The 268,072-nt window shown below is 38.4% G+C and overlaps 1 protein-coding gene across 1 annotated transcript; it reads right to left on the bottom strand.

The window, feature by feature from the left end:
- Window positions 1–72,533: 72,533 nt before the first annotated feature.
- SHISA9 (shisa family member 9) lies at window positions 72,534–267,693 on the bottom strand. Its single transcript, XM_064461876.1, has 5 exons — window positions 267,222–267,693; window positions 265,409–266,014; window positions 258,071–258,198; window positions 94,584–94,739; window positions 72,534–75,094 (listed from the first exon to the last, which is right to left on the bottom strand). The coding sequence occupies exons 1-5, from the start codon at window positions 267,389–267,391 to the stop codon at window positions 74,724–74,726; spliced, it is 1,431 nt and encodes a 476-aa protein (XP_064317946.1). The 5' UTR covers window positions 267,392–267,693; the 3' UTR covers window positions 72,534–74,723.
- Between the last annotated feature and the right edge of the window lie 379 nt (window positions 267,694–268,072).

Genomic DNA, 268,072 nt, shown 5'->3' with positions numbered 1-268,072 from the left:
AAACTGTAAGGTTTCAGAGCTTCATATGATAAATGCCATTTAAATACAACACGGAAAACATTATGTTGATTACTTTTTTTTTATATCTGGTGAATATACATTCTAAACATAGATTTGGAAAGGAGGGCTTCCAGATAGACTTGTGTCAAAGGTAATAAATAAAAAAGCCAGCCAGGTGAATGGAATGATTTAGTAATTCTGAGTTGGAAAATCAAATAGCATGTAGTAATGACTTCTGCTGGAAATTGGGATGAAATATTGCAGTTTAGTTTTTTCATACTGAGTAGTAAAAACAAAGTTATAATAGGTGATCTCCCAGATTTGTTGGTTTTGTTCCTGAGTGCACAGAAGGAAGGTGAAATAGATTTTTCTTATAGTGCAAACGCACCATAAGAAGAAGAAAATCAGATTAAAAAATATATCAAATTTTCTTCTCTAGGGTTAAACTCTTTGAAGTGTCCTTCAAATACTTGTCCAACTTGTCCAATTTCATTGCTTCCCTGGTTGCTGCCTACGGCTTTTTCAATATATTCCTACTTATATGCAGGTCGTGTTTCACTCCTAATCTATGAGAGCTGGGGGACAGAGGTGATAGGAATAATGGTGTAAGTTGCACATCACATACTGTAGCTCTTTCATCTTGCATCTTCTTTCATCCTTCTTCAGTTTCAAGCCTCGTCACATAGGTTACAACATCCTGCAATAATAGGCTACACTTACCCAAGCTATAGAAATGTGTAAATTATGTCAACTTATACCTACCTGTCAAACTACTTTCCTAGGTGAAGGTTCCTTAAAAAGAGAATATACTGTGCCCCTCTTTTCTCTCCATCTGCTAGAAAAGCTCATTTCTTATATTCTGTGAGAAAAGGCTACTGACAGAATATATAGAACAATCTTATTACCTGCTTCTTGTTTCCCTGATCATTTTCTGAGGTGTCAAGATTTTTTTATACATTATTTAGATCTGAGGAGTTTACCTACTTTTGAACTCAAATCCACTTTTTAAGTCACACGTATGTACTGACTCAAGGTGTCCCATTTGCTGTGCTTCTGATCTTGGTCTCTGGTGTAACAACTGTAGTAGCAAGACATAAAAGAAAGTTTAAACTACAGCTTTCTTGAATGACTTGATGTTTTGAAGTATATGTTTATCTTTGTTTTGTCCTCAGCCTGTAGGGACTAGCAGACATTCTTGGGGAATTTTTTTCTTCTCTCTGTTATGTTCTCCAGAGGGTGGAAACAGAAAAAGAAATGACGTCACACACTTAAATATGTGTGAGTAATGGCACAAGGACTTGTTAAGTCAGATGTTTCTTCAAAACATAAAAAATTATAAAATTCTCAAAGGAAGCTTGAAACACTGTATTAAAGCACAGTCTCAGTGCTTCACATTTTTAATAGCAGCCCTTGACTTCCCTTTCTGAGACCATCATGGCAACATCACATAACAATGAAGAATAAAGCTTTGTTAAATTGATTATACAAAAATTGAATCGTCGTTTATTCCACCGATATTAAACATAGCATGGATGTCAAAACAGTGGACAATTTTATATGGACTGTTCTACAAGGCATAACTATTTGAATGGCAGCCTTAACTTTCACTACCCTTGATGAAACTAAGGGTTTGGAAGTGCATTTTGAATGAATGGTCAAAACAGTGTGCCTTCTGAACTATGGCTTTGGCTCCAGTAATCAGCAAAACTATGCTGAACTTTCTCTGAGCTTCTTGTAGAAATCCACACTTGGGCTGTGTTTGTAAACAAAGTGTTGAGGCCAGCAGCTCTTAGTGGCATAATCCATACACGTCTGTGACATGAGCACCAGGTCAAACATCACTTTTTTTCTAGGTCAGACTGTGCTAATGTGTAGTAACATGTTGCAGCATAATAGTGCCAACCCAGGCTAAAACTCACTCCACAGTCTGGAGCTGCTGCTGCACAAGATTATGCATTATGATAACTTTCTGTTACATGAGCATACACCAGTTCCAAGAATTAGCCGGAAAACAGCAGCAATCCAATGTTCTAATCTTCCTAGAAGCAAATGTGTGGCACCTCATAGCATTATGTTCAAAGTGTGTATGCTGGGCAGTATAGCAGATCAAACAGTAGAACTTTTTTTGATTATCTTGGTTATACTTCATACCACCATAGTTAGATTTTTGTAGGCATTTTGAAAATATAGTCTTGAAAGTCTTAATTATTTAAATTTAAAATATTAAATATCTAAGTATCGTTATTTCTAAAGATTTCATAATATTGATTTGCTGATGCTGCAGTTGCATTTCCATTTATGTAAAATAGTAGCAATGACAGGAAACAACAACAAAGAAAACTGAAGGGGTCAACTTCTGGCACCCTTAGGGACAATATATCTTTGTTTCCTGGTACAATATTAGGCAGCACAAGTAGGTCTTTCAAAATCTGTCCTATTGTAATGTCATTGTTACTGCAGCCACCTGTTATGAGTAATGTACACAGTGTCATGAGGGTCAGGTGAAAGCAAAAATCATAAAGTAATTCCACTGAGAAGAGAGAGAGCACATCTCCAGTGGCAGCTTCTCTGATTTCAGTGCAGGTTCTCATACTCTGGATAATAAACATAAGACAAGTTGGCTCCTTAAACACCAGTACGAAATGGTAGCAAAGGCATTATTCATCTGTAAGAGATTAATGAGAGGCCTTCATTTGCCAGCCCTCCTACAAGCACCTTATGCTTGCTGACATCTGATATTTCCCATGGTGGCTGGAGTTAACACATTTCCAAGGTAGTGCCACATTGGAACCTTTATCACCTCATCAGCAGCTCTGCTTGTGTTGGCTCTACACAAGGGATAGGTCTGAGGCCACCCCTTCTTGATCAGTGCCAGCCCAGGCCCACAGAGTGCAAATGAGGCTGCTAAGCTGCCAACTTGGTCTGATTTTTAATTTTTTCTCTGCTGTGCAATAATCAGAATGCCCGAAGGCAATTCCTGTTGTTGAGCCAGTCTGTTAGACAGGTGCATTACTTTCACTTTTGTGACTTTACAGGTCTGGAAAGCACATTGGACATATATGATGTCACATAAGAATTCTTTTATTTTGTATAAACATAAAACTTGAGAATATTGTCTAGAGAAGAAATGCCCTACTAAGGAGAAGAGAAAACCTTTCCGTTTGTAAAACTTACTGAATCTTATTTACAGTGAGTAGAGAAACAAATACTTCTTCCATGCAGGCAAGGTTCTTCCCTTTTCTTTATATTATTTCATACTGAAGTTAAAAGAAAAAGTAATCGGAATAACCTATTAGCAAAATAATTGTTGTAAGGCAGATTAGAGGTGATGCTTAGTAACAGATGATATATGGCACAACACATGGTGTAAGAAATAAGTCCCTTTTAAGATATCCACGGTAATTTGAGTGATAGGTTGAATGTAGAGCGCCCATACCAATTAAAGTTTTATGAAAGAAAATTTATTTGTTTTTCAAGTTACATATTCTAACTACTTTGATATTTGTTAGTCTGTGCTGAGGCAAAGAAACATGCCATGAATTAATGAGTGGTTTTATTAAAGTCATTTCAGATAAAGTATATTGATTTTCATCTGGGCTGATATTCTAACATTCTGTTCAGGATTTTATGATTTTGTTTTGTAGCTGCTTGCAAATATTTTTTGCCTTAGATGTAGATATATATAATAGCATTATCTGTAGTATAATAACATGTTCAATAGGGTATATACCTGTTAATTGCTTTAATTTGGGTCAGTGCATCAGAATGCACGATTTGTGTGTGATTAAAATTTTGTAACTTACAACACACACAAACGACCCCTCACCATGCACACCATGCCATTTGTTCTGAAGTACCTTTTTGCTAAACCATCTTGATGGATGGACAGATCATTACTTTACATCCTGTTCTCCTAAATATATCTGCATATATTTAGAAAGTTAGCATTGTATTGAAAGGACCTACATTCGCATTACTTATTCCCTACAAAGGGAAGACCTATATTTAAAACACCAAACTTTCTGGTTAGTGTAGTTAAGTGGCTGTGTTGCTAGCAGTTCTGGTAGAAGACAATCGCAGATGTGTTTTTGCCCGAGCAGTGCTCATTGCGTACCCATGTACTTTTGGATTCACTCCTATAGGGAGTTTACAATATAGAAACTTTCTTCTATTATTTCATGCTTGCTATTATCATGGGATACAAACAAGTGGCCTGAAGCTAATTTTAAGGAAGCATAAGCATATGCTGTTGTTCATTTTCATGAACAACATGAAAATTCCAAATTCCAATTTCTTTGGAATTGTAATGATTCACATTGCTTCATATTTTCAGCAGATAAACAACTTGATTGTGCCAATCCCTTAACTCCATCAATACCAATGCTTTTATCAGCAGACAGGCTAAATTATGGGTTTTTTTTAGTCTTCTGAGGGATTTCCTCATTTCTTCTCCTGAGTTTCATGTTAAGACAGAGGACAGCATCACGGAATTAGGAGACATATTCTCCTTAGTTGAAACTCCCCATGAAATTTCTTCATTAGTCCTAATGGTCCTCCATCTGAATGCGAAAAAAGCCATCCTAAGAAAACTAAGCCTGGTAAAAGCAGCAAAGAACTAACCTGATTTCTTTTGTAACAGATTGACATGTCTGGGAAACATATAAGTGGGATGTTAGCATTCGACAAGTTAGTTCGCAACACATATCAGTTGGCAAAAAAGATTAGATATTTTACTAAAATGCTTGTATGTTCTGGAGGTAATTGCTTTAAAGCGTGATCCACCGTATGATAATCTGGTTTAAAAATCTAACCTAGTAGAATAAAAAAACCAAAACGGGGGATACAGAATTTTATGCTGTGTCTGAAGCAGTTTCTGCCTACCCATCCCCTCACCTCACAGCATGCTCTGCATCATTAGGGCAGAATTCTGCACCCTTTCTCTGGCCCTATAAATCTGCTGTTACTTTCTGTAGAGCGGTACAGCTTTGGTGGAAGGGGTAAAGAAAGGCCTAGATGAGTCATGAAAATAGTTTACCCTCCAGAAAGGTGAGAAAAGTGAGTTTTTACTGTTACTTCTTCAGATAAGCAAAAGACTGGACTTTGACTCCCTTATTCCAGATTAGTGCTCTCCTGAACATAACAGGGCAGAAACAGCAACCACAGATCTTTTACAGCAAAACCAAACTTTTAAATTCTTTAAAGTTCAGCCTTGCAAACTTCAGGCAGAAGAAGATGCTGCCTTTCAGTAGCTTGTAAACTATTGACTGTCATGAAAGGTAAGTTTTTCCAGGAGCTTATTCGAATATTTCTGTTCATGCTGCCTTTAGGCAGTTCTTTGATCATCGTACTAATGGTTAAGGATCTTGTTGTAAGGCCTGTGACTCCCCATGCCTTTCTGTGCCTCTCACTAAGGTTTTCAGACCCAATTCAGAGCTATGGATTTAAAAGCTCAGTACTACAACTACTAAACCCACACTTCACTTACTTCCACTTCACCTCTTTTTTTCTTTTCTTTTCCCCTCAAGTTGATCTTTTTATACAAATAAGGACGCCTCAATTCAATTTGTCTTCAGATGAAAATTCTAGAAGCTGCAGCTGAACAGGTGCTGTAGGTGGGGAAGGTAGGAGCTGGTTCCTGTCAGGGGGCTCTGGGGATGGCAGTGGTGCCTGTGGGCAGTTGAGGTGAAGTGGATGGGCAGGAGGCTGTGTCTATGGGCATGGAAGTGGTCAGCCCAGAGAAGTTGGAACATGTCTCAGATGCACAGAAAAGTTCTAAAAGAAGGTCTCTGTAGCCTTTTGCCTAATTCACTGTGGACTTTATAGGGGTTCATCTGTTGCTGGGCTGCAGTGGCTGTACCATGTGCAGCACCGAGTGGGAGTGCAACTGCTTTATCTGAGTGATTTTTGAAGCATCTAAAAAGGCTGGGGTGTGTTATTAGAGAGTTACAGCTGAGACTAGGATAAATAGAGAGCTGTAACAGAAGAACTGCTTGATATTTTTTTAATTTAGGGCATGAGAGGAGGAAAAAGTCCTTCCTTGGGATATCAGCTGGACTGTGAATACTGTAGGGGCTTGCTGATGAGCAGATGCAGATTAGTTTTGTGTTTAAAAGTGAATAGATCAGAATGTAGGCCTAGAATATTAGTGCCTTGTCTTACCTTTGTTTTGCTGAGGCAAACTACTGCTCTTGTCCATGGGATGGATGTTAGAGTGAGTTTAAAGCTGAATTTTAGATGATCATTTGGAAGGCTGACTAACTTCCTGCATTTTCTCTAGGAAAGTATAGGCTCTTTGGTTTAGCTGAAGGACTAAATCATTTGCACGCTCTAATTTTAATTATTGAAAGCAATGGTGGAAAACTCCATGATAAGATGAAGAAAACTTGAAGCTAGCTAATAGGGTCTGAGGTGGCTTAAGATGGTTTTGCAGGTTGTGGTTTGCATGGGGATGGACATGCTTCTTTTGGGAGTGTGACTGTAACAGTCTTTATGTGTGGTTAAAATTCCAGATTTCATGGCATGGATAAATTATCAGCTACTAAGTTGTTCATAACAGCATAATTGGAAATAAGGCTCTAGTGATGAGGACAGAGCTAACTCGTGTAGTTACATGGTGTAGTAGTATAGTTGGAGGAAAAAATGCTATGTTAAGCTAATTCCTTCATGGGGTAAGGATCATATCCAGATAAAAAGGATTACTTACCTAATGCTGAAAATTACAATTATGTTACTCAATAGACAGTCCTTGTGCTGTATCATTTCCACCTGTATTAAAAGTCATGTAAGTAAGGGAATTGATTTCTGGCCGTTATCATCTCTTTACATTGGTTTTCCCCCTTGGGCTGTGAGGGAAGGCAATGGGAGAAGCTGAAATATAGGCCCTTGCTCACCAGCTGCTGAAAGCAGCTTCCCTGATCCTCCAGGCAGCCTGCTGCCCTGGAAGCACTAGCTCCTGAGCCAAATGGGGACTCTGCAAGTTGAAATTGCTGTCTTTTAAGTAGTAAACTACATGGACCAGGTGCAATTATCATTTTCATCTGCCTTTTCATCCTCAGTCTCACTGGTGTATAGGTGTCAAAGATGACGGTGATCTCAGGAAGTAGATACTCAGGTGCATCTAGGGCAGGTAGAGGGACTATTTCTGTGCATAACAGTCATAGGTACTTGGTTTAATGACAGACAGAATGTGAGATTCTACCAAGGCAGGAGGAGAGAGGCATGAAAAAAATGTCTCTGGTATGTTGACTTGTATGAGACCAGAACTCATACTGAGTTTATACGGGTAAAGTACAGCTGAAGGTGCTATGATTTGTCTTAAACTTCTCTGAAGAGGAGTGAAGAGCACAGCTGTTGGTCAGAACTCAACTTAATTGTGTTTTTTTAACTCTCCTGACACCTCTCCCCACCCCTAGCACATTTGGGAGAGAGGGGTGACATCCAATGTACTTGCCCTGCCTAACCTTTAATGTACTCAACAGAGGGGAGGAAAAGAGGCTTTATCAGAGGTCATGAGCATAGTATGAATACTCTCAGTGGTCTTCTGGAAAAGCCTGTTTCTCCTCATTGATTAGGGATGCGGTTTTCACATCGGCTACCTTTATCTGCTGAAGTTAATTTCTACTGTAGTGACAAAAAGGCTAATGCAATCCATGTATAAATGCTATAAAACACTAAGCAGGCATGAAAAGACTGTGCAGCCTCTGCATTTGGCACTGATATAATTGCTATTGGAGTATCATCTAGTGTTTGCAGTTCTAGAAGGAGGCCAAAAGCTGCAGGGTTTAGAGGAGCTCTTTTTTTTTTTTTTTTGACTTAAAATATAGAAGACATGTCCCAAGGTCAAGAAGCCCACTCTATTAGTGTATCAAAGCAAAGGCTGAAGAAAAATGTGATTAGTCTATAATTACATGCAACCAGTTCAGTAATCTGTTAGAGTATTAATCAGTCAATTCAGCGGACAAAAATACAACAAAAAAATTAATCTTATAGTGGAAGAGGAACCAACTTGCACTACGTTAGGAACATATACTTAATCATTTATGTAAATTAATTGCTCTTGGAAGAATTTACCTTGGGTGATAATTACGCTATTGAAACATCTTTTAATCCACTTGGGATGCTTTTCAGGAGTATATGTTGTAGTTCAAGTAGAGTATCGTATGTAAAACAGCAGCAAAAGGCAGTCTCATGGCCTCTGATATGTGGGCCATTGAGCTAAAAAATTATGGAGGTTCCTCTGATCTGGGGAAAAAAAAAGGAATCATTGTAACAAATTTCCTTTAACTGAGCTGCAAACGTGACTGCATATTACATGAAGTAGGACAAAACTGCCTTCTTAAAGGTGAGGCAAATCTATGTGATCTAACGTTCTGTTTAATTCATTAGCCAGCACCAAAGCACTGCCTGAATGAGGGAGTAGAGGAAGTATATTTTTGAACTGACACATGCCTACTTTTAAATCTCTTAGTTCAAAAATTTATCTATAATTAGCCAAAAGACATCCATATGGTGACTTTTCTAGTCCCAGATGGGTAGCTGTCATTTTGCACATGATCTTTGCTTCTCTTTTGAAGCAGAAATGAGTAATCTTGGAAATATTAATCTGACTTCAACTATATTTATCCTTCTATCAACAGTGATGACACATTTTGATTTCTTTCTTGGTGTACATATTTATGTGCTGCGGTGCAGAGGATTCCAGTTGCCATAAGTTTGAGTGGAAAGAGTAATTATCACAGGGAACCATAAGTAAGTTTTATGGAATATTTCTATATTTAATTAGCAAAGCCAAAATTTTCAAGAGCAGTGACACAAAGATATGCCAAACTTGAAACTCTATTAAGAGGGTGATAGAAGGTGTTCTGCAAGTGCTTAAAATTGACCCCCCTTTTCAGTGATATATTACCTGGCACAGTAGCAGCTGGATACCTGGTGCTGCCTGGCAGGCTACTTCTGGGAATAGTAACACCAGAGCAAACGAAAAAGTAAAAATAATTTATCATGCCAGAAAAGATGCTTAGGTATCTGACTTCTCTTTTTCCTCTTAACTACTGGAGTACTAATCCTTAGCATGGATCTTTCTGCCCTTGTCAATATAGTTTATGTGATGACATAACTATAAGGATCTTGTGTGCTTAGACTTTGATTTTCTTTTTTGGACTGCAGGGAGGGGAAACTAATCATGTCTGTAAGGGGAAGGAATTTTGTAGCAAGTGCTATGTCTGTGCATGACTTTTCCCCCTCATTTTACAAAAATTAGTTTTGGTCTCTTGTGCTTAAATATCCATATAGAAAGGCTAGCTAGTAAGTGGTGCAAAAATGTGACATTCCTCTTAGTAAGCATTCCCCTTAAAATGCAGTCTTATTTTGGAGAGAAAAAGATGTTACAGTACAGTTTCAGGGTTTTTGAGTTTTTGTTTGGTTGTTTTTTTCATTTTGGGTTTGGTTTTTTTTTTTCTTTCTCACCACAGGCAGTGTCAGAGGCAGGAGGCCAGATCCAATCAAATGAAGTAAATGGAATTACCCTGAATTTACTCCTGTATAAGTGAGAGCTTGTTTCAAGCCCCAAGCTACATGAAAATGATTGCTGTTCTCTTTGCTAGCATTGCCCATATGAAAGCTGACATATATATGACCTAGAGTGAACTTATTTAGCAAGTGATAGGGTACATTTTTTTGCCATGATTGAAAGGCCTGAGGAATGCAAGTCTTGGATGCATGAAGGAACACAGGTGCCCGAGTTCCATTAAGATCCAGAGGAACTAAATGCTTAAGTGACTCAGGCCTATGCCTCTGAAAATATTCAAGCATTTTTAGCACCTCAGTGATCATAGTTTGTTCTTTTCAGCACTAGCCTTATGATAAAATGTGATGAATGTGATTTTTTTTTTTTTCTGACAAACACCTATGAAGTACAGGTGATGAAAATGAATGTCAGAAGTTTATTTTTTAGGTTAATCTCATTTATAAGCAATTAACATTTTAGTGTTGCTGGCCTAATACTAGGGGAAATTTTAGTATAGTTGCAAACTTTGCAAGTAACTGAAGGAGTAAAAGATCTGTCATTATAAGGGTGGAAGAGACCTTGAGGAGTGAGGAGGAACCCCATACAGACACTCATTTGAAATCAAAGAAGAATATAGTCTTGTATGCGGCTGTGTTATGACTTCAAAAGAACTTTAATACTTCATCTCTTGTTTTTGGATTTTCCCCCCAGCTATAGCAGATGGCAGAAGAAAAAGAGATTCTGTCTCTCTATTAACCTTATTCCTAAAATTTTCTCTGGGATTTCAACCCACTACTTCAAGTCCCTTTACTGTTTTGCTTTAGATACTCTCTTAACACTGCTGTACAAAAAGATGCGAACTCAGTTAAGAGACTGTCTTTAGAAATAAACCCATGTGGATTAGATCAGTAAGAAAACAGTAGGAAACAACATTGCTATGGTCTACCTGCATGTTCTAAAACAGGATGAAAAGATGTATGCATCCAATGATGAAGTAGCTTGCTAATCAAACAAATGATATGTGGCTTATTTTGCTGCATGTCTCCTTAAAGCCATAAAGATTAGATTTCAAAAAGAAACTGTATGTTTTACAGATGGGAGGTTAAATAACAATTAGCACTTATTATTTAGTAATTTTAAGCTTGAGTTGTGCCTCTGAGTGCTTGACTAAGTTCATAAGTTTAATAAAACATGTATATATGCTTGAAATATATGCCTAAAGATTTAAATGTTGTGGCAGAACCCAGCTCCAATGGGTATAGGAATATTTGTTGGGTACCTCTCATCCTAATAAATCCTTCACAAATAAAGCAAGCCACAACTAAACTGTAACTAAGGCCAACTGATTTGTGGCAACAGCAATATTCAAGCCTTCACTTCTCATGAGCCTGTGGAAAATGTAAATTCAACTGAACCAGTAAATGGTGTTAATTAGAGGGAGGGAAATATTTTTACTCAGATTGAACGGTGGGTACCCAATGAAAATACTTGAATTGGACAGTTTCTGAAAAGATGTGAAGTGGGGCAGGTTTCTGCCCCTGCTCAGGCAAGCGCTTGTACCTTAAATCTTGTAGAATGAAGGTCAGCAGGTTAATACTCAATACCTTCCAGATTTTCTGTTTGGCTTTGGAATTAGAGAGGAGTTGTGGGTTCTCTCAATTGACTTCTTCAGTCAGAGCCTAACAAGTACCAGTGGTGAAAAGCTTCCTATGTTACAGCTCTTTTTCCATTTGCAGTTTCTCTAGGAGACTTGCTACCACACTAAATTGGCAGAAATCTTGCAGAAAAATACACAAGGTAACAAAGAACGCTTACTAACAGACAACACACTATAAAACAATATTTTCTTCCTTGTAGAACAACAATAGACACCATGTCCAAATCTTTCTATCAGCCAAAATGATTCCAGTTGAGGAAATTCTGCTGCAATGTTGCAGGACTTCTAATAAGTGATTGATGCTTAATAAGGCTTAAAATTTGCATATACACCCAGTTTCACTAGGTACAGTCAGGAACCAAAACTCATATAGAATAACAGGTTAATGAGTCCCTAAAATTTGCTTAGTGTTGCCTAATTGTTTTTTCCTTGACTTCGCTTTGAATTAATTACAGCTAAGGAAGCAAAAGGCTTTAATTCATCAGGGTGGGAAGGGTTGTCAACTTATAAAGAGTTTTGGGATGACCCAAAGCATAGCTCTAGTGGGTAAAACTTAATCTTCTACCATCTTTAATGCTTGATGCACTTTTGCTAGATGTACACCAGAAAATACTGGCAAAACAACCTCCCAAAAAACCCCAAACAGGTCAGTGGAAACAGTTAGGAATCTCTTTTATGAAGGGAAACTTCGTGTATAAAGAATCTGTAGGTTCTCAGTGGGTGAAGCTCTATTCAGGTACATTTTTTTATTAGCCTAGGGAAGAGTTATAAACAGTTTGCAGCATAATTACGAAGGTAAAGGGAATAGTCCTATCAACATGTGTGCAGATATGGCACCCTCCAGTGAGGTTTAGAAGTCTGATTCCTGTTCTATTCTCATTCTGATCTTGTTCATTTAATTGCATGCTGTTTGTCAAGATCTGGGACAATTTTAGAGCTGAATGCTCGGAGAGGAGACTCATATTTTTTGTTGTCGTTAGTGGGATATTTTTATGTATAGCAGAACCTAGAATGCCCTCTCAAAGCTATGAATTCTGATTATTTTCTGACGTTAGCTTTAATATGTTGTATATAGTATGTAGATGACAAAAGCCTTTAGCAAGCGTAAAGGATCTACTTCTAATACAGATGTATAGAAGAAAGGAATGAGTCTGTGCAAAGAGGAGCCATTTAGAATGTAACAGCAGGGAGCTATGGGAAGCATCACCCTGTGTTATTGCACATTCTGCTTCCTCATAAGGCTTCAGGCAAATTAGAAACTATGTGATTGAGAATAGCTTCACAGAAATCCAAGAGGAAAGGTACAATTAATGTCAGTTAGTAGCAAATTAATTATACAAAGACTAATGTTCAATTATTTTTTGTCTAATTTGTTTCCAACACATTTATGTCATCCATCTGCATTCTGAGGCTCCATTGTTGAATTTATTATTGGCCCAAGGTCCATCTGCATATTTCTCAACACTTCAGTATCACTTAAACACAATGAAGACAAATGCTTAGAGACAGTTTTTAATAGTATTGAAGTGACATTTCATTCTGGGCTTTGGCCATAATCTTATCAGGTAGATCTATGTGCCCTTTTGGTGGGTTCTGAGGGGCTTATTTGGCAAAGTGTGTGGGTGGGAGCCCCATTATATGCAAAACCTGTTTGAGATGTGCCTGCTTATTAGGGAGGAAGCAAGTTAGGATGCTCAAATACCTTTTGGCAATCCTATGCCAAATTTTATTTGCACCCATAGATGGCTGTGGGAGACTTCTACTAAGCCCGTACATCCTTTCCTGCAGTCTGTACGTGATCGTTCTTTTGTATGTTACATCCCCTCTTCCCATATAGATGAGGTGGAATGATCAGAAATTACCAGTGTAGTGAAACAGTAAAAGTGATGCTGCTTCTGGGCAGCAAGAGGAGTCTAAGAATAAGGACATCCCGTTCTGCAGGAATCTCTCCATATGGGAAATGTTCTATCCAAACTGTATTGTAATTTCATTTCCAATGTCTATTTCTCAATTACTTGGAAACTGTGTGCTTTCCTAAAGGATGCATCATATTTTGGTACTTCAAATTTATGCATGAAATTTACTGCTCTATCAAAACAATGACTTATTTGCTCCTCACAAAAAAAGGAGTCCTGAGACTGTAGGTGATTAGAATGTTGCAAGGCTGCTTTATCAGACATGTTATAGCCTGAGTTATTGCGTTCAGCTGTTCTTTATCTGGCGTTTACAAATAGTTGTTTGCATCAGTGTTTTCTGCTGCTTTTTTATCTCCTTTTTATCACTATGTCACTAAAAGCTGGCTCTGTCACTCTCCTCTAGTTACCCATTTTCTGCCTCTGTTGACTGGGTAGTTGTAACATTATTTTTTCTGTGTTATTGGAAAGGAACTTTTTATTCTTTTTCAGCTTTCTGCTTCTGAAAGCTGTGATTGCAAAATCACACCAAACAACTCTATTGGGTTTTTATTTATATCCCTCTTCTACTATTTGCATTTTACTAAAAGTAATTTCTGAATTTTTCTTTTTTTTTTTTTTGTAAACATAATTAGCTCCTGTGAATAGGAAACTGTTTTTCTTTATTTGTTTTCATTGAAGTACATTTTTTCTCCTTCTCCCTTGAGACAAAATTATAAACAGGACTGTTTTGGAAGGTATTCTTCCTTGCCTTTGGATTTAGAAACAAAGGAGACTATCATCTGTTATTAAATAATGTTTTATTGAAGATTTGAAATGGTTGTTAAACTGTTAAACTCTTAGAAAGCCTTTGAATTCTGTAAATCTCTACTTAATCTACACTAATTGAAAATCTTACCTAATTATTTTTCAAAAACGTTAAAAGCCATGTGCCAGATTTAATCATTGACTTATACTGACAGGAGTTTCTGAATGTCTTTCTGCTCAGTTAATTAGTTCATTCTCTAATAGGAATTATTTAGAAGGTACCTCTTGGGCATAGTGTGATGAAACAGTATTGAAAGGTGCAGGAGTATTCAGTGATCCGATCATATCTAGATGTTAATCTGACACTGATTGTCCATATGTTCCTTTTCATGAAAACCCCAAAGATACTCTATCATCCAAATTACATTTCCCAATCTTGATTAATCCGTAAATCTTTAATTCACTGTTACCTCTATCCGTTGGTAACTCATATCTCTTTTGTCAGCTTTTTTCCTTTGAAGGAATATACACTTTTAGCATGGAATCATTCTGCATTTGGAAAGAATAAGGGTAGTTTTTGCATTTAGTTTTAATTTGACGTGACATATTTCCAGTGTCCTCCAGGATACTTTTTTTTTTAATTACATTATCAGAATATAACATAAATTCATTACCTTAAATAATAAAATGTTCAATTTACTTGCTTTTGGTATCACTAGGATATCGTATTTACTTTGACTGGAAGGCATTTGCAAAAATTAATCCCAGAGGAGACAGTGGCTCTGGAGCAAGGCAGAACAATGCAAAATAAATTCCCAGGTAAAAGAATTTTAATTTTTCTTGAACTCAGATGAGAATCAGGGGTTGAAATTTTTTTAAAGCATGTAACTAGAAGAATCTGCTTGTTTAACTCGTTATTTTGCAAGGATATTTATTGTTCCTTAATTTGAAAACAGCTTGTGAATTTTTATGTAGTGTGGTTTTATAAACCTGTCCATAGATACCTTGTGATGGTTCAGCTGTTAACAATACCTGTAAGTTGGAGACAGCATTGACTATCTCGCTGCAGAAAAAGGCCAAAGCTCATATTAAAAGAGCAGTCATGTTTCAATTAGCTGGTTGATATTCTTGCTTGGAGTCGGTGTCCACTGAAACCTAAATCAAGATCTGTCCTCACATGTAAATTTGTTGCCTCAGGCTTGACCCTTCTTAAATCATTCTATGTTTACAAACCTGACATGCTTATATGACAAAGGTGTGACAATGTAAGCTATCCCTAACTGAGTGCAGGTAAGGTATGTGGTGTTCTATGTGTTTAACATGTTAAACTTAACCACTCATACTGTGAAAACTTCAGTGGTTACAAAATGTCTATCAAGAAGTGCTGAAGTATGATGCTGTAAAATCCATGGCTCATACGCTGGTAGTATTGAACAACATTTTAATGAAGCTATATATATTGGAGACCTCTTTCTGAAAGGTACTGGTCCCAAATTACCTTTACCCATAACTGTTGCCACCCACTGATAAGTGCTTACTTGCCTTTTACTCCAGAAGTTAAGAATCTGTTGAAGTGCAGTCCTTCACATAGTTTGCAAAGTGCTTGAGCTCCTTTGGGAATTGAATTTGCAATAAAAATGCAAAATAAGTCTAGAAATGACATTGAAAAATATATTGGAAAAAATTAATCTGTAGTTAAAGCTTGGCACTGTTATAGCCTGGCTTAAGCTCTGCAACAGGAATAGCTAGATACCAACGGGAGGGAGGGGGAAATCAGACCCTTGCATATGTTTTGGCTGTCATGCTGCTTCTCTAATGCATACCAGTTCACAGATGCCATCAGAAAGGCTTTTTCCCTTTCACTAAATACCTTTGGGGGCAAAGCAGGTAACTGGTGACTGGAAAATTTTAGCATAAAGTAAAATAAATTTGAGGCTACAAATTCTGCATACCTTTCTTGACAGCACTACATCAGAAATATGGCAACATTCCCACTTTGATTAAATATTGGAGAGAAAAAAAGTGGGATAGGAAGCAATCTGAAATAAAATGGACCCTATTTTAATATGAGATTGTCCCTAGAAGAAATGGTGGTTTAAGAGTTAACTTGAAAATATAGGCTGACAGATAGTTCTAGGGGAACCTTTGGAAACAAGACACCTATTTCCAACACATTTTAAGTGAGAATTTGATACTTTGCTGTCCTATTGTGTCTCTGGACACTTTCATTTTGTATTCTATATTGTATCAGTCACCAAATTTATTATAGAGGGTGGTATTTTCAGATTTTCTTCATAGCTTTTGGCATCCAGCATTGATGGTCAACCCCAGAGCTGGTATTCTGCTGATACCCTTAGTAACTCTGTCTATCTGCTTTTCTCAGTAGCCCCCCTGGTCTTTGAATGAACTGCAGGCTCCCAGACCTTGCTCAGCTCTTCTCACTCTCTACATCTTTTTCTGCTTGCCCTTACGCTAGTCTCAGACTTCCCTCCCTGAAAATGAGGTAGCTTGAAGAGGAAGAACAATTGTCCTCTTTTCACCAGAGGGTTCCACCTGATCCAGTCAGTATTAAAGAACATGATATTGTAACATAGAACAACTGTTCTCTCTTGGACTTCTTCAGGTACTGCATCACTTACTGGTGTTAGGATCTGCATGGTCTGCGTATTCCAAAGTGTCTGTAGTATTTCACAGATGTAATCTGGTGTGTGTGCCAAGACTTCCCATATTTTTGTGCATTTGATATGTCTACTTTTAAACCCATAATTTTGAAGTTTTCCTGGTTTTGCTTTGAAGTCCGGTCATGTCATTGGTTTTTGTTTGTTTGTTGTTTTTTTTAACATCATGAACAGAAAATATACAACAGGAATCCTCTGTGAGGTACTACCTTGCATATGCCCTCCATGCAGATGTAAATCCCAAGCATTATGGACCACTTTATGAAAAAATGCAGCTTTTAGAAGTGTTCCCTGGTTTAGCACAGGAAAAGTTAAAATCTAGTCAAATAAGAAAGAAATGGTTTGATTCAGTTGGCACATTTAAAATTTTTTTAAAGATTTAGTTGTGATAATTTGGTATATCTATCTAGCCACACTTTCAGAAACGTTGACTTCTGTTTCTTAAACAAAAAAACACTGAGGAGCATAGCTGTTCAGTTAAAAGGGTGTGTCTTTGTCACCTTCAATCCCTGTTGTCAAAGACAGACATCCAACATATTTCCTGAGCAAAGCATTTGGTTTCAATAATTTGGTGTCTTAAATGAAGCTAGAAATATTTCAGCCAGGTTTTTTTAAGATATTCTAAGCAACTGTAATTACTTTATAGTTTCTAGCATATATTAGAGGCCAATGTGCTTAAAATGCAGCGGGTCTTTTATTATTTTTCTTTTCTATATAGGAATTAGTGGAGATTAATTATTCTGAATATGTTTATCTCCCTTAATCATAGTGACTAGGCATAGCTGCAATGTTAAATAAATGGTTAAGAATATTGCAAAAGCCTCTTTCAGGAAATACATGAAAACCAAGAAACTATATTGGGATCATATGTGAGTTTGTTCTTTAAAGCTTCACCTAAGTTCTACTGCTTGTCGTTTCAAATCTAAATAATGGTAGTAGCAGTACAGGTCTTGATTGTAAACGTATATGTAGGATTTTCCTTTGTCACATTATCTGAAGTATTTGTTCTGAAATTCTTTGAAGTGGCTTAGAAAACACGACTGAACATATCTACATAAATGTCCATAGTGTGCTATTTTATAATAGCTGAGGTGACTACATGGAACCAAGAATACTACAGTATTCAAGTTTCCTTATTGTTTACAGGCAGCAGTGCTTCATAGCCATTCTTCCTAAGAAGTTTAATGTTTGTCACTAAAGAAATCTATATGAACTGTAAAAAAATAATAAATTGTGAATTACTGTATTTACTAAATTTGGATATCTGGAGATACAGTTCAGTGCTGTCTAGAGCGCATCCCTCTGACTCCGTGTTCTACCTCCTGTGAGTGGGGCAGAACAAATACCTGCGGAGGTGGGCTTAATTTAGCAGATGCTGGTGCATCAATATTTTTGCAGCAAAGCAAGAGATTTTCCAGTCTGTCAGTCTTGATTGTTTTTGTCCTGGAGCACATGGAAAGGATACAGTTCTCCAATAAACAGATTTCAAAACTATTTTGATTCTGTCCCTTCAGAGTGTCTGCAAACTCTTTTAGATTAGTGACATCTGCAGCTTTATAAATGCATCAAGACTTGAAATATCCAAAGTGTTAAGATTAGATTAGCTATTTCTTAAGGACAGACTCGTGCAAAAGCTTCTTTAATATGACCTCATAGTCTTACAGCAAAATATTGATAATGGTTCTGAATGCTTCATACCCTTGGCACCTTAGCTAAAGTATGGTAGCTCTGCAGGTCTCTGATCTTAAACACTTGGAAGTGAACCAAAATGCCGGTGTCTCATAGATGAGTACGTGGCACTCGCCTTTCATGTCTTACTAGTGTAAAAAATTTGTACCTGAAGAGCTGCTCTTTGGATTTCTGTCTTTGACAGTCACTTTGGTGCAATATTCACCACTATAGTTAGAAAGTACACGTGCAGTCTTGTTTGTACTTCTTCTCTTCAGCATGATTGTCAGATGGTGCATGACAACTGACAAACCAGTTAAAGGTAACATCTGTGAGTCAGTGAGTCTAAATAATTATGCCCAGCCTCTAGCACGTGTCTGCATGCTTCAAGATAAACCCTTTTGAAATGGCATCTCAGAATTTCAGCAGGAAAAAAAAGACAAGCTATGCCTTTTGTTCTTTCTGTTACCTTCATCTTCCACTTACCTTCAGCAGTTTTTGATATTTACTAGCGGTGTCTAAGAAGACTCTCACAAAGCTTTACTTTTGTAACATTTTCCTGCACCTCTTCCAAAATGAACTGTTGGGAAATAACCATGGTGATGCAGCTAAGGTAAGTCTGCTGCACAATTAGGCCATATGATTAGTATGGAGTCTGAACAGATTCCCTCCTGTTTTGGTGTGCTGTCACTTGGTCTATTCTCACCTGTGTCTCTGTGGATAAATTGCGATGTTCTCGGTGCCAAATGTCCAAGGATTATTTTTCCCCTCAGGAAGCCATGGGAGAATGTTCCTTCTAAATGCAGAAGGACATTTAACAACTGCACTCAAATGACAGCAAGCACTAGAAGAACAAATTCATGGGTTGTGTGTCATCTGGGCAAAAACACATGTAGGACCACAGGTGAAACCTACAGTGTAGACATAGCCATAGCGTAACAGTTCTTTATAGAATAGTCTGCAATAATTTGGATTTAAAGAAGGTGTAAGAGGAGTCTGTAAACTAGTTTTTTGCTTCTAGCTCGATTTCTTTATTGTCTCTCATATATATATATTTCTCACACTGTTTTTTTTCTATGCCTTTCGTACTGCATCTTTCCCTTGAACCTTCTCTTCCTGTATGTTATATTCAAGCTGAGAGATGCTCCAGATGCTTCAGATAACTGCTTCATTACTCTTTTTCCACGCTAACCCCACCCTTGCAGAAGATTTGCCTGTTCATCCCACACAGGGGGAACTTGGCATACTGATACCTTATGAAAACAATGTCAATATGTCCAAGGTGCCCCTTGAGCCACAGCTATTTATGTTGCTTTCTTCACTTGGGGCAGCCCTGCTTCTCACAGTCAGTAAATCCTCAGCTGTCTGAGTGGTGGAATCTAATTAACCTGCTTTATTCAACCAGCTGCTACGAAGAGCTGAAAAGTAGAAGTCCCTTTGGTACCCATTATGAGCAGGTTTTGCTGCGTTTGTTTTGCAGAAGCATTTGTGTTGCACATAAATAATAAAGAAGCTCAAACACACTAACTTGCTGTTACACACTGAAAGATAACATGAAGATTCATATAAACTGTGACACAGAAATATGAATAAGCCAACTCTTCCCTTACTCATACTGAAAGGATCACTGCTGATGGCCGTTGGCCTGAAACCCTCCAAATACTGCCCTGAATAGTCAAGAACTACCCTCTTAGTCCTGGTGTAAGTTCTTTGGTCAGAGGAAAGTTATGGGTGCCTCACCCTCTCCTCCTCACTTTAACTCCATGTTGACATGTGAATCACTAATATCTCTATTACTATGGTTGTGTGAATTTGTTGACACTATGATTAATTTATTGGGAGGCTATAAGCTGGTCACATATGACACTGTTATAAGTTTGGGTTAGGGAAGAAAATAAATTTATAGCATGGTTGAAATCAGTGGGCTTTCCCAGGTTTTTACACTGATGCTTAAAGCAGTTTGGTCCAACGGTTTCAGTACCGTGCTGTAGGGAAATACAAAGATTTCTGGAGGAAAAAAAATCCTAAGTCTGTCTGATCAGTGCTTTGTGATGGTCTTACATAGCTGTATAAGGAAATCTGTTCACTGTGCATCAACAGTCCTCCTTAGATAGAACTGCCAGGTATAAAAGTAACTTTGAAAATCAGGAATGTGTATATATTCTGTTAGTATTCTTATCTAATCCTTTTTTATTTTTACAAAAATAAAACAAAAAAAGCAACTGCTGGTCGCTGGTATAGCTCTGTCCGCTGAATGGTGAAATCATTAGTTTTCTTCTAGCTACCAGAAGGACTGCTTTAAAAGTGCTTTGCACAGTCCCAGATGGGAAACCAGGAATCAGAAAGTGGATGGAAATAAGTTCTTCTATTCGGCTGTACTTACTCAGAGTTTTAGATATACAGGGCTTGTTGCATTTCATTTATATCTATTTGCTCTATGTAAAGTGATATGAAATTGTAAAGCACTGTAGTTGGAAACCTACCTTTGTGGACTGTGAATCAGAATTCCTGGCATCAGCTTTTTCCCCAAAATTAAATAGGTCTATAATAAATCAATTTTCTTGGTAATAAAAATGTCAAATGTTGGCATTTCTAATTAACAAGGCGTGTCAGTTTCTTAAAATTTAATGTGCCCTATGTTTCTACCAAATAGTCTCTTACAGCCATAATACTATTCACTTGACACCTCATAAATAATAGTTTTTACATGAAGACTTCTGTATGGAAGACACTTTAGATTATGTAAAAGAATTAATACATAAGAATTTTATGTGTTGCAGAGAAATGGGTGAAAGTAATACTGAGTACTGAAAGTCATCAACAGGAACTCTATAACTTTGGACATAATGTTGTTGATGATGTTATGCAATAACCTCCCTTCTGCTAATAGTTTATGCAATTGGGTCAGTAAAGAAAAACTACCCTGCATTACAGGAAATCCCTGCCTGAAAATAATTTGCTATTTTCTTTTAGGGTAGAGAGAAGAAATTAATCCTCAGTAGCAATAGGGTGACTTTCCTGGGAGTTTGCATGTTCATGTAAGTTTAAAAAATAAACAAAAACAGCCCCAAAAACCCCTGCAACAGGTGAATTCAAAGGGCCTGTTCCCAAGAGGAGATAATGTGTGTTATTTTGCCAGAAGTTGTATGCTACAAAGTTTTAGTGCATTTCTGAAGTTGATAAGTTCATACAGGTCCAACTAGACAAAACCACCAAAACCTCGTCTTTTGTTTTAAAAATATTTTACTGAAGTTCTGTAAATAGGGGTCTATTATAAGGAGGGCTTCTCACTTATCAATGTTGTTATTGGCCCTTGAGGAAGACAAGAGTTTTGGAGTCCAGACAAAAATCAGACCTGTTCAAATGATCTGAGTTTACTCACTGGTCAGAGTGGGGGAAAATATTCTGCTTCTAGGGGAGGGAGAGGCTGGTTAAGAGTGTGTTCTGACAGACCAAAGTCTGCACCATTTTAGTAAGGGAAACATTCTCTTGGAGGTAAACAGGGTGTGAAGGGTCTAGTCTTGATTGAGACTTACATGCTTGGGGTGAAAAACGAGATTCCCAGAGGCCTTTTAATCTCCTGTTGCATTTTCATCTTTATCTTTCCTCCCCCCCATCTTCAGTTTACAAAGAAAGAAGCAAAAATGCTGAAAACCTTTGTTCCTTTATTTCTAAGAGCTATTGGAAAGCAGTGAACTAACCTGGCAACAAAAACTGATAACAATCTGTCATCAGGGAAGGAATTATTCTAAATTTTTATTAGTTATTTGTAGTGCAGGTAGCACCTGGAGGCCTTGATCAGACACAGCAGTGGTGTTTGTCAGCATAACAAATGGGCAGTCCCCACTTCAGACATACTTACTACCTCAGAGGCAACAAAAGTAAACTCTTCCTTGAGATGGGAAGTGTTGCAAATGAAGGAAACTGATTGTGTAGCATGCAGCCTTGTGGAGAACTATGAGGAAAGGGAGCTTGCACCTGCTGTCCTTCAGTGTCTGGGCATGTGACTATTTAAATACAGCTTCTCCAAATCCATCTCCACAAACTTTTGTATGTGCTTTCTGCTAGTCCCCACACAGAGTATGAGGACAATCTGAGCTGGGATTTGCCAGCTGTTATTAAGGCATGCTACGTTCCCCAAAGCAGTGATACAACTGCACCTTCCTCTGATTTTTTGCTTGATAGAGGACTGACCTAATGCACTACTCTCTTGATGTGGCTTTTGCGGGGGCGGGAGGGTGGGAAAGTGGGGCAGTGGTGCCTGGTGTAGTTGTGGGTAGGTTTGGTTTTTTACCCACATGTCTTGCTACTACTTTTTCTCCCTTTTGAGGTAATTGAGCTTAACCGATCTCTAATTCCTGAGTCAGGGATGCTCCAAGCTTCCTTAGGGATGCTTCACTTGTTGTGACCAGGGTACTGATCAGAAGTAAGAAGACATAGAATAGTCTCAAGTATATTGCACTTTTTCTTCTGTAACTACCTCCCCCATGCACACACTTACCTATTTCTGTTCCAGACAGGTTTTGTTCTGTTTTAAATTAGGTTCAGCAGTCAGTAACCTTTATCCCAGGAAATTGGCTGCTAGTTTAAGGCTGTCTATTGCAGTGCACACATCAGCTAGTTTTGTGCATATTTTTGTTATTATCAGGACTCAAGCTTGAGGTACCAAACATTCTTCTGTTTACTTGGCATATGTGATGTGGGTACATTTTTATTGCCCACATTCCACCTCTTCATTAGTCTCATTCTCTGCTTTCAGCTCATTTAAAATGTCAGGATCTGCCACTTCTCTGCCAATTTCATGATGGCCTACACTGGCAAACACCCTGAATTGTGCTATAGTCATTTCTGCAGGTGGAGAGGGCAATGTCTCTTGATATTTCCTTTGGATGATGTCAGTTTTGGTGTTTGGACACTGTAATGAAGCTGCATTTTCTAACTCTCTTAATGTCCAAATCTGAATATTTGGCATGGAAGCAGAAATGAGTGACAGAAAGGAACCTGTTTTTATAGTTAAGTTGATTCAGTAACATGCTCTTTTATGTTTATCTTTTATATAATATGCAATTGTTTTTTCTGTTCTTATTTCCTGCTCAGGTAAAAAGTAAGGAGGTTTGGTTTGAGGTGTAGCCTTGAGTGACAAAAGAAATTATCATTTGCATGGATCTATAAACTTCCCCAAAACTTCTAGTGACTTGCCATGTGCAGGAAAGAGAAGGCAGCATATCTAAATGAGAAACTTCCCAGCATGGTGTGTGATATTTACCATTTATGCTTTCCAACAAGTAGGCTTTGTTTTTTATGTATCATTATTGGAAAGTATTTTTATTTAATTGAATATAGATATTGTAACCTTAAGATTGAACAGTGGGAGACAAACTCTCCGACCTTTCTTTTTACTGCCTTTCATGTAGCCATGCACAACAGTACATAGGATTGTGCCTTCCTAGTATTTGGTACTCCCTTTATAGTGCAGTGAAATTATTCCCGATGTGCAGTTGTGGTAATTGAAGCATATTGCAGCCACACAAGAAATCTCACATGTGTGGAACGCAGCATTTTTCCTGATGAAAACCTGTTCCCCTTGAGGGTTTACAGTACAAGAAGGGCAGCAAAATCTCCTGTTATTTGCTCAACCTTGATGTTAATGAATTGTGTGCTCTTATAAAATAAGAGGATGTTCAGGTCTGCAGTTAGCCAGATCTCAGTGAAAATAAAATTTTATCCTGGCCTCCTGTGGCAGGCTTTGCAGCAGACATCAGCTGTGGAACCTTGCTATCAACACTGCATGCTGAGATCCTTCTTTCATGCAAATTGTGACTTTTTCTGTGAGCAAGTGATAAGCTTTTTCAAACGGCATGCTAACCTAACAAATAAAAAGCTTCCGTATTCGCATGAAGGAGCGGCTTTTTCTGTATGCCTATTAGTAACCTTAATTTCTATGTGATTAAATTTTGATCTTTTAATGATTTCACTGTGATGGGTGACAGAGAAATGAGGGACAAGCAGGAGAAACTGGCACGTCATTGCTTGCAAATAAGCTCATTTGAAAAGTACATCAAATAGATTTCAAAATTCGGCTGAACTGACTTTCTCTTTAAATTAAATTATGTTGTATTTTCTTTGTTATTATTTTGTCATAAAAGTGGCTGGATTTCTGATTAGGAAACAGATCATCAAATACAACCTGACTGAAATAGATAGCAAAAATAACTGGAGAAACCCTAGAAATCTTGAGCCACCTAATGTTTCCTATGCTGCTTATTTCACATTGAGTATTTAAAGAGCACTATTAATGAATTTAGTTGGATAATAATTACATGTTCAATGAGTAAGGTGATGTTTATTGTAAAATATTTTTGATGCTTCCACTGTTGGAATGCAAAAATCTCAAAAATTATCTCAGGAGGAACAATAGGGAAAGTAAACCACTAACTCAACCTAGTGGTCCAGACTCTAAATGCCTGTGCTTGAGTAGACATAGAATTATTTCAACAGCTTCAAGTATTATTCATTTTAACTAAGTTATTTCTCTGTAAATGATATTAGGATCTGGTCCATATATGACAAAAAGCGTGTATGGGGAGGCTTGTTGTAGAAGGGCAGTTAATAACACAAGAAGGACATTATCCAGGATATAGATCCTTGTAAAAATGTCACAACTATGATCTATTAAGTGCATAGAATTTTTATTATGGCACCCTATCTTGAACAGTGCAAATTGTTTGAATCTGACCTTAGCTGTTTGCAATGGTATTAAAGTCATTGACTTATTTTGCTGTAAAACAAATGAGAGTCAAAATTAGGCCCATGTCTTCCAACTGAAGAAAAGTCCATTAATGCCATGTGGGATTATAGTTCCCCGCTAGTTTAAGACCTGATTTCACTAAGAGATTCCTTTGAGCAAAACCACTGTAAGTCTTATAGCTGTTTTCACAAGAAAAAGCAAGTTCCACGCAGTATGCTTGAAATCATGTCCTCAGATTCTCCAGCAGCAAGGCAATCCTCTACTTGAAATTGCTCTCTACTAAGACAATAAAACAGACTTCTACTACCAAAAAAAGCTCTGCTGGCATAACGTGGTGATTTTCCTGTGTTAGATGTTACTGTTTTACAGCAAATCTCTTTTGTACACTCTTCATCTTAATCAGGAGAAAGTTAGGCAAAGGTAGAGAATAAAAGATAGTAAAAGCGTCTGGAGAACCTTGCTTAGTTAAAAGCAGTGGTACCCAGACGTCTTCTGGGAACATCGCTGAACACAATACTTTGTAAAGAAACAGTATTGACAGAGGTGTAAAAACCTCAAACTTTTAATTGTCCATTTTTCCTCAGGTATATTTTCCCATAAGATAAAAGTTCTAATGAAACAGGAAACACTTATCTAAAAGTGTGAGCTTTGGACAGATATGTGACAATGCCTGCAAAAGCAAAAAAGAAAACACACCCAGCCCACCCCACCCAAAAAAACCCACCACCAAACAAACCAAAAAACCAAAAGAAAGATGCAGTGAACCTCTTTCAAGAAATGTGTCTGTATCTAAACTCAGACCAGACAAGCTAATTAGTTTTTGCATTACACACTGAGTGCAGCTCTGGTATATATGTATCTATATATATCTCTTCACGTTATTTGCTGAGGACTAAATCCCCTTGCTTAAGGGGCTTGATTAAAAATTCCTTCTCAGTGAGCAGCAAGTAGGGTGGCAAATTTAATAACCACTTTATTGTAAAAGATATAAGTAAAGGAATATAGATGCAGCACCATGGTGACTTTGATACAAAAAATACTACGGATTTTTTGTTGTGGTGGTGTTCTGTGCATACTGTTTCACCCTTTGATGTTAAGCATGGAGAAACCTAACATAATAACATTGGATGTTTTTTCTTTACATTTGTAAATATTTGTATTTATGGACTCTATATCTGACAGTTTTAACTCTGACAAGTCACAAAGCTTCCTTTGCATAGCCAAACAAACAGGCCTCCTGGATCACTAGACCATCCCTTATGTCACAGTTGGATGTGGCAGAATCAATCAGGGGAAAAAAGGCACATACAATTACAGGTAGACATTCACCAGTGCTATTTTACCTGAAGTTTTGAACTAGCATTAATAGAATAACCATGATCTCAGAGCAGTTCCTCTTTGAGAGGTGTCAATTCTGATTTATAATTACATACTGCCACCAGTTATGGCTATTTGTAGAATTGCAGAGCAGTATAGGTTGCAAAGGGCCTCCGGAGGTCATTCCAACTCCCTGTTTAAAGCAGGACCGCTCAGATTCAGTCTATAAACTTATGTGCCTCTGCACAGCACAGGCAGAGCTTGAGAAACAGCCTTGGTATTTATTTAAACCTAAATAAAACACTTGGTCTTGATGGAAACTTGTAACTTCTGGTAAAGTACTTCTGTGTGTGCTCTGTTCGTCTAAAAATGTGTGGGATAAACCTCAGGCATTCATGTGTTTTATATATTGCTAGAGCTGCCTTTGCATCCAAGCTGAAAAGATGTATTTCATATGAAACTTGGAGGCAAACGCAGCTCTAGCAATATATAAAACACATGAATGCCTGAAGTTTATCCCACATGGGCTGAAAGTATCAGCCTGTTGAGTTACCTGCATAATCTCACTGTTGTGAATCAGATTTCAAATATGAAAACACAGTGAGGCAGACTGTAGAATCCTCCTGCATATTAGAATATATCGTGAGATGAAACTGAAGAGGTTTCTATGAATGCAGATAAGTTCCTGTACCTATTCCAACAGAAATCAAAGCTTAGCTTTTGTATTTCCCATCTGTATTTGAGCCAGCTCTTTTAGCTCTAGTCAGGAAGCCTTAATCTGGCAAGTATGATGTCTGTTATATATTTTTTTCTCTGTGAGATACTGTGAGCTAAAATCAAATACAACTTCAATGAAATTTGCATGTACTGTAGCAGGCACCACAGTTCAAAGGAAAATGGCCTCTAACAGATCTTTGGAGCATCTTTGGCAGTTGCATGTTATAATGTGGTGACTATATGTAAAATAGTCCTCAACTGTGTGGATTTGCAAGCACCAAAGAATTGTAATGCTAACAGCCACCACAGGTGATTCTGTTTGGACACCTCGATATGTTGCAAGAGTATCATAATCCGGATGTTTTTCCCAGTGCTCACATACACTAAAAATGGCTTAAATGGTTAGAACAGCATCTTGCAGTATGGTTGTGGTTAAACACAAATGAGCCCAATAGGATAGCATTTACTCTGTTCTCAAATATATCACAGAGATGTACTGTGTAAAATGAGAAAGCTGTCATCAGAAGAGATATTGTGGTCAAATCCCAAATCTGAGAAAACTCTTTAAAACTTCCCTTGTTTTTACTGTTTTGAATAATATAAATTGCAGAAGTAGTAATAAAAGTGGTTTGCAGTAATTACAGAAAATGCCAGCATGCACAAAAGTGGGGAGAGAGGAATAAAAACATAACAAAAATCAGTCAATACAGAGAAGGCAATGCAATGAATGGTCAGCCTAGCTTTTCTGGCTATGTGTTGTATAACTGCCAAATCTGAGGTGGTGTCATATGTTGCTCTTGGCAGCAACTTTGCTTTGGAAAGGTATTTTCAGTTTGGATCATTTCAAAACTCTGTGACAAACCACAGAGTGGGAGACAAGTACAGCTGGCTTGGGCAAAAGATGTCAGAGGGATGTGGCTATTTCTTACAGTGGTTTTGCCACTGAGGAGAATATAATATGTAAGCACATCCTGCAAGAATGTCTATGTGGGGACTGAATCATCTTTAGCAGCTTAAACAATGCTTAATCTCTGTATAGGCAACCTTACTCATAATTAAATTAGTCTTAATTTGGTTTGATCTAAATTACAGTGAAGGTGAATTAAGACATATGAAATAAGTTCTTTAAATTATGAGTTAAACTGTCTACATAGTTTTATGCAATATAATGAATGTCCTTCAAAGTCACACATGTAGTTAAAGTAGTTAGCTTTTCTAAGATCCTTAAGTGCTGTGATGGCAATTTGAGTCTGAAAACTCTTGTGGGGCGCAGTAGTTAGGGAGTATAAAGGCAGTATCTTTCTAAAATCCCATCAGCTATATTTACATCATTTGTATATTATCTTTGCAGACAAAGGTCAGATTGAACAAAGCATAATTGAACTTGCTCTGAGCTGGCAGAAGGCATTCTTATGCACCCAGAGAAAATGACCAATAGAAGTTTTTGTGTTCATGCCAAGTGCAAAGCTTGCTAATTAATTTTATCATAGTTTAGAGGGTGAATGGAATTCTGTTACCAAGAATTTTTTGGAACTGTTCCAGGGCAATGCTAAGAGATCAAGATAACGAAGCATAAAAAATAAAAATGTTTTGATGCCTTCATAGGAACCAAACTGAATTTACACTTCAGTTTTAGATCTAAAAGAAATATCTGTGAATTAATTATATCCTCAAGAAATGCAGAGAACTCTCTGTTTTCAGAGGTATGAGGGTTAATATCATAAAACATTTCTTTTTTTTTAGTTTATACTACAATATAGATTTCTCTTTGATACAGGACTTTGTTTTAATCAGACAGGTTTTCTGATTTTATATATGTAGTAAATTTTAAATTACTTCCAATAATGTCTGCCTGACCCTTGCCTCCTTCCCTTACCTATTTTATATGGTAGTCAGAGACTAATTGCCTCTACATTATCATCTCAGTGGTCTGTCTTTCTTTCTCTCTTTCTCTCTTTGTCTCTCTCCTTCCTTCCTCCCTTCCTTCCTTCCTCCCTTCCTTCCTCCCTTCCTCCCTCCCTCTGAATGTATTCTAGCATTTGTAGGACGTTTATTTAACAAGTTGAAGGGAAAAAAGTGGAATTAGGTCTATGATGCAAGCTTCCACAGGGACTCTTCAGGAATTTGTCCATGTGCTAAACTGGTTTCTCTGCTCAGGTTTCTCTTGCTTGAGGGAACTTTACTAAGGTCTAGCCAATGTCACTACAATGTCTGTCTTTATTATGAAACACCAAGAGAGGATGATTTAAGTGAGAAACATGGTAAATTATTGTAAAAATAAAACCTGAGCACTTAGACAAGTGTTATTTTAAGGGACCCCAAACCAAGTTATTACTTAATTCTTCAACTATGGTATCTTGTTCTATGCTGGAGCATTAATGCTAGGGCACTTGTGGGTATTAACAGTTCCTACTGAAATAATTTGCAGTGTACTGAATTCTCATTCAGAATGACTATAACTTGAAAATACACTCCAGCAAATATCCTGACTTTTACTGAAGTGGAATTAAACCAAGCCCTTTTTTTTGTAAGTCTGTGTGGATATAACTGTAAAGATTTAGGAAACATTTTGTAATTAGGCTTTTTGATTGGTCACTTTGCTGATAGAGATCCCTGTGGCTCACGTGCAGATGCTGTTCGCTGCACCTTCCATGCAAATACCATGGGTCATTTTACAGATCCACAGAGTCCTCACAGTGTTTCTGTGAGTAATGAAATGTACATGGACATTGGTTCTGGTCAAGGATTTGCTCAAGCCAGTGATTAATAAGTGAGTTTTTGAGGACTCTCTATCCATTATCTCACAATGATCCTACCTAGTTTTATTTTGCAAAAATGTTTGTCCTTTTCCCAAGAAAGAAAGTCCTTTTGAGAACATATTTTCCAAAACCCTTCATTTAAATTGTTTGTTTTGAGAGGTTATCTAAACTGTAAACATCACATGGAAATCTTTAACAGGCTTTTACACCTGCAGAAATGTTACATTTTTATTTTACAGGTGTATATACTAGAGTTCATTAGATATGGTCATTATAAGACTAAGAACAGAACAGAAAATTCTTCAGCAGTGACAAGTTTTTTCTTAGAAGGAATTACTTCATGAATTAAACAGCAAAACCACTATGTTCTATGTAACCTCTTCCTCTTGTTGGCTTGTTCACCCTTCTCATATTGGAAATAAATTCAAAACTGTCTTGAGAGGTTCATACTGTAGGTCATCTAAACGTAATCATACAGTCTTAATGGGGCCCACACTGTGCAGGTGCATGCCTGTTTTATAAAAAACACTAGATCTCTTGTAAGGATGTCTCTTATCATAAGATGTTACCTGCTAACTGTTCCGACAGATATTTTGCTTATGGGTTCCTTCCTTAGCAAGCCCTTTACAGTGGAGATGCTAAGCCATTTTTTTATGTAGCTTTTCCAGCTGCATCAGTAAGTGGAAGCAAACAAAAGAGATCTTACACTAGGAAGAAGGAAGATACGAGGGTTTTTTTCTAGACAATAGAAATCAAGGAAAGAATGATTCATTTCTTACTTTTTTACACAGTTCTCATTTGCACTAGTTCAGTTAAGATTTCCCACTGTGGATGTTACCTCAAAGCAATGACATTCATATGCTGGCTATGCATTCCTACTAGTGATATTTTATTTTGACATATGCAGTGTTCACAAATACACCATGACTAAGATGTCCCAAGCACATGACAGTTGTATTTTAGGGAAATAAACACCATACTCAAATAAGGAGGTTGTAATTATGGTTCTTATACACCAGACAAATCTCCCTCAAACCTGGCACTGGGTGATTTTGAGGTAGGAGTTAAATTTCATTCCTTCCTTGGCACTTCCAGTAAATACTCTCCTTCCCTAATACTGAGTGTTTTCTGTCCATATCAGCAAGTTTGGTTTCTAATGCATCAAATATGAATATAGTTGGATTGAACAATCTGAAATAATTTTAACATTTTTGTGACTCTTTGATCATTGTATCATATCTTCTTCCCACAGTAATGAAGCCCAGGACTTGTCTCACTCCTTTCTCTTTATATCATCCTAACAACTGAGAGAAAAGGAAGCTGTCACTAGGTGATAGACTTCTGCCAGACTTGACTGCTGGTTGAGTCTGCAGTATGCTTCTATGCATGCTTTTACCCTGTGTTTTTACCTAACATTTCATAAGCATCGTGTTGATGAAGTAAACTTTAGTGTCTGTGTTGCATCTGTAATTTTAATGCCAGATTACGTCTGTGATCTTTGAGGCATGACCTCTTAAACAAATGCATTCCTCACTACGGTCCAATCTGCATTGGATTATTTGCAAGTACCGTGAGAGCTGTTCTTCACGGATCATTCATCCTGGTATCAACTTGACTGACCTTCACCCTTCTATTCCCTCCAGATTTTATTAAATAAATCACTAGAGAGGAACTTGGGCACTCACCACAGAGATTTGGTATATTTCATCCTTTCAAATGATCAGTGAAGGAAGTCGAAAAGTTATTTTAACACAGCAGCCCTGACACAGGACAGCAAATTTCTGTTTCTGCCATACAGCAATCAAAATGTATGTTTGGCTAAACAGCTGCGCATCACCCAAGTCTACTGGATATTGATGAAGACATTCACCTAAAACATGGGTTAGTCTTATTATTCTGGTTAGTCATCTTATTCTGAGATCTTGAAGTGAAGAAGCAACAGAGTACTGAGGAAGGCATCCTCATCAAGTATTCAGTACCTGTGAAATCATATCCTGAATATCAGAGAATTTTCCTGAATCAGAGCTTAGACTGCCTTTTTGAATGGTTTTAAAGGAAACATGAGAATCTGCTGACATCTATAATTAGATAATTGTTCTGAAACCATGGTCTAGTCCTCCTACAATTTTCCCATTGATATATGCTTCTTTTCAGGTTTGGGGGCAGAATTATTGGATAATTTCTAAATGTATAACATACAACTATAAAAATGCTGTTTCTTGTCTCATTTTTATTGTATGCAAATATCTGTTAATTCATTCTTATCTAGTACTTTCAAAATACATTTGTAGTTGATCCACAGCAACACAGTTTCATTTTAACTTTTAAGTGTCTTGTTTTAAACAATTTCATTTAAACTTTTCAGTAATTAGCTGATAGCTTTCCTCAGTGTTAAGGCAGTGTTTGTGTGTAAGATGCATGAGGCACATTTTGTGTTTATAATTTCAAATGAGAGTTTGTGAACCAAGTTCTGTATGTACGTGACCTGTAGTGCTGCAAAAGATTTTAGAAATTAATTTCATTCTGTTATGCAGAAGTAGAGGAAAAGTGACAAATGGACAGCCATTCCACATGCATCTCAGAAAACTCCTCAAATTACTCTAATACTTGGGAAATTTAGCATCATGCCCTTAACTCCTGTACACTGATCTTAGAAGGTAGTGATCATAGTGCCAAGCAGTTCTGATCTACTTCAGCAACAAAGACATGAGCGTTTCGGAGTCTCTCTGCCTGTGGCAGCACAGAAAGGAAAGGGTTGACTATAGTTGTCGTTACGTTGCTTTTTCCTTCCCCTTAGGTTGGATTATTTTAATATGAAAAGTACAAATCCAGTGCTATTTGTATTTAGATTTGTTTCTCATCCAAGGAAAGTACTGCCTGCAACTCCTTATGTTGTAACAAGCTTCCTGGAGTAGTTTATTTGGGTACAATTTGATGTTAAATTACTATGGGCAGCAGCATAAATAATAAGATTCCTGGAGATATATGATAAATTATTACTATCACAGCTTTTCTCTTATAGTCAGCATACTCTTTGTTTGTTTGTTTTTTGATTGTTTTTCGTTTTAAATTCATGCTGTTTACATTTTCATTAGATGTTAGATGGAGATTAGATGGAGATTAGAAGAGTGGTGGTATTTGCAGAACTGGTTGGACTGTTAAAAAGATTTGGCTATTAATAACCAAGACTAGGAGAATTATGTATAGTTATAGAAGCCTATACAAAATAAATCAGTGGGAGCTTTCCTGTCTGTATCAGTGGGGCCAGGACTTCATATGTGACAGATAAGAGATGAACATTTTAACTAGAAAAATGTATCTTGTTTCTTATCCATAAATTAAGTTATCGTGAAGGGGAGGGCGGATTAGCTAGGTTCAAAGAATGTGTGAAAACATTCATAAATCATACTCTGATTGTCTAATGAAAACATATTTAAATTCAAACAATTTAAAGTCAGTGATGGTTCCTGAGGATTCTATGGGAAGTTTCAGTGAGCACAAACAAAAACCAGCAGAAATGACCAGACCCACCAAGTCCAGATATTTAAAATGAAGGATTTGTTCATATCTCAAAGTATTCAGAAATGGCAAATGTTGAAAAGCTCTTAAAATAGGAATGCACTTGTACATAAGGGTATAAACTCATAGGACACTTCATGTCAGATTAGCAGGACAGGCGGGGGGAACGTACTGTTATGTACTATTGGGCTGTCAGACAGCTTGAAGTAAAAAGGAAGAAAAGTTGGTGGGCTTAATTACTAAAAGCAAGATGCAGGGAAAGTATGAGGAAAAAAGTCTAATGCAATTTTAACCACTAGTAAATAATAGTAATCAAGAACACAAAATAATGTACACAGTATGTAAAATGAAAATAATTTATTCTCTGAATTATTATTCATACTTTCTGGTGTCACAACAGAGCTTGAAAAATTACGAATGTTTAGTCAATGTTAATCAAGAAAACATATTTTCAGATTAAAGTAGTTACCATATCTGAAGGTATATGTGCAAGTTAGATGTAGAGGAAAGAATGTATTTTAGTAATGTCTACATATTTGAAATAACTTGGGTAATCTTTTCATAGGTATGTTTTGTCAAAAAAAAAATCTATTCTGTGTTATGAAAATGCCCTTGTTTACAAAATTCCCTGAAGAAAGTGAGCTGAAGTATAGCATAACAGTGACTGGGAGCTTGTAAGCATTTTTTAATAGTAATTTGAAGACTGTCAATGAAGCAGTGGAGCGTCAGGTTCCCAGGAAGTGAGAATAAGGTTGATGAGTGCCAATCACCTATTCCAGATAATATTCAGAGCTGGTGTGAGAAACTTTTTAAACAGTAATTTTTAAAGCCTGTGACCTCCTCATCCTCCTGCCACCAAACAGCTATCCATTACTCATATAGTGGTCTTGACAGTGATGGTTCAGTCCTCTGCTTTCTTCTCCCTACTGGTGCAAGCAAAAACTATTTTACATTGATGCTAAGAAATCTCTATGTGAAAGTGGAATTCTGCCCATGGGCTGTTCAGGGCAGAGTTGAGAGTTTGGATCCTTTCTCAATTCACATTGCATTCAGCACTCCAGTCAGGCAAAAAGCACAATGTACTATTGCACTACAGAAGGACCATCAGGATGACTTTTTAAAATCATGAATGTCAGTGTCCCTGAGCTAGGAAATATTAGGAGCAACCTTTCCTTTCTCTGGAAATTGACAGAGCTATTCAGTACCCCTGGAATCAAAAAATGTTCCTTTTGTACTACAAAATGGATGTGCAACAGATCATTGCATATTGTCAAGATCTTCCCACACCAATAGTGTTCAGCAGGTTAGCCTGAAGTTTCTGTTCTCACCCAATTTGCACTCCCTGTGTACAACTGCAGAAAGAGCTTCGAAAGAACTAGGGGTTGCCTATGAGCTACTATAAATAAAGTTTATGTTTTTCACAACCCCATTTTTCACACCCATCCGTCTTTATTAAGCTCAGCACTTTAGTGCCCAAATAACTTTGACAGTTCTGCTATTCCAATTCTCAAGCAAAATTCTGTTATAAAGTTCCCTGTTTTCCTGCACAAAAGAGTTGCTTATTTAAATGTAATTTTCACTGGGTTTTTTGTTTACCGAAGTTATTTATCATGGGTTAATTACCATATGTTATTACCACAGACTGATCGTGGATATTCTTTTAGAGTCAGTAACAGGCATAGCATTTTTAATCCTCATAGAAAAGTGCTTTAGTAATAAGTAAATGTAATATTAAGATAAATTATTCCAGTGAGTTATGTTTTCTTGTCCATCCAAAGTGAGACAAAAATGTTAAAAAAAAAAAAAAGAACATTTTAACAGGGTAAAACAGCTGAAATATTTACTATGAAGAAAGCTTAAACAAATAACAAAAAAATTACTCCATATTAGCAGTCTTGTGAGACATGATTTATCTTAAAAGAATCCAAACCAGTGGGATGGAAGTCTTGGGTTTTTATTGGGTCTTAGGGCTTTGTGTTTCTATTATTTAGCAGCTTTCTTGTTTGTGGACTGAAGGTGAATTAAAAGTATGTTTTGGTTAATATGAACTGTTGAACTTTACAAACAAAATGGAAGAATCGGTCTTGTTTCTTGTTAAATATTTAATCTAGATGTAATAAGATCTCAAGATTTGTTATCCATTACAGCAAATAAATGTCTGTGAACAGTTGACGTAGTTACAGAAGAAACTAGGCATTAGATCAGTTTGCAACCCCTTTCAAGGGCACCTTTCTGGTTATAGGCTTTACATTCTCTACCACAGGCTTTTGCATAGAATCTTCTTGCTTACCTTGTAAGGTGGGCACTAAGAAATTCACTGAAATGCATTGCTCCCAGGACTTTTTATAATGGAATAGGCGATGCTTATGAAGAAGTAGGGGGCATCGCCCATGTTTTCTGTGAGGGCAGATTTGGGCTGGCTAGGGAAATGCTGGGATCTTCCTGTTAGGATTATCTGGCAAGGGAAGAGAAACACAAAGGAAACAGCAGAGCCCCATTATCTCCAAGGGTTAATCCTGACCTAGTGCGGTTTATTAATCACTCCTTACTTAAAATTTTGTTTAGAGATAGAAAGTAGGTCAGAACTTCTTAAAAAATGTTTCCTTGTTTCCAAATCAGTTAAGACTCCATTTCTGTAGTAACCAACTAGCAACAGTTATCAGAAGGGCTGTCTCTGTGTGTAAGAAGAAAGTTCTACCTTTCTCTCCTAGTACTCTCAGGTCTGATATTACTCTGCCATGACATAAAATCTTCCATTTTCTGCTGAGCAAATAAAGCAAATTCTCCAACTTCCATCTGAACGTGTGCACGAATGCTGGCATATCTAATGTTTGACACATTTCTTATAAACAGAGTAGCAGATGTTACCTTACCCACGTATATTAGTTCATTAGAAAGCATATTTATTTAATTTCAGTTTTTAATGTTAACTATTTTATGCGCTTTTGCTGCTAACAGAAAAGGTAATATGGCCTTAAAGATAATAACTTGCGCTCTGTATTATTTTCATGTTGTATTAGATGTTGGTGTTTGGGTTTTTTTTTTCATAAGGCAAAAGGGCTGCTTTTTCCTTAACTCAGAGCAAAATAGTGTCCTTGAATGTAATCTCCTCCTTAAACTGGATTTGATTACAACATAGAGTAATGATATGTGTTTGTATATTTGTTTTTTATATCTATCTATCTATCTATCTATCTATCTATCTATCTATCTATCTATCTATCTATCTATCTATAAAAGGTTCAGAAAGAGGAGCAGAAGGAAGTTTTGATTAGGAAGCTGAATGAAATAACCTCTTGAGGTCCCTTCCAGCCTGAATAATCCTATGGGCTATCTGGGGTGCCTTACAAATACTAGTGCCACAGGGAGACAATGAGTTAATGATTCACTACTTCATCAAAGTTTGGTTCAAGTCATCCATGAAAGGGGTTCATTGGTCTTAGCCTGAGGACACAGCTTTGATCCTGCAAGCTTCTCTGCTGAGGTAGTCATCTGTAGAGCTTTGCCAAATGCAACTAGTCACCCCTCTGCACGTACAGCAATCTAGAGGTTAAACTGTGCGAGTTGTTGCACTCATTTCACTTAGACCTTCTATCTGACCTTAAGCCAGTTCTTCAGGATTTAACTGTTAGTGTGTTGTTAGGACACCTGACCCAAAACTGTCTTATGCCTAAGAACAATTACTTGGTTTCTGGGCTTGGAAACCCAGTGGTGTCCACAATCTGTTGTACCTATGAAATTTCTGTTTAAATAAGCTCTCTTTGGAGGGCGGTGCACATACAGTAGTAGAAACAGTGATTTGTGCTGATGAGGAGTAATTATAACCTCTAAGTTATGAGGTCTAGAACTCAACGACGGTAATGATAAAGTTGAGTGCTTATGGGTAAGGATCAGGGGGAAGGCCAATAAGGCAGACATCTTGGTGTGAGTCTATTATAGACCACCCAACCAGGATGAGGAGACAGATGAAGTACTCTACAAGCGGTTGGCTGAAGTCTCACAATCTCTAGCCCTTGTTCTCGTGGGAGACTTCAACTTACCAGGTATCTGCTGGAAATACAACACAGCGGAGAGAAAGCAGTCTCAGAGGTTCCTGGAGTCTGTGGGAAATAACTTCCTGATGCAGCTGGTAAGCGAGCCAACCAGGGCAGATGCCCCACTGGACCTGCTGTTTGCGAACAGAGAAGGCCTGGTGGGTGATGTGGTGGTCGGAGGCTGTCTTGGGGTCAGCGAACATGACATGATAGAGTTCTCAATTCCTGGAGATGTAAGGAAGAGAGTCAGCAAAACCGCTACCCTGAACTTCAGAAGGGCAGACTTTGGATTGTTAAGGAGTCTGGTTAACAGAGTCCCTTGGGAGGCAGTCCTGAAGGTCAAAGGAGTCCAGGAAGGCTGGACGTTATTAAAGAAGGAAGACTCAAAGGCGCAGGAGCAGGCCGTCCCCTTGTGCCGTAAGTCCATCAGGCAGGGGAGAAGACCAGCTTGGCTGAATAGGGAGCTTTGGCTGGAACTCAAGAAAAAAAAGTGAGCTTACCGCCTTTGGAAGAAGGGGCAAGTGACTCAGGAGGACTACAAGGATGTTGTGAGGTTATGCAGGGAAAAAATTAGGAAGGCGAAGGCCCAGCTGGAACTTAAACTGGCTGCCGCCATTAAGGATTACAAAAAATGTTTTTATAAATACATCAGTGACAAAAGGAGGGCCAGGGCGAATCTCCCTCCTTTGTTGGATGTGGAAGGTAACCTTGCCAGGAAAGATGAGAAGGCTGAGGTACTTAATGCTTTCTTTGCCTCAGTCTTTAATAGTCAGACTGGTCATCCTCGGGGTTGTCAGGCCCCTGTGCTGGGAGATGGAGCTAGGTTGCAGAATGAAGTCCCAGTTGTTGAAGAGGTGGCAGTCACTGACCTGCTCCTTCACCTGGATGTTCACAAGTCCATGGGGCCAGATGGGATCCACCCAAGTATACTGAGGGAGCTGGCTGAGGAGCTGGCCAAGCCACTCTCCATCATTTATCAGCAGTCCTGGTCAACCAGGGAGCTCCCAGATGACTGGAAACTAGCGAATGTGACACCCCTCTACAAGAAGGGTCAGAAGGAGGATCTGGGGAATTACAGGCCTGTCAGCCTGACCTCGGTGCAGGAAAGGTCATGGAGCAGATCATCTTGAATGCCCTTATGCAGCACATGTGGGACACCCAGGGGATCAGGCTCAGCCAGCATGGGTTTATGAAAGGGAGGTCCTGCCTCACTAACCTGGTCTCCTTCTATGATAAGGTGACCCGCTTAGTGGATATGGGGAAGGATGTGGACATTGTCTACTTGGACTTTAGTAAGGCCTTTGACACTGTCCCCCACAACATTCTCCTGGAGAAGGTGGCTGCTCACAGCTTAGACAAGTGCACTCTGCGCTGGGTTAAAAACTGGCTGGATGGCCGAGTCCAGAGAGCGGTGGAGAATGGAGTCAAATCCGGTTGGCGGCCAGTCACGAGCGATGTTCCCTAGGGCTCAGTGTTGGGGCCAGTCCTGTTCAATGTCTTCACTGATGATCTGGATGAGGGGATTGAGTGCACCATCAGTAAGTTTGCAGATGACACCAAGCTGGGTGGAAGTGTTGATTTGCTGGAGGGCAGGAAGGCCCTACAGAGGGACCTGGACAGGCTGGATCATTGGGCCAGAGCCAACGGTATGAGATTCAACAAAGCCAAGTGCTGGGTCCTGCACTTCGGTCACAACAACCCCAGGTGACACTACAGGCTGGGGGAAGAGTGGCTGGAGAGCTGCCTGGACAAAAAGGACCTGGGGGCATTGGTTGACAGCTGGCTGAACATGAGCCAGCAGTGTGCTCAGGCAGCCAAGAAGGCCAATGGCATCCTGGCTTGTATCAGCAATAGTGTGGCCAGCAGGAGCAGGGAGGTGATCGTGCCCCTGTACTCGGCACTGGTGAGGCCGCACCTCGAATACTGTATTCAGTTTTGGGCCCCTCACTACAAGAAGGACAGTGACGTGCTGGAGCGTGTCCAGAGAAGGGCAACGAAGCTGGTGAAGGGTCTAGAGAACAAGTCTTATGAGGAGCGGCTGAGGGAGCTGGGCTTGTTTAGTCTGGAGAAGAGGAGGCTGAGGGAAGACCCTATCACTCTCTACAACTACCTGAAAGGAGGCGGTAGCAAGGCGGGGGTCAGTCTCTTCTCCCTAGTAACAAGCGATAGGATGAGAGGAAATGGCCTCAAGCTGCGCCGGGGGAAGTTTAGGTTGGACATTAGGAAAAACTTCTTCACCGAAAGGGTTGTCAAATACTGGAACAGGCTGCCCAGGGAGGTGGTGGAGTCTCCGTCCCTGGAGGTATTTAAAAGAAGGGTAGACGTGGTGCTGGAGGATATGGTTTAGTGGTGGACTTGGCAGTGATAGGTTAGCGGTTGGACTCAATGATTTTAAGGGTCTTTTCCAACCTTAATGATTCTGTGATTCTATGATTCTATGATGCTTTTCTATGTATCTTTAAAATATCTTTGCAAGTTGTCCACGTACACTTTTATTGCTAGAAAAATCTATTAGGAACAAATCAGTAAGTCATCAAAATCAGCTGCAGCAGAAGTTACTCCTTCAGTAAGTTAAAAAGAAACCAAACACTGTGTTTATACTTTGTACAGTAAAGCAGTAATTTTTCTCTGTAAAGTAAAGAGTTTTCAAAACATAAAATGGCTGCTGCTTTCTGACCATAGCAAGTGAATAATGGTTTGGCTCGGGTGGTTAAAATCATAGCTTGCTTCCCACCGTCGCTTCTGTCTGTTTGCAGATCTTGTGTGCATGCATGCACTTTTGATGTTTTTATATTTTCAGTCATTCTCAAAAGAGATTTTGAAACTAAGATCCTAGACATAGGTGTGACTAAACCTTTCAATATGCTCTTTTAGCTGGAGTTAAATGGAGTTAACAGGATAATGGTCAGAATCTGTTTCATCTGCTCACCAGCCAGAAAACTAACATGATACAAAGAATGAATTTCGTTTTACTGCAGAGAGGTCAATTACTGTGGGAATCACTTCACTATACCTAAAAATGAACTCTTGATTAAAAGCAATCAGCAGAGAAAGAAAACTGAAGTAAGCAGAGGATTGCTAAGTGAGGAAAGGCTATAAATGTTGTGAAATCTCTTGCATCTGTAAATACACAAAATACAACTGATACTTTTGCAACTCATTGTGTAGACAATGACTTCAGAGGCAAAGTAGCATAGTATATTGGGTGTAACAGAGAAATTCTGGGGTTAGAACTTTGTGAAATGCAAAACAAAGTTACTGTGGAAATGAGTTTATGCATCATTCTCAAAATAAAAAGATTTAATTATTTCAGGACTGCAACTGATGATTCTTCTCCAGGAGGTAATTCTCCTACATCAGCATCAGGGACAAAAAAACCCTTATCATTGGTGTTTTCTATTTCACCTTTGATTGATTTAGCTCTTGACCAAACTGTTCTATAACAGGAGAATATTTTAACAACCTGTAAACTGAAATTGAAATTCAGCCAGAAAATACCGTATGAATAAAGAGGGAAATGTCTGTACTTCTAACTTGAAACTGAAAACATTTTTCTTTGATACTTTGAAACAGGAATTCTCTGAGATGCTTTGACTAAAATGGGAAAAATGGGTAATATTAAGCTGCAGTTTTAATCTGTAGCCGGAGAACTACGAAAAATGTAATTGTCAATCTATTCAGCAGTATTTGTAACAAAAACTTCTACTTACTTCTGTTCTTTTTGTAAAGCATGGAAGGGAAAACCTTTTTCTATGTACCTGCAAATGATAAAAGATATCTAACAAGTTTTAGAAACAGTCAACAGGTTTTGTATGATAACTATAACTGCTTATTACCAATCTTTTCCCAGGAACAGACTATATTTTTTCCTCATTTAGTAATTTTGAAAACAGGCCTACAGTTTTGCATACAGTTTTGCATTAGCGTGTACGGTTCATCCTATTAATGTCGTCTCTTCATTCTTTTAATTACAGTTCTGCATTTTTATCTATATTCTAATTTCCATGGAATTAGACATGCTAATCCATCCTATAATAATATGTTTACATATTGCTTCTTTAAGGATGGGAGTAAATTTAGGTGCATTTTAATTTATCTTTTCGTTCTGCAGTTTCTGAAATTTGCATTGCAGATTGATATATTTTTGAATATATGCATATATCTGTACCTATATAGATGTGTATCATAACATGCATACTGAGGATCAATGAAATCTTGGTGTAGTTTTACACATCCTCAGGCACTATTTCTTTCAGAATTAATTATTGCTGCTGTGACTCCAGGGTAATAAAATATATTAAATGGATGTCTTAGGAACTATTAGTAGTGTAGCCACTCCTGGAACTACTGGAATGTGTTCCCTTGCAGAAGGGAATTGAGTATGGGATAGCTCCCTGTGCCAGTGCCACAGTCAGCTGCTCATTTTTTGCCAATGTTGCATGAATATCTTTATCCAGCTCCTTAGCCCCGTTTTTGTATACATTTCTCTCCCAGGGAGAAATGTACTAAGTTAACAAAGGGTTATGTTAATAGTTGCATTTAGACAAACCTTCTGTCTTCCAGTCATCTGACACCTCTCCCCCACCCCAGCATTAATCGCATTAATAGGAGTTACAAAGCCAAAAGGGAAGACATATGGACATGTATTAAATGTGTCCCTCAAAGAAACAGAATGCAGTAGCTTCCATAGTATGTCAGACCTGTTGTCTGTGTGTCTGCTGTGGCCATAGTTCCCACAAAGTACAAGAAACCTATTGTAAGCCATTGGGCAGTCAGCTCTCAGGATGATAGTGCTTTCTGTTCTGAGACTAATTATTTTATACCTGGAAGTATCAGGGCTCCTATCCCTTTATTTTCTGTTTAGTTGATGTGCCTCATTAGAAACAGAAACCATGTGTCAACTGCATGATTGTTTCAGTTAATGCGATCTCCCATGGGTTTTGTGCTGGTATGTTCTAAATTCTTTTTCATTACTTGCTTTAGAAATACCAATATGTAAGGTATTAAAACCTAATTCAACAAGGTACTTAAGCAAGTACCATCTTACATATATATATATAGTCACGCTAATTTTGGCCAGAGTGCTCACAAGTTTAATAACTTGCTGTACTGAAGCTAAAATGCTTTAAAACCCCTTTTGTGATAAGGCTCATGTTTAGGATGCAGACATCTGATGAATGTTGCTGCGGCAGTTCCTGACATTATGTCACCGTATTTTGTGCCATAGGTTAACATGCTCATATGAGAGTTGAAAGAGCAGGATGTGTGTGCATATCTCACCTTTCTCAGCTGACAGGTTGGCATCTCTTGTTAAGCTACTGTTGTGAGTGACCTCTATGGAAAGGCTGAGGTTGACAGGTTGGGGCAGTAATGTCTTAAGCTACACAATTCCTCTCAGGATATGTCAGTACTTAGAGAACTACCAGGAATAAGTATGAGTCAAGAGCTGCAGTTAGAGGACTGCTGTGCAAGGAACAGCTTTTCATATATTTTGGACCCTCCTTTTAGACACCCAGCACAGCAACAGGCATTTGTGATTTGAATGTGCCTTGTACCCATTGCATAGGCTCACAGAAGTGTGTTGTGCTAAATCTGGTCCCCAGGATCTAGCCTAAGAAAGTTTGCCAGGACATTAGGTTGCTAGCTAATATGATGAAAGTGTGAGACTCTATTACTCCCTAAGTACTGGATGTTTTATTCCCCTTTTTAAGTTGCACTAGCGATCTACAGACCCACTTTTAATTTGAAGCTTTGCCTTCTCATATTTATTTTCTGCATTTTGCATGCTTGTGCAGTGAGGGCCTTTTGCATGTTTATTTTATTTTTAAAGAAAAAAATATGACAAGAATGGATGGAGGCCACCATTATCTTCCACAAAGGAGTAGACAGCAAGATAGTTCCTGGTGATTAAAACTTAAGATGTAGTAATACAGACTATAAAAGATAATGACCCATTATAAAATGCTTCAGGATTTGAAGACTCCACCTTTTCCTTATGCCTCACTAACTGTACTGGATCAGACCCATGAGGCTGAAGCAGACAGATCATCTTTATGATGGACAAACTCCCCATTGGGCACTGAGATCTGCTGAGCAAGGTTCATTAGTGGTGAGGTGAAATCTGAAGCACCTTTGAGAAAATGAGTGGAAAATTAAATGGGAACTAACTTGTGTGAGATGACTGGATTGCATTTTGTTCATTATCGTATAATTCAGTTTTCTGTTGGTGTTAACTTGGGCAAAGGCCCTTCCTGGTGAAATGATAGTTTTGGATGAACATCAGATTTGCTAAAAATGGTCAATGAAGTATTTGTCATGGATACTTTCTGCTCAGAAGGGACAGTAGCTGGAGAAGGAAACTAGAGATTTCAAAGCAATGTTGAAACTGTCCCTACAGGCAAGAATCTCTGAAACAGGATGTTGAGGACAAGAGTGATTACTTTGTTTTTTATATGAAAACTGGCACAACCACATGGTGATCCATAGTAGGGTGTTACGATTACTCGTTATCCCTCAGTCTTGTCAGTCTCCTTCATAACCTTTCTTTGAGTCTGTCTTTTTTCTATGGCATTTCCCTATAGTAACATACACACATTCTTATGGTCTTGCTATTATAGCAACTTGTAACTAAAAGAGGTTAGGAGGCAGTTTGTCATCAGAAACCATACAGAAGAATTACTGTTACACTGAGGAAGTAAAAGAAAATCCTCAAGCTATTTATTGCACTTACTGGAGTTTTAGTTAAACATTCTGGAAATGAAGAGCACTGTTGCTGGTGTGGTATAAATCTTTTTTTGGGGTACTGTCTGAGTTCTTTCCAACAGCAATGTTCCGTATGAGGGTATTTCAGATAGCAGAAGGATAACATGCAGAAACATTTTACAGTGGTATTTGACTTTTCACTGTGTTGCATTTCTAAAACTAGTACGTTTAACCCATCACTGCATGTAAAGGCAAAACACCCATGTCTGAGGGCCAGTCACTACTGAAGTTGCTGGAATAGTATCAATATTCCCATTCTCGTTTTGTGTCAGAGCTTTTATTTCAAACATATTCTAGTGTTTGGCCCCCATGTGCACATAGCTCTGTACTCCTTGTGTAAGAAAAGAAAGTCTGGAGAGTCTTGCAGTGACACAAGGTTTTCAGGACACCTGAGGAGTGAATTGTGTCCAGCAATAACTGGCATCTGAGCTGGCCTTTGGCAGGGGGAGTGTATGCGACAGTATCCACAAGCCACTTCAGAAAAGCAATTTGTTGCACTTAGAAAATGGAATTGACCTTATTTAGGTGGATCACTTCAGCTGAAACTTTTTCCTGTCTGTTGTATTATGCAGTCCGTAGTTTAAGAGCCACAAAGATACAGTAATGTCAATTTCTACATGTTCTATTTTAATTTGGTTTTTCCTTTTAAAATTTGTGTTTATCATTGGAAATGCATGGCGGTGGGTAGGAGAGGGTTTGAGCACTGGAATGCAGATTCTAGTATGCACACATAAGGCTGGACCTTGGTTTTGGATAAGTAATGTTGTGCGTATGATTTGTTTTTCAAGAGTGCTTGTCTTTTCTGAGAAAAAGTGACAACTGCTGTGAGTATTTGAAACAGAACCAATTAATCCATATTTTGAAAAAGGCTGTACTGTAACTTGTAATAACCTGTAGATAATACATTACTGATAAACATACCATCCATAAACTATTCCCATTTTTATGTGTGCTATGCATTTTTCTAGCTATTTTATGAGTTACAAAAAACATGAAGTTTTGATTACAGCATTGTGGTCATACATACATCACCTCACAAACTGTTGCACCTCTCTTTCTGGCAGAAGCATGCTTTGTTTTCCAAGGAATTGGATTAATATCTCAGGCTATCTCACTTTACTTTTGGAATTATTACCTAAATCTAATTTCTTCTTCCTTCTTTATATTGTTCTGTCTTTGATTGCATCTATATGTGGAGAAAAAAATGGAATAGGAAAGATAGCGATTTAATTAGTGGTGATGGCCAGAAGCTATAACTGTCATCACCAGAATGAATGGCTGCTTTCCAGTTGTAGCAGCAGAACTAGCAAAATTGTATCACCCAATTTATCTACCTGTTACTACACTCTGGGAGTCCCCATGTGTGTTGATCACATACTTACCAGGTGATTGACTAGTCTTGCAGCAGTTTTTCCATTTGTAGCTCTTCCATTTTGTCACATCTTGTTTCCCCAACTTGGACTCTAGAGAGATCTGTACAACATGCCTATGCAGATTAGTTTTGTTATTAATGCCCGAGTCCCCTTGTAACTGGTGTGCCCTTTCATTCTGACTAAACTGCTGAATAGTTTTCAGTGAATTAAAAATGAGCTTTGCTGTTATTTTCTCTTCAATTGGGATGTGCACTTCTAATTTCCTCATAGGTAAGTTGTTTATTAGAGGTATCCGTCTGTTCATTATTTGTGCTTATGAAGGTGGAGCAAATTCATATGCAGAACATAATTAGCACTTTGAATTGTTTTGATCTACTTTTCTCTAGGTAAACTCTTCGCTAATAGAAGATTTCCACTGGTGAGAAAACTTCTCTTTTAGACTTTTGGCATCAAAGCCTAACTAAGTGAATTTCATGATTCAGCTAGGTTTTCAGTGCACTGCAAATAATTTGAAATACCTTTCTCAAACACCACTTTTTATGCTAATTTTGCTTGGGGCTATTCAGGGGGGAGGTAGTATGAAATGCAAAATATTTAACGAATAATTTAAATAACTGAAGCATAGAACTTCTCCCTCAGTTTGAGGGCTTTATAGAAAAGTAACACACTGAAAAAAATCCTCTTCTGACTGCACATTAAGCTATGGAGAAGAGAATGGAAAATGTCTGTCATTTGAACTGCTGCAAGCATCTAAGAAAAGGTTTCTTGTGGAAATCTGTCATCTGTCTCATGTATTTTGAGGTGGTTGCACTAGTCACTCTGAGGTAGCTGTTTCCATTGGTGGTCTGCCCATGACACCATATTCCACCTCTTCAGAACCCTAGGAAACAGGACTCCTATCCAGATTAGTGTTCTAGATTAGCTTTAGTTTCACTAAGAATGCAGACTGGGATGCGGTCCACATACTAGTAATGACAGTCCCATTCTTTTGAAAACTGGATACATATTTTATCTATTACTTGTAGTAAAACAAATCTGAAGTAAAAATGCTTTGAAAACTCAATTTCATTTTCAGCTGCTGTTATAATGCTCTATTTACTTTTTCTCTACTACATTTCTGTCTTGTTTCTACATATGTGTAAATTAAGAACAGAAAAGCTAACGAGTACAGTGCAAGGATTTTCAAGACATTGTAATGATCAGTCAGGTTCTGAACAGGTGAAATCTCAAAAGCCTTCACTTTTTATACGACAAATATTTCTCTGACTACTAGAATACTCCATTCCCTATTCCCTTTGTTCGACCTCATTTCTAAAGAGCGGAACAATCTTCTTTGTGTTGCTTTTGCTCTGCTGAAAGTTGATATGAAGGCAGATCCTTTCAAAAGTGTTACATTCATATAATAAAAATATGTAGAGATAGAAACACAAACTCCCGCTCCAGGCTAGTATTTTTGGCTCTGTAGAGTACGTTTGAACATGAACAACCATGTATCTTCCATTTAACCATCATTTAATATAATTTCACTTGACCTAAGGAGCTGACAGCATTAATCTTCCATATTGATTAATCAGATGGAAAACACTTTTTCACATGATAGTAAGGTGACAGATTTATATCCAGAGAACAAGTACTGATGTGTTTAATTTGCTTGCAAATTGAACTGATAAGGTACAGATTATTTAGATCAAAGTCAGAAGTTAATTCTCATTTACTAGTCATTCTTGCTCAGACCATTAACAAAGACTCTAGACAGTTGACAGTTTGGTGGATTTTTGATTGTATTTCCATAGGTAAAACAAGTAGTTTCCACACAAAGTGCATGCATACTTTTTATATATATCTTTATAAAATATATACACAAAATATATACACACACTTTGTGTACTCTTAAGACTTTCCTCAGATTTGGTTTTACTGAAAATTTAGTGAATGAGGCAACTGTCAGATTTCTTTTGAATCTAGGTTATTCTTCTCTCATTCTGTATCACCTCTTCCTCAAAGAGGAACAGGCTTCTCCATTAATAAATGTGTATGTCTGTCTACCTATGTAACTTTCCAAACCCTTGCTGTGGAATTAAAAAGAGCACCACCTGATCTAGCTTTAATTAACAATTTGCAGAGTGGTCTTTCTTCACCCTGTAATACAGAAAGTCTCCTGTAACATGGAAATTAGCAAACACTATTGAAACAAAAGAAGTCTTTGAAATGAAAAGAGAGTAAGAATTATAATCCTTAATTTATCCATTATCACTCTCCCCCTTCTGTTTAAGCCTCTTTGCTGCAATAATCAAAACTGCAGTTGCTCAGTCACTGATAAACCTGAATCATATATTCATTCCATTATTCTCCTGCAGGCCCTAGAAGTATCTTTTGACCATGATACAGCTTGTCCAGTGATTGACAAGTGTTCTGATAGCTCATTTCACAGCTTTCTTGCATCTTAGGGGCTGAATTGCTGGAGGCACAAGTTGTGCAGAGAGAAAATCAAGCCTTATCAGTGCTTCCCAAATTCTTGTTCAGGTTTTTCCTCTTGAGCTTTTGCCTGGCTTTACTGATTTAATTAATGCTTCTATGTCCCTAGGTTACATACCTGCTGACTTTAAATCTGTTGCCATTTATCCATTATTAAGGTAACATTCTATGCCTGATGACTTGGCTGACAGCTATAGAACTACTGCCAAACTCCCATTCCCATCAGACATCATTGGAAACAAGGACATTAAAGATTTTTTTAAATGAAAAGGGATAAAATGTATCTTAAAAGTCTGACATCTTGAAGCTTTTTAGAAGCTAATTAACTTACATTGCATTGACTTGGATATTGTTGTTTCTTCTTTCATTCATGTCAGTGTTGCATTTGAAAAGAAACTCTTCTAAGAGCCACTTGACTCTGCTTTTAATGGTGAAGTTAAGGAAGGTAACCAATGCAACTGGTAATATCTTTAGCTTTAAACTTGTTTCTCTTGCTCTAGCCATCTTGCTTTGAAGTTTAAACTCTCATCTGTTCTCCTACAACCTGTCCAGGGGATGACCAGTTGTCACAGTGGAAGGGGACTTGCAGCAAAATCAAGAGGAAAGCATTACCACCTCTATGAGCTTCCTGACACTGGGGAAGATCCATTATATGGTCTGATCTGTGAAAGGGAAGATCATGTCCCCTTCTGAATAAAAAATCCTTCAGCTATTATGTATTATATTAAAAAAAATATGTACAGTAGTTCTCATTAGCCTCCCTGTAACTCAACAAGCTTAACGACTATTTCCTCCGTGCGGTTGTCCATTGTGCTTTGACTAGAATGGGTTTTTCAGTCTTTTTCAAATCACAGGTTTGATTTTCTAAGAGAAGTGGACCTCCGCATAATAGGTTTAAAACTATTGATTAGACACTTGTTTCTTTTAATTAACTCTTCATGAGTTTGTAGAAGCAGCTGATAGCCTCTTAGATATCTGTGGATCATGAGGGGAAAAGCTAGACTAGGATCCTACGGGATCCTAGTAGGATTGGTTTAGAAGACAGTATATCACTGTCTGTTTCCACTTTATAGCTTTCTTCAGTATTTCTGTACTAGCATTTCTGCACTCCTCTGTTTTTTGTCTTTTTGTAACCTTAAGCATCAAATAAATTACCTTTTAAAATGCACAAATTTTCATTAACTGCAAATATGAGGATAGCACATGAAATAAATGGATGTGAAGTTCCATAAAGAATAGATAATCTCATGTTCACAACTTCATCTTGGCCTAAATCCAGCTGATCTTTCAAAATGCTTGAAGTGCATCAAATGGAATTAGCAGCAGGTAGTTGCAAAAGAAGCAAAAAGGGCTTATTCTTCATACAAAATGTTCCAGAATGCCTTTCTGCAGGTTGTTGAGGGTCCTAAAAATTTACATGTGTAAAAAGTGACTGGAAAACTTAATGAATGAAAAAGAATCCACTGAGAATTATTAAATAGAAAGATGTGATACTTGGCTCAGGAGATCCTGAACTACAAACTGCTGGAAGCCAGTGGTGTACAAGGTAAGTATGTTTCACCTGTTCTTATACTATTCTCAAAACTACTCCTACTTCTGAGTTTCTTTGCCCATTGTGAGAGATAAGGTCCAGGGTTATCCTGTACTATTCTTGTTTTACTATTTAAGTGTTTTTTTCCCTTGACCCTGTCTTTCTTTTGGACTGCTTCAGGGTTATCTCCTTGGTTAAACATTTGCTGTAATGCTTTAATAACAGATATTAATGTAGATGTATCCATTCAAATGTTACTGCTCTGTAGATGGCACAGGTGTTTCTGTTGAAATTTTTATGCCTGATTTGATTTAATTTTTTTAACAATGTTTATCCAAGATTTAACATTTCAGTGAATAAAATTAAAATAAACCTCAGCATTTGAAAACTAAGTTTGGGAATCCCACCTGTCATAAAAATTCTTGTTTTAAACACAGAAAGTTTTGAAAGCATTGAAATCCTGAAATTATTACTTTGCTCAGTAAGATTGGCATAAATTCCTTTTTTTCTTTTCTTCTTTCTTAGGCATTTTTAAGCTCTAATTGTAGTTGTATTTATAAGGAGCTTTTATATTTTTGGAAGATAACACTATGCAAATAATCTGCTGTGATTAAAATTGTAACATGTAGAGTCTGAAGTACACAGAATAATTCCTGCAAGTATTGATATAAAAGTATCTTTGGCTTCCTATATCCCTCCACTATATTTTAACAAATTCTGAATACTTCTGTCATTACAGAAGGAGGCCATGTCTAGCTTTGAATAATAAAAAAATGTCATTGCAGTTGACAGCTGACAGTGCATTGTAAATGAATCCACAGTTTGCCATACAAATAAACAAGGAAATAAGTACAACTGGAGTTTAAAAAGTAGAAAAATAAAATGTTAAGTTGAACCTAATGTATATTCTGCTGTAAATGAAAGCTTTTAGAATCCTTTGATTCTTTTCAAAGGTTGCTTCTGTTGGAAGAAGGCTAGAAGTATGTGAGCTGCTTTAGTCTTTTATGAAATCAGTACCCTGTTTAGGTACTAAGGATGTACATGGACATGGTTTCAGATATTAGTACTGCTACGTCAGGAGCTGGAGTCAATTGTACATTTATCAAAAAAAAAATCTGTAGCCAAATGTTGTCTAAATGTCGAAACAGAACATTTATGGGGAAATGCCATTTAAGAATAATATTTTCACAGAATGACAGAATCCCAGGTTGGAAGGGACCTCAGAGATCATCTAGTCCAACCTTTCTGGGAAGAGCACAGTCTAGACAAGATGGCCCAGCACCCTGTCCAGATGGCTCTTGAAGGTGTCCAACATGGCCGAGTCAACCACTTCCCTGGGGAGATTATTCCAATGGTGACTGTCCTCACTGTGAAAAATTTTCCTCTTGTGTCCAATCAGAATCTCCCCAAGAGCAACTTGTGTCCATCCCCCCTTGTCCTCTCCATGTGACTCCTTGTAGAAAGGGAGTCTCCATCTTCTTTGTAGCTACCCCTTAAGTACTGGTACATGGTGACGAGACCCCTCTAAGCCTCCTTTTCTCAAAGCTGAACAAACCCAGTTCTCCCAGCCTATCCTCATATGGCAGCTTCCCAGTCCTTTGATCATCTTGGTGGCCCTTCTCTGGACCCCTTCCAGCCTGTCCACATCCTTTTTGTATAGCAGGGACCAGAACTGTACCCAGTACTCCAGGTGTGGCCTGACAAGCGCTTAGTAGAGAGGGATAATGGCTTCTTTATGTCTGCTGGTGATGCCCTTTTTGATGCAACCCAGCATCCTGTTGGCCTTCTTGGCCACAGCAGCACACTGTTCACTCATGTTGAGCTTCCTGTCCACCAGGACCCCCAGATCCCTTTCCACAGAGCTGCTCTCCAGCCAAGTGGATCCCAGTCTGTGCTGCACTGCTGGATTACGTTTTCCCAGGTGCATTACCTTACACTTGTCCTTGTTGAACTTCATAAGGTTCTTGCTGGCCCACTCTTCCAGCCTATCGAGATCTTCCTGCAGAGCAGCTCTCCCTTCTGGAGTGTCTACTTCCCCACTCAACTTGGTGTCATCTGTAAACTTCATCAGGCTACACTTGATGCCATTATCCAGATCACTTATAAAGGTCTTGAATAACATTGGGCCCAATATCGATCCCTGGGGGACCCCACTAGTGACAGGTTGCCACTTGGAAAAGGAGCTATTTACCACCACCCTTTGGGTGCGGCCTGTCAGCCAGTTCCCCGCCCACTGCACAGACCACTTGTCTAGGGCATAACACATCAATCTCTCCAGGAGGAGGCTGTGGGGGACTGTATCAAAGGCCTTGGAGAAGTCCAGGTAGACAATGTCCACCGCCTGCCCCATTTCAACCAGGCAAGTCACTTCGTCATAGAAGGCCACCGGGTTTGTAAAGCACGATCTGCCTTTAGTGAAGCCATGTTGGCTTTTCCCAGTAACGTGCTTCATTTGACTTGTGATGGCCCCCAGGAGGATTCATTCCATAACTTTCCCAGGGATTGAAGTAAGGCTGATGGGCCTATAGTTACTCAGATCCTCCCTCGAGCCTTTCTTGTAGATAGGGGTAACATTTGCCTTTCTCCAGTCCTCTGGGCCATCCCCCGTTCTCCGTGACTTCTCAAAGATTATGGAGAGTGGCCTTGCGATGACATCAGCCATCTCTCTCAACACCCTTGGGTGGATGGTGTCAGGTCCCATTGATTTGTAGGGGTCAAGCTCCTGTAGTAATTCATATACTAACTCTTCCTTCACTGATGGTGGGTTGGTGTTTGGATCAACCGGCAATTTTGTTCCCAAAGCCTGGGACCCAACAGTGTTGGTAAAGACAGCGGTGAAGGAGGTGTTGAGGACCTCTGCCTTTTCAGCATCATTGGTGATTGACTCTCCTTTTCCATTTAACAGTGGGCCTATGTTTTCCTTCTTTTTCTGCTTATGGTTGACATGTCTGAAGAAACCTTTCTTGTTATTTTTGACATCTACAGCCAGTTTCAATTTGAGTTGGGCTTTTGCTTTTCTAACTGCATCTCTGCACACTCTGGCAATGCCCTTGTAGCTCTCGACAGATAATCCTCCACTTCTCCATCTCTGGTATGCTTCCCTTTTGGATTTGAGTAGACCCAGGAGGTCATGGTTGAGCCATGGGGGCCTCTTGCTCCACTTACTTCCCCTTCCTTTGTAGGGAATAAATTGGCTTTGTGCTTCCAATAGAGAGTTCTTGAACTCCCAGCACTCACTAGCTGCTTTGTCTTCCATGGAAGCCTCCCATTGAATCCCTCCCAACTGAGCCCTGAGTGAACTTACGTTTGCTCTTCTGAAATCCAGGATCCTTGTCTTAGAGCTGAGCTTCAGCACACTCAGCAGGATCCCAAACTTCACAATATTGTGGTCACTGCAGCCAAAGCTATCACTAACCGAGATATTACAAAGCAGGCTTTCTCGGTTTGTGAATAGCAAGTCCAGCAGTGCCTCATTCCTGGCTGGCACATCTAACATTTGTATCAGGAAACAGTCCTCAATACATTCCAGGAACTTGGTGGATGACATGCCAGCTGCCATATTGTTCTTCCAGCAGATGTCTGGGTAGTTGAAGTCCCCCATCAGGACCAGGTTCTGTTGGCCAGAAGTTTGCTTCAGTGCCCCCAAATATAGCTTTGTCAGCTGCATCATCATGGTTAGGAGGTCGACAGCAGATGCCCACTGTGAGGTCCTGCTTGGAGATGACCCCTTTGACTTTAACCCAGAGGCTTTCGATAGAGCAGTCGCAATCACCATAGTTGGCTTCGATACATTCAAGGTGTTCCTTGATGTAGAGTGCAACTCCTCCACCTCTTCTACCTTGCCTGTCCTTACAAAACAACCTGTAACCGTCCATTGCGATCACCCAGTCATTTGAGTTGTCCCACCATGTTTCAGTTACTCCTATGGTGTCATTCCCTTCTGAGTGGGCACAGAGCTCTAGTTCCTCCTGTTTGTTACCTAGACTGCGTCATTCGTATACATACACTTGAGGTGATTACTCTTCTGTTTTACCTCTTGGGAGACAGCTAAGGAACCTTTATCACCACACTGCTTGGCCTGACTTACTCCCCTGTTGGACGTGCTGGTGTGAGCGTTTTTGCAACGGCTCCAACCCCACAAGTCCTTCAGTTTAAAGCCCACCTCACCAGATTAGCCAGCCTAGTGCTGAAGATTCCCTTACCCCTTTTAGACAGCTGGATTCCACCCCTCCTTAGTATGTCGGTGTCATTGAAGAACACCCCATTGTCATAAAAGCCAAACCCCTCACGGTGGCACCAGCCATGTAGCCAGGAGTTGATATACATTATGCGCCTGTTTCTGGCTGCTCCCTTCCCTCGAACTGGCAAAATGGAAGAGAAGATCACCTGAGCACCAATGTTTTTCACTTGCTCCCCCAGGGCTCAAAAGTCTTCCTTGATTTTACCCAGGTTATGGCTCTCAGTGTCGTTCATGCCTACAAGAAACAGTAATAGCGGATAGTAGTCTGTTTTCCTGCTGAGTTGTGGCACCCTCTCGGCAACATCTCAGACCTTGGATCCTGGAAGGTAGCATACCTCTCGTGACTCCCTGTCAGGTCAGCAGATGGGTGCCTCAGTACCCTTAAACTGAGAGTCACCCACCACAAGCACTCATCCTTTCTTTTTATGATGTCCACTGTATGTTACTGGTACAGTTTCCCCTTGCAGGGGACTTTGCAGACCTTGCTCATGGGTGTCCTCAGTCGTTAAGGCTTCATATCTGTTTCTGATTGTGATGGTGAAGAGTGCAGGCTGATGTGGAATCCTGCTTCTGTGAGTCACCAGTGTCCACGGTGCTTCATCCTCGGCAGTGTCTGCCACAGGAATATGATTCTGGAGCCACCTGTCTATCTCTGCCTCAGCTCCTATAATACTGCGCAGCCTCTTCACCATTTCCTGCAGTTCAGCCCCCGACATAAGAGGTCATCAACCTGTGCACACCTCATGCAGGTACTTACCTTTTTGTCAGGAGAGAGATTTAGGCAATTGCCACAACCCACTGCCTGTACTGATGCGTCCTTTCTTACCAGACCTGTCTGGGTGGATGCGTCTGACATCTCAGGGGCTTTCGCTGAACGAACAGTGGTTTTAGCTCTGAGGCGAGTGCCCACCATTTTGCCCAAGGCCAAGGCACTTGCCTGAGCTGTAGACCTACAAGCGGGCTGCGGCGTCCCTCCTGCTTGCCCTGCCTGTGCGAACTGCCGCGCCGCGCCACGCCCTCCTGCCGCGCCACGCCCTCCTGCCGCGCCACGCCCTCCTGCCGCGCCACGCCCTGTTTGCCCGTCCCGTTCGCCGCGCTCCTTAGGGGCTTTTTAAATCTCCCGCCGTTGCTTCTGGCCACGCCCCAGGCCCCGTCAGCTGCACGTCAGCCTCGCTCACGAGAGCTGCCAGCTCCTGGCGGGTCCCTCTGCTCACCCCCGGGCTTCTCGGGTGCGAGGAACTGCCTCGCCTGCCCTGATCTAGCGCTGCGCCGCGGGACTTGCCCCTGCCACCGCCGTGCTCCTCGCTGACTCGGGTTTTTAGAAAATTACAGATTCATCAGTCTTGATTAAACAAAGAAGCGAATGTCCAAATTTTCCATATAATAGCTTTTCAATTTTAAATTTAGAAAATTAAAATTAAAATACTTTAAAAAGTTGAAATGCCTGCAGCAGAAATATTTAAAAATTCGTAAGTATATTTTCTAACATACTGAATCAAAAGTAATCAAGTTTCACAAAGCTAATGTCTGAGTCTGCCTTTTTAAAAATCTGAATTCAGCTCTTTCTCTGCTGGACGAGGTGGGAGAGTAGTGGGAAAACTGTATCCAGCTCAGCTAGTCTCTGTAGAAATGTAGCTGTGCTGTGGACTGACAAGATAGCCAATATATCCACTGTTCTATGTCTGCCACTGCAATCTCCAATATGCCTTTCTTTGGGTCGAGTAAAATTTTTCTTGTTCCTTCAGCTTGTTCTTTACTGCTGTCTTTTGTCATTAACTTTGTCCTAATGTCCATACTGGAGGAAGACAGCAGTGAGTTGTCTAGAGGAATCCAGGCTCCAACTGTCTGCTCCATACAGAGATGCTCATTTTGGAAGAAGACAAACAGTTTTTTCCTGCTTGTTTTCGTTGATAGCAGTTTGCTACATCTATTCTGAACTGCTCCTTAGTGTTTGCCATGTTGAGTCTCCCATTATTTCTGTACTGGCTTCCAGAGAGGAGATTGCCTTCTCAGTTCAAGCTGCCTCAGGCCAGATTTTCTATTGTCAGGGTTTCATGACAGTTTCTGTGCAAGTTTCTGTCTGTCTTGAGAGTGTACTGGATCGGGTCCCAGTATGATATGGGAATGCAGTTCAGGTGGATTACCTCATTATTTGTCTTTTTGCATTTTTGGCAGCTAATTTTTGAAAAGGTTTAGGCATAATCCTATTGCTCTTGTTTCAGAACCAGGGAATTACATGTTGAACATTGCTACTCACTTGGGTTTGCTCCAAATCACAGCAACACACTGACAATGGCAGATTAAATTCCCTTCTCTTCCTTGTTACAATTTTCAGTTAATAATCCACACACTGAAGATGTGGCAGGCCTGGTTGATGCCTTTTAGCACAAGTGACCTAAGTATTAGATGTCCCTCAAAATCTAAGGGATACAGATTTGTGAGGGTTCTGCAGTCATCTGTCTTCCTAAAAATCACTAGTTCTTCTGATACAGTTTGAAGCAATTTTAAGACTGTACTTAAAAAAGCCTTAGGGTTCCACTGGCACTGATGCTGGGTGTTAAGGCTGAGGCACATTGGCAGAAAGTAATTGGGAAACAGTTTTCTTTCTGCATTGTACATCAGTCTGACTAGTGTTATAAATCTATTGGTTTAATAATCATTCCTATTCACACACACAATAAAAGGAGGTGTAGCTGACTTGATCATTTGTGTTTTAAGTTTTCTGGTTTCTAGCTTCACCTGCTTCTTTTATCTTTACTTTGTCTCTTCATCCATATTCAGGGGAACCTCATTCAAATCCAGCAAGCAATTACACTGTGGTGTAACCATGAATAATATTGCTGCTTATGCACACTTAAGATAGCCCATTTCTTGACAGGGATTATATTATATAGATTGATACTGTCTATTTCTTTTTAATTCTGTCAGACTTGCTATCCATCTTTGTAGACGTTTATGAAATATCTGTCTTCATTGCAACCTTCCATTAAAACTGGAGATGATGTTTTATCCAATGATGTATATTCTGCCTGTGCTTACAAAGCTGGAGAGTGCATGCAGGCTGCATAAAGTCACTTACAGAAAGATAAAGTATGGTGAGAGAAAATCACGAAGAGCTTATCTATGGATAATGTGTGGAAGTGAAAACATTTTATTAAAGGCAATATTTCATCTTTTAAAACCACAGAACTAATACTGAAATCAAGAGGAATCTCATGTATGAAAGCTCTCAGGCTAGTTAGATGGCTGTAAATCGTTCTTAGGGGACTGTTACAACAGGCTGCTTACCTTTATTATTAGTTACAGGGGACAAACAAAAAGAAAAAAAATTCTATCTTTTAAGTCATGAATTTCAGTTCAGGAAGCTCCCTCCAGGATCAGAATGCAGCTTTTTTTCCAGTTCAGTAGCCATTAAAAAGTTTAAGAAATATCTCATGATAAAATGGAAGTCTCTTCCTTATACTTTTTTTTTTAGCAATATACCCTTACCATGCATCAGTTTTACAGAGAATGAAAAGACTGATCATTTTGAATGTATTTATGTGTGGTGCAGTTCCTTGTTCTGATTAATGCTATAGCAATAATTTTCCCCAGTAAAGAAGTAAATATGTGTACTTCCAATCTGAAAATAGTTTGTTTAGATTAAAAAGCTACCACTGAAAAGAAAAATTCATACAGTTGGAAAATTATACAGAATAGGAACAATAAGTCAACAAATTATGAAAATTTGTGAAGATCTACTAAGTGATCCAGATTCCCTTAGGTTGCTCAGGCCTTTCAGAACCCACTACTTGTTACCAGTGACCACTTTTGTTCAGAAAACTAGGATTAGCTATTGATATAGCTTGATAAAAGGCTCTTCACTATACTCTCCCTTCTTGCAGTCAGACATTTGCTCTCCCTTTTCCTTACTTTTTTCCTTTTCGGAATGTTTATTGAATGGAATTTTATTTAAAAAGGAAAAAAGAGAAAAAGAATATTTAGTAATATTGATAAGTCTGCAATTGTCTTACAACTTTGTAGTTTCATTTGCTTAGAAGATAGTGACTATTGGAAAAGTGAAATGATACATGTAGAAATGGAAATAATATGCAAGCTAGGATTTCCTACTATATATTACTTTGATACTTTATGTAAATAATTAATGCAATATCAGATAGTATGGGAGACCACAGAATAAGAGATTTTAGGTAATTCTTCCTTTTGTTGAGGTTAGAACAGTTATTGCAACACAAGCAACTTGTTACAGATGTCAATACTGGGCAAAACAACTCTACCAGAAACTAGAGCCCAGTGCCATAAAATGCTTAAGAACATGTTTAGCCTTAAGTCCAGAGCCTCTGCCATTAACTATCAGATAACTGTCAGATATATATGGCATGTGCTTAAATACCTTGCTGAGTAAGAGTCATCAGGTATGAGCTAATCCTTATAGAGGTCAGTAGGAAAGTATCTATAAGTATTACATTTGGGCATGATGCTGCCTCTTCTTTAAGTAAATACCTCTGAAGTGATCCTGCTGGTATCAGCAGTGAAGCATTTTACTAGTTTTGTCTAGAATTTACAATTATTTTTAAAATATTAAATACTATACTTCATTTAGCAATCTCTGTTTCTCTTCAAGAGTCAAATTCATGCATATAAACTCTTTAAATTATGATTGCCAGAATTATTTAGCAAATACCACTTTCCCTGTAATATAGCTGAATAACTGTTTTATATTTACGTTTATAAATATTAAGTGACCAATTCTGTAGCGTAATAAGGTCAACAAGCTACCTCTAAGTTGCAGGGTAACTTGTATGGGTGCTTTTTATATTTTATATATAATTGTATTCGACCAGGTCTAGAGTGTTTATAGACTATGGTTGTCTATATATGGTAATAATTGCAAAATAAAAAGAAATACGGTATTTCTTTGGCATATATAGGAGTTTCTCCCACAGTCCATCAAGGGAGATGGATTCTCACCAGTACAAATGAGAACAAAAGTCCCATTTAATGAACCTCTTCCAACACACCTCACGACACTCTACAAGTAAAGACCATGACATTGGTTTACAAAACTGAAAACAATGATTCTCATACAAACAGCAGGAGCAAGGCAAAACAACACCTTAGAAAGCATTGACAGCACATAGAAAATTAGTGGCCAAAACTTAGGTAAATTTCTAGACTAGGTAATAATTACTTTTTTTCAGATCCATGTTTGCAGTCACATCTGTAGTTTGTATTATGTAAGCCAAAGTATTTCACATTTAAAACATAAAATACCTGGGAGGAAACAGTTCACCCTAGAAACAGTATTTTTTGTTTTAATTTTTTAGAGAAAGCTTTAAGGGATAAAATTAAAGTAATCACAGCTACTACTAATATGAATTTCCTAATATGGCCCTCATTTTCTAATGGTCAACTCACTGTGAAAAGAATTAACATGCCTGGGTTTTTTCTGTGAGGTGCTTGCAATTAGATTTTTAAATCATCAATAAAAATGTTTACAGGAATGCTCTGTAAGTACGACTTTTGGGCTATGCTTTTTACATGCACATCTGTACTGTTGATATAAATTCAGCTGATATTTATTTTATAGTGCTTTTCTCTGTAGTGGGTTAATAGCAATAGCCTGGATCACTGCAGTTTTCTGAAAGAGGAAAGAAGTCTCTTCTGTCAGTCTCACTAGTTTTACCAAATGTCTCTGCTGCAGCCAAGGGTCTGATGTGGGCAGCAGCCCAGAACTCAAAACTCTCAGAGGGTTACCTGCAGGGCACATGTGAACAACTAACAAACCCCAAACTAGGAGTTTTAAACATGTTACTGACATGTGCTGTTATAACAGTGGTCACAGTGGTAATTATTACGAATTTTCACATGTGTATTATGATCTTGTCTTAGTGTCCTGGTTTCAGCTGGGATAGAGTTAAGCTTCTTCATAGAAGCTAGTATGGGGCTATGTTTTGGATTTTTGCTGGAAACAATGGTGATAATGCGGAGGTGTTTTAGTTGTGGCTAAGTAGCACTTACACTGGTCAAGGACTTTTTCAGCTCCCCGTGCTCTGCCGGGTGCACAAGAAGCTGGGAGGGGGCACAGCTGGGACAGCTGACCCCAACTGACCAACGGGATATTCCATACCATATGGCGTCATGCTCAGTATATAAAGCTGGGGGAAGAAGAAGGAAGGGGGGGGGGAATATTTGAAGTAATGGCGTTTGTCTTCCCAAGTAACTGTTACATGTGATGGAGCCCTGCTTTCCTGGAGGTGGCTGAACACCTGCCTGCCGATGGGAAGTGGTGAATGAATTCCTTGTTTTGCTTTGCTTCCGCACGCAGCTTTTGCTTTACCTATTAAATTGTCTTTATCTCAAACCATGAGTTGCCTCACTTTGACTCTTCCGATTCTCTCCCCCATCCCACCAGGGGGGAGTGAGCGAGCGGCTGCGTGGTCCTTGGCTGCTGACTGGGACTAAACCATGACACTTAGGAAAATAGGATGAGAAAGACTTTAAGCCACCTTTTTTCATCCTGTCCTTTGTGGGTGATGGCAACATTTCCTCAAATATAATGTAGAGCTGTTTTTAAATTACAGACATAGCAGTACCTAAGGTTTTCTTATTTTTGTCTGTTGCATCCCTGTCTCTGCTTAAGTAGACGAGTCCATCCTCTGTGCTGTCAAAAGAATAGGAGGTTACACTTTAAGATATTCAGTTATGCTTGGAATGTATCTTTTGTTTGTGGGATTTGTTTTTGTGTAATTTCTACATGCCAGAGCTGTAGGGTTTCGTGTTTGTGACATTGTCACAGTCTGGCTAATTTATTCTCAAATGCTCCTCTTTCCATAATTTTCTTTTTGTCTGGGAAAGCCCACTGATTTAACTAATGAATCTAGTACTGATTTCTGAACAGCTGCTAATAATAAGAAAATTGTCTTGATGGTTATTCTCGAGTCTGAAGAATGAGCATGCAAGCAAGTTATTGGGTCTTTTTTTTACTTTCCAGGATGTTTGGCTTGTTTGGAGAGCTCTCATGTCAAATCCCTTTTATCTGTAATTACAAAGCATTATGATTTCATCTTGGTGCCAAGGGACAGCAAATGACTGCAGGGAATACTGAAAGCCATTTATTTATCTTAAGGCCAACTTTTGGTCACAGTGACATCATTGCCTAAATTCTCAGTGAATTTATCTGTTTGGAGCTTTAACCCTATGCATGCTTCCCACGACTGACTAAAGTTTATATACGAACTCTACTGGGAGCACTTGGGAATACATTACTTTCCTTTCTCTCTTAAATATTATGGGCTAGACTATTTGTCCCAGGGATCTGACAGCCAAATTAAAGAGAGATTATTTTTATTCCCACTTTTTAAATTAACTAATATCACAAAAATTGAACTGATTCATCCTCAATGACAGAAGAAGTCCATTTCACACTGGGAAATGAAACCTATGTCTTTCAGAAGCCCAGTCTTACTTCTTGGTCAAAACCTTTCTACCTCCCTTCTGTACTCTTCTACCCTTTCATACGCTCGCTTGGAATTCAGAGGCATGATTTATCCAGATTGTAGCTATAAGCTGACTTGTAGAGGCAGGTTCTTTCCTTACCTCTGAGATCACATCATCTGTGTGGGATGTTATATTGGAGATCAGGATTTCAGCCTTTTAAAGACTGTGGCTGACTGCCAGGTAAGGACATCAAATGAAAGAGCTACTGTCAAATATATGAATGAAGTTGTGCCTCAGGATTGTTTGTGCCTCAGGATTCTTTGTTTCCAGACAGTCTGTAGTGTGTCCAGATATATGTGCTTTTAGCTACTATATACGTCTGTCTAGGGAACATGCACTGATTTGCAATTGCAGTGTAAAATCACTGAATTTTTGCGAAACCTCAGATACCTTTATGCCACTAATTACAGCTTTCATCTGCTGCTAACTGATAAAAGAAATATGAGAAAAAACTCAGTCCTAGGAGAATAGACTTTCTGTCCCATCTTTGCTGTGGACCTTGAAGAAAAAATAATAGAAGAGTTGTAATGGACTTCCAAAGATCATCTAGTCCATCTTTCTCCTTCAAGAAGGTTCAACAATATCTAAATCATTCTTGACAGAATCAGTTCAAGGTTTCTTTAAAATAATTTAGCAATGGAAACTCCACAGCCTCTGTATAAAATCCATTTCATTGCTTGTCATTCCACACTGTTCAAAAGGTTTTTCTTCTAATACTTGACTAAATTGTCCTTACACCAACCTTTTTTTTTTTCCTGTCTCCAGTAGGGTAATTATTTTCTTCTTTCCAGCGACTCTTTACACAGATATAATCATGTCTCTCCATAGCTGTCTTTTCTCTAGAATAAAAGGAAGAAATACTCTCTAAAATAACAAAGTTTTATTTTTTCTTGGCTTATGCTACCTTCTTTATCTTTGTAATTTCTAATCATCTGACCATTGCTGTTTCTCCTTTCTGGAGTTCATTTATAAATTTCTGATGCTATTTCAGTTAAGGCCTTACTCATATGAATAGAAGGATTATATTACATTAGAACTCAAAAATACTTTTTGCAGAAAAGTTTCCTAGTCTATCATTTCCTACCTTGTCTGTTTTTCATGTCCTCATGTTAGTAGCACTTTGCATATGCCATTGCTGATCTGCAGTGCTCTGAAATAGCTGGGATCATCAAGATCATTTGAATTCCAGTCACATCTTATGTTCCTTTCTGCAGGTCTGCTCTGTAGTCTGTCCTCTAAGTCATGACTGAAAATATTCCTCGGTACTGAACCCCTGGAAAATCTTACTAAATGCTATTATTTGAATAATGGAGTTGGCACCCATTTTCCAGTAGTTCCATCTAGACAAGTTGTGAGAGAAAAAGTAGCTGGGGGGGGCTACAGAGATGCTCAAGTGATACATGCAGAATCTGCAGAATCTTCCCCTGTAATGCGATGAGTCTCCTGTTCCCACTCAGTCTTTTTTTCTCTTTTCCCCTCATACTTCTGAAGTGAGTTTGTGGGTATTTTTCTTTCCTGGCATCACTTATTTAGCCTGTGAACAAGCTAAAGACAGTGTGAAAATTAGATCCCTCTCTTTACATCTGAGACCCCTTTCCTCACTAATGCTTTGACTCCACTTGGCTTCACATTTACATTATTCTCACAAATGCTCTGATCCAAATAGCAGAACTCTAAAATTGCTGTTGGAGTCTCTGCCTTCTTCTATTAGGATAATGCTAAAGTCCATTGAGATAAATGATCAAAATGAGATTCTCTAAGTGGTGGCAGAAGGACACCAGCCTTTTACAGCACACTGATGTCCTGGGGAGGAGAGGCCTGGCTGATTATAATTAGAATCCTGGGTGCAATTACTGACTTTGCTGCACTGTAAATCGAGCAAATCCTTGAAACTCATTCAGTGTTAGTTTCTGTCTGCTAGGTAATGCTACTTCAAATACAAGATCTTTGGAGAAGGGACTGTATTTCTAAAGTATACATAGTGCAAGCAGCTTCATATTGCCATCTAAAACATGGTATATTGTCAGTTACTGACTATATTGTGTCTTCTTAAAAAAAAAATCCTCTGTGTTTTTGTTAAATATCAGCAGACCAGTGTCAACACCAATGTTTATGTGTGTCACTCCTTACCTGTGTTGCCAGTGGTATATGCCGAGAAACTGAAGATTTGGAGAATAGCCCAGGTTGGAAGGGACCTTGAAAGGCCATCTGGTCCAAATTTCATGGGAAAGGGGGTCTAGATGAGATTATCTAGTACCCTGTCCATTTGTGTCTTAAAAACATCCAGTGATGGGGATTCTACCGCATTCCTTGGGAGGTTGTTCCAGGAATTGATTGTTCTCACCGTAAAAACATTTTTTCTTATATCAAAATGAAACATCTCCCAGTGCAACTTGTAGCCCATTGCCCCTTTGTCTTCTGCATGTGGCTCCTTGTGGAGAGAGCCTCCATCTTCTTTGTAGCCACCCTTTAAGTATTAGAATACTATGATCAGGTCCCCCATGAGCCTTCCCTTCTCCAGGGAGAAGAGACCTAATATTTCACTATTCTGTGTCCACTAGATATGAACCGTTTTATCTTCTTTTCAGTGACATTTTGTTACAAATTATATAATCTGTACATAACATCTCTTCAGTTGTCTGTTTTGTAGCATAAACAACTGTAGTTTTTTCATTGTTTTCCTCACAGTTTGTTTTCTCTACACCTCTGCTTATTCATACGTATTGTTTAAGCAATAACTGATTACAATAACTGTACTGATTTTTCTCTTCCCTGGTACTCTCCAGCTGACCCTTATATATCTGGAAGCATGATGGCCAAGGCTTGGTACAGTATTTTTAAAGATGTCACTGGCTGAATTCAGGACAGAAATTTGTACCTCCAATCAGGATGTTCCAGGAGATACTTTCTGTGCTCACCAATGGAGTGCCAAAAGTGCCTTTCCTGCTAGCACCTCAGCCAGTCTGAAGTTTTGGATGAGAAACCTATAAAACAGCTTTCTGGCAATTCTTCCTCCTGTTGCTGACAGAATGAGATGAAAACAGATGAGAGCATAGGGCTCCTTCCTCTACCACAGCTTCAAGCCTTACATGCAGGAATATGGACAAGGGGTATTAGGATTCTGTGTGTATGTGAAACAGTCTCCCAAGGGAAACAGGCATGTCATACAGCTTGAGAGACTGTACAGCTGGAAAATAGTGGAAAACATGATATGGAATAGTATGCTAGGAGATAAGATGCTTTTTATTCCCATCTGTGCTTCAGGGGTTGAATTGGCAGCAAATTAAAAAACCTTTACTAGGCAACAGAAAAGATCAAGAAATATAGTATATGCAGAGCCGGGCTTTGGCAGGAGGTAGTGTATGCCCTAACTGGATAATAGAAGCAGGTCTGGGGTTTAATGTAGAGCATGTGCTTTCCAAATGTTTTTTTTGTAAGATCTCGTGCTCTGTCAGTTTTTGCAGAGTCTTTATGGACAGTGGTTTTTGACCTCTAGTTAAAATGTCTTTGAATAGAATTCTCCAAGAGAAACCTCAACACTGTATTATTTTTCTGGCATCCATTATTGTGTAACATATGGCTATGTCCCTCTGCGGAGGTTGTGTTGTCTGTCTCAGCTGCTATTCCACATTGATAAAAATACTGGTTCTCTTCTCACTTGTATATATTAACAGCTTGAGTGTAAGTGAACATATATGCCACAGGTTCTGGAGACTTATGATCACCAAGAGGGAAAAAATACCTCTGTTTATTATGGTGTCTCTCATGTGGTTCCCTTGTGCAGCTGACAAAGGGGAAATTAACAGATGGTGTAAAACTTCTGTAGTTATTAACAGACACCACTATATCGCTTCTATATATTTTTTCTTACTGCGGCCTTAGTCACCTCTTAAGTTTTGTAACTTTTCTCTTGATCTAGTGGACATTATTGATAATCTGTCTTTTCCTCAGTTTCCTGTTTGTTGATGGGAATATGGCCATTCTGATATTAACAAACCCAAAATCTACCAACCAAACCCCAAAGCCAATGCAAGCTTGCTTCTGTTAATGTTGGTAATATGCTCTTTGGCTGGCGTTCTGTAATGCTGCAGCATCAACAGGAGGTGTTGCACACCGTGCTGTCTTGCTTGTGTTTGTCTCTTTTTTTTTTTTCCCCTCCTCCTTTCCTCATATACATATATATGTGTATATGAGGTACAATACATGTTCCTCCATTTTCAGATAAGACAATAGAGAACAGTTTTCAAGGCTACTGATTACTGTAATATTTTACAAAGAATCGCTTTGCAGTTTTGTATCTCATCTCTTTCTGAAACTGTGACCCATCCTAAAAGGTCACTGTTGAAAAGTGAACAAATGTAATAGAACATACTGGAAAGTCATTATTGGAAAGTCAACTTCATCTTTCCCTGGATTTGATTAAATGCATTGACTACACTTCAACCTCTGTCATACTTTTGTATGAGAAAGTATTATTATACAGTGGTTGTGGCTGTAATATTATAGATATGGGGATTGATATTTGAGCTGGTAAAATACTTGATATTATATCTTTACTTAAGTGTAGTGTCCCCTCTCTTCTGCCTGTTCACTCACACTCCACACAGACACAGTCTTCTTGCACATATATTTGTATTCTCTTCCTATTATGAAAAAAAAACCCAACCACATTTCAAATGGGAGAATGGCTTTTGTAATGTATACAGTAAGTTTTTCTATCACTAACCTGTCAAGGAAGTACAACCCCAGAGATAACTGGACTGTGATTATCAGTAGATTTGGGGGTGATAAAAGACGCCTTTCCTGCTGAATGCTTATCTAATACTGCTGTCTTTGGAGAATGATATCTCACCTAACAAAACCATCAATTAATAATAAAATAAATTGTACGTGGTGAAGTGACAGTATAAGGAATACCAGTATTAAGCGTGGCACTCACTTTATGTAGAAAGATGAAAACATCTTAATAGGTAAGCAGCCAAATATTAACTAAAAGTCAAAGAAGCTAGGGTGTCTAAGACGGAGTTTTCTAAGAAGCTAGGCAGCAAATCACAAGGGAATTGGAACTGGGCCTCAAAATTCAATATATTTTTGTGCTGTTTGTAGAAAGTGATACCCACACTTTGACTTTATGCAGACCTCAATGTCCTAATGGCTGTAGTACCTGTCTTTCACAAGGACTTTGAATGTGCACATTGAAGCCAAGCAAAAGCCTGATAGTGGACTCTTCCCTACTCATTATGAGCTGTGTCAAAGTTACAAGACAACCAGGTAAATGAGATCCCAGCAGGATAATTACATTTTGCTACAAGGCAATGTTGCAACCATTATTTTGTTGAACTGCAGTCTCAGCAGTGACGGAGTCCAGGAGATCTGTGCAATCCTGTCATGTATCTGCTGCATTTCCTTTCCCATACCATTTAGTCTGTGTCAGATTGAAAAAAAAATCACTTGTAGTGGAGCCCAAAAACTTTTGCATATTGAACAGTGAATGTGTGTTGTCTGTGGGTTTTGGTCTTCTGCATGCTGACAAGCCTGCCACTAAATCAGCAGTACAGGATCAGGGCCTTTGCTATTAGAGTCATGCTGTACAATGTTGTGTCTCTTGCTGTGTTCAACAGGGCACCTTTGTTATGAGCACTCTTAGCCTTGTGCTTTTTAGATCCATCTCTTAGAACAGAAAAAACCCCAAACTCATAAATCACTGTTAGTAAAAACCAGGACAGTTTGCTCTGCATAGGCAGACTTGTGCAGAGTCTTGTGCATAATAGCATACACAAGCTGTCTCTGCCTTAATGGATCCTGTCAAGTTGCTCTCTATCATTCTTAGTATTATCATTCCCCAAGCAGTAATGGTAAAATACATTACAGTCTTAAAGGACACTTTTAATCCCTAAACTTTAGACTGTCTGTTCTTTAGACCGTCATATTCTTTAGTATTTAATTTTCAAAAGCACTAAACTAAATTAGGGATATAGATCCTATCTTCAGAAGTGATATAAGGCCCCTAAAATTTGAGGTAGTTAGGTGGGTTTTCCAAATCAGTGTTACCTTTGATGGTGTTGCAAACACAAATGTTTTAGGGAAAAGGGCTCCAAAGGTCAAGCTACCGATGTGGGAAATCTTGTAAAATGTGTGTGTGCATACACACATGTACACAGAGAGAGGGTTTTTTCTGAGACTACTACATCAGTATGGAAGCTGAGAGCCCAAGTGAGGTGCTGGGTATGAGTCGATGCTCAGGAAGACTGCAGGCGTTCACTGGAGAACATAAGTTCTGAAAATACCATGCTATTCTCCTGACCTCTTCACACAGGTGGTGGAAAGTAGCCACCAAACCATGGCGTATGGCAAAGCCAGCACTGATGACACAGTAGTCCAGTCTATCTTTATGTTGTTTAATTGCACAATTTTTTTCATGCCTAGTACATGAGGGACTCAACAGGATGGCTCTGTGCCCAGTAGTCAGTGCTGTCTCCTGCAGAATGTGTATGAAAAATCCCTACTGACGTATAACACTGCCTGGAAAAGAGACAGAAAAGTAGGCATCCTTGAGCTCCCTTCTTACCCCTGTAAGGACAAAGCAAAACCTACTTCCTCTTCACCTGTAGCAGGAAAAAAAAGAGCACAATTATGATATTTTTGCAATGTTTCTGTTGCTTAAAGAAATAGTAAGTAGCAGGTAAAGTGCTCTTTCCCTTGGGGACCAATTACTTTGGGGAATTATATATACTAACATTGGCAAAAGTCTCTCAAATAATAACTACTGTGATCAAAATGTTAGTGTAAGCCCAAATACCAGAGAGTGAAAACGAGGCCAACAGCTGCATGCAGTAAAAAGAAGAATGTGCTTCTGCTCAGGGAGTATTAGTGGCTCCACTGACACACCTGCTGCTTGGTAGGACTTGTTCCCTGTCAATGACCACTGAGAAGGCTTGTGATTATTTGCATTTTTCAGTTCTAGTTTGTAGCTGAACCTCTGAGCAGCAGTACTGCCTGCCACTCTCTCTGGGTTTGAAATCATCACCTTTGATAGCCTATTGTACTCCCAGCCTTATTTATTGTGAGGGATGCACACAACCCTTGGTGTGCAGGTTCAGAAGATGAACTCTGCCAGTGCAACATCAATCCCTATTAACAAGAAACAATGCCTGTTAAACGCAGGCAAAGTTGCTAAGCAAAGGAAGCTAGTATTGACTTAAACAGACAAGGTGCGACTGTGTGTGTAACAGTGTGAGTGTATTGTTAAAGCCCTGGATAGGCTAAAAATTGAATTCTAACTTTACTAAAAAAAAAAAAAAAAAAAAAAAAAAAAAGCATTTTGCAAAATGATTTTGTTTTGGGATGCAAAATTTCCCTCAACTTACCTGCAGAGAAAGATGGGTACAAAGAGCATCCGTGGAGGACCAGACTTACTCTAACATTGCTTCATGCACTTAGGTACAAGTAGCATCTCATTCTTTTCTCTTATGTGAAACCTGAGCTGTGGTGATAGATTGGGGTTCTAGACCTACCTCACCCCTGGGTAAACTTGAATCCATAGCTTCTTCTTCCCAGAAGGGAAGCTCTGAAGTTGAAAAATTAAATGAAAGTGAAGAGAACACCTGGCTTTTGAAGCAACACCATTATCTTGCCAGAAGAGCAGTCCTATGATGAGGAGGGCCTATCCAGGAAGCCCTGGCCTGTTCAGGCATTGTTTATTTGGCAGTTTCTGATGTAGGAAGAATCCCGGAGCTAGGGTCAGTATCTATTTTCTTCCAGTGTCAAAAAGTGTAATGTGTTCTCACTGGTGACAAATATGTCTGTCTCATGTTTTGCTAACCTGCCAGGGCCAGCACAGCTGAATGAGGTATGTCAAATTCTTCGTGGTGCATCGTTTGCAGAAGTGTTTACTAGGCCAGATCAGCTGTGTTTGTCTGACAGCAGCTTTTGTGCAGATACAGGATATAACCAGTACCCTAATTTGGTTCTGACTTTCATTAATGCAGCTGGATGGGGAGGAAAGGTCTGGTTTAACTCTCATGTCCCAGATTCAGTTGGCAGGTATGAGGACACATCTTATTTGCAGGCTGAGCAATTTGAGTCTGGAAATCTCTAACGCACGAAGCATAAATTCCAAGAATTGTTTTTTACAGCCACTTTTCAAATTAGAGCTGTATGTTGGTGTTTACATTGAAAGTTTCCCCCTGGGGTTTTAGCTGTAATAGCATTTGCTGGCTGATTTTTCCCCCATCTGTAGGCTGAGATTAATGTGCTATTATGTCACATTTTTCAAATGAATTGATTTAGCAGTTTAGCATAAAACACTGAAGTTTATCTTCCCTCATTAATCACACTCATCTGCCATTGCCCTCCTAAACATGGTCCTACACAATGTATACGAGGAGAGCCAGCTGGGCTGATTGTGCAGTTTGCTAGAGCAGAGCACAAGTGCTACAAGAGGTGCATTCTGTGAGTAATATCCCAAGCTGACAAATTCACATTGCACAGTCTCTTTCTTCATCTCTTCTAACATCACCCCTTGACACTAAGCCTGTTGTTGAGAAAACACAGCTCATGTCTTGGGCAAAAGCTAGAGATAAACTTGAGTTTGAATCCTAAGGTATCAGGTTAGACTTCTGTGCTATTCTATGGGCAACCTAGTAGGAACTGCAGAATATGGCATGAAGGATCATCTTGTATGTCTCTCCTCTTCTGGTGGGCAGCAGCTGGGCAGAGTGGTCAGAACCGGATAGGAATGTAAGGTAAATGTAATACACATCTTGTAAACTGGGATGGTGTCATGACTCCAAGTGACTTTTGGAATAGTGCCATTATATGCTACATCTTCTGCCAAACTGCTGTTAAATTGATAATTTTATCTACAATTAGAAAACCTCTGATTTTGTTCTTCCAAACCAGTATCATTTCTAGAGGATTAATTACCAGGAATTTTCTGAGTAATTCCTGATATTTAATACAAACAACAGCGTTAATAATAGTTTTACCCCTTCAGGATTTTGTTATTGAACTGATATAGGGGGGTTTTAAAGTTGTTTGTTTTTTTTTTTTTTAATTGGGATTTTAATGTATCCTGGAAGCTATTTGTAACTGACCATGTAATGCTGTTTTAAAAACAATACATAGAGTAAGTTGCTGTATAACTTGAAATGAACAGGACTTTCATTCAGTCCTTTTTGGGTAAAACCAGCTTTTATACCCTAGCTAGCATGGCATCTGTACTACTACATATATATTATATTACTGCTGAAATAAATTACAGAAGTTATCTGGAGTCATATATAATCAATAGATACAATAATTTGACTTTCCCGTTCATGAAAATAACAATGCTCACTTTTTAGAAGTGTGGTACTCATCCTATTTCACACTGGCTGGGTGATAGATGAGATGATATAATCTAATACAGTAATGCTTCCTGTCATAACTGGTTTTAGCAAAATAAAATTATCCATTCCAAATAGAAAGATTATATAATTACAGTAAAGACTGTAATCACTGGAAGTCCTTCATGTATTCAAGTATAGAGACCAGGATTAAATGAAGTGAGCAGGATTTTGTCCAAAAGGGATTTGTGGACTAGGGTTATTTATTTAGTACCCAAAATTCAATAACCATTCTATAAGAATAGAGCAAAGTGTGCATCTTTTCCCAGATCCATTAAAATCTGAAGTCTGAGTCCTGGAGACACTTTGTAGGTAGCGTGGAATGTCATGAGACCTGATCCTCTATTTATAAAGTCATCATGTCTTCAGTTTGTGTAAGCTGAGGATCATGCTCAAAAGATTTAGTCATGAGAACAGATGTTTCCAGGGTAAAGGTGTCTAAACAAGATAAACTTTAGACTTTTAGACTCCGTAGCTCTGTATATGGAACATCTTCATATCTTGGCAATACACTTTTTTGTTTGTAGTGCGGTGCACCTGTGTTAATATCAAAGAGCCTTATGGAGGAATTATGGGAACCCAGTGCAGCTCTTGCTCATGGTGACAAAAGGTTCAGGCTAACATTAGAGAAAAAAAATCAAGACACACAAAATCAGGTGCAGGACGGGGTTTGGAGGGTTTAGTTTTTTTCATGTACCTGGAAGAACAAAAGGCTATGCAGAGGCATGTCTATTAGCCAAGCAGTTTTCCTTTTTGCCATCCATGATTCCAGTCAGGAATTTGCTGATAGAAACAACATGCAATTTAGATGGGTGGTTGTTGGAGCTGTAACAGTAAGTTGTGTCTACCATAGGTTAGGCTTGTATTCCACTGGGCTCTCCAGGCTCCCCTATGGGTCGCAGGGCTGCCCAGATTTTTTCTGATGGTGTGGCCACATTCTGTGTCTCTCCTGAGCCCTGCGGCAGAATGAGGTTGCTTCTGTAGTTGTGTCTGAGGCAGGGAAATTCTCCTGTAACCAGAAGTGGGGCTTTTACAGACTATTTTATGGCACCCATAAAAGCATATAATGAAAATGAGGCTTTAGTACTCTTTAAAATGGCTGACTCCAGCCGCTTCTGAATTGATGTTTTCTCTCTGATAATGTGTCATGGCTTCCTAGGAATCCTAAACTGCACCTAAATTTGCACCAAGTCATGCACTAAGTTGATTCTGAAGCTAGGTATCCTGATTCTTCGCTTCTTCTGAAATTCAACCGATACCATTGCAGCAAAGCAAAGAAGCTACCCAAACACTCTCCTTTTCTGAGGTTCTGTTCATTGTCAGGTTTACGAGCCATTAGCAGTACTAAAAGCCTGTAAAGGGCTTTCTGTTCCAGTAGACTTGGTACACAGTTGTTATGTTCAGGTTCTTCTGTAATGAACATATACAAATTTTGAATCGATATACCCCACTGTTTCATCTGTTCTTACTGGGTAGGCAAATCCTGGGATGTGGCTGAAGCTTATTGCAAAACTCTCATGAATTCATGAGGAGCAGGATCTGTCCCTGTGCATGCTTACCTTTTTTCCTTTCCTCAAAACTGTAATTAACTGATAAGTGACACAAGCTCTGTGTGATGCTTGGAGGCTTACAGGGCACCTGGAGCTTTGCAAGGCTTGCATGCCTTGTGTGTATTATGTTATACTACATGTAACAGGCATTGCACATATGTAACACATACAACATTCAGCTGCTTTCCAAAGAACCTCTTGTTCACAAGACTACCAGTGGAAGAGTCAAATCATCATTTGTGCTGAGATGAACCCCACTGGCTGAAGTGAGAGGTTCCAGAAGCTCAGTTAATACTCAAAAATTGGCCCAATGATACAAGTTTAGGAATGAGCCAGCAAGTTGGATTCACATAGAATCAGTTTTATTGCCAGGTAAGAAATTCATATTAATATAGTGAATACATATGTTTACAAATAAACATTCTTAAAAAACAAACAAACATTTTATTGTAGGAAGTATTATTGGTATCATAAACTCTGTAGTTAACAAGTATTAACACGGGTTTACTTACAGAACATACAGTTACTAAAATATTTCCACATAAAATATGCTCAAGTTACACGAAACCTGTGTGAATTAGAGTGCAGCTGCAATGTGTATCTAAAGCGTATGGATTAACAGCAACATTCCATAAAGGGTCAAATTAAGTCAGCCAGTTGTGAAGGCAATAAAGATTAAAGGAATAAAAGATAGTGGAGAATCTGGGTTGTGTGCAAAATGTTTGTCCCGTGGGCTTTGTCCACTTCTGATAGTCATAGAACATGTGATCATATAATTTAGCAGCACACTTATGGAGAGATGCCAGTGCTCTCAGAATGCAAATCAACCTCAATATAGCTAAAAAAATGGTCTCTCCATTTTACCAGATTTCAAATTCTTAGCCCTTGCATCCTTGATTAAGAAGCAGCACTGCCAGTCAGTTGAGTACAGTAAGAAATGCCACTTCCAATTCTTCTTACAACATAGCAGTTCTCACTCCTCCCTGCATACTCTTCCAAAACTAATCTCCAGAAGAACTGACAGCTGGTGAGAACGCAACTGTAGTAAGATAGCTAGTTAGGATTTAGCTGAACGACTTGTTTTGGGGGAAGGGCAGGAATTTAAGTGAAAGACTGAGTGTGTTGCCTGCCATCAGGCTCTTGCAGCACCACCATCCCATCCCAACTCTGTTTATATCTTTGTGGATGTGCTGAAGCCTTTACAGGCCCAGGACTGTGAGTCTACTACCAGTGCCCGTTTCAAGAGTGTTTTTACTCATATGAACAAGGCATCCTGCTCATCAGAACCACAGTCAAGACCACGAGCCCAATTGTTTGTTTAGTTTAAACCCAGATCTCTGACGTTTGAGGCTAGTCTATTAGCCTCTTCCACCAAATAGTCCACCAAGAGGGAATGCCACTATAGAAAGCCAAACGATAGAGACAGTATACCATATAACATTTAGTTGAGCTACGAAGAGCTACCATGGCTAAAGCAAGTACAAAATGAGAGACTAGAGGGAAAAGTTAAATTGGGAAAATGGAGGGGCTAACTAAATAGTCTTGACTGTGCAACCACTGCATGGAGATGTCGTCCAGTATCCCTTTGGGACAAACAGAGGAGGCTGAGCAGGGCAGAACCCTTGTCATCCTTAGCAAACATGAGGAAATAGCTTGAAGGAACAGAGGGGTCACTTTGAGAAACAAGACTGTCATTGAACAATAGTAATACAGTAAAGGCACCACCCACGCTTAATTTCAGTCTGAAGCAGTTGAAGATAGGCAAAACATTTAGGTAAAGAAAAAGTCCTGACAGTCTGCAAAGTAAGAATTGTTACCATCTGCCCGAAAACAGGAGGACTGAGAGGGAATATTCTGATGCCCTTATTCCCTCAGCAGCTTTCTGTGTCATGATATGTCTCTTCTTGTTTTGGAGGTTCCCAAAAATTTCAAATCAAACGAAGTAAACTGAAATAAAATCTTCTGCTGTTTGTTATCATCCTGCAGGATTCTCTACCAGCCAGAAAGGTCCCATAAGCTTAATTGTAACAGTCTTCATAAATTCCTTGTGAAAGAGTCTTTGTCCCTTATTGTATATATATTTTTTGCGCTTTCTATAGGATGGTGTGAAAGTACAATAATAGATGTTAGGGGTTGTACCAAGATGCTGGCTCTTGGCTTTTCACAGGTCTAGTGATTATTAATAGGTTTTATACAAAATTCCTCTCTGAAATATTATATTACAGTATATTGTTCTCTCTTCCTCTGTCTCAAGGCAGGAACATAGTGTAAATGTTTAAGCAGACATAAAGTTTCTCTAGATTGTGCTACTTCTCATCATGGATTTTAGTTTCAAGTAAAAAAATTTAGTCACAAGGGTTTGTGTTCCATTGTGAAATACAAATGGAGTTTATAATTCAACCTTCAGTGTGTATTGCTGAATGGTATTAACCCACTCTTCGGCCTACAGTTGGCTGGATACCAAGAGTGTCGAGGTGGAAGTTCCTTCCTTCCTTCTGTTTCCTTTTTTTTTATTATTATTTTATATTTTTATATTTATTTTTTGCCTTTCAGTTGAGTGTTTGTGTTGTGTGTGTATTTGTGTATTTGTGTATGGTTTTTAAAGGATTTCATTAAAAAAAAAAAAAAGAAAAGGAAAACAAACTCAAACAGTTACTTCTGTCTTGCTGTTAGTTATGAAGTATGGCTGTGGGCCCAAATAGTGCTGGCTCCGGGTTGTCAGTGGGTCGCTTAACGTTGGGTCTGCCATACCATGCTTCCCCTTGTTTGTGTATGCTTGCCGTCTAAGAGACTGGTCATTGGGATCCCAGGTCTTGTAGTGGGAATTATAACCTAATGGGTGTGTGTGGATCTTTGCGATTTTGGATTTCTGCCCGTTCTGTTTGGTTAGGCCACTGTCAATCGTGTAAGCTCTGTCTTCATCTAGGCGCACTGGATGGAGTGGCAGGCTCCCCTTGGCAGCCAGTTCTGCAAGGTGTCGGCGTTTGGTGTAGAAGTCATCGTTGACTTTGTCAGCTATTTGGATTTTAAAGGGGGAGGGGACAAAAAAATCAGTTGGACACAAGAAAAATGTTACACAGTTTATAGTATGTCATGCACAGTTACATCTGTCGTCCAGATACTGTTACAGGTACATCAGTAGGAGAAATCCATGCCACCTCGCACTCCTTATTTTCTCTCTGTAGAATATTTTTGGATGCCATTATGCTAGGCTTTTCATATATGCAGACAAAAACCTGTTGCTCTTTAACAAAAGACTGTTCCTGCCCCAAATGACTCAGGTTATGCTGATATTTACATTATGGGGATAGGTCCTATGAATCTTATCGCTGCTCATCTGATGTAGCATGGGAAGTTTAGGAAGTGTTCAGAAGCATACAGACATTACTGAAAATACAGAGACATCTTGGGATGCCTGGCTGCACATCCCTTTAAATGAAAAGTGTCATGTGGGTGTTAAACCAAGGCAGTTGTGAGGTCCAATGATGGACCTGTTTCAGTTGAATAGTGCCTTACAGAAAAATGAAGAATGGCATCTGCTCTTCTAAATGGTTGGAAGTTCACTAATGCTTTATGGGGCTGAAAATACTTTGGGTTGTTGAAGGTTAGATATTTACCCTATTTAACCCTATTTTCCAGACAATGAAAATCCTAAATTCCAGGTTCTGACATCATTTTCTGGGGCCAGTGCCAGTAAGAAATACAGCAATAGTCCTGCCAAAAAATACTGCATTGCAGTTCTCAGATTAGGGTTTTGCCCTCTGTGATTTCCTGGACAAGTGTCTTCCAGTGCATGCTTTTGCTCAAGTTTGATTGTTGCTATTGCTGCCATTTATTTGGCCTTGCTTAAACGTATGAACCGTGCTCAGGAAGCTAAAGGCATTCTGCAGCACTTCAGCAATTCATTTAAATTTTGAGACTGAGTATCAGGGATTTAAGGGGAGCTTAAATGAATTTCATTTTTTATGATCTTGAATTTTACGTAAAGAGGTTTTATTTACCCCCTTCAAAAATCTAGATTTTGATTTAAGATAGTGCCAAATATGTAGATCAACTAACACAGTGGTGTGTTAATCAGCAGTGCTGTGCTTTGAATATATGATTGTGTCGGCCTGTATTTGACTTTTGCTGTGCCCTGGCTAGTTCCATCCATTTTCCTTGAAGATATGTCATGTAAGACTTCTCTGCAAAAGTCTTGTACATGTACATGTCAGCTCCTCTTGCCTTCATGATGAGTAGGTTTTTAATTCCCTACACTGTTTTTGTTTATTTCCCCTCTTTTTCTCTCTCCCCAGTACTGCTAGGAGGCTTTTGTTGCACTCTGAATTTTCTCCTTCTCTCTAGTTCTGAACTGGATCTTTATTCAAGGCAGTGAAATTCCCATAAGCACCACATTAATCTTCAAGATCAGGGTTCAGTTCTGCATCCCCTTTGTCCTGGCCCCTCAGGAACATTACCAAAAGCAGTTACTGTTTATCATCTCATAACATTTTTTGTATAATAATAGTGTGACTGGACTTTGCTCTTAAATCCTTAATTTTGACATTAAAGGGGTGTTTTTCCTCAATGAACTGAAATTGCTTGTCTGTGCTGTAAAAGTAGGCTTTGTATGTTTTACCCATCTCCATCTGCCTCATTTTTTAATCGATAAGTTAATGCTTTTCTATAGCATACAGATGTCTTCTGTTTTAAACAAATCACAGAATGTAGATAATGGCCTATTCTAATTTCAGTCTAGGATGTGGACTTGCAATTGATGATAGACCTGTAATCTGTTACAAAGAGAACCTACTAAATTCTGCTTTGATTTTGGGGTGAGTTGTTTCATTTAGAGATCTGTAATCTGAATAATCAAGTTCTACCTGTTTCTCCTTGGAAGAGCTTTCTCCAGTTCTAAATGTGGCTTGTCCTTTTAATTTGTTAATATTTGCTAAATGCCACAAAACAGTATTATATACAAGTTGAATAAAAACAGGAGGGAAATGCAGTCTGTATTGCTAATTTCTCATTAATCTGTTATCAATAATTGAGAAAAACAGTTGCAGAAAAGACATTGTGAATATCCACACAAGTATTTATTTGTATAAATTTTTACATCAAAGGAACTGCACGTCAACTGGTTAGGGGAGCGAGCTTCTATACATTATGACTTAGGCCTTGTCTATATACAAAAAGTCACACTAGCTTATGTAATTTAAATTTAGCGTAGTTAATTATGTCCAGCTCCTAATATAGATATATTTGTCTGCCTATTTCACATTTAAATGGGTTTAATTTGCATAGAAAAATTAAAAACTAAGCTAAACTCATGTAAGAATAGAGGAAAATTCTACGTTTGTACTTTTAATCTCATCTTAGTTAAGCTGCAGCAATTTGCCTTACATAACCAAGATATTTGATGATCAATTGCAATGTAAATGATGACTTCGGTTTAGATAAGTAACACTGGTGATGCAGTTATGTAAACAATGACTAAAGATTGTAGATATTTGCATTGCTTGATTTTTCATGCCATTTTTCTTGTTTGTATGGCTAACTGAAAAGGCCACAATAAGCTGAAGCTACTTCCTTAGTTTCTTTTTATTTTTTCTTGCTTGCACCTTTTCCCACTGCCAGCAATGGTCCTGGATCTCTGAATTTTGTCAGACATTAGATATGTTACTCAGATCTCCAAACACATCAAGATTAATATCCTCACAGAAGAGCAAATTGCATTACTGTTGCATATAAACAACAACCTGACTGTAAAAACTAAGCAAGGAAGAAATCAGCCTCACAAGGACTGTGCCTATGACACATCTGTGAGATTGATTTTGCTCTTGTATATGCCACACTGTACGTAAAATTTTCAACTCTTTTTGTTTTTTATGGAAGATCATACAGTAAGTGAAATTATTATTTCTGTAAATATAGTTACATTAAAGTTGCTTTAACTAATTTAGTCCATAGTCCCTTTCTAGGGACTTCTCAACTGTTGTCTGGAAACTGGGCTTGAAGACAACAAACCAGGCTTTGATCCATAAATCCTCTTCAGCAAAGTCAAGCAGAAAGCTGGCAAATGTGTGATTGCATGTGTTTTGTGTGGCAGAGACAGTGTTGGAGAGCTGCTGTTTGTATTTGTCCTGTTCAAATAACGATTTGCAAGGTTTTGCATGAGAATTTCTTACGTATGCCGAGGAGTTAAATGCTAACAGTGAAAGCCAGCCTATTTATCTAATGTTTTACTGTCTTTAAAATGGTCTTCTTTCGGCATGCACGTGCAGGCTTACACATAGGCACGTGACCCAGAACTGGGTGGAAGAAAACACTGTTGTAGCAAATACATAGCAAAAAAGCATTGATAAAACCAAATTGTTCTAGTGTTCAAATGGGCTTTTGGCAAGTTTTGAAGCAGTGCTCATTCTTGCATACTGACTAGATTATAGGTTTTATAATACCAGTGTGCTTGCCCCAGTGTGAGTTACCTGATGCTTGTGTAGTGCAGAAACAAGTTTTTTTACTTCTGGTTTTCAAAGCAGAAAGACTCAGACGACTAATATTGAGCATGGTTTTGTAACAAATGTTTTATCAAGAAAAGCATATTTATAGTATCCTGATGCCAACTACTTTAAAAATCAACTGTGAATCTCAGGAAGTTCATTTCTCTTCTTAACCAGCCCCTATAAATATTTTGTGGACTTTAAACATGCAAAGAGACGTTTTGGAGTCACAGAATGGATTTATTGTGTGACCTTGGGCACATGACTCAACTTTCTTCTGCCTTGGTTTCACACTGTTAACACATTGGAGGAGGTAGTTAAGTGTTATGAAGATTAATTGCTGTTTGTAGAGTATACTGAGTTTTCAGACAAACGGTGCTATAGAAGTGCCTTTTGCATTGGCCTCTGTATATAGATCAGTAAATAGGATTTAAAGATATTACTGTCATGTTTGCAGAAGGAGTAAAGAATTAGAATTACAAAATTGCCAAATTAACAATAGTAGAAGAAGGGCTTTAATTTTGCATGCTATTCTTTGTGTTCCCTCCCTCCAGTCTTGGCAACTAATTATACAAATGTTCTCAGTTTCAATATTTTTGTAAAGTTTTTACTCCTTTAAGGTAATGCACCCACAAATTTAGTTACTGTTGTAGCTGTTCATCTGGAAAAAGTGTTGAAATATGAATTTTTTCCAACCTAGAGCGTGTGCCTGGGAGGGGGGACAGCTTGGGCTTTTGTTCCTGCTGTGCATGAAATGAGTAACTGAAAAAAAAATAGAAGCAGTATAAGGATCAAAAGCAAAACTCTCCCTCCCAGCTGAGTGCCTTAAATATTAAGCTGAAGACATGCTTTCTCTTCTTTTGTCTTTCTAGACTAATAAATCTTGAAATTTCTTCTTCTCCACAGCTCAAGTCCATCAGGATGTGAATCTGGGAGGGGACCATCCTAGCAGAAGGTGGGATGCACCTTGCTGGGTAGGGAATGTAGATTTAAATCATGCTCGGAGCAGTTATACAACCATGAGCCTATCATCTAGACAGTGGGTCACTCCACTTCTCACTCTTATCTGAATCCAACAATGCCTTAAAGTCACCGTAACTGTTATTTCGTTTTGATCTTGACTTTGCTAGTATTGATGTCAAACATCTCAGATTGGGACCCTTGCCTTAATCCTTGAATTTTGATTTTGAAAGGAGTTGGCTACCAAGCTGCTTGGGATAGCAAGGTCATGGGAATGCGTAGGAAAATGCGAGGTGGCCAGAAAGGGAGGGGCTTTTGATGGTATGTTTTGATTCAAGTTTCTCCATTCTGCCTAAATTTGTCACTAACAAAAATAAGCTTTGTTCTTTTGCTGATTGTTGATTGGCCGTGACCAAACTTGGAAGTTTCACATATTTCTTCATAATCCACAGTTATATAACAGAAGTATGTAAACCAGTGAGTCACTTATAGACTAAATACCATGGATGAAAACATGTTTTCTTGAAAATCAGTGGCAAAAATCCTGTGGTTGTAATAGGGCCAGGATTTCTCAGTGCGCTATTAGTGTATGTTTTCTGTGCTGAGAGGTGGCCCTAAAGCTATGTAATAGTGTTCTGCTCCTTAAGTAGTCTTCAAGGTGGCTGTGTAACCACTTTTGGCACAAAGAGTTGTGTGAACATGCATTAACATTGTGTAATGTTTTGGGGTTTTTTTGTAAAATATTGCAGTTGCAAGCACTTCTGTGTAGAAAGTACAGCTAAATAAGGAGGTATTGGGTAATTCTGAAGCAGTGATTTTTTGCTCTTTTCCTCAGTGACAATCCACTTATCTTTGTGGGTCCATAAAATAGCTCTGAGTTTTTGCACCACTTCTTACAGCTATGGGAGAAGTGTAGAATCCTGAAAGGCAATTATGTCCTACAGCTTTTGTGAAAGTAGGCACCTAGGAGTGGGAAGGAACCTCTGAAGTGAGAGAGGAGAATCCACAAAGGAGTGAGCCCTTATAAAAGCTCTAAAGATATTAAAAAAAACCCAAACCCTTCAGTGGGCGCTTGCAGTCACAGTGTCAGAAGATACAAAAATATATAGGGAACCCTGTTTCTCAGTAGATGTTTCACAGAATTGTTTGTTATCTGAACATATTTTAAGAACTACTTTGTGAAATGCAGAGCTTTATTCTAGCCACAAAGAAACTGCATTTCAAATTTAGGGCTAGAGATACAGAAAGCAAGCCAATGGAAAGTGCTTGGGGACAGGATAGCAATGAAATTACTACAATGACACACCAGATAACAGCTAAGCTACACTAACTGCTTATTTGTAGATGTTTTCTGTGTAACAGTAAAGCTATCCCTATGTAATATTTAACAGTTTATAACAGGGCTTTGCTTCTACAGCCATGACTTTGCTGAGACATTAGTGTAGTTACCTGAAGCTATGGGAACATTACATTTCTCTAAGTAATGAAAGTGAAAACTCAAGGAAAGACAAAGGGGTAATGAATCCTGGCTCAATGACAGCACAAGAATTTTACCCAGGGGAATACTAGGATGCTGCCTTTGGTGGTGCTGTTGTTGATCCTGTCTGAATGTGTGATTGCTTATTCATTTGCTTTTCTAAGCTGTCATCTAAGACAATATGTTCAAAGGCTTCCAAGATATAAGCCAACTTTAAGTGAGAGTTTTTGTGGGAGTTCATCTGAAAATCAAAGGATTATCATTTCTACTCTAGCACAAGTTTTTTCATGGTGGGGAAAAAACTAACATCGACTGAGTTGAGATTTCCTGTAACATATGAATTTGATCCAAGAAATTCACTGAAAAGTGTGTTCCATCCAGTAAAACAAACAACTACTGATGTGTCTTTTGAAGGAAGGGGTTCACCAGGCATCATGGAGCAAAGAATTTCCTTTGCATAACATGGAGTCTACCTGAATGCAGAATACAGCTAGATGTTCAGGTAGACACAATTCTGTTCATAAAATGCCAGCAGTGGGTAGAATGATATGATAGATCTGTATATGGCCAAGAGGAAGGAATGCAGCTACTTCATGGTTGGTCACGAGCTATTCTGATCTCATGGGCACTGGAGTGGCTGTGTATAAGGTGGGGCAATTTTAAACCATACTAAATTCTAAGAAAGGATGAGAGCCATTTAAAATCTTTTTTCCATCCTTCCTTCTCCATTCTTGTATTGAGTTTTGAGTATGCAGAATTCAGCCTGTGGACTGCAATGTATTGTTTTCTGTCCTAAATATTTGCCTTTCTTCCCAAAAAGTTCTAACACCAGTTTGCCTTTAAGATAGTCTGAAAAGGAAGATAATATTTTACATCTGTGGATTCTTTCCATTTTTTGTATTCCCTATTACTGATAGAGGTAAAGGAAAATACATAATGGATAGAAACATCCATAAATGACTTTCATAATTTTGGTAGAACCTACTTTTTGTGGCTCTGTGTTATTCTTCTTCTGGTCCCCTTTACCACTTTATCTATTTACTCATTTCTTATAGTGATCTGGAGAGAGATCAGGCATGAAAAGACCTATCATATCAACTTTTTATTCTGCAGACATTGTCTGAAAGGAGCTTGTCCACCTCCAGACACAAGACTGCATTTTTTCCCCCAGTGAAATAAAATTCGACTTTCATGATATGAGACATGATGAAACATAAACATGTAGGCCCAAACATTTATCTTCTGTCGATTACTTTCATGACAGTTTCTGAAAGGCTGAAGAGGCCAGAATATTTCTGGGTTTTGAAACACATTAGGAATGGTTTAGAATAGGAATGTAATTAGACTTGGTAAGTACAGCCTCCAGTCTCAGCAATGTTCTCTTTATCCAATACAGGCAGCGAAGGCTGCTTCTTGGCTGGGAATGCTGAGACAGAATTTGAATAACTCCTCAGGCACCAGACATCATGTGTGGTAACTCATGTACAGGGTTGCAGTTCCCTGGAACATAAGAGTAACTACATGTCTGTGAGCAGAAGCACCCCTCTTGTGACATTGTGCCAAAAAACCCACAGCACTGCAAAGTCTGTTTTTTCTTTTTGTTCTTACAAACATTTATTTTCTGTGTAAGTTTAGGAAGGTTTCTCTTTGGACATGTAAACCAGCTTTTCCAGTTGGGCTTTGTATACTTGACTGCATTGATTTACATAGTATTAAATTACAATATTTATGATTCAATTCTGCAAAGTGCTGCAGTGGTATCATTGCAAATTGGTTTTAGTCAAAATAATCCAGACATACACACCTTGTACCTCATGTAGAGACAAATGATGTGCAGAATACTTGTATCTAACCAGTGTAAGAAAAACCAAGCTTTTCTGATTTACCAGAATCAATAGGTTCTGTCAACGTGGATACAAATGGTGGCTACATCATGTTATTGTAAATGTTTTCAGGAGACCTGAAATCTGTTGCATGCTGACAGACAAAGATCACACTACTTTGTTATGTCCTCAAGTGATTTAACATTTTCAATTCCAAGCATCAAGATGTTAAAATGCTGGTTCAGTATCATGCAATGAATTATAAACTTGAGAAGGAAATAAGATTGCCAGTTCTATTCTTAAACCAATAGATGAAATTATAACAGAAGTATAAGAGAATTATGTATTCAAAACTCTGACTTTTATTTGAAAATGCAGCCAGTGGCTGTCCTGTAACTGTAAATCTGTTTTTTCATTATTTTTTTCCTAAAGGCCCCTAAGCTCATGTCCTTTCATGGCATCCACAATGGCAAATAAATATGAAAAATTCTACTGTGAAATATTTATTTAATTTTATCTCATTTAGGCATATTTATCAGTTTGAGTTTTACTGGAAACCTTATATATGGTAAGAAAACTTGCCTTTTGAAGGAGTCATGCTGTCATGCTTGACTTCTGAATAAAGCACAACTGCAGCATAAACTGATTATAAGAAATGAGGGTTTGGTTTCCTTTCTAAAAATGTTGTCCAAAGCCAAAGAGGTTAACACTTAGGAGATTTGCTTAAAAGTATTCTTCCATTTCTTCCTTCAGTAATCTTGCTTACTTTTTCACTGGGTAGTTTTTAATGCTTCTCAAGCAAATCAGTTAGGACAAATCTGATTGTGTCAAGAGTGTGCAGCAATGCTTTCATACATCAACAATAATGTGAAATTGTTTGTAGCCTTTCTGGTCAGTGAGGACCTTCAGCCTGTTTAAGGGCAGGGCTTCCTAACTATGCCAGGAGCACTACTTCATTGTACTTTTCCAGAAGAATTGTGCAGTCATGCAATAACAGGCCCCACTACTGTAGTCCGAGTAATTCAGGCAGTCCGCACACAGCAATGTGCCTTGCTCCTGGGAGTGGACCGCAAACCAGGTGGACTGTCCTGGCAGGCTGCACACTGAGTAGTATGTGGGTCACATTGGAAAAAAATTCACAGTGTTCTGCAATATGATTCAGCGTCTAAAAATGTGTGTTTGTTTTAACTTAAGGTGTCAGTTTATCTTATTTAACATTGACTGAAAAAGCCGTTATATTCCTGACCAAATTTATTTGTAATAACTGTTCTTAGCATGAACCTAATTTCATTTTTCTCACACATCGCTGTTGGCATTCTTCTGTGTGCTGAATTTTATTTTCAGTTTTAATACTTTTTATTAGATGTTTTGGTTTCTTTTAGCGTACTGCTGGTTGTAACTCTTGAACTTATGTCTGAATCAGGTACAAATCAGCTACAAAAGCTCCTAGCTGTGATGATGTAGGAAACTGCATGAGGACACAGAAGACCCAGTTCAGGTATCTGAATACATAATTGAGACATGGTTTTAGTGCTGACACAAATCTGCATTTTTCTGTCTTTCAGCTGGCATCACACTAGATTTTACACCATTATTTCTGAATATGGGGTGAGGCCTGAAGGCTTTTTGAATTGTACTGGTTAAATGAAAAAAAGTGCCAGTGGTGTAATAACTGTTTTTTGCAGGAGTTCTTTTTATTTGATCTCTTTCTTCAATGTTATAATCTTAAAAAAAATTTAGCAATCATTCCGGATTCAAGCATTTTTTTTTTTCCAAAATTAGCTGTGGCATAAGTTGTTTCTATTAGAAAGTTATCTTTTTCTATTGTTTTTGCCAGAAGGAGTCTTTTCAAGACAGAGTTATTAAGCAAGAGAAAAAAAAAATTGGAAGTAATTCCATAGCCGTACTTGCACGCATTCAGTTCTGGGTTTTTTTTTCTCCTTTCCTTCTCTTCCTGTTTCCCTCCTATCAGACTGTGTGGCATTTGTATTATTAAAGCCTTGTGCATAATTGTCAGAGGTTTCCAAACCAGAGATGTGTGTCAAACTGAAAAGAAATAGTGTTCCCTAGCAATTGCATACTTGCACTGTCAGAAGAAAATCAGTTTCATAAGGTGTTTGTACAGATTGGGCAAACCCAAAGGCAAAGCAGAGCTAATGCCTACTCTGAACAGAACCCTCTGAGTAGCCTTCACATAAAGCAAAAGCATTTGTGACTGACAGACAGTCAAGGAAGAATCAGTAATGAAGCCCTCTTCAGTGAATATTTAATAGTGCGTACGCACACGACTTCTGCCATATCGGAGCGTTCAGCTCCCACATCTACCTTTTTTCCCAGGAACTGCAATCATAACCATCACTTGTGAAAATGAGAACCAACAGCGCTGAGCCGCAGATCTTCCTTCCCTGCTGTGGCAGGTCCCTTGCAAGGGAGGGTGAACTTTTCGCAATAGCACCTTCTATAGACTAGAAAGCTTTGCAAACTTTCCCACTATAAAAATTAACTCTTGTACTTAATATTATCATTAGGATGGGACAGACTGATATTTTTGTGGTGATTTTTTGATGCTACTATGTATCATACTTTTGTTTTTAGCTTCTCTTTTCCTCTTATCCTTCTTCAAATAAACTGTCAGGGGAAGGACTTTTGGAAAATTAGCTGTGCGCATTACAAATCATGTTATTATTCTTCCTCCCTCCATGCCTCAAGCCCTTTGTTATTATAATATGAATGTGTAGGAGTAAAGCAATGATCTCTGTGGCTTTTATCTATGTAATTTCTCTCTTAAACACACTTACTGTCTTTAGAACGTCCTTTGCAGAACCAAAATAGCAGACAGATAACTGCTGCTATTTATGTTATATTGCTAATAAAGGATTCACTCCTATCAGTTGTCTTACTACTCTTCATCGGTATTCATGGGTAATTCTGAAGAACATCATACTACTGGAGATATATCCATGTACAAAGCTGGCGAGTATTAAAGCCTTTCTGGTTTGAATTTTTGAATTTGGTTAGAACCAGAAAAAGTATTATTTGTTTACTTTAGTAAACTTGACTTGCAACAAAGTAATCCTCATAACTGTTTAAAATTACCAAGTCAAACCTGAACGCATGTTCACATCACAAACTTTGTAAATGCAACAGGCTTGAAATAAATAGTTTAAAACTCTATTATCTGCATGGAGGCAGATTCTGATGTACTTGAAGAAATAATACTTTCATACAAAAATAACCCCAATGTGAATCAGTAGAACTATAGGAAATAAAATATGAGTATAGGAATTGAAGTCTGTTTCTCACTGAGTTTGCTTCCCAAACCCAAAATTCCTAAATTTATTCCTGAATTAATCATATTGATTGTAGAGGGATTTCAGAATTGTATTCTCCGGCTTCATTCTATTATTCTTGTTCTCTTTGATCAGTTATTGGGAAAATTTAAATCAAAGCCCTCCCTTAAAAAGCTACTTTTCATTTTCACCTTTTGAGTTTTAAAAGAAAAAATCCTGGATCAATCATTATAACCTGATTTATATTTTAATATTGTCAGCATGAAAGACTACTCAATAAATAAAAGTGGTCCCTGAAAGCCTCTAGTTAGAGGAACTTATAATTAAATTCAAGAAAATTATCTTCAAGACTTTTTTCCCAGAAGTCATCCAAAGTTCACACTTTGCAATCATTTAGAACTTCACTTTCAGGTGCTGAGTTTAGAACACTTTCTAAGCATGGCAGGTATTTAAAAATGGTTATGAACTGAGAGTCTCAAAATCTCTGTTAATTTTTTGAAAAATGTCTTTGGGGGTGGGATTTGGGTCACCAGTAAAGTTATAAATTTTGATAACCTGGCACCTCTGAGAACCACTTTGCAGGGTATCACACGTTGAGCACCTGTATGAAACTCTTATTGTAAAAATATTGCCATAATTGACCTGCACAGCTAATAGTCCAGGAGGTTAAAATGAGTGGAGTATGGTCAGAACAACCAGTGCCGTTGATGTGTAGGCGCTATGGTTGGAACTGTAAAAGTCACTTGTCAGATTAAATCTAGACTTTAGCTGGGATCCCACAGTGTTGCTATTTATCTGCAAGTATTCACAATTGTTTTCATATCTTGAAGATCAACCTCTATTCTTAAATAATCAATTAAAAAGTTTGCATTGCAGAATGAGAAGTATGTTTATATGTAGGTATACGTTTATAGTGCAAAATAAAACAGTTCCACAGAAGGATGTATAAGAAGGGTTGCAAGTGAAATTGTTTAACAGTTTTAGACTTTATCTTCCTGTGAGCTGATCTTTGGTTTTTATTGGTTCACTTTATTAGTGGTATAGCCTAAGTGTAAAGTTTCACTCACTCATGTCTTCACATCACTTAATGTGTAAAAAATCTTGTGCATAATTCATTAACATTTCATAGAAATAGCTTTCAATAACAAATGCTTGGTTTAGATTTGCTAGTTTCCTTCCTGTGGCCATTACTCATCTCAATACATAAAAATAAGGCTGGTTATTGTAAGCAGTCTTCAAAGACAAAAGACAAGCAAAAGACAGTAAAAAAACCTGGAAGACTAGCATTCTCTAGCAGTCAACTGGACTCATGTTACTGTTATTTTAGATCTTTTGTTGTATGTTATAAAAAGGAGAAAATTAATTTTTGTTTCATTTTGATTCATTATCACATAATAAGGATTTTAAAATCAAATAGTTTCTAGAGAACCAACTTAATTTTTAGCAGAAGGGTTGAGTTCTCTGTGATCTATAACTACAAATGGATTGTGGAGCGGCATTTGTGATCTGAACTTTATGACTTTATGGATGACGGTTTAATTTTCACTGTTTTAAAATACATGCTGGTAATAATTAAAAAATGGCAGTTTCTCCATTGTAGCAAATCCACTGTAGGGAACATGGGTGGAAAGAATATCAATTTCAAGAACAAGAATTAAGGATACACAGATTTAAATTTGCTGTTTTGGCATGAGAAATTGGTTAAGAATTTAATAGATATTTATAAACATTCTTCATCCACCATAAAATCAGATAGTGGACAAAATTCAGACAAAACAAATTCACTAGGTGTGATTGTAACCCAGAAAGCTAAAAATCCTGAGGGAAACTTCAACTAAATGGACCTGAAGGTCAGATTTCCTTTCCTTTACAAGTTCAATGTGTTGCTAAAGTCTTAAAAAATGAGTCAACATAGAGGGAAATTTTAAGAGCATCTTATTTTGTGTGAAAACTGCTTCTTGTAAAAGGACTTCTTACCATTTCCTCCCAGCAGCCTAGATGTCACTTCTGCTAAGACCATCATATCCCCAAAGAGTTACCTTTTCACATCTCTGTTTATTTGCTAAAGTATGGCCTGAGCAATGGCTGCTTGGATGTCTGATTCCCCAGCCTCAGAAAGAATATTACCCTGTAGATATTATCCTAAAATGTTGTTTCTTTAACAGGCTGTAAAAAGATGTCAGCGATGCAGTTGATCTTGCTCAAGATAGTGAGGTTTTGCACAAACAATGTATTTATAATTAAAATATGGCTACCTCATTGGAAGAAGAAATGAGTGTGCTGGATGATAAAATAGGAAAATATTTTTATCAGGTCTCCCCAAACATTTTTTATTTACCTATGACAGAGTGCCTCAGGGTATCGGAAGCCAATTTGGTAAATAACAGAGAAAACAGTTACATGAGTTAGTGGAAGCAAGAAAAGGTCTTGAAATTCTGCACACACTGGGCAGCATATGAAGTTTGGGGGGTCTTAGCAGAAGACACAGATGGAAAAAGTGACACTGGCACTTCATCTGCTTGGGAAATGGGAAGGCTGAAGGAACAATTCTAGCAAAGCTGTTGGTAAAGTGAGGCTTGCTACTGAGTGCTTCTTGGCTTTTCTCCTGTGCCTGAAGGAGAAGCAAGTACTAAAGTATGAAAGACTTCCTTAACAAATGAACACTCAAAAGTTTCAAATTCTCCAGCCACACTGGGCTAAGTAAATAACAATAATAAAAAGATACCAAGCTTTTATGTCATACTTCCTTGAGACAGATCCCTAGTTCCAGTGTTGAATCAGGCAGGTTGCTTAGTCTAGCATTTTCCATGACACTGAACATACCTCTAGAGGTATGAAATCATTAACTGAATCACCTTCTGGATATGACAAATGATGCATTAATCTGTACTTCCCTGTCTGTTTTCATGGTGCTAAATCCAGGGGGCTACTCCCATGTACCAGATTTTTTTGAATCCATTTTTGTGCTTATGGAAGTATTAACTGAAAAATTCTTTACTCTTTGAAATGAAAGCACAATTCCTTTTTAAGCCTTCCAAAGAAACATGAGTATTTACCTGTCAGTGTAACAGTGTGGTTGGTATAGGAAAGTAAAGTAACACAAATGTATTGCGTCCAATAATTCTGTAGTTCTACTTTTTCTCCAGTTTGACTGCGTGAACCCCTGTGAATGCATAGGCAGGTCTTTTTCTGTGTTGTGTGTTCCCATTTTTCCAATGACAGTATTTCTTTCCAGCCCTCCCTGTCTTTGCACAGAGGCTGCTGAGACAGAACACAATGAACTATAGGGAACAATACAAAATCTCATCTTCAGGTGAGGTAGGTGTCAGGTTCTTAGGGGGCTGTTGTGAAGTCACTTCTATTCGCACGAGACATCTTTTATCAGCATAGAGTTATAATAATTTCTATAGAAACTGAACATCTGAAGCTTAAGAGAAGGCACCACCAAATTTCACATCAGAGAGGAGGGTGGTTCAAAGATAACACCTTAGAGTTAACCTTATGGTGAACTTCCCCTTTGGATCCTTCTGTGTGTGAAGATGTAAAGGACAAACAAACCAGGCAGTTTTCTCACGTTTCACCTTTTTGAGGGAGTTGTTGCTTTGTGCATTGGCACACTTGTGGCTACAATATTTTTTACATAGTAACAGTGACCTGAACATGAGATATTTATTCGAGTGTCACAGAATCTCACTTTGGAGTTTTGCAGCTGCAGGCAGAGCTGGAGCACTGTCTACGTTTCCATTGGGATAAAAAGAACTGTAAAGCTTCAAGAAATGTTGGGAGCTGTAGACTCAGAGACATGATGGTGAGTCTGCTGCCAATTATATTCTCCTTCTAGCTTTACTATATCCAGTCAATTAGATCTGATTTTGTCCCACAGGAGACTACAGCTCCCAGCATCACTGAAGGCATTCTGGGTCTGAGTTTTGGGGGAAATTCTGTCCGTTGGTAGCTTGGGTTTTTTAAGTTTGGTTTTGTTTGGTTTTGTTTGGGTTGTTTGTTTTGGGTTGTTGGTAGTTTTTTTTTGTTTTGTTTGTTGGTTTTTTTCCCCCAAAAATTTTAACTGGCTGAGTTATCTTGCCTTAAGTTATGCCCAGTCAGTTCCTCAAAGGTTTGTGTGTGTATGTGTGTGCAAGAGAGAGGAAGAAGAATGTTTGTGAAAGAACTATAAAATCATTTTTAACTCTAGAAATAGTTGTATTCTCAGTTTTTACATACACATCTATGCATCCCTCCGGCAGCTGAGTCATCTTTCTCCCAGTCCTGCAGGGCTTTAGAAAGTTGGGCTTGGGTTATTTTTTAATTTTTGCAAGAAGTTCTAAAGAAGGTTAGTCACTTTGCACTCCCTGAAACTCAGGAAAGAAAAGTAACTGTCACTGGGCAAGACTTGCAGAACAATGTGAGTGACTGAATGAACAACTAGTATCTCAGGATAGTGAGGCCAGTTTGAGCTCTAGGAAACTTATTAAGCAACAGGATGGTCTCCAACTCTTACAGCTTAGCAGAGTGGAATTTGAAGTTGGATTATTCATGCTTTCTGAATGAGTGTCCAAATGATGTGTATAAAAATTTGTGATGAGCTACCTTTGTATGTCCTGGGACTTGAATTTCCTGAAGGTGTAGCTTTAGCCGTGTCAGGATTGCTTTAAATGAGCAATAACCATTTAAGCATGGAGTAAAAAAATGGTTGATGAACTGGAAATAAGAATAATTTATGCAGAAAAACCTCTTTCTGCACTTTTCACATAAATAATCAAATACTGCAAAAGCACCAAAGGAAACCAGGATCATGTCATCTTAGGTGACCAAAAAATTAAAATATCTAAACACTGGGTGTTTTATTGCCACACAACATTCAGTGACCACTTTTGGTGAGGCTGGTCTTGGATCTTGTTAACACTTTTCCCTCGGATACACTCTCTGACATTCCATGGTGGTACATATGTAGCACTGTTGAAAAAAGATTCTCTGGTTCAAAAATGGGCAAATAATGGATGAACAGGTGCACCTATCAGTCAGTCAGATAGGCTAGAGACACTAGGAGATTAATTGCTTTCCTATTCTTTCAGGAAGTGCGTATTGGTCTGTCTCATTTCCAAGGGGTTCTCTACCTTCTGCTGATACCTGTGTTGTACATGTTAAGGTAGAAGGAGAGTAAAATTCTGGTGCAGTGAAGAAAACAGTAAGTAAATCTCGACTCACTATTACCTTGTTGTACTCCAAGCACACATGTGAGAATATAAAATAGGCACAGAATATCCTCACGTTATTCAGAGATGTAAATGCCAGCAGACAGTAAGAGAAAAAGGTGAATTTGGTCAGTAGCCGCTGGTCAGTACTTAAGGAATTCTGGAGGCTGCAACAAATAAAGACATTCCTAACAAGAAATGAGGAAAATATCCCCTTCCATTGAGTGTGTAAGGTTTCGGCTGTGCAGTTTGAACTGGTTCTCATAAAAATATTTTACTTTTTAAATAAAATACATCCACATTGGCCTTTTCAACTCTCTTCCCCCCATTGTGCTGAATCAGACACCCTGCAATGCACACATTGCATTGCATGCATGCATGAACAGTCCAACTTCAAATTGCACTCTACTAAGCTGTATGATTTGGACTCTAAGGTGTAGCTTCAAAATAGCTTCCTAGAGATCAACTTGGCTTCACTACCAAGGTATTGGTCATTCTCATCCAGTAACACAATGCAAATTAATAGCAATGGCACTGTTGTCTCTTGTTTTCACAGTGCTTGAGTCTCAGGTACTGAATTTAATGTGGGTCCCGAACACAATCCAGAGCAGAGATTACTGTGACTCTCTACTTTTCCATGAACTGAATTTTCACAGCAGCCAGTCACTGAGGGATGAGTAGCTCACTTCTAAAATTAGACAGCCAAATTTTTAGGACATCTGTAGTTCAGAAGAAAGCAGCTGTGTGGAAATTAATTTAATACTGCCTCTGGTAAAGCATTACTTTTTCAGTTATCTAAACTTCTTACCACTTATGGCCACATTAAGATGAGTGATATTAATGTGCTATAGCTACATCTACAGTTGCTACAAAGCAATAGGAATGCTGCTTCCTCCTCCCCCACCCCCCGTTAAAGAAGATAATTAAGCACAGTGGACTACACCCAAACAATGGGATCATGCAGAGTAAGAGGCATTTAAATTAATATGGTTTGCCTCAAATGCATGGAGAAGTACAGAATACATCCCTTATTAAATTTCTGTTGTGGCAAATGTGTCAGCATATGAAGAATGCCATCACGCTGTGACATGAATACCAGGTCAGGGTGAACTCAGCCTATGTCTATTTGTACAAAATATATTATCAGGTTAAATATATATTGGTGGGCCTGATGTAGGCTGGTTGCTATTTCCTCTCAGAACTCTCATAAAGCCAGTATGAACTCTGCAATGTACAGTCTGGCTAACTTGATGTCAGCTTTGTGGCCACAAACCTAGGCCTGGCTGGCATCATGGAAAACCTGCGTTGTGATCTTGGGATGTACTCAAGAGGTGCCTCTTGGGAGGAATAGCAGCTTGAGAGTCTGAAAGGGGTTTAAAACTCAGCATATTTAACTGTTGGTCCATATGTCCAGACAGAAAGTGTGAATCTCTAACAGTTTCAAAATCTCTACTGTTTTCTGCTGAAAAGTTTGGATAACAATGCAGCGCTTTTGTACTTTTCTTGTGAAAATTCACCTGACTCTAAAACTTGGCTGGTGTGGTCTAAGGCCAGTATATCTTGAGGGAAAAAAAATGAGAGAGGGGATAGGAAGGACAGGGGAAAAGCATGGAAAGATGGTGCAATCCTCCTGGAAGAAAATGTCCCTGAAAGTTATATTTAATTTAGTTTAAGATTCCAAGAGTCATCATACAACTAAGCTGAAGTGAAATCTTTCAAGGTTGATTTAACTGTATGGTTATAATCTAGCTGCTTTAAAAACTTGTTCTCAGGCACCTAAGAAATATCTAAATTCTAATTTAATAATTCTTTTTTTAAAAGTACATTCAGTGCCTCTTGGGCGGAGAAGAGAAGTTTCTTCTGAGTGTTTCATCTCTTGTTTGTTATGCTTAAGTACCTTTTAGCTTTGATGATTGGCTTGACCTAAATTGACATATGAAAAAGAAGCCTGATATCAGTGCATAAATCTGTGGTAATCATCACATTATTACACAGTATCACCTTTTGAAGAAGGAATTGTAAAGCTACTCTGTCTGTATTCAAAATTCAGCAGAAAGCTATTAAACCTTGTCTTTTATAAACAGATTAAAAAATGCCACTTATGAGAAACAAAACCAGCATGCTAAAGCAAAGCTAAACTGTTTGAGATGGGACTTTGGTGTACATTTTGTTAGAAGTCTGCTATCCTGAAATTTGGATAAAGGAATGTCAACTTGCGATGAAAAATTTTTCTGGCATGATGAATATTAGATTCTTAGGTCAGAATGTTTTCAGCTGTTCTGCTATTTTTCTGAGCCAAATAGCTCTTTCTGGAAATAGGCAGCATGATGCTGCTCTAAATTAATGGGGAAATGATGTTAACATACGTATGTGTAAGCTGAGCAAGGGTTAGTGAGAAGCTGTTTATGAATAAACCCCTCCAGTTCTTAATTTATTATTGCCTAGAAGGGGCCTGAAATATAAGGTGATAAAGGCTTCCTGTCTTCACATGGCATGCAGCAGTATTTATAGCCCCTGAAAAGTATTATCAACTTACGCTTCCAATATGAAAATTAGGTTGAAATCTTTGCTCACTATTGGCCTTTTCCCTTCCCACAACTGTTTTTTTGAGGATGTTCCAACATTTGCTTAAAATAATAGTGTATGACATTAATCGGTCACAGAAAATACCCACCACTGGGATCTTTACTAGGAGTTTTGTGATGCACTAATTGTTTGAAACCATAAGGCCTCAGAATATTTCTCCAGTGACCTACTAACGCACATCTTGCAGAAAATGTGAAAGCTCGTACTTCAGAAGTGTCAAGCACCTTCTCTTTTAGGAATTATTTAGCTGGTGTCTAAACATGGGCTTTAAATTTGCAACATATCTGATGGTTTTTTTCGCTCATTTGTGCAGATAGGTTTGGAAAATGCATACCGAAATGCATAGGTAGACATATTCAGGGCATGAAGAGCTAGGGCTGACCAGTATGCATATAACACGGGTGAAACTCACTGAAGAATGGTGTACAGTAGGTACGGTGTGGTTTTGTATGCATATATAGACACACATGCATATGATGTCCAATCCTTACATATAAGTTTATTATCACTACTTGTAGTCCCCCTGTTAATTTTTAATGTATTTCCAACTAACATGATATTCTACATGAAGTTCTATCATGAAGTAGTCCAGATGAGCGAGACTTTGTTTTTAACTTTGAAGCAGAATGTCAGCTGACAACAGCAAACACAACATACTGATCTAAAGGAGAAGTCATGCATCGTGTTGCTTACTTACCAACTGCCTTTAGAGAGGCGTACTTGTTAAGCTCTTTGCCTGGGGGCTGTTGCTCATATGGGTTTGTGATCTGTCCCAGACTGGGATACGAATGTTGATGTGCCATCTGAGGAAGGAGGGGAGATGTTGGCATGACGTTATTCATCTGTGGTGGATCTGTGTTAAAGAAAATCGACAAGCATTAATAAAAAAAATAAATTAGTCTTAAGGTTTTAACATCCTTACCCAGTACAGATTAGACAGGATATGTAATGAGATTTAATGCAACAAAACGCTATTTACTCTGAAGTGGGAGTTTGAGTACAGCAAACCTGTACTTCAAAGAGTTAATCGCATGATTAAAGGCTGATGAATGATTGTAGCAATATATGGTAACTTGTGTATAAAACAGATCTTTGGACTAAAAAATAGGCTTTCAAAACAATTGAACACCAACACAAAGGCTGAATTTCCTGCAGCGTTAGGATACAAACCAAATTTGAAGTTTGTTCCAAGGTAGCTTGAATACAGGGCAGTAGTATCACTGTCTGTGTGGTTAAATAGCCAGGCTGATTTAAATTGGCTCAAGCAGGCTGTGGCATATATGCAGTTATGCTTCTTTTAATACCAGAACCAGCTTGGTTATTTGCACAGCATTATGTTGTGTTCTGTAGATATGCCCCACAGTGCAGAACATGCAATTTTGGCTCATGACTATCATTAGGTAATTTCTTCAAAGCTCACACTTTGTCCTTATGTTTCCTCCTTTTCCTTTCCCTGGCAGTAGGTATCATAATATCATACAATAACATTTTCTGTAGCAGACATACCTAAAAGCAGGAGCTAATTACTGAGTATGTATAGTTTTATATCAGCACTCACCCCATATCCATTCTGTAGTTGATTTGTTCCTTTTTAGGCAAGAATACAGCCTGGATACTTTTCTTTCAAAGATATACCATAATTCATTAGTTGCTTTTAATATTTGATTCCAGCCTCTAAAAAGTTTGGTCAGAATTGTATGCTGCACTCAATTTGCAAACCTAAATTTCCACAGGTTTCAACATGCTCAACATATCTGTTTTGCTGAGTCTTTCTCCAGGCTGTGTATTTTGAGGTATGTGGTGCCTATTGTCAATTCTAGAACCTTATCATGGCTTCTGAAATCACAGATGACTGCATTTTTCTCCTGCAACGAAACCATGGTGCTGAATTGGTGACAATACAGTAACTCCCACAGCATCAAGTACAGGCTTATGATCATGTAGAAAGAAAGCTGGGCAGTTAGGGGAAAGAAGGCTTATTATGATGGAGTGAGTGGACCACCCCCAAGTGCCCACAGGATCTGGCAGGAGCCAAATATCCTGCAATTTGCCAGGATTTTAAGGGAATTGAGCCACTTGGCTTTCCGCAGCTCATTAATGAAGCCTAGTACAAGAGCAGGAGCTCTGAAGCCAGTTAACAGATTTACTGCTGGGAGAGAGAAGGAAAGCTAAGGCATTTTTTAACTACCTCCTTCTTCTTCACCATTGTGGCTGCCTGGTGCAGTCTCTGCTGTTCAGACTGAGGCTGCCCCTGCCTCTGCAGAGCATTGTAATCACATCCTCCTACCACATGCACATATAAACAAGTTGTGAGGGCACCTCGAGGCAACTCAAGAAAAATGGTAGAAGTGCTATCATCTAATAACAGTATGATTCTTCTTGCTGTTACTTGTTATTAATAGGGAACAAACTGGTTGTGGATAGTAAGTAGAGCTGAATGAGAAATTATTTTCTCATAACAAAAGAGTTTTTCAGTCAGTGGGTTTTTTCTTTTACCAAACAAATGAAATCTGAAGTTGGATTTCTTTTTGCAGTTGATTGTGTCATATCAGGAGAAACATTTTGTTAGGATTTCAAAATTATATATATATATAAAATAAATTGCCTCATTTTTTAAAAGAAAAAGGTTATTTTGGATTGAAAACCAGAAACTTTTCTGTTCCAGAATTCCCAAAAAAAGTATTGGAACACATTTTGAATCTTTTTGATAGTTGTACCTTGAAAGGGTAAGATTGTTAAGTTAACCCTCTCACAGAAACATTTGTTATTTTAATGAATTGCTATTTTCTAATAAATAAAAGCTCTTAGTAAGTTTCTGTTCAGCTATAGTACTGGTATGTATGATATAACTAAGTGGCGTGACTCTTCTCTTAGAGCAAGAATTTGCAAAATCCTATTCCTTTCCCATTCTGTTTCTACAGTACAGCTGAGGAAAGCATCTTACTCTAATGGCTTGAACCATAAAATAGCTGACCACTCTTTCTAAAGCATCCATATCTTCCAAATGTCTCTCTTCTACACTTGCATCTACAAGTACACTTTTGAGGAGGATTGCTAGCACAGCTGTATTTTGGTAACAGCGCAGCTCTAAAGTTACCAGTATGGGTGGGACCTTTAATGTAAGGAAGGTACCAACGTTTTACCACTACATTCACTAATTTTCTTCTGCATAGCTCGAAATCAGCACTTTATAGATGTTACTACCGTGAAGTTCCCTTGTGGCAATTCATATTATTCAGTCTGTTAAAACATCGTGATTTCACCATGATGAGAATGTTGTGAGCACCAGCATTTCTAAGCTTACTGCCAAAGTGACTTGCAACTGTGGAGACTTGCAAAAACAATGTAAATAAGGTGTAGTTAACCAGGACTGGTTTTTTTCTACCTCTGTCTCTTACTTATACCTATCATTTTTACTCAGTCATCTCATTAAATGTAGTGAAGTAATGTACCTGGGAAAATTAATTAGGGGTCCTTATTTTTCATCAAGGTGTTCAGTAGCAGACTATGTTGTTCCTAGGTTGCTGGGTTACTAGTGTTGTTGGCATTTGGTTCTTTGAGTGTTTATGAAGATGTAAAGAAATATGTTTTCCATTTCCAGATAATCTTTGACTTCTCTTTTGTCTTGTTAAAAGCCCAGAACTCTCCTGAATTATTAATTTCAAGCCAATAAATGCCACTCATTCTTCCACTGCTGCACTGACTAGACAGTGCCCCTCACTCATACCCAGATGCTTACACAAGACTAAGTCATCACATAGAAGACACAGTTCAAATTACTCATTCAGTTGGCCATTTGCAGAAAGTAAATTAAGCAAAAGGCCAAACTCTGGCATAGTGCATTGAAGAAAATTGAAGAAAATTTCCTATTTATAAAAAGACTCTAATTGGAATGGAATCCTAGGGTCTAAAAGGAAAATCTAAGCTTGATATATACATCTGTCAAAATCTGGATTATACTAAATTTTAGTCTAACTGGCCATAACTGGTGAATGTTACATTTGTTTGCAAGCTCACTAAACTGTGTGTGATCTGATTCCTTATCTTTGGGTAGAAATAAGTAAGCAAATGGGACATTTATGTTGTTTTCTCCACATATAGTTATTGTTTTCTCCACATATAGTTAATGTAATGATGATGAGTAAATTCACCTGTATTTGGGTGCTATTTAGGAAATGTTTGTAACTGAAGTAACAATGGTGTAATGCAAATTCTGCAGCAGGCTTGATGATGGGGAGTGTAAGTCTAACCACTGGGGAAAACCCAAGCTTAGCCATCAGCAACTGGGAGGTTTTAAACAGGACTTGCCTTGCCTACTCTGGGGCAAACACATTTATAATTCAAAAAGGTATTGGGCTCGGCAGTGTTGTCTTATACTTGTAAATACTCCTTCAGTCTCAGCAATACTGAATAGAGATTCTTTCAGGAAACAAAGACATTTCTCTACAACTGCGTCTTAAGATCTCAATGTGAAATTTGAGATTTTTCAATTTGTGATTTTGACTTTTTTTCCTGAAATTGGAAAAAATAGTAAGTGTTAAATTTGGGGGAGCAAACAATGATCTATTGGATTATTCAAAGTATTCTGGGATACAAAGGATTGGTTTCAGTTGGAAGAAAGTTTAACCACAAAAATCCCTACCACCTTTATCACTGACGTCTAGCGCCATGTTAAATCCTTTATACTTATAAACCAGGTATTCTGTGGTTGGTGTTTGCAAATACCTGGCTTCACTGAATGGGACAACTTTAACCTGAAAGCTCTGGTTGTGCTGATATGTTACTTTTGGCAATCTGACAGCGGTACATTGCTCAGCATGGTATTCCATATAACCAGCTGCATGGTGCCACTGCCAATTTATGTATTTATTTTTAAAAGAGAATACAAACATCACAAAAAGTCGAAAAACTGTTTGTGTCACAGCTTCTAGCATGAATAGTCAGACCTGATCAGCAATGGTGATATTGTAAAAAAACCCTGCAATATTCACAACCTGTCTTATTTTCTGCTGAAGCAAGGAAATATGATGCCAGGGTGCTTCCTAATATCCCAAGACTTTGAGGAGTCATTCTGGATGTAGTGTTAGTGGTTTGCTCTCTGTCTTCCTAACACCAGCCCAAAGGGAAAAGTTTGAAAAACTGTGCTGGAGCTCACCACACAAAAGCTAGATGTCTGCTCAGCAGGAAATTAGACATACAAGAAAAAAAGAAAAACAAAAAAAAGTCTTCAGATGCTGAAGAGTGCTTTTGACTGTTATCCCCTTAAGAGGTCTAGGTATAGAAAAGCTTGTGGGAGGCAAATGGAGCAGAAAATAAGAACTGGAAGGAAGCTGCACCAAAACCAGTTTATAGCTAGAGAAAGTGGGTTTTACATCCTAGCCACCAACGATGAGCCTTTGGAAATGGTTAAAGCATCAGCTGCTGGTCACAGTATCTGTTTATTATCTTGAGTTATATCTCAGCCTGTGCAATTGAAAATTGTATCCAGATGTCACCGCTAACAACTTACTGCATTTTTCAAGTGAAAATGCTTTTTTTGGAGTGTTTCCACCCCTCCCTGATTGTGAATTTTGGAGTTGCTTTAGTGTGCCTCACGGTGACAACGATAATATATTTGGTTGCTGTAGTTATGCTGCAGTCTATCCAATTAAGATGGTGTCATATCTAATTTATGCACTTCATTTAGAAATCAAGGAATGGGCATCTCACCAATTATTTAATACAAATAAGAACCCAGTGTGGAAACACCTGATACACCATGGTCTCATGTATGAATGTGGCAAGACAAGGCAAAAGCCCCAAACATTTTTTTGTTTGTTTGTTTTGTTTTCTGTATTGTTTATACACAATATTGTGCTGTTCACCCAGTTTGATTATTCTTGTCAAGAAGCTACCAGGGTTATTGGAAATACTCAGGGTTAAAGGAAGGGATGCAAGTAGGCTGCTAGCAGTAATAAGCTTGTTCACTGTTTGAGAGCCAACAACCTGTCATGAACGTCCCTTAACCTCAGCCACCCTCCTCCCTTTCAGCCGTGGGAGAATGAAACCTGTTCTGTAGAGTGGCCTGGGGATTCATTCCTTTCTGTAGCAATGAAGTCAATGATTCGGTGCTTGAAGACAGGGAAAATGAAACACTCCGTAGGCACAGAATGGAATCTATTAGTAAATGAGCAGTTACAGGCATAAGGAAAAGAACAAATGAGACAGGTGATGCAGTAACAAAACAGGAGAGGATGGAGGAAGGGCAGGAAAGCAGAATGAGATTTTGCTATAAAAGCCACCTGCAGACGCACATACAAAAGAAATGAGAACAAGACAGACAAAAGAGGACTGGCAAGTCAAGGGGGAAAAAGGGAAAACTCAGAGCAAAATATAATAGCTGAGCATCTTCAGATACTCAAGAGAAAAAGATATGTCCTGAACTAACTAAAATTGAAAATAAAAGCTATGAAAACAAGATAGATCTGAGTGATTAGAGAATACCAGTAGAAAATTGCTCCTCTCCCATCCATAACTGCACTGCCACCAACATGGATATTTGCCTCTTTGTTCTTGAGTCTCTCATACTTAATTATACGACTAGCTCATACAGTGTTGCAAATCCATACTCACATTCCTACAAGCGTCACAAACGGAAACTGCATGTGCTATTTCTGAAAAATCACCGATATGATGAAAGCTGTGGGATTTTAATTACTTGACTATGTCTGTAAACTAATTCATTTCAGACCAGCTCCTTCCTGGATAAGACAACCATTCTCCATTCACGGACTGAGTCTCCTGTTGGGGTGAAACTCAAATCCTTGGCCTATATACTTGCTCTTGCCTCTCTGTAGGTTGACCCAATGCAGTTGAACTGACCCTCCCTGAGGTTTTGCATGTGTACATTTTCCTACACATATATAACTTGAGTCTTTTCTCTCTTTGTAGTATTGTATTGCCATTGTCATTGTCTTTTTATTTAGATTCTTTGCCCCTTCCTTCAGATTTGCATTAAATGTTGTGTTTTTAAAGGATATTCTTATTCACATCCAGAGCATCATTGCATGCAGAAGCATACAAGCATATGTTCTGCAACAGGTGGTACTTCAAAATCAGGCTGCACGCCCATTAGACAATGCACTGTTTGTGCACATATAGACATGTACGTAATGTGTGTGTTCCATCTGGTTTAGTAGCTGCTCTCTGTCCAGTACTAGATGTGTAACAATAGGGTGCAAGAGCCCCAATCGTATTTATATGCAAAATTGTGTCTGTAAAGTGTGTACTTATCCCTTACACTAGAGGTTATGCCCAGAAACAGCAATCTTCTTAAACTCTTTGGTTTGCATTAACTGTTATAAATCTGCATGGTCTTGTTCTCCACATAGTCATAAAATGATATGTCAGGTCTTGTTAAATTAATGGTGCTCTGCAGCAACATCTTCCACAGTCTAGTACAAGTCCTAAAATTAAAAGTATTCCTATTATCTGATCTTAATTTCTCTGCCTTGCAGTTTAACTGATTTTGTATTTTAGCAAGAACAGATACTCTCAATCCAGCTTCTCTACCATTCATTATTTCAAATGCTTTTTTTTCACTTTTCAAATATTTGTCTCTTTTCTGAAGTAAATAGTTTCACTCCTTTCAATCTTTCTTCATCTGACAGTTTTTCCAAGCTTCGATCATTACTGCTGCCATTTCTCAACACTTGTAGCCTTGCAATGCAGCTTCTGAGATGAGATTCTACCCTCAGTAACATATGGAGTTGTGTTATTCTGTACATAATGGTATTGTAAGTCATCCCTATAAGTCTCTGTCCCTTATGATATGAAGACTTTTGTTTTCTCATCAGTGATGCACAAGTCATGTAAGCAGTCATATTTTCCCTAACTGTGATAGCTTTTGAGACAATACATATTTTTCATGGCAATTTATGTTAGCCACTTATCTGTTCTGCCTCTGCGCCGTATCACAAAAACATTCTTGTAACACAGACAACCTACCCGTCTAATCACCATCACAAAAAGGATCTGAGATGAGTGGGATGGCATTTCATCCAGCAAAAAAATGTTTCTGTTTAATGGAAGTGACAGTCTACAGTGTAAATGCCTGTCATCAAACATACTGTCTTGTGCCTTCCCCTCTTCTATCAAGTGATTGTAGGAGTAAGTCCCATGCTACATGCTATACTCTTGATTCTCCATGGTGCCACTGAATGTGAGTGTCTCTCAGCATACTGACATCTAGTGCTGTATGTTTTCTATTGGCTTTACCTCTTGGTCTGTTGCTGCCTTCCATGGTAGAGGAAACATGGTCTTTCAGATACGGATATCCTCAGTGGATTTCTGAGGAGAAGCTTTTTTTCCCCAAAAATAGAAAAATGCTGGACACAGGGATATCTTCAGTTATGCTGTCAGATTCAAAAAGGTATTAACACATTATTGACTCGGTGTTGTGGGCTGTCCTGACAGCATGGAGCATAGGGAAGTGAAGTGTATCTCCTCCTGCAAGCATTTATGAATCAGCAGGATTCATGGTCCTGACTGACACCAAAATTCCTATGTGTTCAAGTTGAAAATTGGCAAGAGATAGGATGGCATAGTAACTCTTAGCACCTTGTTGATCTAATTTGAGACACTGATGAATAAGGTTATTGTGGATGCAGTCTTTATGAGAAAGCGTTACAGTAGGGATATTCATGAGCTGATGTTCAGAGACAATGTCACTCATCTGGACGTGGGAAAGAAGGTCAAGGACACAGATCACAAAATCCATGGTGCTCTGCCCTTGGTGCAAATGTTAGAAGGAACTGATTTTCCTCTGGCAGGAGACTTATCAGTGAGCTGTGTATTCAGAGTGCTGTTATTGCTTGAACAATGCCCTGTGCCTGTTTTTGAATGGTAAAATTCCCAAGTTTCCTTCCAGTGCCGTGGAATTCTGTGCTGCTGTCAGGTGAAGGCAGTGCTATCTACACATACTCGAAAACAGATGGATTCTTCATTCTCAGTCTGAAGTGCAGATGAGGACAGCACTAATTTTACAATTCACATCCTCCCCCCTCCACCTCTTTAATTCACTATCTACGTCCTTCAGGCACTTACTTATGTGAAAGTCAGAGACTATATTTCTTTGAATAATGATTTTAGGAAGGGTTGAAACATAAAAGAAGGAAAACTAGTAGTAGTGTGGGCAAAGAGTTGTAGGTTCCACTGCCACATGAGTCCAGCCTGGGAAGTGCACACAATGTTCCTGTAAAAGGGCCTTTTTCATACTGAATGTGTTGCTGCCACTTTATGTTTAAATCTATGGGAATTATTTATATATATAAGAATCTCAGGCCTGCAAGCTTGCCTGAACTCTGTGTGACGGGTTACAAATGGGGGAAAAGACAACTGCATCTTTGTGTATCAGTTACATTTAAGAGCTAGTGACCGAAGCTTCCCACTGTCTTCTAGATGAAGTCTCTGATGCTGAAAGGTGCTGAATTCTCTGTGGTTGCAGTGATTTAGGAGATGGGGCCTTCATCAGGTTTCAGGTTTGGCCTCCTTGTTTCTGGTTAGGCTCCAAGTGTGTAGGACCAGAGTTCTGCAAAATCAGTTGGCTGTTTTAGTGCCATCTGAGGAGGGTGGGAGTGGGATCTCACTGGCCTTGTGACTAAACTGGCTGGCTTCTGCTTTTCATTTCGCTCAGGCTCCATGCTGTACCATCGCACTCACATTCTTGTAATATTTTCCGGGATTTTGCTTTGCAAAAGTGCTACAGTCTGAGGCTGGTTTTCCCTGTAGACTTTTATTATGTGACACCGTATCTCCTTTTATGAAGGTTATTTTTGTGTCCTCTGATGTTTTTTTTTTCCTTCATAATTACTCACAACCTGACAGACTTATAATCCTCTGATAGGATTTGTGACGTTGTAGTCTTCTCTACAGCAACCCATTGTGGCTTCACAAACAGAGGATTATAACCTTTAAGAAGGCAATAAGCAGATGAACTCTTGAGATATCAAGACCCTGCTTTCATATAAAATTTCAGTATTTGAGTTGTGGGAGGGCAGGGAGCAGTGCTGTGTTCTCACTCCCACCCACATTTCTGGTTTTCTTCATCTTTTGCCTCAAGTAGCAGAGTTGAGAAATTAATTAAACCCACCAGTTATACACACTTTGAGCACTGCAAATATCCTTATCTATGCAAATTAAGAAAAGATAAATTCAGCAAATTTGACTTACACAACAGAGAGGTTTTTTGCCCAGAAGAATGTTATTTACACTTTCCCATAAGGTATCAGTTGTTTTACAAATCAAACACTTCTGTACCTTTTCACAGAAATAAAAAGTCTGCTAAGATGTATAAGCCAGCTCAGATTTTCTGTTTTGCCTGTTTTGTCTTTCAATTAAATTACTTTTCCTCCAACAATTAATATACTTTTATTTAGTGGAAATGTGCCTGTCATTATAATATTTATTCTAAATATTAGTATGCCTTACTTGTTTATTGTTTTCTCTTACCATAATGGTTATGGATGACCAATAAGTGTAAACCTTTATGCAGTTTGATTTTATTAAAAATTCCCTTACTTCAGGCATTCCGCTAGTTTGTTTATTAGATGTCCCAATATACCAAGTCTTTAGACAGAAAAGACTAGACAGTATAAAAATTATAAAGGCAAAGGTGCTTTTACACAAACACAACAAGCAAGACTTCATGTGTTTGTTATTTACTGTTATGTCTAAGCAGTAGCTTAGTGGTCCCCTGCCTATAGCTTGTGGGTAACAAATTGCCAGCAGGATTGTTCATGGGCAAAGGCAATTGAAGAGTTAAGATCTAAGGCAGAAATAGTGTTAAAATTGAAAGGAAGTTGCTCAGCATTGTTCCCCTTCAGTCAGCAAAGGTTGAGGACAATTTCATCCAGCTGAAGTGGGGATTGAGAAATATTTTGCTTACATATGTATCTCACCTGAGCATATGCCAGTGGCATATTCTGTCCTGATATAGCTGACCCAGCAATGGAGAACAGTGTGCTTCTTACTTTCTGGCATAATTTAGTTTATTATTCTAGAGTCTCTTCAGAGATGAAAATATATCAGTATGCTACAGTGAAGTTGTAATATCCAGTTATGGATCCCTTCTTGGCTGATCTGCACGTGCAAGTCTTATCGTCAGTGCCATTTTTGCTTTGTTAGTCTGTGTTAAGCAAACAAAGACTCAGAGAAAGAACTCAGAAGGTCAATGAAGAACTAGAATTCTGTTATCAGCGAAATAGCCATAATGTGTTATTTTTTAGAATAGTGGAGAACAAAATTTACTGATTATGGAGTAGGATGCATGTTATCCTCTTGCACAGAACCACAGAAAGTACAAATTTGAAAGACTGGCTTTTCAAAATATTACCTCATTCATCCATACTCCTCTCAGGAAGGATATACCTATACTCTTGACAGATGTTAGGCACGTTTTAAAAAAGCCTCCAGTGATGGGCTCCATAGCCTACCTGCACAATCCAGTCCAGTTCTAATGTTATTCTAGTGGTATTCTCACCATTAGAGAACTTGTCCTATTATCTGTTTTACATTTCTTTTAAGGCAGTTTTAGTCCATTAGTTCTCTTCTTCTACAAGGACATGGAGAGCAGATGATTACTGTTCCTTGTGCTGCAATGTTTTATGTATTTTGAAGTCTCTGCACTACAGAATAGGAATCCTTTCAGTCTTCTCATGGAGAGTGATTAGAGGTCTCAGAAATCCGGCCTTTCTGAACACATCTTTCTTGAGGTTTGGCATCTCATATCTTAACATATTTCTCATATCAGCATGGTGTTGTTGATCCATTTCTGCCTTCAATCCCCTAAAGCCTAGAAATCCTTTTATGTCAGACTGCTCTTTACCATCTCATTCCTATCCTGTGTTTGTTTAGATGTTTATTCTTATACATAGAACCTTGTGTCTTATTTAATAGGGATGCACCTTGTTTTTCACACCACTTTTCCAGCTTTTTTAGGATCTTTTGAATTCTAATTCTGTCCTTCAGGGCCTTTGAAAACCCCTTCCAGCTTGGTGTTGTCCACAAATGTCATAAGTGTAAGTATGCTCTGTCCCATCATCCTCCTCATTAAGGAAAATATTGCACAATATTGGAGACAGAATAAATCCCTGCAGAACTTTGTTCAGTGTATCCCTCCATTTCAAAAAATATGAATCACTGGGGACTATACACTGAATGCATTTTTTAGACCATTTTACCTTCTAGAAACAGCTTCTGAAATTTTATTTAAAAAATTAAGATTCATTGTATCTACAGCTTTCCCCCATCCAAAGGGCCTGTTACATTGTCATGGAAGGAAATTGCTTAGGTTTACCTCCATTTGTTCTTGACAAATCTTTATTAGTTGTTATTCATGCCATGTTTTGACTAGATGCTATAAGAAGTTTGGTGAGTTAACTGTTGATTTCTATTCCTACCTCCCTTCCTTTCCCCCATCTCTTAATTAATGAGTTAAATTATTTTAATTGTGTTCTTTCTCCTCTTTCAAGGCTCGACAGCACACCTTTGGTTTTGACTGTTTTACAGAAGTTCATCCATTGGGTGTGTTCTTAAAGATAATGGCACTTGAGTCCTTTCTCTAAGTGTGCAAGATGAATCCTTCTGGGGCATCAAGTAGAAACATTACAATTTTCAAGGGCTCTTGAAACCTGCCCTTCCTCTCCTCATGTGTGACCCTTCCCTTTTCTGATGCTGATTTTGGTTAGTTTCTTGAAACTGTTGCCTTTTTTAGTGAATGCAGAGGCACTGCTTTCTAAAAGGGACAATTTGATTCTTTGAATCTTTAGATGTTAGCTTTTAATAACTAAAAATTAAACAAAAATGAAGTATTTTGGAGTCCTATATATGGTTTTCTTTTAATCAACACCAAGCCTTATATTAGTGAGAATTTATATAAGCCACAGTAGCTATTATGGTACCTTGAAGAGATGGGGTCTGACTAAAAGTTATATATGCTGTCTGCAGAGCTTGACCTTCTCACCAGAAAGAAAACATACTTAAAAACCTGTATGATTTCAGAAGAGGCATGCATTGTCAGCTTACAAGGTGCACTGGTCTTTTTAGTCACAGCATTGTTACCAGCGTGTGGCAGATGTTTAGGTTATAACTCGTGCTATGTACATGACACTGGCCACAAACGAGTTAGTTGTTTGTAACTTTCTCATTACTCACAAGTGTTCCTAGTGTAGCTGCTGATGACATTTCAGCAAGAGGTAAAATAACTCTGTTTCATGCTTAGGCACAAGAGACAAGAAGAAAGAGAAAATGGAAAAATAGATTTTTAAAAAATACTTTCTTTTTTGCACTTAAAATTGTGATTTTCAGAACCTATCCTGAGAAACAGGGGAAGAGGTTCTATCCATTTTTTCCTGGAATTATCACCCAGGTACTTACTAGGAGAAGGGACTTATTCCTATTTTTAAATTTTGATTTTAAATTGCAGTTTTGTAAAAGAAATGAACATCATATTACCAGGTGCCATTTAATTTTAGTATTCTAAACAATTCTAAGGATCATTCAAAAGTATACCAAGTGACTTCAACCTCCCATTATTTGATCCTCTCTACTGATGATGTACATGCCGAACTATTGAAGGAAGTGGCAAGTAGATATGAGAGTGGAGAAAATGGAGGACAGAGAAAATCTTTCCATAATTAGGACAGAGGCAATCCTGTATCAACAGGAACATTATTTTCCCTTTGAACATTTCAGTAATGTTCCCATTTTATTTTGAACCTTTGGACTTCAAAGGCAACTGTGAGAGCTGCTGTCTCAACCTCCATGTTATTTTAAGAACCTCTTATGTGTAATTTCTGTGATCAATAACGTCCATGCACATACACTGATGTGCAGCAGAAAGATGACCTAGTTCTATTTTTGCATTTTAACAGCCTTTTGTAGAGTGGTAACTTTACTGTTAAAGCGACAATGCTGAACATATGTTTCAATAAATGAGAAAATCCTATTGCTTTGAAGAAGCAAATTTCAATGGCTTTTAAGACTTCAGCCACCTGAACGGCGGTTGAGATTACCCATCCTATTACAACCTTTTTCGCAAAATGCAAATATTTTCTTCTTAACAGTCTTTACTGAAAGCAGTTATCAAAATAACTGCAGTAGGCTAGGCTCAGGTCACTCTGCTGCTTTGAGAATAAGGCATAATGGGCTACATTATCATAAACAAGTGGCTTAGTCAAGAATACTCTTCAAGATATGTAGCTGACATGAAGGGAAAGCTGGAAACAGCCTCCACCTGTCCAGTGGTGGAAATCAAAATGGATTAGTCACGTAAGGCTGAGCACGTAAGCTTGTGTGAACTGTTGTGCTGTCAGCTGTAGCTGTACTACACTTCTCCTTTTTAGTGCATATGTACATTAACACTGTTGTTATCAGTGCTACAAGTACTACAGCTGGGACCACTTTGTTGGATCGGTGTGCTGAGGGTGTGTGCTCATGGCTTATGCACTGTCCTCTTTCATCTTGCCATGCCAGAGGTAAATCTGAGACCTGCATTTCTTCAACCAGAGAATTGTACTGTGTTGCCAGGTTTCTCTCAGAGTCCTTTCTTTTTTTATTGCTTATTTCTGTTCTACAGTATCCTAAATTAGACCTTTTTCTGTGTCTTCCTCCCCCCTAAAATCTGTTCAGGGAATGACCGCTTGGCTGTGTGGCATCTTCAGCCATGTCTTCTCTTCAAGTTTATAATTGTGCTAAATTTCCCTGAAAAACATCTGCACTGCAGGCACCTGTACTGTCTCAGAGAGCCAGGAATAGGATATGGATCCATCAAAATATCTCCAGCCTAACTCTTTGGTCTCCACCTTATGCCTGGAGATCCAAGATAACTGGCTCTGGAGCCACCCTCATCCCGTGTTTTGTCTCAGTGCCCAGACGCATCGCTAGTGCCAGGTGAGGTCCCTGCCAGGCATCACAGGTTCTCTGACCCAGGCAGAGGTACACTGACACCAGAACAGCCTCTGGCACCACCACTGGGACAGAATCCCAGGCTTGTGAGGGGCAAGCACAGCTGGAGGCAACTCTGCTGTCTCTTCAGGAATGTAGCTTTAGCCAAAAAGGCAAGACAGAGAGAGAACAGCATCAGGTCCCTGACTACTATAGGTGCTACTTATAGACTCTGAGCCGCTACTTAACAGCAACGAAAGCATCAATGTGCCATCGGCACTTTACCAGCTACAGTGAAGACAATTAACTCTATCCCAGCCAAAACCAGCACATGCTCCACCCCTTATGCCATACCATTTATGTCATGCCCAGCTCCCATACCATCCAATACAACCTCACCAACTACCCCTCCCTTCCCCTTCCCATCCTTGGACATAATACAGAGGTATCACTTGGTGGGTGATGTGGGAGGATGGAGAAGTCCAATGTGTGCCTCAAGGGGATTTGATTTTGGGTGAAAACAGCCAATGAACTGAATGGCACAATGCGAACTGCTATATAATATGTCATCTCTTCTGTGGTTGCTATATGCCATACCAATGATATCACAGTACAAATCTTCCAATTCATGGAAGAAGAACTTTGATGAAACAAAGAAAATGCAGCAGTGATAGAACGAACACTGATGTTGGTATGCAGCAATCCAACACCACACACACCATCTCTCCTGCCCCGAAAGACTGATACGACAGATGGAGTCCGGAGTCATGGACTGGGTGAACTCAATGGACATTTTTGTGGACATTTGTGGATATTTTGTGTACATTTTACAGGGAAGGTCCATAGACTAAGGGAATGATATTCATTCAAATTCAGCACACCCCTCCTCTAAAAAGTTAAGAAATATATATACCAGTACTTTTGGGTTCTGGAGAAGAATGACAATACCAAACTAGCCTGAAGCTGCAGGAATGGGAGTACTTCCATTGGCATAGTTCTGTCCAGAATGGTCACGCCAGACACATTTCCCATCCACTTTCTTTTCACCTCTATTCTCACTTTCATGTTTCTGGTTTGAGAAGACGAAGTTATAGGCATGTGCCACCCCTCTGTGGCATAACAGCAAGAAAAAGAGAGGAAAGATGATTATTCCCTTCTAATTGCTGCTAAGTCAATTTAAAGTTAAAGGGTGTACGGCTCTTATGAAATTCCCACAGTGTGAGTCTACAGTGAAGAAACTGGCCTCCATAAACTACTTGTTGGACCATTTCTTTTCTTTTCTTTGGACTTTTTTAAAAAAAAATTAATGAAGTCTCTCAGCTCCTAGGTTATTCCTTTTATGGCCTCTATTTTCTTACTATGCTATTAATTCCTCTCTCTTACTCATTACAAATTTGTGCATTGTATGATTTGTAAGTGAGGCAAAAGTATGCAAAGGTAGATCTGATATTTTGAAAATTGCCTTATTTAGGGCAAGGTTTTGATCAGTGCTCAGGCTAGCCTTTACTTTGTTACCAGTGAAACCAAGACTTTTCAAGAATAGCAGAATCAGGCAAATTTAGAACATTTCTGAAGCTCTGTCTGAATGTATTTTAGGAACACCTACTTTAATGGAGTTAGGCCAATATTTAGAAACCGAGTTGCAGTAATTCTGTGTATCTTCTGTAGTGATACCTCATCACTGTTTAGTTTACAAATCTGGTGCTGATGAATTAGATTCACAGTACCTTTTATATCGTCAACACAGTGCACATGTCGGTGTGTTTGTTTGCGCTCCTCATTGCCCGTGTCCCCTAACCTCATGCAGAAGTCCCATACCCCACTGAGAATGTGCCCCCCAATTCATCTCATTTGACCTTCCTGCTGAGACTGATTTCTTAGTAGTTTCTCTTTCAGAGCTGTGTTTTATAATGCAGTCACTGGGAGGTGACTGAGATCAATAACCCTTTTCACAAAAGCCACTGAATAAAAATGAGTTGTTAAATTAATTCTCAGTCCCTTGCAAACAAATGTGGATTATGTTTGCACTGATGCCTTGGAGGTGGGGTGGTTGTTATCCTATGGCAGTTCCCTGAGCTCTGGTTCTGTCTTTCATTAAACCACCGGAACATTATTTTGAGCCTGATGTATAACCGCTGTCTCTGGTACCTGTATTCATGCAGTATTAGCTTTCCAAAATGAGGCAATGCACTAATGACTGACATTTCTGACTTAAGGATTTTAATTCATTTATTTAGTTACAATTGGAGTAAAAAGCTGTTGTCTTGCAGTCCTTTACCTTTCAGCAGGGTAAGTTGGATGGGTTTACTGAATGTAAGAAACCTTTCAAAACTGGACCTTTTCCCTCTTGATAAATTGATACTTAAACAGAAATACAGGGTGTTGGGCTTCAATATTTTGTTATAGTGCCACTACATCAAATGTAAGTTTTTTTAAGAACCATGATTAGCTGGTACAAAATGATGAATGGGGGACTGGGACAGTTTACTTAGCAATGATGCTAATTAACAGTGCTGTTGAACCCAAGTGCACCTTGGCATGAGAACAACACCCAGGACAAAGTTTGAGGGCCTGCCCAGTGGTACTTGCCTGAAGTAAAATATGTCAGAAGGCAGGCAGAATAGGGGACACAATTTATATCCCTTTATAATATGCCCTTTTTTGTCATTTCTGTCTCCTTATTAGCTAGATTGTTGTCACCCACTGGTCTTTCACAGTGTAGTTCTTAATCTCAAAAGTAAAGTACAGGCCCAAAATGAAAAGTAAAATTGATGCTTCTATTTTCAGACATTTCTAGTTATAACCTATTACTCTGCATACATTATTTAAAATGAATTGCAGAATGCCTCTTTAGCTTTCTGAGAATGTCTTCCAAGAACAAGGCTTTGTGGACTCCTGCCAGGCACACACATGTATGATTTGTATGCTGTCCTTTTCTTTTCTTGTTGGTAGAAAACTGTTTTAGCAACAGACTTCCTACACTTTCTTCAATTGCATCTTGCTCTAAAACTTGTAGAAGCCAAAGCCTCAACCTTCTCTGCCTCAGTGTCAAATCCAGCCAGGTGCTGAGGCCCCCAGTTTTCTGTGGGCTTTCATTTATGACAGCTTAAATGAACGGCTCCTGGAAGAACTGAAATTCTATGCACAACAATATCAACAAGAGCTAGGCATGGGGTCAGGTTTTTATTACCAGGACTTTTACCTGCCTGGAAGGCTTGGCTTGTGAGCAAGAAGCTTCCTGCACAGCTGACTGAAGCAATCAACTCTTTCAATGTTGCATAGATTTTTATGAGAACTTTCCCATGCAATTTTTATTATTATTTATTTATTCCTGATGTGTTAAGAATTTGTCAGGCAGAAAAAGGCACAGTCCCTCCCCCAAGGGGAGCCTGCTGGAAGCTCTGATATTTGGATGCCTGTGAACTTCCTCTGTGACCAAAGGCTACGTCCTTGTATTAATCCTGTCAGAACTATTGCTTCTCACAGCATGTTACTGTAAATAATCTCTGTTTACAATAATGGATCATTACTCAAACTTCCCACAGAAACTCAATATGCTGTAAATGTGTTTCCTTTTGTCTTTATTATATTTTACCTCCAACTTTAATCAATGCTACTTCAGCAAAATTCTCTCTGTATTATATATTTACAGCCAGAAATACTGTGGTTAATAGTTCCTTTCTAGCATAATAATAAATCACATAGAAATCATTTTATCTTCCCTTCTGTATCTTAATTACCGATTTTTGGACTGTGTTCTAATCTTCTAAGTAATATTTCTATCACCTATTAAACAACTGTCATGTTTCACCCAAGGGTGATTCTTGCTGACAGTTGTAGTGATCCCTTTGCTTGATTGGTAGAGTAACCTGCCTCTCTTTCTCTCTCTTTTCAAGGAGAAAGCTAGTAGACATTCAGTTAAACAGTGGTAGTGGGCTCAGAGTCCAGTACCTCAATTCCTGACTCCAAAAAAACATCCTTGTGTACTCATGATGAAGTCACTGAAAGACCTGCAATGTAAACCATGCACCTCGTATATTTTTTAGAAACACTTCATATACTTCTGCCAGTGTTTTTTGCATTTGCAGACAGAGAATTGTTATAATACATATAATACATGAATGGATTCACGTATGGTTAGAAAAGTAGATATTATCATGAGGCAGCTTAGTAGGAATGTTTCAGTTTTCAGTGGGAAGAAATAGTTGAAATGTACGATGATATCCTACATTTTTTTTCATCAAATAGTTGGAAACAAAAATTGAGTTAGTCGAAACTTTATAAGCAAGGAAACAGCAATAATGTCTGCAGGACAGAGGGGTCTGCCATTCTAATAGAGCACATTCCGTATTGAGCCTTTCTACATACAGCACAATCCACACACAATGTAATTTTGTAGCCAGAGACTCAGATGCCTATATTAGAACTTGTGTTCTTAATGCACATAAAGTATATGGACAAGTAAACCCTCATTTGACTTCAGCAGCAAGATCTTTTTGATTAAATTCCATATCTGGGAGAATCACACATATCCACAGAGACCACTAATGATTTGTTATATCTTCTAGTGCTTATGGGAATTCATGTCAAAAAATGCCAAATAAATGAAAAAAACTTTGAAACAGAATTTGCATTTCGTGAAATACCAGTTATCTTTGCAATTTAGAGTGAGCAGCTGAATATAAAAAATAGAGAATATTATATACACAGAAACAGGATAGGGCATCAGAACAGCCTTTCATCTGAATACTCCATCTGACTTATCTTGGAATTACTAAATGTTTATTAATCCTAAAGCTTGCAGAAAATTGTAGGAAAAAAAAACCTTATGTACTTAGTACATATTGAATGTTATGGATATTAATGATGAAATAGCCATGCAGAACATGGAAACTAGAAGTATGTTCAGCTTCTCTCCATATTTTTATTAGGTTTTTATTTAAATGTTTGCAATGGAAGAAACTTGGATGTGTTTCCAAGTCATAGCAAAATTCTGTGGTTTGCCTGCAATCAGGATAAGATGGAGAAAGCTGTACAACTCTGAGACTTCTGTCCCATGAATAAATACCATAAGAATGCCTCCTCTGTGTGTCAACAGTTATTGCATTTATTGAAATAAATTGCAAGATCTTTCACTCTTCAGATTGGAGACAGACCCAGAAGGCAGATAAATATGTGCTTAACTGCCAATTATGAATGTGTGGCTTTGGCAGGACTGAGAAATGTAATGGGACTTTTCTGTCTTTTCTCTTTGAAATTCAATAAGAGAATAAAGATTTTTTTTTCTGTTATGTGGGTTGTTTTTTTTTCCTCCTGGGTGGATGAGCACCCTTTGCTTAGCTATTCCTTTTCACAAAATAATAGAGGCACAAAGGGCATTTCTGTAATTTATTATATATGCATCAGTCCACTTGACTAAAGATTGATGAAAGAACCTTACCTTTTTATGATAAAGGAATATAAGTGGAGGACAATTTTGATGTTGTAGGCCCTCTGTCTTGTAGATGTATATGAGTATCTATTTGTTTTAGAATGTTAACTACTGTTATTTCCCAGCAAGGTTTCCTTAGAGAACAGTGCTTGTTCATATCGATACTTGGATTTCCTACTGTGCTTGAGAGATTTTGCTTAGCTAAAGACATGACCACTTAAATGCATCCAGAGGAGGGCAACAAAGCTGGTGAAAGGGCTGGAAGCAATGTCATATGAGGAGCAGCTAAGGACTTTGAGCTTGTCTAGTTTGGAGAAAAGGAGGCTGAGGGGCAACCTCAGTTGCTCTCTCCAGCTTCCTGAGGAGGGGAAGTGGAGAGGGAGGTGCTCAGCTCTTCTCCCTGGTGTCCAGTGACAGGGTGGATGGGAATGGTTCAAAGCCATGCCAGGGAGGTTTAGACTGGACATGAGGAAGCATTTCTTTACTCAGTGGGTGGTTGATCACTGGAACAGGCTTCCTGGAGGGACGGTCGGTGCCCCAAGCCTGTCGGTGTTTAAGAGGTGTTTGGACAATGCCCTTAATAACATGCTTTAACTTTTGGTCAGCCCTGAATTAGTCAGGCAGTTGGACCAAATGAATAGACTATTTCCAACTGAAATAGTCTATTCTGTTCTATTCTATTAAGCCTGAAGTTGAGAAAGAGACAATGAATTAAACACCTATTTTCCAGAAGTATTTTTTTGCAAGCAAACTATACATTCTATGTTTCAGGATATTAATATGTGAGACTTTTCTATGGAACAAAGGTGAAAACAGGTTCTGTGGCTTGCAACGAGTGAGTTATTCTGCTAGCATCAAGGTTGCTGACTTTTTGTTCATTTTATACCAGTCTGCTTGGGGAGCCACATTGCTCAGCCATTGATGTCATCTAGTGTATAACAGAATAACACAAACAGTATAAAGGCTGGAAAAAACCCCAATATTTTTGCATTTTTAATCTGAACCTATAAAATCTCAGCTCTGGGCAGGAGTACATTTGAGTTAGAAGGGCCTCTCTGTAAAGATAGCTCTGCAGGGACAGCTGTGTCTGGAAGAGCCCAGTGCTGGTGCTTCTAAAGCCAAGCCAGCCTGTTCCCAGCTACATCAGGTACTACACATAACCATTTCGTGCATGTAGACACATTATTTATGTGAAGGCCTAGCCCAGTTGAGGGCAGGGAGGGACAGGAGCAGGCTTTCAACTGTAATATTTTATTTTCCATATGGGCCCCATTTGATAAAAAGCACTTGAGCACAATGTGTTAAACAGCTAAAGCCATCCTACACAATGGCACTATGCAAGCAACAAAGTCTTTTTCTGGATAAATACCACATATCCTCGGTCTAACCCTGATGGTGGATCATTTTCATTGTTGCAGTGGGGTTTGGAGAAAACCCCAGGTTTCAGCAATACTGCTTACAGGAATTACTGTTTTAAGGATTCAGCCCTTTGCAGTTCAGCCTTCAACCACGGAAACTGATTATGCAGGGAAATAGCCAAGATTTGGATGAGGCACTGGAAAACATGTCATAAAATTGTCATATATTCTCCTCCAAATAGCTTTAGTTCATACCTGGTTTTCAGTAGAATTCAATTAAGCAATATCAGAGCCAATATCAACAGCAAAAATTATATAGCTTTACACAATTGTAAGTAACAGTAACTGTTAATAATCTAAATCTTTGTATTACTTCTGTATGTTATTGTGATTGTTTCCAAAAACAGAATTGAAAGAGATGTGCTAAACCTCTAAATTTTCAGCAATTATCGTACATTAGCAGCAGTTATATGTGAACCAGACAACCACCCACTCCTACATTTGTAGCTATGTAATAGTAAACATGTTTAAATGTGTTGGTATATCGTAGCCAGTGATTGTGTATGTGCCTGGTTCATAGAAGATCTCTATTTTGACATTGTAATGGGTTATACATGAGAGTAATGCTATCAGTAGAAGAAAGGGTTGAAGGCTCTGGATGCTGAAGTCCATTGTTATTTTGCCCCTTGTGGTTGCTATACAGCCAGCATGGATACTCTATGTGTCTTATCTGTTACTACAACATAAGGAGAATGATACTTTATAAAAGTGATCTGAAATAAACAATGGCCACTTTGTTTTTACGAAGAAAGTCTGACTTCTTTCTATATTTATTCTAGAAAAAGAGTAAACTTTTCTAAGTAAAACTTACAGGAGTTTTGGCCATGTAAGAAAGGTCAGCTTTGACCCTTGGTTAATCGATAGCGTAGGCGTATGCAAGTTGCCTGTCCCAGTGGCTTACTTACTGTGCTAGAATAGGATGCTGCTAGGCTTATATACAGGAAAACTTTAAAATTTTAGTTTTGGTGGAATACAGCTGTAAATACTGTATGAATGTTGTAGAAATAATTAAAAACACACATAGAAAGAATTTAAAACACAAAGCCTGGAAAGATTAAGGTAAAAGAAGTGGTTGCTTGGAAGGTTAGCCACCCTCTCAAGAACAATCCAGTTGAATCCTGGATTCATGGTATGATTTTATTTTTTTTTAAAAAGCACCAAAGCTGGAAGTGTTACTAAAAGGTAATAATTTTAAGCAAATACAAAGGACTATAATTTATGGTTTGTTAAATTCTGAATTCACTTTTATTTTCCAAAACACCGGAAGCTAAATGAGTCTGTGCAAAGACCTGAAGCCCTGTAGTAAAACTTCAGGCCCATAGCTCAACACTAATGAGTATTGAATGAATTGTTCTGATTTCAAAATAAAGTGCAATTATAACAGCCTATTGAATGTAAACTAAATAAAAGTATCATGACCCTCATGTAAGTAAAATATGGAGTCTTAATTCTAGCTATGTAAAATTATATTAAATTCAGTTGTGAATTCATGTTTTCCTGTAGTAGTATCAGTGAGGGGAAAAATAAGCAGAAATGAATGTCTGTGGGCAATTCAATTATAATTGCTGCTGGCATTAATGATATTTTATTATTAATGTTTTTTTCACCACTCCTAAATAACCTAAATCATTAATATTTTTTCATTCTTCAAGAAGGATAAAATGAGGACTTAAAATGTAAATATTGTAAATTCATGTAAATATAATGTTTTTCTCTTGTCCTGTGTCTTCAGAAACAGATTATTTCACAAGAGTCTTAAAGAATGCTGCTGTTTATCTCTTGGTTGTTCTTAGTGTGAAATCCATTGAGCTCTAATCCTGAACACATTAAAGCCCATGACATCAGGCCTGCATCCCAAGAATGTGATGCTGTCAGAAGAGTGGATTTGCAAAGGAGTTTGTTGGAGACAGGCATCCAGCTCTCATGGAATTTGTGATTTGGAGCCTCAGCTAAAGCTGGTCAGAAATGCTTTGACTGGAGAATGCTGATTTGTGAAGATCAAAGCATTACCCAGTGGCAATTTGGTTTTAACCAAAGGCTAATGAAAAATGGGCAGGTTTTGAATTTTATATCAGTCTCTGTCAGCTTAACTGCCAAGTACCTCTGCTGCCTGCCCAGCGAGCTAATGGGGAAGTGAAAGCTCAGAGCCACTCCCCAACTCCCTCATCTTCTGCAGCACATCTGACCAGCTGCCGAGGAGGTGGCTCCAACTCTTGGCCTGTGCAGCTTTCCCGGTGCGCTGACGTGCCACTGGGACTTCGGCTTTCTAGTTTGCACCTCCTCGGCAGTTAGCTGCCCAGCTCCACAGCTGTGTCCCGTCCAGTGAGGTGCGGTACAGCCAGAGCTTCAGTGCTGGACTGGCCTTTTGCAGAGAGTACCAAAATACTTAGCTTTTATCCAAATCAGAAGTAAACCAAATTCTGAAATTTCAAAACCCTTTCAAGTGCAAAGTATATCCTGCTCTCATTACTTTGTTACTCTTAGTGTAACTGTTGTGGGATTTTCTCTGGTAGTAAACAACAACAAAGGGATGCATATTCAGTTGTTACTGAGCAATAATATCTATCCAGAATTTCTCTGTCTTGCAGCTACTATATCCAAAACAATCCCAGAGTGCAGGACATATTCTCCTGGCAAATGCATAAGCAGAAAAAAATTCATACAAGCAAAGTCACATAATCTTTTGAAAATCTAATTGCACTGGAAAAGCATCCTTCAGCAACTGAAGTTTTAATAGGAAATAATTCAGCATTCTGCTGACCTTTACAAGTTTAGCCTTTATGTAGGAATGAACTGTTTGAAAAATGTTTCTAATCCAGTTGTCACAAACAGACACCAGACTTGTGGCTGATTTGTTTTGTGAGGCTTAATTTTTATTTTTTACAAGCACCAAGCTTGATCTTATACCATCTTCCATAGTTCTCAGCTGCCTGACCACTTCTATTTCCTCACAAACAAAAGGCTGCTTGAATAAGGCTATGCATGTGACTAAGATAATGAGAATAATAAAAAGGTAATCTTGGCACTTATTGTTGTTTACACATTCAAAACCAGACCCCGTCTCTGTTCCAGGAACTCCATTATGTCAAGCTGGTTGATGAAGGAGGAAGGATACAGACTTAATGCTTATGTGCACACATACATACATATATACCTGAGTGAGAAGAATGTCTTTGATCTATATGCTTATAAGCAGCAAGAGTGCAGACTGTTACTTGCTATACAGACAAGGGTATGAGACATAAGAAAACATATATGACCCATAGAGCTCAAAAACAACAGCAACCCAGACTACAGCTGTAGATAGTCATTATGTAATGCCACTTGCTCACTGATTTGGACTCCTTTCCAATGAAATTGAGTTCCTGCTTCATAGCAGCTAGCAGGATGGACTATCTTAAACTGTTACAGAGGAAGGCAACACAAGGAGTGACAGTGTCTGACACTGTAAGCCCTCAGACCAGCCAGGCCTCCTCCAACCAGAGAATGAAAAAGACAATATGAAAGAAACTAAATATTTCAAATCAAATTTTACTACTTGAAAATGTGTAAGAGAGCATGTCAGGACCCTATTGTTATTAGAAACAAATAATGACAATAATCAGCAAGAAAAAATGTCATGGAAAATATTCTAAACTAGAAACTGACTTTCTGAATCGAATTTTCTAGTTTTACCTATTATCAGTTCTTTTCCAAACAATGCTTATATAGGTGGGAAAGTACTCTGCCCATATAAGAAAAAAAAAACAACATTTCTATATTTCATTAAAGACAAAGGCATAATTGGATCATTAAACTTCATTACTCTTCTGGAGCTAATGTAGCGCTCCTTTTATTGTGGACACACTGCAGTGGTATCAGAGGTTGTTTACAGCTAGATTTACATGTAGTGCAAGTAGTTGTTATGAAACGTGCTATTATTACACTTGTAGGTAGTTCCTGTAAGACAGAGAGGACTTTCACTGAATCACCAGATGCTCACTTTGTAGGTAGCTCACTCAAAGGTTGTCTTTGTTCTCCTTTACTTAGTGTAAAAATGAAACAAAGATTATGCACCAGGGGTGAGATTCTCTCTTGTGAATGGAGCAAACACGTAGCCTGTATGGCAAGTGGGTTTTATTTTTACACTATATAAATGTTCTTAGTATATTTTGACTAGCACCCCCTAAATCAGAGTGGCTTTTCTTTCACAGGCCTCAGAAGTAATGTTCAGACACATATTGGGCCTACATGCAATTGGCAGTGTAGCTGTGTTTAGATGGATGGTTAGATGTGAACTCAGTCCTCACAGCACAGAACAGCCCATGGGAAAGCCCAGGAGGGCTGGGACGGACCAGCAGATGGATGTATTGCATTTTGGCAGAACTCAGCTCTCCAGAGCCAGAGGAAATGTAGCAGATTATCAGGTTCCTCCTAGCCCTGGGCTACATGAGTCCAGAGCTGCTCAGATCCTTGTGTCCCGCCACAAATACAGCAGTGGCAGAAGGGCCTGTTCAAGGCTACGAATGTGAGGAAGTGCTTGCGGCACACCTAGTGCACTGGGAGGGTGATTCAGTCTTCTGGAGCAAATTGTTTCAGTGATGCAAAGACTGTGTGGCTGAGTGGGAAGGGAGCCAGCTGGGCTTTTTCTTCAACTAGTGTACACAAGAACATGAGTGTGAGAGTTATTTTGATGGGGGTCAGAGTCACAGTAACAAGTATTATGCCTGTTGCAGTGGTGTGAATCTACATTTTGCCCAGTTTCCTTCTTCCACTCCTTTTTAAAAGGAATAACAAAAAAAGAATGACAGATGAGAAAGCCAAGCAGTGCAACTCTGGGTAATAAGGCATTGGTGCAAAGGAACCGCAGGAGGTCTTTTGCAAGGCCCCAGAGGAGAGGCTGCCCAGCCCTTTTTGGGTTCATTGGGCGTACACTGAGTCCTCTGTCCCTGCCTGGCTGACCAGCTCCAGTGGCTGCTGTGGGGAAGGAAGGAAATGCAGCATCTCTGTGCCTGCTGGGGGCATTGGGAACGCCTGTAAAGAGCAAAAGGCTCCTATGTTCATCAGAAATCATATTTTTGTCCTTACAAATAGCTGATAGGAGGCAGGGGAGAATTGCATTTATTTCTCCCACATGCTGTATATTTGAAGAAGTATCATATAACAGCTGATGGAAAATACCATTTTGTTTCATTTTTTTTCATTTAGTTTCCTTTTCCCCTTAGCTGCAGATTTTTACAGCCAGAATTGCAAACATTCAGCTCTTTATGAAATGACCTTTCTAAGAAAAAGAATATAAAAAGGTTTATGAGCATAAACCAAAGCCTCTCTAATTAATACCTGAGAGAAATATTTTTATTTAATGGTTTCTTAACACTAGTGTCCTAATAATATAGTGAAATATGTTAAATTCCCTGCTCCTATGACTTGACTGATGAAAAGAAAGGAAACATGTTCTGTCACCTACAGTAATCATCTCACCTAAAATGGAATTGTTTTCCATATTTACATAATGTGCCGGTAGTCTGCATGCTCCCTAATTTTACTGATGTTTATAACCAATTAATCTTTCACACATTTATCATCATTATGCTTTCATCACAGGGATTCATCCTTATACCCAGACCCCCCAAAAAATTGAATGGTAAATTTAAGAATTACTACACCAAAGAGATTGTGCTATTTCTATTAAGTATGCCTCTGATTTACAGGCAGTTGTAGACTTAAATAAATAGCTGTTTCCGTTCAAACAAAATGAGGGAACAGTTCTGTCTCTTTTTTACATGTCCTTTTTTGATACAAGTTGAAATAGCGTAGCCTGCCATCTAAGACCTCTACTAAATTCAAATTTAGGAGTTTGATTGATTTGTTAGTAACTGTGCATAGAAAGCGAGAAGATGAATTACCCTAGGAAAAACAACTAGAGCTGCCAGCTCCAAGCTGCAGAGGAGTCGCCGGGGCAGCAGAGAATAGTCTTCCAAATGTTTTAATAAAGGGAGCAGGAGAAAAAGATCAGTAGCTGATTAATCATGTTGCTAGTGTTTTCAGAGACATAGGCTAATAGAGAACCAAATGTTAGGAAAATATGTTTCAAGGGAAGGCCAACAGAAAAATCAGAGGAATGCACCCACTGACAATGTTATACAGAGATTTAGAAGGAAATGAGAAGGAAAGAAGAGCAGATGAGAGGGCAACTCATGAAGGATCTAATGAAAACCACACAAAGCTATTTTTAAAGGTCATAGCAATAAAAGAAGAATAAAATGAACAAACAAATGAAAAAACTAGCTCCCTGACATTGTGTTTCCTTGTGAACAGCTACTGTAGGTGTTGGGGGTTACTTGTAAACGATGAAATGGCAGTCGTCTGTGTCCTCAAGTCATCGTGTGTAAACTGAATAAATACTGAAAATCTACTCTGACAATGGACTTTGGAAATAACTTTTCATCTTTGACATTGGAATTTCCTAAGCCATTACTTCTCAGCTAACTTCCAGAGGCACTTCCTCCTGTATCCCTTCAGGCTGGTCTCCCCCGTTAAGAAACATGAACTGGGAATTTTGAAGCCAGTAACATATCACCAAATGCAGGCAGAAATGGCAGCCAGCCAGGGGGTAGAGACTCCTCAGCACATTATCTATATTGAAAATTACCACACTGACACTATCCAGCATCTCTGTGCAGTTGAGCTCATTCGGTTTCAGTGCAATAGCTGAAAAACACTAATTCTGTATCTGACAGAACACTCATAGTTTCATTTGAAAGCTTTAACGAGCTTCGTGGTCGTACTGAAGAACAGGAGGGAATTTTTTGTTGTCAGGGTGATTTATTAGTAATTGTATCTGTTAACATTTTTAAAATGTTCAATAATTCCTTCAATACACCTTGTAAATTAATCTTAATAAATATGCAGTAGGAATCAGCTTACCCCAGTAATTGACATTTAACAGCACACAATAGCTATAATTTATGAAAATAACTCTCAGAGTAGTTTAACTCTTAATTAGCCCTAGGGAAAGAGCTAACCCTACAGACAGTTATTTGTTTTTAAAAAGTATAACATGAGAAAACAAACAGGAATTTGTTTTTGCAGATTCCTGCAGGATAACTTACGTGTATGAGAACAGCTAGCAAATGGAAAACAGAAGAGGATAAATATATTTTCACTTTAATCTACTGCATTTATCACCTCCAAATTCACAAGTACAACTTTTTTTTTTTCCTTCATGCATTTTAAAAACACCTCATTACTTAATTTTACTGTGTGGGCAGACTTGGACTAATGTGAATTAGAGACAAGATTCCAAGCAATTCTGTTTGTTTAAGAGAGTTACAGTGCACTAGACCAATTTTTAGTGGGGACACACACATGAGACTGACATATGATGGTGATGGTGGTACCAAAGTCTGAAAGGAAGTTGTCATTTTAAAGAGACATTCCTTCAGATACCTTAGCTTCACACCAAAAATACCTTCAAATCTGTTGGTACTTGATATTCACATCCCAAAATCTCTCTTGATGGTTCTGCAAAATTCATCCAAGGTAACCTCCAAAGAAAATAGGAGATCTGCAGGAGAGAGGCTACATTCTGAAGCATGAATTGCTTGGGGAAATGCAGATGCTGAAGAAATTGTTCTAGCCACATACAGTTACCCACTAATGCTTATCTTCAGAAGTTTCATTCTAAGCACTCTTATTTCAATTTAACTCATTTAAACATCTATTGCAAAGCCTTTGTTCCTAGTGACCTTTTAGTTCTTACTAAAGAAGCAGTCTTATCATGTAATTACATCACTGCTATTAATTATTAGCCCTCTCACTTTTCCTGTGATTTCTACCTTTTTTGGGCATGCTGTTTTAACAACAGTGATACATCAGAAGAGAAAACACTTTGAATGAAGTGTACAGCAGCCAAATTCAGATTTCAGATGTTACCAAGCCAAAATGTTTCAATATTTTATGTATAAAAATGTTTATTTACTATGCAAACCCACTTAACCAATAAGCAAAGTAATAATTACTGTTAGATTGCTTAATAATATGACTTCATTTGTTTGATTCTATTTCTAGTTCCTTTAGCTATCTTTTACAAGGTTGTGCAGCTTCCACATTAGTACTCCTGTGCTTTGAGACAGCATTTCCATCGTGGTGATTTTACTTGTAATCTCCCCCCTTGCTGTCCCTCACTCCCCCTCTCCCCTCCCCTTCCCTTTTTTCCTTTGATTATTTTTCTGGACATACTTTGTCAGCTGTGCACAACCATTCAATTTCTGAATTGTCCTTTCCATTTAAAAATAAATAAATGGCAGCACATTCACTTTTGCCTCTTCTCAGCCTCATGTCGGTGAGATTCTCCTCTTGATGCAGTTACACAGGAGTCTAAAATAAAGTTTTCAGCCTCACACCATTATAATCATTCCCTGCCCACACCAGCTGCTACTTTGATATAGCTCCACGTGATGTAGGATTTTCCCAGAAAGCATGAAGCACTGATTCCTTCTAACAGCTCATTTCAAGGTTCAGGGAAATTGCCTCACCCTTAGAGAACACAAGGATACATTCAAACAGTATGAGGTACGTTTTCAAAGTGGTACTTAGGAATTACACATCTCATTAGCAAATAATTGAGATTCATCGGCACAACTCACTTGCTCTTTGGAAAACATTCCCCCATAAAACCTATAACTTGCTGAAGTTAAAAGAGGGCAGACTATGTTAGAGTGCATCTTAATTTTCCATGAAAGCATATATATGTGCCTGGAAGTTCTGAAAATTCTTCAGTCCTGGGCAAATGCTCTGACTCCCCTGTCACTGCCACTTACCTTGGCTTACTGGACATGGAGATGGCATGGATTCCTTCTCTTACAGCAAGAAGGCATATTGAGGAAAAAGTGTAGCTCTTCTGCCCTATACTCAATGAATTTGTCCATTTTTAATGCACTGCCTGGCCCACCACAGAAAATTCAGGAAAGGTTAGGGCTTGTAGGAGATAGGGAGCTTGCTACTGCATAAACTGAAAAATAAATAAAGCCCCTGAGAAATTATACCAGGAAAGAAATATTCTTAAATATTAAAAAGGCTCACTGATTAGTGCTCTCCTGCAAAACAGAGTTTTTCTGTTTCTGAGCTTCTGCTGTCATTGTGGTTCTTCTAAAGCTATCAGGGCCAGTTACTCCCATCTCCAGTACCAGGTACAGTTCTGTTGCTTCTACAATTACTTTACATTAACCAAGATGTTAGAGGGCAAGATTTGGTTTATTGCATTCGTAACTAATGAAATGGTGTGAAATTTCCATTTTCCACCTGAGACTGCTGAACACTGAAGCAGACTCTCCTGACACAATCTGCTTGGTGCTCACACTGAGTGAGCTCACCTCATGGGCAGCAGCCCAAGGAATTTTAAATTCTGTTCTCATGTGCATTCTGGACCATGCCTCTCTCATTTTGGTATAGCTAGGTATCAATTCCCATGCAACAGCTTGAACAGGTTCTTTGTCAATTCTTGTATCTGTTTTACCACCCAAGAGAAATCACTTATGCATATTACTTTGGAATGTTATCTTGAACAGAGATGAGTTTCTAAGCTGGTGTTGTTGTAAAGGAAAAAGCAGCAGCCTTGATTCTTGATACTATATACAGAAATATTACAGAATGACGAAAAAGATATGCTAAACAAGATTTTTTTATTTTTCTTGGTGGGCTGAGTGACTGTATGGGGGAGGTGTTCTAAGAGTCTTTCCATTGGGAAAGGCTCTTAGGCTCACATCATTATACTTGCTTGTATACATTGCTTGGCCCTAGCCAAGCTCAAAAGATATATTCTCTGGAATTCCATGGGTGTGTTCTAGCACAGTGTTCCTTCATGTAAGATCAGTGGTAATCTTAGTTATGAAACTTGATATGTCAACGTCAACCAGCCTCTCCCCACTTGCCCTGATTAAATTATGTTGTGTAAAACCCACATTCTTTATAAAATTTTACTTTATTCATAATTAATATAATGACAACAGAATAAGATCTTAAAATAGCCCATCTAGAGAGAAAGCTCTAAGAAGCTTTATGTGGAATGCTAAATCCTTGTAACCCAAAAGATCAGAGAGCCCTGCATCTCTGCAGCATCATGCCTATCATGATAAAAAAATATAGCTCTTAGTACGATAACCCTGTTTTCTACTGTTGTTTGCAACTTTGAAATACTGCTGCCCAAACATAATAACATATTTAAAAAGGTGGTTTATACTTATAAGTAGATATGTATGTTTAAATCATTAATCTCTATTAATCCAGAAATAGATTATTTCTGTATACCCCTCAGAGTTGATAGATAGAGGTATGCATGATGTAGCAAGCTGAGAGAAACATTGTAAAGATGAATTACAACATCTATGAAGGGACATGGTAAACTGAGATTAACTTCACATCAGTGTATAAATTGACACACAGCAGAAAAGCATTTCATGGGGCTTGGCATGTATCTAAGTAAGTAGGACAGCTGTCTCAAAGTATAAATAAATACAAACCAATTGTATGTGAAAGATGCATCTCAGAAACACAGAAATTTGCCCTATACCTGCTCTTTTATGTCAGAACTTGATATTTTTTGGCAACAGTAAATATTGAAATTTATATAATCTATTACAGGTTTCTTAGAATTTCTTAAGGTGAGTATCTTAACAGAGACAGGCAGCCACCCTATTTGGATAACTGAGCATCTGTCTCCACTAGTATAACTCTCTCTGTTTTCACTATTCTTCTGTCCAATACATTACCTTTTAGGGATTGGATGGACTATGAGAGGACAGAGAATTTATAGGAGGCTGCTGAGAAGGAAAATATCTTTTCAGCTTCATACTTAGTTCACTTTTTCCTAACAAAGTATCAATTAAGATTCAGCATTAGACAATATGCTACTTTTTTTTAAAAAAAATAAGAACCAAAACCTCTTGACTGTCAGAAAAAGAGAGAGTGAGGAAGTATAGGTTTTTATGTGTGTGCTTATTCACAGACTGCAGAGGGGCAGGACGGTGGCAACATGCTTAAACCAAACCAGATTTAAAGAGAGTACCACAGTTTGATTCCATATTAGAACAGGCAGTTTATAAACTTGCCAGGGTATCCCTCCTCTTTATTCTTCCACTGATTTCCCTTACATTTGTTTTCTTTGTAATCTGTTTATCTAATTTCTCTTTACTACATGTCAAAATCAAGGTCCTATGTTAAAAATACATGGATTGTAACCATTCTGCTTTGCATGATACTCTGCATGCATGTTTCTGAAGCAGGTCCACGTGCACTCCTTCAGAAAAACCTCTTTCCTTCTGAACCACCTAACTACTTCTGAAATGAAGCTTAATTGCTTAAGCAGTCTGGCTGCTGCTTTATATACTTGGATGGAAGGATGTGAAAATACTTGCTGCTTAAAAGCAAAAAGTGCCCCAGCTGACTGACCTTTGCTCCTGGTGAATCTTTTCTACTCCTGCCAGAAGAGGAGAAAAGCATATTAGTTTTGCAAACCTAGTAGCCTTACCAGTCGCTTACTGATGACTTCTATACAGGGGTAGGTGAAGCTGTGAAGATGAAAACACATGAGACACAAAGTGCTGCTTAGGAAGTGTTAATGGGCTAACAAGTGGGCTATGGCCCCAGCCCTCCCAACCGTGAATGACCCACTGGTGCCATTCACCCTGCTGGGCAGCCACTGCAGTGAAAGTTGTGATCTCCTGAGGCACATCTACTTCATCTCTGCTTCAACTCCTGCTTGTAAGTGGCATGCTAAAGTCAGATAGCTGCTATTCTAAAAAAGCAGAGACATTTTAATTTTTAAACCACTGCTAAATAATTTGTAAGTGTTTGCTGTAGAAGTACTTGTCCAGACCAGGAAACTATGAGCCATCCCCACCTATTCTGTGACTACCTAAAAGCTACCATAGTGGTACAGGTTGGAAGGAGAGGAAAGCCCTGCTGCTCTTCGAACTCTTTTATTGAGAAATATATATTGTTTATTGGAGAGATGTCTTAGTAGCAAAGTTCCTGCAGTCCTATCTTGGGTATTAGTTCCCTGAGGTATATGAGTGGAGTTAGGAAAAGAGTTTCATAGATTTCACATTATTTTTAGAAAAAATGACCTTGTTTCACAGGTAGGGAGAAAAGTTACCAGTTTCCCTGAGGTAAATATGAAAAAACTAGGAACACTGAAGAAAATAGGTACTTAGGCTGTGCTAGTAGTCAGAGGTCAATTCACAGTTTTGATAAGGCAATGATTCTGTGGGAGAGGGATTTATCTGCAGTGTGTTTGCACTCCTGATCTCTCCTTCAGCTTCAGCACTGCTCTGTCACCACTCCCTCCAAGTGTCCAGGAAAGCCTCAAGCTCTGTGCTCCTAGGAGTAAATGTCTTGCTCTTAAATCACGTAGTAGTGTTTTGCTGTCTAAGTGGATATTGGGTTTTCCAGTTTCTAGCAGAACTTATTTCTTGAGTTATACTTAGGTTATCTTTTACTATATAATCTAACTCCACAAATGCTTGCAAGTAGTTGGACTTCTACAATGAAATAACAATTAATATAACTGCCTACAATATGACAGTCGTTCCTCTTCTTTTAAAGCAGTTTTCCTCCTTTATTGGACAAACAGATGGACAGGAGGAACAGTACTCTGAGAGCTCAAGCTTTTTTTTTCCCACAATGTTTTATGCTTATATGCTTGAATTAATGGCTGTATGGTTTTTTACTACAGCCCTTTTTTATTAGTTGAATTAGGAAAAGTATAAATACATCACACATGTTACTTTAAGGGCTTTTCTTGTATTTTGTTGTCGGTTTTGTCATATATCCTGATATCATATTCTTAGCTAAGTCAAGTCCCAGGCTTAATTCAAGCAAATGCTTTATAAAACAGATGCACAATGACCATTGTTCTGTAACATTCAGTTTATATGAAATCACATGAAAGGTACAGTCTGGCTTCCACTCTCCAGAATGGAAGTTCTTCTCATGGAACCATGTTTAGCCAGGATATGTCATAAATCAGACCTAAAGCTCATACTAAAATATTATTTTTTTCAATTAATTTTTAAAAATTAACTAATTTTTAGTTAAAATGTTAAAACAACAAAGGTTAAAATGGGGAAAAAATCAAATGCAAAGTTCAATGGAATTGGTGAACTGTGCTGATCCTTGTCCCAGTGACTTATTTTAATCTCCTTTGTGAAAGAACATGTACAGCAATGTTAATACATGTAAGAAATATAAGGAGCCCATCCACTGTTAGATCCAGATGCAGATACATCGAAATTTGTCTCATATCTGTGTTGCATTCACTCTGCATTACCTTTAGTGTTTTTCCAGCTAACACAGAATCAACACTTCTGCTCCAACAGAGCCTGAGTCTGAAAAATCTAGTTACCTTGTTAACCATGTGAACTCCCTAAGGGTTTGTTAATAAAGGAGTCGATTTTTAATGCATAAAATATGCTTCAAGTATGATATTAATATTTTCTTTTTTATCTCATTTTTAAAGAAAAGACAGAGCTGCAAGGTGCTACAACATGTTACAGAATATATTGATGTTTCAGTGTGTTTTGATACTACTGCAACTGGAATGTGAAAGAAGCCCAGATATAATGCTTGTTTCATTATAAGTTCCTCAGAAAAAAAAAGAAAACCTGAATTTATAATTAAGGCAAAACTGTGACAAATCTTAGTGCTTTTATGAATTATTTTTTTCTTTTTTAAAAGACAAAAATTATCTCAGAATTTTAAGCTGGTGCTCACAGTTGCAGAGTATGGAGTAGTTTCACTGACTGCATAAGTCTAAAGACATGAAGCAAGCCAGAGTTCAGGGGCATGATGCTGAAAGCAAGCATTTAATTCTGCAAATTCTTGTTGATTAGGGTACTTCCCATGCATATCGCTTTACCACAATATGGGTTACTGTCCTAGTTTCAGCTGGGATAGAGTTAAATTTCTTTGTAGTAGCTAGTATGGGACTATGTTTTGGATTTTTGCTGGAAACAGCAGTGATAATGTGGAGATGTTTTGGCTGTTGCTAAGTAGCACTTACACTGGTCAAGGACTTTTTCAGCTCCCCGTGCTCTGCCGGGTGCACAAGAAGCTGGGAGGGGGCACAGCCAGGACAGCTGACCCAAACTGACCAACGGGATATTCCATACCATATGGCGTCATGCTCAGTATATAAAGCTGGGGGAAGAAGAAGAAAGGGGGGGGGACATTTGGAGTGATGGCGTTTGTCTTCCCAAGTAACCGTAACGCGTGATGGAGCCCTGCTTCCCTGGGGATGGCTGAACACCTGCCTGCCCATGGGAAGTAGTGAATGAATTCCTTGTTTTGCTTTGCTTCCGCACGCAGCTTTTGCTTTACCTGTTAAACTGTCTTTATCTCAAACCATGAGTTGCCTCACTTTTACTCTGCTGATTCTCTCCCCCATCCCACCAGGGGGGAGTGAGCGAGCGGCTGCGTGGTCCTTGGCTGCTGACTGGGGCTAAACCACGACAGTTACTTCTAGGGAATATGTACCAAAGAGTGTAATCATAGTGCTACTTCTTTCTGTGCTGTTCCAACTCAAGCAAGGCAAAGGAACAAACTCTTTTCTCAAGATTAGCAAGGAGCAGAAGCTACCTCCCTGGCCAGTCTGTCTTGTTGCATCCCAAGGGTGATGTGTAAAGCAGAGTATCTTGCCTGGTGGTGCCCCCCGAAAAGGACAAACACAAAACATCTGCGAGGGATCTCTAGGAGGTGGAGTTAGGGAGGCAGAACATTCGCCTCTGCAAGAAATGAAAAAACAACTACTTCAGTAAACCTGTATTTACTACAGTGAGAAAGATTAATCAGAATTTTAAAAAATCCATGAAAAGCTACCATCCAATTAAAAATAACCCTCTCCTGTCACTAGTCTAGTGGATAATTATACAATTAGAAATGTTGTAAATGTCATTACTAGAATTAGATCAGGGAAATTTCACTTAATAGAGTAAGAGTCTCCCTGGTGACAGTGGCTGGGGGTATTTGGAGGAGCAGTGAAATGCTGCGTCCCTCAACATGTTGCTGGCTGCCAGGGGAGAACCCCAAGGGCAGTTCTGGAGTTACATCCCCAGACGCATCACATGGCATTATTCCAGGGCATAAATTGTATTTGCTAGCATGGATGTCTTGTGAGAAATAGTGCACTGGCACTCTACAAATCTGAGTCAAGTATTCTCTATATTTAGTTAGTTAAATATAACAGTAAAGTCAACTGGGAAATCTTAAGCTCTGCTGTGGAGAGCAGAGCTATTAAGAAGCCACACAGCTGTGGCATATAAAGTGGCAATACACTCACTCATTGGACCTGTGTCTCATTTGCTCAGCTACCCAAATTTACAGTAAAACCACAGTGTTTCATCTGTTTGTTCATATGATCTTATTATTGAAAATGTTCCCTGACAAATCTTCTATCGAGCAAAAGTGTTCATCCATAGGATGCTGGATAGCCTGGCCAGTGACTCTATGAGCATCTTCTATTCATATGCCTCAGTCACAGAAATATGACACACTATGAAAGGTTGAGAAAGGCTCTTGCTGAGGACACAGGATACTACTGATTTCCTTGATGACAGAGGCAATAAGGATGTTTGGGCAATGTGTGTATTTGACAAATAAGAGCCACAGGGGTGTTTAAGTTGCAGTAGCAAAGAGACTCCATCTGCTTTACAAATTTCATAACATTGGTACAGAATGTGCACAAACTGCTCCCCAAAAGCTACTAGTTGCCAAGCATAATTACCATAAGTGGTGGTAGAAGACTTACAATTAACATGAATTACTAAACCCTTATATTTTTATAGGAGACAGAAATAAATATCAAATTTCCTCAGATTTTGTTTTGATTCTCATTTGAAGGTGATGTTTACCTAGTGGGGTATAGCCACTTAAATCTGAAAATCCTCCACTGGAAAGACCAAATATTAATTTCCAAATGCTGTGGTTTGCATTCTTGCTTTTCTGAAAGATACATCAGATAATCAACATGCTCCCTGGGAGAGGTCAGTGCATCTTAGCAACCAGAAACTACAGCACTTTTAATAATTCTAATACTGGTCCTCAGTATCACTCAGAAAAGTTTGTTCAGCCTACACAGAACTTCTGAAACAAAATATTCCAGTTTCACATCAATTTCTGAGAAAGCAAGTTCTCTCCTATACCTGTTCTGAGATCCAAACTGGGCTTTTGGAGGGCTTGGTGGGAAATAGATCTGTTCTGAGCAAATAGTTAATTGATACATGTATCAGTTTTCTTAAGCATTTTTTTCTTTAGCTATATTCACATCTAGGTTCTTTGCACTTGTTTATTCACCCTGAGCTCTGTGTTAAGATTAACATGCTGTCACAGCTAATGCACAAGGAGTGTAATTACCTATTTCCCCTGGTTCATTTTTCATTCATTTTCTTTTGGATTTTGGCATAGTTGGATGTTCTCACCTGTTCATCTTTTCATTTCTATTATAATTCATCTCAGTAGAAAGAAAAAAGACAGAGTAAAATTCTGCTCATATCTTTGGCATATTTTCTTTCAACTTCTATTGCTACCAAAGCCTACTTCGGGTGCTCCCACTCTTCCCCAGTCTCTTATTTCTCCTGGCATGATGCACTTTACTATCCGCTCAGTTGCACAGATGCAGCTGTTTGTGGGTCTACACAGTAAACTGGGTCATGAAATTACCAGGTTTAACTTTTTTTTTTTTTAAGAGCAACACAGGGGGGAGGGAAAAGTGACGATGAGGGCAGGTCAACTCTGCTCTGAGGTGAAAATTTTTTATGGAATTACATCTGTATCAGTTATAACTCATCTTATTTGCTCCATAGTACAGACAATACCATAATACCTAATACAGCATAGTATAGTAATGGCAAGACAAAATCATGTATATTGATGGTAAACCTTTCCTGATAGGTCCCAACCAAGCACTCACCATTTGGTGCATATTTACATTCTAAAGATTCACAGGTTAGGGGAGTGGCAGCCCTCAGTCGGATTTCCTCTCTGTGCTAATCAGTTATCTTTTAGTGGCAGAAACTGAACCTCTGCTTTTATCAGTGATATACCACTGCAGTGTACAGCACAGGGAAAAATGAGACTGTAGATGACATACTAAATTTGGACGTGGCTTTGGCCTCAGGAAAAGTCCAATCAGAAGATGTCCACAGGAATTGCACCTTTCAGCATTTCTTCCTGTCTTTCACTTATGTTGTTTTGCCATTTCCTTTATCATTTTCCAGTATAGGCAAATGCTGTGTGTGTTCCCAGGGGTGCTTTATGTACTGGATAGCGTCAGATATTTTTATACAAAATACCTGCAGGACTGAGCCTATCATGCTATCATTGCTTTATTTTGCTGTGTTGAGTCTTTTTCCTTTTTAAAAATAAATATTTTGCTTTCCTTTGTGGGATAATATTTTTTTCTTTTACAGAGCTCTGTCTAATGAGGTTATATTTTGTGATGAGAATCCTGCTATGATAAGGAAGATAGCAGGAAATCAGCCTAACCCCAGTGAGCTCTGTTCATCCTTGCATAATTGTGAACAACATCTGATTTTATTTAGCTTTTCTACTTTGCAGTGCTCTCTGTGGCAAGCCTATCAAGCCTTGATTCAAGAGCCAATGATTTTTTATTTGTTTCTTGGGAGAGTTTTGGGGGCTCCAGGTGCAGGTTACTGATGACACTGAGTTTTATTGCTCAGGAAACACTGACATTGCCCTTTGATAACTATTACTTTGTCTTCTGTCTAGTGAATCATATGACACAGGTACTCTTGGCAGACAAAATGCTGTTGCGGGTCGACTTGCACTTAAACTCAGCAAATGCTGATAAAATGTCTGGGTGAGTGACTAGATTGTGTTTTAAGCTGTTACACACAATAAAAAAACCAGGTGGGGTGGGGGGATGGGTTCTAAAAGATTCCTGAACCCAGAGGGACTCATCAATACTCCTATTAGATCATGCTTTCTAGCATCAAGTGCTAAATTTACTGCTGCTTAGCAATCCAGATTTACTGTTCTTTCTCTCCATCAGCAGGAATGGAGAATCAGACCCTCCCATTAGGCAGACAAATGAAAAGGCTGTTAAACTGCATGAAAATGATATTTATATTTCCTTGTGTTTTGTGCATCTAGAGTGCGCTGTGTCAAAGTGAGTAATGAGTGTAAGTAGAATGGTGTTATGGCAATAATGAAGATGGTCTCTAACTTGGATGGTCAGTAAATGTGTTGCAGTCATGACACTAACAAAGAGAAATGTTCTTATCTACATCTATTGCTTTATCTTTATCTTTAGATAGTGAACTCACTCTAGTTGCTTTATTCTGCTTTGGACAGTACAATTGAATTGTGCCCTGTGCCTTCCCTCTGTCTCACGATGCATAATGCAGAAGGTTCTCCATGTCATTACAGGAAATTCAGCCGCATTTAATTCATAGGTGATTTGCACAGCCAGCACCCAGCCTCGGTGCCTTGCGATTCCATTCTTTTCATTCCTCTCTCTTTCTCAGAAGTTAGGAAGCTGATTTTCTACCTGAGTCTTGTGTAGTGACTTACATGCCATCTCCCCTTACACAGAGGAAAAGAGATTGAGGCTCTCTAGAATGTAGTCTTCACCCTGCTTCGATTTTTTAATTTTCTTTTGCTTCTTTTTCAGGCCCTATAATCACCCATTTGTAACACAGAAAAGTTGGACAGCTGCCTTCAGCAGAGAGATTACTTTCTGCATATTACCCAAATAGTTTCTGATGCCTGCTTCGTGCTGATTAATTTCTCTGCAAGGGATCTTGCATCTTTAAAGCAGAGATCAGAAGTTGCTGGTTACCTGTAATGATATTGCCAATACAGTTAACTTCTAAGTGCAAATAAAGGAAAAAAAGAGGGGGAAGAAATGGTTGTTAGGCACTGAGTAGGATGAAACAGGTAGTTTTAGGAAAGTTCTTTAAAGTTGCAATAGCAATAACACAAAGAGATACAGATCTGTTGTAAACCTCCACGTCTGTTGTTCTGAATTCTTTACTGAATTGCTAAAAATTCTTCATAGTTGGTTGTATTTGGAAAGGTGATGCTACAATGTCCAATATTTTTGCCTCAATTTTTATATCAAATATATGGTATCCAACTTACAGTACCAATCAAAAGAGTTCTCTCTTTCATTTTTTTATTTTTTAATCCACTAGACATCCACAATCTGTAAACAAACTGGTTTTAGCTGCCTCAGTAGTTGCAGTAGATTTTTGTGGCAGGCTGGGGTCCATGTCACTGTTACTTCTGTAGTGCTAACTCTTGCAGGCAGGTTTGGGGCTTGTTGCACTCAAACAGTCTTCTGAAGCCTACTTACTGTTAGAAGGAATTTATTTTTGTGTTCACTGATAATTGCATTGGACTTCAGTGTAAGGTCAAGTTTAAGTTGGAACTGCTTACTCTCATCCCATCTCACAAACTGGAGAATGAGGGGTACAAGGAAAGCAAAAAAGGAGAGATTCTACCTGCTGCTTCCTCCATCTCCCAACAGAAAGAAGGAAGGAAGGATGGGAAGTTCCCAAGGTATTTCCTCACCTCTAATTTGGAAAGGCAACCAGAAGGATCAGAGTGCACAGCTCTGGCTATTCATACCAATGCCCTGTTCCCAGCACTGGGAGAGGCACAGGCAATAGCTGGGACTGTGCACAACACTCCAGGAGTTTCACCCACTGGAACTGGGACACCAATAACTACAGCTGAGTCCTCACTAGCTTTTGTCAGTGCGGTCCTTTCTCCTTTATGCTGGGGGTGCCATTACCCTGCCACTGCTTGTGCCTGGCCTTTCCCAATCCATCCTGGGCTGCCTCTGTGAACAACTGAGCAAAGGCTGCTTTGTTCTGAGCTTGGGCTCAATTCCCCTCCCAAGGCAGCCATGGGAATGCTTTCCCACAGAAGTCTGCAGGAGCTCTTCAGCCCTTTTTACTGCTGCCACCAGAAAAGATATCCTTAGTCTTTGCCATTCCAATGCTGCATTTCCTGTGGTAAATACCATGCTATATTCTGTTGAGCAGTGTGTGTTAAGTGACATGCTGGCTATCATTTTTCATTGCCCTAAATCTTCTAAAGTCTTTGTGCAAGTACAAAATGGATGCCAGATACTGATCTAGCAGCATTTTGCACCCAGGGCTTGTTTTTTTATTGTGTGGTCAGATAATTTATCAACCTATAGCTAAAGTACCTTCTTCCCTAGAGAAGATATTTAAAATCAGCTGCTTAGAACATTAACTTCTTTCACTAATATGAATGATCAAAATGTGTAACCACTCAAGATATTTTATTTTGTGAAATGGTTAGTGTATGTGTACTGTGACTAATTACCTATCAAATTTCATATGCATGTTTAATGGTCACAAACAGGATTTGTTTACCTTAGTATAATTTGGATTCTGCACTACAATACAATCTTTTCCCCCTTTGTTTACCTCTTTTCAATACTGCGTTTACAGTAATATTTCCCACTTTCATTCAGCCAGAGCTGGACTGCTCTCATTTACATCGTGGAAACGAGGGAACTCCCATGAGGGCACATTGTGCCTGGGAGAATTACATAAATTCTGATGACATGAGTACCATCTCATGTGAAAAGGAACTTCTCTGTAACTTGTTGGGACTTGGTAGATGAGCAAAAAATCAATTATTTTTTTATTATTATTATTTCCTCTGGTTATTCATAAGGCTTATAAAGCATTTTCTTGGCTCACGTAACAGTGGCCTCAGGAAAAATGGCTATGTAGAAAAATGGATGTATGTGTTAAAAAATATCAGTGCTGTTAGTGTGCTACAAAATATTTACAGAAAAGATTAAAATGTCCCATGTGGAATCATCATCTTCTAATAAAAAATCTGGAGCACATCAGCCTGGTGTTCCTACACCTATGGTGCCATACTAGGGAGCTTCATGTGCTTGACAAGAAAACACTTACATACATTCCTATTTAAATATATTTTTCTGTCTCCATCTTTCTATTGTTCTAAGTAATATATTCCATATAAAATTAATTAAGCAACATAATTCTCAACTCTGACATTTTTCCTCTTATGGTTCAAAAATAAGTATAGACTGGTATTCCACAAAAGTACACACTGAATCATTCCCATTAATTAAGGATCGCTTTTACATCCACTTCAAATTATTTTAATAATAGTCTTGAGATTATCTGTTTTGTTAAGCTGAAATATATGAGCAGCTGTGTTACTCCTACAGCTTTTGGCAAGTTGCAGCAATGCAGCACCTATGTGCAGCATCAGGGTCTTGTGAGAGCAGATGTAATTGCCCATCCATGCAGTTCTTCTGTATACCTGGGCCCTGATTGCACAATTAATATTCACATTAGTATTTGTTTTATTGTTACACTGTGATTCTCAGGAAGCAAATACTTCTGGCAGGTTGGTAAGAGTAGCAGAGCTGGGTCTCTTGTGGCTTTTTCTCATTGAAGAGCCTGAAGTTGGTGGTATTAGTCATCTGCTTAATCAAGCATGTGCCTGAACACCTTGCTAAACTGGAGCTGTAACATGGAGACCACCTTATGGTCTGTTGCCTCCTGGCTGTAGATAAGGGTCTGAATGCCAGTGCAGTCTGCCTGACCTTTGAATAGCTTCCATACTAGCAACAATGAGCTGCTGATAACTAAGGTGTGATAACTAAGAGGGCTGTATTGTAGTGGCTAAGATCCTTTTTCATACTGAGAGCAATGGTGACATGCATAACAATGGCAATACTGCTTGGGCAGCTGCTTTCCCCAGTGTCCACAAAGAAAATGCCTTTCTTATATAGGATTGCTAGTGTGCTGATGACCGTCATAGCACTACTCATTTTGACAAATGCAGCTCACTTCATGCTGATGCTACAGTATTTTCAAGAACAGGTAGGGGCCTGATATCTTAAGATAGTTTTCCATATGCATCCCACTTTATGCTCTGATCCAGCTACTGGCTCCTAGCCACTTCTCTTGTCTCTGAGCTTAATCTTCTGAGTGACCAGCAGGTTAAGCTACTGCAGCAGATCTCACTTTACCATGCCAGCTGGGCTGGAGTAAATCACAGCAGCTGACAAACTTGAGGTGACGGTAGATAGAGCACTGGGCTTACTGCAGAATGGACATTCAGATGCTGATCATTTTTGAGGCCCACCTACAAATCTTTTGTAATGCTTTCTCACTATATCTGAAGTTTTATATAATACACCAAACGTAATCACTGAAACGTGCTCAGTTTCTATGGTGATGGGTGCTGGTAGAGAACTCTGAGACAGATGAATTGAAGAACAAAAGAGCACAGGAAGCTGAGAGCCCGAAGTTCACTGTGCAGATCTAATTTGTCTGTATAATGTTTAAAGAATAAAATGAAGAACACTACAGGAAAAAGTAAAACAGGATGTAACTAACAACAGATCTCATCTGATACTAGCATACCTAAGGTTGCAACGTTCCTGCCCATATTCATTTATTTCTTTAGTGTTTAAAAGTAGTTGCACAGGCTTAAGGAAGCAATAAGGAAGTTGGCAGCTGAACTGGAACTGAACAGTCACTGGAAACTGGTCTGAGTTTGAGGTCAAGTGTTAGTGGGAATATCTGTGGGATCACTGGAAACTCTTGGAAGACACAAGCTGGTATAAGAGAGGTATTGGGATAGCATCAAGTAAAAAGGCAGAGCCATAAGGGAGGAGATGTCAGGCAGCTTCATATCAAGTCTATTTAACATTTGATCTTCTGCTTTTGCCTCACTGTTCTTTTTGCCAGTATTTCACTGAATAAGGATCATAAATGTAAAAAAAAGGGCTGTTCAAGTAGCAGGGAAGCCAAAACCACTCTACATTTGCTAAGAAAACGTAAGATTCTTTAAGCAGAAAAAAAATCTGCATACATTTTCCATACAGTTGTAGTTACTGCCAGCAGTAATTCTAACTTTCTGTGGTTTGAGCAATGTTTCAAAATATTTGTTTCACTTTCCTTGCCTGAAATCACTTTGTGTTTCCTATAGCACTACTGCTGTGATAGTCACCGTGCTGTTTGGGAAGCATTATGTGCTTGACCAACTTCCCACTATTTAGGTTCAACAAAATGCATTTCCTCAAGCTCCGTACAGCAAGATTTACCGCTACAGTAACAAAGCAAGAGGAGGATGAGCTTGAGCTCATTGACCCACCCCTGCAACTTGACATTCTGCTGCAGTTACTGACAAAACTCTAGGAGGCAAATTGCAACTTTATTGTGTCAATAAGCAAAAGAAGCATAGTAAATGGTGGCTTAGTGAAGTCAATTTCCTTGTCAAAGATCAGCAGAGTTTATAAGTGCATCTGTTTAGAGAATAGCAGCCTAATCTGTCCATTTGATGATGTTCATAACTTATTCACAGCTAAAAGTTGACTATGTCCTTTTTATGTGGAGGAAAGAGAGGAAAAATATTAGGCTTTTTAATAAGGCATTGGGCTAGGAATAGAAAAGCTCATGTATTTAGTTGCCCACTCTGCTCCTGAGCTATTACGCAGTATTAATTTGCAAACATAAGGTTGTATCTTTTCTGAATCTCAGATTTGAATTGGAAAGAAACAAAAGAATGCATTCTTGCCCAGTAGCTCAGGTGATGTACAGTAGACAAAGATTTACTGGATTTAGTGCTGGTATTAGTTCCCCCATAATGGGCAGGGTGAGGGAGAAGGAATTCTTTGCACATTTTGCATCCATGTGCTTCTCTATATGTACCACTTAAATATGTTGGAGGCATTTTGTTGACAACAGGAACAAATAGTTGAGGCAGGAAAAATAGAAACCAGAAATAATGCCTCCTGTTTTTTCACTGCTCTGATAGCAGCTTGGCCCCAGATCCGAGTTTGAGGTCAAGAATTCATTTTTCTCTCCAACTGGTGTTCATGTGTCCTGGAAAGAAGTTCTATCAGTGTACCAAGCTGAATTTCCGTAGGATTAGAAGGGTCTGCACACTTATTAAATTAAATTTATCTAAATGCTTTTCCATTATTGTGTTCCAGCATGTTACAAAACATAAAGGATGAGATTTAGCAAGTGTAACTTGCTGCAGTTTCAGAGTTTGCTATTTTATTGGAGACTGCCAGCCCCTAAACCTTTCTGTGATATGACAAAGATGGGACCAGGAGATTAATGAAGTTTTAAAATCCCTTCCTAAGCATTTTGTACACTCTAATATGATGTGACTCAGTAATTACTAGAAACCTCAGAGAGACGATGGTTCAGATGGAAGATTTTTTAATAAACCTATTAACTTTGTAAGCGTAGTGAGTGGAACTCTCAGGAGTTTCATTGATCCTTGCCTTTTTTAAATGGTCTTATGGCCCTCAAGAATGTTTCGTTTTAAAAAGAGGCTGAGTCTGAATATCTTTCTGACAGGGAAACTAAAATATCTGCGCCTTCACCTAAGTAGATAGTTATATCTGTTACATAGTTATATTTAGCAAGTGTTTCTAGCTTACTGAGAATCACTATTTACTATCTAATCCCTTCTGGGCAGATGTATTGACTGGTGAGAGACAGTTGCTGCAGGAATGCTTGCTGGATTAAGAAATAAACATCAAGTCTGCCAGAATTCCAACATTTATGTAGAACTGTCTAGAACTCAGTGCCTCTAGAATTCAACTTGTGTGTTTTCTCAGAAGTGACAGAGCACCGTAGTCACATAACACCCATTACAGGCTGCATTGTTAATTGTGGAAAGTTGTTAAGATTACGTTCCTGGCTTCTGCATTGTGATACATCTTTCTGTTAGTTTTTAATATCCTAAAATATATTCAGGAAGTGACTTATGCTCATTGTAAGTCTTTTTCAAAGTGACTAAAGCTCTGAAATTAAAAAGCTCACAAATTATTAATTTTTTGTGAAACAAAAAAAAAATCAATGTAGGTATTGTACAAAAGGGATTAAGACTTTTAAAATGCAAATGCTTCAAGATATACTCATGAAAATGTTATTCATGTGGTAATCAGGTAAGTATGTAATATGCTTTTTCTTCTCTCATCTGTGTATACTGTCTTTGACTTTTGTATTCCATTCTCAGGTTATTGAGTTGCTCAGATATAGCTACTTGGTTGGAGGTGGAGGAAAGGGGGTGGTTTTCATTTTTTGTCTGTGAGTTTATACTCATTGCTTAGCTTTTTAACAGGTGGAGCTTTATTCAGGAATGTGTAGTTTGTGAGACATCATACTGTCTGAATGATTTGGTATTAGTCATCCTTCGTAAACTGTTTATTAAACTGAGCAAAAACAATCACTTAAACAGAATAAATATATAAAATAAATAACTATTTTTAGACTGCTGTAAGTTCTTCTGAAGTCTTCATGTTAATGAAGTAACATTCTCTCTGTAAATTGATGTATTCAAAACACAGCTCTGATACTACTATCATTTAATGCAGCATTAAAAATAGCTACTCAAATAGAGTACTTACATGCTGTGAAAGGCAAATGTCAAATGCGCTTATGAGCTACTATCTTCATGACGTGATTCTAAGCAATGGCTAAATGTCTAAGACACACAGATCTGGCTCGGTGCAGTGCAGTCAGCTGAGATAACTGAATTCCCAAGCTGACAGTCTCCCTGTTACACTAGCCCTTTCAGGGCAAGAGGAAAGAAGCCAACAGCTACAAGACTGAGCTATTCCCCTCGTTTTTCTCTCTTCTGTAGGACTGAGTAGCTGTGATGCTTACTGTAACCAGGGAATTGTGCATTTGTGCTTTTTATGCTATTTGTGCAGCTGAGGAGTTTCTCACATATCTGTGCTTGGAGTTAACATAATATGCTGTTCACATTCAACACTAGGTCCACGCACTGTGAACATGCCAAGGGTAAACCTGCCCCAGAGCACCTCTAGTTGCTGGACACAGTACAAGTCAGAGCGGCCCTCAGTGGGTGGGTCTGTGTGGCCACCCTGACTCCACAGCTGACCTGCAATAACCACAGGTGACCATTGCAGACACTATTTCTGACATCGAGGGTTTCCTGCTGCACCTCCACCTGCCTCTCTAGAAAGACAAAGGTCTTGTAAGCCTTTTTTCTTTCTGCTAGGCCCAGGAAGGTGTGTCAGACACTGTAAGGTGTCTGAAATGATACGAGATGCCTATGTTTAGGAAAATGAATTCCACCTCAGGTGTCAGAGCTGAAGACTAGTTGTAGCTCTGACCTTCCAGTTTTTCTGTAAGGGAATCTATTTCAGAAGTCAGACCTTGAGCTTTTTTTTTTGTGGTGCCTCCTCATTCTGTCACTCTCTGATGAAAGGCAAAAACTACTGCTACTGCAGCAATTTCACCAACTCACTTGTTCTGTAGGCACCATAGGCCTGGCTGCAAAAAGCCTTCCCTGCAAATCCATGACAGATATAGTGACTTAAACAGGTTTTAAAGGTGGTTATTCCTCTCCGTTTCACACTTGGGATAGTACAACTGGACTACCATGTAGAGTTTGAGCCTCCCCCATACACAAAAGCTGTTGACATAGTGGAATGAGCCCAGTGGAGGGCCACCAAAGTGGTCAGGGGCCTAGAGGACATGTACTGTGAGGGGATCGTTAAGAAGCTTAAGCGTTCCTAAGGTCTGAAGCTTAAGGGTTCAGCCTTAAGAAGAAAAGACTAGGAGGAGGTCTTCAACTCGCTGACGGGAGGGTGGAGAGAAGGTGGAGCCAGACTCTTCAGGGGAGAAAAGTGATAGAGCAAGAGGTAATGAGCACAAATTGGAAGATGAGATATTCTGGTCAGGAGAAAAAATTTCATTGTTGGGGATGTATGGTACAAGGATGCCCAGAGAAGTTGTGGAATCGCCATCCTTGGAGGTAACTCAAAATTTGACTGGACAAGGTCCTGAGCAATGGGATTTAAGTTCACCTGCTTTGAGCACAGGGTTGGACTTTTGAAGGTCATCACAACCTAAATTATTCTGTAATTCTAAATATTGACATGAATAAGAATAGACCCATGTGCACGCTTCCATTTTTTACCAGATCTGAGCCCAAAGAAGAATGCAATACACCTTCAGGATCTATCAGAACTGGGTGCAGTACTGTTTTGACTATAAATTCCAATCACTCTTTTTAATTAAGTTTCTCGGGTAAATCACTGCATGACTCTCAAGCTTTTAGAGCTCCAAGTTGTCAGTGTTATTCAAGTAAGAGTGCTCTGCTAGAGCTCACTTGGGAAATTAAATAAGTGTAACTGTGATGTGTGTATTGGTCCAGTAAATCTATTGTAATACCTTCAGAGACTCTCACAGGGCAATTATATCATGTAGTATCCTCATGTGTGATGCTTGTACTCAAAGTTTTTGGGTGAATCAGTAATATAAGCCTCAGGACTTGCATTTAGTGGACTTCACAGTTTTACTAGAGCTGTTATATTTCCACGGCTGTTTGCTATGATTTTTGCAGCGTTTCCATGAAGTTTTAATGAATGTTTTCATTTATGCAGTTTAGTAATGTCTTGTTCATGACACAGTTCAACAAAAACACGTCTGTTCCATTTAAAAATCCTAAAGAACTAATAGCAAAAATGTTGTGTAATTGTTGAACTGCAACATTTGTCCGTTATAGGGTTCTTGTACTGTTCCTGTCCCAAGTGTTATACATTAACTATAGTATCAAATAATTTTATAAAGGTAGGATTCATTCTCCATTTCCGCAGTGGATGTTGCCAAGGAATGCTCCTACTTGTTTTCTCATACCATTGATTTAACCCTATTTGGGCACCATCTTAATTTTGACCCATTATTTTTATCTAGAAACACTTTGATCAAGTACTTTTGCTGTTATTTAATTTTAAAGAAAACTGACACAACCTCTTAAAAACTCTAATGTTTAACTCAATTCTGGAGGTAATTGTCCAAGTCACATAAGAACATAAGATAGTATGAGTGCATAATACTACAGTGTATGGGGTGAGTTGGCCACATTAGTCATGAAATAATGTCCATTCAGTGACTTCCTCCATGGTACGTATTTTGATATAAACCCAGGAAATTTGATAATTAAAATCTTTTTTCTATAAAATAAGCTTTAAAAAGCAAACACAGCTTGAGAAATGCAAAGGGAAATCTATGAAATACCACTATTATTCAAGTATATGAGTCCTGACAACACCTCTTTTTTTTTTTCTTCAAAAGAAACAGCAGTAAGTCAGAGATCCATCAGATGCTTTTGCATGGTTCATTAGCTGTATTGCCTCCACATTTTCACATCTTTTAAATATTTTAAGTGCCGTCATTCATTCAGATTTTGACAAATAGAGCTTTGCTTCTTATTTTAAAATATGTCATTTACCAAGGAAAAACAGAATCCTGAGATTTCTGATCAGACTGAGGTCTTCACAAAGATTTTGGAAATAATTTATTTGTCCTTTCTTTGGACAAATCCTCGAATAATCACAGTTTCTGGGGGGAAAAAAAAGCAATCCTTTCAACTGTTCATCATTGCATGGCAACATTTTGATCTCATCCCAGAAAAAGCTGCTTTTTTGAGTAGAAGGCATTCAAGACAGCAACACCAAGTAGTCTTCAAAGGGCATAAATATACATGTCCTGTTTGTTGGCCAGCTTCATTTAAAAGTACTCAGAACTAACTCAGCCAATTCCAGTTAAAATTTAGCTGTCAGCATGCTATATACAACAAACTGTGGTTATACCTTTCACTTATGAGTTTCAATAGCACGGCCAAATCAAGTCAAGCTGCAGAAATTACTGTGCTATTAAAATTCTTTAAGTGGTACAAGAGGATTTTGAAATAAATCTTTTGCCAGCACTTGGTGTAGCTGAACGAGCTGTAATATTAAATCCCACAGAAGTCCTATACAATAAACATAATAAGTGATGAAAATAAAATGTTATCATCAGGCAGCAACAAAAAATCAATGACATCACTGATTTCCTAGATTAGACTATGCTTGCATTAGTATTTAAAACATTTTCCTTTTAAAATTAACCGGCCATTTCAAGCAACACTTATGTACCTTGTTTCCTGCCTCTTTCTTTAGTCTTGTGAGATTGGAATTTTGGGTTTCCTTTTGGAGTTTTGGCTGAACCAGTCTTGGAGTTATGTGCAGGTCAGCAGCTCAGGGTTAGCCTCTGTCCAAGCTTTTCAGCAGGGAGGAGGTTGTTTATTTGAACAGGGGACAGAGAACAAAGAAACAGATTTGACCACTTTTGTTGTTAAGCTAAGAATGGTGATGTGGTCACCATGCTCAAAAGAATAGCATTGAAGTTCCCCAAAGAGTTTTTCTCCTATGCCTAATCCTAAAATAAATCTACTCCTATTTCCGACCCTCCAAATTCCAATTAGGATGCTCCAGCGTAGAGAATGGAGGTGATACACTTGCTCCTTCTTGGACTTTTCCAGCTCTAGGGAGAGAAAAGGAGCCAATCAGCTCCTGTGGTTTGGAAAATGCCAGCTTAAACATTTTAATTATTTGTTTGTTGCACAGGAGCCACCAAGCTATAGGTGTTGTAATGTTTTGATTTTTTGCTTCTGAACCCCTTCAGTGCACCTGCATCTTCTCAAACCACTGCTCTATCCTGAAATGCCTCTCACACAGAGCAGTACAGAGTGCTAAGAAATCTTCTGGAAAACAATTCTGAAATCTTGATGAAATCCACAATCACAGGAATTGAACATTACCAGCTCTTTTCCTACTACTACCAATACACTCTTACAGAACAGCAGAATATATTATTAAAGGCAGATACTTTAGCTTTTTATGTTATCTGCTGCTGTGATAAGCAATCCAGAGACATCCTACAGAAGTAAGGAAAAGATGGGGAAGAATGTATTGCAATGTGAAGTCATGGGTCAGGGATATTTTCTGTAACCCGTGAGTTTTGGGATGAGATTACACCTGCTGTGTGCACATGAGCTAAGCCCCCTCATGCTCAGTATAACGTTCAGTTGGAAAATAGATGGGTATAATCTGAATATTACTCTTCTTTTCCCAAACATGGGTGTGCTTCCTCTTCTGGACAGAACTGCTACCTCTGTTATAACCCTTGCCTCTCCTTTCTCTCATCTCTCATGCTGTTCCACAGTCAGAGCTAGCTAAAATAAGAAATTATGGAAAAACCTCATTCATGACAAATTATAAGCTTTTGCTAACCTTTACTGCTTTATTTTAGTGGGTGGTTTTTTTTTTTTGGTTGTTGGGAAAATAGAAATCAGGGCCTAATCTTCATCCCAGAGTATTTAGCAGCTGCACAGTCCAGTTCACCTGGCATATAAAAAACTGCATCTGAATCCAATCTGAATCTGAGAAAAAACACGAGGTAAAAAAAAAGTCAATATTAGGAAAGTTTTCAATGTCAATATAAATATTTTTTCATAAAGGTCTGACCATCTCTACTTCTGTACTTGTTTTCTAAGTTTTTCCAATGCAGCCTGAAAGGTGTTTTGGAGGTAGGCACCTTGTCTGTCTTTGCTATCAGCCTACATTTTCCTCAATGATTGCTTAGTATTTGGTTAGTTTGTTTGAAAGTCTAGATAAAAGCTGAGCTGTCCAGATAATTGGGATCTCATTTTGCAGAAAAGCATCTCGAGAGGTTTTATTTTTTTAGCCAAAAGAAGTTAATGTCAAGCTTTATCCAGAAAAATGATCTCCCAATGTTAATGTTTCACTGCCTAGAACATCTTTAGACAGCTGCAATATTTGTAGCAGTTCTTTTAAATCATCACTTCTGACAATTTGAAAATGCCACAGTATAAAGTTTACAACCTTTTTCTTTTACAGTGGCACCCATTGTAAATGCTGCTGTACTAAGGAGTCAGTCAGTATGGCATTATATTATATGGTATCTGTTATGACAGTGGAAGCAGAATAATATCATAGTTGGTATATGTCATGTTGGCTTGAATTTTCTACGCAGATTCTTGTTACAATGCAATTTACATTCAACTTTTACCAAAAAAGTTACACATTTTTGATATACTGCTTGATTTCAAAACAGATTTCTCAGAAATACAGTGCTTTGTACATTCTAGATAAACTAAAACCAAAGCAAGAATTATATTTTGTCAGATCACTACCAGCTGAGGTGAGTTTGTACGCTTCTGGGTTTGGAATACATACCGTATTCCAGTGTGAATTCCAGTATGATTGGAAAATCAGCTGCGATAATTCAGAGGATCAGGCACTGTCACAATTGCATTTTTTAATCCTTCAGACTACCCAACGGACTATCTTTGTATCTTTTATCACCTGAAAGACTCTTTGTATTTTATGAAATTGGTTTAATGTGTAATATTATATAATTGCCAGCCTCTATGACTGTACAAGACTCTACTTTCTGTGCAGTCAACCAGGGCATACTGACTTTCAAGATGGTTGGTAGTAAATGGAAATTTGTAATTGAAATTAGGGGAAAGTTTGCTGCCTTTCTGTACGATTTTGCATAATATAATAATAATACAGGATATTGTTTGCATTTTAAATTTGCTGCCTAAAAATTTTCTGTGTATGGCTGATACAGGATCTGGAAATAGTCAAAATGCTTTTAAACTGCATGGAAACAGAAGTTAAGAAGTGCTCGTTCTGTTTTCTCTCTGCCTCTCAGCCCACCTAAATGCACAGGCCCTCTTCTACAGATCCTGTCATTCATGTGAAACTAAAAAGCTCTGTCAACATGGAAATTCTCCGGACTATCAGTTCCTTTAACTAATCCAATTTCTAAAGACAAAGCATCTGCTATGCTTTTAGTAAGTACTGTATTTGCTGATAGAGGGAGAAAGATATTGGTGGGGGATCAGATCTGGGAGCTCCTGTAGGAATCAGAGCTCCATTTGTGAATAACTAGTAAAAGTAAATGTAACAGCTAGTTGTGTTCAAGAAGAGCCTTTGGATCTACTCAGTGAGAATCTGTGAAACTATTACAACAGGAAACCCTATAATAAGAACTTGGCCTGAAAACATAATGGAGCTACTGATTCATCTCATGGGATAATCTTCCTTCATTGCTTTGAGCTCTCCATACTATTTTCAATCTTTTCCTCATTCCCATTGAAATGAATATAGCTTCTGCATCACTGATTTCAAAACCATGTAGCTCCATGTAGCAGGAAGATTATATAATAATAGTAAAAATACACTCCATGGTAAGAAAAATAGGTTGCTTGTGTGTTACACATGACTCAGCAGAGCCCACATTTTGTAACAGTTCAAAGTGCTTGTTTGGCAGTTACTCCTGCTCCCAGTAAAGTCTTGGCCTCAGGCAATCTGCCATATGTTTGAGGTGGGAATGGCGCAATGGGAAAACCACTGCTTTCTTCAAGGCTGAAATAAAGCAGGAGTTGCAGCACTGAGATATAGATTAATTACTACCTTAAAATCACTAATTAACTTTATTGTTATTTAAAATTACTTTTATATTATGTAATCTAAAATAATCCCAGGATCCTAACTTTGATGCATTAACCAATGTCAAGAAAGAATAAGTGGATTAGTAAGAGATTTATTAAGAATAATAAACAAAAAGTACATTTTACTCTACTCGAGTAAAATGTATATACTAAAATATTTTCAGCTCTCTACAGTCTGGGGCAGAGAGAGGCAGCAAGCTGAGCAGGAGAAGCATCTGCCCATCTGTCTTGACTTCAACTGAAATATCTGAATTTCTGCCTCCCATCTGAGTGATGCCCCTCCCAGCCCTTCTCAGTCTTTACATGGTGACTTTCTCCTTCCCATAGCGTGCCATAGGTACTGCATTCCCCCTGCAGCCCTTTAGCATAAGGTATAAACCTTGATTCTGTCAACAGAGGCTGGCAGCTTCTTTACAGCTGGATTTCTAAAAGGATTTCTTCAAAAAACAGCCTGGACTGAAATTAAGAAGAAAACAGATTACTGTCCTAGTATTTTCACCTGCTGAATAGAGATACCAGCTGGTTCAGTTCCAACACTTGTATCAGGAATTATTTTATTTGGTCTGATGTGCCCTTGTTTTTTTATACTGTAGCCGTAGCATCCCTGATATGGTAAACAGGCACTGGGGACAGGTTTTCAAAAGTATCTGAGTGCCTAAAGAGGCAGAAAATCACACTAGAATTCTGGCTTCATGTTTAGGTTAGGTCTTTAAAAATCTGAGCTTTAAAGCTTCAGTTTCTGAATTGCACTTGTATCAGAATTCCAGCTCTTGTCTGGAAGAAACTCATCTAAAGAAGAGCAAGGGAGAGGAAGGCTTAGTTGCATGGATGTTCAGGCCTTACTTATACAAAAAAGACTGAAAGTTTTACGGAAGTATATACTAAAGTTTAAAAATCTAAAAAGAAAAAAATCCCTTCCAAAATGTACGCTTTTTTAAAAAATTCATACTGTAAATTCATCTAGTGGGTTTCTGTGGATTTTTTGAGGCCTAACTATTTTTTAAAATGTTGGTTTTGGCAACATTATGTTCTTAAATACCCAGCCTGAATCACTTGTGCTCCTGCTGAAGTATATATAGACAATGGGAAGGCTTCAGCACAAAGTAGCAGCTTCATGTCTGAATATCTCCATTTTTGGCAGCTTGTATCTCATTCTATTATTTAAGCATGGGGGAAGGATTTGAATGTAGAGTGTTGGGGTTTTTTTAGTTTGTTTAATTATTAGCTTAGAACCAAAAATAGCGCAAGTTCTGATTTCCTTTAATGCTAAGGGTCCTATTCATAGAATACAAGCCACAACCATGACAGAATTGAGTAACACAGGAACATAATAACTGTAATTACTGGAACAGCAAAGGTCACTGGGTCCATCGTCATTGTTTCTTAATTTTCCTTTTACTTTTATCCCTTCATGCATATAGTCCTATTTTATCCATTCCTTCTTCAAACATCTTCACTTGTTATAACCATGAGTTAATTCACTGTCCCTGCATTAAGCAGCACACCAACTTTTCCTGAATGTTTTCTTTTTTTTTCTAAATGCTATAACTATTCAGTGCTTCCTTCTTCTGCTTCACATCTTTGTTTGAATTTTTCATCAATCGGGATCCACCAAGATGGTGGTGTTCTTGTTATCAGCTGTCCTTAACCAGTGTCTATGGAAATCTTTCACTGTGGAAAAGCATTTGCTCACCTTGCTCTTCACAATATTAATTTGGCTAATAAGAAATTGTTGTATTTTCACTGTACCCTTGCTTGTTCAGGCTACATAGCTGTTACCGCTCTATTTTAAATCTATTTTATTGTGGAGTCATGGGTCTTTCACCGTATGCTGGGTGCTGACTGCTGCTTTCACTTAAGAAAAAAACCCTCATCTCTAATAAAGTACTCTATTATAATATGGAACACTGCCTGCAATGCTTCTACTACACTAAGGCAGATTATCCATGAGAAAGGTTAGACATGCTTTCACAAAAGACCATTACCAAGGCAGCTTAGAGCTTCTTCTCCTGTGCAAGATCAGATTTTGAAATATTTGTCTACTTAGCTTGAAAGGAATGCTACCAAATCGATGCAAAACTATCTAGGGAGCTATTTTATTTGCATCCTCGCTTATCTCAGCGCTGCACTGTATTCAGTGGAGTTTCTAAACTTGCTTGTGTGATTGTTCCCTTTCATCAGATAGGGCACAGAGACTGAGGATGTTAAATAACTTCCACTGAACCATATCAGGGATCTGCCTCTATGCCATGAATCAAACATAAGTCTTCTAAATCCCATATGAACAACCTTGGCATAAGTCATACCTCTCGGAAGAAGTCAAGTTGCATGGCATTCAGGATTTCTCAGAATTTGTGGGGAATTAGTTTTGGGAGGTGTTTGTCTACTTCTGTTTTAAAAATTCGTGTCTTCCCAACACATTTTATCATAGCATGTCATAGAAATGATACAACTGACTGGCAAAGTAACATTAGTCTAGGATAAAGTGTCAAAACAGGGATCTTTCAAACCAGAAACATCTTAGTGGTAAGCAGACTTACAAAAACAGGGCTAAAAGAAAGCAGGTCAGATTATTTTTATTTATGCTCCAACTTGAATTATAACTTTGGTAATAATGGTGTTGTTTTTCTTAACAGTGAGTAAACTCACCACACAATTCCCTTTTCTTTTACCAGTACTTTGAATGTAAATTTTGCATTTGACTTGAAGGATTTTTTTTGAAACATTATCATACTTGTCTTCCCAAAGAATTTTGTGTCTGGTGCAAGTTTTCATTCCTCCTAAGGGATTTTGTAGGAAGGATTCACGTATATTCAACATGCTCCAGTGTGTCAACCCTACCCAGTGCATTATCATGTCAGGATCCTACACTCAGTGAAACAGCTTGGGCACCGGTCATGATAGACCTGCTTTACACTTGGGTTTTGCTCCCTGCTGAAAGCTGAATTAGCCCAGCTGTAGAAATGTGCCCATGGGCTACCTTTGCCCTCTGCAGTGAAGAATTAGCTCCTGCTTATCCAACGCTGGTGAGATAGCTCACTGTCTCAGGTAGCATTCAGTTAATATTAGGGTGAGCTCCCCAGTGTCCTGCTCAGGAAAGATCAGCAGACTGATAGTAAATTTAATAGCAACATAGAAATACTGGAAGTAAAAAGAGTCTTTTGCTGGGCTTATCGCTTAGCAGCAATCATGGATCCTGAAACTTCAGTATCTACCAAGTTTAAAAGTGCTTGTTTTAAACTGTAAACACTCTCAGGCTTAATAAATTAGAACTAACAATTTTTTCTCACTGTCATCTCTTACTTGAGAAGAGATGCTCAGAGTAAAGCCACCTTGTGAATAAAAGTCCATTAATATCTCATACCAAAATGAAAAATAAAAAAACATATTTATGGATGAGAGATTAGTAAAAATAATTTAAAATAAATATGCATATTTTAATGTAAATTAGTTCTAGCTTTCACAGCCTGCTTGTCACAGTCTAGATGGGCTGCTTTCTTGATGGTCTCCAAAGTGAAATTAGAAGCATGGAATGGTTTAGAAAGAACATGGAAGGCACAAACCTCTACACACTGGTCAGTGAAGCTCTGTGGGCCGTTGAGAAAAAAAGAAATTAAGTAGAACATATACCTAAGGTACTGTCCTCAGTGGAACTTGTTTTGGAAGAAAGAAAGAAAATAAGGTTTTTGAATGGTGCATGTTACAGATTAAGCTTGTTAATAATTAAATCCTCAGCAGTTGGTGCCTGCACATTATGTAACGCCCTTTACCTGAAATACTTCACTTTGCAAGGGATAATATACTGGGCACTGAATACTTGATAATAACATAACTGTTTTCTAATTGAACTCATAAGAAATTTGTCTTTATTGCAAATTCTAGGAGTAAGGGGTTTTCCAAATTGCATTGTGTCACCACATTTCCTTCAAAATAGAGCCTAAAATCTGTGTGTATATATCAGTGACCATGATCTAAGGGTTTAGTTTAGCCTCTTCCCTTAGTACCCAATTTAGGCTTTCTGGTTGTTACCAAGTTCAAAATTGTGGAACTTTCATGGACTTATGTAGCATCTATGTAAAAAGGAGCTTGTATTGGCGCAGTCTAGTAAATTGTCAAGTCTCTCTGCAAATGACTTTTCTGCCCCGGTGGGGTGTGTTAAGTAGGAAAAGTATCTGAGTAGTTGCAAGAGCCAAAAAGAGAAAAACAATATGAATAAAAAAAAAAAAAGCCTGTGGTAAAGGAGATGCTTGATTTCTGTCATAAAGGAATTATTTCCCTTTGAAACATACTCCATTGCTAATTAATTCACATGCACCTAATGTGTGCTTTCAATTTAAAAGGCTAATCCGCTTGCATGAGTTCAAAGAGGGTTTTTTTTTAAAAAAGAAAACATTTCAAATGCCTATGAAAATGCAAAGAAAATTGAAAGTTGTTAAAACTTAATTGAACGTATTATTTCTCCAAAAGTATATCTAGAAGGGATTTGTGTGAATGGGTGTGAGTATACATATATCTGTAAATACATTTTTATGTATATGACGATAACTGAATGAGCTGATCTACAATAAGCAAGATGCTAATGAAGATTTCTTAGTATTTAGCCTTACAACAGATTCAAATAGATATATATATATAAAATTTAAATTACAAAAAAAATTACCAAAATGTGAACTTTAAAGCAGTTTTACATAGAATTCCGTCATGCTCCAGTGTGGTCAGGGAATTCCCTGTAGCGGTATTTGCATGGACCTTTCCCAGCACACTGCCTCTGAGAAACAGACTTGAAGTGCTAGAAACATGGAATGACAACAGAGGCACTAGCACTTAGCTAGGCAAACTAAATGTGGTGAAACAGTTTCATCCGTATACAAAAAGCAATTTCATTGCACATGTTGATCTTTTGACAATAAATATCAGTTTTTTCCACATCTTTTTTAATTGTGAAGATTCAAATGAACAGAATGAACTAGAAAAGTCAATTTCAGTAAACATATAGGCATATTTAAATTGAACTTTTAATTTTTTCTATCAAGTAACACAAAACGTTTATTTCTTAATTTGGAAATGCATAGAAAAATCAGATGATGATAGGCAACCAGCTGTTTTAAGAAAGCTGCAATTTTTTTGAGAAAATGCAATAAATTCTCCCAGACCTGTTGCATACTGCAGTGCTTAAATATACTTATTTTCTGCACCGTTAGTTATTACTTGTCTCTTTCCTTATACTCTCTTGCCACCTTCATGTATCTTTATTCAAGATAGCTGGAGATGGTGGCAAGGAATATTTGTCTGAGGGCAAACAGTTTTGCAAGATAATGAAACTAAGTCCTGAACTTCAGTTAAGAAGAAGTACTGTAGAAATAATACTGTGAGGAGAAACCCCAAAAGAATTAACCTCAAGATCCCCCTCCAAGAGCTAGCACAAGCCTTGGGATGAGTATGCAGGTAGGTGGAAGACCTGCTAATTGTGGATATATTCCCTGCTCATCAGCAATTTCAAATCTTAGAAATTATACAGCTAGTACAGTTTAGGAAAAGGCTGCATTAAAGAAAAAAAAGAAAAAAGAAAAGAAAAAGAAAGAAAGAAACAAAAAAAAAAAGCAAAAAAACCTCACCCTAAACATTCTTTACATCTAAACATAGACTACAGTTTTAAAGTGTATGAATATTGAAACATGATCTTGGTAGATGGACGTGCATTTAGTTCTCAGTTCTGCTATTGCCTGTTTATTGCCCCTTAATCGTCTCATGACCCATAGCTGGACTCATACCAGGATGTCCGTGTTTGTTGCACTGCAGGGCCCAGAACTGGACACAGCACTCCAGATGTGGCATCACCAGTGCCAAGTAGAGGAGAATAACCACTTCCCTTGACCTGCTGTCCACATCCTTCCTAGTGTGGGGAAATGCAATTTAAAATTAAACTTTAAATTTAAATTAGAAGAGGAGTTGAAACAGTTGTGTTGATTTGCCAAGTTCTAAGTTGAAAAGTTGAGAATTTCTGACAAACTCTGTCCCTCCCTGTCAGAGAAGATATCTATCTATGAAGCTTGAAGGCTTGAAGGTTTACTTAACGTTTGTTAAGCATTTTTTTACCCTTGTATGAATACTCCTCATATAACTAAATAAAAAAAAACAACAAACAAGCAAGCAAAAAAGTCACATAAAACAAGAAACCCCACACCTCTCAATGTGAGCAACAACCTAAATTTTGCTGGTTAGCATCTGCATCTGAGCACCATATTTGCAGGGAGCCTCTGAATATCCACTTATTACATTGCCATTCGCACAAAGTGTTGGAAGAGGCTACAATAATCAGTCAGGACAGAAAGGATATCAGAAAATCCCAAATAGGTTTTTCATGTAGTTTATTAGAATCAAATATGTCCTGGGGCAATGAGAAAGAAAGGAGTTTTCAGTCTGAAATGGAACTTCTAAGATTTTTTAAAAATCCTTTTCATAAAGCATCTGAAAGTCTAACGAAAAGTAGGGGAAAGGATGACGAAGTAGGAAAATACCTTGAGGGATTAATGTTCATGTCTCAAATAACACTTTCATATCATTCAGGTTTCAAGCTTTCTGGTTTGTTTTATTTTTTTGTTCTGGGAATAACAAATTTGTTTCCCATAATGCAGAGTGTTTGGTATGTGAGGCGTGTGCTGATCTAGCTGTGGTCTGATGAGTGCTGACTAAAGGAGAAAAATTGTTCCTCTTGATCCACTGGTGACACCCTTGTTCATACAGGCTGGGGGTACTGTGGGCCTTCACTGCTGCAAAGGCACATGCTGGCTCACACTCAGCCTCCTGCCCACCAGCACTCCCAGACCCTTTCCAGCAGAGCCTGGCAGAAGGCTTGTCTGAAGGGGCTTGACTTTACATGTGCCCTTGCTGCATTTGTGAGGTTTTTTTTGGACCAGTCCTCCAGCCCAATCCTAAGGCTGTCTGAATGGCAGCCCTGCCCTCGAGCAGCCTGACTTTACCTTTTGTTAGTCAGTACGCTTCAAAGAGTTTCCCTAAACTACAGCGAAAACTTACTAGAAATATCTGGCAGGGGCCTTGTTTTTCTGTCTAGCAGCAAAGGGTTCAGCACCATTTTAAACCGTCTTTTACTTTGTTTTAGCTGATGAGGTGTTGCTTTCTTTGTGACTCTGTACTTAAATGTCACACAGATTTTTTGTTTCCTTATCCTCTCCCTTTTCCAATCTAGTAGGATATTTTTTTCATGGATATTTTGGTATTTAGTTCTGTGCTGCTGATCATGTCTTGTGTTCAACTTTGGTCATTTATGAATCTTAATAGTAGTTAAAATCACAGCCTATACTCCACAGTTTTCATGTGACATTTTCTATTTTCTGCATACAAACCTTAACTGATATGTGCAAATCAAGGCTGTAGACAAAAATTTTCACAAAGAAAATTGATGCATGTTTGGTTTTATGAGTGACTAAACACAGGGCAAAGACTGAAGATGCATAATTTTGGACAATTAAGTTCAAAAAAAATCACGTGGTTTATTTTTGTGTCTGATTTTTTTAACTAATTGCTCTTGCTCTGATTCATATCTCTGCAGAGCTGTATGTATGTTTGTAGCTCAGCTCAGACTTCACAAACTGAGCAGTCAGCAGTCAGCAATTAGTCAAAGTCTGAGAAGCTTGCTCATATTAGTATTTCTGTTACAGTCGTCACTTTGGGCTGCACACAAGACTATGACTAAATGTCTTTCTTGGAAATGCTTCTTAGAAGTGTAAGGCTGAAAACATTCTTCTGGTTCAGAATAAGTTTGGTGGTCTATTGGTGAAAAGGCAAGAACAATTTAGTAATAGCATAAGTATCAAGCTGGTTTAGGCATAATAAGGATGCACTGACTGTGACCAACAAGTACAGGATGGCTTACCTTGTAAGTGTTTATAATACCATCTTCTGTTTGATAATTATCACTCAATAAGACTTTTTTGCTTCAGAAAAAGCTACAGGCAAAGATGTGAAAAGATTATTAAGGTTGCAAAATTAAGCGTGGAGAAATTAAGAAATGTCTTTTATCCAGTTAGTATGTCTAGGTTATAAGATAATCTTTAATCACGCAATCACATGTATGTTTTCCTACTACTGCCAATTTATTCAGCTTTTCAGGTGAAGGCAGGGTAAAAGATATCTACTAATTAAATAGTAGAGAATCTGGGAGTGCAGGAAGGAAAAATGAAACTGTTAACCCGGTCAGTGCTGCATTGTCCCAAAAACCCAGAGTCTGTCCTGTCTGACTACTGGGAGGAAAGCAAATTCTCTTTTCTTGTTCCTGAAGGATCTCATTAAGAAGGATCCTTTACATCCCTCTTGTGTTATACATAATAACTTGAAAAACTGTGGCAGACTGTTAAAAGACTAGGAACAGAAGTCTTGGCAGAAAAGTCTGTGTGTGCCTTTAGGGAGGTTGACTCCAGTGGAATGACTCGTGGTTTACCTGCTGGGAAGGGAGAGCTCGGCCAATGCCCCTGCAAGGGTAGCACAGCAGGTTTGTGGTGGAGGGGTTTTGCAGAGATTGTACATGTTAATAAGTGCTGATGTCTGGGAAACTTTTGGTGGGGCTGGTATATTTGACATAAACCAGTGTTCCTCCTAAAATATAGAAAACTCTGTTTAAGATACTGGACCTTTTTAAGGAGACAAGCAGTCTCTTTTTCCTGTGCCTCTTTCTTAGAAGTAGATGAATCTATTTTGTCAGTGGAGCTTTCAAATTGAACAAGAGTCAGTGTGACTCCAACAAAAATTAGAGAATCGGCTTGATTTATATCAGTGTGAATAGTTACATTCCAAAAAGTAATAAGCAATTGAAACTAAAGTCAAATGGGAAAGAATTAGAGTCATGAGAACCATCCTATGCATACCATGTTTTTTAAGTTTCCCTTTTCTTCCTTAAGGACTGTTTTTTCTCTCCTGTCTCAAGGAAAAGGCACATTTTAGTATGACAGTTGTGTAAAATGCTCTTGTGAACTTTTTGAGCTTGTAGACAGTTAACACTCACTTCCCATACTACATTCAGGCAGTCACCTTTGGGATGAAAGCTGGCCTTAAGCATATATAGCACTATATGAGGTGGAAAAGATGTGTCCTAGGATACCAAGTCACAACCTCACTTCCTCATAAAGTGCATGGGATCTCAAATGCTCCTGTCTAAGGTGTGGTAAAGATAAATGGTGGATTAATGCCTACAAATGTATCAATTATTTGGTTAGAGTTTAAACTTTTTTATTATAACCAGTAAAATCTTTTTGTAACAGTTTCTGATATAAAGCAGTATTACTGAGAATACATAATCATTGCTTGTATATTATAAATTGTAAAATATTTGTTTATGATAAATGGTTTTATTTTTTTCCTCACATCTGACAATATAATACAATAACACTGAGCATGACTCATACATTGCAATGATTCAGCAAGCTTAGAAAGTTAAAAAGTAGATATAGCTGACTTGAAAATTGGAGAGACTGAGCAGTCAGAGCTCTATAATTTGGCTGTAAAAAATGTAAAGCCCTTTCAGTGAAACACTTATGTATTGTGTACATTTACACTAAAGTACATATAGGTTGACCCAAAATAATATACCAGGGCCTGATATTGCATTTATTAAAGTCAGTGCCATAACTGCTAGTAACTTAAATGCAAGTAGGACTTGACTCTAACTTTGTATAATATTCCAAGTGTTGGATAATATGAACAACTATACCTGATATTTCTTAGGAATCAAGACATCTGCAAGCAAAAACTTAAAAAAATCAACAGGATTAAAAGGGTGAGTAGGCTAATTTTTCCACAGACAATCTAGTCTCTTTAATCAGGTGACATCAGGAATGGCTACTTCTCAGGTAGTCAGCTGGTGACCAGTCCAGCTGTATGTCTTCACCTTCTCCATAACAAATCCTGTCAAAACACTTTCATATTTCAGCTTCAGAAGATGCAGTTGGATTTGGAGAGTAGATGTTTCCAAACACAGGGGACCACTTAAGGAGCAATAAAATAACAAGGCATGGCCTTATTAAAGGGGGCCAGCCAAGGAGAGAAATATAAAGGTCCCTGAGGCTGAGGGTGGGAATGACAGGAGGAGGAGAAGGAAGCAATAAAAAAGAACTAAATGGAGAGAGGCAGATTGAAATTAGATGGCAATTACTGAAAACATATCATCCATGTCCTTCAAATGGCATTCTCTGTGATCCAAATGCCTGGAAAGATCTAAATACCCATTTGTTGCCACTTGGCAACTTCAGATGCTGAGCATTTCCACTTCTGACTCCTCCAAAAAGTTTGGAACAGTGCGGGTGAGATCTTCAGCAAGTGTAAGTCATCTTTTCTCCATTAGTGTCTAACGTACCAAGTCTCTGGCACTGAAACATTTTTACACTAACTGAAATTCTGGCCCTATAACTCTTAATTTCTGTAAATTATGTAAGTCATAGCAAAATCCCTTGTTCATTTGGTAGGCTAGCTTACTATTTTCTACAAAAATATTCATAAAACTCTACATTCCATAATGACATATATATTCTTTATATATGTCAAAATGTTGAAACATTTAAAAATCCTCTGGCATTACCAAAATTAATTTTTTACTTTCCAATGCCACCTTTTTCTTATCTTTAGTTAGCTTTATAAGACTCAATGTCTAAGTTTGAGTGATGATAAAGACTTATGTGGTAGACAATCGCCTAAAAGCAGGTGTTGTGTTGCACAGCCTAAGAGCTCGATGCTTTAATGAGTTTTGGTTTTCACCTCTAACTAGCACAGATGAAGATTTGCCTATGATGAGAGGACCCTCTGACATCTTAGTTTCCAGCTTCAGAGTTTTAGACCTTTGTATCTGAACTTTCCAAGATCTGGTTCTGTCATGAACTCTAGATTTCTACATAGACTAATCTGAGCTATCAGTACTTTGGTTTGAAAATGTTAGGGTCTTTTTTTTTTATTGTGTGAGCATTTAGTGCCTTCTGCTCTCATCTGCACTAAAATACCATAAAAATACATAAGGTGTTTTATTGTTGCCTTTCAGCTCTGCCAATTCTATTCTCAGCTGTAGCCTAAAGTATTTAGACAGTCAACAGACAAAACAAGTGTTATGTAGATGTTGGCTACCCCCTAAAAGATATTCTTATATGGGAAAGAAATTAATCTGAAGGATCAGTATTCATTTTATCAGGGGCATTTTCCTTATTTCAGTGCTAGAACAAGTGATTCTTCACATCTGTGTTCTTGTTTTCCTCCTTTTAGAACTGATGTTTGATACTTTTTTCTTTATTTATCAAGGGATCCCACCTGGGAAAACCTTAAAGTGTTCCAACATGTATCACATAATTTTTATGCCGTATCCTTGTCTCTCACCTGTCAGCCCTGATGTTCTTAATACATCAGTTCCCAACCTCTCCTGTACCAGTAACATCAGCTTGATAACTCATCTATTACGTTTTCAAACACTTATCTTCATGCTTAGTATAAGCTTCCTGTCAGCACTCACAGAACTAACTGTTGTCTGCCTTCATATCCCTTCCTAAAGCCTTTTTTTCCGCATATGATGACAGAAAATTTCGAGTGATTATGCAGCTGGTATGTTTTGACCTCTCCTTTTCTTTTTACCAAATATTATCTCACTGTTACATTGGACTCCCCATTTGTTTCCTGAATCCATCTGTTGCCTCTTTCTTATGCCTAGATGGTATTCTCTGTGGCAGCTCCCGCTCACGATTATGTAGGTGCTACAGCTATACAATGTACAGATCAACAATAACAGCATTCATGGCTCTCTTTTTTTGATAGAAGCAGCTTCATCAGAATACATGTCTCATTTAGTTACCCTGCCTTACTCAAGGGAGAAAGAATTAGAAGCTGTAAAATCAGCAGCCCAAAGCAGCCCAAACACATAACTCCCGTGCTTTGATCAAGCAGACAGAAACACCAGGTTGGGAACGTTTCCCAGTTCAAAATAACAATATTCATTAGCTACTCATGTGTTCATAGCTACCAATGAGTTATAGGCAGAAACTGTCAATTGTAAATTGCATTCTGTTTCAAAGGTTTCTTGTAGGAAGATTGTTCTGCCTCTTTCCCCCCTAGTACATTATCATGACTGAATAAGCAAGAAAATAAAGGACTTTCATGGTATCTGCCCTCTGCAATGGATGTACTGTTTACTGCAAGCTGATTTATTAGGGCTTGAGCTGGAAACTGTTCAACATCTAGCTTAGCCTCTGTCAGGCATGGTGCTGTCCCTCACGTACTGAGAGATTACAGTGGGTTTGCTAACCATGAGTATGCCAGTGGTACATCTTTGTGCACAGACTTCATCCCAGTAGCTGTCCCCATGTTTACTCTTTGAGAAGTTTACTCCTGTTATCTTTGTGTCTGTGCCCTGGTAGTAGACTGTTTCCATCTTAGATGCTATCAGCACTCCTTCACTAAGTCCATTAGTTGAAACCTAAATTATAAGGGGCCTGTAAGCCTACTGGTGTTTATTTGCAAAAGGGAGAAAAGGTGTGTTTAATGAAATGCAAAAAATAATGCATCTCCAAGTTCATCTTCTGCCTAAAGAGGGAGTTAACAAAAGTGAAATCAGTTCAGGCTTTCAGATTTATCAGAGCATGACCGTGGATACAGTTCATAGCTCAAAGTGTTTGTGTCGGATGGAGATGCTACCCTGGTCTAAACAAATGCAGGTAAGGGAACTACACAGGACACTACAGAGCTGAAGCTCTGTCCCACAGCAGGAGCACATGCTGAATTGGCTGGTAAGAACACAAATTATTATCCTTATCTGATAGCCAGGTGCATCTTTGAAGGGAAGTGTTGGGTCTACTCTGTGTATTCCTGCTAGGGTTGCGTGTTAGTTTATAGCCCTTAGGTAGCTTCAGAGGCTCTGTCAGGAGATACCCAAAGTCTTTGTTAACAGGATACTCTAATTTTCTTCTTTTGCTATGCAAAAACTGCTCTTATTTTCTAATTGACAAAAACGCTTAATGAAGTTCAGGACTTTGTGCTAAACACTCTAATTTCTTTTTTGCATATTCAGCCACTTCAAAAGTCTTTTCTAAACTTCAAAGACTTCCTTTTGAAGTCTCTTAAATTGTGAGCCAGCTAAAAGGATTTACATCCTCCATTCAAGGAGCGTTTAAGTAAATACTTCCACTGGAATACATTTTTTCTATTTCACCAGTGACCCCCCACCAAGAATTGGAGACATCCCTGCCCACAGCAGGGGGGCTGGAACTAGATGACACTTAAGGGCCAATTCCAACTCAAGCCATTCTATGATTCTGTGATTGTATAAGAAGCTTGCTGTACTGAAAATTCCTGTACTGCTCCTTGACAGAGAAACATGTTTCAGTAAAACAGCTACAACATATGACTATTAAATATTCATTAATATCCTACATAACATAAAAATCTAAAAGGAAGAGGGGCTCCGCCTCCTTCTGATACTGATAATGTTATTTTCTTAATTCCAGTTAAATTGATGATAGTGCAAACAGATATTCTGGGTGAAGTGCTTTTGCTGGCAAAGCCCATCAATGCTTTGCCGATCTGATTATAATTATAACTTGAAGTTTCCATCAACACCCTTTTAGAGGTAGGCTGTAGTCTGTAGGCCACAGCGAAAATGTGGATATGCCTCCTCAACTTCCACTGTGCTCCTCTGCCAGCCACAGGAAGAAAGAAGCAATAATTTCTCAGCAGCAACAATCTTCCTCCTTTTGGCCATATGGACTGGCTATTCTGGATTGGCAGAGTAAGACAAAGGGTATCCAGAAGGACTCTTGTATCTGGGACTGTACTTCCAAGTTAATTAATCTTAGAACCACAGCTATAGTTCATGAAGAATCCTGAGGCAGCTGTTCTCAAACATTTCAAGATAGTTTGTTTTCACTAGTTTATTTCTAGTCGTTGCCACTGTGCAAAATCATGAAAAGGTTAAATGTTAGCCTGGCATCTGCTAGTTTACATTTTCTGAAAATGTACTGCTGTCTATATAAATCTCAGTATTCTGTGAATTTCATAAATCTTTCTGGTATCCTGATTAGACAATTGGTTTGAATTTTTTTGTTTAAAAGATTTTTGGGTCAAAAAAAAAAAAGAATTTTTAAATCAAAATCAAAAGATTTGCCAAAACTGAGATAGCTTTGACAAGAAAACAAAATAGGAAATGGAAAAAGTCCAGCAAATTATTAAAAAAAAAAAAATTTGAAAAGCAAGAGTTCATTATTTCATTTCATTATTTCATATTCTGTATGAATTGTTCAATGCTCCATCTTCTCTATTTAAAGACATGTCAATAGAAGTGGTGTATTAAAGTGCCTGACTATTGGCATGCAATTGTATAATATGACAGTTAAATATCAAGTTATGGTTTTTGAATCATTAGACTCGGCAGCTACTTAGTACTAGCTGATAAAATATCTCAAGCTTTTTTCCTAACTTGTCTTCAGCATTGTTTCATCATCTGAAGTGGTAAGAGGATGACACCTATTGTCTCCGTCTCAAGAATTCATTGGTTTTACCTTGCTGTTTTCTCTTGCTATTCCCCTTGTATTTTAGCTAGACTCTGGAAGAGACCATCAATTTACCCCTTCTGATTATCATTAAGTTAGTAAATATCTGTGACTTCATGTCTCTATGCTTGCCTTTCTGCTAGGAGTAGATTTAGCAATAAGAGTAGCAGACACCTTTGACTTCCAAATCACAACTTTGCAGTCACAAAAAGCTTGTGTTTCTGGGAGGCCAGAAATAGTGTCTTTCTAAAGTACTGCCCTAGCTCAGTTGCTGTTTGATTGAATTAGCCACACTCCCTCAAAATGCAAATTCTGAAGCTGCCTTCATAGTTTAGAAATATCATCTTAGGCATCCTAAACAAAAATTATACAACTTTGAAAGATGCTGAGTGCAGCTCCCATTTTATTTTCCTAAGATCCATAAAATGTAATTAGGCCACTTACATGGTAGGATCCTTGAATGTGAATGCATTTTATTTATCTAGGTTAGACTATTTTGGCCTATTGTTTATTTCATACCCAAGGCTGATTTACTTTTTATGTATATTACAGTGAAATAGGTTTCTTCCACTCCCTTTTAAACATGTTGTTTTATAAATATTATCAGTGTTCAATCTCAGCTGTAGGGACTCTCATTTTGAGGTAGACCATAGCTTAATTGGCAAAATTGCTTAATTGTCTTACTTACACACTGTGTTCTCTGCTGAGTTATTTAGAGAGCTTTCTATACAAAATGCATTATTCAAAATGCAATCTGTGCTCTTGACTTGCAGGCTTCACATACATTACAGAAGCTCATCTGTTCATTGTTTGACTTTTTTTCCCCTCCATATTCCAGCACCTACATCTCTTAATAATTATATTCTTAAAAAAAATATGTTGTGTTCAGAATTTCTTCACCCTTACAAAAAGCTAATCTAAAGGGAGAAGCACAGAGACAGCATGAATACACTTTAAGATGGTAAAACTCCCTCTGCTGTCCTTTCCAAGTCATTGAACAATAATGGCATCAACAACAGTTTTGCTCATCTTTCTGCCTTTCTGGTGGTTTTCAGCAGTTGAAAACATCCTCTTTAAGTAAAAAAGCAGAAGCAAAGGCTCATATGTGGAATCTTTCTTTACCTGGCACATTGCTAGGAGACTACTATGTAACAATAAAGCAAAGTTATAAAAATCCCATTGGAAGGAATGAAAAGGCAGGTGGTATCATTCCCTAGGAGTGTGCCAATATATTGCATCAAGCTGTTCTTGACATCTGTGATCACTGTGTGCTCATTAGGAGAAGGGGCAATACTGTTATAAGCTGCAAATGGGAAGATTGAAGGTTCCTGGACTTCCTGCCATACCTGTTCTCACTCAAAGCATAGATGAGATACTATTGTAATAATAATTATAAAAGAAGTTTATTAATTATTTAAGACCTTAATTAATCAGGAAGCAATGTGAAGTTCTACCAGCAGATGCTAACAAACATGTGAAATCCCTTTGACTGTTTAACTTCCTAGATTAATGCCTTGTTTAGGCAGTGTCTGCATTGCGCCACTCTTCTATTGCATAACAGTCTACAGCCGTCCTGCTGTGATCTGCTCCGGCTCTTTGAGATTTCTCTTTGTCACTTCACCTCACTGACAACCTTGTTCCTCACTCCTGAGCAGTATGATTGTCGCTCTTGGGAAGTGCTGGTGCTTGGGATTGTTCTTAGCTACGTGTTGCTATTTACATAGTGCTCTGTAGCTGCATTACAATTTTATGGGTTCCTCTTTTTTCAGTGTTTCATTAACAATAAATAGTAACAGAACTGTCTTTAATCCTTGGTGTGTATGGTAGGTGGCCCCAGGAACAACCTCCACAGGTCTGAACTTTAGCACTCCCCAAATTCTGGCTTGCTCCAGTGACCAGGCATCTAGGATTCTTTTGAAATATTTTCTTGAAAAAAGGTCTTTCCTAAAGTCCTAGAAGACTTGGAAGAGAAGTTTTCCTTGTTATAACAGATGGAGAAAAAGGAATAACAGTCATCAAATTAGTCTGAAGCTAAGGAAAGTTTAGCTTTAGTCTGAGCTTCAGGAGAGACTTACATTGCTGATATGTTCCCAGCTGACTGGTGATCTCAGCTATGTTTCTCCCCATCAGAACCTTGAAGCTGTAATTTATATTTTTACAGGTACTGAAGTTATTATGTGGTTAAACTGTGCACAATAATTCACCTTCAGTTACAGTCATTTTCTCTCCCATAACAAGACTTTCATAAATCATTCCTAAAAAGGTAAGTAAATCTCTCAGTTCCCACCATGCACTGTTATTAAATTTCAATCCTTCCTTAAATATAAAGATGAATGCATTTAGTAACTGCAAATAACTAGAACTGCCATCCTTTAAAATATTATCTCCCGGTATAGAATTTGAACTAGAGAAATGTGTTTACTTTTAAGAATTTGAACATTAATCATCTGGCAGAAGTGGCATACTATATACATGAACGTTAGCAGTGGAGTGGAGCTGTATTTGACACCTCTAGGGAACATCAACAATAGCCTACAAAAGTAAGAGAGAAATACGATGAAGCATCATAGTGAAATATGAAAGTACTCATGATATATACCACAGTGCTGACAACCATTCTGTGCCCTTGAGAATCTTTAGCAACAGAAGTGTTCAATCATTTGTATTAGTTTGGCAGTTAATTTTTTTACTGTAAACACTTGTGCAATTTCATTTTCATGTGCTTAATGCTAGTAGAATCAGTGAGCCTTGTGTGGGATCAGGTCCTTTTGGTGTCTTGCCTGTATGACAGACATGACTTTTTCATTTTTGTTTATGTTCTTGTCTATGTGCAATGGAAGAGTCATCCTAATTAGACGTTGAATTCCTTTTTTAAAAAAATATGATACTTCAGCTGTGTGGGTTTTTCTCAGGGTAAAGTGTTTGGCATTCTTAGGTTTTCTCTTGTTTTGTTTGTTGTTATTCTTTTCTTTAAGGTTTATTAAATTTTTAAGATTAACTTTTAAGAATATCTGCTTACACATCAAAATTTTGATCTAGGACAGAAAACCTGTAGCATTTCATTAATTTTATGAAACATTGTATGGTGGATAATCATATTTAAAACAAAAAATCACATTACTGACCCTGGTTTTAGAATAAAAACATTATTTTTTTAATGTCTTCTTCAGATTAGTAATTTCATAAATCTAAAAAATTATGCTATGGTAGAAAATAAGATTTCAACTGAAATGAACTAGGAAATCCCAAGACAGGTGTATAGTTCTCTGATCCTCAGCATATAAGCAAGTGGATGTAGAAGATTACCTGATCAGAGTAATAGTATTATTGCACACATTTTGAGAGGTAAATGACTGCCAGAAGTGATGGACCAGTGAATCAGCCTCACTGTATTTAACAGCTACTTTAGTAGGCTAAACAACGTTTACAATTGTCTAACCATGAGGGAACTGTGCTTCTCAAAAGTTTGTGACACACTCTTAAAATATAGCCCATCAAGACATAGGAGAGATGTGCTTCCTTTAAGCCAGTGGTATATATGCAGAGTTATACTTAAAATTTGGTCCAGAAATCAGTGACAAGTATCTGTATCTTACCAGCAGTGGTCACAATACCTTCTAAAACCTGCATTCAGGACACCCTCAGCAAGGAGCATCTGAAACATCAGCAATAAGTTTCATGTGCAGGGCTTTTTGATGTGCAATGAAAACTTCACCTTTATTGACATCTAAGCCCTCGGCGGTGCAAATGCACACAAAAGTAACTGTATGCACATGAATAAAACTTCTCAGGGAACTCTTTGCATACATACAGGTACACAGTCGAAGAACTGGGTGAAACTTCCTGATTTCTTTGTGCGATTTCCCCCTGCCCTGCCCTGCCCACACACCCCCCCCACCCCGGTTGCCTAAAACAGCATTTCCCTTTACAGTGAAACACATAGCATATAATGTTAATTTAATGTGTTAGGTAATCAAACTTCAAGCCAGGGAAGTTAAAAATACAACTGGCTTTATTTTAATCAAAACTGATGTTTCTTTATTTTCCTTTTCCCAGTTTAATTATATGCTTATTATATTATATGCTGTGTGTCTGAATTGCAACTGCAAGAGAAAATTCTTCATAATTTGACCTACGCTTCTTTAAGGATCAATACAACCAAGCTAAATTCAGAGTCTATGCACTGACTGGCCTAAATATTTATTTTTCTGTTAGCAAAACCAAAAAAAATCATTGATGATTCTATTTAAATTTTTTTAACATTTGCAATGTATCAAATAGAGTTAAAGGGCTTGATGCAACAAGAATCCGTGGTGCCTAAGTGGTATGTTACATATAGCAATCCACACTATAGATAAGGTTCCAGATCTCTACCAATATTGTAGTTATACCTCTGTGAAGTTGAAAATGCAAGCGGCTCCTTTGTCACAGCCTAATTGGATTGAAAAAGCTTTCCACTGAAAATTTGCAGCATACAATTGCTATTGTATGTATTTTTGTTTGTATGATGCAGCTGTATATGGCACATGCTGTTATCATCCACTATACAGATAACACTATGGAAAGACCTGGAAATGTGACAAGAAAAGCTTTTCTTGTACTTGGTTAAGCTTGCCAAAAATTGCCACGTTGTGAGTTTTCTTTCTTTTTCTGATGAAAAGAAAATTCATGTCACTGCAGTTGTGGTAAGTGACAGAAATAGCCTAAGGTAAATAAATACACAGACCAATTTTACTCATTCTCCTGAGTTTTCACAAAATAGCAATAGCATAGCTCCCTTGCAGTTAACACAAAACCATTCCAACAACTCCATTATTCAACAATTTAATACCTTCTATAGCAGGTGATATAGTCCTTTTCTTGATCTCAACTTTTACAGGTTTAATCATTTCCACTCAGTAACCAAAAAAGACCATATATAAAAATACTGTCCAACCTACCTGGTGACATTAGCGAAGTAAATTTTAGCTTGTTTACCACGTCAAATGCTTGAGAACAGCACACACGCTCCTTATATCCACTTAAGCACTTAACAGAACGTTCATGTATTGATTTTCAAGTGTCTTTTAAAGCACTCAAATGAATTACATATGAGCATTGGAGCATTTGTGAGTTGTCCAAATGGGCATTGATCCTACATAATGACCTTGCTTCCACAAGGATCATTCTCTTTATTCCTTTCCTTCTATTTTTCTCTCTCATTTGTCTAGCCAATATATAGCATATTACATTAGGATTCAGTCCCCTATCACCAGATGTGTCTTAAACATTTTTGTCATAATAAAAGAAAGAAAATTATATTCCACACACTTGTCCTGAGTTCTGCATTAACCTCATTATAGCATTATTTCTCATTCAAATCAATGTAAATTAGAACACTGAGTTTTTTTATAAAGGATCTTTCACTATGAATATATAAACTGCCCTGTGAACCTCACTAAGCAGAAGATCAGACTGCTGGAAAGAGAAAAGCTTCCCTACTCAGCCCATACAAGGAACTTGGAGGATGCTTCCTCTTTTGAGGTTTAGCAAACCTTAACACTTCATCATTGCCTCTTAAAGTATCCTGCAGATACTCTGCATTGTGAAACAACTTCTTGAAAACCATGGAATAGTTGCAAAAGGTTTCTCTGTATTCTGCCAGCTTCACAAAAGTATGTCTGGGTGAGCTGGGTGTTAAATGCTACAGCAGTACGGCAGTAGTCATTGCCTCCTGTGGGAGTCACTGGGGAGGGGTGGGCGCCGGTGGCCTTTCTGCCGCCTGCAAGTTCCTGCTTCTGCATCCTGTCTTCTCACTGCTTCATCTTTCTGTGTCACTGCCTTACTTTATACCAAGACAAATAAATACTTATTAGCAAGAAAGGAGAACAGATTTGCTTTATAAAAAGGGTCAGAAAGCCATTAAGTGACCAAACCCATATAATTTAAGCAGTAGTCCAGAGTACAGTGTGAACTCTTTAACACAGCCCTATCTTATGAAGTCGTGTGGATGACTGGTGATTTCTACCCATTCTCACAAAAGAGCAGGTTGTTTAGCAGAAGTGCTGCAGTTATTCTGATATATAGAGGAGACTCACAAGTTGCATTTTTAAGTGACTCTCACTTTTTACTAAGGCCTGTGTTTTTGTCCTGTTAGTTAAATCCACATTCAGTTGCAGAGGCAAGATGTTGATTTAGTGTAATGCAGTTGGCAACACAGAGTTTCACCTACAAAATTACAGGCCTCTGTTAAAAATCAGTCCTCCCCCAACCATAATTTATATCAATAGTCATTGAACATGACTGTACTTCCATCTTTTCCTGCTGTTGTTCAAAGGCTAAGAAATGCATAGAAAGATTTAAGAAGATCTTTTGTTCTACAAGTTTACTACAGGGTGTAAGTTAAAAACATGTCTAGACAGGGACATGTAAGCAAAATTAAATGAAATTAATTTACTGCAGTATTCATACATTTATTTGGAGTATTCTTTCCTGTGTTATTTTCATCAGAGATAAATTCTCTTTGAGTAAATTCATTTTACTTTGGTCAGCTAAAGCTTTATTTCTGAATTATAGTATCCAGATGAACTTAAGGCTGTATTGAAGATACTTTAAATTTACATCTCTATTTAAATAATTCTGCTTTGCATTCCTGCTTATCTTTCCCCATGTAGACATGGCATCACAGCTGATAGAACAGAACCCAAAGGGGCTGACCTTGAAAGCGTGATGTCAAGCCTCTCTGTGTAGTCTATTGCTTGGTACTCCCTGTTCCTTTAACCTCTGCTGAATCACAGTGATGTACTTTGTAACACAAGCTGATATGGGTCATTTATAATTGGGACTGTTTTCATACACATAGGACCATAAGATAGGTACATTAATTAAAACTCAAAAAACAGGTTGAGAGGGGTATGGATTTTTTTTTTTGTGTTGTGGGTTTTTTTTTCTTAATTCAGGCTTCTATGGTGGTGTATTTCTTTTGAGGGATGGATGGCTAGATAGACATCCTGGCCTTAGTGACCCAAGAATAGTCTGTCTTCCGATGTTTCTGTGAGATAGTTTGTTTCTTAAAATTAAATCATCTTTAGGTTTTAAGAATGTTTGGAAAAATGTCTTAAGGTTGCTACATTTATGAGATAAGAGGTCATAAAAATAGTTATTAATTCAAATTGTGAGAATGGCACCAAAGAAACTGGGGGGGCAGGGAAGCCAACCATACTTAGGTGTGAAAGGGAGATTTTTGCTGACCTTGCTAAAGGTTAGGGAAGTCACTTCCCCTCCAACAGGATTCCAATGGAGAGAGGTCACATCTCTTCTCCTGTCAGTGCAGTAGGAGTGCCAAGGCAGGGATCAGCCCAGTGAATCAGGCTTTTTCTCTTGTAGACTGTAAGAATGAGTAGAGAATATTCAGAGCAACAAAGCATATGCCTTCACATTCTACAATGCTGTGCCTATGGTTTTCCAAGTACTTATTTCTATATGCAACACTTGCAGGCTTGAATGCACCTGTGCTGTGCTTTCCTCTAAGATGATAATGTTCAATTGTAATAGAAATAACTGTTCAGCCACATAAATCTGAGTTAAGTAATGGGAGCACACAGTGGAGAAGGCAAGGGGATATGAAAACTAGCACGTAAGTCATGCCTGTCAGTTTGGTATCCTTGTTCTTTGCTTTATTTTGGTTTATAAAACATTGTTTCACAAAATACATTTTTGTACTTTGTTCTTCTGTGCTGTCTTTCATCCAAGGGATCTCAGAGCACTTTACACACATTATTAATTAGGCCCCAAAACAACCCTGGAGGTAATTAAGTATTTATTATTGTACAAGTGCATGAGCTGAAATAGTGTCTGAGACACAGGGCCTCATTTATGTTAAAGGCCCATTGGACTGCTCTATTAGCATAAAATGTCCTTAAAATAGCTGTAAATTAGATTCTTAGGAATCCTAGTGCTTCTTTATGCCCCGACATTGCAAAGAGCTAGCTTGTTCGAAGTCCAGTTTAAGTACCTGATCTTACACTGTGAACTGGCAGTGCAGAACCTGTTCTGCTTTAGCTTCACATACGGACATCAGCAAAGAGCCTATTGTATAGGAGACTGAGTGCTGCTCCCAGTGCCATTTACATCAACAGCTCCCTACTGCAGAATTTATAACTTACACATCTAATCACTGTCATGGTTTCCCTCTGAATCTGTATTTCTTTTTTACAGTGCACAGTTTCAAAAGGAGGCAGGAAAAGTGTGCTTATCCTGATCTGTGTACTATCTGAATTGCTGATGGCAACTTAGGTACAGTTGATTGACTTTGCAAGTGAAGTAGAAACAAAGCGTCTCTTAAGTTGACTCAGTATATGGTTGATACTTTCCATTTGAAAAATACTTATTTCTTCTGGTTTTATTATCTGATCTTGCCTTTAGTTTTAATTGCTGAAATTCTCCCTAAGTTCCCCTCTAGGTACCTCTGTTCTTTGTTTAGTCCATCACTAAATTAATCTGTCAAGTGTGGATTTCCCTTTTTAAAACATTTTTACGTTTTGGGGTTCCCCCACCCCACCCCTTCTCTCTCTTTCTTGCTGTTTCCTCAGCAATTTTGGAACAAGAGAGAAAAATTATATTGCTTTTTAATACACAACATAACAAATACTAGGAAATTCCTTTGCAGTCTGCCTCTGCCCTGACCTAAGACTCCTTGCTGCAGGGACAGCAGGAATTTGCCTCTGCTTCTTGCTAACACATCTTAAGTGAAGCCATACCTTTCCACATCTTCATTATCCCAAAGCTCCCAAAGGAGGTACAGTAAACTGCTTTTTCAGCATAAATGAGGTAAATAAAATGGAAGTCTGACAATAACATTCCTAAGAAATCTTCATAGTATGAAAAAATGGGACTGTTTTGCCTGGCTAGTCTGATTGGTGGCTCCGCTTCTCCTGTGGACAGTGATCTAGCAATTTTTCAAAAAAACATTTTTTCCTAATCAGTCAAATATATCCTGTGCATGAAAATCTGGATAATAACCTGGGCTAAACATTTCAAATGACGAACTGAAGTTGAATCCAGGTGCAAAGTTTCCTTTGTTTGAATTTGGCATGTTCCCCTCACAGTGGAGCTCAGTTTCAAAATCTTCAAAGTCTTCGGAGGCACCTGAGTATTAGTTTACACTCCAAAAGCAGTGTGGCTATATATTAGTGTGGCACTGTGTAAAGGTACATAAATTCTGTTTCACATTGTGGCTAATTGGTTCACAATGTCAGTCTGCTACAACTTCTTCTAGTCCTAGGGTGTGTGTCGTCAGTACCGATTCAGGATCATTCCTCTGTGGCACAGACATCTCTCAGGGTTTCTTCCTGTACAGAGAATTCTCAGTGTCAGATGCTCTTTAGAAATGCATGTAATTTCTGTTTGCTCTTCCGTTTACGTTGAGGATGTCAGGGTAGGTTTTTTAGTCAATCGGGGTACCTTCTGCAGTTACTGCAGTAGCAGAATAAAAAATACAAGCAGTGTTTATTTCCAGTTTATATTCTCCGTCAGCAAGAAGGCTATGAATTTAAAATACATATAGTTTAAATGTGGAGGATATTCTCTACAAACTTCAAGGTTGATTTGAAATTTGGGCATAAACCACCTGACAGCTTCCATTTCATATTGTGCTATTTTAGCTTTCAGTAAGTATAAGATCAGTAAGAAATGCATATACAGCTGATGCACAAACTAGTAGATCTTTGCCTCTACTTAATTTGTCCTGACAAGAAGTTGCTGCTGTTCATTTTAGTTTAGGAGTGAAATAATGTTGTGTTGTTCCAAGTGTATACATGAGAGAGTTTCAGCTCTAAACAGAAGGTGTTTCACATTTTCTTCTGCATGACCAAGATTTTAGACATGAACTTAGACATCTGTATATCACAAATACTCTACAGTATTTAAATGAAACTATCTTTCTCATCACTGCACTACCATGGCAGGAACATGAAATAAGATTGGATGGGACTTTCTGGATTATCAAATCCAGTTGTTTTCCTTCTTCGGCATCTATGGCATAAATGGCTCACATTTGCTTTGAGGCCAATTGCTTTCCTTACTCCAACAGAGATATTGGTTCAGGAAATCACTCCTTTCCTGATTAGAAATCTATTATTTGCAACCTCTATATATGCAAATCCAGTCTACACCAGTTTGTACTTTTGCTGACTTTATTCATAAGCCCAAACAGCTCTTCTACTTGGTATTTCCCTCTAACATACTTAAGCCAAAAGCAATTTTGCCTCTTGTTCAGCTGTTATTTTGCTTTGGTTGCCATACCAGCTCCCTTTAATCTTATTCTGTAAAATAGATTTTTTTTCTCCTTGACTTCTCTCATAGTCCTTCTCTACACTTGCTGCACTTTGAATTAGTGTATCTCGCTTGTGGAGGACCAGATGACCAGAGTTGTCTCAAGTAGTAACCAGGAAGCCTTTTTGGCGCCTTGGATCATGGCATGAATACATCATATGCTATCAAATAGCCCTTAGATTTTACCAGAACTTTATATTAGTCCCCAGGTACTGGTGTTTATTTTATAATGGCAGAATCCGTTTGATTTTTATTTCAATCCTCACGATCACTCTTCTTCTTGCAGGGTACTGCTATCTCTCATAAGGCACCTACTTCTCACCTTTTGTCATCTGCAGATTCAGGTAGCACATTCCTAGTTTTTGTTATATTTTTGTTGATGAAAGATCAAATAAGCTCAACCGTTGCACTGGTCCTTGAGGAATTCTCCATGTAAAGTCCCTGCAGCCCAACAGCTGCTTTCAGGATGATCTGCAGTTCTTATCCACTCCACATTTCTAACAGGTCCCATCTTCTCCATCTTAAATAGTAGTTGTATACGTGGCATCATATCAGAAACTTTGCGTTGCCTTGCTGAAGTCCAGTTTCTTTCTTTCTAAAACATGATTTATCCTTTCCCAGAAAGAAATTGGTTAAATTTAGCATGTAAATCTTGAAAGTATTCATTAGTTTTAAGCAGCATTTTTATAGTCTTGTCTCTTTGCCTTACCAAGAGTTTTCTCTCGGTAAGGCAAAGAGACAAAATTAACTAAGCGATAAACTTTTATATTTTGCAAAAGAAACAGCTGTCTTCTGCTCTTCCATAACATAAATGATGACTTTGGTTTAAAACGCATTGTGCCATTAATTAGTTCATAGTGTATGCTGCTCTTGGAAGAGTGGGTACTTTCATGGACAAAATCAGAACTCATGGCTTATATGCCCTAAATTAGTGTGAGCATATTGTATATGTCACATCTCTGATTCTTTGCATGCTGTTTCAGCATTGTCCTTTAGGATGACTGCTGCTGAATTATGTCCTTATGCTCAGTTCTAGTAACCACTGGGTTAAACTAACTCTATCTATCCTGGATAGCACTCGAAAATAGAGTCAGGGCACCAGCCCATGATTGCTCCATTTCCTAGCAATCAGCTTGCTCCCTAATTCAGAGACAATTCCAGCTAGTTTCCTCTGACTCCTCCGCTCTCAAGCTGACTAGCTCTCCACAGCGTAGCTGTGAGCTGCTGAGTGCCATTTGGCATTGGCACCAGGGGTCAGTCCTCAGTCCTCCTTTATTTAGCAGAAGCAGATCAAGTGGTTCCTATGCAGTACCCTTGTGATCTCGAGACTTAATTACTATTTAATACATCTTTTGCATTTAAAGTGCCTGAAAAGCTCTTAAGACTGTGCTTTTATCGTATGATGTGGGGTGTGTATTACATGTCCCTCAGTGTGCTGTGAAGGCATATGAGGGCACAAGGACTATTACTGAGAAACTGTCCTTGGAGAAGGGAACAGAACATGGCAGGAACAGTATCCACATTGACTGTTTGGTGGGTTTTAGAGCGGCTGTGCCAGGGTGTCCTCCCAGAGAACACCAGCTGGTCACTTCAGAAAGGAACCTGGGAGTGAATTAGCATGAGCATGGTGAGAGTAGTTTGGGAATCCAGATACTGGCTCAAAGAGGGGGCGAGGCAAACTGGCAATGCAGAAGTGACTGTGCTTGCACCATGTCCCTGACACATGCAGTCCCAGATCAGATGATGCCTGGAACACTTGAACACTCTGTAATCTGTGATTGAATGAAACCTGACCAGCTTGATAATTTGGAAGTTTATCTGATGCCATTACAGCTTTTAGGTCTTGAACAAAGTATCTAAAATATAATCCTTTGGAAACTACTTATTCTTTTGCCCATTGCTAGCTAAGTTTTGTGCATTGGCTATTTTCTCTGAGGAATAAAAGTAAACATTTACTTCTGAAAAGCCAACAGGACTGTGATAATTTATTTTAAATTTTAGGCAAAAGCATTTTTTTCTTTGTAAATGAATATTTTGAATCTATGCACACCAAAATTCTGTTACTGTTCCTTTCAGTTAGAAATAATAAAGACGCAACCTCAGTTAGACTATACAGGTAAGGAAAAGATTATTTTCAACTGAGCAAGAATGAAGAGTCTAAATGTTGCATTAAATGTTGAAAGTGTACAGTGAGAATCCCCAATACACATTTTAACTTTCATTTAATATCTGAGTTCCTCTAAGTGAAATCCCAGTTGCTCATGAAAAGCTGAGGTTTAAAAATCGTCTAGTGGCCATAATTTTAAGGCAGAAGGTCAAAGAAGTCTATTACTGAGTGAATAATTAAGGGTCTGGTCCTCAGCTTGGCTAATTTGATGTGGTTCCTCTGAGGTTAATGGAGCTTGACTGATTTACATGAGTTGATAACTTACCTTCAGCTCCATGTTTTTAGTGAGTAAAACAATTCAACTTTAAAAGCAGAACTGCAGTTATTTACTCAGAACTATCTCACATCCATTTAGGAAATATTGTATAATGAGGGAAAAAATGCACAAAGAAACTTAGTGATATACATCACCTACAGGGCACCAAGCAATGATGACAGAGATAAAGGTGAAAGTCTGCTCAAGTTTCAGAGAATCCGTAGGGAGCACTTTTTGTGCACTTGCTTATGATAATTTGAGTAACATAATGCAAAATATACAGGACTGCTGCTAATCCCATATGTGTCCCTTATGTAAGCATATTGATTGTTGTTGTGTTATTGTCATATACAGCGTTCATATAAACTAAACATGGATAATGTCTGTGTATAATTTCTCCAATATCAACAGAAGAAACAGCATCTCATGGAAAGATCAACAGTTCTAAAGCATGGACATTCAAACAAACTGCACTATGTTATTCCAAATATCATGATACTTAACATCTCATTTGCTGAAAAATACTTGAGTTAATAATGTATGGGATTACTATAAATCCACCAACAGGTAGTATCTGTGAGAGCTGCTGAATGAAATGAAAAGTAGGATAATTCAGATATAAGCATGCATTAGGAAAGGATTTAAAGGAACAAACTGTCTCAGTGTTTTGCTCTGCTCTTAGATGGGGGTTAGCTTCAAGTTCAGTAAGAAGCTTTCAAAGTTCAGGAGTGAATTACTTTTTCTTAACAATGATAGCCAAAGCTAAATGAATAAATCATGGTCCTCTATGAGAACAGATGGATGCTTTTGTGATCAAAACACCAGACAATTTTCTCTGCTGTCTTTGCTATGCACTTAGCAAATGTGAACAGACTATTCACTTAACTTTCCTATATCCAAATTTCTCAACAGTAATTTGCAAATACCATTTGCTTGAAGACACTTGTTTCTTTTGAAAGTGGAAATAGTTACAGGCTTGTTTAATTTTAACATATTCAGCATGTTCAAACCTGACAGAAGTATCTGCTCTAGATGGGCATGACAAATGTCCGTCTAGTTGTCAGGGTGCTAAGCTGGTGTCCAGGTTAGAGTATGGCCTAAGCCATTTATGAATTGCAACACAGAGCAACTAGAACTGCTGCTTCAATTTTGAGAAGGGAGTATTAATCCTTAGCAGGAGCAGTATTGCATCTACAACAGAGGTCCTTTTCCTCTCCTGTACACTGCAAACACGTCACTCCAAGAAAAGCATTGTCCTGGTCATTGTTTTCCCTGATGGGTGCTGACCATGACAGGACAGACACCTATTCCAGTGTACCCTGGAGAAAGCACGAACTCTGATGGCTCGATTTTTCCAAGTTTACCTGAATCCAAGGTTTCTGCAGATCAGTTTGTATAAAAAATAAAACTATGAAAAACTATGGGAATTTAGAGTACAACCAAGGATAACTGAATAACCAAGCAAAGCTGGGAGCTTGTTAAACAGATTTGTTTCCACATTTTTGCTTTTAAAGTTTAGATCAAGAAAAAAAAACTAACAGCTATATCATAGTCTGGATTTAAAGCATGGAAAGATAGAAAAACAGCCTGTAGCTGAAATTGATAGAAGAATCATAGAGACAATTCATACAGAGCTCCACAATACTGTTTTTCAGGACACATTGATAAGTGAGGTTAACTTGGATGGAGAAATTCTTTGGATTATACAAAAGGTGCAAATGATGTTTTTCTCCAACTGCAGATGTGTTATTTATGAAAACTGCAATATTTTCATGCAGTCTCAAAGTGGAAAAAAGCACAAATGTACAGCATTGTTTTGGGAAATTATAGACCGGGAGTAGGATAATCTGATCTAACTGGAACATAAGAGAGTTTCTGCAAGCAGTATTCCGGGTGAGATTGCTTAAGGACTGGGAAGTTTCAAAATTGTCAAAGAATGTGTTTAATAGGTTTCTTCACACATTTTTCATAAAAGCAGTATTTTTTGTTTTTTAGCTATATCTGTATTTATTTACTAGGTATAGCAAGGTAAAGGCAGGGACTATGGTCTGTGAGCTACAGTCCTACTCGCTTCAGTCAATGAGGCACCCAACTTGCCCACACGTAGACAGAATAGTATAGCTGTGCAACTCATGATTGCCAATATCCTTACACTCCCACACATGTTGGCAAACTCTTCTGCCTTTTTTTGTTTGGGTTTTTTTTTTTTGTTAGGATTTCCAAAGCCTTACAGGAACTGGGTTCTACTCTGTGGGCTTCCAACTAACAGTAATTGGAAATCAGACAGGTCTAAAGGATTTTATTTGGGGCAGAAAATACTTGTCCACCTCAGAGACCAGTGGCCCAATACACAGACTGAGCTATCATTAAGAAAGTCAGCAGTATTATGTGTATTGCACACTCTGAAATTAGAGATAGTGGCTATTAATAACATCTAAAACTTTTCAACTCTCTCTTAATAAGAAGGTCAAACAAGCCAATATAATCCATGAATAGAAGAAAAATATTATTGCAAAAATCTTATAGCCTATCATTAAAATTAATCAGGACATTTTAGTTACTCAGTGATTAAATGTCAGGATTCTGTGTTTCTGGTGATGGCAAGGAGAAAGAAAATACCTGAGGAATAGTTTAAAAAATGCTCCTTCAGAAGATAATGCTCCGATTTTCTGCTATGACAGCTTAATAGCCTCTGACTGATGCAATAGAAAGCACTCAGACTTACACCAAAACCACACACATTCACAGACACCAAACTGACTGCTGCAGAAAGCAGTTTCTTCTGAGAAAAAAACAGGAATAAAAAGACCAACACTTAAATATCAACACTCTTGTTACCATCTCAAATTCTTGTTAGATCCTTGAATGTCTTTTCTTGGAGCAATGTTCTTCATAGCACAAATATGTTGATGTATCAGGGTATTTGTGATTGCAGACCAATAGTGACTCTTCCTCCTCCCAGATGCAAAGCAGACTTACAGTTTCTCAGGACAAATTTCCTTTTCAAAATAATGGTCTCCTCTCCCTAGCTTGTGTGAGTGGCATGAGTTCTGGTGGAATAAACTGTTTAGTCCCATTAATTATGCTTTATTACATTGTGGTTATGCTTTATTACGTACCATATTCAAGAAATATAGGCTTCTGGACAACTTTGGTCACTCAGGCTTGTGATAATGGTTCCTCCCACCTCTAGAGTTCTCATGGATTTTTATTCTCAGTCATAACATTTTTTCAAGAGAATGACTTTTTACATCAAGCTTCAGAACTTTTGGTACACTATTCTTCATCTCTGAAAGCTCTGACTTCCCTTCCTCTAAACAGTTATCTATCAGTGTCAGGTGTTTTAAATACTAGGGATATTGTTTAGTTTGCAGAGCCCAATTTTTCAACTTAGTAATAGCACTAGGTGCAGCTCTAACAGAGACTACTATCAGGTCAATACAGGTATTTTTAGTATCATGTTAACTAAACCCAGCTCTTAGTCTTGTCTACACCACATGAGTTAGCCTGGTTAGGTATAATGGTTCCAACTGACTCATTTAAAGTAAGTATCCCGTCAAATGCTTAACTGGAAAGGCTCTAGCATGCTTGAAATCTCTCTTTCGCCACCTATTCTTTTAAAGTATCATCAGCTTTTAGAGTTTTTATGCATGCACCCTCTTAATTACAGATCATTTCTCTTTTTTTTCCTTTTTTGTTCATTTGAATGCAAATCCTGTTCCTCTCTGCTGAACAATGGAAATGTCCACAGCCCTCACTTCCTCAGATCAGAGTTCAGATTTCAGGCATCAAAAGAAAAGAGCTATGCCAAGCCTGTAGAAAATTAGGCGGCATAAAATGCTTTGAATTGTAATACTGCACATGTGATGTGATGTTAATGGTACTGTGCAGTAATTAGGAAACATATTGTGTGTGTATGCTGTGCCGTACTACATACAAGAATATGTCAGCTATTAATTGGATACTGTTTTCATTTATTAAAAAAACCCCTTCTGTATGCTGAAATAATCTCCAAATACATTGAAAGAAACCCACTGTATTTGTAACTGTTCTTATTAAGCCCTCAAAAGGAGCACTTCTGATAAAGACAGTGCTGGCACCAGATCTGCTTCAGGTGGAACTAGGTCAGTAAGCAATTGTAAGTCAACAGTTGAAATAATTGAATAGTTTAAATCAAAACAATTTAAAGATTCAGTCTTCTGAATCTATGTACAGTAAGAGTGTCTACATGACTGTGAAATTACAAAGGGTATCACATAGGAGGTCCTCCTTTCTGAAATATATGACACCAGAAATTATACTTTCCAAAAGAGAAAGAAGAGAGATTTAAAAGTTATTTTCTTAATAGATGTCAGTATAAACAGATTAGTAAGTTTACTATCCTTAGGCATACCTGACACACCATGAGATTTATACTGGTATTTACTAGAGAGGTAGTGCTTGTTCATTTTGGCTGGACAAGCCTGTTATCTACCCATTTTGAGGGGTCTGCATAACTTTTGGGTTCCTAGGTAAGCTGTTAATTCATGTATCAGGAAGGAAGTTGTAAAGAATGCTTTCTTGTTTCAATCCTCACATTTTATTAATGTGCATATAGTTGAACATTTTTCTTTTTGCCTCTTTATTATGTCACATACAGCATGTTTCAGCTTAGCTGAGTTCCAGAAGGAAAAACAATAATGAGCCCAAGTGGAAAATAGTCCTTGTATTTTATAATCAGCATTTAACTTGGTGCTGTATTCCTCTAGGGTTTAAAGGGTGGTCTTTGTTCCAGCAATGTCAATGAGAAGCCTTCGCTAGAACATGGTGAGCTCTATATCAGACCCTAAAAAGGAAGAAAATCCACCCAAAGGTTCAGAATCAGTTACAAAGACCATGAAGAAAAAGCCTCCTATCTTGCACATTTATTTCCTGGAAGTGTAGAAATTAATCATTTTCTTACTAGCATGTTGACAATTAAGAATATGGACGATATAAAAATGGTGAATTAGGGAAACTGTTAATTTCTGAATATCATTAACAACTCATGATAATGTGTTGTGTTTCTTCTACACTTTAGTGGCATCCTTGCCTTTCTAATAAATTGGTTCCAGAGAGCCAAGTTCAAAGTATTTAACTGGTTTGTATGGCCCAGGGGGCTGCCAATGTTTTACAATCATACTGGGCCAAATCCTTCTGTATTTTGATCACTAACCATTAACAAATTATTACAACAGATGAACTCCTGCAGTAAACATCTTGGATATTGGTACTGTAAGGTAGATAGCAGTTTTTAAAACACAGATCTTTTAAGCTAAAATAAAATATGTTACCAAGTTTATGTTCAACATTTATTTTCAATAATAAATGGAACAAAAGTCCTTTCCTATAAAAGGAATTCCTTCCTCAAACTTAAAAGTATCAAGTTATAATAGTGCGAAAATAACGTGCTGTTAGCATATTGTGATTATATTCAATTAAAGCATTTTTCCCCACTTTCCAGACCATAGTAAAAAGAAATTTGTTCTATTTTTTGTCAGCACTGCAGACAGAACAGTCAAAATGAATTAGTTTTCACTGATTTTCACAGTCATCTGTAAACAAGATTTATTAAAATAATTAAAAGATAATTTTGTAATTTGTATAGCATTTAACTCAGATTTTGGAAGTGTTAAAAGTATTGATACACTTATAATTTATTTGTCTTTAGATTACATAAGACTTGCAGATATTGCTGTTTCCTAATAGAATAATAATCAATTATAAACTATTAGGTTTGCGCTCATTTTTGTAAAGTATACATTTGAGAGGAGACTTGTGACATTGCCATTGGGAGAAAAACAATCATAAAAAGTCAGCATACATGGGAATGCCGCACACAAAGCTCATTGAAGGACTGGCCTATGTCTTACTGCAGGCAAATCCTCTAGTGCTGTTTTGACTAAGACCAAATCTGAGGAATCTGACCAGTGACACTTCTTACTTTACATTCTTTTTCCTTCCGTTCCACCACATAAATTTTCCTTTCACAACCAGACTATGCTATGCTAGTTGCCCCAAATATTTAGCTCCCAGTCTTCTCATCTTCATATTCACTCGTTTGCCTGGTATTCCCCACTGAGTCCACCACAGAGCAGCGACCCGAGAGCCAGCTGCTGCTCTCTCCACCCTCCCAGGGCCGGGCTGACTCTTGCATCTGCTGCAGCTGCTGCTCAGCTTCTCACCGCATTACAGCCCGCTGCTGATGTGGTTGCATCTCAGGAGATGCAGCTCAGGAAGCCGCATTCTTTCTTTTTGTCAATGCTTAGTCTGTTCATTGTTTGTAGGAACTCCAGCCAGTTCCTTTTAGCAGTCTCTTCTAACCTGGTGTGTCAGCACCAGATGTGTGGCTAATTCTAAGAGAGTTTTGATTCAGTTAGAAAAAAAGACTGTGTTTCTCTTGTAAAAACATGCATTTTTCTTCCTTTTCCTTCTTCCTTTCCTTCCTTTGCCTAAGTGGGTTTTTTGTTTGTAAAATACAATGTAACAAGGGAGGTAAGATTTTGCTGCTCTGCCTTCTGCATGGAAGAATGAGATAGAAGGGTTATGGAAGCCACATGCACTGGTTGTTAATACACAAAAACCAAATAACTTCTTTCATTTTTCTCTCCTAATTGATAAGTTCAGTTTTCAAGTGCAAGGGATGTAATTGGCATAAAAATATTAGCTAAAGTAATTTAATAACAAGTTAAGGGGACTGTTGCTAATTCTTCCCTCTATATCATTCAAATCTGAAAGCATCTCGCTTAGTAATTTTTTTTTTATTTCTCCTTTTCCCTTTCGGTAATATTTGCATAAAGTTATGTGTCTGTCAACCTTTCTCTGATCATCTCATCCTTCTATATCTTGACTCCTCATCTCATGTTGTTTCAAATTCCAGATTTTGAGTAATTAAAATTTCTGCCACGTTTACATTGAATTTAGGCAAATTGGAAATAAAATTTTAGAGAGAAAGTCAGACAACCTTCTTCGCATGTGTGTAATGGGCATGCAGTAGAGTGTAATATTGGCAAATTTCTGTTTATGAAGTAATAGCTAAAGTAATAGCTGAGATTGTTCCATCAGCAATGATTTTACTCATCACACAGTATCCATTGCTGAAGAACACAGGAAACTGCACAGTTTTTAAAAAACTAAATTTTAAATATATGGAGTGGAAGTGCTGAAGGCACTTGGAGCCACATGGAGCAATTGCTTCCCTGCTAGAAAAAATATTGGCTAGTTTACTACGCATTATTTCACAGATTGCCTTGTAACCATGGTTAAGAGAATGGGACCTGGTGAATAATGTATATTTTTTTAATGCTATAATTTTTTCATATTGATTTTCATTTTACTGTCTATGCAGCCTCTTTAGAAATGGAATATTCTCAAGAGCAACTGCATCTGATCAGTAGCTTTGCCTAAAGATCTGGGTGGGATAGTCCTGACTAATGTAGCTTAGCTGCTCTTCCTGTAGCATCCGGACTTCTGAGCTATAGGTGGTAGTGCTCTCAGCGTATGCATGTATCAGAATTGTTAAATATCTTTCAGATCTACAGGTGTTGAGATATGTAGTTGTTTTATATATTATTTGATATAATGATGAAATTAGCTTATTTTATTTCCCTGATAAGAAGATATTAAGCATTCAAACTTTTATAAGCATGTTTGATGTATTTGAATGTCAGAATGAGTGACATTTAATTTTATTCTGTGAATATTTTCTATTATCCCTCCCATTTTCCTCTATTCTGCTAGCTGGTGACACTCCCTCTAGGGTGGGTCCTGACACAAAACCTGGCCCACAAGACTTCAGAGCACTGCCCAGGGACTTAACTCATTCGCTTTGACTGGCAACTTTCTTTTTATTTTGGTTATTCTTCCTCATATAGATTTTTCTTTTCCAACAGTATTGGAAAATATTTGGCTAAATTCTAGGTAGTTTATTGTATATAGCCAGAAATAAAGAAGGTAATTTATGAAGGTAGAAAAATATGGAGGCAAATTACATCTGTTCTAATTCTGTTCCTCCTCCTGGGACCTACAGAAAAACCCACTAGCACCAGCACAAGTAACCCCATCAGCTTCCCTGCCCTTTGATCTTATGCTAAATTTAGAAAAAAGCAATCTGTAAGCTGATGAACTGAGGCTATGGATAGATAAGGCTATGGGTAGCTATTCTCAGAGGTACGTAAAGAAGGCAGGACTTCAGCCTAGTTCACTGTATAGGCACAAAGTAGTACATAGGTGCTTTATCAGTGCAATAGCAACACAATGCTGTGTGGATTTCATGCAAAGATTGCATTTCTGATTACCCAGGAAAGCCAATTTGTATCAAAATACAGATCATTATCAGGCAATATATTGTGATGCACATAGAAAAGATCTTTTTTCCCCTCTTATATTCACATCTGCCTGTTTATTAGACCTGACCTCAAAAATTGGATGTCTTTCCATAGGCTATACTTATATACATTATTAACTAAAAATTTCCCTGTTCACTCTCAAAAATTTTATCAGAACATACTAACTATGGTTTTGTAAATCATTTTGTTGCTGCCATGTCATTGTAACAATGCCAGCTGAACTTTATGAGCAGGGTTACAAAATAACAAGAGAAGCATGCAACACAGGTTAAAATCTCAACACAATCATGTTAGACATATAGCATATATGTTCCAAAAAAGTTCCAAACCAAAGTTTTAACGAGTCCATCTCTCTCTGTTCTCTAGGGAAAGAGCCATACCTACAGCCAAGCTGGGTATTTAAAGTTGCTTGGTAGTTTAAATTGTAAACAAAATTACTAGCATTCTTTTGGTATGACTTAGAATGTGTGTCTTTATTTTTAAAATCACACTGCAGATATAGCTGTGACATTAATTACCACATTGGGTATATAAAATGCCAATTTATTTGCACAAAATTTTCTTCTTAATGATTGCTAGATGTGCAATTAGGACAGCACTTACTTATGCATAAACTGGAAAAGGTGTGCCTTTTCTACAGAATAACAAAACATCAAAGCCATCATGAAAATTAACAAAGCACATGTCATTTCTACCATAAAACAAATAGGACATGCTGTGTTAACCTCCAGGAGATGCTGTGTTAACATTCCCTGCTACAAGTGTCCCTTCTCCAGTAATGTTAAAGCACATAAAATGTTTAATATGTTTAACCCTGCAATAAAAAAAAAAAATTGAGTGAAGTCAAGGTCTGTGAAGCCAAATCATTTTCCTCTGTAATGACACACACATAACTGTTTTTAGAGCATACTAAAATTATAAGAGCACAAGCCTCTGCCATTTTCCATTCATGTTTCCGTTTATCATCAAAATATGAACATATCTGAACGTAGGGGAATATGCTATATAAAGTACCAATTATTTTTATCGCCAAATGTGGCATTTGTTTTATTTCCCTGTTTGCTATTCTCAAAGATAAAACAAGTCAGGATTCTGAGCATATTCCCAAATTTAAATTTGCTAATAAATACTAATGTGAGGATCTAAAAAATGTCCAGAGAAGTACCCAATTACGATGGAGTGTTCCATAAAATTTAGAGGATATGGGTTGCAGGCCACTACTCCTCAGATTTCATGTATTTCTTGGTTTTAGACCTACCAGAAATATGTATTTCATGGTATTTTAGATCCCCTCCCTTATCCTAAAATGGAAAAACAAGTTGTGGGGGTTGGAGGAGAAATTAAAAATTTGGATCAACTACCAGAATTTGAAGACTGAAACCAAGTTTTGGTTTAAGCCCTCTTCAAGTGTGGGGTTACTATGCTGGTCAATTCTTTTATTTAGAGAGATTCATTCTTCCCTAATTAGAACTGGCATTCTGGTGCCAGAAATTACACTGCTTCTTCAGAAACTGAGCATGTGTGGGTTCGGCTCCTGTCAAGGACAATTTTTAGCATTCAGATAGTGTTGTGCCCTAGAAATAACTACGATAGACAGAAAGAATGAGTGAGGTTAGCATACTAGTCACAGTTACAATACTGAGTCATATGTATATATTTATTTCACTGTTGATTGCCAAAGGCAATGCAAGTTTGAGACTGGGTCATGTTGCACAAAGGACATCTGCAGTATTGCTCCAAGAACTACGCTGGCTTGTCAAAACCAAAATATGAGATATAAGAAGAAAAAAGCTCCAACTTTAGAAACATAGATACAATGGTGGTGCTGAGCTTTCTAATGATAAGGAATTAATTTTACTCTTATTTCATATTGGATTACATTAAAGTCAAACTCTGTATAAACTGTCCAGTGTTGATTTCTCTAAAATAGATTCAATGATCTGTCTTTCAGCTGCAAGCTCCTCAAACAGAGACAGTCTTTTTGTGTGTTTTGGAAACCATCTAGTGAACAGTTTGCATTCAAAGCGGAAATGACAGAATTAGTGAGAAGATCCCAGAAATTCCACTGGGGAGGTGCTTGCAAGGATTAAAAAATAAATAAATACTCTAATGCTTCTCCAACAGCATGCAGCTATGCCAGTACTCAGGATGAGTTTAGTGGAGGTTGCTGGAAAGCTGGCAAAATCCTGATTTGACAATGACTTGCAATGATTTTATAGAATTTCTTGCTGCTCTTAGTAAGAGTTAAATTATCCACTTCACTCTGGGGCATCTGCAAAGCTGGCTGGAGACATAAATATTGATTATTGTCAGCCAATGCAAATTCTTATTTGAATCAGTCTATTTGGGTAAGACGGAGAAATTGTATAATAACAATTATTTTCACAAGAAGAGGCAGCTGAGGCACCCTCTATTAGTGCAGTATTCATTATCTGTTTCCTTTGCAGCATCATTTTTCCTTGCTCTGCTCAAAAACATTTCCAATCTGTTGTTATTACTTATCTTAATACCAGAAGAAGTATTGTTAGAGCAATTAGGAGTCCCAAGCCATTTTGAAGGCTCATTGCATTTGATTTTGTAATGTCTTTCCCAAGAGTTTGCCATCCAGCTACAGTTTACTATCTACTAAAACTTAGTGGAAGAAATGGAACTGCTCGCAGAGAAAAGAAACCTTAGGGCAAAGAAAGAATCACGTGATTCTCTATGCAGCTGTTTGATAAGATGAAGTTTCCTGAAGAAACCAAATATTTACTGCGTTATACAAAATCACATGCTAACTTGCCCTGTGTACTTCTTGGAGCTAATCTCAGAGAGAACATTGCTGCCTTACAGATTAATTCCGAGATGAGCTCCTGCGTAAGAAGTGGCAGACAATGTGCAACAGCCTTTTTGTTTGAAAGGGCTGCTGCAGTGCAACCTACGCTCTAGTACTATTGCTTTTCGATATGTTTTTCATTGTGGTTTTTCTCACTTGCCCAATTCTGGTAGCAGTATCCTATTGTAATCCTTATTTAAATCAATACTACACAAATGGGCAAGGCTTTCAATGCAGAAATCTGCACCGATACTGAATCATCACAACACTTCATCTCTTCATGCCTCCTGTCTGCCTGCAATCGGAACTCTTCCGCTCCTGCAAAATTAACCCACTGGCACATAACCCACTTCAAAAGAAGAACCCACTTAATTTTCAATTAAACTTCTCTCATATTACAAATAAAACACTTCTGCGCTCAGGCACTGGGTTTCGGCGTGCGCCACCTGCACATGGCTGTGGCTCCAGACTCTGCCCTCGCCGCCGTCCCCACGGCAACCACCCGTACCGCAGCCATGGAAACGCACGGCAACACGCTGGAGGAAACACGGGGGAAAAAACGTGCAGTTCTTCCACTTGTAAAAATACTTTAAAATTGCTAAAACACAGTGTGGGGGGAAAAAAAGCAATATTGAAAAACAATGCCATTTCTGCCAAATCGCACACAAGATGGATGGCTGCAGAGATAATGTTTTTGTCTTCGCTGTTTCATTTGTCAGGGAATGGCTTCATTATTATGTTCTCCTTTACTTCTACAACAGGATAAAAATGGGGCACATATCTGATGCATATGTGTAGAAATTACAAGTACAAAAATGTGCGTGTACATCACAGCGAGAATAGAGATTGTATCCATAAACACGTGTATATAACATGCCATGTCTCGTGGTTTCAATTTAGCCAAAGGAACTGAAAAAAGTGATTGTATGAGATAGAGTGGTTTGTTTCTTTATATGTAATGTGTTCCTCTTTTCTGTCTATTTGCACGTGTTTGAATGCATGTATGCGTGTGGTTATTTCAATAGTTTATTTTAAAGGGTTATTGGTTTAAAACAACAGTAAAGTAATCCTAAAATATTATTTACATTTTGCAATGTGGAACATATTTATATTCCATTTTGCTATTATAATTTCCACAAGGCTATTTCTTGTCTTCGTGTTCTTGTATAGGTGCTGTTCTTCCACAACAGAGGAAAAAGAGACATTAAACAGTCATACAAAGCAGAAGGGAAGGTTTTCACAGACAGCATGTTAGTCAGGATCTTGAATGAACTAAGGAGGATCATATTTGTCTCTCATCCAGAGGGACAGTGGGCATGAGAGGTAAGTAGGGTCTATTGGCATAACAGAGGAAGATGCCCTTTCACCTTCTGTTGGTTGTGTCATGCTCTCTCTTCCTGAGGAGCTAGACCCACAGCAAGTTTGACGAAGGTACATCGTCAAGTATGTGTTAGAGGGATTATCTGGGAAATTGGAAACGTAAGCCTAAAATTACTGACTATTTAAATCCTAACCCATAATCGAATTTCACTGTACTTCAGTGGTTTTTGGCAGTCAGAACGCAGAGGGCATAATTTGAAGGTAATTTGTAAATGAGAGTAAGAGGCTGTTTTACACTAACACGCTATGCAAATCTCCAGGCTGACTGTGAGACCTGGCAGGTGGTGCATGTAGCAGCACTAGGCATTGCTGAGATGATTCGAGCCACTACAGTGCAGCTTGGGGTGTAACGGCAATTCGACTGACCCTCTTTCAGCCTACTAAAACAGCTGAACTCTGTTGCTGTATGGAGGGTTCCTTTTCAAAAGTGACTTATTTTAAAACTTTGGAAAAAATAAATCAATGCAGCCATTTCTGAGACTCGTGGCCATAAATAAAGTATATCAACTTGCACTTTTGAAGATCTGTTCTAACTGTTTCTATTCTCTTGTAACTCCAAAGTGTCCTTGGTTTAATACTTCAAATACAGCTGCATGTAGCTAGGAATGGGCTGTTACAGCTTATACATATTTCATAAAGAAATACAAAGTTCTGAACTTTTGAAAACTTCCTACCCTGCTGAGCAGTTTTCTTCTACATAACCATTGTTGTCACTTTATCCTTCCCCTTTTTTAAAATGTATTCATTTGTATTTTCTTCTTATTGCTTGTTAGTATTTGTGTGTTCAGATGGAATTCTAAAACTATTTTCCTATTGCTTTCAAAATACATGATCCGGTTTCCTATTGTTTTAGCTATAGCATTGTATAAATTGATTTATTCAGACCAAACATAGGCTGCAAATAAGCAGAAGGGTTATAGGGTGTTTGGACCTGAAAATATAACTCAACAATGTACAGCTATATGCCACATTGCCTTAACTTCTGATTTATTTATTTTTTTTTTAATTTAGGTGAATTAGGACAATTTAGGGAAGGGCTATTGCTTTTCTTCCTATTGTGGTCTCTCTGCATGTTATCAGGTAGTACTCTTGACCTTGGTTTGACTTGAACCTTCTTTGTTTCTCAAATTTCACAATACTACATTTTGATCCTAAATGTTTAAAACAGTTTATTGGGATATATGCAAGTTTTTAAACAAAGAATTATTATACACGTCTGCCATAGATAATGTCTTTCCCATACTATGCATAAATGATTGCCACTCCATTACTGTCAGTAAAAAGACAGAAGATAAGCGTTGCATCTCAAACTGTGGATGTCCTGACAATATTTCAAAATATATTTGGGGTTTCTTAAGGGTATATGCACATATTCTGAAAACTAAAAGGATTTGCAACACTCATTCTTCTAGGCACATTTGGCTCTCTCATTTGTGTTAGATGAAGATTGTTATTAAATGCAACATTTCATATTTGTCTGGTAGTAGAATCTGAACTGATCTCTTAGGACTTCATCCTATGCCTTGACCTCTTAGGACTGGTCCACCCAAGTTTTCTTGCTGATTCCAGCAGAAGAAAGCTCAAAGGCCATGGTGCATGGTTATGGAAATATTTTGTAATTATCCAGATTCCAAATACGAAATACTAAGTAGTAACCGAAGCTTTACCAAAACAAAGAAGCCATCTTCTTGTATGGAGTACCAGTGAACCCTACCAGCAAAGCCATGTGCCCCTATGCATGTAGCTGTAGTCATAGCTGTCTTTGTATCGATGGTTACACTCATGTATGATGACTTTACTGTAGCTGTACAGTCACCATTTCCTAGTAAAACAATCCCTACCCCTAAAATTATAGTTTTGTTCTTTATAGCTATTAACTTTTGAGCACATTTTGGTCTTGTGTCACTAGACTGCAATTACTACAATCCCTGTTGTGTTCAGACTGGTACCACATTTGATCCCAGTCATTCAGGAACATTTACACCCGCTTGTAATCCTCTGGAGGATAGTTAACCTTCTATATGACACCACTTATTAACAATAATTAGTGTTTAGGTTTCACAGGAGGTATATCCTATACAGTCATTAACTGAGTACCTGCTTTTTAACGAAATGATTCGTAAGTATTGAAAGCAATTGCAACCAGTGATTTGATTTTTTTTTTAATTCAACTATTTCAGAACTCTAAAATGCAGCATACAGACCAGGCAACCTTAGAAATGTTATCAGAAAAGTGCTACAGTTTTAGGTTGGTACTGAAAGGTCTGTTTAGCAGCTTTTTCACCTTTTCAAAGCAGTAGTGCAGTGTTTATGTTTGAAATGCTGGTTTCAAAAATCTACATCACCTTCTGAAATCTGAGTAAATTCCAGAAATATATATATACACACAATATGATATACCATAAGGTAGATAACAATATATTACATGTGTGAGTATATATATATTTCTCTGTGTCTGTGTATATATACATTATTTTAGTTTGATACAGGAGGCCACCATATATCCTCCCCATAAATTCTGTATAAATCACCATAATTCTGGTTCTGGCAGTGAAAGGCTGTGGGTTACTGCAGAGTTTTTCCTTCAGTACTTTGGCATTTTGAGCTGGCTGCTTCACTGTGATGATGAGGAGCCAGGAGTTAGTGCTGGAGAAAGGAAGGAAAATCAATGTGACTCCTTTCTTTCTAGCCTATGCAAAATATTGTCCAAGGTGAAGGTAGCCTGGTCAAGAAATGCTGCCTTCTGCTGTTGCCCCAGCTCACATGGACGCACAACTGAGTCTGTAACCTCAGAAATTTTTTGGAATTTCTTTGGAAATTCAGGGAGTTAAATCTTTCCAGTAGCACTGCTTGGCATACACTAGCATTCACATAACAAGAAAGCAATTGCACAGCCCTTTTCACACTATAACTGTATCCAGCTCTGAAAAAGATGTCTTGAGCTTTGTTTCCCTTTTCCCAACTGGACTCTAGAATGGTATGACATTTTATGTCAGCTAGCGATAAGCTCGGGATGGTTTATATTTACTTCTGGGGCTAGTGAAAAAGCCTTACTGTGTCTGCTTCAAACATTTGTTTGAAAAAGATGTTAATTAAAGTTTAGCCTCTCTAGCAGGAGCTGTTCAGCTCTACCCCAGACAAACCAGCAGTAGGGACACGCTACAGGTGTGCCAGAGATTTAAGTGATTTGAAGTTCTTGGAGAAATTCCAGGGCACGAGCCCTTGTTATCTGTTTAAGATGAGCCCCAGAATCTTCTCAGACTTAAAAGCTATGCAGACAGTGAGCCTTCAAGTTCAGACTCAAGGAAAATTAGAACTTGCTGTGTACTCACATGCTCAAGCATGCCAAGGGAACAAGGAAGCCAGCAGCAGTGCCTGGGCACACTGCCTGCAGGTATGCTTCCAGATGTCAGTAAGAAAGTCAAATGGACAGGAGGCAGAGCGTGGTAACACCGTAACTGCTCCAGAGCCTACTATTTTCAGAGCAGCCCAGTCTTAGCGAAAGTGCAGCACTAGCCCCCAGGCTATTGCTTTCCTGAGAGAAGGATCTATGATGCTACACCTCATTAATTTGTGAATACTCTGCCTTTTGCAGTGGCAAAACAGTGCTCAAAGCAAAACCACTGCACTTCACATGGGTCTACACAAAAATGTCCTTAAGCACATAGTGTAGCAATGGATAACTTAGATTGCAAGTGTTTTGTGTTATTTTTAATTTGTAATCTCTAATTCAGCTTACTACAAAGCTGGACTCCAGAAAATGAGGCACTTTACATGTAAGGTGTATTGATTTTGCTCAACCATTTTCCCCCTTTCTGGCTGCAAATGTATAGGTCTCCAAATAATATAGTGGCTGCTAAAATATTTATAACATCAGTACTTTAAATAAGTATTGCAAACATCTGAGACAGTAGACTATCTACTTCTTTGGGGTGATTTTTCATGTCTTTACAATTCACACATAAGTGAAGGTGGCCTGTGGTACATAACTGTAACAAGTGCTTTTAAGAACATTATAAAATCTCACCATGGCAACATCTTTCTGCTCATAGTATTTATAGTGAGAAAAAGAAAACAAGCAAAAATAGTATTAACCCTGAAACCTTTTTGAAATTTAGAGGTTGAAAGAGTATCCTAAGTCAGGGGTCTTTTTTTCATAGCTGTCTGTGAAGATCCTTGAACATGTTAACAAAGAAATAGTAATTGAAGGTAAAACTAGCAAGTTTTTTCCTTTTGATTTCAGCTTTATATGAAACTACCAAATACCTAGTTTTTGTTTGGCTCACTGTGACCAAATACAACTTGATTTTAGGAGAAGAAAGTTAGAAAAAAGATGGAACATTTGCTTAGCTCCTTGGAGACCTAACCACACCGGGCATGATGCAGAAGCCCAGGTATAGTCACAGAAGGAGATACCAGTTTGGAAATTACCCCTCAAATGTCTTCCTGACACCCTATACTCTGGCATCATGTAAACCTGGCTAAAAATGGATTGGCAGTCTTCTTGTAGGCGCTTTACATGCCTTTAAGGAGTGGCAGTGTTTTCTCTATTCTCTTACTGCTTCATTTCTGCAGTCTTTTGGAGGCTTGGAAATGCCTGGGTAAATTGGGAAGAATAACTGTAAAAGAGTTTTAATCTTTTGTAAAGTTAAGAGTTGTACTCTTTTGAGGGCATTAGGGTGCCTGTACTAGAAAACTGCACTTCAAGTGTTCCTCTTGGTATCATCTAGTGGGCTACAGCTGAAGAGACCTTCCAGATAACATGATTCAGAATACATCAGTTATCTCTGTTCTTGCATCTCCTCTATCCCTCTCCCTATAGTCTCCACAGCCCTGTGTTACAGCAAAGAGAAAGCCCTGTGAAAAAGGAGTGCAGGCTCATCGAAAGGCTCAGATAAAGCTAAATACAACTACAAAGTCTCAGACCATCATTTCTTAGGTAAAAAATGAAAGTGGACAGATTCTCAGGGAATTCATCACCTACAAATACCTTGCAACTGTGGATAAATCTGTGGATGGTGTGAATACCTAAACAAACCATACCACTTTGACACTTGGGTATAGATATAGGGTCTAGAGTTTAACCACTTATTCTAGAAATTATTGGATTTATTTCTTATTTCACTCTAGCTCAGTCCCATTCATCTAACTTTTTTAGAACAAGTTCTTTGTTTATATTCAATATAAATAGGGAAGGAAACTAAGGGAAATAGAAAGACATTCTGAATTAAACCCGAAAAATCCAACTATTTTTAATCCTTCATGAATTTTTCATTACTACTTCCCACAAAACACCTCCTGCCTTCTCCAAATGTTCTAAAAAGTGCTGCAATTCTTGGTGGATAAAAGCAGTATAAAATAATTGTATTAAGCTAAATTCCTTCTTTGTTTTTCCCAAACAACTGCTATGTAGTGACTTTCCATCCAGTGTCTTCTGCAGTGGGAATAGGTTCTTTAACTGTCAGGAGAGTAAAAGCAGTTAGCTATGCTTACAAATCTGTATGGGAACTTGAGCACAGAGACAAACTCAAAAGGCCCTTTTGCTCATTTACACAGAGGATTACAGCATAGAAAGTTCACTCTCAATCACTTATTTCTGTTACTGTTTTTTAAGGGGGGAAAAGTGGTACTGGTACCAAAGCAAGTAGGAGATGCTTGTTCTTTACACTGTGCCTATCAACCTTCTAGCCATGGCAACCTGAGTAAATTGGAGTAGGGAAGAATGTGGAGGAGAGGCCATAAGACCTGGCTGGAATGAGACTATTCTAGATATCTCAGGCTGAAAGAAAAATCTAAAATCTAGCAGTGATAGAATTTATTAAATATTAAGTTTAGACTGGTTGAAAAACTTGTCAAAGTTTGGCTTCCTTTCTTTCAAAGATGTTTTCCCATATAAAATCAGGTGCTCTTATAGAGCTTATCTTTCAATTGTTTTGGCTTTACAAGGCAAAGATTTCACCAGTTGCCCAGAAGACTTTTCAGCATAGAATGAACAGTAAACTTTCCAGATCATCTTTTAATTCTGTATTGTTATGTTGAACCTAGCACAACAGATTCCTGATCTATGAACTATTTCAATCTAGTAAGTTTTGATAATACACGCTGTGGCATACAACTTGAAGCAAACATTTTTCTGCTTCTAGAGACATCCCAAATCTTATTCTATGAGGTTTCCTCAGGTAGGAATGGGATGGCACAAGCACATGCTTGTAGGTTGACTCACACGCTGGAGGTGCCCAATCTGACAGCTGCCATGATACGCAGGCATCCAGCCATACAGGTCACCTGGACTGCAAGGACCACTTTATCAGATAAATATTCTCTGGCTGCTATGTTGCACTTAAAACTTTCTCCTGCTTCAGGATTAAATGCACAAGATGCAGCCAAGGGTAAGCCAGTCATTTGTGCCCATCATTTAGGTCCTGGCAAAAGAAAGAGGCAGCCAATGCAGTAAGCATGAGGCAGGGACCACATTGGGTTATCTTGGAAATAATGAGTAATACTTACCAAATCAGTTGGTGTGGGGCTAACACATAACGACCTTGAGCAGTGATCAAAACTGACTGTTAGGCATTTCACAGAGACGGCCTTACTCAAGGAATATTAAGTGTAAAACAACACCCACCTTTAATACTGGCTTTGCTCTTAGTCCAAGGCTCTGATACATCAGAAATTAAGTCCTTGCTAAGCATAGGTTGCCCTTGACTACTAAAACCAGAGAACTCAAGCTGCCTAATACCATGGCATGGGGAACAGTGAGTGAGAAAATGTTTTTGTTCTGGATGTCTTCTAGGCTATAGAGAAAGTGCATATTTTGCCACTCTGGTGCTCAGAGTGATCAGCAAAGCTTAATTGTTTGCTTAAGCAGCCTTTGGAGCAGTGAGAGCTAACAGAGCTATAAATTGGTAGGGCTGGCCAATGCAGTTGAACAGCAAAAAGACTTTCAAAGAGACAGTTTTGCTCCCAAGTGCTTATTGTCAGCTCTTTGAGTTAAACAGATTTTAACAACCCAAACAAAAACTCCACCGGGGAGCTTTTTACAAACAGAAAACAAAGGAGCCAGTGCTCCAGCTACATCAAAGCTTCCAGTCCTTTATAACCTCTGGTGGCAGTTTGTTTCATCCAAGGCCCCTAACTCAATGCTAATGTCAGTTTTCCCGCCTACCAATGAACCATTTTTCTGCAGTTTCCTGATCTAGCTTTTAGCTGACTTCAGAGAAGAAACAGGATTGCTTTAGGCAAAGCTACAACCATCCCCATTAACATACCGCAGTTGCCCCGATGAAAGGTGTCTGTGAACACCATGCTGTCATGAAGTTTTAAAGCCTTAGGTGCCTCCGGATTTGTTCATGTTGAAGCCATCCTCCTATTCAGGAGATTTCCCTTCCTATACAGCTGCCTCCTCTTGTGCAGGCTGGGAGAACTGAGAGGCAGATTTGGGCCGGTGAATGTGAAGATAAGATGATAAAATTCATTCTATTCTTTTTTCAATTCCATGTTTATCCCCCAGCCCAATGCAAATAAAAGATGGTAATAAGAGATTTGAATTTACAAAAAGTTTGTGGTAGTGAAATTCCAGACATGTTTAAGAGAAAACAGCATTACTTTGCATTTAGTGTGGGGTTTTCAATGCAGTTTTGTTCAGAATATGATGAAATTTAACACTGAAGTTAAAAAGGGGATGTTCTTGTAGTTCTGGATAATTAATGACAGAGTAGGATGCAGCCTCATCTGAATAAGAGGCAGAACCATCTCATGGCTGCTCCACTTTGACATGACACAAAGGAGTACATTTTGCACTGGTAAATCCATACCTAATGGAAAAAAAAATGCACTGGTTGTTAAAAAAGAAGAAAAGAAGATTTAGGCAGGGTGGAGAAATGAAAAATATGGTTTTATATGAAGTGTTGTAGGTACAGTTGAGATTTCAGTTGTATGAAACCAATTGAAAGTTCTGAATCATCAAAACCCACAACATTACAGACCATGCAAAAGTTATAATTTTTTTCATTCAAAATGTGTGCTTATAGCCAAAGTCATTAATGAAATCTGAATAATTAATTTTGCAAATCTTCAGTTCACTGTATAAATTTGAGGGGGAGCACTGAAAGGGGGAAAATAACAAGCCTCATCCCAACACAGTACAACAATCTCAAATTCACTGGACTCATCCTGATGCCTATGTTATCATTTCAGTTTCCCTGCTTGCTTTAATTACCCAAGTAGTCCCATCAGTATGACTTCTACTTCCAAACACATTGTGTTGCCTCCTCCTACTCTGCAGATCTTCTCCTTGCTGCTAGAGTGCTACGTTCAACTCAGCACAGCAGAGACGTACAACACTGGATGGATGTAGCTTTGAGTAGACAGTAAATATGAAGTGAAAAAAGTTGTAATGCAGAGTGCTGTATCTGTCTCAGTACCACACTGTGTTAGGAGTACATAAGAATACGTCTGTAATATTTCACTGTTATTAACTAAATCTTTAGATATATCCAAAATAACTCTAAAGAGCCATGAATTTTAGAAATTTTTGGGAAAGGGGGGGTTTCAAAGTGCTTCAGGTTAAGCACACCTTTTTTTTTTTTTTAACCTGAAGCCCCTATGATCTCTTCCCTGTGATAGGCATATAAAAGCATACAGTTATCCTCCTGCGTCAGAGTCTGTACTCAAGAATAGAGGGTGGGAGTTGGTTAGTTGGTTAAGAATGTGTAATAGGAAGAACGAATGCTCCACCACAGTCTTCCAGATAAGCACTTCTGTTTGCTTCTGCCTGACAGTAAGACTCCTCTCATTGCTGAAGTCTTTCTGCAGTTAACAAAATTCCTTTCAGGCCAGCAACTGCCTTCAGATTTTAACAGGCTGATAGGAGGAGGCGAAGAGAAAGAAGTATTCATCCTGTAACATCCCTAATCCAGGGAACAAGTGGATCAGCTGACTGGGGGAAAAGATAAGTAAGGAAGAAGCTTATAGGTAAACAATGCAGTGGGATTTTAAAATTAAGGAAACAAAAGAGGATCCATCTGGATTGAGTGAAGGATGGGAAAAAGAAACCCTATTTTAGGAATCAACATTAGAGCAAATAACGAGGCCACTGACTAAGCCCTGAACTGAGGTTAGGTAAAGTAACAGGTTGTGGAAAATTACTGGACATTACATGAGAAAGTGCTGAACATGATTGATTGATAAGAGTGTGAGAAAATAACTAAAGTTACAGATAGCGCTGTGCAGGAATGGTTGGGTTTCACAGGTGGTTAAGGGGGAGTTTTGTGAGAAATGGAACAGAAGGCCAAACTTCACAGATAATTGGGGAGGTGTTCTGGAGACCTTTGGGGGAGTAACATCTTGCAAGGCACCAAGGTAACTGCATCACTAAAACCACAAAATGCCTGGATTACCTAGGTAGTGGTATCAGAATTGGCAAATTTGGGATGGATGTAGCATAACTGGGAGCAAGGAGGAAAAAAGAAATTAGGTGGGTGTTGTGGAGGAGACCAGGGCAGAGGAAGTGGGTGGTAAAAAGGTGGGAAATAGAAAAGGGATATTAAAGTACACAAACCATAGGATCGGTGCAGTCTGGGATATCTGTTGGGCAGCCCTGCACTTGACTGCCATAGCTGGAGCAAGGCAATAAACAAAACCCATGCCTCTGACCATATCACACAAGCAAAACCTGCTTCTGCATCAGTGGGAGTGAGGCAAGCAGCATGTTTTCCTGGAGTGCCATGGGACCACCCCCCAGATCAAATGGCCGTCCTGGTATCACCACGTCACTGCCCAGTCCAGGTCTGCCAGCGTTCACAGCTTCCCACCAAACCCTAACAACAACATGACTGACTACTCTAAAAAGTACTTCTACATTTAACCTGCAAAACCATCATGGACTTAAAAAAGAAACCTCACTGAAACCTGTGACAGTGGCAAAATGTTTTTGTAAAGGTGATTTTTTTTATTATTTTTCATGGAATAAATGTATGAACATTTAGAATTCTTTCCCAAAGACAGAATTGTGCCCTTACTGCCCACAGGATATGTAGTTTTTAGCAAGAATAAAATAATTGTAACCATTCATTAAAAAAATGCAGAAAGCCCCCACAAAGGAAAATTGTTTACAACTGTTAAAGGAGACCTATGGGGCTTGAAAGAAACAGTCATATTTTTCATGATTCACTAAATTCATTATTGTCTAGTTCTCTTACTTGTATGGCTTTTTCAGACAATATTTTGGTACCTTTAATAAACTGGGCAGCTATGAAGACCTCATCCCTTTCTTTGGTTGTCTCATCTCTGTACCTCTTGTTCTCTTAAGTCAAATAAATGATTATGTAATCCTGAATAGTGGTACAGACTTAAAAATATCACCTAGGATCATCCTGCTTTTCATTGTGTCTGTGTAGGCTGAAGAATTCTGCCTTTGGCATTGTATGTCAAAGATTTATTTCTGTCATCAACTGGAGCATGCCATATAAACAGGTTCCTCTTGAAACCTTCATGGCTGGTTACATTTTTGGTGATATCTCAGAATGTGAAGAACCTAACACATCAACCAGATACTTATTGTCTTTAATGAAAAATTATTTTCTATACTGTCATGTTAAAACTTGAAGGTTCAGATTCCAGCTGCCTCTGAGTACCACTTTTTACCTCATAAAGAATCTTGTCAAACTAAACATTTTTTTCTCCATAGGGGGCATTGGGGAGTGAGCACAAGTGCAGGCATGTTCATTTTTTCTGCTACATCAAGCCCTCTTTAATTATGTGAAAATTGACAGTTGTCACAATTCAGAGTAATAGTTTTTGGTATATGAATGACATAAAAGTGTAAACTTCCTATGGTGGTGATTGCAGGGTCGCATGGAAAGCATGCACGCAGCCTCTTCCAGGCACAAGAAGTAATTTGTACAAGTTTCTGTTCAGGGTTGCTGGCAAAGGGGCAAGTGGCAATGTTCGGGGGGGGACTGACGTAGCAGGAGCTGGAATATTGCCAGTGTGCCTGAGGAGCTGTGCTATGTATGTTCCTGGTGACCCAAAATTAAATAGAAGCAATGGAACTTGAGTTCTGCTCCAATCCCCACCATTCCCTACCCCTCCAACACATTCAGCAGAAATGCGGCTGTCTTTCTGTAAGCTCATGTCTACAATTTTGCTCTTAGCATTACTAGGCAGCAATCATAAATCTTCAGAGTAATTTTAAATATTACAGAATACTCCTGTACAATATGAGTTTATGTGCTATATTCTGCTTTTTGCAATAAAGAATGGTTGCTTTGACTCTGGTGAGAAGAATTTAGGTCTGGTTCAAAGCTTCACTGCATATCATTTGTGTTCCCAACAGTTTTGCTTCAAGGTACTTTCCCAGTCTTCTCTTCTGTGCTGGAACAGCAGATGAGGAAAAAGATGTGAGCACACTAGGTTTATAATACATGTAAACCTTCTCGTGCCACAGCTGTAGAAAACATGCCTTTTACTAGGTAGTACAGTGTTTCTAAGTACAGATAAAATGCTTTGCAGCTGGAAAAGGGGAAACACTGGTGTTGCTATGGAAAGTATTTGAAAGACTTTCTCTACAATACTGTTCTGGACAGCCATATAAAACTGTTGAATTCAAAACACAGGAAATGCAGAGAGGGCATTCCCAAAAGAATAGGCACAAGAAGACTGTTCTGTGAGAGGCAGTTTAACAGTTTAGCTCAACAAAAGAAGGCTGAGAGAAAATATGATTGCTCTTAGAAAATATATCTGCAAAGTAAATACCACAGAGGAAGAAGGAACAGCACAAAACCAGTTGTTTATAAACTGACAACAGCTGAATTAGAAGCAGATTTCTAGCTAGCAGAGTAGTTAGGTTATGGAACAACCTCACAGTATCAGAGACAGACACATGTTTAGATGGACTTAAGAAGTACTGAAGGTCCGTCAGCATGTGGGCACCGACTCATCCTATTTGTTTTAGCCTCAGCTTGCTGTAAAACCATGCTGACTACATGGTTTCAACTGGGTTTTAACCACAACAAAATTTTTATCAAATAGCTTGTATTCTCAGTTTTGAAGTTTATTAATTCTAAATCTTCTTGAAGTTAATAGGAGAAAAGTTTCTCACTTTGCTGTCTGAATGGCAGGTATTGCATCTCCCATCTTTTAGAAAGAAGAAAACTTTGCGTAGTTGGAACTTAGAGATTTGGCACTAGAGAATCTGATTTTTTTTGAAAGGTAACAGGGAAGAGTGTTCATTTTTTATTTTCTAGCTTAGGCTTGTAGCCAAACTTTAAACCTGTGAAAATAAAGGAATGTAACAAAATATGTGACGACGCTGCAATGGTTACAGTACCATAATTCTATAGAAAATGTGTTCCATTATGTTAACGAAAATGAAATACATATTTTTCCTCACAATATAGATGTTTTCCATTACCTTATTTTCCCAGTAATCAAGATATCCACACAGCGTAGGCACTGAGTAAAATGCATGATTAGACCATATTTCACTTCAGAGAAAAGCATGGATAATTAACTGTATACCAAGTTCAGTATTGTGTCTAAAAACCAGTATTTCTAATGAGACTATTTCTTATACTACCAGAGACACTCCTGTAGTTTCATTAGTGAAAAAACTTCTGAGTGTTAAGAATGAAAGTATATTAATAAAAATATGAGTCACAAAGTAATTAAAACTGAAAGGCTGTGACAAACAACGAAACCTTCTGATGTCACCACCTATTCTGCTGAGGTATCAAATACACTGTCATAACTACATGTAGAAAGACTTCAAAGTTTGCAAAATCATAATTTAAAAATTGGAAAATGCCAAAATTTAAGATTGGCTGTGTAGCTGCACTTGTATTCTTCATGCATATGCATTTCATAAGCTCTCAGCACTTTTCCATAGGACTCTTGCCTTTTTAAGTGCCAAAGGGTAAACAATTCTCACAAAAAACTGTTCAGCACCTTCCGATACACTTTGTAGGCTGTGTGTAGCACCAGTCTTACTTGTTTCTCACTGTTCAAACCATCTCAAAAGACAAATAGTTCCTATGTAGGCTTTTCTGTCTCATTTATCACTACTGTCTCTGAGGTCTTCACAATGACTAATTAATTTAACTTCACAAACTCTTGCGAGATAAGGCATTTAACTGAGGCACAGAGAGGTGAAGGTCAAAAGTATCCTCTAACTTGGAGGTGCGGTATTGAGGTGGTCTGAACATGGTGTTTAGAACAATAAACCTCCTTATGTTCAAATTACAAATCATTATTCATCTCAGTTGCAATAAATAGTGCTCAGCATTTCTGTTGATCAAGACCTAAGCTCAGAGCAGACACCTAGAAAATAAGAAATGAATGGCTATGAAAAATTGGGTTTAAGTGCCTCACTTAATGAGATGAAGACAGGAACCATTTGACAGACGCAGAGTTATAATGTGATATTCTGAGGCAGCATATAACATTCAGGATATATTCTCTTTTTCCAGCAACTCCCCTGCCTCATCTTCAAAGATCACCACTTCCAAGTTCACGAATGATCCATTTCTGTGAGCAGGAAATCAAGCAAAGGCAGCAGGAGGCCTGCATGGATGAACAAGGAGCTCCTGACTAAACTTAACTGTAAAGTAAATGCATATAAGATATGGAAGCAGAGACAGGTGACCCAGGAGGAAAATAGAGACACTGTCCAAGCTTGTAGGGATGGGGTTAGGGAAGCCAAACCCCACTTAGAGTTAAATCTGATGAGCAAGATGAAGGGCAACCAGAAAGGCTTCTACAGCTATATCAGCACGGAAGGAAAACAAGAGAAAACATGGGCTCACTGTTGAAAAGGGCCAGGGCCCTGGTGACAAAGGACAAGTGGAAGCCTGCTGTACTCAATATCCTTCTTTGCCTCTGTCTTTACTGGTAAGACCATCCTTTGGGAATCCCAGGTCCCTGAGACCTCTGGAAAAGTCTGGAGCAAGGAATACTTACCCTTGGTGGAAGAGGATTGGGTTAGGGAGCACTTAAACAAACTGGACATGCACAAGTCCCTGGGATCTGACAGGCTATACCCATGAGTGCCAAGGGAGTGGCTGATGTCATTGCAAGGCCACTACGTATTATCTTTGAAAGACTGTGGTGATCAGGAGGGGTTCCCTAGGACTGGAATAAAGTAACGTCACTTCTCTCTTCAAGAAGGAGGATCCAGGGAGCTACAGGCTAGTTAGCCTCACCGCAGCCCATGGAAAGGTAATGGAGCAAGTCTTCCTGGAAACCACCTCCAAGGCTTGTCCTGTCCCTCCAAAAACTTTCTCCCTCGGTTTCTGCTTCCTTATCCAGTTGTATTCTCTCTCTCTCATCATACTTTCAAGACTCCAGTTTAAACTCATCTCTGTCATTCACTTTAATGCAGACCCCTCTGGTCAGTATAATACCTTCCTCCATCCTACTTCTCTGAAGTATCTTTCCCCTTCCCAGTAACTGTCTCCCAAATAAATTTCCTTCCCTTGGGTTCCCACTTTTCTCCATCCCCACTGCCACTTCCTGTGTCCTTCTCCCACCCATTGGCTGAGCTAGATAAATGTTTTTTAAAGGCTGAACTGCTCTGTCTGAAACTTTCTCTAGCTAAAAATAAGTAGCCTGAAGCAGACAGCACAGAAAATACAACTCACATGGTTGAAGTTTCTCAGTGCTTGCAACTGAAAACATGCTCTGACAAAGCAGTGTTAACCAATGCCAATAAGAGACAGACCTGCCAAAGGCATACCTCTTTAAAAAAGTCTAGAATTCCTAAATGCTGTCCCAAGCAGCTGATACCTATTAGAGCGCAAAAAATAGAGTGTATATTACCCATCCACTAAAGCATCTCATAAAAAAGCAGGATTTTTTTCCAGGAAATACATGAAAATACTTAAAGAATGTGTTAAGTATTCAAAAACCTAAACTATAATATGCATCATTAAGCTTCTCTAATTCTAATGACCAAGATTTTGAAAACCAAAACGAGCAAACAAATACTGCCCAAAAATTGATAACATAGAGTGACATTTTGCCTGCAGAAACACACGCAAATCCCGCTGATGTCAGTGCAAAGTTCCTAGAGGCCATTATTTGGAGCTCATGTCTGCAACCACAAAGTTGCTTTAACAGTCTATTTGAGTGAAGAAAATTAACTAGTAACCTAAAGAATAGAAATTAATCTATTAAAATTATTAGAAAATGTTAGTGAAATCTGTAAACAAATTAAAGAAAAATCACAAAGCCACAATTATTTTTTTAAAAAGACAGTAAATTTAGAGTTAAAATTATTTCTGTGGCACTGTTCACATGTATACACATATATTATATAAATAATAAATGCTGTGTTAGTGGCAAAAGAATATTTTCAGGATGTTGTTCAGTGGCTGACAAGGATGAAGTAAACTGAAACAAATTTTTAACCAGAGGATAAATCTTGTTTGAAGGCTTTATAAAGGAAACTTATAAATTTAGACCAAAAGCCTGGATTTATTTTATGTACTCTAGACTTCACTTTGGCCTCTGATCACAAGAAAGCTGGTGTAAAACTGGAATACCTCCTTTGAAACCAACTAAGGCTTTCAACTTATGGTCCTGAATCCAAGAGAAGAATTTAACCCAAGGGCCAAAAGCCAGCTTTATTGAGCAAGAGACATTTGGTCTGGCTGCAGGAGGGAGAGGCTGTGGCAGATAACCAGCTTTTCTTCCCAAGAAGTGATGTCAGACTAGTCAGTAGGTCCCTTTGGGCATTAGACATCATGGAAAATATCCAGACTCTCTTCTGAATGCAAGCTGTTAGAGCGAGCCAGCTGGCATCTCCTTCAGAAGGCTCAGGGGAGATGGCCACCACCTAAATGTGCCTTACTGGTTGTTAGCCTCTTGTTTCAGGGCTGCTGTGACTTGCTCTCAATCCTCATTCTTCTTGTAACTTCATGTAATTTAATTTATGACCACAAAAAGTGCAACAAGAAAGAGAAAAGATGAAAAATATTATGCTAAATACAACCAGCCATATACTTGCAAATGGAAACATCAAACTATTCCCTAGATATGTAATTACAGGCAGCTTCAAAGAGGGAAAGGCACATTTTTTAGTAAATGCATCGTATTTTGTATATGCTACTTTTGCCTGAAGGGCAGTCTGGTTTCTACAGGAGCACAGCAAACTGCTTTTAAAGGGATCATCAACCAGAGTTTGTGGCTAATCACTTGGAGCTCCCATGAGACATACAGAGGCATGACATGGGAAAGAAAATAAAAATACAAAAGCAAATGTTGCACATTCTCTTTCCTTCCCAGGACCCAGAAGGATGGTGTACCAAGCTACACACCAGGATGATGGGTACCAGGAGGAGCCATCCTCTGACACATTCCCCCTTCCCACCTTTATGAAATTAGTGCTGGAAAAAACATCAGGAGGATATACTTCTGCTCCTGCTCCATGGTGTCAGTACCATACAGTGAGCTAGAAAGGCTGTGCTGGAAGGCTGATTTAATAGTACCAACAGTTAATAAATGCTCTTAACAGGCTCCCATCCCATCCACTGCTGCAGTCCCCTCTTCCAGGAATGGCACTGGGCTGCTGCAAATATCTCCTCCTTCAGCCTCTTTTCTCAATCAGATCCCAAAGGCCTGTCTCTGGAGAGAGACACAGGTGTAAGCCCTGGCCCTCATGAGCCCCCATGTCTCCTTCCACAGTTCTGGAGTACACTGCCAGAAACAGCTCATAGCCTTTCATTAGCGCATTCCCCTTCACAAGGTGCAGAGGTAACTGAGGTGTCCACTGCTCTTACTGAGCCTAGTGAGTGCTGCGGAGTGGCCTCTCTCCATGGAATCTTTAGTATTTGCAGCATGAAATTTCCTTTCAAACTCTGTCTCATAGCCTCCTTCTAATGCCCTTAATCCTCTGCTGTTGGAAGGGAAAGGCATTCTGTAAGGTGGGCTGTTATGAATTCTTTCATCAGTTTGTGAAATTTTTAGCATATCATTACTAGGAGACCTGGTCTGTTTTACAGAGCTCTGGTAGAGAAAAGGTAAACAGGAAGGTGTCATGCACTGTTCCCGATAAGCAGCTGCACCAAGTGTTTCATTATATCCCCAAATTATTTTTGTTTTATTTAATGTTAAATTAACAGCATATACTGACCACAAATTCACATCAAAGGCTCCAAATGGGAGGCCAGTGCCAGCGCTGCTTGGTAGTTCCAAACAGATCCCTCCCCTGTCAGGTTAGTGAGGCGATAAAATCCCTTAATCATTTGGAACACTAAGTTTTCTTGGGGAAATTCTTTGCTTTCTTCAATGTGTTGTGAGTTGATAAACACTGCTTTGTTGTTTTTGAATGTTGTCCATAATACCATCCACATGTTACAATGGTAAAACAAAGGTTTCTAATACCCATATTGACAAATATAGCAGACTACTAATTTATGCAACACATATACAGAAAAATACAATACATAAATAAAATAATATACAGAAAAAAGCTTCAGTTATAAAAAAAAAAAACAAAACAGTCCTGGAGGGCATTCCAATTCTACCCAATCCAGTCTGTTGTCCCAGGAGCAGCTGATCATTTTGCATGACCTGTAAATAAGAGAAAAATCTCTGCTTGGTGAGCTGAGACTTGCACCAGCAGTGGGTTAAAAAAAGGGAAAATCCATCAGATGTGAATTTGGTGGTTTTTTCCTGAATAATCCTTTGCTTCCCAGGCATAAGTATTTTTTAGGATATGACAAAACCACAGGAACGTTGCCTATATGAGCCATTTTTACCTGGACAGGTTGGCTGGGGTGATATGGAACAGGATATTGTTCTGGAGAAACTGTAGATTCTGTTTTTATGGTAGAGGTGGAAAAGACAAATGCCTTTTTCTTTGGGCTTCCCCCATTGGTCTGGTGGTTATTTAACAGGTATACTGCTGTGGGTAGACGAAAGTACCAGTCTGACTTAGTTACCTTCGCATATTGTGTGATTAGCCCATTAGTCCATTCAACTATCCCATTGGCCTGAGGATAGTAGGGGGTGTGGAAGGTCCATGAAATACATCGAAGCCCAGTTTTGCACTACTACTGCACAGAAGTGTGAGCCATTGTCACTTTACATTTCCTCTGGGCTGGGGAGCATACTAAACCATTCCCATAAACAATATACAGTGTTGTTTCCATAGCTGCTCTAACCGCTGTGGCCATAGTAATGCCTGATACAACTTCTACCCCTACAAGTAAATAGCATTTCCCTTCAGAAGGCCTAAGGGGTCTTATATAGTCAATTTGCCATGTGTGCCGTAGTCTTACAGTTGCAGATATGCATCGGCAGGGCCTTCAAAGGATGGTCCGTACTTAACTAGAGATGACACTGGGCACATGCTGTTACTGCCTGCTCATACAGGCCAACCTCGTGCCATTCCCTCTTGGTATAGCTCTGCCACACCCGAGTGATCCCTTTTGACATGGAGCCATTGTAGCAATCGGCACCAGTCAGATTCAGACGTATCTACAGTTGCCATGTCTTTTGGCCTCGATTCATCAAAACTAGTAAGGTTTGTCTCGGTGTCAAGTGGTTGAGCAAGAGTCGATGGGATGGCTCAGGGCAACCCCTTAGTGTCTCCTGTCATCTTATCTGTGCCTACCAGTTGCACCAGCCTCTGTAAATCAGGGATGGATGTGCGAAGTAAGATCTGTCTCGGAATGCCTAGTTCAAGTGCTTTGCACCAGAGTTTATTCTGTTCTTGGTCAAATTTCATGTTTTCCCCCATTTCATTAGGTATTGGGCTTTCACATGGACTCAGCTGTGATTTTGGGTTACGAGGCTGCATGAATCCGAACTTCTTCATGGGTCTGTCTACTGGGTCTCGAGGACTCCGATATCTGTCAGATCACCCCATGCAATGCCCATAACTGATAACATCTTGTACCAATTCATTCCAGGTGGGAACAGGTGGCTGCGCCTATCAGGCCTAGCAGTGTCTCTTATATTTGAAGCATTCCTAATGTGATCTTGTATTCCTGCTACATACTTTTTCAAACTGTCAGGGAGACATCAAAGTAATAGAGTGAGTTGACCAGGGTCTATCAGGGCTAACACTGGGGACTCAGCGACCAGTCCTCGATCATACACTGCCTGAATACAAGCAGCCTTTTGCACAGACAACGTAAGGTCTGAGAGGCCAGGGGTTCATATAACCAGTGGATCCCCTCGGTCTTGGGGGTCCAGTCCCCTGGCTCAATAAGCAACATGGGCAGTCTAAGAGTGGTCCCCCTGACCTGGTATGGAGTTATGGAAGACTTCTGGGCCCCAGAACCCACTAGCTTCAGCATCGCTGAGCATTATTCGATCTCCCCATCAGAGATACTCTCCAGACATATTGTGTTTCTGATTCTTGGGGCCATCTAGAATATTTTTCCTGTAGTTTAGCTAATTTGGCGGGGGACCAGAGAATAGTTCTGGTCATGGTAGTCACGGCTCCCAGTTGATCCTCCCCTCCAGTCTCTGCCACTATGTCCATTTTGACAGTAGGTCAGAGGGCAGCCTCAGGGGATTCACCTTCCTCCTTGCCTGAGTCCCAAATATTGCCATCCCATGTTTCAGGATCAGCACAGGCAATCAATTTTTGTATTTTTGCTGTATTATGTGTGAGTGGGACCTGTGACATTAATAAGCTTTTCTCGGGTCCCTGCCTCTGCTAAGGTGATTTTTGTATTCTTCTTTTTCCTTTCTTACTACTTCCAGTTCTCACTGCAGGGGATTGTTTGTAGCTTCTAACCCTTTTGCATATCTCCTCTGCTCATATGTTTCCTGCTGATAGTCCTTACACTTCTGCTTTTCCTGACTAAGCTTTTCAGTTCTAAGAGATAATTTTGCTTTCTCTAGCTCAATGTTTATATCTTTATAAACTGATTCAAAATTGGGGCTGGGGTCTTGGCATTTTAACCCTTGTGCACATGTTAAACAGGTGCCAAAGACAGAACATATTATTCCTTTCCCTTTCCCTTTCCTTTGTTTTTGTTCTTTGTGCAGCTGCTCTATTCTTTGGACTATTTTGTCCTCATTTTTCCAATTAGACTTTGCCCGTTCTAATCCCTGTACAGAGGGCTTACATTTAAACTTCTGCAAAAAGTTGCTTAAGGACATGGCTTCCAGGCATTACCATTCAACTTACTTTGCTGCCCAAGCATCAGGCAGTATATCTGGCAAAGCGTGAACCCCCTTGCATTCCAGCTAATCCTCAAATATTAAGAGGGGCCGGGGGCAGCTAGGCTCAAACCCTGATTATATCCAATTGCAAGTTTCGAATTGCTGGTGGTAAATTCACTGTTTACTACAGTTTACCATTGCAATCCTGCCAACTATGCCAATCTTTCTGTCGTGCACTGTTCCTGGATTGTTATCCGCAGTGAGACAGGTTCTGTCTGTTAACGCACTTCACTAATGAGATGCCAGGCAGTTAACATATAGAATCATAGAATCATTAAGGTTGGAAAAGACCTCTAGGATCATCAAGTCCAACTGTCAACCCAACACTACCATGTTGCCTAAACCATGCCCTAAAGTGCCACGTCTACATATCTTTTAAATATCTCCAGGGATGGTGACTCTATCACCTCTCTGTGCAGCCTGTTCCAATGCCTGACCACTCTTTCAATGAAGAAATTTTTCCTAATATCCAACCTAAACCTCCCCTGATGCAGTTTGAAGCCATTTCCTCTCATTCTATTGCTAGTAACTTGGGTGAAGACACCAACACCCACCTCACTACAACCTCCTTTCAGGTAGTTGTAGAGAGCGATAAGGTCTCCCCTCAAGATATATATATACACCAGACTTCTATTATATTTTCCACACCAGAATTTTATTATCTTTTCCACTGTCTTTAAGCAAGTTATTTTAACATATATAGTAAGCTCAATACATAATAAATTGGTAGAGCAAGATACATGAATTTGGTGGAAGGGGAATATGACCTCTTTGGTGTTCCCGTAGTCCGCAGCAAGGTCAAAGGTGGTGGGGGTCTCAGCCAGCTGAGAGGGAGCTCCACCCAGTTACTCCCATTCTCCAATTTTATAGCTGGTGTGAAGCCCCTAGTCCCCACGTATCTTTGTACCCAGTGTCTTAATCGCTGCAACACAGCCTGCTAAGACTCTTGGAGCTGAACAGGGGCTGCTTGGGTAGATAAATGAGGGGTGAGGAGGGATAAAGGCCTCATGGTTCAGCAAAAATGTTCACTCTTCTATAAAGGAGCCACACAACTAAACCCTCAACTATGAGTTGTGCTTGTGATTAGTGTTTAGTTGCGAGTGGGTGACAGCTTCTTGATTTGGTTTAAATACTTCCCCCAGGGTGTTCTGTTAGAAACTGTCTAGGGTCTTGACATAAGTTTAGGCCTAATTTTCTGGCAGCTGATGAGCAGTGTAGGGAGTGGCAGAGGCATATTATCAGTCTGCACAGTTGGGGCTGTGGGCTAAGCAAGTGGCAACCACCAAGTCTTCACATAGTTCCACCCTCCACCTTGGCCTCATCGTGGCGTCTCCTCTTCAGCAGACCCCCAACATTAGTCCAGACCCAGGGTCAGGACCCCACAGAAGGCAAAGGCTGTTTTACTGTCCCAGTTTGCTGCCTTGGGCAACTGCCTGCTGTGGCTGTTCCATGTGAGAACCACCTAAAAGCAAGCATTAATTAAAAGTTTCCTGAATAAATATCCAGGCATTTTTTTTATTATTGTTTTATTTTCTAAAACATTTTTCACCTCAAATAAAAAAGCCCAAGATCAATACTGACTAAGATCTGAAATGTTTGACTTCTGTGGTCTTTCTTAACAAATTTCAGTTTCTGAAACATGTTAGCCTGTTTGTCGGGAAAAGCAGCTCCTTCTTCTGTTGGTATTCTTTGTACTAGCTAAAAAGATACCTCATCCAAAAGATGCTGAGGAGTAGACCTATAGATTCTTTGTGAGTGGAAAGAATGTTTTTATAGTTCTGTTTTACAAATCAAGAGATTTCTTAACTTTTCTAAACTTTTTGTGTAAATGGAAAATGGAGGAAAAAAAAAAAGCCAGAATGCCAGTAAGGACAAAAAAAAAAAAAAATCTAGTAGCATAAGGATAAGCTAAGACCTACTCTCATTTGTGTTCCAGTGTTCATCTTTGGACAACACAAAGGAGAATCAGAAACAGAGCCCGAGAACGCCTCTCTGAGTAATTTAAACTCACATTTAAATCTCCCTTGTCTGTGGCAGACCATTTTACCTCTGGCAAATAGTTTCTTGTGTCCCAATTCCTAATTATACATGGTTTATATTTATTATCTCCAGCCCTCTGTAACGATGTTTATTTCAGAATGAGCGTGGGGTTTTATGTGGCTGCATTTGATTTGTCCAGTTCTTGAAAGCAAAGGGAATAATTAAAATCAGTGAAACTATTTCCTTGGATTGTAAAAGGGAAACAATAAAACTTCACTTCTTACATGTTAGGAAGACTTCCTTAGTCATTTTACTTTAAAAGGTTTTCATTTAGCAAATGGAGTTTGACATGAATCAAATCCTCAGCATAATGTAGCACTTCTCTCTTTTGAATATTTGTTTCCATGAAATCACTGACCTTCAATTTTTTTCCCCATTTTTTTTGTGGGCAACAGTAAAGAAACTTCAACATTTTACATTTCTGATAAGGGAATCAGATTATTTTTTATTATTACCCCAAGACATTAGTTGAACAAAGGACCTAAGGGTAAGTTTTACTAGCAAATAACATTGGTAAGTATATATAAACTGCAGGGCTGAAAGGCAGAAAACTGTAGAGGTGATGAATGAAAAAAATCTAATGTTATATGAGAGAACAGTGTTAACAATATTAAAAATTCATCTTGCTGAAGTATAGATGTTTTTAAAAATATTCAACATGAATTAATATGAATCTATATATGATGGTTAAAATCTCTGCTCTGTTTTACAAGTGCATTGTCACATAAACAGAAGAACATACAGTAAAGAAGTATAACAACATAGGAGAACAAGACTCTTACAGTAACACATAAACATAGATTTCTTTATTCAACATGCCTAAATGTAATGTGATTTTTATGTAATATTTGCTATTTATCAACTTTTTTTGTTGATTGGGGGATCGGTTATTTCCCAGTAGTTGAAAGGCTAACACTCATCAGACAATTAATGAGTTGGAAAATACAGTCTTATTCTTTCCTTTGCCACATAGTGTTTGACAGCCAGAGTCCCTTCTATGAGACTTTAATGAAGAAATATTTCAAAGCAATTGTTTTGCTCGTCAGGTTTTTCAACCTTTTGTTATACAGATGCGTGAAGCCTTAACTCCTCTCCAGGGCTGGATTCAAAGCCCACTGTAGTCACTGCAATGACACCCATTGGCTGCAACAGGCCGCAGATGAGGGCCCACATGCATAGTGTTGAGATGGGGATGCAGAAACCCTGTCACTTCAACTGTAGCTTTGGGGACACAACTCATACAGAGACACTTTCTTGCATCCACTTAAAAGGGCATGTACTTCCTTAGTGCTTAGGCAGCTCTCCTATCTGCTTTATCTTACGGAATAGAGGAGGAAGAATAACGTTCTGAGCATGGGGGTAAGAAGCTGCAGAGCTGTGCCGGGGCTCTAAGTGCTCCTGGTTCTTTCTCAAAGACCCATGCTAAGCAAGGAATGGGTTACTTGACCCCATCCCTTATCATGTCCTCCAAATACATTTCTTTACCAAACTACAGATTAACACCGAACTGCAGATTAACAATTGGGTGTTGGTCTCTTCTCCCAAGTAACTAACAATAGGATGAGAGGAAATGGCCTCAAGTTATGTCAGAGGAGGTTTAGACTGGATATTAGGAAGATTTGCTTTACGAAAGAGTGGTCAAGCATTGGAACAGGCTGCCCAGAGAGGTGGTGGAGTCACCATCCCTGGAGGCATTCAAAAAACTTGTAGACGTGGCACTTCAGGGCATGGTTTAGGAAGCATGGTAGTGTTGGACTTGATGATCCTAGAGGTCTTTTCCAACCTTAATTATTCTATGATTCTATGAATTCAGTAATAAGAAAAACAGCGATTCATATGACTAAAACATGAGTTGATATTGTCCACATGCCTCGCACTCAAGCTTGACATTGTTTTACTGCATTTGCTTAATAGCACTCCCTAGTACTTAAAAAATCTACAAGGGATAAGATAAATACACCTATTATTATGCTAAAGTGGCAAAACAGCATAGTAGCAAAAAGTATAAGAGATTCTGTTATTTGTCTTTTTGAAAACAAGTCTAATGCAATGCAATGTGTGAACTCGCTTTTAGAACAATCAGAGTCTCCTGCTCTAGTAATTCTCCTTTGTGGGGAACTGGATTTAAGACACAGTTTTTAAGTAAGAGCTGCTGTCAGAAAGAACTTTTTTCAGTTACATTAACATGGAAACATGTCCAGTTATTCCTACCATAAAACAGTCTTTCTGGCATGTGCATCCTTTGAACCAGTTAAGCTTTAATCCCAACAACTCAGGAGCTAAAATTAAATATGTTTTTCGATTTTAGTTTTTGTTCTTAAATGGAAAAAAACAGAAAATATTTAAAATGCATTGTATTCCTACAGATATCAATCTACAGATTCTTTAAAATTTTGATAAAATTATAAAAAATTACACCTATATATGCTCTAATTTTGTCTAATATGTATGTTTTAAGCATAAGTTCTCAGTTTGCAAATCTTCCTATTATCCAGAATGGGGCATGGAGTCTATGCTGGTGACAGAATGTTCCTTGAATAAAGACTCTAAAGGTCAGATAAAACAGCCCAAACACCTGGGATATTACCTTACTTCTACACAGCAGATTTGTTTTCATATAACTCTTATAAATATATTTTAACTCAAACTGGTTTTTTTCTCCTGTTGCATCTTGATTTTGTCACTCTACTCAGAGTATCTCTCAAATCTCAATGAGAAGCCTAATGTTATCTGATTTAATTAATACCTACAGATTTCACAGTCCTCCCATTCAAGAGTGATTGGCTGAGTCTAATTTAAAGCCATGGCCCCCTGGGTCTGTCAGGTACATCATGATGGGAGGGTGGGGAGAGTACTTCTTGTGGGGTCTGGGCAGCTGGCTGTAATGGTTTCCTCAGTTTGTAGCAGTTTATGGAAGCTCTGAGTCAGAGAAGCAGCTATTGTGAAAATTCATCTCTGGTAGGGTATTCTCTTACATTGTTTTTGCTTTAGTAGTTTAGTGCTGCAAAACCTATGCTAAAGCATAATCCTTATGTCCAAGTGATTTCTGAATTTTACACCTGTATTTAATTTTGAAAAGTCTAGAAAATTATACTGTTTCTTGCATTGGTTGTTTGGGGTTGTTTTTTTTTTAAGGCACTGAAAATGTCTTATTAACGTAAGTATGTTAACTGTGCTATTAACATACAGAAAATCACAGTTTGAGGAATGCCTGTTATCAGGGCTTGCTCAAGACTGACAGGTCTCCTAGGTAAGGTGTATACTTCAGCAAAGTTAATATATGTTCCAGGTGGGGAGGAAAGGATACAAGAAAGGGAGGGGTTTTAAACCAAAGAAATATAGTAAATTAGACATGGTCTGGAGTACATTATTGCAAGGATTAAGAGTGTATGTGTGGTTTCTTTAAAGCCTAGGTCTAAGTTATTGTTATCACAGTGTCACTTAATCTTCTTAATATTTAAAATGTATTTGTTCTAAGCAAGTATTTCAAGGCTTCATGTGTTGCTGCTTCATGGATGCATTCCAGATTTGCTATATGGACTGTAACAGTCCAGGAGAAATACATATATCAGTGGAGTGCAGAGAACTATCACAAATTAAAGCTGCATTAAAAATTCAAAACCTCAAAGGTCAATATCTGCTGCTTGATAAAACACAGAACAGCAAAACAGTGATTAAACTGACAATTGATCACACTTTCAAAAATCTAATTCCTGGAGATATAAAAAACAACAAACACACTATCAATGGCATTACTTTCTATGGCTTCTATGGTATTGATTTCTAGCCATCAAAGTGGGGAAAGCTGAGCCAAAGAATATGTTACCATTATTCTTCCCAAACTTCCATATCGTAGTTAGTCTGCCAACTCCAGGGTATGCTCCCAAGTTGTGATTTTAATGAGACATCTTGGACAGCATTCCTTTCACTAGTTTTGATTAATATGCCATTGTATCCTGGTAAGACTAATGAACTGTGAAGGATATCTGGACACTGTCTCTTCATTTCAAAGACAGAGTGTGAAGAATTTAAATAAACATAACATTTAGATGGTCTGTTTTGTCAGGATCCAATTGACTGCTTCTGCATTTGTAAAGCCTGTGGGGTTTTTGTTAGTTTGCTTGTTTTATAGATGGTTTTGGAGTTTACAGTTTTTAGGCAGTAGTTATGTTGGCCAAGAGCAACTACAAGCTATTGTTTCAACAAGCAATGAAAACTTATGCTAGATGAGCTGATTAGATTTGTATTAGCTACGAGGTAACGGTATGAGATTTTTAGCAGTGCTTTGAAAAGATAAATTTATTGTAATATGATCTCTCTGAGAGTTGCTAAAAAACATGACTAAAACAGAAAATGAAAAAAAAACTAAAGATGGAAATAAATAAAGAAAAAAGGTTGGATGCAGCTGTAGCTTTTATATTACATTACAATCAAAAAAAAAATTTAATGGCTATCAATGTATCATAGGTCTGATACTATTTCTAAGTTTGCTTTTCATCTGTAAATTCTGGCTTAGGTATTTTTTTGCCCTTGAAATTATCCACAATGCCATCTCTGGTAATTACAGTCAAAACTACCACTGTCAACCACAGAGAATTAAATTCACTCAATGGCTAGGGAATGCTTCTAAATTTTTTCTAATGTTTGTAAGTGACAGAATGTTTTATCCCTACTGATTTTAAAGTAGTGCAAATACTAATGTGCTATTGGTTAGAAACAACTAACAAGAATTACTTTTTAACTGATACATATTTATTAAAAAAAAAAATCTCCTTTCTGCTGCTTTCTCATTTGCTATATTACCTTAATACCTCTGTGTAGACCTACTTTACATTCTGAAGTATGTACACTATACAAGACTGAAGTATGACTAGGAGCCTGGAGACCAGAATGATGCTTCTTTCTACAATCAATTGTATAAAATTGGCCAATAAGCAAAAATTGCTTATTTCTATAATAATTATCCATTGTTCTACATGAGCTGACCAGGCACAGTATGTTTAGTTGTCACTAGAAAAGCTTTGGTATTTGAAAAATCAACACAACCATCTGTGGTACTAGATATTACTTTTTATTGCAGCTTTGGTAGAAAGATTACCAACTCGGTGATTTAGGATTCTGAGTTACTCATCTGCTCTGAGCTGGTGGCTGTGGTCTCACACAGGAGTATGTTAACTATTACAGTATGGGAAGACTGGGCCAAATGCTTTCTTCCCAAAAAGCCACATCACAACACTTTGGGCCATAGATCTATTTAATCCAGCTATTTCCCAAAGCTGTAGGATACACTTCTGGACAAGTCTAATCTCTACCAGTTTTGGCAGATTTAGTCATACCTGAGTGAGGCAATCGGTCAAATATCACAAACAGCAGAAGGGGAGAGAGCCCCCTGCAATGAGGCAGAAAGCTTTTTCTTGTTTGTCAGAGCTTCAGTCTCCAGCAATCAATTCAATATAGCTAAAATAATTTTATATTTGTCAGTGTTTTTTAAATTCTTATGTTTTAGCTGCATGTGATGATCACAAACCAGAAATCACAAAGCACAGAAATCACAGCCAGGAAAGAGATTTAAGGTCACCAGACACAAGAACAATGGTCAACACCATAACCAAAGGCCTTCAGATTAAAACTTAAATATATTTGTAAATCCCCTTTCCCAACAATCAGCAACATATAACCATGGACTCAGTGGCATACATTTTGAAAGTCTAAGGAAACATGCGGGATTTGTCCTGAGTTATCTTATACATTTAACAGTGAACTCCAAGGTTAGCTCTCTATGGTGGTGTCAAGGTCCTCAGAGCAGATACTTCCTCTGGTGAAACAGCTGAAAGGAAGAGCCAATCTGTTTGAAAGCTGGTCTTTATCAAGCTTTAAATAGTATGGGACTTCTTTCCCTAGGATATTCTGACAGAGTTAATTTTTTTTATTTAAACTTTTGCTAACTTTGTGAAATCCTGATGTTAAAGAGATCACAGTTGTCAAATTAGAAATATGTTTGCTTTGCACAGTTGTAGGCAAGTTTGCCAGAACAGGTTTAAACCTGCCTTTTTCCCCTCAGGCTGGTGGAATGCCTGGGTCACTTTTTTGCTGTCATCTACAATGTATTTAGCAAAATAGCATATATGTCACCTAGTCATATGTATGAGCAGCACCTGATGGTTCAGAGGTAGGCAGAACCTGGGGAATTATTGCACTCAATGCAAACCTGCCACACTCAAATTTTTACTTGGTTGTTCTATGCTAATATAGTATTAATTGTCACTAAAGCCATCAGTGAAAGTTTGACTCTTAGGAAAACAAGAGCAAAATTCTTGCTACCTTCAGCAGAGCTGGGCTTTCAGTCCAATGCAGTGGCAATGCTGATGCCCTTGGGGACTGCTTAGGACTAGTATTAAGAACTCCAAATGGCTCTGTCAATAAAACCATGTTGCTTTCTCTCCTATGTCTGTTCCACAGTATGTTCTTTGTTATCGTCTGTGAATCACCAAACATCCTTTGTGACGTTTATATGGTATAGTCATAAATAACTCTAACACTTGCATGTTAAACAGAAGGTGATTTACAAAGTGCTGCTCAGTCTGACAGTTGTTACTACAGCATAGCCAGAATAGATTACTTGTGAGTTTAATTTAATTATAGATAGGCCTACACTGAAATACTGTAGTCACCTGGTTTGTACCAGAACTGCAAAGCAGTGGTAAATATTAGCACGAGTTTTATTGCCTTTGAAAAGAGAGTGCTGGCCTTCACATAGGTAACTTGTTTTCAAGAATCAAATATTCACCTGGCATTTTTTAGCAGGTTTGTGATCAAGTTAATCCACTTACAGGATTGGTGAGATTTCTATTCAAAATGTGTAGAATATTCAGAAAGACCCATTTAAAATATGATGAACCAAAGTACAACCTTCACAAGGAGAAATTTGCCTATCAGTCTAGGACCAGAGACTATTCAAGTACTAATCCCAGGAAGCTTTTATCTGAGGAAAACCAGCCATCAGTAACAAGAACAGTTCCAAGTTTGTCCTTCAAATGCTTCTTTTGTAATACAAGAGTCGCATCTATGGAAACAAACAATGAAATGCATCAAAACTATGTAACTCAGTACTGTAGAAATTGCTTTATGGAAACAAGGAACGGTCCACAGATCTTGTTTTACGGATTAAGCAGGTGATTTGGAAGAACTTGGCTCTGTGGTGGGCTTCCCAACATCAAAATGACAATTTCCAAAAATACTAATTCAGAGAACCCTAATGCAAATCCTATAAAGTCCCTTACAACACCCAGATGATTCAGAATAAGAATGTTACATGATACGGATTGTAACTCTGACCATGTATAATGATGGTTATGAGACTAAGTTTTGAACAGTTTTTGAATTTTGATCTCTAGAAGATACTTACAGTAAATATTGGAACCTTTGTAGCCGTCAGAAAACGTTACATTGTTCTTTTGTGAATCTGTAATCGTAATAATCTATCAGAATAATAGGTACTCCAAAAATAGTAATGAAAGACAACTTCAGCATATGCACTGTAATATCTTGCACTCTGCTTTTCTTAAAATAGGTCACTGACATAAAATCTCTGGTTTGATTTTAGATAGTAAACCTTTAATATTAAAAGTGCTCCGCTTATCTGAGGTCTTATGACCTTCTAACCAAAAATTACACAATAGTAGTTTTAGATACTATTTTGCAGTGTCTCTGTATTTGGACAAATGTTGTCATGAAGTAATTCTTATAGTTGAATAGCATAGCAAGTTTACATGTTCTATATTCAAACTTCAAGGTACAGTAAGTTCATTGCAATAGCTTAACTTGTATATTAATGTTCTTATGGAAAGCCTTGTCAGTTCTGTCAGTCTCTCAACACCACTATCACCCCTTAGGGCTGACTTGTTAACCATATGCCCTCTGCTGCTTTGTAGGAATGGTCATTATAAATCACTCTGCCCAAATGTAGATACAGATGGAATCAATTAATTACTGTTTGCCTGATCTGAGAATGATCATCAGAACAATATAGCTAAGCAATACTAATCACTAGTAAACATCTGTAACCTTTAAGACAAACTGTATATCCTTGCCCAGGGCAGGCAAGAGTTTTGGAAGCCCTTGAGACACAGGACCTCTCTGAGTTGCCTACTGTTACAACCAGCTGACAAAAAAGCCAAGAACAAGAATCAGGTTTCAGCAGAGCTTGTATTACTTAATCCTTTTATGAAGAGCTGAATGAGGTTTTGTGGTAGAATGTAACTGCCAAACTTAGTTTTTGGTGAAAACAAACAATGCCATTGAAGGTAACAGCAACTTCAGGATCAGCAGAAGAAACAGAGAGCTCACTAAAAGCCTAGGCATGATCCTGGACAGACATAAAAGGATCAAAGAAATGTTGAAGACCACCAGATGGATGCAAAAGCTGGTGTGTTTTAACTCCAGATTTGCTTATTAAAAGATAGTTTATTGTTATATACTCTAAACCTCTGGGTTTCTTGAGATCCAAACTGGATTTTATATGGCAGGGATGATAGCTATGAGCCCACCCAAACCCTGACAGATCCAAGTCTTTCCAAATGAAAAGAATGCATGCCAATGCAAATCTGCTCAGAATCACAGTTTTACTGCATTATTTTGAGGGCTTTCTGCTCATTGCAGAGAGTTGTGATTCTTTCTTTTTAAAAAAATAACTGTTTGGAGTAGGGTAGCATTAGAGTCCTCTCAGTAAAAACACTGCCTTTGCTATCAAACTGGCAATCAAGCCTGATCCAGAGCCTGAAGAAAAGATGTTTCTTCATTGAGTTCAATGGACTTGCTTTTGAATCCATAGATAAAAGTATTCTTATGTCTTTTAAATCAGTTTAAGCCTTCTCCTTAAATAAAGCAAAATCTTATTAGTTCTAATATTGAGCAAATTTAAAACAAGGAATTGCTCCTTAAAAGGATGGGGATTTTTAAACCTTATTCACACTTTGCAAGTGCTTGCAAAGTCTAGCAACTTTATAGAATTGAATACTGACATGTGAAACCACCCTTATTCTCATATTTGTTTGCAGGTCTAGTGTCTGAATCTTATTTTTGGTACTGGAAGATTTGTTTTCACCTGAAAAGCTTAATACAGGAGACCTGGAAACTGTATTGTTCTCTTGACTATGAACTTCACCTTACAAGGAGTATGTTCTGTTACACCTCGTCATTTCCTTGGAAACTTGTTTGACGCCAGTCTCTTTAAAAGCAGAAACAAGAATTTTCTGTCTCTCAGAAGAGAAAGGACTGAGGTAAGATCTGTTTTATTTCATAAATGGAAGATTGGACAAGTCTTTCTTAGCCAAGGAATTCTTGTTTAGGTCTACACTTAACACGGTACTTCAAACACATGGCTAACATGAAGTGTTTGAGTCAGGCTGTTGGAATCAAGGGAACTATGAAAACCTTGAAATGCTGCAAATGTGCATCTGCCTCACAAAATCTGTCTAAAGAATTATTTTATTCTAATATTTCACTGGCTTTGGTAAAAGCATTCAAATGTATGATTCAAATAATCAGAAAATTTCATATAAAATGTACTTCAGTGTTTCAAACATGCAGCCCTGAAGAAGGTGGGAGGACTCTCTCTCTGTCGCTGAGAATTATAAACTGAGAGAGGTGTAGCAAAAGCAAGTGAACTTTTATAAACCCATTTAGCAGATTTACCTCTTTTAGCTTTATGAGGTACAATTCTAGCCTCATATGCAGGTACGCAGGTTAAGACTTTTGCTAAGCAGGGTTATTGTTGGTTTATACTGTGTCAATAAATACATGAAAAAGAGCAAGATTCATTCACAAAGAGAGTGGAAACTACAGGAAGTCATATAAGGGAGGTGGAATCTCCCACCTCATGCTTTATTTTATTTTGTTTCATTGTAAGGGTATTGTCTTTAAATAAATATTAAAAATGCTCAACATTTTATTTTAAAAATATTAGAAAGGGAAGAAGCGTGTGTGTGCAGCTGGGGGAGATTTCTGTAGCAGGCAATGGCTCAGGGAGTACACAGCTTCTTGACAGGAGCTGATTCATGTCTGGCCACTTCACATTGCCAGTAGGGAAGGGGTCCAGCTCCAACTAAACCTGCCTTTAGAAATTACTGATGCATAGACCTTATGCTGGCCATCAGCACAAGCCAGCGGTGAAAGCCATCTCAATGTCTACTTCTCAAATTCTGTGTGAAAAAGAGATTAATAAGAGTTCTGTACAAGTGAGGTAGAGCTACTCTAATAAAGAGCAGGCACTGACTGCCACCTATCTTTACGATGTCTTTAAATTGATCTCACCTATGTTTAGAAGTTCAAAGAAAATATTGCAGATATTGGTAGGTGAGAAAGAGAGAAAGTATTTAATTTCAGGATCCGATTGGTTTTTAGGTTATTCTTTGCACTCTCACTCTACATGATGCAATACTCTTCCAGCTTCCCTTCATGCTAAAGCATGACATCTATTAACTGGAGTGAAATAATGCAGACATTTAAATGCAAGTGATTAATTTGGTCCCGGTCAAACCTTGTGAAATGCTGAGGGCTAAAACCAACAGGAAGAAAGGATGGTTGGCATTTTCAGGCCTAGGCCCTGTAACTTTTCCTAAGCAATTCCTTCCTACTTTACATGTGAACTCAGTGATGTATTTCACTGTTAACTGAGGGAAGTTGTTTATTATGCAGAAAAGAATATAAAATTGCATCTGTAAGTAGATAGGTAATGGCCACTATGTCTTTTTTTAAGTGCTATCATAAGACCTATCTTGGCCTAAGGCTGGTAGACTGAAAATTTACTGGCATCTTTTCTTTCAGCAAACTGAACTCAGATTTTGGAACTAACCTTGGTATTAGGTGTTTCCAAGTAATTGATAAAGGAGTATCGAAACCCCTTTTCTTGGCAATCAATAAATGTAGAGGCAATTATTGTCTTTTTATAGGCATAACAATAATGGATGTTTGCTCATAATTACAGTGTCAAGGTCACCAGAATCTGAAAGGGAATCATAAACTGCCTCTGCTCTGCTGTCTCCACTGTTATAACTGTTACTTCAAGTTTATAATGTTCTATATATTTCTTTCAGAAACCTCTACATTTCTTTGAAAAAAGATCTTTAAGCCTGATAGGACCTTGAACTGCTTGCAAATCTAATGCAGTATTGGATTATCTCTTTTGTCTCCTTTTTGCTGATTGGATGGAATTATTTGTCCCTGAATGCCAAGGACAGTTCTGCAAAATTGGCTGAACAAATGAACCAATAACCCCAACTTGTATGTTTATCCTCAGTATAAGAAAAGAATACAGAAAAAATAGCGCTGTGTGTGTGTGTATACAGACACAGGGAGAAAGGAGAAAGATTTTTTTTTTTTTTCCCCTGAAAATTGTCTTTGACATTTTTGAATAACTAATACTCAAAGAGAAAAAGCAAAAATGTTGCCTTGAAAATAAAATAAAAGCAATTTAAATGCCAAATCCTAGTCACAAAATCTTTGTGCTCTGGAGGCTGGATGGCTGACCTTCAGAGAAGCCATGATGCAGTAAATAGATGTGAGGAAAGAAGGCACTGGAGCAGGTTGGAAGAGGCATGCTCAACACTGGTCACGTCTCTGTGATTTGTCGTGATTGCCAGCCCCAGAGGGCAGTGGAATCCACACAATACTCTAGTGTCGGTAGAGTAATCTAGCAGCACCAGCTGCTCCAGAATGGGAGATGTGCTGTCCCTGAGTCTGATTAATTTGGCCCAGTGTGTGTGTGCACCTTGAGAGGCTGTGTACCAAAAAGCCACAAAACTTGCATGCAAAATTCTTAAGAGATTAAAATTGATTTGGGATAATTTTAGGCTATAGTAGTTACTACTTTGTTGGTTGAAATCTGCTTGGACCTCCTTTCTACTTAAGTGTGAACCCTTCAGATAATCAAACTGTAACAGTAATTAAACAGGGCCTCTGTCTCAGCCACGGCATTAGCACACAGTTGTCCATACTGTTCACTGGTTTGCACAGTCTCTGCATATTTGCTGTGGGCCAGCAGCACCAACCTGCATGTCTGGGCATGGCTTGGGTGACAGCACAGGCCACAAACTTCCCAACAAGCAGTTTGGATGGTGCCACTCTCTGAGATATGAGAATAGGTAGCTGTGTGGACATGTGCTCTGCTATACCATTTGACCTAAAGCCAGAAAATTATTCCCAGTTTGTTCTGTTTACTGATATAGTTGTAGGCTTAAGGATCTTGTCTGTGGTGAAACATCTAACTTTCTGAATTGGCAGCTTGCCTGCATTATGCTGCCTCACTTTCTCTGCAGTGAAATCCTGTTCATCTTGTTACTGCTTCATACAGTATTTTTTAGAAACTTGAACCAGAATGTTTTAGCTTTGTGCAAAATTCTGCTGCACATTGAGATCAATCATTCTGTACCACAGGTAGGGTGGTGCTCACTTTTCCACTACTGTACCAGGGAAGAAGAGCACGAATTGTTCCACAACATATTTGAGGCATAACTTCAAGTCTTAAAATCCTAGAGACCAAGGACTGAAACTTGTATTCAGTGCTCAGGAGCAACACAAGTGAAAAAAGTTTCGATCCTGAACTCAGAGAAAAAAATAGGCTGCAAGTCTAATGACTAAAGTATGCAGAATGTCTTCCCCATGCATCAAGAAGTACCACATTTGAATCAGAATGTTCTGCAGGGCATGACACAGGGCTGAGCTTTGCAGATATAGTTTTAGGGTGTCAATAAGCAGAGGGAATCCCAGAACCAGAGAAGTAAAACAAAGTAAGTAATATTTCTGGAATCATTCATTATGATCATGTACGAAATCTGATTTTTAAATAAGAAGTATAGCTGCCCCATATTGTGTAAGAGCCATTATGTGCTTTCATAAAATCTGTCACAAATTGATTCTACTTAATTTAATGTTTCAATTAAATTATTTATGCTTTTATTTAGCATTGCAAGAAGCAAGTGAAAAATATATTTTATTTTAAAATTCAATTTAAAAAAGCAGTCATGTGCTTAGTTCTGAAGATTCATGCTTTTATTTTGGAGGAATGGGATCTTGGTTGTTTTCATTTAATTGTCAAATTCCAGAACTATTCTAAAACTACATTAAGCTGTCTTCATTTCTTTACTTAAGAGCATGGAAAAAAAAAAAACTTCCAATCTGTGTATTGTTTCTTTGGTCAGAAAACAGCAGATTAATATTTCATATTATTTAGTTTATATATACTGTAATTAAGACTGATACACTGTAATCAGTCTGCTTCAAATCATCTTCTAAGTGTCTCATAAATTAGATTGAATCATGTTTACTTTTCTTTCCTAATACTGATATGAAAAAATAATTCTGAATCCATTGGTCATGACACATTTAATAATAGACAGAAAACCTACGGGCAGGAACATTTTCTTTATAATCTAATATGTTCTTGTTTCCTCCCAAAGATATGCACAAAGCAAGTGCAATGCCCAAAGGTGAGGTGAAGTTTAGCTTTTACCAGTAGGTCCAGCTTGTGATCCAAAATAAATTACCCTCAACTTAGCTTTGTTTGAAAAGCTATAGTTTCCTCTCTCTATCACTGCACACTGTTGAGTGATAGCATAACAGTGAACTTATTAGATTGAGGATGAGATGCTAACAGACCTTTTAATGCTATGTAGCAATACATATACAGAAGTCATTACAGTTCCTAAATAAAGATGATATTAAGGGTATTGCAAACACTAGAGCGGAAAAGGACAAACCCTGTACTGATGATGCTAATCAATGTCAAATTTCAACTGCTAGGCAAGAGCTGAGGCTCCCACAAGTTGTGCAGCCATCTGCCTTTGCAAACAAGCAAAAAGACATGCAGGGGGTAACTGGCGTGAGCAAAGCCCTAAGCAGTAAACATTCCAAAGGCATATAGCCAGTGAAGTCACCAACAATCAGATAGGTATGGGTTATTATAGGTAATCATTTAGCAAAGGCTGCCTGTGACTTTTGAAACATTTAGCTCAAAATAGTGTATTTGGATATTACACTGGCTGAAAACTGCAGAGTGCTCACTGCATATCTTTTACAAATACAACAATAAAATACTTGTGAATTTCACAATTTGTCAAATATATGCACCCTACGCTGGAAACATGCCTCCTTCAATTTTTCCTTTGTAGGAAATTTCTGTCACAGAACATTTTATTCAGCACTTAAACTATTGCACAAAGTTGTTTTTCACTGTAAGACAATCTGCTGAATTCCAATATATTTCTGTCACCTTTAATCTTTTTAGAACATTGTACAGACCATTTACGTTTCAATTTTTTTTAAAACCACCATTCAAAATACTAGATTTTTATTTGTTGTGAAGAATTCTGTTCATCTAACTAGCAGACATCAATACACTCCAGAAAGCAGCTTTTCCTGTTGGTTTTCATCAGGGATGTTGAATGTAGATTGTAGAATGGGATGGCTGATATGATACTAAAGCAGCCCTTTACCTTCTGTACTATCTCCTCTCCAGAGTTCCTTTTACTGCACATTTTTCACCAAATATGCCTTTGTTCTGTTCATCTCCTTGTAAGTTTTAAGAATCCCTTGCCCTAATGTGGCCAGTTTGCAAATGATAGTAACTAGTTTTGTCTCTATTATCAGGTGCTAAGTATATGTAGTGTTTTATCCTTGTTCCTGATGAAAAAAATTATAAATTATTACATCTAGGGTGTATGAGCTATGTTTGTCACAGTTTTTTCCTTTACTACTTTAATCATAGCTTAAATTTAATTAAGTCAACAGAGTTCTGGTGAAAAGTGGACATTGTAGGGAGGCAGGCTTGATGATTTTCATTGGGCTGCAGTAAGATTACATTTTTATCCTGAATTAGTATGTGTAACTATTTCTTTAGAAACAAAGATTATGCTACTTGCTTATTTGAAGGACACATGGGGGATCACTTAAATAGACATCCATACAGCCCTGTAATGAACTAAGTAAACCACACTTTGTATTTCAGACATATGAGAGAGAGATATTCATTTGAAAAAGAACTTCTCAGCACCGTCTTAGGCTGATAGCATTTTAGATAATATTGCCAGATGTTGGAAGTAGAAAAAGTAAAGATAAGTCATTACACTTAAGCTACAGTCTTACATTGGTTATGTTTCTTTACTTTTGTTTAAAATAACCAATAATACACAATTATGTAAAAGTTTCTAGTGGAATGTACAGCATAATTCTAGAAAAGAAAGACTTGTTATGAAGACAACCTGTCTTCTCAGTAGGTATGAAAGGTATGCTTATACCACTGGACACACCTGAATTGTCGTTCTTAAAATGCTGGGAGACCTGGTGGTCCCAGCACTTAACTCCATCTATATATTGATATCCATCTGGAGATTCAAAACTTCCTTACCAGTGAACTTCCCTGGAGATGCTGAGAAATATTATCTAAGAAGACAAAGAGTGATTTACCATATCATCCTAGATTTTCAGATCTCTGGAAGTCAAGTAGGAAGTCAGGTCTGCAGCAAGTCTAACTCGTGCTGAAAGAAATACAGGTGCATGCACAGAGCAGTAAATTGCACTGTGAGTTTAGCATATCTTAAAGGCATCAGACTTGCTAAGCAGTATGTCCATCTCTACTTTTCTCCTGAGATTTCCAGGACAGCTACCTGCATGCCTGAAGTGCAATGCATCATTCATTACAGGGAGACAGGGATATAGGTGCCCCACATTTGCACACCACTTACACAGTGGCTTGAATGATTCAGACCTCACTATAAAACTGTCAAAAACTCAAAAGCCAAAAATATTGAGAGGGCTAATCAAACTACACAAGTGAAAATGCGTGTAGCAAATAAATAAAAGGCATTAATTGATTGGGGTTTTTTCCATTTTAAAGTTCAAATGTAAACCACTGCTTTGTCAAGAAATTCCCATGTTTACCTTTGGCTTTATCATTTGTGACAGTAATAACCACGCTCATCTCATCTCACATGGCTGAGAATACCAGCTGAGTATAAATCAAAACCTTCCTGCAAGCATCAAGTTACAGAGAAGTTCACATTCAGCTTTGACCCAAACCCTGGAGATAAAGCTCACCTCCATAGAGGAGTATTTTTGCTCTGGGTTTACAGAGCAACTACTTGCATCATGTAAAATATTTGCAGCAGATGCCTAGGCAAAAGGACAACAGACTCCAAATTTCTGGAAGTCCAAATATCAGTACAAGTGTGGCATCAGTTAGGGAGTTAAAATATCATTATCTTGAAAGGCTTAACAGAAATACTGAACACCAGCAAATGTTCAGGACAGAAACAGTGAGATCTGTCCTGTAGCATGTAAGGTATTGCAAGCTCTTGGAAATGTGCTAGAGTGTCTGACAAATGGAGTTTCAGATTTCCAGCTGTTTAGAATTATTTAGACAAAACGTGATCTTCATATCCTTGCCTTCCTTTTCAGAACTATGGGATGACACTGAATATTCAACACATTTGAATCAGAAAATTTGATGATTTGGATTATGAAAGAAAATGAATGGTCAGCTGGCATGTAATTAATCAATTATTTTAATCTACTTGAATTTGGAAATGCAGATTTCTGAAAATAAGCTTTAGGCAGTCATTTTTAATAGAAAAGCAGCAGATTTTAAACTCAGAATTTTCCCCTAATACTTTTATTACTGTGTGCTTTTTGAACGTTGTCTAATTTTCATAACTTGCACCATTTTCCTCATGGAAACAATAACTAGAAAATAACGCACACCTGTCATGAATATTCATGTGAATATTTAAACAAGTGTGTGTCCATGTTCTTTTCTCTCAGTTTTTGCCTTCTGCAAATTTTCCAGTGAATAAGGTCAACATTAGGAATGTTGATGAAAATAATTGTTTTTAAGAGGGTTAGTAATTTTTTCTTTGCATTTTGTATTGTACTGTAAATTTACAGTAGAAATTGTAATAATTTGGTTTAAAAGCAGTGGCAAATAATATGCCACAAATACAAGAACAGCAATGCAATCTTCATGTTTCTGAGACCAACTAGAGAAAAAATTCTTATGATAATCTGTTGACTGTCAATAGCAACTGAAATTAAATTAGGCAAGACCAACTACGCAAAAGAAGGCTTTATGTGTAAAGTTGAATTCCCAGAACAAATGCTTAGTTACTGGTAGCAGTTCTGAACACACTACTATGCATAGCCTCGGGTTCCCCTTCAGGGTAAAATTTCATAAAGCTGGTTTTGGGGTTTAGTGTGTTGTGGGGTTTTTTTTTGTGGTTGGTTATTTTTGTTTGGTTCCCCCCCTACCCTGACAAGGCCAATAGGGCTTGGCAATGGGACCCGGCATCGCTAAGGAATAGGGTTTTCCTGACTTGCCCAAGAGGAGAGGTCTGTGTTAGCACTGACCTCGTAGCATTCATTCTCAATGCCACAAAAAGAAACACATTATGTAGCTCAGTTATGATATATTCAGTACCACTTTGCTTCTCCTACCTCCTTATTTTGGATTGGCTTTGGTTGGCAGGTGTTTCTGGTTTTAAGTGGAAAATGGCTGTATGATTTTTCTATCTTTCACCATATCTAAAACTATTGGGTCCCACTGTACACTTCACTATTGGAATAAGAAGTGTAATTAGAGCAAGCAGCTTAGTGAGGTTGCATCATAAGCTCTGCAGGATTTGTGGCAGCTAGACCAAATTACAGAAACCCCGCATCTTACCGACTTACGTCGTGCAGAGAGACCAATACATAGCTCCCCTTGCCTAGAATGGAGGAAGTCACATTTCCCCTGCTCTTGAACAGTGAAGATCTGGACCATATTCCTTTACAGAACCTTTTCTGGTAGAGTCATGCCAGGTTTGCATTCAAAGGGCATTCCACTTCCGATTAAGTGGTATAGATTTTAATATTTACTTCAAAAGAGTTTGCAGAGTATAAACATTAATGCATTCATTAATATAAATCATAATACAATGTAAATACAATTAGTTTAAAGCTAATTTATGTTTACTGACATAGCAGTTATCAAAGTTCAATTATTCTAATTAGAATTTTATTCAGTAAGGCTCATTTTATTCAGTGTTTGCTCAGCACTTTACAGGATGAGTCCCAAAGACTAACAGCAATTTAGGTTGTTTTTTTTTAACTGAGTTTCTTATTCATGCATCCTCAGAAAATAAATCGGATGTTATTTATTTGCCTTTTAATAAAGTGTGTCAATAATTTTTGCACAGTAGTAGCAAAATATCTCCATTATAGCAGTCTGTGAAATTAACTGATTCATGGTTATCTCAAATATTTGGTAATATTCTGCTTCCATCCCTTTTCAGTCAGTGAGATGTTTCTTGCTACAAACAGGTTTGTAGCTTTTTCCCCTATTTGAAGTCACTGACTTGTAGTATTGAAGTACATGAAACTTACTCAGTAATTTATTCTGTTAGATTATTTTTTTTTTCCACTGAATGCAAGTGAAACAGTAACAATTCACTTTATTGTAATAAAATCCATGATCAGCCTCACCTTGGTCCTTGGTAAAGTTATAGCTTTTAAGGGGATTAGCTGCATTTCTAAACACATGAAAGACAAGAAGGTGACTGAGAGCAGCCAGCAGGGATTTAGAAAGGGCAAATCATGCCTGATCAACCTCATTGCTCTCTCTCAGATGAGGTTACCAACCCTGTAGAGAAGGGGAGGACACTGGATGTTGTATACCTGAATTCTTAGCAAGGCCTTTGTCCCAGTCTGCTATAGTCTCCTTATCACCAAATTAATGAGATATGGACAGGATAAATAGGGTGGGTGGAAAACTGGCTGGAGTGCTAGGATCAAAGTATTGTGACCAGTGGTGCTAAGGTCAGCTGGCAGGCAGTAGCTAGTGGGGTCCCTCAGGGATTAGCAGCAGGACCAATGTAATATAATGTCTTCAATAATGACCTGGAGAATAGGATAAAGTACACTCGCAGCAGGCATGGGAGGAACCAAACTGGGGGGAACCGTCAATATGATGGAGGGCAGGGGTCCTCTTCAGAGGAACTTGGACAGGCTTTAAGCATGTGGTTGAACTAGATATCCTCTGAAGATCCCTTCCACCCTAAATTTTGATTCTATGCCTATATATTGCTTATTGTATAGTGCACCTTGTACGTGTGAAGGCTTTGAAGAGTGCAGCATTTTTTATGTTTATATTAATGTAGGTAATTATTATGCGCAGATCTATAAGATGTCTACTGCAACATAATTTTATTTAATTTTTTTTCTGTGAGTTAGAAAACACTTCCCATGCTGAGAAAGAACTGTTTCATTTACTTCAGCTCCAAGGTACTGACACAAACATATTTTATAACTTCTCTGATTTCTCACTGAAACACTGATCAGTGTGTTCGTGCAATTTCTAGGAGAGAAAAAGACAGCATAACCCTACCTGTATGAGAAGTATGTGAAAGAGATAAGAAAAGGCTCTAAAACCCACAGTCCTTAAAAATAGGCTCATCATTTTAAAGAATACAGCAATGTAGAGATCCTCCTTTAATAAGCAATATCTGAATTGCTTATAAAATAATAAACAATGACCTGAAATAACTGCCTTCATGGCAAGGGTTGGTACTATGACCCTCCATATGTTATTATGCACCACAATATAGAAATAAAAGTCGTCTTGAAAAAAGTGACCTGCGGCAAATTGTCCACTGCTTTTTGTCCTCTCTGGTAATATTGGATCCCCACTTGCCGTGATTTTTAAAACCCACTTGTGAATATTCTAAATTGATACTGAGCAAACTTTCTAATTCAATCAAAATGTACTTCCCTTACACGTGATATATAAACATGATCTGTTTATATAGGTTTATCTTAAGTCCAGTCTGGGAAGATTGGGGTCTTTTCCTTCACAAAAGAATAATGGATTTAAAGTTAGTGACAACTGGCAGCGAAAAGTCTTATGGGATAGTTCTGGCAGCCAGGGATTACTGAGTCATGGGGATGTTCTGGCCGTACACCTGCTTTCTCAGAAATGCCATCGCCAGCTGCAGGAGCACAGTGACACAAAACAATGGGAGAGGACCTGAAACTTTTTCTGCAGAATCCATGTATAAAAGCATTCAAATTAGTGTACCACGAAAACGAGAGCTGACTAATAGGATTACAAGCTCAGCATTACTAGAAAGCATAAAGTCAGTTAGAAACATTTTAGGAACTGAAGTCAAGCCTTCTAATTTTTTCCTCTAAGCTTCTAAATAATTTATTTATTTTACATAGCATCTGTACAAAGTTGTTAAATAACAATCAGTGGTGTCAGTCTGCTCAGCTAGCTAATGTGCCTGGATTGCATAATTACTGATATTGTAGGCATTTTCTGCAACAAGGAGAGTCTGCGGAAAAGGGAGAATTGGAAAGCTGTCTTAAAATTGATTGGTTTTAGTAACAAGAACCTTAGGAACACCTCAGAAGATAGTCTTGCATTCAAAGAACAGGCACGTGGTGCTAAGAAGACTTCTAGCTTGTCAGAAAGTGAACGCAGAAGTGTAGTGGCAGTGCCTAGCTGGCTTCCATGCCCATTTTCCTTCTGCAGCGTCTGTACTACTTAGTATGGTGAGGCTGTCTCAGCATACCCCGTAAAGTGTGCTTTTTGCAGTCCTACACTGGGACAATTTTCTCATGGATAAGTTTGAGTCCTTAAGAGCTTTTCTATGTCAGGCTGGTTCCCTTTAGTTCTACCTATAAAGGCTGGAGCAAAAGAAGCTTGTGCTGGCCAAAGCAAAAAATAGCGTTTCTACAGTCAGGGTTGAAAAATGCAGGAGACAATATAGCACCACTAAAAGATAACAGAGAGCTTATTAGCAGCAAGAAGAGAAATGTCTTATTTTCAAATATATATGTAGTTCCAAAGTGCCTTTCCTTTGCTTCAGTCTACAGTTTGAAAAATCTTTTCTAAAATTGCATGTTTTGACCGCTGATTGGTAACTTTTCTGAAATCCAATTAAGTTCATCTTTTGAAGTCTAAGCAGGATTATTGTTATATAAATTTATATATAAACATATATGTGTGTGTACACACATCACTACAGTACAATGGTGATTTAATATATTTTATACAGCTAATACAAAGAGTGTCAAGTACATACATAGAGAAAATAGTAGAATATTCAATAATTTCTCTATTTGAGACAAGCAGGTTTAATTCTTTCATACCAATAAATAAAATGTGAGGATAACTACATTTCAAGGTCATTGAATGTTTTCCTATTTCCACTTTTATTGTCACTGTTGGTGGCAAAAGATTTTAATTGCAGGCAGCTTTTCTGACAGCAAATGCAGCAGGTTTGTAATTTTGTTTTTGTCAAGGGGCTGCATCTTGTAGCCTGACTATGTGCAGAACAAAGGAGGCTTTCAGCTCTCATGGTCTTGAATTAGTCTGAATCCTGGCACAAGTTATGAATGGCTTATTGGGCTTCCCCTAATCCATCAGATGATTTTGTTTAATGTTCCACTATTAATTGCTCAATTAATTAAAATCAATATATTTATGAAATTTACTATTAGAAGAGCCTTATGGAAAGAAGATCCTCTCTCACCAGTATGTTCCATGGTGATAATAGCAATGGTATGAATGGTGGTATAAACATAAGTTCAAAAGTTACCATCATTTATAAAAATGCCATTAGAAAGGCTTGTCTGACAGGAAAAAAAAAAAGAGGGGAAAGGAACATGTTTTTATTTAGAAAACATCATTTTGTAAAACCTTATAATTGAAAGGCTGAATATCCGCTTTCCACAGTGTGGTCATTAGGATGCTGAGTTCCTTCCAGGGTTTCCTGATTGCCTGCACAGGCTGAAAGAAAAGACAAAAATAATCAAGAAGACCATGTTTGCATCTTCCAAGATAAAAGGAAGCAAGGCAAACAGTTCTTTTTATCCATGGGCTCCACAGCAAGAGGACCATTTACATATTTTCAGTGTGTTCTGTGAAAGCTTCTGATGGGCAAGGTGTTGTCACACTGGGGTGTATTAGCCCCCATAGTTGTTTCTCAGGCTTGCGTTACCATGCCTCTGTTGGCCATAAATGAAATTTCATTGGCTATGAATGAAAAATCACTTTGTTTCCTATTCATTCTTTTATGCCTTTTGGATTGAAACATCATTTTTATTGACTGCTATTTTGATGATTGTTAATGGTTTTCAGTTAGTAAAACAAGGTTATCTGGGGTTTTTATAGCACTACCTTTCCCATACCTGCCTAACAGAGCTCCTAGGAGACTCAAGAAAACCACAGTATAGTAGACAATTTATGCATATACTGGGAATTATTTATTTTGAAAGACTTCTAAGCCAATATCAGAAAGTTGGGGGGGAAGGGGGATCAACAAAAGCCTCACATTTCTTTTTGTCCCTCATGTTGTTGAGGAAAGAAACTATGTTATTCAAGGCACAGAATTAAACCAGTTACTTAAAATCCCTGGGAGGGCCAGCAAATGTTTCATTTGGCTATGACTGTCAGTCAAGTACTCATTGTAAAATAGTGGTTCACACTACTAACACAATGAAGAGATTAACTTTTTGTTATGTGTATCAGGCTGACAAAACAGGAAAGATGAACATAAAATGAACTGATTAAATTAAAACCTTTGATTAGCTCTTCTAGGAAGACTTAACTTGCCTAGTCTATTATTTCTGTATACGTACATGAAGAACACAGGATTAATGTACAATTACTTTATCGCTATGCAACTTCTGTTAGTATATTGAAATATGTGAATGGATTTGCTTTGTTTAATTCTGAGCTATTGGGAAATCAGCAAGAAAGGAAATCAGAGGTCCTTAAAGGAATTAAGAGTCCTTAAGAAAATAGCCTTTAATTTAGGGGTGCTCACTTTCTGGCTACAATCTGATTAGCAGGCTTATTTCTCTCGTATTTCAAACTCAGAAGGACACTAAATTGTTGAAAACAAACCTTGTGTCTACAGAAGAAATATGAGCTGCCTGCAGCTAAAAGTAGAGGTATGCCAACAAAAGAGCTTGTTCATACCCCCAAGCTATAGGCAGCTGCCCTGGTGTTCTTCCAGCTCCATTTTGTGAAGTCACACGAAGGACTAGGTGAGAGGAACCAATCTAGCTTTAACTACATATACAGGGCTTTTTTGCTAAGTTATTTTAAAGTCGTAACCGCCCTTCAGTCTGATTCAGAAGACAGCCCTGAAGCAGTGATGCTATTGCAATTGGTGGGAAGGAGGCGGGTGATATTCCTCAATAAAGAGGCAGGAAAATGGCTAGGGGTTGAAATGAACACACTCTGAGCAGTGTTATTGCTGAAAATGTTGCCTGGTGACACCACAGCCACAAAGAACAAAAGGATACAATTTGCTTGAACCACAGGCTTCCTGGGATATACCTGAGGCATGTGGGTCATCAGGGTCTTAAGAAAAATGAGCCAGGCACAGAAACCATGCATAATTTCAACATTTTTGCCAGGTGTCTCTGTTTTTTTATGTTAAGGGCTGGTGCATTATTTCAAAGGAGCTACTGTGGATTATTGTAATCATAGGGTTGTAGAAGAAAGTGTGGTATCTATGGCAAATATGACAGTTGTGAGACAGCTGGAGCTGGGTGGGAAAACCTTGAGTTTTGCCTGTCCAAAAAGCAATAGGACTGCAGGATGCATGAGATGACAGTTTTGAGGGACTTGCCAGAGACCCATGGCACCACTTACTGCATTCTCATGGCAGGATGATGGGAACAGGATGATTGCAAAGCCTTGTGATCCAGAGTAAAGATGGAGTGACCTAACAGCAGAATCAGGGCCTGGCAGCTGGAAGGAGTACCCACACAGAAACAGGGTGGTACCAGGGCTGCTAGTCACCCCTGAACCATGACAACATGACATTCTTTTCTTCTTATGTAAGAAAATAATTTGCACAGGTAATGATTCTGTCGATCAAGCCTTTAATAAAAGAGCAATAACAAAACCTGTGGGTGTACTATAAATGGAAGGCATTCTACCCCCTCATAGTTTTCAACAAAATCTACACAAAAAGCAAAGTTCTGCTTAGCTTTGCAGGAGGAGCTGGAAGAGAAGCACTAGTGTTCCACAATGTGAGCAGGATGGCATTCTTAAATCCAATGTAAATAAGTTCATTTTACTCCAAAGGTCTTGTTTTCTACTTCCAGCTTGACTTCTCTCCTAATCTGACCTACTTCATACTGAATAGCTTTTTGGTATGGGCATCACCGGCACCTACTGAACGGGGTGCCTGCATACTCCCATGTGAACCAGCAACAGTTCCCCTATGAACGGCTGGCCAAACTAAGTGCTTATTTATTGAAAAGGACTGACAGAAATATAAAAGCTTTGGGTAGAGACATTCAGCTTGTGGATTATCTTCTCCGTTGCCATATATAAGACGGCATTAAATATGCTGAAATATTTTTGGTTACGTTGTCTCATAAAGTTAACTTAGAACAATGTTCTGCTGAAATGTTAGTAATCCATAGAGCATTTTTTTTTCTTAAGCTGTGAAGTATCAGTTACTGTGAAGTAGAGGATCTGTTAGCTAATCTTAGAGTTGTATGTCTGAGTTTCATTTGACTATTGATTTAGTAGATATGGACCCATAGACTTTGTGAAAAGCCTTGTAATAATTTGAGAAATATTCATGCCTCTTCACTTTTATAATTCTTCTGATATTTCATATCGAAAACACTGCCATGACCACTTTAAATAGAAACAATGAATTGATTGTTTACTGCATCAGTGACTATGGCCATAAATTTGTTCAGAAGTACATGGTATATGACCTTAAACTGTTTATTCAATGTTCCCATTTATGTAATTATCTTCCTATACATTGTTTTGGAAATATTTTTAAATCCACTTATCATTCATTAACTTCAATTATTCACTTTAACTCAATTTATTATACAATATAATGTTTTAAGTATACGTTGGAATAATAGGTTATTTCTTATATTTATTTGTGTTTACAAAATCAGTATTGGTATACTGCAAATGTTAAGATTTTGAGACTCGAGACACTTTCTAATTGTGTCTGAAACAGCCAGCATAGCTGTTCTGTGTATGTTGCTGACTTGTTTAATCCCTTAATGAAGTTGTGTTTAAAAATGTCAGAACTGTGGCCAGTAGGCTCTAGCATCTCTCCAAAACTAGGACAGAAATTTCTAATACATTAAGAAATAGAAAATAATTAATACCTTCTTCCTAAAGTTCACCTTCAAAACAAAGATCTAAAAAGATCATGCACTGTATGCTAGCTTAAACAGTGCTTGTGCTTTACATTTCCGAACAGTACATGAAGTACAATGAAACTACTGTTCACACAGTTAACAGGCATAGGATTAAACACATTCATGATAAGAAGTTAAGTAATAACGATTAGCACATTTCCTAGACAGGGGCAACCCAGACAAGGAGGTCATTCCTCAAGGGAATGGGGACAAGAAGAAGAAAATTGTGGCTACATGATAAAAAGGTAATGAAAGTTACTTTGCACTATGTAGCTGGTGTGTAATTTTGGATAGTTGCCCAAAACTGGAATTGGCTGTAGTCCATTTTTTTCAGGCTTGAAGCAGCATTGTGGGATTCCAAAGTTATTTGATATTGAATTCAGACAGCAGGAAAGAAAACAAAACTAAAGGCCTGAGAAATTGTAAACAAAAAATAAATTATACCTATCAATATCATCTCAGAAATTCCACACAGAGCTTTATTAATTCACTGCACATTCATCCTATGCCCTGAAAAAGTCAAAAAGTCATTTCACCAGATATTTAGAAAGTAAGTGGAGTGTACACAGTGTTTTTACAGGATATATTACACTGACTAAAGCACATGCTTTAAAGAAAAGAAAAAACAAGAGTCTTAGATCAGAAAATGTATTTTAGTTTTTTCTAATATTAAGGACAGGTAATTTTGTATTTTAGCTCATCATTGTAGCTGTGTGGAATGGAAGATTAACATTATCAGTGTTGGCAAAAAATGGAAAACAGAAAATTGAAACAGTCATTTTCTATGTCTTTTTCTTACTATGAGAGCAGAATCTTAGGAAACTGTAAAATAGTCATATAGTTGAATTTCAGAAACTCCTGGCTGTGCCGGGGCCTGCAAACTAAAGTACTTCAAAACCAGTTTCAACTTAAAAATAATATCTAGTATTCAAACATTCAGTGGACCTCCAAAGCAGTCTACCAGGTGACTAAACCAAAAAACAAAAAACTTGTTCATTGGTATGTGAACGGAAGTTTCTGATACTTGCATAAGACTTAGTATATGTGGTAACATTTAGTCATGTTAGGTAATAATCTTTTCCACAAGTGACATTCAGCAGTATGATACCAAAACCCTTACAAAATTTTATTTCATTAACGGAGTAGTTTATTTGGTAGAGATGAAAGGTGTAACTTGTATCTAGTTGTTAGTCCCTAAGCTGTGTAGAAGTAAACTTTATGACTTGCAAAAAAAAGAAAAAAGCCAGATGCAGCCGTATTCATTCATTCCTTTCTAACAATTTAATTTGTCTATGTAAGAGTCTGCTTTACTTGGTTCATCTTCCATTAATCTCGATTTATCATGGTAAATAAATGAATAAATGTCCCCCACATTTAAATGTCAGAGGCAAGGTAGATTTTAAAGTTTGGTATAATTGAGTGTATCTGACTGAACTTTTGAATAAAACTTTTTTAGCATTAGTATATGTGTATACTAATGCTTCAAGCAGCAGTGAAAAATTGCCTTTATGGCTTTAGGGATTTTGTGACTGGCCTTCTGATGGAAGACTAATCTAAGGGGCTTTGGTGTTTAAGACATGTTTTTCACTGACAAGGATATTTGATATGCTACCACTAGGTATTTTCAGTATTTGGCCTGTATTTCATGGAGATTCTCATCTGAAAAACGATAGTTTTGTCATCTGTATTTTTAAGTTAACTTGTTGTAGAAGATTGTTCAACAAATCAGGTGTGAACAATTTTGTTTCTCTCTAAAAGTAGTGCTAGGTCTGGTTACTAGCCCTTCAAATGTTATCTATTAATGCCATCATTTACCATAACGAAAACCTGCATCCGCCTGAAATAAAAAGGCTTTCTGAACAAAGGTCACCTTTCTATCTGTAAATATATGAAAATGCTCAGGAAAGATGTCAGACTACAGATCTCTGTTCATACCAGTATCAGCAGAGACCCTAAACAGCAATGCAACCTTCTCTCCTGTTCACAGTGTGCACTGTACCCCTGCAGGTATGAAAGGACACGTTTAAGAGATATAGCAATTACTTTGTAAAGTGAACTGTGCCCAAGAAGGTTGGTGAAAATATCTGTAAAAGCAGGAGGGGGAAGCCTGTTGCAGAAGCAGAGGACTGACCAAGGACAGGCCTTTAGGAATCACTGCTGCTTGCATTCTGCCCTCCTCCTCTCTGAAAACCATCCACAATACCACGTGAGTTATGGCAGTGATGTCGGCATAAAGTAGGTATTATATTAGTTCCCTTTATTTAGGAAGCTGGAAATTATCTGACTCAAGACAGCTGCCTTGACTGCTTGGACTTTAATAGATTCCCTGATCAGGCGGAAAGCTGCAAAGAAAATGAGATTCAGTAACTCGCAGTAGTGCAAGGAGATGTCAGTTGCATATAAGGGATGTGCACAGATAATGTTTTTACAGCACTGACTGTCTCAGGCTTGATCAAAAGCTGCTAATCTTAATACACCTCTTTTCCTTGACTTCAATGAGCTTTGGACTGGGCCCTTTGAGAGCAGATATAAGCTAAAAATATTGCAGTGCCAAGACTGTGTACAGTCAGTAGAGAAATATAATCAAATTTATCATTGTAATACTCAGCAGTTTGTAAACTCATTAACATTTGCAGAGAACATGCTGGTTTACCTGTGACCTATAAATTCTGGAAAGCTCAAGAGAATTGCCACTCTGAGAAATGTTGATGGCAAAGATATTTTGGAGGAAGTATGATGAAGCCAAGTGGTATAGTTTAATTGAAGTTGCTATTGTTATAAAAGCTTCATGGGATGCAAATGACAAGTCACTATGCATCTAAACAATTACAAAGATTGCACAGAGTGAGGTTAAGGTTTATGAAATTATATAGGAAAGTGGGAGTTGGTTAGGTTAGAAAGATATTACCCACAAATTAAAATACATTTCATACAGTAGGGACCGTTTATAGCAAGAAGACGATGGATGATACTAATGCCCCCCATTCCAACTATCCTAAATGTTGTTTCAAACCTGAAACTATTGAGGGCAAAAAAAATAAATTCTGGTTTAGATCAGTAATATCAGCTGCACACTAGGATCATATGTAGGCACTAGAAAGAATATTGGAAGACAAAAAATAAAAGATATAACAAGCAGCTAGCTTTTGTTGAGTAATAAATCTGCAACACTATATATGTAGTATTTACAGCTCATTGTCATTAAGGACTGTCCATAACTAATGGAAAAGCTGAAAGTATCTTTTATATTTACATGATTTACATCCTAATTCTCTATTTTCTTCAGTCACAATGTGCTTTACCTCAGCCTCAAAGCTATGCCAGCCACCCTGGTTCTCAGTGAGTTAAAGCACTACCTGAGCTTGCTGTTACAAGGGCAACTTCGGTGATGCCCTGTTCTTCCTTCAAAAAGGGCTCCAATCCCTGATACTCACTACAGTTCCTAAAAAAGATGGTGCAGCTTTAGCTATTTAAGGGAACTTCTGGCCAACTGCACCAATTTCCTGGCCCTTCTCATCCCAAGCCATGCAGCTGGGTAGGAATAGGTCTGACAGTCTTTTCCATAGTTTGTAAATAGTACATTACAAAAAAACCCCACAGTCCACATCCTGGCCAAGATAGAGCTAAAATATTATGGATCAGAGTAAGACTGATAGTTTCCTGCCAGTTGTATATAGATCTGTGGGAGCTACATGTAACTGTGGTTTGCTGCAGAGGTTATGTCAACACAGTTTTTGAAGCAAAATCCAAAACCAAGACATCCCAAATTAATGCCAACAATAATTGTGCCACACCAAATTACCATGTATTCACTGCTTGTTTGTGTTACGCTATGTATATGCCACATTTTCTATAGAAGAACTACCAGTATTAAGGAACCGTTTCAACATCTTTTCACAAATTTTCAACATCTTTTAAGAATAAATTTGAAGAAAAATAATTAAAGCTGTGATCCATCCTGTACATTATTTATTAGAAGTCTATCATCCAGGAATCAGACTCACTACTGAAAACTTTAAAACATTATTTTACTCTCAAGACACAGTATTTATCTGTTTATATCAGGTTGGCAAATGCTGTTTGGAGGAGATCAAAGTTTAGGAATATCAGAATAGATCTCACAGAATAATTTGGCAAAAGACATGTGAATTGATCAGTCATGCACAGATATTCAGGAAATTAACTGATGTCCTGAATCTCCCTGCCACATACGCGATAGTAATTTATTTGTGTGCCTATCTTTATCTAGAGAATGAAAAATAGAATAGCTTTGAAAATGTAGCCTTGTCTGTCTTGCTTCAACCTTTGGTTTTGCTGCTGAAACTTCTAAATGTGCAGTTGGAGGAGGGGAGAAACAGGAATTTCTGATGTAGACATTTGTCTGGTAGGAACTAGATGGAACTGCCAGCTTATTACACATGGACCACTGAACACCAAGCAAAGACTACTCTCTCCCTCCTGCACATTTGCAGTGTCTATGGATGTCATCATATAGTTACTTATCCTATTAGCTTAAGGGAAAAGCTCTAATTGCATTCACACAAAAGCAAAATCTTCAGTATATGCTGTTTCCATTAGTAGTATTCTCCTTTGTCCTACCATCAGTTAGGGTTTAACAGAACTCTCAGGATTATAAGCATATTTTACACTTCTGGTTTGTATTAATATATGGTACCAAAGCAAGTAAAGAAAACAATACACAAGCATTGATCACTAAAAAAAATTGTCTCTAAAATAAAACCTTCAGTACAGAAGGATAGCAGCAGTTTGGCTTCACAGCCCACATGCTGATTATAGGAGCTGCTGGATAAAATTACAGGACTTGTATTATACAGGATGTGTCTCTATAGAACGTAGATAGTCCTAATAGAACTAATTTCTTCTTTAAAAGCTATGAATCCACACGGTCCATGCAGCTAAGAGGTGGTCAGAGTTGGAGGTTGGCCAATGTGAGCATATTGCTGGTGGATCAGTTTTGCCCATTCACTTTTCCCTTTTTTCTCCCGCAGCAAGGGAACTTAGGTACCACTGAGATTGCGTGTCGTAACAACAGTGAGAGAGAAGAGAAAGCAGAGGCACACCACCTTACTAGATAGCCCAGTTACTCTGTCAGTCTGTCACAGAATTAGTTCCCCCAAGTAATGATTCCACCCGAAAGGCAGTCAATCAATAAAGCTAACATGCTTCTGTTTAAAAGACTTTTACTTCTGTAAAACCAAATGTGCTCATAAATTAAACATTTGCTAATAAATGCTCTCACCTCTGTTTTTAGCAAGTCTGTCTGCTTAAGAGAACAGGTTACTGACACTATTAAGAAACTGGCAAACTTGTTTCTTTCCAGAATATTTAATGCTCAAAGGATTAGAAATCTTGACAGATAGTTTAGGCTGTAAACTTACCAACTAGCCACTTATACTCGCTACGACTGTATTTAAACTGGCGATCCAGATGTGACAAGCTCCACATTCTATTTAATCACTACCCAGTCCCTTAAGGCACTTTTTTTTTATGCCAGTATGTTTTTGTCAATGCCTATGTCCACTTCAATAGAAGGAGCTTTTTCGTACACTCAGATTTTATATCTGATCTTTGAACCACCGTTGCTAACTAAGCTAATTTCTTTAGTGAATTGCACAAAAATTAAAAAACTAGCCTGGGTAGTCATTTTACATTTTTTATATTTTAATATGCTTATTTGAAGCATTATAGATATTACAAAACTTATGGTTCTCCCTTTCTGCCCCCAAAATGAGCTCTTGATTAGTACCAATTCTTAATTTTTTCAAAGTGTTTATTTTAATAACTGTGTTAACCTGGAGTTGCAGGGAAAGTGGAAAGTGTTCTCTAGTCAGCAGCTATGATCATGGCAGACTGCCAGGATGTTTGTGACCTCTAGAAATCCTTAAGGTTTTGATCAGCATTTCCTTATCCCCAATACTCTGTTGCTTCTGTTTTAAATTACATCACAGTGTACCCAGGGTAGGTAATAATGTTAACGTAAGTGATACAACAGATTGTTACAAGCATCCTTGGATTATGAGATGGGAATATCTTGATTATGTAAACAATAATAGTGTTTATTGTATTATATTTCTGAAATTATTACAGTATTATGCTGATACAAATTATACTGTTGCATCTCAAGTGTATCTATTTAAAACACAGTGGATGGAATTCAAAGACAATGAAAGACAATACGTGACTTTCCCTAGTTTTGTATCAGGATCAGTATGCTATTCTAACTTTAGGTGGTGGTTTAACCCCAGCTGGCAACCAAACCCCATAGAGCCACTTGCTCACTCCCCCCCCGGTGGGATGGGGGAGAGAATTGGAAGAGTAAAAGTGAGTAAACTGGGTTGAGATAAAGACAGTTTAACAGGTAAAGCAAAAGCCATGTGCACAAGCAAAGCAAAACAAGGAATTCATTCACCACTTCCCGTGGGCAGGCAGGTGTTCAGCCATCTCCAGGAAAGCAGGGCTCCATCACGCGAAAGGGTTACTTGAGAAGAGAAAAGCCGTAACTCCAAATGTCCCCCCCTTCCTTCTTCTTCCCCCAGCCTATATGCTGAGCATGACGCCATATGGTGTGGGACATCCCTTCAGTCAGTTGGAGTCAGCTGTCTCAGCTGTGTCCCTTCCCAACCCCTTGTGCCCCACCAGCCCACTTGGGGTGGGTGGGAGGGTGGGGAGAGGCGCAGAAAAGGCATGACTGTCCGTAAGCACTGCTTAGCAGTAACCAAAACAGCCCTGTGTTATCAACACTGTTTCTAGCACCAATCCAAAACATAACCCCACATTAGCTATTCTGAAGAAAATTAACCTATCCCAGACAAAACCAGCACACTTTCACATTATTTTGCTCTAATTCCTAAGATCCAAAGATACAAATTTCTTTGATTTCTATGCCTGTAGAGTTAATGATTACAATAAGTATAAAACATTGTAAACAATGGGTGAAAAGATGATGATGGTGCTACTAAAATAGATTTGATTTTTTCAGAATGTGCAATGAGTTAGTTCAGGGAATCCTGTAATAGTATATACAGATAATATTAGAAAATGCATCTTTCAGAAGGCACTTTTTGTTTATATATTCATATAAAGGTGTATTAATCACAAACAGGATCTTCCCCTGCTAATACTTTAAGGGGAGGCAATAGCAAAATGAGGATTCCTTACACAGCTGAGGAAAAATTGCATTATGTTACCCTCCATTTACCCTTTTGATCAAATGTCAGTGGGGAACTGAGAATATTATGTGCTATACATATTATTGTATATATGTATATATACATATATATGTGTATATATGTATATTACAATACATATATATATTACATAGCACATGTCAGGGGTGTATATATATCTTAATGTATGTAGCTATCTATACTGTGGCAGCTTACACATGCTTTGTACATACGTGGCTTAAATTCAGAAATTTGATGGGGAGAGAAGACTGTCATATTCCATTGTAGAACATACATAAATTGCAGTATCTTGATGTGATAAGAATGTTTAAGTATGTAAGAAGGCACAATTATTTGTTTAAAACCCCACATTTGTTATTCTAAGCCCAGCAGCACAACTTCAACCTTTTAAAAATCCATAATACTTTTTCAGCTAGAGCTGGTGTTGAAACTGAGACAAATGTATACTGTCTTTTCCTGTACCACCTTTATGGATCCTTATGCTGCAATGACACTTTAACAGTGAGTTATTTTCTTCCATGCATTTATAAGTGTTTTCATTGATTTTGTAATTAATGATGACCTTTCAACAAATACGTTTTTTTCCGTAACTTACAGAGCATGACATAAATTTACATATTGGTGTTCACTTCCAGAAACCGATGTCAGGTATTAGCTATTTCATTTCATCTCTTCTAGCAGAATTTTTCTAGAATACTTGCCTTGTCACTAACTGTGGCATATCTTCATTACAACTGTCAGGCACAGAAAAGCCGAATCACAAACATGAAGGCAAGAAAAGCTTTGATGGGCGAGAAAGAGATCAAGTGAGAGAGAGAGAGAGATTGAACTGAAACAATAGTATCATCCACTAGGTACAAATCGGGGTGTGGAGAATGAGACTTTGCCTGGCCTGCTTTTGAGTAATAGCTGGGTAAATCATTACCTTATTATTTCTACTGTTGTAAAATGAGTTTGGCTTCCAGGCTTATTTTTGCTTACTCTCTTTCTGATACTATTTATCTGTGGCTTAAAAAGAAAAATATAATATGGTTATCATCCAAACATCTACCAAACGAGGTAAGTTGATACAGTGCCAAATAGTCAGTTCAGGTAAATTTACCCATGGGGGTAATTACTGTTCTGCAGACACAGCTCTCCTGAAAGTTCAGTGAGCTATGTAGGCAGTTCCAGGTGTTACACACTATCTAGTTCTGAAATTTTGAATCCTTTTTGAAGAAAGAATCTGTGGAGCATTTTAAATCAAACCCATTCTCTCCGTGTGCTTTCTGACATCTTCCATGTGAAGTAAGGCTCTTCATTGTCATCTTCCTTTAACAGTTTCTCTCATCCTATAAGTTCAATACATCCTCTCTGAGCAAGTTACCTTTCAATTTGCCACTTCTTTATGTTAAGGCTATGCTGATCCTCATTTGGTAATTCAGTCTGCCAGGCTTGCTGATATTGTATACTGTAGTTTGCCAAACCTTGTTTGCTCTGACTGGTAGTGATAGCAGTGGATACAAATTCAGACAGCTGTGGCAGCAGCAATCTACACTATCCAGTTGTAGGTATCTAACCGTAAATAAGATAATGTATTGCTGGACCACAGCCAGCTCTGCACTAGGTTCTGCAACACCCTTCTACAATATAAAGCACAAAGCTCAGAGGCACTCAGCTTGCATGCAGTCAGACCGAAAAAAAGCTTAGGTTTGCTTCATATGTACATAGCTCCAGCTGTAAGGCCTCACCATTTTTTATACGAAGGGGGTGTCAGGAACCGTTTCAACAGAAGAGGAAGCACGTACCTGTTTTAGTCCTGTGTACAATGTAAAAAAGCACTCCATGTCTTAATCAGAGGAATGCTGGTGAGAACGTCAGTGTTAGGAGCTGTCACTGATATCAAATCCACTACACAGAGCAGTCTGCGTACCACTTGCAGTTATCTCTCACAGGTCAAATCTAGTGAAATCCATTATTGTGAGGTCATTTCAAAAGGATTCTTCAGATGATAGAGAACTGATCATGACATACTGACTGCCAGGATTCAGTCATGCCTGTGATGCTGGACTATGACAAGCATATGCTATAGTTTTAATTTACTGGGATGATAATTAAGATAAAATTATTTCTCTTCTGTTAATTCCTTCAAAGCTGAAAAGACTTGTCAGTAAGTATATGAGAAGAGTATTCTTAAAGTTACTAGCTCATGCTCACCATCTTCCAGGGTGCACCGACCTCAGTCTCTGTATAGGCTACAGGTATATGGGGAAAGTAAATCCACATCTACATACATAGATTTCACACAGGGAAATAAGCACTTACGACTTCTCCCTTTGTAATCTCATAGTTAGCCTCAGATTGCTTAACACCAGAGACTCTCCAACCTTGAAGCTGTGCAGTATCTTTTTTACCAAGAGTGTTGCAAGCCATAGAAGAGGATTAATGGTGCTTTTGAACTGCATTAACTATTGTGTGGATTTTCTACCTGGAAGCTTCTAGAATACACTTAATAGCATGTAAAGTAGAAATAAGAATAATTAGCAATTAATAAAACATCTGCCAAGTTTTGAGCTTTTATTTTCCTCTATGATCTGGACTTCTGACATGTCCCAACTCCCTTCAGACTTTCTTGTTCAATTAATTTAGACTCTACAAACCAGGCATCATCCTGATGGATAACTTCTTTGATCCTCAGGGAAGAGGATGTGCCATATATTACTCTATCCTTCTTTTCTTGTTTTTCTGGCATTCCCAACCTTTGATGACTAGGTCTCCCTGTTTGATGATTACAGACTCTCAGAGCAGCATCTCAATATTTATTTGATTTATGGATCCAAATTTCGTGCTAACAATGCCCTGTAGCATTTTATTGCACTCAATAAATAACTCTAGATTTATTGTTCTTGAAAGAGAACAAGGCTAATGTAAATTTTTTTTTTGTCTACCTGTTACTCCCTCTAGCAGCTTTTAACCAATTTGCCCCTTCTGGTGTTTACTGAGATCTCAAAGATGAGATGTTTCTACAGCTGTTAGGAAAACAAATGACTGAATGGAGACAAAAGGCTGAAGTACGAACTCTACAGTTGTTTTGTTTGTTCTGTTTGCTGCTCAATCAGCGTATGTATACCAGAATGGATAACTCTGAAAAAGCCAGAAAATATTATTCTTTGTCCAGACAAAATCAAGAAACGCAAGAGAAACCTGAGGTGCTCTGTATAGGTCATTGAGGTGCAGAGGGGTTGGAGCAGAGAGGCACAATCCTTCCTCTTCCTGATGAAGAGACATGAGAGGTGGTAAAGAAGAAAGGGGAACATTAGGGTTATTCCAGTGGACAATTTCAGCAGAGTAAGGTACTAAGTTACAGAGACCAGCTTTTCATGGACCTCTTGTCTTCCTTTCTAAAAATCTTTGGGTAATTTTGACACTTAGAAAATCTGAAAATCTTTTCCTATGCATAGAGCAGATAGGTGATACATACTTTGCAACCTAACTCTAGCTCTGTGTCTCTGATTCCAGAGACATCTTCATCTGTGTCTCTATAATTGTAGAAATGGAGGAAATGGTATCACCTAGGAAATACGGTGTAGCTTGCAAATAAATATTTCAAAGCAGATTTTCACAAGTAAATGTTAATGGCTCTAAAATTCTAGATTATGACAATGCAAAATCATCATACTATAAAGTGTGTAATTTGTATGTGCTTTAAAAGAATCCTGTTTTTTTCTCTCTTTTAATGTTCTTACTCTGAGAAGAAATAAGCCTAATCTATTTGCATATAGTTATTTAGACCTCTCTATAAGAGCTGTAGGATCACAGTCAGAAAAAAAATTAGTTAGGTAATTCTTAGATAGGGGCATTAAATCATTAATATAGTGAACAAGCCAGAGAAAGAGCTACATTAATAATATAAATTGTATTTTATATACTTATCCTCTAAAATATATCTGCTAAAATGTGGACATCTCCAAAGAAGCATAAATAATTTTATTTTTAATATTCTTCAAGATTCAGAAGTTTCTGGTAATTGTTACTATTTTTGCAACAAACATTTTTATCCACACCTAGCTCCTGGCCTCTCTATCACCACAGTCATACGTTTGCATGGTTAAGGAATAGTATACTCCTTTCCCAAGGTAAAAATTTGGTTTCCTGGCTTTGATGCAAGAACTTGCATACACAAGATAAACGTCAGACACATACTAGAGAATAAGGAGATGGTTGTTATAAGTGAACTTTTCTCATTACAACTCTTAAAGAGATCTTTACTCTAGTTAAAATGTCTATGCAAAAACCTTCTGCAGATGTCTTATCCCACACACTGCAAGCTTTTTTTCTGATTTTCCATGGTTTCTTGAAGGTCTTTGCTGGGCCAATTATTTCTGAGAGAAACTGTTCCTTTTCACACACCTCTTTTCTTAAGTGCAGGTCCTTAAGCAAGGAGGAGAAGCAGAACAAAAGAAAAATAAAATTTTAAAATGATGGGAAAAAAAGTAATCAGTTATAAATGTAAATGATTTTGCTTAAAAAAATCCTTATAGGAGTCCATGTAACTAAGTAAAGCATTTAATGGTCGTTTAACCACAAAGCTATAACTAGAAAGTTGAAACTGTTCTAATCGAAATGGTGGTCAGGTTTGTTTTGACAAAGGATAAGGAACAGTTCCTCACTGTGCCGCTGGCTGTTCAAAAATTAACTTCAAATTTTAACAAGAATCTGGATTACTCTGGGAGAAATGTAGTGCTCCAACCTTCCAGCTTTGAAAAAAAGAAAAGATAAATCATTTAATTCATTATTATAAATGCAAAATATATTCTTCAAACTAGAGTTAGTCATTTGATGAGGTAGAGCAAAGCTTTTAGGAAAAATTGCATTCCTGATTCTTAGCCCAGCCGCTGGCAGGAATATCTGAGAGTGTGTTGCACAGCAACTCTTTCAGGCCCTCAGATGTATAAAAGAAAGAACAAAAACATATAAAACATGATCAGCTTCCTTAGTTTAACTCCTGGATGAGAATGATACTGAAAGGACTACTCTTCCTTTTTGGAAGCTGTTTATAAAGTACTGTTGGTAGGCCACATTCTTTTTAACACCTTCATCTATTAATTTGCTTCCAAATGATATAAACATATTGTTTTACATAGCCCAAACCCACCTGGCCAGACTACCAGACCAGTTAGTCTGTTCTTGGCCAACTACCCCCTTGCAAACATGCTGACTTGGATCCCTCCGTACTTGGAAGGGCCTCAGTGAAACAAATCTCCACTGTGATCAGTTCTCTACTTATGTAAGGTTCCAGAGAAATTATAGACCGTTTATGTAAGTGAAAGCTGCCACCTGCAATTCTGTTTTGTGCCAGGGTTCAGCGGTTGAGAACTCAGTACCTGCACAAGCCCTGCAAGAGGCCTGTTCTGCATACAGGAGGGTGACAACAGTTGTTCAACTACAGCTGCTGTGCTGCCAAAGGGGAGGAGCGTCGAAGAAGAGCATGAAAGATTGCCTGTCTTCTGTGTGCCAAGGGCACGGACATTTTCCTAATTTGCAGACTCCTACACTTCTCTGAAATCAGAACAAAAATGGAAAGTATATCTAGCTGGAAACTACTTCTAGCCTCCTGGTTTCTCAAAACATTTCTCAGGAGGGTTTTATTTGGTAAATTATTCGGTAGTTTTCACTGCACTTCCCCTGCCTAGCTCTTACTACTCTTGGCAATGAACACACATTTTTCCTTCTCCAACTCTGAATTCTCTAAGCTGTATAATGTTTTTTTGCAAAGCCGTGAGATAAACTTCCTGCCTATCCCTTTATCTCTCTCCTTATTCAAGATTAATAACAAAAACAATTCCCCTTGATAAGATATATATGAGGTCGTAAGTGAGTTGTAGTGCCCCTGGGTAAAATCCTTGAGCCATTAAAGACAGTGAATGCTTTACTATAACTTTCAACCAATCAGAATTTCATCTAATTGGATCAAACTAGTCATTACTGTAAGCACTGTCAAAATCCTACATTTGTTGCAAAGCTGACAGACTGTGCCTACCCCCACCTCTGAATTGATCCACAACCATTTTGTCATTTATGGCTGAAAGTAGTTAATCTTCAGTGCCCTGCTGATAAGATGAAATGCTAGTAGACATTTGCCATATTTTTCTATGTTGTGGTATTCTTTCATATGTTGTCCAGACTTCCTAAAACAACAAAAACTAGCATCATCATGCAGTATTTCTAGTCACAGAGGATGAGCTTGTTACAGGCAACAGAAGAGACAGCAATAGGAAGCACAAGGTTTAGTCTGCCTGGAGAATATGTTAAGAGAAAACAATAAAGCAGTTCAAAAGTGATAAGGAATGACCCTCGAAGAGCAACAGTCTACGTAGGAAAGGCTGGGTTTTTTTCCTGGTAGTGCTGTAGAGCATAAAAGGTGAACTAACACAGTGAGAAAAAACTTTTCAGGGTAAAAAACAGGTCTGTGTTTGAGACAGTTTATTGCTAAACAAATTGCTAACTCCAATAGAGCCCAAATTTTGTCATGCACACTCTTTTTTGTATACTCATGTATATGTACAAATAACTATTTATCAAATGTGTATTTCCTTTAATTGGTAAGGATTGGATGGTAAAAGACAATAGGATTATTTTGGATTACAAGTTTGTTATAGATTCAGAAGTATAGTTAAAGCCTTAAGCTTGCGTGCATGAACATGTTTCTTAAATGTATGAGTTAAAAACAAAAACATGTTACTGAAGGGTTCTTAAAAGCTATTTAAATGTGGTAACTAAAAATTAAAGATTAAATTTATTAGCATACCTAAGAAAACATTAAAATTCACACTGTAATCATCTGGGAATTATTACCAGTGTAGTTTCGTATCATGGTTCCAGAGATTTTTTCAGCCCTTTTTTCTATTATAAAAATCAACAACAAAGCTATTTCATAAATATTAAACACACTCAGTTCCCTTCTTGACTTTATCTTATGATAATAAAACCGGAATCAGAGCCGATGTGGACATTTCAAGGAAAGTTATGATATAAAGCAGAGAACATAGAACAAAGGTACTGAAAATCATTTATGATTGAAACTGTTGATTGAAATTTGTGAGAATACCTCTCACTGAATAGCATATCACAATTGCCTCATAATACTGCGATGTGTATTCATAAGCTTTTTAACGTATGCAGCCAACCTCTTCTACTTTATTTTGTAACCACTATACTGATTCTGCATGATAAAGTTGGTATGACTGAATGAAAAATGAAAAGGGAAGCAATTTTGCAGAATGTTAAAATTCTAATAAGAGCATTTTAACATCTAAAATATAATAACAAAGTTTCACACAGCCAGAGACATAAAAAAATGTATCTCTTTGGCTGTGGATATATCAGTTTGCACTAGTTAATGCTTGCGCCTGAATGCATGGACAGAAACTGACGTATTAATGAATTTATGTTTTTATCACTTTTGTTACAAATCTATGATTCTTGAGACAAAACATGAGGGTGGGAGTTAATGAATTTAGAGAGATGATTAAGCTGTAAGTCAACAGTTAAAAATGATACTGTTTTGGCGTGGAAAAGGCAAGTGTAGTTGATCTGTGTAATGATGTTGGCAAACCAACAGTGAAAGCAAAAGGTACTTTTTGTTTGCCTTTCAATGAGGTGACTCATGCCATATTAAAAAAAAAAAAAAAAAGGAAGGTATTCCTCAATCTCTGTCCTCTTCATTTTAAGGACCTAAAATCTGGCAGAATAAAACCATAAAAAGGTTGTGTTGTGGTTCATTTTTTGGGTTGGTTTTTTTTCCCCAAAAACATGATTCCTACTAGTTTGGCAGTTTCCTGTACCAGTTTTTGACATCAAGAATCCCAGTGACATGAAAGATTGCAACAGGCCTGAAGCATTGGTGATTGATCTTGCTGATAGTTGTGGTTAATAGTGGGAATATTTTGTACTGGAAGTTATTCATTGAGAATACTATTATTCAGTGTACCTGTCCAGAAACAAAATACAGCTTTAGGTATTAAATTGAGTAGTACATTATAGGAATAGCACCTCATTAATAAAATTTAATAAGTAAAACTTAGATTGCAAAATGCCAAAACAGTAGAGGATCCTTATTTTTCTAAGCATTGCCTTTGTTTTGGTGAGTATCTGATGACAAGACGCACCTAATAACAAGCACCTGTGGAACTAAATACTTATTAAATAATTACACTGATAGTATGGAAGTAAAAGTGGAACCACAAGGGAAACACATAACTGTTTCCCAAAGCCAAAACACATACAGATATTGAACTTTTCCTCTTCTAGATGGAAATACATCCCTGTACTATTGGGCAACATTTCAAAGTACTTTAATCTGCACCCCAATGACAGCAAAATGAGTCTCAACCTTTATATGTGCTTTTCAAGTCTGCTGTTCTGTGACTCAAAGATGCCTATATAATAGTCTAGTACAGCAATGCTCTCTTCCGTTAGAACAATAATTTTTGTTTTATTAAATAATCATGCAGCCTTTTAAACTACATTATAAAGTGTAAAAATATATTATAAATAGTTTTTATTACCATAATGTTAATTATTGCCGCTACAGGATAATGTCAGTGATGAACTGTATTTCTCCCAAATACATTTTACATCGATGAATATTTTTATTAAGATGTGTCAAATTTATCTGAATTAATATCTGACTAGAAGTAAATGATAGGATGCTACGCAGTAATCTAATCTAATTGTTCTCATTGTACAATAAACAAAGAAATAGCAAAAACTTCATTGTTCAGTCCTAATGGAAATGGTTATATGGAGCAGAGCTTATGAAGACCTACCCAATATGGTTCAAAACATACCCCACTGACTAAAATTGCAGGTAGGATGCATAACACGCTCATAGAGTTTCCAATAAAATAGTATCTAACAAGAAAGAAATGTTTTGGAACAAAGAAGAGACCCACTGAATGTATGTAATGATGTTCACAGTTTTTTTTGATTATAGACCCAGCATGCAATCCCTCAGTCCTTGTTCATGCAAAATTCTGTGTTTACTATTTGCTGTAGCTTTTTTTTTTTTTTCTCTCCCATTTGCCAGATTAAGCCAACAGAATGATTCCAAAGGCATGGAATTAATTGTATGGTAGGAGCATTGCTAGAGTTCTGACATGTTATACTTGGTGAAGACTGGTGTAGTTATTAAGAAACAGCTATTGTATATAACATACATTAAAATTTTCAAAATCATCCTGTTTTTCAAAAAGAAAAATAATTGATGAAATGCACAACAGTCAATGACAGATGAGGTATTTCATTTGTTTTACTTCTTGTCTTTCCTAAACAAACTCAGAAGCTCTCATTCTCAGATTGTAATTAACTTCCTTGAAAATACTCATCGGTGTTTCAAGAAGTTTCATAGCATCTTCTCATAAATCAGCATCATGCATCTGAATTAAAATCTGAATGTAAATTAGAAACATTTTTATATTAATGATTGTGAGGCTAAACACACATTCAAAACTGATTAAACATTACTGTCTTACAGTGACTGACTGAGTTGCAAGAGAAATGCATCTTCAGACTCTAAGATTATATGGGAAATTTTGTTTCCAGCATGGACGCTTTGGACCTCTGGAATGCATTGCTATAGCTGTAATTATATTAACAAAAATTCTATCACCAATCTGCTAATGCTTTGAAGTTGTACTGGTAGCATAATTTCAGTTGAAGTCAGTATCTAGAAATTAATTTAAAGTGGTTTGAAAAGTGGTCTCAAGATAGCTGTGACAAAGCAACTTGCAGCTTTTAACCTCAAACAGAAATTATATTTTAAAAATACAATATTTCTTTTGACATGGCTGGGGATGGTAGTGTGGGCTTTTTCTTGGATGATTAGTTTTGAAACCTCTATAAGTTAAATGTGGAATTTGTCCTCCTTGTTGTATATTACAATCAAAATGTAATAAGTAGACCTCTTGGTGTTAACATAAGTCTACTAGCTTTTAGCTCAGGAATTTAACCTAATTATCAGATTCTTTTGGAATAGTGTTGAAGTGCTTCCTGGACAGATTATAGAAATCCCAGTAAAATGAGTTTTTGCACACTAACAGTGAAGACTAAGGCTTTAAATGGAAACAAATTCCCAGTACTGACTACAGTCTCTTCCCGCTGTCATAGCACTGTAGTTTCTTGTGAACTAAGTACATCCTCCAATTAAGCCAGCCATTTTATTCTTGCTTATTCTTCACTGTCTTAGAGCACTCCATCAGCAGTACTTCTTCACTACTTCTTCTGTGACTGTGCTAAAACTATCTTTTTCTTGGCTGAAAACTTATTAGTGTTGTCCATCTTTTCACACATAAAACATGGCTGGAGCCCTGTCTGTACAGCTCAGCTTTTCTGACTGTACTTTGTCCTTCTAAGTGAGGAGGGGAACACCTAATTAAAGTTTATGAAGAACATAGTCCAACTCCTCTGGGCTAGATCTGTGCATATAGTCAGGCCTAAAAAAAGCATCTTACTGTAATCAAGGCACCTAGATACCAATGAGGCCAAACATACAGTTACTTGCTCAGTCCTCTGGATTTTGTAGCCCTCTGTCTGAACGAGGTTTTTAGTAGAGTTTCAAGGCCTGTTCCACCAGAACCATATTGTTACAGAGAACCTGCATGTTCTCAATGACCACTTCTACAATATTCTGCAATTCATTGGCCAACAGTTACTGTGTAAGTTACTTAGTTATGTTTTATATACTTCAAGAGCTTTGCATTTCAAATAATAGTACTTCTCTTTACTAAAGTTCCTTAATTTGCCTGTATGATTATTTCCAATGAGCAACAGTAGGAATTATGCTTAGGCAATGTGATACAATGAATCATCTGATCTAAACATGTTTATGTATGTTAAACATAAAAATAATTAGTTTGCCAAAGACTACTGTATTCAACAACAACAAAAAGCATATTCACCAGGAATGAAAGAGACCGCAAAAAATTCCTGCAAATTCTGACTGTATTTTCACAGTATCAAACTAGTGACAGTTTCCCTCACTGGAAAACAGAGGCTGCGCTTCTATTTACAGAAATGGGGGAAAGCACAGGAATATGCAACACAATGCTTTTTCCAATATACAAGAACTTAAAAAAAACCCTCTTATTTAAATGCTTACTGTCTCTACACAGAAACAAAGAAATAACAAAAGTTAACTTCTCATAAAACACCAGTTACAGAAATGTCTTAGCTTTGTTTTCAGCGATAGCATTTGTAGTCAGTAAGTATCCAGGACAACTGACAATAAAACGCAGCAGCAAACATACTATTACCTTGCACATATTTGAGAACAGAAAAAGTAATTTTAATCACATGTGCTGCAAATCCTTGGCCGGTGTGAAAAATGTCCATTTGACACAGGGCAACAATTCTTTGAGTGGTGGTGTGTTTACAACTCACTTCTTTCTTTTTAATGTTAAATTTGAAATGAAGAAATAACCCATACATGTCAAACTAACTAAAAGCTAGCATTTTTCATCTTAATACCTCCATAATCTAGAATTGGCTTCCCTTTAAATCACCTTTATCTTAGGAGTCAGCATAAATGCTTTAAAAATACTAGTGCAAGACTAGTTATTATTGAGGAGAGAGTAACAGCGCTTTTACTGATCATTAGGAAAAGTGGCTGTGGATAGCACTACCTTAAGTATTTGTTTCACTCTACTGTCACAGATTATTTAGAAATAATAGCAGTAATCATATTTCAGAAATGAGGATGTAGCTACAAAGCCTCCTAACTCCCACTGCACCAGTGTTATAATCCCAACACGTTAAATAAATTGCTTACTTCTAACACAATAAGTAGAAAGAAAAAAGAGAAGAAAAATAAAATCTTGAATGCTGCTGCTTTCTTAAGATTCATGAAAGTCAGAGATAAGCAAAACAACTCAAATTCTGCAGGAAGTTTTGCTTTTGGTTTTATGTTCTTAATATAACTTTTAAATGTCCTCTTTTTTTAATTTTATTTAACATTCCCTGTTAGAGACCTTGAATGCTATGATTCTCGGTAGATATCTGCTGCTTTTTTACAAAGCACCACTACATTCTAATGTGGAAAAGTAATGGAAATGTAATGAAAATGGAAAAGTAATCCTAGGTAAGGCACAGTACTGGAAGAAAATTATGACAACTAACAACCACTAAGGACACAATAGCTTTTACTAAAAAGCATCTAGGTTGTATGGATTCAGATGGGCAAAGAAAAAAACCTGTGTTTTTCCAGAACCTCCAATATGGCTGTTCTTTTCTGAATATCAGAAAAGATGGGACAAGAAGCTGAGTAAACTGCAAGATGCAGAAAAGCAATCTCTACTGTTGGCTTTCCATTGGACTGCTAGTTTTGGCAAATAGCTGTGCTAACTGCAAGCAACTTAGAAAATCTTTGTCCTCTGGTAACAAACAGTCCAGAAACAAAACCATGCACATCTTCAGTGTCAGAGATCGTGTGAAGTTTGTCATTTTGACGGAGCCTCCCTTCATAAAACACTTCCAGAATGGGTTGGCAGCATCAGCAAAATGTTTTTCAAGAGGGCAGAAAGAGCAAATGAACATTCAAATTAGAATATTTTGAGTAATGTTTGGCCTTCAATAGTTTCAGTATTCTGAAAGACACAATATGGAAGGGGTACATAATGCCTAAGAAATTTCTCCTGCCCTCTTCATACCTATGGACCAATGTGAAAAGTACATCAGTCTCAAATTCTTAAGTCTCGTTTTGAGATGGCTAGTAGATAGAAAGTGATAACTTAGAGAACTCTAAAAATCTCAGAGTATCTGATGCTATAATTTTGTATCACTTCATTTTCTCTGTGCAGGTAAAGATCTGGAATAGAGTTTCCATGAAAGCTGTAATTCACCCTGGTTTATTTGCCTGTAAAAATACTCAAAAAAACTGTCAAATTTCCAGCACTAGTAGTAGGTAATGCTGCACTGCCCAAGCTTCTGCAAGTAATATCCACTCTTGTAGTGTTTCAGAACTCCACTATAAAATTTCAAATTGCTAAGACACTGGACTTGGAAAATGTGTCTTGATAATTTGTCTTTATAAAGATTTTTTTCTGCACCATAAATTCACATACTCTCAACAGACTTCAAACATTTGTGATGTTCTGGCTAATTCTAATAGGTCATTTAGTCATGTTTTAGGTGAGTTTATGAGATAATATGATCACAACAAATATAGGATAATGATCTACTTGGTATGAAGTAAATGTGTGTAATACTGGTTATAGAATGCCTTGGGTAGTTTCACCACTTGAAGCTCTACTTTTAACAGTACAAAGTGATTGACCTGATTCAGTCTTTAATCAACTTTATGAATCAGTTACCATCATAGCTGCTTGCCTCTGAGGTTTCCATCGGTAGGAGGAATGCCTGAGCTGCATGTGAAGCAATCTTGGGACTGCCCCTATTCATTACCCAGTGGACTAAGAGCTCCAAAGCAGCAGTAGTGCTTCTATGTTGTAAATTGCAGTCGTGCAAGAGCTGTTTCACATGGAACTCTTCCATCTGCCAGAGGGCCAAATTCTGAGACAGAGGTGGTACAGATGTCTGGGGTCATCATAAGCCAAGATCCTAAGGTACTATAAAATGTATCTCTTTTTAGTTCCTTGGAGCAGTAACTACGTGGCTCTGAGTTGCATTTATATGCAAGAGTTTATAGAAGCAAGACTTAAATCTGTATTCAAATCCAAGCAACAACTTTAAAGACCTGCTGTGTTATATCGTATATTGTAGTATACAAAGAGTTTTAAGCAAAATATCTCAGTGTGATGATTACAAAAATCTAGATACAGTCAACGTGGTAAGAATCTCTTTACTTTCTGGCTCCTTCATTAATTGGGTTTCTGAATAAACATTTCACATATGAGAGAAAATAGGTGTTGTACCCTTACTTCATTACCATTTGGCACCTTTCTTCTTGAAAACATGGTCACAGGAGGGATCAGAGATCAGCAAAGAGCTAATACACAGAGCAGAGAGAGATACAGTGCATATTCCCATCCTCCTTAAACCTTCAGAAGTTCACCACCTCAGCTCCAGCAGTCTAGAGCACCTTTGATTGAGAGAGAAGCATAAGTTCCCCTCCAGAAGTGGTGTGTTTTTATACAATTAGGGATGCAATGCTGCAGTATGTATGTACTTCCCCCTCTGCAGTGTAGAACCACACAGGCCCAGGTGGAAGTACTTTGCTGGAGAGCAGTGCAGACAGATTAGGTGTCACACTTCACTATATGTGGTATCTTTATTAGAGGTCACAGCTTTAATTCTCTCCTATTGCTCTGTAACCATGCACATAAGGAATCGCAGCCAGCTTCTACCACAAAACAAGTATGAGGCATACATGCAGCATATAAATCTGCTCTTTCTCCCATTGTTTTTATACCCTTCCCTCAAAAGAACGCAGTAAAATATCACAATAACAGTGCAGCCCAAATAAAACTCATTCTTTGTCCAAATATAAGCAAATTCTCTGCTTTCTGTAGTTACAGAAAGATAAGGAAAAGACTAGTGCATATACTTTAAATGTTTCAAAATCCAAATACCAATGCAACAGAAGTATATTTGCAGTAAAAGGCACATCTACATTGGTCTACAGCACAGAATAAAGCCATCCACTGCCTAACAATCTAAACCTTCCTGAATTATACCTTTCTCTTTTATAAAGATATTGAACTTGAATTTGTATATATTATCTATAATTTGTATCCGTGTATACTTACTTATTTAATATATAGATTCATATAAAACGCATAAATATATATGCAAATTAAAATTGCAGTGGAACTTTTCGTCACAAAAGGAAAATGTATCTGAGCATGAGAAAGATCTGTATTGTGGTCAGTACAAGATCACAGTCATACAAGACTGAGAAATAAGTTGCCTAGGACTTCAGAACCACTTGAAATGTCACCATGTTTCCTCTGAAGCTCCAAGGTGCATTTTTTCCTTGCCTTCAATAACATAAACATGTAATAGCAGATACAGAATAAAAATATTATTTAAAACTTAAAATAATAACCTTCCTCTCACCTTTCCCTAAGATAGAAAAAAAAAAAATGAACACCACATACAACTTGATGCTTTCCAGGAAAGTATTTAACTATTTTACTAGCGGAGATGATACAACAGCTTAATGAGACTGCTTTCTTATTGGGTGTTACAGCTTTATGAAACATGTTGTTAAATCTTGCTGTAAGCTTAACTATTTGCATTTTGGTATAACAAAACATAGAATAAGGCAAAGCTTGATGAGCTGAGCAAAAGTACCAGGTAGAAGGAGACAAAGATACAAAACCAATATTAGTCAAACAAGACAACTAATTAAAAATAAATATAACTAAGTTTGCTATTCAAAATAGCTTTCTCTTAGTGTTGCACTATTTGCACTAGGAAATCCTAAATATTTCTAATTCTGAAATAAAGAATATTTCTAATTTGCAAGAACCTATGTGCTGTCGACCCTTGTTTGACATCCAGCAATATTTGTTTCATAACACTCATTTTAGTGCCAGCATTCCAGATATTCATAGTTATAATGCAACTTACGTAAATTATTTGGAGGAGGTCTCGTGTCCATGTTTTCATAATGTTGCACATGTACTACAATGTTTAGGTCTCTTTCCATGTGATCTGTTGTACAAGGACCTTGAGGTCGCATAACATCAGCAAGAGCCCTGAAAACCAAACAAAATCAAAGTGAACCTGTTGCAAAATCTGCAAGGCATTACCAATATATTCTAAGGGTTTTTTTCAGTGTGAGATGCAGTCTGTCATAATGTCTGCTGGAGAAACCAGCTCCATGCACAGCAAAATCAGGGAATCAGATTCATTGTGAGACTTTGCACCTAAAGCTCTTTTTAGGTTGTCTTAGACAGTGTGCTAGCAGTAATACACAGAAACACATGAAGTTTGTTAGCTGTCTTGGCTTTGCAGGAACATAATTTAAGCTTGTTAAGACTTGTAGAGTTCTGCCATTGCATGTGCTCAATAATATTGCCATCTCAGTTAAGCTGAGCACCTCAACACCTAGCCCCTGCCTATAGCTTTCACAAACCAGTTATTTTCATATCTAGATTACTAGTAGGGCCTGTCAAAGTAAATTCTCACACATGCATTTGCACAGAGCACCAGACAATGCAGTGCTCTTGGCGATTTTCATTCAAAGATGTCACCCAGGTTGAAAGGTCACCTGATTTTCATGTAGAAATCCAGTAGGCTCTTCATGATCAGGGATTTAAGCCTTTGTCATCCAGAACGGGAGATCAAAAATGTCTTCCCTAACTTCTATGAGTGTCCTAGTCATTAAGATGGAGGATGTCAAGCTTGCACAGGAATGCTCCTTGCTGCTTTGAAGACAGTTCAGAAACAGGATGAAAGCTTTTTGCTAGCAAAGAGGAAGCAAGCAAAAGGATTCCGAAGAGTTAGGCCATGCCCAACCTGATGCTGGTTGTGGACTTTTTCTGCAGATCTGCAGGAAGTAACTATATCTGAAAGAGAGAAAGATTCCTCCCGCTCTGGTGTATTTTCTAAGGACTAGTTTCACTGCTGAGTGTCCTGCTGAGTGTAAGTCCATTCTTAGGCATACAGATAAGCACACACTCCTGTATCAGCCTTGTGGATCCAGAGTTAGTGACTAAGTTTCAAGCTCTGAAACTCTCAGCATGGCAACATCTAGCTCTGCCTGAGATTCTGGGCTATGGATTTTCACCGTTGACTTCTGTAGGAACAGGATTAGCCCTTAGGTATATGCCATATAGCTACCTGCTGAACTACTGTGGCACACAAAATAATTGGCCCACCTGCAGAAGCTCTTGCCTTAGGCAAAGGAAGGCTATGGTTGTGTTATCAGTGTCTTCAGGGTTCAATGCAGGTCTTTTCTATTCAGGTCAATGTATCACTGACCATTATTTGCCTCCTTTTTGGTTTACTAGTTTTAATTTTTAGACCCCTTGAGCTATTTTTTTTCAGGGAATGGGTGCATTTTCTGGGCACTGTGCCCAGTTTAGTTTAATTTGCTGCAAAATTATGTACAGTGTCGCAGATACTGCATCAAGAAAGACTAGTTTATAAACTAATAAATAAATAAAAATAAGCACAATCACTGGTGAAAGCCATGGCAAGTGCCATCTAGCTCCTCCACTGTACTACTGTGACATGAGGATTTCTTAATCAAGCAGCACTGTACTTTTAAGTATTTAAAAGTAGCTTCATTTAAATTACAGACAGAGGAATCCTGAGCTGAATCTTGCTTTCAGATTGCAGCAACATTGCTTTGGTTCACAGCTGAATGATACTAATGGTTCGTTGTGTTTATGGCTAGCATTATGTTATTAAAGTACTAGTTACAGTTGTGATCAACATGTTACAGAATACTCTGTTGATACTGTAAAAGGCCAGAAGACAGTAACCAAATGATTAATGGTATCAGAGCAAGCTCCCATTTAAAGCAATGCTTATACAGCATAAATAGCAGAGCTGGCCTACACAGCAGAAAAATAAAAATTCAGTAAGGTATGTAGAAAATTATGCAAAAGGAAAGCATTATATTGCAAAATATAGTTTAAAATAAGTGGGGATCAAAACCATTAATATCTAGTCAATTTATGCAAATAAGTCTCTATACAAAGGAAATTTTTAATACCAATATTAATTCTTATTCCAGAGGCAGCAGGACACGTTTCTGGGAAGGAAAGAAATGCAAATGGAAGTTCCTGACTTCAATGTTAGTTAAAGGGAGTTAAAACTGTGAGAGCTTGTAATACATGGATTAGTACTTTCCAACTTTTTGAGAGTGGGTTTTCAGAAATGCTTTCCTCATTGCCCCTAATCTGATGGTAAATATTGTCCACTGTAGACTTTAAGTAACACCCCATATGATAGCAGATTAACTAGTGCCTGTCAGTGAAAATGCCAACTAAGTTTTCTACCATTTTAGGGTGGCTTTTTTCAAAGGGGTTTTAAGGAATTAACTGTCCAATTCCCACTATATAAAGAAAAAATTAACTACTCACCAACAAGTTCTATTTTTAACAAAACAGCACCTATGTTTATACTGTGTTAGCCAAAGTCTTCTCAGGGCAGAATAGCTCATATAACAAAGAGCTTGTCCTTATCTTCCACTGATGTCAGGGAGAGTTAAAATGTGTAGCAGCTTGTATCACTGAAGTACAAAGAAAATGCTGTACCTGCATTTTGTACTTTTAGGAATTTGCCCATATAGTAAAATGGATAAATGGAGGCTTGTGCCCCAGTACATGACAAAATCCTTGAATAGATGTTTGCTTCGAAAAGTTCCACATAAGCCAACAGACTGTTACAATACCTTCATGCATTTGTCTCACCTGAATATTGTCACACAGATTTTGTTCGTTATCCAAATAAATTGTTAGAGTGGGTCCCATTGAAAAATTATATACACAGAAGGTCTTTATCTACAGCTTTGCTATATTGAACGATTTTTTAAGGAAATGCAAAATATAAGATAACCTTCTAATCAGGTAGTAATATCATTAGGCCCTGTGTATTGATACTGATTGCAGTATTACAGAAATGGAGAAATGTTACCTGCACAGTAGTTCACGACCCAGAACTATCCAAGTATCACAAAATTTCAGCATTTCTCTTGCCATAATATTTTTGTCTTTGGATATGTAATGCTGTTTTCAGGTTTATAAAGCATGTGGAGCCAGGCATTTCCCTTATGGGTACAAACATGAAGAAGCTGAAACATAGGTCACTTGTCATATTTTGCCTCCAAAACTGGGTCAAACCCCATAAGGGAAATAATTTCTCACATAGGATTCAGGATTTTGGCAAGTCAGACTATTTTTGGCCCCAGGTACATGCCTTTTGAATGATCAACAAAAGACTTAACTCATGAGCTCAGCACATTGTGAAGGAAGAAAGAAGGGCTCCAATGGTTCACAATATTTGGAAGGCTGCTAAAATACTGTCAGAAGCACTGCTTCAAAAAAACAGGAGCTATAACGTACGAGCACAATTGTAAATATTGTCCTTTCGGTTCTTGGTTTGTTTGCACATTCTCCACAAGGATTAGGGAAGAAGACAAAGGTGTGAGTTTATTTACAGAAAAATCTCCTCCATGGAATCGAAGTAAAGCTTTTCCCTTTTCTACTCATTTTTGAGAGAGAATTCTCCACTTTAACTGGTGGAGCCTGGAAGTCCCATTGATGTAGTCTTACGCAGACTTACAGAGCTTCTAGATCTGGTTCAGGAGGCAGATCAATTCTGTTTCCTTTTAGGCACAATACTGCCACGTTCATTCCCTTTGCCATATCTGATTACATACACCATCTTATTCCTTTATTCTCTTAGAAAGCAGGGGGTAAAGGAAGAGTTACCCTGTTTGGATACTACTATTACTGCTTATTTCATGGACACCATAGCTGAAGGGAATATTTATCTCCTTTATTGTCAAGTAACAAATTTTAAAATTAGGAGAATGAAATAAACAAAACATTATCATATGACGTCTAAAGTGAAATATGCCATGTAGAGTTAATACTGTACTCCCTCTCCATTTTTTTCATCTCCCAGATTTACAGTTCCATGCCAACAGTACGAGTGTTTTACTGAAAAGCACTGATCTAACAAGAAAGAAAATGTCAACAGTGCCACACTTGGCCTTTTTTCTCAAAACAAAAGGAAGTAACAAGCTCTCTAATCAAAAAGACAAATTTTGACTCGTTTTTCCTAAAAGGTCTTGCCCAATAGAGATTTTTTCCTATGGATTGTTCACTAAATGAATACACTTCCCCAGTGCCTTTTCATTGTCAAATATTTCAGAAAAATTCAGTGAAATTAATGCAGTGTTCTTGGTTTGTTTTGGTATAGCAGTAAACAAAATGTAATGAAAGGTGACTGTGTAGAAGCTAGGCTCACCAAGCCTGTGAAGTTTCCGTTATTAACATTGTACCACTCTTACACACACCAGTGTCTTACTTCAACAGCAGATCCACTACTGCAAGATGAAACAATGCAAGGAATTAATAAGTGTGGCACAGTTTTGCTTTCTATTTATAAGTCAATGTTCTTATTCCCATATGTCAGGTCTCCATTCATATTTTTAAATATTTTAGTAAATCAGAAATGCAAATATATAATATACACCAGTTGTATTCTGTTCACTTTTTTTAAAAAATCAGTCCTCATAAAAAAAGATCAGTTTACATTATGCATTGTCTTTTTTGATAAGCAGTACCATCCCTTCCATGGGTGAAGCTGTTCATAGGAATGAAGAGGATTCAAGCATTTCATGTAGCCCTTGGCTAGGGAAGGGAAAGGAGAGAATCTTAGCTAAGGAAATAGATGACAAATCAGCCTCTGTGTGTTTCTTGCTGCCAGCCAAAATGGAGTAACACTTAGTACTTTTGGTTTGGCCTACCTAACGCTCGCAATGCATTATACTTTTGCTTATAAAAGGTTCATTACAGAAAAAAAAAAAAACACCACAAAAAAAAACATAAGAAGTGTTCCTTTTGGTTTTGTTCTTTTGATATTTAGTGATGAGTGTTATAAAAGAAGGTGAATATGAATATAGGCTACATTATTTTAATTGATGGTACTATTAACTGTTTAAACACATAAATTATTTCTTAAGCATTGCAGCCTTTTTTTCAGAACATTACTAGTGTAAAATGAGCTAGGAGTGAATATCTTAGTTAAACATACATTCGAGGACAAAAAGGTTACTTAAATTCTTCACTCAATGAAGAGATTTTTAGATTGCTGAAGGGATTTACAAATCTAATTCAATTTCAAATTATTGCTAAGCCCACCCCACAGCTGTAATAGGAGTGTGAGAACTTTTTTAAAAAAAAAAAAAAGCTAGAGCACTGCTTTTTCAGAACATGACTAGCTATTATGTGTACTGAGTGGGTGACTGTTTTCCCATGTGATCATGACTTTCCAAGTTTCTATATAATCCAGACTTGAACATTTTCATGGCAAGAAAAGTACAAGATCTCAGACACTGTTAAGTAATCAGGGTAACAGATGACCTTTTCTAAGAACCACTTCAGAAACCTAATCTTTATGCATACAGGACTGAAGGATTTCAGAATGATTTTCCAATCCCCTATAATTCTATTTCCATAAACTAGGACAGAATGCCTTTTCTGAAAACATTACACCTGCACTTTAGATGGCAGGTATTTCTACTAGTAGAAATAGGACCGATTTAAGCCATGTATAAGCAGGGACGGCCACAACTTCACTCTGTCCTGGTTTTTGTAGCTGTTACGAGCCCTGCCTTTTTGCCTGCATTAAGACACTACAGAAAGAGGGTGAAGCAAGGGAGAGCTTTTTCCAAACAAGTTCTGTAGTTTAAGAGTAAGATTTTAAAAAGAAATTGGGACCCATGTATTCTTTTTGTCAATGTAGTAGTTGGATAATATTAAAAATATCTAAAGGATTATTATACTTTGCTCAACAAAAACCATCTTTGCAGAAGTATCACTGACACACAAGTTGACTAAAATTTCTGCAACGTGCTTTGCTCCTTGGTAGTAAAATCGTATCCATATCAGCCCATTTATAAATAGCAAATAATGCCTAGTGAACTGGTAATGCATCTGCCAGGAGTATTTTTGTAGCTTTCTCTATTCATTTCAGGATAAGCAGTTAATCAAGAAGTCATGCAGAAACTTCAGTAAAAAATAAGGCTCCAGGTGTTGAGTTGATCTCTTGGACTATCTTTGAAAGGATAACTCTTCATATAAGCTTTAAAGATTGTAAACTACATCATTACCTGTCAGGGCAAGAGGAAGCTTTCTGCCACACTGCATGTCCAGTAGAAGGTATCCTTTTAATTGCATTTCATCACTAAAGTTGCCCAATATGCTGGAATCTATTTAGACTCTTTAATAGAGTTTGCCTTTTTTAATGCCTTTCCCCCATCTGCTTTACTTTCATGTGCCTGGGATTAGCATAAAGAATCAGACAGACTGCAAACTTGACAAATGTGTTATGCCTTGATCTTGGACTGCTGTAACAATCTGGGTTTGGAACATGTTGTTAAAGTCATTGGGCTCTGTCCTGAGTTGCCCACCTGCCTATCCACCACTAGGCAGCCAGTATCTAGAGTAGACGGTACACAGCATGCCTAACTCTAGGTGGGGGAGGTTCTCTTTGATATAACTCAGCCATTACACTGTGGATACAGGGTATAACAGACACAGATACGGATGAGACAAGACTTTCAGATTCCATTTGTTATTTCTCAACACTAACTGAAAAAATGTTAAGAAATTCTACAATAGCTCTTCCTTTTTGTGTCTCCCTCTTCCCTTCCATCCTGGCTCATTTTCACAGCTTAGAAATTTTACAAATAGCTCGCACACTTGCAAGGGTTGGGGGAGTAGGGAAGGTCCTGCCAAAACCATTTTGCAGCTGGAGAGGGAGGGTGAGATGACATTTGTTTACATCCTTCTGTTGAGAAGTAAAAACATTTCCAAGCTTTGAAACAGTTGGAAAAGGGAACCCATCAGGCTTTCTATAATTCAGTGTTGCTGGTTTCAGGCTTTTTTTGTTTTTCTATGCATGCACAGTATATCTGGGAACACTTGCTGGATCTTGTTTGGGAGAGGGTCAGACACTGCAGATAAAAATGGACTACTGGCTGTGCAGGCTCCACAATTATTTCTAGTCTTCCTCAATATCCATGTACTTTGATAACCTGGGCTTGGGGAACTGCAGGAGCTGTGCTCTCCAAAGTTGGTCTCTCTCAGTTGCCTTGCAGGGGAATGCAGCCTGCCTGGCAGTTGTTGTTTGTTTAGCAGGAACACATGGGCTCCTCTCTCTGCTTTAGGGGTAGGGGGGGAGATAGGGGGAAAGGGGACCCTGCTGCCCGGCACTCAGCCTTACCTGGACATATGCTCCCGCTGGGGTCTGTGTGCCTTCTCCAGCCCTAGTTTGGTGAAGATTCCCACCAGCACCATGACTGCCACAACCCCACAGATGATGTAGACAATGAGGTTGGTTTTATCCCTGGTCGGGTCATGCAGAGGGTCATCTATGCGGGAAGGAGGCTTCCCAGTGTTCATCCACAATGGTGTCTCATAGTTTGTGCAGGTGCTTTGATCCAGCCTTGTCTTCTTGAACTTGCAGCAAAACCTGAAGCCACAAGTGCCGCAGCAGAAGATGAACTCCCCCGAGCTGCAGTTAAAGGGGGGGTCCCACTGCCCCATCACGTCAAAGTAGCCCCTGCAGAAGTCCGGGGTGGGAGGGGGCTCAGAGGGGTCTAGCTGTTCCCCAAGGCTGGAGTGGTTTCCTCCTGAGAGCACCACGAAGCTCCCCAGCTGCTGGCCAGCTTTCTCCTGAGCCCGACACACCAGCGTGAGGAGGTCCGCCACCAAGTAGCCGAAGAGCAGCCGAATGAAGCCTTCCATTCTGCCTCCCAGCCCCGGCTCAGCGATGCTGCTGCCGCCGCCGCCGCCGCTCGAGTTGCTGTATGCTGCGCTGCGCCAGGAGCTGAACATAAAGGGGCTCCGTCAGGGGCCGGGCGTCCGCTCAGCCCGCGCTCGCCTTCAGCACCACGGACAGCCCCGCGCGGGCCGGGCCGGGCGGGGGCCGCCGCCCCCCGGGCAGTGTCCGCAGACCGGCGCCGCTCCGCTCCGGAGCAGCGAGCGGGCGGCACTTGTGGAGTGCGCGGGAGAGGAAGCGGGCGGGAGGAGGAGGAGGAGGAGGAGGAGTACCGAGGGGTGGAGGTGGCGGCGGGAGCGCGGGGCACGGCGCTGCGCGGCGGGCTGGGGGAGAAGGGGCTGGCGAGAGGGGCGTGGAGGGGGCCACGAGGCGGGAGGGCTGAGGCGAGGGCGCCGCAGGGGCGGGAAGGAAGAGAGAGGGCGAGCGAGGAGCCCCCCCGCGCCTCCTGGTGCCAGCGTGGAGGCGCCGGGGCACCCACCTTCCGCTCTCCCGCGGAGCCCGGCGCCGTCTCTCGCACAACTCCCTCAGCCAGCCACGGCGCCCGCCGATCCCCGCCTGGAGCCGGGCGAGTCCGCGGGAGGCGACGGCCGCCAGGGCAGAGCGCGGCGGGCTGGACGGGCTCGCCGCGGCATCCAGCCGGCGGGGAAGGGCTGCCGCCGAAGGGGAAATCCGCCTGGGCGGGCAGCGTGCAGCCGAGAGCGAGGGCGAGGCAGCCCGGCGAGCCCAGCCCGTGCTCCGAGGCGCCCGCGGGAGGCTGCGCGCCAGAGACCCGGGGCTGCCCGCCGACCTGCCCCCCCCCCCCCCCCCCGCAGGCAGCCTCTCTGGGGGGCCAGCGCCTTCCCCCTCCCCAGCAGCCCCTCTGTGGGGCTTCCCCCCTCCCATCGGCCCCGCCGCGGGGCCGGCCCGCACCTCGCCCCCCTCAGCCCCGCCATCCTTACATAAGAGAATTCCCGCCCAGGCGGGCGCTCCCCACAGGTGCGTCTCCAAAAGCGCGGGAGTGCCTCCTCGTCCCCTCCCACCCCCCTCCCGCCGCGCTGAGGGGTGCAACGGCCGGCCAGGGCGGGGGAGGTGAAGCGGGGGCGCCCGCAACCCCACGCAGCCACGCCGCGGGCGCCAGGCCGAGCTGGGCGCCTCGGGGGAGCGGGCGGCAGTCCCGAGGGGGGAAAGCAGGACGCCGCTCTCCCGATAAGAAGAGCGCTGCTGCTCCGGCTGCCCGCTCTCCTCAGAGGCCAGCGCTGTCCCGAGGTCCGCTTACCTGTGAGGCGAAGGCAGGTCCTCCTGGCGGAGCGGTGTCCATGGGGCCGTACCTCCGCTAAACCATAGGCGTGAGCGGGCGCTGCCCTCACCCCGGCGCGCTCTGCACAGGTACGGTGTTACTTGTACTGCGAGCTTCAGAGCGGGGCTACGTTTATGTCTGCTAAACATCAGCGGCCCCTGCACATCATTTATTTTAAAATCTTGTTATAATGTCAGTCAGGCTGGCTCCAGAGGACAGAGTGAGGCTGCGGGTTGTTTGCGAGACACGGAATTAAAATAACTTCCCCCAAACAGAGAACTGACTCTGGAAAAGACTTTTTAGTGATTCACTCCCCATCACTGTTGTTTAACTCTCTCGTCTCTTGTCTTTTGGTTTGGCACTAACCTGCGCAAGTAGTGATAATATTATCCTGAATACTATGCTGCCACCAAATGTAGGAAATAAGCCCATTATGGTGTGATTTTACAGTGTGGGCTGGTGCTTAATGCCGCTTCCCTTTTCCTCGGGGCATGCCTGTGACAGCCTCGCTGCAGCCCTGCAGGCTATTGTTGTCTCTGGGGAAGAGGGGCCAGCGTGCTGGGGCTCTGCAAAGGCTCCTTACCCTACCTCTGCCACCTCCTCTTGCGAGTGGGCAATATATTGCTGCCACACTTCAGGAACTTCGGCCAACTCCATGTGGAGTTGTTAAGCGGTAAGTAGAAAGGTGAGGCAGAGGACAAAGCAGACGTTTGGAACTGGATAGGGCTGTAGTTAGCTAATTGTGATCCTTTGCCTTCTCTTAAAAATAGACTCCGAGTACAGTGATGATTCCACGGAACAGTTTGACAGTAAGCCTTGCATCCCTGACC

The sequence above is a fragment of the Phalacrocorax carbo genome, chromosome 10 (assembly GCF_963921805.1).
Source record: "Phalacrocorax carbo chromosome 10, bPhaCar2.1, whole genome shotgun sequence".
Lineage (NCBI taxonomy): Eukaryota > Metazoa > Chordata > Aves > Suliformes > Phalacrocoracidae > Phalacrocorax > Phalacrocorax carbo.
The sequence above is the reverse complement of the archived record's forward strand: the minus strand, read 5'-3'. Positions and strand labels throughout refer to the sequence as shown.

Excerpts from the sequence above, each read along its gene's own strand:
- SHISA9 (XM_064461876.1), bottom strand. The coding sequence starts at position 267,391 with ATGTTTAGCAGACATAAACGTAGCCCCGCTCTGAAGCTCGCAGTACAA. Across the intron at positions 258,199-265,408 it reads CAGCGGGAGCATATGTCCAG|GGCTCTTGCTGATGTTATGC; the intron begins GTAAGGCTGAGT and ends TTTGGTTTTCAG. Across the intron at positions 75,095-94,583 it reads CGCCTCTCTAAAGGCAGTTG|CTGACAAAGTCAACGATGAC; the intron begins GTAAGTAAGCAA and ends AAATCCAAATAG.